Source organism: Lineus longissimus, chromosome 3 (assembly GCF_910592395.1).
Source record: "Lineus longissimus chromosome 3, tnLinLong1.2, whole genome shotgun sequence".
NCBI lineage: Eukaryota > Metazoa > Nemertea > Pilidiophora > Heteronemertea > Lineidae > Lineus > Lineus longissimus.
The window spans coordinates 23,702,370-23,932,860 of NC_088310.1; the positions used below are offsets into that span (position 1 = coordinate 23,702,370).

General features: G+C 40.2%; 11 protein-coding genes and 2 long non-coding RNA genes across 28 annotated transcripts; 10 read left to right on the top strand and 3 right to left on the bottom strand.

The window, feature by feature from the left end:
• Window positions 1-3,083: 3,083 nt before the first annotated feature.
• Window positions 3,084-4,212, top strand: LOC135484679 (uncharacterized). Its single transcript, XR_010446483.1, has 4 exons — window positions 3,084-3,171; window positions 3,439-3,486; window positions 3,739-3,807; window positions 4,159-4,212. It is a non-coding gene; the product is annotated as an uncharacterized LOC135484679 (long non-coding RNA).
• Window positions 4,213-4,406: 194 nt separating this feature from the next.
• Window positions 4,407-50,428, top strand: LOC135484862 (uncharacterized). Its single transcript, XM_064766557.1, has 42 exons — window positions 4,407-4,722; window positions 4,874-4,921; window positions 5,086-5,145; window positions 5,336-5,893; window positions 6,533-6,589; window positions 6,867-7,062; window positions 7,418-7,824; window positions 8,145-8,207; window positions 8,318-8,869; window positions 9,024-9,071; window positions 9,411-9,473; window positions 9,669-10,229; window positions 10,450-10,497; window positions 13,605-13,676; window positions 13,787-13,917; window positions 14,143-14,347; window positions 14,679-14,894; window positions 15,096-15,143; window positions 15,361-15,423; window positions 15,579-15,820; window positions 17,114-17,438; window positions 17,633-17,680; window positions 17,930-18,001; window positions 18,224-18,277; window positions 18,621-18,740; window positions 19,093-19,377; window positions 19,656-20,045; window positions 20,199-20,291; window positions 20,504-20,566; window positions 20,842-20,943; window positions 44,259-44,312; window positions 44,653-45,189; window positions 45,767-45,826; window positions 46,671-46,718; window positions 46,869-46,916; window positions 47,124-47,186; window positions 47,423-47,479; window positions 47,795-47,857; window positions 47,984-48,172; window positions 48,526-48,612; window positions 48,887-50,295; window positions 50,417-50,428. Exons 1-42 carry the CDS (start codon window positions 4,407-4,409, stop codon window positions 50,426-50,428), a joined length of 8,133 nt encoding a protein of 2,710 aa, XP_064622627.1.
• On the top strand, window positions 23,982-43,194 carry LOC135484314 (uncharacterized). Its single transcript, XM_064765661.1, has 23 exons — window positions 23,982-24,168; window positions 24,501-24,731; window positions 25,088-25,327; window positions 25,618-26,187; window positions 26,511-26,558; window positions 26,828-26,908; window positions 27,187-27,216; window positions 28,856-29,308; window positions 29,628-29,657; window positions 29,995-30,024; window positions 31,076-31,105; window positions 31,493-31,522; window positions 31,824-31,853; window positions 32,376-32,405; window positions 32,729-32,758; window positions 33,369-33,401; window positions 33,659-34,153; window positions 34,830-34,859; window positions 35,140-35,358; window positions 35,528-35,569; window positions 35,830-41,631; window positions 41,991-42,572; window positions 42,997-43,194. The coding sequence occupies exons 1-23, from the start codon at window positions 24,153-24,155 to the stop codon at window positions 43,014-43,016; spliced, it is 9,102 nt and encodes a 3,033-aa protein (XP_064621731.1). The 5' UTR covers window positions 23,982-24,152; the 3' UTR covers window positions 43,017-43,194.
• A 48-nt stretch (window positions 50,429-50,476) lies between the features above and the next one.
• LOC135484285 (nascent polypeptide-associated complex subunit alpha, muscle-specific form-like) lies at window positions 50,477-54,751 on the top strand. The gene is made up of 2 exons (XM_064765607.1): window positions 50,477-53,892; window positions 54,591-54,751. Exon 1 carries the CDS (start codon window positions 50,530-50,532, stop codon window positions 53,881-53,883), a length of 3,354 nt encoding a protein of 1,117 aa, XP_064621677.1. The 5' UTR covers window positions 50,477-50,529; the 3' UTR covers window positions 53,884-53,892; window positions 54,591-54,751.
• Window positions 54,752-56,123: 1,372 nt separating this feature from the next.
• LOC135484286 (triokinase/FMN cyclase-like) lies at window positions 56,124-64,652 on the top strand. Of its 3 annotated transcripts, XM_064765609.1 has the most exons (19): window positions 56,124-56,191; window positions 57,416-57,452; window positions 57,811-57,974; window positions 58,203-58,313; window positions 58,706-58,890; window positions 59,590-59,668; window positions 59,917-60,006; window positions 60,270-60,304; window positions 60,446-60,530; window positions 60,759-60,848; window positions 61,055-61,171; window positions 61,378-61,518; window positions 61,646-61,780; window positions 61,963-62,072; window positions 62,581-62,684; window positions 62,809-62,842; window positions 62,999-63,085; window positions 63,288-63,468; window positions 64,331-64,649. In XM_064765609.1, the coding sequence occupies exons 2-18, from the start codon at window positions 57,418-57,420 to the stop codon at window positions 63,435-63,437; spliced, it is 1,752 nt and encodes a 583-aa protein (XP_064621679.1). In that variant the 5' UTR covers window positions 56,124-56,191; window positions 57,416-57,417; the 3' UTR covers window positions 63,438-63,468; window positions 64,331-64,649. The 3 variants fall into 3 exon arrangements, with proteins under 3 accessions (XP_064621679.1, XP_064621678.1, XP_064621680.1); XM_064765608.1 differs by having other exon boundaries at window positions 63,288-64,652; XM_064765610.1 differs by lacking the exon at window positions 58,706-58,890 and adding an exon at window positions 59,160-59,344 and having other exon boundaries at window positions 63,288-64,652.
• A 1,303-nt stretch (window positions 64,653-65,955) lies between these two features.
• On the top strand, window positions 65,956-177,140 carry LOC135484288 (uncharacterized). Of its 7 annotated transcripts, none has more exons than XM_064765614.1 (6): window positions 65,956-66,591; window positions 125,853-125,927; window positions 162,036-162,158; window positions 167,117-167,257; window positions 170,566-170,650; window positions 173,003-177,140. In XM_064765614.1, exons 1-6 carry the CDS (start codon window positions 66,263-66,265, stop codon window positions 173,450-173,452), a joined length of 1,203 nt encoding a protein of 400 aa, XP_064621684.1. In that variant the 5' UTR covers window positions 65,956-66,262; the 3' UTR covers window positions 173,453-177,140. The 7 variants fall into 7 exon arrangements, with proteins under 7 accessions (XP_064621684.1, XP_064621687.1, XP_064621689.1 ...); XM_064765613.1 differs by lacking the exon at window positions 65,956-66,591 and adding an exon at window positions 68,233-69,003; XM_064765617.1 differs by lacking the exon at window positions 162,036-162,158.
• Window positions 177,141-182,196: 5,056 nt separating this feature from the next.
• LOC135484289 (aprataxin and PNK-like factor) lies at window positions 182,197-190,149 on the top strand. Of its 4 annotated transcripts, none has more exons than XM_064765622.1 (14): window positions 182,197-182,210; window positions 182,866-183,000; window positions 183,368-183,442; window positions 183,863-184,002; window positions 184,184-184,307; window positions 184,638-184,800; window positions 185,030-185,249; window positions 185,359-185,468; window positions 185,938-186,095; window positions 186,473-186,629; window positions 186,952-187,069; window positions 187,291-187,464; window positions 187,684-187,775; window positions 188,034-190,149. In XM_064765622.1, exons 2-14 carry the CDS (start codon window positions 182,899-182,901, stop codon window positions 188,213-188,215), a joined length of 1,815 nt encoding a protein of 604 aa, XP_064621692.1. In that variant the 5' UTR covers window positions 182,197-182,210; window positions 182,866-182,898; the 3' UTR covers window positions 188,216-190,149. The 4 variants fall into 4 exon arrangements, with proteins under 4 accessions (XP_064621692.1, XP_064621691.1, XP_064621694.1 ...); XM_064765621.1 differs by having other exon boundaries at window positions 182,201-182,238; XM_064765624.1 differs by having other exon boundaries at window positions 182,201-182,238; window positions 188,037-190,149.
• A 1,080-nt stretch (window positions 190,150-191,229) lies between these two features.
• LOC135485112 (uncharacterized protein C19orf47-like) lies at window positions 191,230-195,324 on the top strand. 3 transcript variants are annotated; one of them, XM_064766852.1, is made up of 8 exons: window positions 191,230-191,253; window positions 191,747-192,034; window positions 192,256-192,414; window positions 192,601-192,747; window positions 192,951-193,057; window positions 193,268-193,418; window positions 194,010-194,291; window positions 194,597-195,324. In XM_064766852.1, exons 1-8 carry the CDS (start codon window positions 191,235-191,237, stop codon window positions 194,734-194,736), a joined length of 1,293 nt encoding a protein of 430 aa, XP_064622922.1. In that variant the 5' UTR covers window positions 191,230-191,234; the 3' UTR covers window positions 194,737-195,324. The 3 variants fall into 3 exon arrangements, with proteins under 3 accessions (XP_064622922.1, XP_064622923.1, XP_064622924.1); XM_064766853.1 differs by having other exon boundaries at window positions 192,256-192,375; XM_064766854.1 differs by lacking the exon at window positions 194,010-194,291.
• A 1,342-nt stretch (window positions 195,325-196,666) lies between these two features.
• Window positions 196,667-200,837, bottom strand: LOC135484290 (synaptojanin-2-binding protein-like). The gene is made up of 3 exons (XM_064765625.1): window positions 200,662-200,837; window positions 199,795-200,045; window positions 196,667-199,470 (listed from the first exon to the last, which is right to left on the bottom strand). Exons 1-3 carry the CDS (start codon window positions 200,708-200,710, stop codon window positions 199,306-199,308), a joined length of 465 nt encoding a protein of 154 aa, XP_064621695.1. The 5' UTR covers window positions 200,711-200,837; the 3' UTR covers window positions 196,667-199,305.
• Window positions 200,838-201,076: 239 nt separating this feature from the next.
• Window positions 201,077-205,080, top strand: LOC135484291 (uncharacterized). Of its 2 annotated transcripts, XR_010446442.1 has the most exons (3): window positions 201,077-201,162; window positions 201,254-204,006; window positions 204,292-205,080. XR_010446442.1 is itself a non-coding variant. In XM_064765626.1 (2 exons), the coding sequence occupies exon 2, from the start codon at window positions 201,420-201,422 to the stop codon at window positions 202,503-202,505; it is 1,086 nt and encodes a 361-aa protein (XP_064621696.1). In that variant the 5' UTR covers window positions 201,077-201,162; window positions 201,254-201,419; the 3' UTR covers window positions 202,506-205,080. The 2 variants fall into 2 exon arrangements, 1 of the variants encoding a protein (XP_064621696.1); XM_064765626.1 differs by having other exon boundaries at window positions 201,254-205,080.
• Window positions 205,081-205,449: 369 nt separating this feature from the next.
• Window positions 205,450-208,725, bottom strand: LOC135485692 (uncharacterized). The gene is made up of 9 exons (XM_064768074.1): window positions 208,565-208,725; window positions 208,164-208,308; window positions 207,899-208,069; window positions 207,508-207,638; window positions 207,203-207,313; window positions 206,863-206,976; window positions 206,443-206,652; window positions 205,955-206,128; window positions 205,450-205,711 (listed from the first exon to the last, which is right to left on the bottom strand). Exons 1-9 carry the CDS (start codon window positions 208,637-208,639, stop codon window positions 205,643-205,645), a joined length of 1,200 nt encoding a protein of 399 aa, XP_064624144.1. The 5' UTR covers window positions 208,640-208,725; the 3' UTR covers window positions 205,450-205,642.
• A 362-nt stretch (window positions 208,726-209,087) lies between these two features.
• Window positions 209,088-209,804, bottom strand: LOC135484691 (uncharacterized). The gene is made up of 3 exons (XR_010446484.1): window positions 209,722-209,804; window positions 209,415-209,470; window positions 209,088-209,153 (listed from the first exon to the last, which is right to left on the bottom strand). It is a non-coding gene; the product is annotated as an uncharacterized LOC135484691 (long non-coding RNA).
• A 3,349-nt stretch (window positions 209,805-213,153) lies between these two features.
• Window positions 213,154-228,874, top strand: LOC135484293 (AT-rich interactive domain-containing protein 4B-like). 2 transcript variants are annotated; one of them, XM_064765628.1, is made up of 21 exons: window positions 213,154-213,291; window positions 214,067-214,177; window positions 214,613-214,681; window positions 214,873-214,963; window positions 215,090-215,270; window positions 215,633-215,863; window positions 216,034-216,113; window positions 216,266-216,445; window positions 216,659-216,848; window positions 217,163-217,349; window positions 217,536-218,639; window positions 218,869-219,032; window positions 219,312-219,506; window positions 219,743-219,869; window positions 220,019-220,166; window positions 220,403-220,465; window positions 220,773-221,185; window positions 221,402-222,578; window positions 222,754-222,885; window positions 223,214-223,372; window positions 223,546-228,874. In XM_064765628.1, the coding sequence occupies exons 1-21, from the start codon at window positions 213,286-213,288 to the stop codon at window positions 223,608-223,610; spliced, it is 5,073 nt and encodes a 1,690-aa protein (XP_064621698.1). In that variant the 5' UTR covers window positions 213,154-213,285; the 3' UTR covers window positions 223,611-228,874. The 2 variants fall into 2 exon arrangements, with proteins under 2 accessions (XP_064621698.1, XP_064621700.1); XM_064765630.1 differs by having other exon boundaries at window positions 223,214-223,363.
• Window positions 228,875-230,491: the final 1,617 nt, after the last annotated feature.

Consider the following 230,491-nt stretch of genomic DNA (forward strand, 5'->3'; position numbering starts at 1 on the left):
CAATTACTGTGTAAAACCATTTGCGCTGGAGGATCAAGTAGGTAGCAGGTGTCCCATTGAGAATGCCCCAAACATTGCGGCACTCTCAGTCCAGAGCATCTTCTGGATAACTTGGAAGGATATAATATTGTAAGGAGAGATCATGGCTTTCTTGCGGGAGGCCATGATAGTTTTGTTCTACATTGGAAGCGAGTATAAAAGAAGATAGAGAAGGGAGGACGCCGTAAGTTGCAAATTTACTTATTTTCGATTTCAGTTGATGGTGAAGCATGCGAGTGCGTCGGCAGTGCCACATCACCAGTATAACATGACTCTGTGTCCCAAACAACTTTGATCTACTGGTTTTCTTAGGGGCAGAATTCAATTTCGTACCGAGCGTGTTACTCTTGACTGGAACACTGTAGTCTCACGGGATTAACTGAACGAGATGATGTCTGTAATGATACTTACATGTACATAATGTAACATAACTGTAGGGATAACGTGCATTTTGTTCTTTTGCACAATTGGGTCCTGTGGCATACATGTACGTTGAATTAATTTTTATCAGGAAGGTATAAGCCTACCAAGACCAATAAAGTCGCCTCTAACTGCGCGATGCAGAGCGTAGGTCTACTCGTCCGAACGATCTAGAAGACGACCATCGTACGTACGTAGACCATTGTAGACCAAAGATTTGAAATAATTCATCCAGGCGTTTTTGCACAGATGGAATACAAATGGGGAGGCGCAAACCCGATGAAAGCCAGCATGAAATACTTATGATTTTCTGGTTGGTCATGTCTCGTTCGATTTGTCTCCTAACGTTACTGAGATCCTGATCTCTTATGTGTTCTTGCAACCGTAGCTATGTTTGATGAATATAAGTATACTCAATATATTATGGCCTGCAGCATGTGTATTCTATTGTGTATGTTCACATAAAGACCCGTGCTCTGAACTCTCATCATCCGATCGTTGTAGAGCCTGTGTTGAAATCGGAGAAATCGTTTGGTCTTTTAATTTGATCGAATTCCTTTGAATCGATACAAGGTGCTTCCTACATCATCTCTAGTTAAAGGGCCTATATGTACCTATTATAGATTATCTGCTATTCATTCCAATCATCGGGCTGTTGTAATATAATTAGCGAGTGTGAAAATGTTATATTTTTGAGGGTTTTTTTTTTAAAATGATGGAGTTTTACACGCCTCAAAATGACATATGCATGGATCTGTTACAACAATGATTTGAGAAGGCAACGGCTTTTTAGGACAACAGCGATTTTCGAAAGAAATATATTCAGTAAGGGTCGCCACCAAAGACATATAGACCGATTTCAAATTCTTGTTTTTTTTTTTCGGGATATGTAATTTCAGACCTTTGCTTTATCAGCGATGGAACTTTTAGCCTGAATCGAAAAAAAGACTGATGCAGATAATACCTATATTGCATTCCAAATGTGCTTTATTTCAGGAAGGCGGGCAATGTTTCCCAAATTGGCCACTCTGGCCCTTTTCCTTCTGTCCCCCCTTCTCTCTGTCAGTGACACAGCAACAGTTGATGCAGGTGAGTGACGGCATCAGCACAAAAAGTCAAAGATTAAGCAGTTCAGGAATTGAAGTAAATACTGTAGTTATCAATGTATTCGATGGGCTTCACTTTCTTGCAGTCCTCTAAGACTCGGTATAAAGTCGATCGAAATTTGTGTTGCAAATGCATTTCTAAACATATTGATGAGAGACCTGTTCTAAATACAACAGTGATGGTTAAGCTTGTTTTGATAGTTTTTGCCATGCACAATTCATGTTCTACCACAGCCACTGCTTCTCCTCAAACGCCGGCTATGCCAACTGTACAAGGCCCTACCGCACTGACTGTGACAACTGCACACGCCCCTTCTGCACCAGCCCTCACTACAACTGCTCCTATGTCGGCTATTTCTACTGTTACAGGTCCAATGCCTGCTGCTGATCCTACCATGCCACCAACTACAGCTACTACGTCTACACCTGTCTTAATACCCAAAACACCTCAAGCCACCACTACGGCGCCGTTCGTGATACCAACCACGCCTCAACCGACCACTACCGCACCTGTTATGAAACTCACACTGCAAGACACTACCGCTTTACCAACGCCGGTGGAAAAAGGTAAACACTATTTTTAAAGACTACATGTATCTTTAACACTGAAATGGAAGTTAGGTTTATCAATATATGTGTTGGAAGAAACCAAAGCTCTCAGTTAGGCATATTGTAAAATGATTGCTTTGTTTGCATCATCAGTTTGGGTAGGTCGCGCCTCGTTTGAGCCGTTATACAATATGGACTCACTCAAAACATCCAAACTTGTATATTTGCCTCGACACAGCCAAGATCCAGGCCGACATCTACTTCATCATGGATTCATCTACACAGACCGGAAGCCTCCAAGTCCAACTGGCGACTGCCTTTCTTCTCCAAGTCATCATGACCTACAAGCTCTCCCCGCAGTACCTACAAGTAATCTTCATCTATCAGGACCAGACACAAAAGACCAAAACAATCCTCTTCAACGACGATTCAAAGCTCATGGACTACTCTAAACAGATGCTCGAAGCAGAAAAGGAGATAGGAAACAAGCAAATTAATTTCGTGTCCATGCTGAAGGAGGTTGAGCTGATGATACGGACCAACCATCACGCCCGGGGAGGATTGATACCAAAGGTGCTGACGCTCCTTGGCAGTGGAACTCCCCCAAAGAAAGACAGGACCGCTATGAGGGATAACATGAAGGCATTATATGCTCTGGGGATAAGGGTAAGATTGCTGATCCTTTAAAGAAGAATCACCAGCTGGATATTCATCTATAGAAAAATCACCTGATGGATATTCATCAAGAAGAAATCCGCATGCGTGTCAAACACCCGCCTTGTAATGATGAGTTTAAAGGCTTGGATGAAGTTTGTTACATTTAAACAATGCTGTCGTAAAAAGAACACATGCCAGAGTTGTTTGTCGAAAATATTTTCTGTTTGAAAATCACGGCCATCTCCTCTTCAGATCTATCATATCAGAGTTGGTCTCGTTCTCGATAGCGCCTACCTCTCAACGATAGTGAACAAGGAATACACATTTGAAATCAAACTGGGCATGAACACTGAAAAACTAAAGGCGGTGGCAATGGTGTACCTCTTACGTGTGCAAGCGGGTGAGTACATTTATACGTGTATATCTGTTTATTCCTACTTATAAGAAGATTTACATTTTTTTTAGAGGACGTCACAACCAGAATGCCGGCCAAGACCACAATAATTGGTACGGTACAATTTACTAGTATATGGCTCTCCATTGTATATTTTGTACACCACCAGCAATAAATATCATTACAACCGAAATTCATGAAGACATTTATCAGAATCTGTTGACATACACATGTACATGTACCATATCACATGTTTTCATTTCTCGATTTCAGACCAGAAGTGTAAACTAGGACAGTATCACGCAATGGACAATTGCACACGTAAGTATTGATATCGTCAAAGATTCTAATGCCGTCAAGATGAAACATTCTAATGAAGGTTCGGTTTTTTAAGTCAAAAATATTAAGACTATCAACTCTGACATACACTCAATTTTCTTGAGAACAAATTCACGTGGCGACGACCCTATGAGTCTTTAAATACATGTAACTTGTTTTGACTTTCAATGTTCGGAAATCAACCTCGTTGACTCTTTGTTTGAGGATGACTAAGATAATATTGGTAAATTTCAGCTGTTGCTTGTCCTGCGAAGTTCGTTTGGAAAGACAAGATTCACATGTGTGATGAAGCAGTATCGGATAGTAAGTAATCGATATGATTTGCAGATAAGTTCTGTTGTTACAAGTTCTGCATTTAAAAAACCCCACTGAGCAGAATCAAGCATGTTGGTCCGTCTTTATCGTTTGAGTATGGGCCTGATAGTCACTGCCAAAATTAGGATTTGAAAAATGCACACTATGTTCTTTATCAGACGCTCTCTCGTACTGCCACACGAATTGCACTAAATCCATTCTTCAACGTAAACTTGATTGCTAATAAACCAAAATCAAAATAAGAAACTCGTTATTCCGTATTTTTTGTATTACATTTGGGTGGAGCAAGTTGTAATGTGTGCCTTGTCATTGATACAACCTTACACATTTTCTCTCCAGATAAGATGCAAGTTGACCTCTTGGTAATACTCGACACCTCCGCAAATACCGGGCCAAAAGGGTTTGAGTTGGCAAAGGCATTCCTGAGAAGGGTCATACAGACGGAAGAGATAGGACCCGAGTATCTCAACATAATCATCCTCTATGCCAATTCGCCGGTTACAAAATTAGTAATGAACATCGCAGACAGCAACAACAAGTACACGGAACAAGTACAAAATATCCAATATGGCGGCCAGCAATCCAAAATGGCCGACTTGATGAATAGCGTCAAAAGCATAGTGGAGAAGAAGACATCTCTCCGCGGTGGCTATTTCAGGCCAGCGGTACTTATGTTGGGTAGCTGTACCCCCGAACCTCCTGAGCAGAGAGTAGTGATGGATACTGTGACGTTCTTGTACAACAATGGAGTGAGAATGTATTATGGGAGTGTTGGCAATAAAGTCGACCTGAACTACATGATGGGCATCGCCTGGAAAGAGATGACATTCTATCTGTCGCCTGATTTGAATGAAGAACAACTGAAGGAGAGGACAGATTTCGTAATGACAAGGATAGCAGAAGGTACATGTACATATTAACACGTAACTGTAAAACAATCTATTCCTTAGTCGAATTCGTCGAAGGATACACACGTAACTAACATTAAATCATTAAGTTTACACTTTTAAGTTAATCGTTTTAACGTAAATTATAACTTTTATTCATATTTCAGATGGTAAATGCAAATTGGAGCAAGCAATGAGTGAAAACACTTGTACAGGTATGTCATTGTTTAAAAATCTTTCGAACGGTTTTCGGCTTTCTGTCGATTTAAAAAGTAAAAGCCATTTTCAAAATTGAAAGATCGCCTCTTTAGTTCGGAGGGGAATTTACGTTGTGCAAAAACTGGATTCATTCAAATATGACTTATGGTTTCTTTTTTAGCCATCACATGTGGGCAAGGCTACACGTGGAATGGAAAAATGTGCACAGAAGGAAGACAATGTAAGTGGTCTTTCAAGCAAGGTTTTCCAGAACTGTCATCTTTTTGCCGACATGCGAGGGCTTAATCATTCAAATAAATGCATTGATTTCGTTGTAAACTTCAGACTGTTACCAATGCGTCCTTTTCAGTTTTCTGTTTTTGTGATTGTTATTCTATGCTTGCAATTATTTCATTGTCTTACACTTTCAGTAAATGTCAAAGTGGACCTCATCTTACAATTAGATGCCTCGAGCTACACCGGACCAGTTTTCTACAAGGAAATGACTGAGGTACTGAAACAACTTGTTGACTACTTTACCAAAAACGTTCCCCAGCTGCAAATCGTTGTGGTATATTATGCATCCCAAGCATCAAGTACGAGTCTCCTAGACGCCGGTCGACTGGACCTACTGGCGACGTTCAAGCAGAAAATAGCCAGACTGCCCTACCAAGGAAGTTTACCGAAGGTTACCGCAGCCCTTGACGAAATTGTAAAACTAAAGACACTTCGTGCGGATGCAAAGAAGTTGGTCATGTGTTTAGGAAGCTGCACCCCAGAGCCAACTGAATTGACAGCAATGGTAAAAACATTCAATAACATCTACATGGCAGGCTACCAGATTTACCAGGTTCGTGGAGCAGTGATGTTGAACCCTGACATGCTAAAGGGTGTCTTTGCAAATGTCAACGTGTTTCCGTTGAAGATAAAGAGCGCGAGTCACAACATCATACGTCTTGCTGAGGAAGTGTTCGACAAATTCGAAAAAGGTAGGACGATTTCTATATCGGTAGGATCCACACAATGTCAATCAACGGCTGTTGACACGATCATCGACCAGGACTTCTGCCCTTAGAACAACCGCCAAATGTGCATGCATTTTTTAATCATCTTACATTATGTGTACTACTCTATGTAAAGTTGAGTCAATACATTTTCTACTCGCCAAAACAGGTATCTTTTCTTATTTGAACAGATATCAAATGCCACCCTGGGACAATCACGGACGCAACTGGACAGTGCGTGAGTAAGTATTCTGCAGTTTATGGAAATTGATGGGAACAAGTGTCTATAAAACTATTAAATCTATCAATGTTTAAAAGATGAACAGAAGGCACAGTTCAAATCTTTTCTAAGATATATAATCATTTTTATGCTAATATGCTATGGTTTTAAGTATTCTCCTTTTCCATTCATGTTCCCTTTTGTTTACTCATTTGGCAGGAAGGTGGACATCTTTTGTCAGAACTTTATCATCTGATAGGTTAACCTGGAGGCCACTACGTACGTGGCGAACCCACAAACCTACTTACCTATATTAAAACGTTATTACTTAATCTGAAACATATCCGAAAATGGACCATGATGCTGAAGATGGTAATGATAACTGTTTTGTCGTGCCTTTACAGAAATTCGTTGTCCTGCATCAGACGTAGCATATTTACCATTATGTGACGATTCACTAAGTAAGTACAAGTCTTTCCCTATTTGTGCATTTGGCGGCTAAGCAAAAACATCTACACTGAAGACCAATGTATAATGCTGACGGTAAAATAGGTAGGAGGTGTTCTAGTTCACCAATTGGATATCAATTGTACGGCATATTAAGTAATTCGACGTCTTTTTGTTGGTATAAAAACGATTGTACTGCCAGCCATTTTATTACGCAATATTGGATTTCAATCACATCACTGTAAAGGAAGTTGCTTTTTCTTCACTTAATGAATTTCCCCCTTTTTTTAGAGCGACCGGTCAAACTTGACCTGTTCATCCTGTTCGACGGTTCAGCCTTCACCGGTAAACTGGCCGCAGATCCGTCTAAGGCGGTAGCTAAATACATCATCGACCATCTGATCTTAAACAGCACTAATACTCAACTTACCCTTTTGTACTACACACACCAAGTTAAAGCAGGATACTTATTAAATGACCCAGAAAAGTAAGTAACCTCGAAAAGCTGATGATACCAAAATTTGTTGTTCAGATGTTGTTGGAGACATAGTCACCAACTACCTTCCTATTACCACTTATCAGAAATGAACTCTAAATTTGAACCAAATTTCTGTGATGTTGAGTGTCTAAGAGAAGTGCAGGAAATAACCATGAATTTTGCTTCGGAGGCCTTATAGCTGCACCTTAATTAACTAAGGCAACGTATTAGATTACATGCAGTTGCACTTGATGCAAAGCGAAAATGACCCAGTAGTTAAGCTAACTGTAAAAAACCATGTTGATTATTGCTAATGTTTTACTGATATATCGATGAACATGTAATCAAAAATCTTACAATTCAGATTAGCATTCATCGATCAGTTCCGGAATTTGCCAATCACCTTGCACCCACCATCCATGAATCAAGCCCTGAGTGTGCTGAATGATAACTTAGAGACAAAGAAAAACGTTAGAAATGGCACGAAGAAGGCTGTTCTGTTCTTAGGAAGCTGCACGCCCGTTCCTGCCGAGCAAGTCCTCATTCATGAAAACCTGAAACGCCTGTACCATTCGGATGTCAGGGTGTACGGCGTACCTGTCGGCCAACACGTGGATATGACATACTTGCCCGAAATTGTCTGGGAACAGAACCAGTTCTTGGTGACGAAGAACACAACTGTCAATGCCATTGGCAAGCTGATCGTCGATAGGCTTGCTAATGATATCAGCTGTCCTGAAAACAAGGTGTATGAACGGGGGTCCTGCAATGGTATGTAAAACCTCCCTCCCAAGGTTTCTGCAAGGCGGTGCCACCTTAGACCGATGCAGTCAGTCAACGTTATGCCTCCTGCTCCATACACGGCTCCCTGTGCTTGCTCATGAGGCAGTCTTCTCTTCTTCTGCTCTCTCGGAGACATGATATAGAAAAAATTGCAAACCTCAACCTAAGATGTCTTCACGACAAAAGAAAATACATTAAATTTATGGTGTATTGAAAATGTACTTAGCTTATCCTACCTCTACATTCTCTGTTATAATCATAAGATCAGAAGAAAAATCTTGAGGTTATTTTGGTCGTTTTGGTTTCAGACATCCGTTGTGAGAAGCACCAAAAGTGGGATGGGAAGATGTGTGAAAAAAATGAGCTCCGCAGTAAGTACAATGTCAGTGAGCATACATGTATAATCCTTTATTCGCTTTAGTTCATTTTGTGATAAAAGTGTTTGAACTGATTTTATTTTGATCTGTTTCATACATTACAGGTAATCTTGATCTTGTGGTGTTGCTGGATGGCTCAACATATACGGGATTAGCAGCTTTGACGAGAGGCAAACAATTTATCGCAGAGATCCTCACAAACCACTTCACTCACCAAGAATACGTTCACATCACCCTCATCTACGCTGGCGATGTAATTGCCACTTACAACTTCAATGGCCTATTCACGGCAGATAGTGTCCGTGACCACATAAAAACTGTCATGGCTCTACCACCTGGTACCAAAGCATCCATGCTAGTCCGTGATCTTAAATACGTTGTAGCCAAACTTAAAAATCGCGACGTCCATTTGAAGACCCCGTTTGCGTTCCTGAACGTTGGAAGCTGCTCACCCGAGAAGAAAGAATGGGCGGATGCATTCGAGTTGATGGCGAGCATCTATAACATGGGTATCAGAGTGTACGCTGCACCTCTTGGGGTGACCTTGGACAAGGAATTCATTTACCAGACTGTATGGGAGTTGAATACGTTCTATCTGAATCAAAAGACTGATTTGGCGAGCATGGCGACTGAGCTAGCATCCAGAGCTAATGAAGGTAGGCATGCATAGTCCATCCTCTATCAATATACCGTCTTGTTGGTGTCAGCCCTACACTTTTTTTCAGCTCGCCGTAGTTGAATGTTACCATGTAACCTTTTTTTGTTGACATTGATGTTAAAATGATTGACTATTCATGCTGTGCATTTCAGACTCCAAGTGCAAGTATGGTTATGTGTCACCCAGAGGAATCTGCGTCCGTAAGGATTATTACTATCCTCTTCAACTTGATATTGTATACTAGAAATCTCATTGGAATTACTCATGTCTAACACAGAAGTGCGCTCTGAACTGCCATCAGAAAAAGTTGTTTGTCAATAAGTGCATTAAACTATAAAACTGAATTGCACCTTTTCTTGGCATTGAGTTGTACGAGATGCACCAGAGGCCATTAACAACAGACTATCAATAAAAGAATTAAGTCTTTACAGAGAGTAAGTTATGATATACAATAAACTTGCCTCTTCGTGTACGTTCTTTCTCGGACCTCAATAAGGATTGCATATTTAGCCCTGCTTTGTCTTGTTTACCAATTTCAGCAATCAAATGCCGTGTTCGATATCGATGGTTGGATAAAATGTGTGTCAAAAAGATATACGTGGGTAAGTACTTTTGTGGGTTGGTAACTTCAGTGTTGATGCCATCACGATGTATCAAACGATATGAAATAAGAGAGTTCTTCCATGTCTGTTGGCCTGTTGGCTCCTTACACACACAGTCGTCTTTTAAACTGGTCTACATAGCTTATAATGACTCGATGAATTTAGCACACTTAATGTATCACTCTTCTCTTGTAGCGAATAAAAAGTTCGATATCTTCATCCTCTTGGACGGTTCTGGCTACACGGGCGTGGAAAACTTTCACAAGGCACGCGCCTTTGTTATGGAACTAGTACAGCTGTATAAAGTAGGGAAGGACCACCTCCGAATCATTGTCATCTACTATGCTTCACAGGTTACAGTCCTGAGGATAGGATTCACCGTACCTAGCCAGATCTTGATTGATAAGTTTATACTGACTCTAAAACACCTGGAGGCAGATAAATACGCACCTCAAATGGTAGCCCCAATGGATGAATTGTTTCGAGAAATTCAAAAGATCCCAAAACGGCAAGCAGTACCGAGCGTGATACTTCTTATCGGGGCGTGTCGGCCCGTGCCAGGACAAGAATTGCGCATAAGGTCTCGCTTTAGAAAATTGTACAAGGCTGGAATCCGTGCCTATACCATTCCCTTGGGGATCATTCAGAGCAGGTATTTCAGGATGAGCATCGTCCCGGAGCAGAATAATTTCCGGATTCCACACAATCAGAGCCAACAAAAGTTTCTCCATTTTGTCCTCGACCGAATGCAAAGGGGTTAGCATATTATTCATATTCATCCAATGCTGTGCTTATTTATTTTTGAATCAACTTGAAGTCGACCATCAGAACTGGGATCTCTTTATTGATATGACTAAAAATGAGACAGGATGACACAAGACAACTTTCAAAAAAGCGCAATGACCACTGACTCGTACATACGGTATTACAGCTTGCTACATGCGTTCATCGTAAAACATATTTTCCTTCTTTGCAGATGCCGGGTGCCCCATTGGACAGGTTGCTCCGAAGGTTGCATGCGAAGGTGGGTGTTTCAAATCACTATCTATACAGCAGAAAGCTCACATCATTCTCACTAACTATAATGCTCCGACCCACTTCACCTCTCACAACCAATCCCTCATTGATCCAATAATTGTAGGTCAGCCCCGACTCCTTCTCCGATGTAAACGTCCTCCCTCAGGGCATCAGCGACCACTGTCCCGTGGTAGTCGACATACTCCAAACCAACCCCAAAGCAGCATTCAAGCGCCCGATCTGGCAGTTCAGCAAGGCAAACTGGAACGACCTCAAACAAGAAATGTCAAGCGTTGATTGGGACAGCCTTCTACACACGGCCAACCTCAATGTAGCGGTAGAAGTCTTCACCACCACCCTACTTGAGACAAGTAAAAGATACATCCCCTTCCAGCGGATCAAATTCTCTTCAAACGACAAGAACTGGATAACCGCCGAGATCAATATAGAAATCAACAAAAGAAACAAGCTCTTTGGATAAGCAAAGAAATCCGGTTCTAACATCGATTATGATATCTTTAAAAAAACAACGCAACCACGTTATCTCACTGATCAAGAAGGCAAAGGATTCCCACCTTTCGTCGATATCGGACAAATTGAAGAATGGAAAAAAGGATAAAGACTGGTGGAAACTCGCCAAAAGCATCTGCGGTTCAAGCAAAGCCAACACAACTCCTTCACTAAATGTCAATTGCTTTTCCGTAGACGACCCTGCAACCAAGGCCAACATCCTCAACGCCCACTTTGCCAAAATCTGCAACGTAGATGAGACCAACATACCCGCCCAAGATGAACTCCCAAACCTCACCAACAACGAGCTCAACGACATCATAATCACAGAGCAGGATATCGCCGATCAAATCGCCATCATGGACACTAACAAGGCCATCGGCCCAGACGGCATCAGCCCTCGCATAGTTCATTCATTGAAGCTCCAATTGACCAAACCGCTCCACATCCTTTTCAACAGATCTCTGAATGAAAACATATTCCCAGAAACATGGAAAAAAGCAAACATTACCCCCATATTCAAGAAAGGTGACAGGCACGATAAATCCAACTACAGACCCATTTCCCTCCTCAGTGTCATAGGAAAACTTTTTTCGAAAAAAATGTCCACAGAAATGTCTACAACCATGTCCGTTTGCTCATCTCGAATAACCAATCTGGATTCCTGGCTAACCACTCTGCAGTTACCCAACTCCTCGAAATAAACCATCAAATACTAATGGACCTCGATGAACAGAAGGAAGTTTTCTCACTATTCTGTGACATTTCCAAAGCTTTTGACAAGACTTCTCATTAAGGCATCGCATCGAAACTTATCCAGTTTGGCATCAGAGGAAACCTGTTATCATGGTTCAAGAGCTACCTCCAAGACATGCAACAACGGGTAGTACTCAACGGAAAATCCTCAGAGTGGCTTCGAGTCAACGCTGGCGTCCCCCAAGGATCTATCCTAGGCCCACTGATGTTCCTGATCTACATTAACGACGTCACGGAGGAAACCAACGGCAGAACGAGACTGTTTGCCGACGACACTTCAAACGCATTCGCATCACGAAACCTCATAGCATGCACGCCCGAAATCCAACAGGATATAAACAATCTTTACGCATGGGCAATGAAATGGGCCATCACCTACCACGCAACAAAAACGCTGTATCTGATTACGAGCAGGCGGAGACAACCCTCTGTTATCCACTGTCATCTCAACAACGTCGCAATTGATCAAGCCAAGTCACACAAGCACCTCAGATTAACTTTCAACGACAGAGGAACCCTGGACGACCATATCCAGTCAATCATTACGACCGCAAACCGCAGACTTGGCATACTACAAAACATTAAATACAAAACGGATAAACAAACTTTACTAACGCTCTACAAGACATTTGTCAGAAGCGAGCTCAAATACGCAGACGTAGTATGGGACGGACTCCCCCAGAACTTTGCAACAAAACTGGAAAAAACTCAAATCAATGCAATGCGATGTATAACAGGATTAACAATCAGCTCTCACCACCGCAACCTTTACAGAGAATCTGGCCTTCTACCACTCGAAAAGCGCAGGAAATTCCACCGCCTCGTGATGTTCTACAAAATTTTAAACGGACTTGCACCAACCTACCTCAAAGACCTCATCCCAGAACTAACCGTCGATAGTCACTACCATAACACACGTTTAGCTACAAACAACAATATAACACCTTTCATTTGCCGCACTAACAGCCTCTACTCAAGCTTCTTACCTTCTACAATCTGCGACTGGAATGCTCTCGACCATTCTATACGTGCGAAACCAACTCTGAGCTCTTTCGTATATTCCCTAACCAAACTGCCAGAATTCTCTATCAAACCAATCCCCTCCTGGCTAAACATCGGCCCTCGCCCACTTAACATCATTCTCACACGTATGCTAAACAATTGCAGCGGACTAACATCTGACCTATACCTAAACCACGTTTCTGAAAACCCCACTTGCCTCATGTGCCCTATGCATGTTCCGGAAACCTCTTCACATTTTTTCTCGACTGTCCTAAGTACGAAAACCAACGCAACTCCCTGATCGCCAATACCCTTCAAATAACACACTTCCACAATGCAACTCTAAACTCAAACATTCTTCTCAACGGCCATCCATCTTTCTCCAACCTCGAAAATGCTCTCCTTATCAAATCAACCCTAAAATTCATATCATCCACAAATCGTTTTCAAATCTAACTCAAAGAAAAATATCTGACCCCCTCTTCTCCGTTACCGCCAACCCCAAACTCGTATGATCATTCCTACTCTTGCACCCCTGTCCCCCTGCACTTTCCAAACTATCTATCCTTTTTTTCTCATTTTTACGAAATTTACTACATTTCAACTTCACATGTTTTTCAATTATATATTTTGTATATCTCTTGAAATTATCTTTAAAAAACTTATGTCACTATTCGTATCTTTATAAACTTATGTAACTATTTGTATATATTTATATTTTGCAGTAGTTTAAGCCTTCGGCTTTTAACTGTAAAATACATGTACAATATAAACAGAATAAACTCTTCGTAAAAAAAACCCACCTAACTTTTGGACTGTGTTACAAAATCATAATTCGTCTTTCAGCCACCAAGTGCGAGATCTACCAGAAGTGGGATGGTATCATGTGTAAGGATACAGTCACGGCAGGAAAGAGTGGTAGGTCTTCTTTTTTCTCTGTTAAAATCCGAATTCTCAAATAATGTAATTGTCTTATCCAAAATTTGTTGTCTCTTCATGTGAGAGAGTCCATTTCTCCTCTTCTTCAGCCACAAAGAAAATAGATCTGTTTATAATGATGGATGCTTCCATCTACACGGGGGAAGCTGGCGTCAGACACGCCAAGGATTTCATTGTACAGTTTATGCAGAATTTTCAAATAGATCAAACTGGAACACGAGTAAGTGATTTATGACTTGAGCTTACATTTCTATCTTCAGCTTATTTCCGTACTGTTGAATCAGATTTGCCTCTGTAAGCATCAAGTTCACTGTACTATCTTGGCAATATATTTATTTGGGCATAAAGACAGTGCTAGAAGTTAGGGATTTCAAAACATGACCCTGAACATCAGGTAGCTTGCAAAGTTACGATACTAAGCTTGACGACTTTAATCTCTTTCTAGCTTTTCATCATACGATACGCTAAGAGTGTTGAAGTTCTAGAGGTGGCAACACTGACACCTGATATTACTAAGAAAGTGGAGAATCTGAATTACGAGCCAGCTAAGCCTGACATGATGAAGGCAATGATTGCATTGAATTCGGTACTGCGAACCAGCACTAACGTCAGGAGGGAGAAGGATGTACACAAAGCTATACTTTACATAGGTTGGTATTGAAATTTGCATATTGTGAAACTATTTCATGGTTCGAAATATATTTCAGACAATCACGCTACGTGACAATTCAAATTGCAGTCTTCATATCAGCTACTTTACCAAATCTAAATGCTCCATTACAGTGGTCTTTGCATCTATGTGATATTGTATCTGGTATGATTAAAGGCCTCGTTATGCTTATTTGATACCCAATAAGTATTACTGGCAAATGTGTATACGGTGTTGGTCTACTTGCCGATTGCATTACAAAATGGATCATTTTAACATAACGAACAATGCTGTGTATGGAAAAACAAGAAAACTGTTCGATTTTCTTTTAGGTAGCATTCGAGCCCGGGAGGTTGCCGCAGCCTGGACAATCTTAGCCTACTTCACTCAACTTTACAGACAGAAGATCCGACAGTACGGACTCCCGCTCGGACAGCCGGCGCTGCAATGGTTGAAGTTCCTCATCTGGGAGCAGAATACATTCCATGTGTCGAAGGTGAACACCATCCACCACCTAGTGAGGCTAATCGGAGTGAGGGTACAGGAAGGTATGTGTCCATCTACGTAACAGGGTTTGAGAAACAGTTCTGGATACATATTTCTAATGATTATAAAGAAAAGTAAAATCTCAAAATCTCTCCATATTGTTTCTAATTGCTCCAGTGTCAACACAATATTTTAAAGCACAACAAATCAACAAGCTCAAACTCAAGCCTAGCCAAGATAAAAGAGGTTTTTCTGAATTTCAGATACAACTTGCAAATGGAACGAAATTGACGAAAGAGGAAGCTGCAGGCGTGAGTAGATAATTCAGTTTGCTCCTCTCATCAACACATGGACTTTAAAGTAAACGTTGAGAGACCAAACAAGTTCACATTGAGATTCGGCTATGCACCAGTGCTCTCCTATACAGATTCACCTGACTGTATTGTGGGTTTTTTCCAACTATTTCGACATGTGAATATTTTGTGGGAACTTACTTCTCATTTGGATAGATTGTTATTTGTTTTGCAGGAATTACTTGCTATCCGGGCTTTAAATGGGATGAGAAAAAAGGAATGTGTCTTAAAGGAAAAGGTAAGTAAAATGTTCGAATTGTGTGAGTAATGAATGAAAATACGGATTACAGGCAGTTAGATATTACTATTTAGCATAATAAATGTCATGCAATTTGAACTACCAGTTATTGTACGAACTAATTTCTAACCTCCTTTGTATCAACTCCTTTTTAGGCTTTGAATTCAAGTTAGATGTGATTATTCTCTTGGACGGGTCAAAGTTTACAGGGAAGGCAAACCTAGAGAAGATGAAAGTCTTCCTCATAACTCTGCTGGAAATGCGAGGCTTCTTCAACAGCGATATCCGAATTATTCTCATCTTCTACGGCCAGAAGCCACATGTCCTACTAATGGACAACATCAAGTCGACCAAGACTTACATAGGTCAGATAAATGCTTTGAAAATGTTAAATGAGGTAAATAAAAAAGTCTCAATAAAAAGTCTTAATAATTGAGTCCACTGTAACAGAAAATGCTGTCTTATGGAAAAATAGTTCAAGGTTTAATTGGATATTGTTTGAGCTCTTTTGTTCCCTTCATATGATGGTATTTTAGTCTGCAACGTTTATGCCTGTCGTTCCCTGTATTTCTAGTAAAGTTGCGGGTCTCTATTAGTCAGAAAGGTGTCTGTCACTGATATTATTGGTATGATTTTAAACTTTCGTTACCTATAAACCTGTTTAAAGCAGGAGAAATCGTTCATTCCTTTCTGGAACTAAGTTAATCCGATGATAAAATCAATATAAATTTTTCTTTTGAAAGTTACCTGACGTGGATCCTTTTAACATAGTAAACAATGCTGTTTATGGAAAAACAAGAAAAATCGTTTGATTTTCTTTTAGGTAGCATTAGTCAAAAAGGTGTCTGTCACTGATATAATTGGTATGGTTTTAAACCGTCGTTACCTATAAACCTGTTTAAAGCAGGAGAAATCGTTCATTCCTTTCTGGAACTAAGTTAATCCGATGATAAAATCAATATCATTTTTTCTTTTGAAAGTTACCTGACGTGGATCCTTTAACATAGTAAACAATGCTGTTTATGGAAAAACAAGAAAAATCGTTTGATTTTCTTTTAGGTAGCATTAGTCAAAAAGGTGTCTGTCACTGATATAATTGGTATGGTTTTAAACCGTCGTTACCTATAAACCTGTTTAAAGCAGGAGAAATATTTCATTCCTTTCTGGAACTAAGTTAATCCGATGAAAAAATCAATATCATTTTTTCTTTTGAAAGTTACCTGACGTGGATCCTTTTAACATAGAAAACAATGCTGTTTATGGAAAAACAAGAAAAATCGTTTGATTTTCTTTTAGGTAGCATTAGTCAAAAAGGTGTCTGTCACTGATATAATTGGTATGATTTTAAACCGTCGTTACCTATAAACCTGTTTAAAGCGAGAGAAAGTATGCATCCCCTCCTGGAACTAAGTTAACCCGATGATAAAATCAATATCTTTTTTTCATTTGAAAGTTACCTAATATGGATCCTTTTAACATAGTAAGCAATGCTGTTTATGGTAAAACAAGAAAAAACGTTCGATTTTATTTTAGGTAGCATTAGTCAGAAAGGTGTCTGTCACTGATATAATTGGTATGATTTTAAACCTTCGGTACCTATAAACCTGTTTAAAGTGGGAGAAAGCTTTCTTTCCCTTCTGGAACTTAGTTAATCCGATGATAAAATCAATATCATTTTTTCTTTTGAAAGTTACCTAACATGGCCATTGCGGCGGACGCTGCCCACCTATTCCTTCGCAAAAAATGGAAGATAAGACCGGGCCACGTTGGGAAGGTCGTACTCTACATGGGGAGTTGTAAACCGGGCTCAGCGGAGGACGCCGCCGCCGTGACCAACAGTATGTCAGCCATGTACAAGGAAGGAGTTCGGCAGTATTCCATCCCATTTGGCCTTGTACCGGATGATCAGTTCCAGCGCCACGTGTTCTGGAAAGAAGCAGTGTTTAAGTTTACCATGGCCAAAGGAACGACTGCTGAGAGAGATGTTGCACATCTTCTGATGAGGCTGCGAGCAGGTGTGTGTGATGTTTTCCATGCAGAAAAAAATTCCATTATTTTTGTCTCTGTTTCTTATGTCATTTTATAATTCGATACAATCACCAATCCAGTAGTTCTTTATCCCCGACATTATGTAATTATTGTGAACCAAAAAGCCGGCATGGCATATATTTTTCTACTCATCATCTGCATTGCTTTTTCATCCTTTTAGATTCTACTTGCAAGCATATGAATGTCATGCGTGGATCAGATTGTAAACGTAAGTAAATGAGGCTTATTCATTTATTTTGCATACAATGTAACTCATCAGGACAAGCGATCTTGATATTGTTCATGATCAACAGCACCGGAGCCAGTCCCAACAATGCCATGGAGTTGTGTCACAATGCAATTTAACAGAGGATTTTTTTCATCACTTTTACTTCACGTACGTGTATGATAAAAGAAATAGTGGTTTAAGATACATGTACTTTTGCGGGTTGTATTGATGGTGTTGTTTTAATTTCAGATGCAACTTGCGCCTACGGACTGTCCTTCCGTGGACCCCTTTGTCACGAACCACCAAGTCCGTTCAATACAAGTACGTTAGCACTGCTTCATGAAAAATTATTCCCATCAAAGCATAGAAAAATGTGGTATTAGTTTAAAAAATTGCGCACCAGACGAACGTATCTTTACTGATGCTTACAAAGTTTTAATGACTTTTTATTTGTATTCAGGAGCCGTTTGCAGGATATCTTTTAACAAATTCTGTATCTAAATATCGATTGATTATATCCCTTATCCATTCGATGTGTTCCAGTTTTACTCTGTCCTCGAGGAACGAGATACACACCGCATGGTTGTATTGGACTACGTAAGTTATGGTGAACATTTGACTAGTGCGGAAGATACATTGTTTGACTTAGTTGACTGAATTATTTTCATCCAATCTTTCAGTGAACGTATGACTGAAAAGTATTTACATGCAAGAGTATCTGTGCACTTGTATTCTGATGCGTTCTCTTCGTTCAGATAACTAATTGTTGGTGTATTACGCCTTTGACTTAAAGGACAAGCCTCCAGTAATGCTAACTCTTAAGTGGTTGAACCCCTTGCGCGAAAGTGCTCTCATGGTATTTAGTTTGCCATTAGATTAGTCAACTCCGATAGAGATGACTGGAATAAAGGATTATCGAAGTACTTCTTTTTCTGCGTAGAAACTGCTCCATGTCCACCGCCTTTCCAGAAGACCGAGACGGGATGTATCTATCAGTGTCCAGTGAACACAATGAAGGTCGGACAGACATGCGTTGCCAAGGGTGTCGGTGGGGCCAAGGGTAAGACAATATGAACGTAACACATTGACGATACATTTACTGCAATATGTTCAGTGACAGTTATTGAAAGGTAGCTGCTGTGTTGACATAACCTTTGAACGCAATATTCAAATAACTGCTTTCCAAACCTCGGAGGGGACCACTGCTTTACTGCAGTTAACTGCTTTTGAGACTCTTCCATAATCTTTACCAACAAAGCCGCTGCAGCCAAAGCGAGGTGGAACCAAGGTGATTTACATGTTCAATGTCTCCTTGATTATAAGTTGCCCTCAAGACGCTTTCCTCATGACAAATCATCTGTCCAATATCTGAATGCAATCGGTGCTTTTTTATGCTTTATCATTCTTTTTAGGCACAGATGACTGCAAGAAAACCCATGATGGAAAAACATACAACGGCAAAGTGTCCAAGACAAGAAGCGGCAGGAACTGTCAGAGTTGGGCTTCACAAGTGCCGCACAAACACACTGAGAATGTATCAAACTTTCCCGATGGGACCCTCGCCAAGGCATCAAACTATTGTCGTAATCCGAGTGGTGCTCCGGAGGGTCCATGGTGCTATAGCACAGATCCTGCTGTTCCAAAGGAGTACTGCAATGTTCCCTTGTGCAGGGTCTTGGGAAGCGGAGGGAAGCTATGTAAGAATTCATTTTGTATAAATCAATTTAAACGGCTGATTTCGGCTACGGGAGGCAGATGACTGACATTAACGTCAACATCTGCGTATTTTATCATCCAAACTCATTCTGATCTAGGCGGTCAACTGAAGCCGATTGTCACTTTCTGATCAAATCAAAGCTACTCGGATATATGGTTTAGACCAAAGCGCTGGTTTATTTAATCCATGGCCTTTAATGAAGATCTTATTGCCTCCATTGGGCCTACCATTCATATCGAAATATCCTCTTTATATTAGTTTCTGGGTGTCCACCAGGATTCGACCGCACTTCAAAAGGCTGTTTGCTACAGTGTCCTTCTGGATATGTTAGAAAAGACGGCAAGTGCGTTACCGCACCCAAGACGACAAAGAAACCAACAACAATGCCAGGTTTGCCAAAAGTGGGAATGGCCACACCTCCTGGCCCACCAAAAGCAGCAGCACCAGCACCAAAACCTGCTGGCCCTCCAACGGTAGCGTCTGCTCCAACGGCAAAACCGGCTGTGCCGAATGTTCCACATCCGCATTCAGTGAAAACAGCGTTTCCGAGGGTGGCAAAAGCACCGGCCATGCTAATAACGACAACAACCTTGAAACAGCTTCTGAATCCACAGCAACCGGCCATCACAACCGCAGTTCCAAAGCAAGGTAATAATGGTGAAATCTTTTTCGCCTCAATGGATTTTTCGATTTTAGCCCTTTCTTTCGGGATGAGCTTGGACTATCAGCTCAAAGACAGTGTCACCAAATGTTTGTTGACAAGTGTAGCTTGAAAAACATTGATCATAACTTCAACTCCAGGTCCATGCCCACCACATCATGAATTCACCACCAAAGGATGTGTGCTGCAGTGCAAGCCAGGAGAATCAAGAGTTAAAGGAGTCTGCAGAAAAGGTACATTCTTATCCATTCGTAATTGATTGATTACCTAGATAAGTCAACCCAGAGTAACCAACGATTTGTAATATCAATCACCAGTGATCTATTGCCAAAGCTGCTCAAAGTCGGGTTAGGTTTGCTGTAGGTGGGTGGCACCTCAGGCTGTGACACAGTCAGTTCGCAATCGATCATATACACTTACCATCTTTTAATTTGTATTCCTACAGCCACGCATCTGTCGTGTCCCCCAGGAAACAAACCTTCACCCAAAGGATGCATACCTACCAGCGGTAAGCAACTCAACTTCATTTCAGGATAGAAATTTCGTTACCATTGAAAAGTGAAATCGGTAGCAACGTTTTTAACGTCCAATTTGATCTTTTTCCACTTTTTCCTCGGTTGAGACACAAATAGGTAAGTTACTAGGACTAAATTTCTTCTAAGTCCTATTTTATTTGACCTGTTAAGGTATTTAATGTCTACTGTTGCATGACCAAAGTTCGGGCTGAAGAGGCTCAACTTAACGCTGGCAAAATCGATATATATATACTTTGTTGTGTTTAAGGTATCAAGTGTCCACCAAACTTCCAACCGGACGCACACGGCCAGTGTGTGCTGAAATGCCCGACCGGATATGTCAGAACACATGATGGTTGCCACTTCAAAGGTATGTCTGCACTGGTGACAGTGTTGAGAAAAAGACTTCGAAATAATAATTCTGCATCAAGAAGTTAAAACATTGTTCCAACTTTTCAAGAAAAATAAGTTGTTGTTTATGATTTTTTCTAAATGGTGGTGTTTACTCCAACAATAGTCCATTGTTCAATAATGTTTCCAAAGATAAAACCAGAACCGAGATTTCCCTAAAGAGCCATACGAGACACTTGATGTGATGCTGGGCTATATAAAACAATAAAACTACAAAAACCATTTTATGTTAGTTGGTTTCTAGAAAATCGAACCAGGCTTTTCCACGTTTCCAAAAATGGAGGTCGAATAAATTCTGGGTAATAGCAATTTTTCTCTCGTTTGGCCTCGTGGGATCGAACCGGCCGCAATGATAGATCGTCACCATCTCCTAATATTTTAGCTTCAAAATGGACGGAATTGCGGCCAAAGTTGTACATATGCTACTACTTTATTACCAGAATTATTGGCTGGCATCGAAATAATTAAGGCTTCCCGGGATCGAACCGGGCCCAAAAATGGTTGACATAGGCTATACATACATTCACCTCAACTATCGAAACATCACGAGTAAAGATAAAATTATTGTGAAGTAGTTAGCAAACGTATCACGGGTAGCAGATTTAATCTTGAAATTGTATTCGGGTCCCGGGATCGAACCGGGCCCCTGAGGTGAACATTATCTTATGTTCACCTACACCTAAAATGTTTGTGGAGTAAATCATCATTCTCAAGTCAGCGAAAGTCGCCTTTAACATGAGATATTTAGGGAACGACATATGGGTCCCGGGATCGAACCGGGCCCCTTGTGGTGAACAGTATTCACCTCCTCCCCCATTGTATACTACGTGATTGCAAACGATAGTCACCTATGGAATAACGTCAAGAAATGCCTCCAAGAAATTGACAGCGATGGATGGTAGAATAAAAGGTTGTCCTGCATAGAACCATCCCAGTAACTTCACTAATAATATATATTAGGAAAGTCACAGGGAAGGCTAAACGTGCTGTCATTTAAATTCGTTGCATTCCAGCATAGACAACGACATTTGTTTCAGGTCTTTTATTTTCTCTATCCCTAAACGGTGGTGGTTCTTCCAAGGAATGGCAAAAGCATCAGGAAAAACATCAACATGTTGTGCTCCTTGCGATTTCAGGTTGCTGCGCGTTTCGTTTCAGGTTGTTTTTCAGGTAGATCGAACTCGACAGATGACGAAGATGCTGATCATGGTCAGATTCCTGAAGAAGCGTCATCTGGGCCAGTTGCATCTCATGGGAAGGAAGTCTGAGATCATATCACGGAAAAAGAATGTCATTGATGAAGTGAGAAACGTGGGAGGAGCTCTCTGGTTTACAACCTTGACCGCTTACGACGGTTGCAGGTAAATCCACTGTTTTGCAACTATTTTTCAGACAGGTTCATTCTGAACGAATGATGATGAAGACAGCGATAGTGGTCACGATCCTTGAGAAAAACTGCTTCCTGCCGATGAACACAGCTTCGCTGAATCACAAGAAGTGTAGGATGAAGTTCCTGACGGCTGCATGTTTGATTTTGGAGGATGGAACTTCTATGACGATAACAGTAACAATTCAAAAGGAAAGGTAAAACCAGGATGGTCATATTTACCATGTCACGAGCGAAAGGTTATGTGCATGTTGGACAGTGATTGTGGTTGAAAGTGGTGACATCAGGTACATATGTCCGTCCTCGCCCCATAAGGTAAGTTTGCGTGGCCTGGCGTGAATGTTTGATGTGAATGAAGGAAGAAAACACAATCTCAGTTTCTTGTTGGCAGGTTAATATCTTCAGCAATATGATAAGACTCGTTCAGCAAAATGATGACAAAGGTACTAGCTGCCGTCCACGTGAAACCCTTCATTTTAGTGCGATAAGGTAACGTAAAGATCGTTTTACGTGTTTTGGGAGGGATGAAACCAACTCGGCAGGTAGGTAGATTCTTCGTATTTTGAAGAGTTTGAAATCAACTCATCAGGTGTTTACCAGGGTACATTCTTCTATATTTTGAAGAATTTAAAATCAACTCAACATATGTAATCGATTATTACATGAATAAAGATACATAATAATAATAATGTGTTCCAAAGGTTTATTATTTTATATTTTGAAGAATTTTAAAACAACTCGACAGATGTTCATAAAGGCTTATTATTCTTTATTTTGAAGAATATGAAATCAACTCAACATATCTATGGGTAAATTCTTCTTTACTTTGAAGAATTTGAAATCAACACAGCAGATGTTCACAAAGGTTTATCATTCTTTATTTTGAAGAATTGAAAACAACTCAACATATCTATGGGTAAATTCTTCTTTACTTTGAAGAATTTGAAATCAACACAGCAGATGTTCACAAAGGTTTATCATTCTTTATTTTGAAGAATTGAAAACAACTCAACATATCTATGGGTAAATTCTTCTTTACTTTGAAGAATTTGAAATCAACACAGCAGATGTTCACAAAGGTTTATCATTCTTTATTTTGAAGAATTGAAAACAACTCAACATATCTATGGGTAAATTCTTCTTTACTTTGAAGAATTTGAAATCAACACAGCAGATGTTCACTTAGGTTTATCATTCTTTATTTTGAAGAATTGAAAACAACTCGGCACATATACATTGTATATGCGTAAATTCTTCTATATTTTGAAGAGTTTGAAATCAACTCAACATATGTTCACAAAGGTTTATCATTCTTTATTTTGAAGAATTGAAATCAACTAGGCAGATATATGGGTAAACTCTTCTATTTTGAAGAGTCTAAAATCAACACAGCAGATGTTTATCAAGGTACATTCTATATTTTGAAGAATGTGTCAACGGTTTTTATTCTTATATATACCAAATGTTTTAGTTTGAAATCGCCTCAGATTTGAAAAGTGGTATAAATCTTCACTACAAAATTAGTAGAATATGACTAATTTTCTGGTGAATATAGATGGTGAAAATAATATTTTACAAAATAAAATATTATTTTATTAGTATCAAAAGATTGTACAAGAAAGGCACCATCTCATTTTTTGGAGTCGCCACTACAACTTTCTTTTCAAATATCAAAAATGTTTTTGGTCGTGGTTGGGTATTGACATGTTCTGAGACGTCTTTCAGCTGAGCAAAAATGCAAGGTTGGCTATGTTTGGGGTGGAGAGAAGTGCGTATCATTGATGGACAAAGAGTTGCGTAAGTGGCTTTCAACCGGACTGCTTGACTGTGTTCTGATAAACAAATGGCCTGTGGTAATTAGAATAGGGAACTTTTAGTAAACTGTTTGATACATTGAGAGTGTCGTGATATTTCTTTTGTGTTGAAGAAACACTATATTAATTCGGTTGGCATTTGTATTGACCCCATGATTAATCACGGACCCAGAGAGTACATAGGACAGTGCTGTAACCGGTGTAACAAAATAACTGTCCGCATGAATATGTTCACTTCTTGTTTCTTTGTCGAATTGTGGTATGTTTAGTAAAATCTAAATAGGCAACATTGCAATATTAGTCTTGATATTTCAGATGAGAACCTGGCTTACAAAAGGAAGGCATTCCAGAGCACGACAAGCAAGCGGTACAGTGGAGAAGCCTATCGGGCGGTGGATGGCGTGACCAGCAGTAAATATTCGGCCAAGTCCTGCACCCACACTGAGGTAGTCCCAAGCGCCAAAACACGGCAGTGGTGGAGTGTTGACCTTGGGACCAGGGCTACGGTTAAGGTGGTGAAGATTACCAATCGGGGTGACTGCTGCTGTAAGTTTGTGAAATAAATTGAAATATTCTCCAGATAAATTGCTTTTCAGCAGTTTGAGCTTATACCTTTATTCTGAAACGAAAGCAAAGAAGTCTATCTTGATCGAAGGTTAGATAATTCATAGGTAGCCGTGGTTACAACAATTCAAGTGACTTTATGTAGCCCTAATATTGACGGTCAGTTTCGTCGTGCATGGAATTTTTGTATTTGACACAACATCACTCACCATCTGTTCCAGGGTAAAGAAAATATCTTCGTTACTCGAATCCTGAAACACTTTAGTATCTACAATTCCCCCATCGTATTTTTTGCTTCTGCCATCATAGGGACCTTGTACTCAACATCCATATTTCAGGGACGCGGCTAAAGAAATTCACCATTGTAGTTTCGGGTGACGCACCCAATAGCAAGACATTCAAGGCGACGAAGGCTAACATCTGCTTCTACGAGGATAAAGCACTCACCAAGGGAGAAACCAAGTCATTTACCTGTCTGACTGCAATGAAAGGTCGGTTCGTCACCATCATCAAGCAAGACAAGGGCGTGCTGACCTTATGCGAGGTTCAGGTCTTTGGCGATAAGTTGCCAACGCCAAGTAAGTTGCAACATTCGATTTTACATAGTCACTCGTAAACAAATATATATGATAGTTTGATGCACCCAAAAATGCTTAATTTGACCCAAAATGTTGATTGGTTCAGACCAGAGTTAAGGTCATGCCGCCGATGGTGTGGGTGTTGCTTTGAATAGTACGTTTTGCTTTTAATTGGTGCAACACGCTACACAATGTCCTTAAGTCTATAGTGCTTTCATCGGAGATCCTTTTATGACAGACAACTTTCAAATTATTTGCACTGAACTTATATCTTATTTCCAACCTTTTAGGCGAGAAAAAGAAAAATCTCCGACTAGACTTGATCATCCTCATCGATGCATCGAAATACACTGGAAACGCACCATTCCACAAGGCAAAAAAGTTGCTGTTCACACTCTTGGATTCGTTCAATGTTGGTCCACAAAGCATCCTGATTCGACTTATACATTACGCTTCCACTCCAAAGCTTTACGTCATGAATAGCCCAGCGGCTGTTGAAAACTACGTGAAGGTCATCAAGGGTTTGAAATACCTCGGGACGCTACCGAGTATGCCAAAGGCGTTAGCTGAGGTTGAGAAGCTTTTGAAGAACAAGAAAAACTGGCGTAAGGGTGTCCCAAAGGCTGGTTTCTGCCTAGGAGCCTGCACAGCCTCGGTGACGGATAGCAAAGCAACAATCAGGACACTGGCTGGGATATATCGAATGAATCTCCGTTTGTACGCGTCCCTCATCGGTGATGACCTCAACCACCAGTTGAAGCATGATATCTACTTCCCTCAACATATGCTGGTGTTGTCTCTGTGGAACAAGGCAGAGCTCAAAGCCAAGGCAATTCCATGGATCAACTCAATGGCTTCAGGTTAGTGGATACCAAACCTTTATGTCCAGTTAACGCAGTATTTGCGTTGTCACTTGCAACGTATCACTCTTCAGAAAAACGAATAAGCCGAACCCAATCTAAAATGAGGCATGGTTAGCCAATGTGTAAGGGTCTAAACTATTGTCATAGATAGATATCGCTTTGTCTCAATAATCCAAAATGAAACGGGTCTGAAGAAATATAGACGCCTTTTTCTGGCGTTATGACTTGTCATGATATTGAATATTACATCTTATTCTTTCAAGTACGGTGCATAGGGTTTACATGGAAGTAGGTCAGTCATTTTCAATTTCTGTTTTCAGACGGCAAATGTGCATGGGGAAAGGTTTACCGTTCAAGTAAATGCTATCGTAAGTCAATAGATAAAGCCAAAACTATTACTTTCAGAATGACGAGAAAAAGAGGAAAAAAGTCAGAATCATTTGGAGTGCACATGTATATCTAATGTGCTCACTTGGCTTATTCACAACCACTGTTTTTGTCTACTACATTACCAAAAGAACTAGAAATTAAATGCAGTGTAACAGTTCAACTACACCACACATTCTCAAATAGCGGCTCAGGAATGCTGTGAATCTGCAAATTATAACCATGCTGATAACTTGGCTCCTATTTACAGAGGTGGCATGCCACAAAGGATGGGTATGGAACAAGATGATGTGCGTCCGACTCCGAGATTTAAAGGCCCCCTTGAAGAAACGTGAGTTGATATTTGTCACTAATAGTCAAAACTGAAATGCTGTATCAGAGTATTGCATCGTTAGCTAAGTGGGGGCAATTGTTTATTGTATGAATCTTCGAATTCCTGCATCCAAATACTAAGTACATGTAATGTTGTGTAGGAAAATGTTCGCCATTGTCACTTTCAGCGCAGTTGACTTCAGATAGAAATGTGCTTGCGGCAAAAATATTTGAATATTTCTCTAAATTTCACGTTTGTATTTTTTTGTCTTAACAAATAATCATATCCTATTACAGCGATCGTGTATCACTTGTCACCAGTTAAAGGTAAGTCATATTAAGCACCTAAAATAGCTAACAGCAGGCCTAACACTGATGTGCATGTTTGTAGAATGCATTTGTCCCTTCCGAGTGTTATTGCTCATATCCAAAAGTGTTCAATACGTTCGTCACATTTTCAAATGTCCATTTCTTTTAATCTCGGTGACATCTGGAGAACAATCTGAAATATTATTCATCTACATCATAATCGTTCGTAGCTTGAGTTTTTAAAGTTGTCGATAATCTTAGGCGTCCAACACCACGAGTCCTCCGAGAAACCTATTACTCATATGGAATCACCATGAAATACGGTGATGCACCATCAATTACCGGACAAGTGCCTGGTGCACCAGAATGTGAAGCAAGATGTAGTGATTTAAACTGGGGGATATATCTGATAAGCGGCGTGATTGTGAGGTCAGGGGAGCGCTATGGCGGGTCATCCTATTCAATGTGTAAATTATACAGACCAATAGAATGTACGGGTACACTTATATTTAGAGTCATTTTATACCAGGCCATTAACACTGTAGACAATGTTATTTACAAAACAATACCAACACATTACCAACGCAACCACGGGATATCAAGAAATGTTGGCAACCACAATTCTAACTTATACTTCTACCACAAACTATGGTCACAGTCCCATTCAAAAATATAAATCAATAGAATACCACTTGGCCAATCACACGCAAGATTAGTTCCTATTCAAGGGTTCGTGACTAAGAATAGAACGTAACCGCAATCAAGGTGATGTCGTAACGCAATGCATGTATTCAATGTTAGTTCCTGGCTAGTAGGCATGGTGAACACATGCGTTTTGTGGTCGCCTTGTAGACCTGTAGTACACAGGTATGCCTTGGCAGGAATTTCTTTTTCTATTTTGGTAAGTATCGATCGCGTCGTTGAATCTTCGTGTTACGTTGGACATCTTAGTGATATATTGAACATATTGAATTGCTCTGGTGAATCTTTATTACGGAAAATGATAGATATCCGAGATTATATGGTAAGAACATGCGTGACAGTGCTCTTTGATCGACATTCTTTACTGCTATCGAAAGCTTCAGGTTGATAGATTATAAAATAGGTAAGTTTGAATAAAACTGAAGCTGGTCCCGTTTGCATTTAACTATTAAACGGTCCTCACTACAGACTAAGGTGCAGTCCTTCCGTGCGTGTATATAAACACCACGGAATTTTATTTGTCACCCTGCACGCGAGTAATTTTCTACCATGGGGTGCAGTACATAATACGGTAGATTACCGCGGTCCTGTCAGTACAATTCAATATTCCTTCGCGTCTAATCAAAATTCATTTCCTCGCAAGCCACGAGTTGTTTAGATAGGCCGATTAACTGTGAATGTGCTACCAATCATTATTTTAACAAGAGGGTGTAATCCTTGTCTTACGAATAAACGTTTTGAATTTTATTCAGAATGCTTTAAGCATATTTTTTTGAAAGGAACGAGTATGTAAATAAAAACATTTATGTTTCACATTGTTACAATGTATTAGTTAATCCAGGTGCTGGATCACAGCTTCTTCTGAACGTTCATGCTATTCAAAATTCCCAAGCTTTCCAATCAAAATCAGATCTGAAGCAGGCAAAATAGTCACCGAAGAACACTTTTCTTTCAGAACTTAGTCACAACCTTTTGCCTGGCCAAAAAATTGCCCACGAGATCAAATCTCGAAAAACTGTGGTTCATCACATGGGGCCTACTGTTGCAGTCATACATCAACAGACCGGTGAACAGAAATTGGTTCACGAGAATTTACCTGGCAAGAAATTGGTTCATGGGCTCAAACCAGGCGTAAAAGTCAATGAAACTTTAAAAGCTGGAAGAGAAGTGGTTCACCATCTCAAACCTGGTGAAAAACTGGTCCATCTTAAGCCTGGCGAGAAACCTGGCGAGAAGGTGACTGGTAAACCTGGCAAAGAAGGAGGAAAACTGGTCCATCTTAAGCCTGGCGAGAAACCTGGCGAGAAGGTGACTGGTAAACCTGGCAAAGAAGGAGGTAAAGGCGTGAGGGCTGGTCGAGACGTGGTTCATAAAGTCGGTAAGAAAGGATCACCAGAAAAACTAAAAGGTACGCCATCACAAATAAATGATGAGATTTAAAGTACGGGGTCAAAGTATTTTACAAAACTTCAGCATCGTAGACATCAAGGACCTGAACCAAATCGCATTCTCCTCTCAACATACAAGGTGAACAATCGTGCATGTTGAAGGAAGTGCCTTTTATTTTTCACAATATATAAATAGGTTATGGTCGACGACATTCACAATCTTAAGCAAAGTTGAGATTTTTGTTTTTCGGTATCCATTCTGAGCATGACTTATTTTGCCGCAGAGAAGAAGAGCGCAGTGTAAGTTAAGGTGTTAAACTGACTTCTTTACACTTCCAGTTGTGCTACACCATACAATGAAAATGAAAGGTAAACTTAAAGTTTGCGCCCTGGATACGTAAATTTAAATTGATATTTCTTTTTGTTCGAAAAGAGTTACAAGTTTGTAATCAGTGTGATTTTAATCAAACGAGATATTCTGCATGGGCTAGAACCCTATTGATTTAAGAAGCATTTGAAAGTATTTATTGCTTCCGTTTAAAGCAAGTTTAGGGACTCTTTGAATTTCATAAGCACGAGCGATAGACAAGTTACTTGAATGTATGAACTCGATGTACTCGATGTACTTGATTGGGGAACAGATACTGACTAATTCCAACAAATGAAAACTTCATAAAATTTTGAAGCATATTTCTTTCTTTTTCAGGTATATTGCATCATGGCCAGATAAAAAAAGGTACATTGTATTATTATATGTAACTTCTTCGTAACAAGACATGCACAGTCTTAGTATGATAATGAATTGTTCGTGCTTTAAGCCCACATTGCTTTGGACAAACGTATCCCCTGAATACTAAATCATAAACAACTTAAAGATAGTGGAACCTGACAAAAACTGGGTACAATTTATTCAACTAGTCACGTTTCGTGAAAATCGTCTAGTGCGAAGATAACATTTAACGAGTTACATATTCTGTTCATCGTATATTGACGTGTTTCTAAACCCCATAAGGGTGATCGTGACTAAGTCATACATGTAACTCTAATGTTGTCTTTGTGTTTAATCATTTCAGATATTCATCATGGAAGCTTACAATCGAAGGGTGTGTATGAGTTTGAGGAAAAGACTATTCGACTGACACTGAACAAAAACTCGTTTGTAATCAGCGTGATTTCAATCAAACGAGATATTCTGGAAGGGCTTGAACCCTGTTGATTTAAGAAGCATTTGAACGTATTTATCGCTTCTGTTTAAAGCACGTTTAGGGACTCTTTAAATTGCGTAAGCGCGAGCGATAGACAAGTTACTTGAACGTATGAACTCGATGTACTCGATGTGTTTGATTTGGGAACAGATACTGACTTATTCCAACAAATGAAAACTTCATAACATTTTGAAGCATATTTCTTTCTTTTTCAGGTATATTGCATCATGGTCAGATAAAAAAAGGTACATTGTATTATTATATGTAACTTCTTCGTAACAAGACATGCACAGTCTTAGTATGATAATGAATTGTTTGTGCTTTAAGCCCACATTGCTTTGGACAAACGTATCCCCTGAAAACTAAATCATAAACAACTTAAAGATAGTGGAACCTGACAAAAACTGGGTACAATTTATTCAACTAGTCACGCTTCGTGAAAATCGTTTAGTGCGAAGATAACATTTAACGAGTGACATATTCTGTCCATCGTATATTGACGTGATTCTCAACCCCATAAGGGTGATCGTGACTAAGTCATACATGTAACTCTAATGTTGTCTTTGTGTTTAATCATTTCAGATATTCATCATGGAAGCTTACCATCGAAGGGTGCGTATACTGTATATGAGTATGTAACGCATATGAGTTTGAGGAAAAGATAATTCGACTGACACTGAACAAAAGCTCAAGACCTTTAGATTATGGAATTCGGATAAAAAAAGTTTTAATCATGCTCTTCATAGAAAACCAGCAAATGTAGTTGTATTTTTTGTCAGAGATGCTTTAAAGATAATGACTTCTGATCATCAGAACGATTGTAAAATATCGTAAGTTGTGTAGAAATTGAGAAGTGTCTTTTACGCCTCACAGTGGCTGCCTCGCATTCCTGTAGAGTGTTCCCTAATTTGTTCAACAGCTTGTCCATACTTGCATTCTTTAAAAAAAAACACGTTAAAAATCACTTTCAACTCATTTATCTTTATTTTTCTAATACAGCTGTAATACACCATGCATTAAAGCTGAAAGGTGAGGCTTGGGCGCGTGCTAATGTGAAAAAAACTTGTTTCGTCCGTCACGTCAAAAGTCCAGTTTTTCAGACAAGAATCTTTTTAACAAGAATTCAAATTGATTGATTGACCTTTAAAAAATTAAATGCTAAGATCTTGCAAAAAAGTGCAAGTAATGAGATCGACAAATGATACCGTATTGCCCCATTTCTTGCACTCAGTTTCTCCACAGACGGACTGCTCTATTGTACTTCTGACATTAATTGAGACCTAAAGTGTTGAAGCAAGTTATGCTGATAGTTAAAAATTTTACTCTTAAGGTGTGGTTCACCATGGTCACAGGGAGAAAGGTTTGTATGACATTTTATTCTATCAAAAGATGCATTATACATGTTCTTCTGGGTAACCTGTTATTGAGACAGTACTCAAAGACATCGTATAGACTCAGCTTCAGAGAAATAAAAAATTAGGCTAGTACGATCAAGAATGAATAAAGATGATGCATATTGAGATTGACGTAGAACATATACAAATATGGGCTCTTAGCCTCTTCTGAGAACAATATTATGCAATAAGCCAATTACGGCGTAAAAGGAATAATCCCGAGTTTAGTTGTACACGTATTACATGATTGCTTTCCCAAAACCCACACGAAGAACTACCTCAGTAAATTACTACGTTAATGACGTTAGACATCTCCTATTTGATTTAGTTCTCCATACACGTTCCCTTCTATTTGCTCATTTGACGGTAGTCTAATAACTGGCGTCGACAACAGTTACTCCTGAAACATTGAAAATCGTATCAACTGAAATATGTTCTCCTTATTTCCATCAACACTCTGATGGTACAGATTTTGTATTCGTTTTCAGTTATCATGCATCATAGCCGTGGAAATAAAGGTGTGTTTGCAATTCCCTCCTCTTTTGTATGTCCGTCTCAAGAGTCTTTTAACTGTCGTAGTTGATATCTTAACTAAGACTTTCACAAGAATCTTACAGGGATTGTACATGCACTTGTTCACGAAACTGAATGAGTTTGTAACAATCGTCTCTGGATTTTCGACATGGAATGGACTATCACCTCGATGCATATGTGGACAGTATCGGAATATGTACCTGCAGTATCGGAATATGAACAATAGAATATGCGATATATTTCCAAAAAAAGGTTCACAGCCATCGATTTATTTGTGACATTCATTATGTATACTTGCCTATTTCAGTTTTGATTCATCATCTGATCGAAGCTGGCAGTAAGTAAAGTCGCCAGCTTTAGTATCATAATGCCAGCTAAATCGCATTAAAGTGATCTTTAGCACTTTTTGGAAATAATTTGCCCAGGAAATGGCCACACCACCATCCCGTCAGTGTTAATCGTTTTATCGATAAAAACAACTTCAGTTTTAAGTTTTTGCGAAACATATGTTTGATTTTATGAAATGAAATATATGAATAAAACCCGTTGGTGTAAGTTTGGTCATCATTGCTTTAAACCTTCAATGAATGATTCCCACAATAAAAAGGTGGGCACAAGCCAAGGCAACGTTTTTAAAAACGACTATAACTTAAAGCTGGAATAGGCCCTCTATCAAAGTGGCAACCACACAAGGTTCAAATCGCCTATGAGACGAGACGAAGATCCCCACCGTATTAACATGAAAGCCTTGATTGTTCAACGGTTAGAATACTGGACGTTTGATTTGGTGGTCACGGGTCCGACTCACCGTGTTTCCACTATATTTTTCTCTTCTTTTCTTGTATTCATTCTTGTACACGTACATATGGTCTAATTATCATTATTATTATTATCATTTAATCATTATCATTGTTTTGAACTAACAATATGACAATATTCTTCTGTAGGAGTTCTTCACCATAAGGCTGGCGTTCATGCAGGTATGTCGGCAACTTCCATTTATAACAACTCGGCAACTTGATTTTAAGACGTAAGATTCACGTAGAAAATCTGTTAATAAGTTGCATCACAAATTGGCAAGGTACCAGTGAAGTTTCATATTCCAGATCGAGAATGCCTAAGGAATCGATACTTTGAAAAAGTTATTTTTGCAATATATATAGTGATATTTACGAGCCCCAAGACTATCATACAAGACTACCTCAGTCTTTGACTACATTTATGTTATTCTTTGCAGGCCTTATTCAGCATGTTCATACGAAGTCGGGGGTCCTTCATCATGGGCATACAGCAAAAGGTGTTGTTCATCATAGAACGTCAGAGAAGGGGGTGCTCCTTCACGGATCGTCAAAAAATGGTGTCCTTCATCACGCACATTCAGAAGAAGGGGTTCTTCACCATGGAAAAAAAACAAAAGAAATTCTTCATCATGCAAAACCAGTTAAAGACATTCTTCACCATGGAAAAAAGACACAAGACATTCTTCATCATGCAAAACCAGTTAAAGACATTCTTCACCATGGTAAAGTAGGAAAAGACATTCTTCACCATTCAAAACCGAAAAAAGACATCCTTCATCAAGAAGAAACAAAAGAGGACATTCTTCATCATGGTACCAAGAAGAAAAACGTACTTCAGCACGTTCTCTTGAAGAAAGTGATTCTTCACCACGGTATACCGAGGGCTAATGTTCTCCATCATGGTAAATTCATGCAAGGAGCACCTAAACTAGGTACTTATGATTTAACGTTTCATGTTGATAAAATGGATGTACCGCTACATGCGTTTCTTATGTAAAAATGTATTATGGCATCACTTGTGGGACTGAACCACTTCTGAAACTAAAATTCCAGGGCCTTCATACTGTTGGCATTGCTAAATAAGATACACTTATGGTGCAAAGGCATAGCAGCCGGGGAGTTCTGGGCAGGTTGATTTATATTAAGATCCCACACATGTCTGTTCTCGGCCCACGCAAAAAGGTGCCTCCTCGCGGTGACGTTGTTATCGAGAAATAGGCCCTTTAAATCTCGCGCGTAAAACCCACTCGTAGCGTGTTTACTTCCTGGTTCGGTGGGTTTTTAATACCAGCCTATTCGAGCGCTGACGTCACGGGGAATCCCCTATTGACTGGAGTGGTTTAGCATATGAATTATCCACAAAATTATGTTTTATTTCATGAAAAAAGTGTGAAATTGGAGAGAGTTTTTGAACAATTGCGAGCGGAGATATCTTGGATATGTTGTCATAACATGCTAATTAATGAAGATTTTCGAAATATTCTAAGTTATTCTGAAATTACATTTACAATCCACTAATAACTCAATTTCATGAATTTGGTCCCTAGCCTATCGGCCTTTTTTGCGTGGCTGGTCACAATTTTCATCTTTATCTATATTTGTTTACAGAGATACTACATCACGCAGTCTTAACGAAAGGTGAGAGGGCGATCTCATATCTAATAGTTCTTTAATTCAAGCTCAAAACGTTTGATTTCTTATAATTTCGAATATTTTTTTGAGTGCCAGGACCATGTAGAGTCATAGCAATAGGGTCACTCATTATGATAATCGCAATACAGGAATCTTCAAATGACATTTACTAACCTTCTCTAGCATTAGCTGATGAATCTATAGCGACAAGATAACGTGCAACATGCGCCTGTTCATCATAACCTACGTGCCTATTGTAATCTTGATATTTGATTCACATTTGCAGTTATTATAGCACATGGTAAAAAAACTGTGATGCCAACCTGCCCGGTGTCCAATGACAAACTTATGGAGATGAAGGTTCCAGAGAAGTTAGTGGTGAAGGATGTTGACAAAAATGAACTGCAGAAGCTGAAACATACATTGGAGAAGGAGAAGGACATGCCAATTAAGGAGGTGGCGGATCTGATCAAGAAGACAATGAAACCCAAACTTACACCTGCTGGTAAGTGAGCAATATACACTAAACACATACTATAAAAGAAAGGCCTTCCGTTTATCATTTTCATTTCACCAGAACCGTTAGATATCAATTTCTTTCACCTCAGTTTATAAAATAATTAATACGGGACAACATGTATACCTCTTGATATGTACCAACATTATTGTTTCAGGCTGTCCGAAAGGAACTTTGTTTGGTAAAGGGGTTTGTTATGGTGAGTATCAAATTTTATCTCGATACATATATGTACATAATGCCACTGAACATGCATAGCAAAGGGCTAATTTGCTTTAAATATTTGGCAAGACTAATTGAAACCAGAAGTGAGATTGATCAACCTGTTCGTTCTCGATAAAAACTTGGTCACAATTTATATTCATAAGTCCTCACGATGTTGTGTGTTTGTTATCTCCGATGTAGCTGGTATTGATGAGAGATATTGTCGGGTACAAAATACATCCTTTGCGTTTTCAGTATGCGTTCCACGAGAGCATGCATCGAGACGAGAGAAGGAACTCCTTGAGGTAATGAGGAAGGAACGAAAAAGGTTGGCGGCAGAAGCCAAAACTCAGAGTAAGAAGAAGAAGAAACGAGTTAAACTAGCAGATATCATTGCAACTAACAAGAAGCAGAACAGGGTTAAAAAGGCAGTCAGCAAACTCTTCAAGAAGCTCCATGCAGGCAAAGAAAAGGGAAAGACGAAAAAGATTGCTGTCCTGAAGAAAATCCTTGCGGAATCGAAAGGAAAATTAGATGAGAAGTCAATAGATATCATCAATAAATCAATTCAGAATAAGGAGACAGATAAACAGATATTGCAGAAGTTGTCAGCTTATAGGACTAGAAAGGTTACGGGAAAGATGGATTCATCACTGAATATGAAGGTGATCAGAAAGGAACTGTCCAAAAGCAAGGAATTCAAAGCTTTGCCTGAGAAAAAGAAAGCTAAGGTTATCGCCAAGAAGTTGTATGCACGCCTGCAGGAAAATATAAAACTGTTAGCCAAAAATCTATCGAAGCAGAAGAAGCATTTTGCAAGGAATATGGCAATCGGTACAAACTCAGCCAAACTTGCTGCCATAGATGGTAAGAAGCTAATGAAAGAGCTTGCAAAGAAACAAAAGAATCTTCATGCGGCTGCTAAGGCTATGAAACGTGTTGTCAAGGTAGAAGCAACAGCAGTGCCGCACTGGGAAATGCCAACTCTCAAACCTAAGGAAGGAACAAAGGCCTCAGAATCTACCATAAAATCAAAGAAGCTAAGGAAAGTTGTTTCGCCTAAAAATGCTGTTAAACTTAAGCATCTAAAAAAAGTGCACTTCCCGAAGAGAAAATCCACTGATAAGTCCTTGAAATCAATTGCCAGGATTATTGAAAAGGAAGCAAAACTAAAATCAAAGATAAAACCTAGGCTCACGACTACTGAAGACAAGACTATATTCCATAGCCTTCCGTCTAATGTGGTTATGCACCACAAAAAATCGAAAACTAGCAAGAAACCTAAATCACTAGCATCTGAAAAGTCTGAGCCAAAGAGAGCTAAGCTTAAGTCCATACACCATACACTTCCATCTAATGTGGTTATGCACCACACAAAACCGGGAACTAGCAAGAAACCTAAATTACTAGCATCTGAAAAGTCTGAGCCAAAGAGAGCTAAACATAAGTCCATACACCATACACTTCCATCTAATGTGGTTATGCACCACACAAAAACGGGAACTAGCAAGAAGCCTAAATCACTAGCGTCTGAAAAGTCTGAGCCAAAGAGAGCTAAACTTAAGTCCATACACCATACACTTCCATCTGATGTGGTTATGCACCACACAAAAACGGGAACTAGTAAAAAACCTAAGTCACTAGCATCTGAAAAGTCCAGGCCAAAGAAAGCTAAACTTAAGTCCATACACCATACACTTCCATCCAATGTGGTTATGCACCACACAAAAACGGGAACTAGCAAGAAACCTAAATCACTAGCATCTGAAAAGTCTGAGCCAAAGAGAGCTAAAATTAAGTCCATACACCATACACTTCCATCTAATGTGGTTATGCACCACACAAAAACGGGAACTAGTAAAAAACCTAAGTCATTAGCATCTGAAAAGTCCAGGCCAAAGAAAGCTAAACTTAAGTCCATACACCATACACTTCCATCTAATGTAGTCATGGATGAAACAAAATCGGGAACTGATAAGAAACCATCGATCGCAATTAAAAATATCAAGACTAAAGAGAAACCTTCAGTTCTTAAGGGCACACCTAAACTACCATCTACCAAGGAATTGAAGAAACTGCTAGCAGCTGAAGAGGCTAAGCTAAGACAGAAACCAGAGTTGACGACAGAGGAGCCTGCAGCAGCCAATGTAAAGGTAGTAACATCACAACCACAGACTACAGAGAAACCTTCAATTATTAAGGGCACACCTAAACTACCATCTAACAAGGAATTGAAGAAACTGCTAGATGCTGAAGAGGCTAAGCTAAGACATAAAACAAAGTTGACGAGAAAGGAACCTATAGTAGCCAATGTAAAGGTAGCAACGTCGGAACCACAGACCACAGAGAAACCATCAATTTTCAAGGGCACACCTAAACTACCATCTAACAAGGCATTGAAGAAATTGTTGAAAGCTGAAGAGGCTAAGCTAAGACAGAAACCAGAGTTGACGAAAAAGGAACCTATAGTAGCCAATGTAAAAGTAGCAACATCGGAACCACAGACCACACAGAAACCTTTAATTATCAAGGGCACACCTAAACAACCATCTAACAAGGCATTGAAGAAACTGTTGAAAGCTGAAGAAGCTAAGCTAAGACAGAAACCAGAGTTGACGAGAAAGGAACCTATAGTAGCCAATGTAAAAGTAGCAACATCGGAACCACAGACCACACAGAAACCTTTAATTATCAAGGGCACACCTAAACAACCATCTAACAAGGCATTGAAGAAACTGTTGAAAGCTGAAGAGGCTAAGCTAAAAGTAAAACCTGAGTCTGCTAAGAAACCTACAGTAGGAAAGCTAAACATCAGACCATCAGAAGCATCGGCCCAGAAGATAACGAGGGTTTTGTCTGAGGTGGCTGCAAATATGAAGGTCACTGCAGCGCCAGGGATGGTAAAGTCGAAGATTGATCAAAAAATAAAACTTAAAACTGCTTCTCACCAACTTCCCACAAAGGTTGTCATGCATCATATCAGGTTAAAATCGGGAACTTCCAAGCATCCTAAGGTGAAATTGCTGAAAAAGGGCTTTGTGAAGAAGCCGAAGATGACAGCTAAACCACCGTCAAAAAAAGTATTGGCAAAACTAGTAAAGGCTGCCAATGCTTCGGTTGAAACACCTGTCGGAACGACATCGAAGATTTCATCCAAAAAGGTGATGGCTCATCTCTCGATGGCTGCAAAGAGTTCAACGATCAAACCAGGCAAGGTCACACCTCTAGTACCATCTACTCCAGAATTAGAAAAACTACTAAAGGACGCAGAAGCCCTTAAGGTGAATGGAAAGAACGCATCTAAAACACCAACCCAAAAAATGACAGATCAACTGGTGAAGGCAGCAAATTGTACCACCACTGTAAAAACAGCCGTAACCACACCGAAAGCACCAACCACGAAGGAACTAGATCAACTTTTGAAAGCTGCAGAGGGTACTAGCAAGAAACACACTAAAGACGCATCAAAAACGTCATCCATAGAGACGACCATTCGACTATCAAAAGCTATAAAGGGTACTACCAGGGAACCAGCTATTAAGGTTGAACCAACTACACCATCAACAGAGGAAATAGGAAAACTAATGAAACCAATGAAGGCTGCTGAAGTTATCAGCAAGCAGTCCAATTTCCAACCAAAGGAATCATCTGAACAAGATTTAGCCAAACTAATAACCACTACGAAAGAAACTAGACAGAAACCTCCTAAGGTGTCACCAAAAGTACCATCCGGACAAGACACAGCTAAGGTAATGAAGGCTGCAGAGGAAACTGCCAAAATCAAACACATACAAGAGAAATTAACAGCAAAGTCTACCAAACGACCATCATATGTCATAGTCAAAACAACAGTGCAATCACCGAAAATAGCTACCACTGCAACCAATGCAAAGGTTACCTCCAAAGCTTCAGCGCCACCAAAGATAACCCAGGTAAGGGAAATTTCTGAAGAATGGAAGAAGGCCGTTCGGTCTAAACACTCAACGACAAAGAAGGTCATACGAAAAGCACCAGCTGTCAAGCTCAAGACGCCAGTTGCCTCAACACCAAATGCGCACTCAAAGTCGGCAAAGAAGGAGTCTGCTTCCGAAGCCATAATGAAGGTTTTGGCAAAGTCAGGTAGAGGGGGCACAGTGAAACTCCCACAGTCTAAGACAACGCCAAAGGTACCGATAGAGGAGTATCTTGCTAAACTATTGGCCAAAGCGACGACTACAATCAGGACTCTGTCTGTAGGTAAAAAGCCAAAACCGAAGACTGCATCGAAATCGAAGATGGTAGAACTACTGAAACAAACGAAGTCATCTAGGAAACCTGCATCAAAAAAGGATTCATCGTCATTACCACAGGCAACAGATAATCCATTGCCCACAATGGCAAGTAAGGGCAAGGTTAGCACCACCGAGACCCTGGCCAGTGTGGTGAAGACCAATGAACTGCTGTCTGGAAAAAAGGTCGAGAAATTATTAAGAAGTCAACCGAAGAAGAGTACGACAAGATCGCCTACAATAGACGCGGTTACCAAACCTACGGCAGCTGTCGCAGGAAAGCAAACTGACGCAACTAACGATTTAGGAGGGCCTCCTTCCTTCGATCACATGGCAGAGAAAGATATACTGAATGCACTTGAAGCAGGAGATAAGACAAAAGGTACAGCCGAAGAAAATAAGGAGAACCTTGAACCGCCTGACATGAACAAATTAGTGGCACAAGTCGAACACAAATCCAAGATACCCACAGCAAAGAAAACAATCAAAAAGACTCCAAGCATGGAACGAATGACCAACATCTATGGGTTGGAGAATGCAAGTTGGGGCAAAGGGCAAAAACCAGCTGCTTCTGCGATTAGTAAATCACTGCTGAAACAGCTTTCGGATGATGCTGGTGACAAGGTTAAGACTGTGGATGCAGCTGGAAGAACAACGGGCCAGCCAACTGCAAAGAACGGAACCAAAAAGACCACAAATAAAAGGAAGGGCTCGAAGGAGACTGCTAAGGCACGTTCTACGTCTGATTTAGTTGTAGACCAGGATCTTTTGAAACAATTATCGGGCGAGACAACAAAGAAACCACCAACTAGCACGATGGTACCTGGCAAAGCATCATCTGCCAAAACAGATGTTTTCAAAAGGTTATCTACCCATACTGAGAAGCTTAAATCTCACACTAAAAAACTGAACCAACACACAACTTTAGGGAAGAACCTCCTTGAGCAAGCTTTGGCGACGAAGACGAAAGAGCATATCAAGACCTCTATAAAACACACAGAAAAGACAGACAAGCTGATCGGAAAAACAGAGAAACAAGTAGGTCTTGTGAAGAAATTACTGAAACAAACAGAGAAACGCCCAAATAATACGGAAACCAAGAACGTATTGGTCAATACTAACACTACGAAGAAGCTTCTAAAGGACGCGAAGAATCTAACGAAATCCGGTATATTAGGACAAGGTGTGGGGTCGTCTGCCAAGTCTGACATTATCAAACAGTTGTCAACAAATTCTGAAAAGCTCAAATCCGATACTGACACGCATGGGAAACACACAACTTTAACTAAGAAATTACTGAAACAGGTTTTGGCTACGAAGACAAAAAAGGAGATCAAGTCTACCATGAAACAGACGGAAAAGACAGGCAAGTTGATTGGAAAAACTGATAAACGAGTAGGTGTTTTGAATAAGTTACTCAAACAGACTGAGGTGAAGAAATCGGCAGGGGGACACTTGTTCGAAAAAGGTGCCGATAAGTTGAGTACGAAACAGGTAGTGAAAGTGGCTAAAAGCAACCCAGTCATTTCCAAACAGTTGCTGGAACGAGCAAATAAGAACACGTCAAGCGGCGAAAGTTGGCAAACTGGCTCTAAGAAGGTTCGAGTGAAACAACAGGCTGCTACAGGTTTAAGTCTGCCGGTTGACGATTTACGGAGGATAATTTCAGATAGCAACAACAAAACGAAAGGTTCTACACCATCCAAGATACAATTAAAGCAACAACTGAAGACCGCAATTGGTACAAGTAATAAGGAGATCACAAGGAAAAAGTCAGTTACAGGTAGCGGTACGTGAATTTATTTTGAATATCATCTTAGCATTTTATCAGTTAAGTTATGCTCCGACAGGCATCAATTTGATTATTTCGTAATGCACGAATGTGCAGTGCATGACAAGAAGTTAACTGAAAAAGAGTGCTTGATTCTGGCATTCTTTTGGTAAAGAATAAGATTTTGGTAGACAATTCATGAAGAGCTAGAAGTTATGTGACAGTACATGAGCAATAGGAAGGGTTCATGTATGGAACTATATTGAATAAGGAAACAAGAAGGTGGGGAGACATCTAAATGTCAGAGCAAATTAGAGATACATGTATATGAAGAAAGATGCTGGGTAATGGGCTTCACGATGGTATCGTAATTTCAGGTGTAGGCACGTGCCAAGACACAGATGTTGCCTTCGTCCTCGACAGTTCAACTGGAGTAACCGAAAAGCAATTCAAGACGGCCAAAGACTTTGTGAAAGCGATAATAGGAGACGGAGGCTTCACATCGAGCAAAGACCGTATGGCTTTGGTGCGGTACTCGTCCAAGGCTTACATCAACTGGCATGCTGGGTTTGACTGGTTCGACGACAAGAAGGAACTACACGAGGCCATAGATGATCTACCTCGCGTGCCTGGTAACCGGGACACTGGCGCAGCCCTTGATGTTGTACGGAGCAGACTATTCACAAAATTAGGCGGAATGAGAAAAAGGTCCAAAAAGGTCGCCGTTATCATAACCAATGGTGATACCAATGACCAACCCATTTTCGAGAAAGAAGCCAAGGCCTTGAAAAGTATGGAAGTCGATATCTACGCAATAGCCATCGGGAAGGGTGTAACGCTGGACAAACTGAAGACTGCCGTATCTGCTAGTGGGAAACGTCACGTGTTTGCTGTCGACAAGTATCGGAATTTGTCTAAAGTCATGCAACCCTTCCAAGAGGCGACATGTATAGGAGTAGGTAAGTAGGTTTGGCGTCTGAGAATGAACGGAACGTGTAACGGTAGCTTAGACGATATCAGTGTGCCAAGTGGTTGATATATCCATGCAGGAAAACTCTCATCAAAAGTTCGTTCAAACCGTACATTGTTAAGTTTAGACGGACGGTTTTCAAAATGGTTGATGGTTCTTAAGTTTGATCAATATGGCGGACAGTTAAAGAGATCTCGTAGCACAACTGTCTGGCCCACAACATACATGTTGATATTCATACGCCACTGCCATCATTAAAGAAGTAGTGGTTTTGGCGGTCAAAACTGATCTCCTCCTTCTGTTTTGCCTTTAACAGCCGAGTTTGCATTGTCATATGCGAATGTGCCCTAGTAGTACTAGTACCGATCATTCTCCATAACTCGATTTCTCTCTCTCTTCTTGTGTAATTGCAGAAAAGCTACCAGGAGGTTAGGAAGTGTATCCAAGAACTACTGGAAAACTCTCGCCCTAAACGAACTGTACAAACTGTCAAAGAGAGACTTTATTTCTTTACTTAGTTATAGATTTTAGCATTTGGTGAATGGCATAGTGTAAGAAGTCGTGAGTAAATAAAAATGCCAATGGGATATCATATCAGGCTATATAAATTACTCTTAAAAAGTTTTGTTTTGTTCTGTGAACCATTTAGCGTTTCGACGACTGGACAGCATTGACACATGAGGGAGTCAGTGAATAATCACAAACCCTACCCATGTGTAACATGACATCACCTTAACCAGTGTGACCATGATAAGCTTTAACCATGCAGTTCCAACACGATCCGTACTCGACTTCGTACGATACGCATTGCTATCGTACCACCAAGGACAATGACCTTCAACATTTCCAAATTATCAGTATTTGCCCTTGGTCGTACGATGGCAGTAGCGCACCGAGTTTGGTACTACAATGGCAGCTTACATACGACAATGTCTAATCCATAACATGAGCTATGATAAAGTTAGCCATGTTTGGAAGTAGAACTGATTACAAAGCTCTACATGTGACCACAGGACATCTTTAGTTTCAACCCCAATCCAGCCCTCCCTGAACCATAGGAGGGGGCGGGAAGTTGTTCATCAATTGAAGGTTAGTATTGATACTCGCTTTGTGTTATGATTGACACCGGACAACGCACACTATTGGGAGTATGGAAACCTGAAGTCGCGGGAATTGTGATTGGTGTTAATATCGGCGCGGTCATCTGTAGAGAATTAGAGAGCCCGAGCTGGAAGCTGAAGTCAGTAAAGGAGTACGGGTAGCCAAACACGAGGTCACTGTCGACAGATTGGTATCGACAGATTGGTAAGTATTCCAAGCAATCCTGTAAGTGAATTAAGATTACCTTCGTTAGATTTATTTCCTTAATACATTCCAAATTATACGTGCGTCATGATATCTCAACGCAATATTAAATCAGAATACTCGACCAATTCAATATCAAGCTCATATGATTAACTTATTGATATGTGTTATTGTTATTGTTATTCTTATTACTGTTGATGTTTTCACGGAACGATGCTGCCTTCCACTTGTTCAAATATTTTGTTTCTTTCAGTTATCTTTTTCATTGCCTTGCGGGAATTTCTTGCTTGCTGCTTATGCTTTATTGATTAATACTAATGAAATAAATATTGTTACACCATACTAATATACTTTTCCTTTTTCTTTTCAGCAACTTGCCCAGGCGGGCTAACTCTGTTACATGGGAAATGCATAGCAAACAACCGTACGTATACTTATCTACCAATATTCGACAACATGTTCATTATTCTATCGGATCAAAGTTAAATTCAGAAAAGTACCATTAGAAAGCTAAGCCAAAACTATAGTGAAAACACGTTCACCTGTTCAGCAACGATATGAGCATCCTGTTTCATTGCAATCATATGAAAATTATCAGCTTAATGAAAAAACAACTTTGACTAATTGGGTCAGAGGTTTTTGACGAGAACATTTGAAACTAGCTGAGCTTTCGATTAATGTATACTTAATTTGCTTCGACCCAAATTGAAATGCATCTCGATGTAGACTATGCGTAACTCGGCATGTCATCCTTCCATTTTCAGAATACGCCGATATCGTCATAGCGATCGACCAATCTGCGGATCTCGGCAGCGTGAACCTGGCTCTGGTGAAGTCTTTCGTAGAATTCTTCATCCACGGTTTGGACATCAGCAAAGACAAGATGCGAGTGGGCGTGGTCGGCTTCAGTAACAACGTCTACATCTACGGATACCTCGACTCCTTCAATGACAAGAAGGAGATTCCTCTACGGCTGATGTCGATGAAGACTTTGGCCGGCCACGCTGACATGGGGAAGCTGTTCCACTTCGTTGGGTCATCTATGTTTAAGACTAAAGGCGCTAGGGCTGGTGTGCAGAAGATTCTGATCATTCTAGGAGGCGGGAAGTCTATCAACCCAGCAAACGCCGCCAAGGAAGCAGCAGCGTTGAGGAATCATGCAAGGATTTTCTACGTTGGTGTTGGGACTCACATTGACCCGCAACAGCTGTGGGGCTTGACCTATCAGGGTTACTGGTTCATTGTCAAGCCCTCGGACTTGCTGGGTATAGTAAGCATCATGGTAGAGAAGATGGTCCTAGGTAAGGGGAAATACCGACCAATGAAGTTCTTATTGCCGAATCAGGCTCGATCTAGTTGTAAAACACTTGGTGTTCGGCACATTAGTATGATGTCCTTGTTATGGAGCGAGGTTCTCTTGGTTTGCCTAACCCTACTGGTGTGTAGAAGTATCATCACCTAATAAACAGGTATTTTTATAACATGCTGATGTTACTAATCATGTGTTTTTGTCTCGATCGAAGGCTATCCCTGGTAGCTATCTCTCTTGGCCCATCGTGTCCGTCACATTTGCGTTGATGAACGTTACTTGCGAGAAGGACAGAGAATAACAAACACTTTCCACTGCCTTCGTTACAATGAGTTGGATGACAGCTTTCCGAAAAGGACATTTCGATTGAGACTAACGGATATTGCATCTTTGGAAGAGCCGTGGTTGACCCTCCGCAAACAACATTGAGAGTTGGACCATGGTTCACCTTCCCGTTGGAATCGAGGAGCCAAATGCAACATGATTTCACTGACATTTGCCAAAATCAAAATTGCTCAGTGATTGTAAAGCTTGTTGAGGTTCTTAAAATCGACTGTTTTGCTTTGCAGACCTCCGCTGCCATATTGGTTACCAAATGGTAAAGTCAACCTGCTTCAAGATGTTTATCCGTGAGTTTATCTTTACTATCAGTATTTAAAACTGTTACCGAGTGAACATACCATGGCTCTTCGAAAGGTGAAAGTACAAAATGAAATCGCTTAACACTTAATAAAGTAGTCAGTTATGTACTGTACATTGTACATGTACATGTATCCAAATCGATGGTCAATAATTTTGTCAAAATGTTTTTTTCGTTGTTGTGTAGAGCTCGAAGTTGTCACAATATGTGAGCAAGTGGAAGGGTACGTGTATGGAGCAGGGTCAACTATCGACTACATGGATCATTTTAGTCGACTATGGATTTCTTATTTCATTTTGTTACAAGCATGTTTCCGTGAAGAGAACCATGGATGTTCATTCTGCTTTCTCATATTATATGCGTAATCGAATGGAGGGAGGAAACAGTAGCTAGACTCTTCAATTTGAGCCAGACTGACTAGCACCTTGGATCGAAAAAATGACGGTCATGAAATAACCCAACTGGAGTTGTAACGCAGCCTGATCTTTAGTTAATATCGATCTGTCAACTGTTAGAAGAATTGAATAAATAGCGCAGCAAATATTAATAATAATAATAATAAGGTAAGTTTAATGTTGTAACACTACGTTTTTTTCCATCAGTCGAAAATTTAAAGATATCATTTTTGATATGACATTATTCAGTTTCGATCTCAAAAAGTATTTCTTGCGGTTTCATGATGATAGTCACTTCTGGCTGAAGAGTAATTAGTTGTGTTATAAAATAGCAAACCGTTTTTAAAGACGATTCTTGTGCACACACGTCATCCAGTCGTTTCATTATTAAGTGTTGGTTCTTTGTACAGGAAATCATTGGTGTCCTTCCTTTTCCAGAATTCGTCTGCCCTACTGGAATGGCGCGACATGGTCACACCTGTACATGTAGGTATCTTTATCTTCACTTTTAAATTCTTCTAAATTGAGACGAAACCACAACCTATAGTATAAATAACCCTTGAATATAGATTCCAGTGTGTTATTGAGACAACAAGTTGGAGCTTTGAGATGGTAAAACCCGATTTGTTTTTTCAGTCTATCGGTGTCCTCCTGATTACGTGCACGCTTCTGGAATCTGCCTTCGTAAGTATCATGTTAATAGAAAGTAACTTGAAAAATAGATTCTCATCCCGTATTTGGTCACCGTTCCGAAAATATTTTATTTTCAGTCTTCTAATTCTTTTTCAGCAGGTTTCATTCTAGTTCTACAGCACAACACAGAATATGTCGTTTCTTTTTTTATAAAATTACTGAAGTAACCAAAAATTTATTTTGCGATTCATTTTTCAGCTTCAAACTACCAACGGTTCTGTCCACCTGGTTACCTGTGGTCCAGCATGGGACACTGCAGCGGTGAGGTTATTTTATGATTTTATGATTTATAAAATCATAAAATCAGTTATCTTTGAATTCATCCTCTACCCTTATTTCAAGTGGGAAGTGCCATACATAGTCCCCCGTGACCATTTCATGGGAAAATAACACTTGGGCTCCAGTCCTCCATGGTGAAGTCCCAGTTTCTTTATGTGTTCGATATATATTATTCATATAATTATAAAGTCTCACAGCAAAGATGTTCTCTCTTGCAGTGGCACCACACACGATCTGCCCGCTTGGAACTCAGCAAAGCGGATATCGATGCGCAGGTATGTGTCTAATTCTGAATGACAAGTACATGAAGACTTACAGTCAAATTACATTGGTAATTTCAAATTAAAAGAAAACGAATTTATATCGAGCTTGCTTCATTTCTTTCAAAGAACATTGAGCTAAAAATATGAGCCCTATGCCGGTTACCAGTAAGCTATCATTTTGAAGCAACCGCCATTGATAAACGGTGACCATTGATTCCATTTCCTCAACAGCGGTTTTCTTTCGCAAACTCAAAAAGTCAAAGTAGTTGTAAAACAACATACATGTATAGTAATTTGACTAGCGGCTCGTTCCTTTAATCGTTCTAGATGTCGCCTGTTATCACGGTTTGATGAAGTATGGACAGGTCTGTGCACCAACACTGTCACCATGTAAGTACATGTATGCATCTAACAATCAGAAAATGACATTTGAATTGGAAAACTTATCGATATTTACGATTTCTTAACTGCAACATAGATATGATTTTATGTTATCTGGTTATTACTTTTTTGCAGTTCAACCACATCCGTGGATGCACCACCCTGTAGACCCGTTGGTTCACCAACCGCACCCGGCTCACGTCCTACAACGAATCACTTGCCCACCTAACACAGTTACAGTGGGTTTCAAGTGTAGGGTACCATGTCCAGCAAATTCAGTTATCGTGGGAGGTCAGTGCAAGGCGGTTGGACAAGGCATAAAACGTTAGTATCAGTGGTTCGTATCTCTGTGTATCTCTGTGCTAGTATACAAGTGGCTATCGTTCGGTAGGAAAGTTCACCCAAAGATCTGATTCAGCGAATTCTCAGGTAACTACATGTATATACAGCATGACATGAAAGTGAGTGTTTCAAATCATTAAGCAATCCATCGCTAAATGCATACGATTGCATACATTGAACACAGGCCTACATTATATTAGTTTGCACTGACCAAGGTGCATTACGCTGATACGTAAGCATTTCAAATAAACTGTAGGTGCCCCTAGAGACGTTCCTTTCTCTCAAACACTACAGCACATCTAGATTATAACACACTGTATTGAAATGACTTTCAGCGATTGCACCTGGGGTCTGTCCAGCAGGATACATTCTCCAGAATTCATTGTGCTCACAGACGAAGGTGGTCTTAAATTCCACTTTAGGTAAGGTAAAAATTTAATATACCGGGTTGTTTCATACATTTATGTTTCTCGCAAAGTGATAATGGTTCACAAGGCAAAGGTAATTTTGTAGCATCAACGATAGTATAGTGATATCAACATAAATGTATTAACTGTGAAAAGTCTTAACTCATTACGAATTCAAAAGCGTTTGAAAATCCTTGTCGTTCGTGTTATATCATCATGAAGACACTTCAAAAAAAATTAAGAAGTGAACAACATGACAAAATTGCTATCTGACAATTATCTATTTCAGTGTCACCAACTCACGCTTGGTCGTTGTACAAACATCGTCCAAAAGTTGTAATGGCAGCTCCTCCCCCGAAGCAAGTGCCACCGCCGCCACTGACTGAGGCTGAGAGGGAGCAAATGAAGATTTTGAGGAGATCAAAGGGCCACAATTCCGGAGCTGCGAGTGACCAACAGCAAGCATCAACTCCAACGAAAAACCCACACGAAACGGTGGCAATGCCAACGAAACAAGCTCAACCAAAAAGGAGTAAACACGCATTTCCATTGCTTTCAAATGACGTTCCAAGAAAGCCTGCAAACCAGGACCCCGATGCCTTGCAAAAGATATTGGCTGAGATAGTCTCTGATGAGTTTCGACTACCCCAGGATCAATCAAAGGGTGAATCCACTGGAACAGCCAAACCTCCTGGTTATGTAAAATTGTCAAGCCCCAAAGAGCCCACTTTGCAGTCGCCACTTCAGATACCAGCTGCCAAGGCCTTCACGACAGGGAAGGTCACTTCGGCACTAAAGAGGGGCGTGACTGTTCCAGCAGAACCATACAAGGCTGGTAAGGGTCCTCCTGGATTCAATGTTAGAGCGGCGATGGACAAGAAGAAAATTGCAAAGAAACGTATTGGTGATCATGAGGATATATTCCATGTGCGACCACCTAAGCCATCCAGATTCTCACCCTTGGGTATAGGGGAACCAAAAGATCAAATTGCACCTGTCGACCGGCAAAAGTCACAACAGCTCCATTCTCATATTCATACTGTACGAAATCGGACTTTCAAAGGTCAGTCTCACGTCAAGGTGTTGGACTTCGTCAACCAGAGAGTCGGGGCCAAACCAAAGTTAGTTGGTCAAGCCAGTCAAAAGATTCAACGAAAACCCCCCACAAATTTGACGCCGGCCAAGAGGCAATCCTCGAATGTTGCAGCACAAAGACCTCAGTCACCAATAGCGAGAGTACCTGGACCAGCGTCACCACTTCAGAATGTTCCACAAAAACCGCCAATTAAACCAGTTTCGGGTGAAACAATTCGGCCGCTACGGCCAACCTTTTTGACCGCAACTCCCAAGGTCTTGAATGTGGTAGCTCCGAAAAAGATTGCTTCGACACCAAGAGAGATCAGGTATTCAAACTTTGTGGCTCCAATTGGCAAGCAGAAACCTTCGCTGAAAATACCAAAGCCTTCGGGTGCAGTTGTTGGGCAGACACCTGCAAATTCGCCGCTGAAGAAGCCAGTGCAATTTGGAGCTCCTCGGAGCAAGATCAATCCACCAAGGAGAGTCATGCCACCTAAGTCACCCATGCTCAATAATGACCCTGTTGCTTCGTCGATACCGAACATCCCACAGGTACCAGGGAAGGAGGTGCCAGACAAGAATGCACCACATCAAGCAAAACAGGCTCCTTCATTGGCAGGGGTAGTGAACGCAGCTGCACCTCAGACACCCAAAGCTGTTTCTCACCTGACAAATGTGAATGTACAAGGTCCACAGACGAGTCAAAAAATGGCAAAAACTGGAACTAACGCCCCTGATATAGAACCTATTGTAACACCTCGGGGTTTCAAAATAACGAAAGCGCTGAAGACGGTTAAAGGGTTGAATTCAGAAAGCAAGGAAACTGAGTCTGCGTCCGCCAGTCTACCGATATACATGAACAAATATCAGAAGATGCAGCCGGCTGTTAAGGCGGCAGGGGCGGCAGCACAAAATACAGTCCCTCAGAAAGGCTCTCTGACCAAAAACTTGAACACCAAACTGCCGCAAGTTCCGTTTGTGGCACACCAAAAAACTAATCTCGCACAAAAACTCCCCATGAAGAAGCCGCCTCTAGCCAAGGTTGTTCCGCAGCTTCAACGAAAGGCTGTCCCATTCCATGCTAAACCAGTAACCAATACACCGAAAAGAGCTGCAACAGCGAATGCCAAATCTGCAAAGCACCAACCTGAACGGCAAAGTCATTTAAAGAATGTCGTACACAAGCAAAAAACACCAGATCTGTTCAAGCCACCTATACACGCTGGCGGTGGAGTTGTCGGGAAAGCACATACAAGCAAGGCACTGCTTATGCAAAGGTCAGTGCAACCTATATTTGAACAGCATAATCCACCTCTGCCACAGGAGCTATCCGCAGTGCCTAACCAACCAGGTTCTCAAGCCAAGATAAAGAAGGCAATGGGCCCTATACAGCATGATCCTAACCATAAGGAATTAGCTGGGGCACGCATTTCACCACCGAGCCTGCCGCCCGCTAATGCAGTCGGGCCAGTCACAAATGCTGACACTGGGATAAAGCCACTGCGTAGACTCCCGCCTCCAAAGCGTGTGGGCAGTGCTGAACTGCCATTCAACGTTCACAGCCAAGCACCGATAGGTTCGAAACATATTTCAAAGCCTTTTGGTCAAGATGCAGCCATTTTTAAACCACTTTCTAAGATACGCCATCCGAAGCCAATCCCAAATACAGTGGGGCCGAAACGAGTTCCTCCGAACTCGCCTACAAAGCTAATTCCAAAACAACTTTCAGTCAATGACCATCGAAACCCGCTTCCGAAGACAGCCGTTCCGATACCACATTCAAAGTTGTCCGCTCCAAAACCGGGCTTACAGTCCGCTGATCCGAAAAGAATAACAAAGTCAGCTGTTCCGAAACAAGCTCCAAGAGCTGCTGTCCCAAATCTAGTAGCTCCAAAGCCAACTTTAAAGAGACCTGTTCCAAAACCAATTCAAAATGGAGTTATCCCGACGGCAGTGGTAAAGTCAGCTGTTCCAAAACCGATTACAAAGGCAGGTGTTCCGAAACCAGTACTGCAAGCATCAGTTCAAACACCACTTACGAAACCAGCTCAAGAGACAACCGTTCAGAATCCGATGCATAAGACTGGTGTACCAAAGCCAGTCTTAAAGACTGCTCTTCCGAATCCGAATACACGGACAGCTTTTGTCAAACCGGTTCAACAGTCAGCTGTTCAAAAACCAAACTCGAAAACATCTGTTCAGAAGCCAGGTTTAAGGAAAGTGGGTCCACGCCAATTTTCAAAAAGAACTGTTCGGTTACCTGTGTCAAAAACAGTTGTTCGCCAACCGATTTCTGTGGCAGGTCACCTGAAATCTGATTCAAAGAGCCCTCATAAAAAACCGCCAAATGCAGCTCTGCGTAAAGCAGTTTCAATGACAGGAATTCCAAGAAAAGCTGAAAATCCAGTTTTAAAAGAGGAACTTCAAAGAATACCAAACAGAGACGGAATGCCTCCAATTGATGTGAAGGGAATGCCTTTGCCAAAGCAGCACAAGACGCTCTCAATTACTGACCATGGGCCTCCTGGCCAGGTTAATCAACAAATACCATCATCTGTGGCTCTAAAATCTAGAGGATTAGTTCATGGTAAAAACATGAAAAAGAAAAAAAACCTGGCGAAACGAAAGTTGCCCCAGTGGATTGCAGACAGGGTACATGCATCCAAAAAGAAAGCCAACGAACAACCAGAAGGTTTCAAGAGGAAGGCTGTAGAGAAGAAGCAAGTGCTAGGAGACCTGAACAATGAGCCAGCGAAGAAGCTTTCAATGAAAGAAGTCCAAAGCAAAGCAATCGGATCTAAAACTCCAAAGACAGGAGCCCAGAGCAATGGACCAACATTGAAAACACCAATGTTAGAAGCCCGGAACAAAATTCGTGGCCAGGTGACGAAACCCCCGATGCTTGGAGCTCTAGCCAAAGCACTGGCCAAGGTAAAAGCCGATTCGCAGAAAATGAACCCGTTACGCGAGAAATTGGCGAAAGATGCTGAACGCCAAACACCAAATTTGGCAACAAAAGTGCACAAGTTATCAAAGTCTTTTAAGGAGTCTACGAAACCTCAACGTGGTAATAATACTGTGGAATCTACGCCAAAATGGTTAAAGAAGATCCATGGCTTGGCAGCGTCTTTGCGAAACTCGGACATAGCTCAAGTCCCTGGTAAAGGGGACTATGGAAAACGTCAACATCATAAAAAACACGAACGGAATTTGAATGTTTGGGATTCTCCGCCTTGGGAGCCGGATGGACATAAGGCAGAGGAGCTTAAGTCCAAAAAGGAGAAGGGGAAAAAGAAACCAGTACATGAGAAGAGAGCTAAAAAGGGAAAGGGTGCGAACATTGATCAGCTGACTTTATCAGAGAGAACAAAAACAAGATTAAAAAAGACTAGTGCAAATGAGAGTCTTCCTGCTGGTAACGACTTGCTTTTGGATTCACACAAACCAAACACGGTCCCGGAAAACGGGGCAGTTCACAAACCAAACACGGTTCTGGGAAACGGATCAGCTCACAAACTAAACACGGTCGTCTCGGGAAACGGATCAGCTCACAAACCAAATACGGTCCCGGGAAACGAGTCGCCTCACAAACTAAACACGGTCCCGGGAAACGGATCAGCTCTCAAACGAAACACAATTCTGGGAAACGGGTCGGCTTACAAACCGAACATGGTCCTTGGAAAGGGGCCAGTACACAAACTACTTACGATCCCGGGAAACGGGGTACCTCCAGGCACGCGCAGTCAGATGACAAAGGTAAAACAGCCTGTAAAGGGAACCAAAACGTCAACAAAACCATCACCTTTGAAACAATCTATTTCGGAATTCTCACAGTTGTCTCCTACGAAGTCGAAGCTAGCTTCTGGAGGTTCGAACCTTGGGGTACCTATCTCCAAGTCTCAAAAGAAGAATACACGTACCCTCAAGTCGAAATCACAATCGTTGATGCCGGCACCTAAGCCGAGGACTTCACTGGAGCAACTTGTAAAATACCAAGAACCTTTATTGACGAAGTTTGGAAAACAAAGCCAGGCTATGCCACAGAAAAGTGGTAAGAAACAAGCAGTGCCTGTGCCGCCGGCAAGCGGCAAGACAGGACCTAAGACTGGCAAACCAAGGGGTCCACCTCCGTGGTTCCCCACCACCCCAGCCGTGCCTGGACGTAAACCGGGGAAGAAAGGCGCAGTGAATCTCACTGGCAATGGATGACTAGAAGAGGTGAGTGAAGCGGTACATCCACCCTTGCGATTTTCAAAAAGCGACGAGCCTGGGCGACGGTCTTGCAATGGAGTGAGGTCTGTGTGGGTCTTACTCACCACAAGTTGACACGGGGCTCCACTTGTGTCTGAAAAACAAAATGGTTATCAGCAGAGCCGCCTCTAACAAAAGTTCGGTTTACACCAGCAGCTACAAAACTATCACGATCGCATCCCCACCGTAATGTCCACCGTACGCAAAAGTCACAATTGTAGTCACTGGCTATGAACATTGCGGTATCTGTTAGTTCTTTTTGAAGAATTCGATACTGAGCTAAATGGTGGACCTATATGGATTTAGGCGTCACATAGTGAACCAAGGTTTTATGAGGGGTGAAACTGAGGGAAAGGAAGGGAACGTGTATGGAGAAGGCAGAAATAAAATCAAATACTGTCGTCGTCTTTATAGTAGTGTGGATTCTTCGTCCAGACATTGGACACTAATAACATATCTTATGACCAATATGGCTAAAGTATATATGTTAGTAGACTAGTTGTGACGTGGGCTGATGCTAGACCCGTCCGATGTAAAAACAGAAGAGTTAGTCTGTTGGCCGTGATGCTGAAAACCAACCTATTTTCGTGTAGACATTGTGAATAGTATGACTGTCGTCTGTTCATTTTTTACTTCCCTCTAAATTATGCCATTCTCAATTTCAGGTCCGCTTGCCTCCGAACACGTACCGACCGTACATATCCAGTTCAGAAGCCGTCGTAGTGAAACCTAGTTCCTCTGTGCACTTATGTGGCGGGATTCTAACTTTCATGATATTATATGGGAAAACTATTTAATTGGAATAAAGGGTTATTGTGATTAAAAAGCTTGTCTTATTCAAAAATAACTTTGGTGTGGGTTCGCAATTTTACCAGCACGTTGTCCAAACCCGCCCGTCCAGTTTACTATACGGTACAATGCAGTTAAGCCTAGCAGGCCTTCGGTCAAAGTATCACTGGCCATTTTGACAAAATGACGTACAGTAATATCTCGTCGTGCTCTTCATTCGTAGTGCTATACATCCGTGATGCCGGCTAATCAACATTACACATTCGACTATGCACAACCTATTCGCCTCCATGCGCCTCCTCATGTAGCAACAGACTTACTGCTGAGCACTAATAACGATTTCCGCAAGTGTTGTGATGTGGTTTTGGACATGTCTAGGAAATTCCACCAACCTGCTTGGCAGGACACTCACGCCCAAATCCCCAACGATATACTTCATAGGGAAACTGAAGACAATTTGGTGAAGAGCCATCCAATCTAGACGCCTCCTGGTCAAGCTTCGAAAACCAGAAGAAACGTCTGAAGGAATTCCTGAAGGCGCATGAGCCTAACCGGGAGCCCTACCCTCTCCATCTCTCCTCTTCTTGTGACTCATTCAGATCCATGGAGGTCCTTGTGCTGCGGTTTCCGTGGTGTGCCGGGGCTCGCTCACCGGCATCAGGCTACGGTTCCTGCCCGGGTTCCTAATGGCGTGGCTTTGGCTTGTGTTGTCTGGGCACCTGACGTCACTCTCGCTGTCCCAATAGATCGAGGCCGACGGACCACCGGGATTATTCCTGCTTAGTTCCATTAAGCCCCCACGAGTGGCGCTGCATCATATCGTCTCCTCTCCCACTTCATACGCGACAAATTTCTCTTCTCTCATCCTTGATTTTGAGATTTCCTTTTTGTTTCTTGATTTATAGGATCTCTGCTAAACGCATAGCCAGTGATGCACGTTTGACGGCAAGAACGCTCTGTATGGACGTTTTTTTCAAGTGCAGTTTTGACAACAAAACAGTAACAACATACAATGTATAGGCCTCGTAGGCTACAGTCCCCGGTACCGGTACAGTACATGCTGTCATCATCAACACTGGCTTAGCTGAACCAACTGTTCACCAGGTTCATTGCATGTCTACAGAGCTATTTAATGTGTGTACATCGTACATCATACAAGCTTTTTTGCTCTGTAGGCATGCCGTGAAGCCGAATCGGTAGATGTCGTCCTGGGTATACCTAAACATTACCCAGGACCAACCTGGGTATCCTAAAAGTTACCCAGGATCCTAAAAGTTACCCAGGATCGTCCTGGGTAATGTTTAGGACACTAGGCCTAAACATTACCCAGTTTGAAATTCGCGCATTTTTTCAACCTTCTTCACCTGCAGGCGAGGTTCTTGAAAACGGTACTTTAGCTTTTTGCAGTGCACGAATTTATTATATTCATCGATTCATTACACACGCTAACGCCTCCACATTTCCGAATACAGAATCGGTAGGCTCCAGGGCAGTACAGGAACCAGGTCCTGTTCCAGTACTCAGTCAATGTCATCTTTTTTTAGCAGCCCTGCTTCGTTTAATACATAGCTGTCTGTGAAACGGTTTTTCTTTTGAAAAATGTCTTTTCCGTTTCGAACCCAATGGCGGCAGGCGGGTGTCCGAAATGCGTCTCGTTGAGGGGTCGAGTAATACAGTAACATACTTTTAGATTGTACGCCTTTCAAAAGTTCAACACCTGGCAAAGTCTTTGCGAGAAGTTCTTCTAGGCCACCTACATCACACTGCTTTCGCATATCAAGCAGGTCAGGGTGGCGTCATCATCATCATCATCATCATCATCACCATCATCATATTGCCGTATTAAATCCATTTCATTCCGTGTGTGAGAAATAAATACGATATCAACAGATCAATGTCAAGAATGTCACAGAGCACATGATTTCGTGTCTTGCTGCACTGAAAACATACCACTTTCAACCTCGCCCGCAGGTTTAAAAAAATGCGCGAATTTCAAACTAGGTAATGTTTAGTGTCCTACACATTTCCTATGTTTAGTGTCCTAAACATTACCCAGGACGATCCTGGGTAACTTTTACGATTAGGACTTTTAGGATCCTGGGTAAATTTCAACCTCGCCCGCAGGTTGAAAAAATGCGCGAATTTCAAACTAGGTAATGGTTAGTGTCCTAAACATTACCCAGGACGATCCTGGGTAACTTTTAGGATTACCCACGATGGTCCTGGGTAATGTTTAGGTATAACCAGGACGACATCTACCGATTCGGCTGCAGTGAACAGTGCCGTGGCTAATCGGTCAAACTGAACCTTCCAGCACAGCTATCGCAGTTCGAGTCAGGCAGCTGGAAACCCTGTCTCTTGATTGAGTTTTGGCAGGTTCAGGTACGAATTTTGCGCCCACACGGCATATATCCCTGAAGATTTTATATTCTTGAGCCACCAATTTGGCAATAAAAATACACAACTACGGTGTAGGCCTACCCTTTTAATATGAAGCTTATACAAAAATGGCATAATAAAGTAGGAGATAAACATTGATTGACCTGTTATTATCAGATAATGCTATGTAATCATGAATTATTTGTATAGTTTTAAGACGTATCATTCAAGAAAAATACTTCTGAACCGGTTGCACAGCCAGGTCATAAAGGCAACGGTAGGCCTACCTATAGTTTAGTTTTCTCGACCTTGCTTTTTTCAGCTATGGCTACGAAGAAGTTCATCAACAGTGTTGACAGGTGGGTATGCATCATTGGCATTCTTCAACTATCAAAACAGTCCCAATCCTGTGTGTTGTGGTGAACTGGGGCTTAGTGCCATTTTCGGCCAAGTCCCTGGTCCATTCATGACGTAAAGATGTAGGCCTAATGTCCCCATGCCATGGAAGTTTTTGGAATTGTGGACAAGGAACAGATAGTTTGTTGTGGATTTCAACAGAACAATTAATTTGAGAGAGCATTTAGTTGAGTAAATAACTTTCACGCTTTTGTGGTCAGAAGCAAGTTGCATACTTTATGGCGTAAATGTATTTCCCTTTGAATTAAAGTTAGGAAAAATAGGTGAGGGCATGATTGAAGCAAGAAGTGTATGTTTCAGGTGTGTTGATGAATGTCTTGCTGGAGTTGTCGCAGTGAATCCAGGACTGCAGATCCTTGAGGGCCACCGCGTCATCATCAGGGCTGACATTGATCAAGTCAAAGCTGCTGGAAAGGTGACCATTCTGTGTGGAGGAGGATCAGGCCATGAACCTGCTCATGCAGGTAATTCTAACTTTCGGTGTTGGTCAATCAAAAATCGAATTCTTTGAACATGTTGAAATGAAAAGAATACTAATAGTAAAATATCTGTTCTTTTTTATTCAGTAACGTGTCCTGTTTCAATCAATGACATGTCCAACTCTCCTGAATAAAGTTCTGGTTATTTGGTTCGTAACTGGCACTTGAAGAGAACTGTCAATATATACATCAATGGCTTTTCTCTGTTTTCAGGGTATATTGGACCAGGGATGTTGAGTGGTGCCATTGCTGGAGCGGTATTTACTTCACCTCCACCTAACAGTATTCTTGCTGCTATAAGAGCAGTTGGAAAAGGAAATTCTGGTTAGTATATTATGTTTCTTCATAAATCAAGCAAAAATCAACCTCTTTTCATAACATAGTACGAATAAAAGAACGATACTTGCTGGAGGCTTTGAATGACATTTTCGTTTATTTAAGTCCATGAACACATCATTCGGAGACAATTTCTTTGCTGAAAAGATTTGTGACTGACATGGCGTGGAATTTAAGCAGGCATACTCAATGTAAATTCATCACAGTTCAACCAACTGTCCATATTCCTTGCATGTATCCATGTACACCTCTAGGCTAGGCATAATGAGCGTGGCTGTCCTTTCCCCTACCGTACATGCACACGTGTACAACTGGTACACCACAAAGCCTTTACGAGCACTGCAGGTAGGATTTCAATTCTTCCAATTTCAAATTTTCAGCAGGAACACTTTTACTCATCAAAAACTACACAGGAGACAGGCTTAACTTTGGTATTGCTGCGGAGAGGGCCAAAGCGGAGGGAATCAATGTGGAGATGGTGGTGGTTAGTGAAGACACTGCTCTGACATCCAATGACAAAACTGCTGGCAGGCGAGGACTCTGTGGTACCATTCTCATTGAAAAGGTTTGTTACTTTTAGGTTTAGGTTGTCCTCAGGAAATTCAGGAGTTGTTAGTTTTGGATACACTGACAGTAAGTGACGTTTTTTCATGGCCAACTGAAATACAGGACATGTAAATATGGTAAGTCAAGTCTCAATCTATGTCCCCTTTCATATCCTGTACCATCTCTAGCTTTCTGTCCCAGCATTCGGTCTACTTCCATTTCACAAAACTTCAGCAAGCCCTCAAAATCCTTTACTCGTTCATTCAAATACTACTCCCTCACCTTCAGGTGGCACACTGCTTGTAGTCACCAACTATACAGGTGATCGGTTGAACTTTGGCATTGCTGCTGAGAGAGCTAAAGCTGAAGGGATAAAGCTAGAGATGGTTATAGTGGGAGAGGACACTGCTTTAACTTCTGATGACAAAACTGCTGGACGTAGGGGACTTATCGGAACTCTGTTAACAATGAAGGTTAGTTCTTTTACCTCTGGTTCAATAGGTTCCATAACTTTCTGTTTGGAGGTATGTCGTCTTTCTTCTTATCAGTGTATACCATGTGATATTTTGATTAACTTCTTAGTATTAAAGTGAAGATGGCAGCCGTTGCTGTCAAAATGTATCAATTGGATGCCATCATGGTGTTGTCACTACTCCCCTTATCAACATGTAGTCGGTAGAATCTCTGTTTTCAAGTATTTTACTTCTTGTGTTTCTAGATTACTGGTGCTCTTGCCGATGAAGGGAAATCATTGGAAGAGATTGTTGAAGTCGCAAACCAAGCAGTTAGCAGGATGGGTGAGTAAAATTCGTCGGATGATAATCGTTACACTGCATTAGTTTACATGTTTGAAACATGGAAGGAGTACAACCAAATTTTCCAAACCATCGTTATGCTCTTCCCTAGCATGTTCTTATATCACAATCATCCTTTTGAGGTAAATTAATGGATTAAGTGATGTGGAACTATAAGGTATATGCATGACTGTATGTACATGTACATGTGTAGAGTTTCTGCACGTTGCTACTAATATTTCATTTTCCAGGTACCATTGGTATAAGTGCTTCACCATGCAGTGTACCAGGATCAGGCCCATCCTTCCAGTTGGGTCAGGATGAAATGGAATTGGGTTTAGGCAAGTAGCAATAGGTTAAAACATTTAAAGAAGCTTCAATTGAAAAAAATGGTATGTCTCTTTGTGAGGAATACACCTTTTGCTGTGGAAAAACAGCGAGTCCTAAAACTACTGTATACGTGGTGTAGTAGACTCGGTGACGGTAACGGAGCAAATTTAGCTCGGCAACATGATTTGTGGGTAGTTATTGACATGATACAGTTCTGAGTTTTATGTATGTTCATATAGATGCTGATGAGTAGAGTATTTATTTGCCATTGCAGGCATTCACGGTGAAGCTGGTGTAAGAAGAATGAAGGTTAGTATATACATACAAAACCTGTACGTTAAGGATAAATTTGGCCTGATAAGTGATTGCGGATATTAATAAGTACTAGCTGTGCATAACTGTATAAGATGAAATAACAAGTTGATATCAGTAACAGTCATTTTGTTATAGATTTCATCGGCTAAAGAGACACTGAAGACTATGTTTGACCATCTCTCAAGCGAGGCCAGCAGTACACATCTTCCAATTAAGTCAGGTAGGGAATTCAGTTCTTTCCAAGTAAGATGTAATAAAACTCAACCATCTCGGAATGTGGAGATCTGTTTTCGAGCTAGCATTCCTCAAGTACATCTAATATGCTCGTATCATACATAGCCCGAATTTCATAATATCTGTACCAAGTCTTCAAAATGATTTGACTTTCTTTGACAGTTTCATTTCCTGCTCTAGAAACCTAACTTGTTGTCCATCATTTTCTCAACAGGAGACCACGTTGCCTTGATGGTGAACAATCTTGGCGGTACATCAGTACTAGAATTAAACATTATGGCGAAAGAGGCAATTGATTATTTAGGTAAGTACTAGCTGATGATGTAGAAAACTTGAAATTGGCACCTGCTGGCTGATTTATAAGGACCGATGTGTGGGTAAACAAAGGGTTTTACTCATAACAGCTTATTGCTAAGGAAATCTTATGTGCATAGAAAGATTAGCTGAGTTGTACTTGGCAGTCTTTTTGCCGATGGGCCTGCTTTCCTAATCTGAAATCTTTTTTTCTAGAAAGCAAACATGTAAAGGTTGATCGGGTGTACTGTGGTACATTCATGACATCGCTAGAGATGGCAGGAGCCACAATGACACTTTTGCACATTGATGATCAATTGAAAAGGTGCTTAGGTGAGTGAGAACAACAACTCTTTTGAAACAAACAAGTTCTAATAAGTCTTTATGGCTCTGCATGCATAAAATGGCGCATTCCAAAAATATTTATTTACATGCAAACACTCCGTCGTATGGTTTTATAATAGTCGTTAAACATGCAGATAACAAACCAACTGCTCAAAAACAAGCTTATAACAATGTTTGCAATGTTGTTATTTCAGATGCTTCAACATCTGCCCCGGCTTGGTCCAAGCCACTCCTCCAACCCGGTACTACAGACAGAGTTACTCCAAAACAGATGGCAGCAGTTTGTGGTACTTCTTCTGATAAAGGAACTGACGTTGGGTCGAAGGTTGATGCAGGTAGGACATTTTGCTACCACAGCAAGTGACATCCTTATTTTCAAACAGACAAGGACATTGACACCTTTCAAATGATAAAAAATGCAAATAATTGGAACATAAACTAACAAATGTTTTCTCTTTGTAGGTTTTGGCCAAAAGATTTACAAGTGTATCAAGTCCGTGTGTGATGTCTTGATCCAGTCCGAGAACAAATTGAATAAACTAGACACAGAAGGGGGCGATGGTGATTGTGGCACCACTCATAGGAGGGGGGCTGAAGGTATATGTACTCTGTGAACTAAATGTACATGTATGTATTGTGAATGTCTTCCTTAATACCAGAAACTACTAGAAAAAGTCAAACGAAAAAATTAATGTCGTTTCTTTCTATCCACAATGCATGAATTCCCATAATCGTCAATAACAATGTATTCTTCAAGATATGCTATTTGTCATTCACAGCTATCCTAAAGAGTCTCAAGTCCGCAGGCTTAAACGTAACATGTCCATATCAGCTAGTATTATCCCTGGCTCATATAGTGGAACAGGAGATGGGAGGGTCCTCTGGTGCTGTAAGTATTTTGCTTGCATGACTCGTGCTTCTTCAACTTATAAATCATTCAATAATTAGCTACAAGTAGTGTACTGGTTGTTTTAATGCCTTTTTAAAAAAACGATAACTCCTTCAGATATCTGAACAGCTTCATCGGATCTCTTTTTTAAGATTGTCAATGTTTTAATTTTGAGTTAGATCCAAAATATTGTTACCTTCGACAAAGTTTTCACCACTTTCTCCAAATGGCATCATCAGGTCTGATGATTCCCAGTAGATAGCAGCACTGGAAATCTGAAGTAGATTTGCAGTGCTGCCATCTACTGGAAATCATCAGACTCACCATTTTCTCCAAATGGCAGCACTGGAAATCTGAAGTAGATTTCCAGTGCTGCCATCTACTGGAAATCATCAGACCTGATGATGCCATTTGGAGAAAATGGTGAAAACTTTGTCGAAGGCAACAATATTTTGGATCTGACTCAAAATTAAAACATTGACAATCGAGAACTCTTTGCCTCTTTCAGCTCTACAGTTTGTTCTTGTCAGCAGCAGCCTTGCCTCTAATGCAGGACACATCATCCATGGCCTGGTTTGCTGCTCTGGAGAAAGGCATCTCTGCAATGGCAAGGTTAGTTTTTAATTAATATTGATTCTTCACGTTCGACTTAATTGATTCAAAAGTACTAATTTTCCCGTAATTGATTTCTTCATATTATTTTCTTACTTTTATTGTTTCCATTTCTCATCTTCAGATACGGTGGTGCTGACCCAGGTGACAGGACAATGGTAAGACATACAACTATGCATATTATTTGTCAAGAAACTAACTCTTTTTGTCTCTTGTGTGTATTGATGTGAATGTATTTAGACATGTATGTGCCCAGGCTATATACTGTTTTTTTAAATAATGTTTGAGGTGATGATTTTTATTTACATTTTCAGATGGATTCATTCCATGCTGCACAGATGACTCTGAAAGAAAACATGTCCAAAGTGGAACCGCTGATGGCACTAGAACTGGCTGTGAAGGTATGTAATACCGTTCGAGTCAATTTAAGTCAAAGGTACTATGCTTGGGTTTCTCTTTATACATGTTATAAGGAAACCTGATATCAATTTTGACTGAAAGGGTCCAATTTACAATTAAATTGACCTTTACATTTACTAATTCATATCCTGCGATTTTGTGTCCTGGTAGGCCTGATTGTGATGCTTAGTAATTTTATTCCAGGCGACAGAAGAGGCAGCAGAGTCAACTGCTACGATGCCAGCTCGAGCTGGCCGGGCAAGTTATGTCAGTGCTGATAGGCTGAGTCAACCAGACCCTGGTGCCGTGGCTGTTGCAATGTGGTTGAAAGCAATTTATCAGGCTTTGGTCTAGATGTTTGACCTTGAGAGTTACAATTAGGGCATCTATACTATAATGCGCGTTGTGGCCGCTATTTAGGAGGCGATTTTTGTTTCAAAATTGGGCTTTGGAAATGCGTCGAATTCTTGCAACCTTTGGCTTCGTAGGTCTGGATCATATGTAAGAGTGTCACTGAGGGTGTCATACGTCGAATATCTTCGTGGTTTTAGAATAAATAACAACTTTTCAGAGAGCACGTCGACTGGAGAGCTCCGCTCATTCTCAAAAGCATACACAAACTTCACGCATATTCTCCCTGCCACATCAGTATTAAGATCCAGCACGTATGTAGTGCTATACAACCTGGTCCATGGTGCAGGGTATTAGCAGGGAGATTAATGATTAGCCTGTTCTATTTTAGTTCTATTCGAGAAACACTGACCTGAGTGATAAGGCAAATTCTGGAGAGTGGCCTACCGGAACATGCAGTCAGGGTATCAGTAAACAGTTATGCCAGGATGGACAAAATATGTACAGTGGCCAGCGCTTGCTCTTTGTTTTATTCTTTACTGACTGATGTTGTCAGTTTGAATTGCGTTCTGCATCTCTCCATGCGCCTGGCTTTGGTCCGACAGTGGCATTGGGTACGGGAGTGGGTAGGTGATATGCCTAATATGTGAGGGCCTTATTTGGAACAGGACCTGCTGTCACTGGTCTCAATGCATTGTGCAAAATAGCGTACTCCAATCAATCTATTGGGGGTTGCATGAAGATAGCAGCAATAAGTCCCTAAATGCAGTTAATTTCGTGTTTAACTTTTAATAAAACTTCAGTAACGTTAGAAATTTAATGTAGCTCAATCATCGTGCCCATTTAACTAATGTATATTACATTTCAACTTTGCCCGCTCCATGGGTATATGCTAGTAATAATCAATGACGTCAGCTGGAGAAAAAATGCCGGTGGCGGTGGCGGTGGCGGTGGCGGTGGAAGAACTCCCCGCTCTCCTTCAAGTTGGGGCCGAATGCTCATCCTTCCCCGCCTTCCAAACAGCTCTCTTTCGGTCCGCGTGCCTGTACATTGTATACACAGCATGCTGTGTATTCACGAGAAAACGTTGCTAGGATTCACAGCAGGTAGCATAAAATCGGAGGCGGGGCTTTATAATCAACAGTAATTTTGCTGTTGCATACACAGCATGCTTTGTACATATCCTCTTCCATATATTTATTAGAAAACAAAACTTTCTAAAAGGCATTCATAAAACTGGTCTCTGTTATCATTTTCCCCCCCCCCCCCCTTTCAACAAAGCAATCAAGTCTTCCTCTTTCCCCTTTCGTGTCTTCAGAATTTAACATAGCCACAATATTGAATATGTTATGTTAGAATGATGGTGACCCTTTGTGGGAGAGTGATCACTCTCCCACAAAGGGTCACAAAATACCCTAAGACAAAGTGAACAGCTACAACAAAGTCTCTCGATAAGTCCTTCAGCAGAACTGATTGAGATGGCAGCACTTGTTGGCCTCTTCCAATGTTCATCACCAAATGGGAGATGAGAAAACGCATGGAACGGACTTAATCAGGGACCTTGAAGGACAGCTTGTGAGGATGATATAAGTTTCATTGAGGGCACCTATCGGCACCACGTTCCTCGCTTCGAGGTTGTATTTCCTGAAAATGTGTTCCCTATCCGTCCTCTCACCCACACAAAATTACAAATCTTGCATTGACATAACAATCGGCTGGCTTGAAAGTTATTCGTACCTAATTCAGCCCTGAAGGCATGGTGTTTTTATTCAGTAAAGAAACTGATAATGATAACGTTGTTTCCGTCATTGCATCATTAATCAAGTTTCAATCAATGCCATGTACCACTAATTAACGTTTCCCTCCGTTTCACATTCAGTTTCCTAATGAATAGCGACATCTTCCTCCGTAAATAATCATTAACCTTTGACCCCATTGGCATTATTTAACGAACTTGCAGTTATGATCCTCGATTTCAGCGAGATTGGTTTTCAGAATGTGACGTCAAATAGCTCGGTCACATTAAATGAGGATGAAAGCTGGTCAGTGAAATGTGGAGCTAACCAGCATATGGTTTACAGTCACACTTAAGGCATTAGTATCATGTATAACCTAACACCTGCAAAAGCGATATGGCGCACCACAATACTCCATAACTGCCAACAAATGGGCCATTATGTAGGGCGGGTCCCGCGAACGACGGCGTACTTTATAGGGAGATCCGTTGAACTGAACGGAAAAATCTCTCAAAGGGGAGTAATAGCAGGAGTCAGGTGGGCTAGATTAATACAAACAATGTCACCGCTAGGTGTCAAAATCTATCTCTCAGTATACATCGGCACAACGAGGATTACCTTCATCCGATCCCTGACTGTGCATATTGGCCAACTGGAGACCAACACTTTGTCTTTCTTGCCCATGCCTATATAGTAAAGTTGAGAGACTCTGTGCTTTAGAAGTGCGCAAGATGGATTGTGGGCCTTTACTTCAAAGTTGGTAATGAGCACAGCATTCTACTGTTGGCAGAATAACTACTGGAGAGCGAAGTATCGCAATTTTAACCGCAAAGCGTATGTTGGTTAGAAAGGTGTAGTTGTGGTGTGTGGATTTAAAACTGGTTTGGAGTACAGAACGAACTCGTTTGGAGTATCGGCACTGTCAATATATCACTTACGAGTTGCAGGGCCTGCAGATAGCAGGTGAGGAGAACACCCCTCAGGCCTACGATTGCTGCGGGTCGACAGCATCCCGCAGTTAGAGTAACTCACATTGCGGAGGTCCGGTGGCACTTCGCGCCTTGGATTGGAATACCTAAGTCCAATATAATAATGGCGATGACTCGAGCCCAAGTTACTCTTCGATGGATCGAAGTTGTGCTTTATGTCTCAACATTCATCTTCAGTCTTTTGGTCTGTGTGCCAATTTTTCAAACTACCAAGGATTTTAATGGCAAATGCATTTTATACGCCGACGTTGCCATAAAATTAGTTGAGGAAAACGGTTCTCTTGTGGGGACAGTGCAGGCGTCCGGGACGACATGGGGTGAATTCAAAACGTGCGGATACACCATGTATACGAACATCTACGTGTGTGTTTATGTCGTGGTCATGTGTTGTATTTTCATCTTTCTCACAAAAAAGGATCGCGCGGATGAAGGGTAAGTAGTGAGCGTTTCACAATGTCACTCTTTCGCGGCCTCTCTAACATTCTTTAGATTTCATGTTCGATGCGATCTCAAAACAAAGGTCGGAGGAGCAGTTACTCCAAAGAGATTTTGTTCGAATCCCAAGCAAAGCAAATTCGATTTAATAAATTTCTTTTTTAAAATTTCTAATACTTTTAAACCAACAGCACCAAAGACTTATATTTTATTGATGGAACGGCAAACAGTAAAAAAACCGCAAGAATAGCGCACGCGAAACATATTCATGTTTTGATTGATTAAGCTTCCATTTACCAGGTTTCCGAACAAGGTAGTTTGCCAACATCTAAGATAAAACTCATGAAATATCGGTCGTGGATCTTCCCCTGAAGTAGCTTTACCAACCACTTTGGTTTCTCTATAAGTATCCTTCAAACTTCTTCGCTATAGTAGAACGTCAATCCAGGCCGGCCAGCGGATGTCCGATAGTTCCAGAACTACAACTGGTTCAGTGTCCTTGAGCAAGATATTTAAAACTGCATGCACTTGTTCTCACCAGGGAGTACAAGTGCATGGTTGGAAGGAACCAAGTGTATATCGCTGTATGTCATGATGTGGATATCCGACAAAAACAGCATTGCCTTTTCTCTGGAGGTCCGATAAAATTGCCTTCCCCGCAGTGACAACGAATCATTATGTTCGGCCGTCATCACTCTTGAAGAAAAACTAAGTCAACGTACTCTGTGACAATCCTTATGTAAGAGAAGTCATCAGCTTTTCATTGCCTCTCCGAAACCCTTTATACCTCTTCTATATCTTGCTACTCTAGTACGCACATGCATTGCAATGCAGGTGTGTACATTGGAACCCAACGCTTGTTGATATATTCCCCTAGATTCTGTTTCCTACTTGAGCTTCGTATCCATAGCGCACGGTGGTTACTTTCAAACAATAAGAATATTCATCTCACTCAGCATGGGCCTTTTTAAAGTATCTTCGGTATGCCCGCTAGGTTGAGGGCCGTTTGCCGTCAAAACACTGACAAGAAGTATTAGTCTAAGGACGACGTCTCAAAGGAGAACCTTAAGCCGAAGCGTAAAAACGCTAACATTAAGAAAATGCCTCACGTTTAAGTTATTGCTTAGGCATTAGTGGGAGGGAGAGAATCTAGATGGAAAAGAGAAAGCTTGAGTCATGTAGGTGGGGAGGCGATCACTTAAACTGAACTGCACTGATAGTCTGCTTTACTCATTAGCGACGCGCACTTCAGTAATATCAATTGCCAAAAATCCAGTTACATGTATGTGCTCCATTCTCTCAAGTGACCTGCCAAAAAGGCATATATCACACCCACGCCAGAAACGAAACGTCACAAGGACATCGATAGAATATATAGTACATCTGTCACAACAGAAACGATTGACTTTCGAGCTACCTATATATTACCAAGCCATCGTTGAGAGGTTCAGTGCTGGATCGTTAAAAAGTCCTTGTATATATGGGTGCAAAGAGAACATAACATGTGAAACTTTAATGGCGCTTTAGTTGGTACAATGTATTGGTCCATACATAATTTTAGGTGCCGCAGTATAAACTCTCCCCAGCCTTTGATCGATAAGTTTCCCATGTATAGGGGCCGCAGCCGTTCTTCAGCGACAGTAGTTAGTTGCTGGCAATGGAACGGGTTCGTTAACGCTGGCTTACAGTTGACTGAATATCAGAAGAATATTAAAGATACATGGGTTGGGAAGAAGAGTTTTTAAGTTGACAGGTTGCGCTTCAGGAATACTAAAGATTGAAGTTGTGCCTTTGTTACAAGTTGGTATGAGTACAGCATTCTACTCTCGGCAGAATTACCGGAGAGTGAAGGATCACAATTTCAACTGCAACACTTGATATGAACCTCTGTGTGGATTTATTATACCTTTATAATGAATTCGTTAGGATTACGATCAGTAATACGATTTGTAGTGCCTGCAGATAGCAGGTGAGGAGGACACCACTACGTTTGTTAAACCTGCGGGAGCATCCCGCAAGTAACCGATTCACAGTGGAGGTCCGGTCGCGTCACGCGACTCGGGAATGCCAAAGTCCAATCATGGTGATGACTCGAGCCCAAGTGACCCTTCGTTGGGTCCAAGTTGTGCTTTATGTTTCAACATTTATCTTCAGTCTTCTGGTTTGTGTGCCGATGGCCACAACCACCAAGGATTTCAATGGTAAATGCATATTATACGCCGATGTTGACGTTAAAATTGCTGAGGAAAATGGTTCCCTTGTGGCAAGAATTGTACAAGAAGGGACTACATGGGGTGAATTCAAAACGTGCGGATACACCATGTATACGAACATCTTTGTGTGTATATATGCAGTGGTCTGGTGTTGTATATACCTCTTAGTCACGAAAAGGGATAACGTAGATAAAGGGTAAGTTGCTAGCAGTACTACACTGACCGCTATCTCTCTTCGCACAATGCCCAAGTTTCGCTCCGGTATGTCGCCATATGTCGTCTTCTGTAACTTTCTTTGTAAAATTTCCCTTTTCAGAAGTCTTTCACTTCACTCACTTTTCGGGTCGAAAATCCAGATAAGAATCTTCTAAGACTTTTCTAGTAGATAAGTAAATAGCTGATTCAGATTCATGTACATGTGCATGTACAGTCACAACACGATCTTATTATATTCTTACATGTAGTTAAACATCTTGACTAAAAAATAATGAAAAACATTTCTTTGGATTTTCGACCTGGCTAAAATATCTGCTTCCTTCTCCTGTCCAGATTCAGTCGCCGGAAATTTGCTATCTGTATCAACTCGGGTAGTAGTGTCTTCGCAGTACGATAGCCTGGATTTGATTGTTGTATGACTATTTCCCTTTTAGAAAAGGCCACAGAAGACCTTGTTACCATTTGCTTGTGACAGGCAGTCTGTGCAGAGCCATGTGTCACTTCTGTCACTGACATCACGTTATTTTAGGCTCATGTATAAGTAAGGATTGGCAAACACTAAAAGACCCGTGAACTTGGTGTCTAAACCGAGTCAGACATCTTATAAAATAAAAAGCCCCCAACAACAAACCTTTCGAATTGCTGCATTTGAATCAAGCATAGTTGCTTTATCGATGCAGCAGGCAGGAATCATTCAAATTTCTAATGAGCACGCCGGAAATGCAGAATTCGGCACTTCTGATTGGACAATCCTACGGAACTAACCCCACTTTCCGCTGTCGGAAATCCCTGAATTGGTATTTGGTATATACCGCCATTCTCCTTGGAGAAGTCACAATTAGAGTGGCCGACGATCGAAGAACCACCACGCATTGCTCTTATGTACACTAAATGTATTGGCCAGGTTGTTGACACTGCTTGGCAGAGCGGCAATGTAATTTTGTGAAAACAACTCGGCGAACAAATTGATATCTGACCAATACCACTTATTATTTCATTAGTTGTTCGATTAGCACTTGAGTTCGTATCGATTGATACAAATGCGCCGGCACTTGAAACTGAGAATTACCAGGCAGACCATGATCATAAGTTTCTCGACGTATGGAATACAAGCTTAGTAAACTGCTGAATAAACAGCAATATAAAAGTCTCCATATATGTTGGTAACACATGGCTTTATATATCGATTATATTAAGCTATAAGGTATCAGGAAGTTGCGCCTGGAACATCTGTCAAGCCAGGCCAATCAATTTATATAGCAGTCTTCTTGAATTCGAAATTTATATGTCATTATCGTTCGTTAGTTCCTAGGATTGCTAACATGGCCGTTCTGTTGCTGCCATCCCCATCATCTGACTGATTTCGGTACCTTGCATTGATGCCATCGACAAAGGCGTCACATTTCCAGATGTTGCTCAATCGGTTTCCTAACCACTCTGAATTACTCTGAGTTCGGCTATTGGTACATACCAGTAGCAGAAACCGTATGCCAGTATACGCCGTTCTTTCATCCTCACTAAAAACAAATTACTGATTCGCGTAGCCAGCGGCAGCTGCATTCTGTAAGAACAATGATATGAATAAGTCATGTTATGCAGCCTGACAGCAGCAAGTCTCAAGGCTGTGTTGCGAAAGAGCTTAGCTTATCTACCGTACAACTTTACCGCAGACGATAGAAGTCAATATTGGAACGGCGGCATACTCTGTAGCATCGAGGAACGCATCTTTGTTTTGGTCCGCTGCTTATTTGAGAAGTATTGATGAAGTTAATGATCGATTAGTTGATTGATTTATTGATTTGGTGATGGATTAGTGGCTAGTATGCACTAAATTACACTCCATTGTTTCCTACGTATTTTTGTCTTCAGGACCAGTTGGCAATTATAGATCTCAAAAATGTTCCGATTGATTACAATTTGTCAGCATTTTGTTATACCACTGAATAATTAGCCAAACGTATAATCTTCCTTCTCATATTTTTTATCGTTAGATGTCATTTGTTTGTTTGTTTTATTCATTGATGTCAGCACATTTTGCTGTTAATTTTTGTCACGATTTATAACAGAAGCTTACAAAAAATTATGGTCCTTCTTTCTTTCCGAGTGCACCAACGGCAACATACAAAAAAGATACTACGAGTGTCCCAGAACTAGTACTACTAATTAGGTGCTGTCGTTGGAAAGCTATATGTTCACCTCATTATTTTGGAGTTTTAATGTAACTATAGCGTGGCAGCTTCAGCGACTAAAGTGAATAACTGTCATCACTTTTCTAAATAAATCAATAGTTAACTTTGAATATTTATACCGTATTATTTGACAGAAATTCCGTGCTGTAGTAATGTAAGAGAGCATAATTTCAGAAGAGATGTCCGTTTACCATAGCAAGACCACGGTGGCGAGGCTAAACTGAGATGTCGAAGTTGAACCAGACATTTCCAAGTCACATTAATATTATTAATTCAAATAATGGTTAAGTAATGGAAAGGTAGCCCCGGCAATATCGTTTTTTATTAGGTTTATATGTATTTGTGCGCCAGCTATAGAACTGAGAAAAAAATATGATTCGCCAAACATTGACAGAGAGATGATGTATGTATGTGATTGACTTACATCCAGATTTACAATGAACTGTCCATCTTAAGGTTCTCTTCGACGACAGCTAGGAATTGGCGAATTTGAAGTAGCATTCCGATATCCAGAAAAAAAGTTGTCTTGTTGCCAATCGCCTTAATTATCTTATCTGGTTGCGGCTATATCGGGGTTCCATAGATCTCGGACGTGAATTAGGCTATGCTTAATAGTATTCTCGGCCATTAGCGTGGGTTAGGCCAGCCTCAAGTATCCAGATCTCAGACCAAATCGATCTAAGATGTAGACCATGAGAGGCTGATAACAATTATATACATCCCAATCGTCCCCATGATAGTGTTCTGGCAACTGCTTGCAGTAGTAGCCTTAATTGCGAATATAAGACGGCAATAATCTCGGTTTTCGGTGGGATGTACATGTTATTTGTACGCGGAAATTATGCAGAGATAACATGAAGATCAATAAATTTTGTAGTTAGTTCTGGAGCTCTTATCCCTCTTGATTATTTGCACAGGGAGAGTTTGCCACAGAGTCCAATGTACTGGATGCATTGCCATTGAAATATACATGGCAACCCTTTTGAAATATTGCTGGTGTACTCATCAAAATCGTCAACCATACCTTTGGGAATTGCTGAATGCCCGCATAATGAACTGGGATGATCTGACAAAGAGTGCATGTCGGACAGGCTGATGACTATACATGATATTGAAAGCCACTTTGGCGGAACTTTGCACCAGGTTTTATAACATAGTGATGGGGTTGGAATTGATATGAGGTCTGCAAAACATGTAATTATCGCTCTATGTGTGCATCATATTGATCATAATCTAATACTGCAGATTGGCACGACTCTGAAATGAATTTCAAGTTGTTTTGTTGACAGTTGTCGTTGCTTGGGGCGATGCACCGACAACCTAACTTTTGGCACTATCACTCGAAAAATCTCCATATAGCAGACGAGGTGGCAATTTATATCATGGTCAGCGGCGTAGTCCCAATACCTTGGAAGTTTTCAAAAGCTTTTAAATTTGCCAAGTGTTCAAATTAGTCACTCATAACACGAATCCGACAAGCCTTTGAACGTTACATTTTATTATACAGAAGACACCCCAGCATGTACACCATGTCATTCGGTAAACCAATGACTCCTTATTTGGTATTAAGCTGTCCAATATTCGTCTGTCGATCTAATTTCCAGGGTCAAGTGGGTTCATCAAGTCTATTGATTGTGGGAACATCTATATATCTGACAGAATCGGGGATATTTGCCCGGCTGAATCCGCTCTCCACGGTGTCTCATAACCGTCCTCCTTGCTTGTTTACATTAGTTGAATTGTGTTTGCAGAGGAACTGTATGAGGAAATGTACATATCATCAATGTAGTTGACAATGGGGCTAATCCGGTATACCCAGTGCAATGAGGTTTCCAAGAGGCCGGTCATGGCTGTTGGGCTAATTAAGTGGTCAGTGAGGTTTCAAAGAGAAGCGATTGGAGAAGCATCGGAACATGGATGTATTTTTTATCTCGTTCCTGTGGCCTCATCAACAACAATTCATTGCTTCTGGCCGTGAGTTGGTTGATTCTTGTAATTAGTGGTTCCAATAACAACATTCACCTGAGAGTGATGTAGTCCATTTTCTGTGAGTTAAGCTGTGCAGCGACCCGTAGCTGGCCTCCGTGCTTGATACAGTCTAACTTATCCAATCAGGTTCTCTTTGCGTTGGTCGTCTATCAGCTTGACCATCTATGTTTTTGCATCTTATCATACCCCGGCTACGTCTAAAGGGAGTAGGAGACCATGAGGTTCAGGATGATCGTCTATCAGTCGACTTCCTCGTACTTATTTTCTCCGACTCCAACTATGGCTTATGGACATTACAATTTAACTGATCAGGAAGATCATCGATGTCGTTGGCTAATACGACTTCAAGATGCATTGGGTTAATGATGTCCAAATGTTGCTGGAATTTTAATGAGGATTTGAAGGACCACGTCTCTTTACTTGCAGGTATTTACTGAGATGTACGAAACATGTCACCAATCTTGATCCTTAATGTTTTGACACTGCGCTGCTTTCTGCGCTTGCGGAGGCTACGGAGGAAATACCTCTCGAAGTTCAGAATACCAATAAGTGTAAATGAGGCTTATCGGGTCGATCCGGTGAGCTACAGCTACCCAAAGGGCTCATTAGAGACAGCGTTGAAGGACGTCAGAGCCGGTATGGAGTTGTCCAATACCCTGCCGTGCATCATCATCACCATTATAATCAAGAGACGCATACCCATCACGAGTCCCATCGGAGACGTGCAAATTGAACTGAGCTGCGCTGTTCCGCACTACCTAATGGGTATATATATATATTTCCCAGCCAAACGATGAAGTCCCCGGTGAGATAGCCAGTATTTCGGAAACATAGCTGTTAGAAATTGGTGCTCAGGTTGTCTGGGATATAACGAGGACATTTTTAATAACCAGACGCAAGAAAACATAGTAGGTGACGATGATGATTAAATGATATTGATGACGAGGATGATATCGTAGCAGTAGACATGCTAAAACCATGTTGTACAATGACTGGAACTATTTCGACATGTTTTGACCATTACGATTGTTCTAGATGATGGGAACACTTTCGCTATCATATTCCGCAAATGAATAGCAGCATATGATGTATGTCATCAACCATTTTATTTTTTTACTAAACGAGGCTTACCATTCGCCAACATCATTAATGTAGTAAAATGGATGATGTGACTATATGTCTGTGATCTTCCGACCACCGCAGTCTATACCATTGATAAAATCCTTAGCAGAGCATACTATTCCTCATTCACAATGAAACAAGTATGTAAAAGACATAGAAAAAACAGTACCCACTAATTAATAACATTTGTGTCACGCTGCCAGTAGTAATTTCATGATGCTATACCATTTCGGCTTCCTTCATACATGGCAAGTTATCAATGCTAGAGTGCAGGCTCCGAGAACAGTCTGGTATACGCATAATGACAATGATAGGATATTGCACCGGGCAGGTGAAAATCGGCTATGTCTGTATCAGAGCGATATGTGCCTTGAGATATGTGCCGTTTCGTTGGTCGTCACTAAGCAATCACACATCACAGTAACGGCGAAGGCGGCCTATGCCAACGAGTTACTCCGGCTGAACTATAGGATCTATTTTTGTTCCATTTCGTTGATATGTTAGAGGACACTCATTAAAATTCGTTCAAAACACTAAGAGATGAGATGTCACTTTGCCAAATGTATGTCGCCATGCGTTGCTGTATTATTCGATGAGAGAGAAAGGAAACCTTATACATGTATCTGCATTCATTAGCATACGGCTAATGTCAACGTTGACCATTGAGAGCAGTCGAGTGTTCGCCGACAAAATCACCCCTAGTACACCGGAGTTCGAGTTCTTTGAGGAGTATTGGGTTAAGCACGAACATGCAGTGCTAACACCGCTAGCACATACGGCTAATGCCAACGCTAACCAGTTGAGAGCAGTCGAGAGTCTGCCGACAAAAACATCCCTCCTACTCTTAGCCGATATTTTAGCGCATCTATCTCCCATGATACTTGAAGAAGAGGCACAATCACTTAATCAATACAAATGGGGCAAAAAGGCTTTGGACGGCGCAAAGTAGACAAGACTTTCAGCACGAGCTCTCAGGGAATTCATGGCCAGGATCAGTCACTACAGGCGACTATTATACTAGTGGGGAACGCCATCAAACTAGCAAGATGCTGCATCGTATCACATACGGAGGCCAGGAGTGACCTCAACCTGACGTGAGCTAGAAATATCACGTGCCAACCTTTATATATCTGGCTTAATGGTACATTGCGATGCAACACTACAGGTATGGAGTAGAATGACTACTTTGACACAGACATTATGCGTGGGTAAACGTGGCCCAATGGAAAATAATTCTTTCTGTATGATAGTAACACATGGTCAACTCGTTTAAGTTAAACCAATGAAGGTTCGTTTCATTCACACTCGAATATTTCATCCCCCAATGCGCCACTAAATTTTCATTAACTCTGATTAGCTCGGATGTAAGATTTCAATACCATTAATTCAGCAACTACAGCTGGAAGGCTGAAATCTTACCATCTGCTCCTCACAGGACGTAGTACCGTCTCAGCGCCAACACCATTCCATCTCGCCACGCTTACAGATTCGCCTGTAGTAGTTTAAAGTAATTCAAAAATAAGATGGAAAAACCACGATGCTTTCCACTACTGAAGCATTTTATTCCAAATGTGTAGGCCTTGTGCCTGACCTTTGATTTCATTAGAATCTAAAAACACTGCGAATTCTGTTGTTTTCTTGCAATCTTTTTATTTTTTCTTAAATTGCTCATGCGTCTATACCATAGATGTAATATTCCCAGGCACTGCCGGCTGTATTCACGTCATCCCCTTCAGAATGAATGTTGGCCTTCAGGAACAACATTACTGATAAACCTTTCACCCAGTCCTCGCTCCTTTTGGAGTGTCGGAGTTCTTCAAAAGGTCGCCAAAGGAGTAACAATTGGAGGAACTTGCAAGTCGATTTCAACTTTAGCGCGTCGATCCGTTTCGAAATTGAAAATACCCATCGAAATAGATTAATAGGACCAGAGACAAAGCCAAGACAAGCCCGTCTCTCGTAGCGACGCATTTATTCTTTGTGAAAAAAAGAATACGCATCAAGATAAACATAGCAAAAGGTGTAAACAGACAATTGTAACAAGATGTAAAACAATCCCGACCGAATTAAAATAGGGTTTCTTTGTTTACTTTCAAGAAGCTTGTCAGAACACCCTTAGCTCATGTGATAGCGTTTGTAGCACTGGTGCTCAGTCTTGTTCGCGATAATTGCACATTGTGTTACGCTTGTAGCTGCCGGGAAGAACATCCACCTGTATGTTGGAGCCATCACTCTTCTTGCCGCTCGCAGCAGCTACAACGCTTGGAATTTATGGCCGAGCCTTCCAGTGCTGACTTGGGCTCTTGCATTATTTATTGCTACAATATTATTTTCTGTGTAAACTAAGCGTGCATGTGCTAAGGGGGTTGTGACTTCAACGCACAGTATTACAAGAAATATGCATATTGGAAGAGAGTTTATCACCATAATCTCCATGAGGTATGGTTCTGTTTAATTTTTATCCCGACGAATCAGTTTCCCTGTTGCAGAGATACGATAGTAAGAATGCCCTTTCGAATAGAGTGGTAGAATGGTACCTCGAAAAAAGTTATGGAAAATTTTCAGTTTTGCTCAGTCAACTTAATTTCAACGAAAGAATCGACACTGATTTCCACGTGTCCGTCTCTTGATTTCCTTAATGAAAGTCAATCCTATCAAAATCCACTTGGCTTCCTCCTTTGCAACCAATTCCTCACTGGCATCTGTGACAGTATATAATTATGTAACATGAAAAGTTATTGTCGTTGGTAAATAGACTGACAAAGTAAAGCGTTATAAGCGTTGCAGCTGCAGCTTGATAATCTTTTCTATCATTAGAGTAGACTTCTTTGCTTACGTTCGAATTAGTGAGCAAATTCTTCTCCCAGACCATTACCAAGCTGTAACACGCCCATCATGGACCAGTTAATGCCGCTACCAATACCACTAATGAAATTACGATGCTCAATTACAACACAATCACCACGATTACTTGTGATCAAATGAGAGTGGTGCTCTGATCATTTGCTAGTATGTAATGGTAATATGACAGGATTTAGCTGCTGCCTGTCGCCGCCCATCATGGTCAACATGTTGGATAGCGTAAGTGCCAAACTGTGTATCGATGGTCAGCATGCATGGAGTACGTTTTGTCGTTATTCGTTATTCGTTATTTGAAAGTATATGTACATGTACATTATAGTAGACCCTATTGAAGATTCGGCATGTGAAACACAATATAACACAACTCTCAAAATCCGTTGCTTGATTCCAGTAAACGTTGCCAAATTTAGATATACATACTTCAATTGAGGTAAGCAGTTACCTTGCAACTGAAGTTTGTTGGCGCAAAACTGGGCGACTCTCTCCTTGTATCAACTGCGTAGGTTTCCGGTTCCATTGGGTCTCCGGTTCCTCTTGCACTATACACTAAAAAATCACCCGAGAGATGTTACAGTGCTAATATTGCCCTATATTGCCGATCAACTTATATAATTTTTTTCAATTTAAGTTTTTCAAGCAAAATATTATAACGGGCGCTTTAATGTGCTTTAAAGCGTTCCGTGATTTGTCTCTTTCGCAAAGCCAATATGAAAATAACCAGAAACATGAACATTCTCATTAGCCATTGTTTACTTTGTGTTACCTTGATAGGTGTTCAATCCATCAGCCCATACACCTCAGGCAATTTCCCTTTATCAGTTCCTGCCGCGTTATACACACAGTATATTAGCATCATCAATGTAGCATGAAGGACATGATTGCCTGTCAGTTTCAATTTAACAGAATTAAGGCCGATCATATAGCTTCATCAGAAGATATTCGCCACATTCGAGGAGTAGTTTCGCCAGGGCATTCTCGCATCACCGACCGAATGTGGTTTTTAAATCAGTTTACCAGAATTCGATTGCCTGGGCGCTATATAAAACTGGTTAAAGAAGTAAGAGCAGAATCCCGAGGAAACACTGTCAAGTTTTGAGTATTCGACATTTTGGACGAAGGGGATACTCTGAATAGTAAAACTTGACTTTCTTATTTCATTTTTTTACAGAACAGAAACTGCGTCCCTGTTACAATGAAGCCTGTGTAACGTTTTTGTTGTTGCACCGTTTCTCTAAATGTTCCTTAAAGATTGACGGAATAAGCAGCGCCTGACATGACAATGGGTAAACACAGATAAACAAACTTTTTTTATCATCGCGTTACTAAAAAAAAGAAATTTTCTCTACAACATGTACATTATATAGAGGTGAGCAATTACTTCTTCATTATAAGTCTAGCCGTGCACATCGGAAGGATAATATATACATCTAGCAAAAATCTTAGAGAGGATATGTAAATATTAAACAGTATATCAACGAAACATTACAGGTTATTTGAAGTGCATGCACATTTCTACATGTCAATGCATTGAGGCAATCGAGGGTCTGATTACTTCTAACACGTCACCTTAGCACAATTCAGCCTCTCTCAAATATTTGTTGTTCCATCACGTCAGTTTTAAAAGAGCATGAACGTGGAAATGCGCACATATTTTTGTTTAACAACGTGCATTATGTGTTCTTAAACAAAAAGCTTAATTAGCAACCCCGACCTCAGACTTTAACAGATCCAATGTCATTACCACTGATAGTGTTAGGACCAGAAGTACACACTAAACAAGAAAAGAAAAAATACCAACAAGGTGAACTGTGCGTTAGCATTTATAGCAACTATTAAATGTCATAAGATATGCATGGCCGACAAGACTCCCACTGTGGCGTATGCTTTTAACAGTATTCCACACGGTGCCCAATGCACGGGATTGGGAAATATTCTTTTGGAGGAAGCCTTTTTTGATAAATCAATATTTGCTGTGATATTTTTGATAGAATCGGCTTTCACACAAGCACGTCAGAAGGACCAAACTGCTTTATTGCATCACGCGATCGTACCGAACATGGCGTAGACCTTCGCTGAGTTGTTCGGAGAGGAAATCAAGATTAACAACTTGCTGGCATGAACTGCAGGCCATTAAATTAGATTACTGTGGTGATTTATGGTTGTTGGCGTCCACCAAGAACAAGGGACCAATAGTGATGTGAACCTAATTTGGACGAAAATTCTCCCCAAGGAATAAATGCGGTTGCGTTAATAGGTCCGCTCATGAGACCGTTAACCTACGTGATAAATGGCCTACTAAGGAGTTGAAGACGACTAACCTTATATAGCTCTGACGTAATCGTTTGTCATGTAATTGACACCTGTTCTCTTCTTCCTGTTCTACCTCTGCGTTCAAATGTCTAGCTGACTCTATATAAAAGGGACGCCCTTGGAAATGATACATTCACTTACCGTCAATCACACCTATTACACGAAATATGTATTGTAACATTGTACGGATTAATTTGATTGTCAGATACAGTGATTAGTTATAGTCGATATAAGCTTACCGAAGCAGCTGAATACAATACGCCAAATAACAGAAATAATAGAGATAGATATGGCTCTTAAACCTACCAATATGTTGTTGTTGTTGTTGTTGTTGTTGTCTATTACAGACGATACGCGGAAGATATACACCGACATGAATAATAATCGGCTTTTTTCATCATCAATCAAAAATTGACGCGATTCTCACTCTGGTCCCTCGGCTATCCTGCTGAAGTACCATTCGTTTATTGACCAGATGCTAATCACGCTTTATCGAAGCACAGAGTTAGCTCATAGACACAGCCCCGGGTCTCACTTTGTCTGCTTATAAATAATGTGGTAATGCGGAGAAAGTGAACTAGTCAAATAATAGATACAGACTTCAGATGATTAAACTAACATGTTTTTAAAATGAGAACTCTTTGAATTTGAAATGCTACGAAAGGCACGTTGCTCTTAGAGATGATTCTGTCACCAATAGATACAGTGGGAAAGTAGCTATGAAAGAGGCGTTGTGGCCTTTTAGTTGCAGCATCGAAGAAGGGCGACAAGTTTACTTTCATTGCTAAGTGCATGCATCTGAATGTTTTCATTAGTAATAAAAAAACAGGTCCTGGTAAAATTCGCGATTAGGACTGAGCACGATGCAGTACGAATAACCTGCTAAAACTAGCGTGACAGCATTAGCTGTATCAAAACCCACCATCCTCTTATCTCCAACATTCCAACACTGACTAACTCAACGATGGTTCCCAAAGCGCCAATACATGTGCGTATGCTATGCATTGGTCGAACACGCATATTGACATCTGGTTAATCGAGTAACCTAGGACAAGGTTGACTGCCATAACTGTCACGTCTATGGAGGAAACGGGCACTTCCGTCCTGGGCAGACTAAATAATTCCAACATGCCAGAGTGAATGAAGTCGCTCCCAGGTATTTCTTCGCCACGATATCTGCCCGTGTATCCTACCAATGTGGATCAGAATTTAATCTAGTTAATTCATCTATGTCACGCAATGATTGTTTCTATTATCTGTTGTTATTTCTCCTGGCACGCTATACTATATTGTTCATTTGTGGCTTTGCCTGGGGGTTTTCGCTTGAAGTTCATGGCACGTCTACACCAATAGGGCCCTCTTGTCATAGGAAGATATTCATTCATGCCTTTCACTTCTGGAATTTCGCTGTTCTTCAGGTTGCAAAGCTGTAATCAGCCACCATTGAGAAACCCTGTTTTCCTTATCTCAAGCATTTGGACAGAATCCCACAGTCAGGCATTTGATCGTCTGTTCTTGGTTGGTCATATCGAAAACGTGGAGATGAGGCAGGGAAGTTGTGATGGTTTTGTGCATCATCTTTCGTTCCTGCTTCTGTAACTAAAGACCTTCCTTCTACAAACATGCTGTGGGAATATGCAAACCAGTGATGGTCTCGTGTACTCCTGAACCAACAGCCCACATTCTTCCACATCAATGTCTCGTGTGTTCCTGAACCAATAACCCACATTCTTGCTTCTATTCCCTTTGAGAGAGAAGCAGCCCAGTCCTTGAGACGCATCTACCCAATCAGGTTACCAAGGTAATTGATGAGGGCAGGTGTTAGAACATTCCTAGTCAGTTCTTGTGTAAATGGGATCAGCGCATTTTCCGTGTTAGTAGTAGCTGTAGTTGGTCAAGTTCGGACAAGAGATCACAAAGCTCAATATCAAGATATCACATTTCTTCTTCAATGTCATCCGATCCTGTTGGGCAGTAATTGGTACATGTATTTTCCCCTTCCTGTAGTATCTGGCAACAGGTAACGCTTACATAGGGTAATTCAAGATATCGAATATTGTCACACGAGTTAGGCGTATCAGTATAGAGCCCTGGCAATGACGATTTATCGGCCGTGTGCGACAATCCTAAAGTCCCTGAAGCTGACGTAGTGGTTGGTATCGTACAAAAATTAGAGTTCAACTCAAATGGGTAATCGTACTATTCGAAAGAGGTGATATTGCGAAATTCGAGTGTGTTATAGTAAAAGTTAAAAGGTGATGGTGAAGATTACGGTACAAGTAGACTAGGAGGCTGAAACACTCAAATTTGATTTGAAAGTTAAGATGAGATAGGTATGGCAGTGCCATTCACTGGCGAATACTTATATTTAAATGTGTAATTTAAGAATGCCAATCAGCTGTTGAGAGCGTTCATGGCAGAGCTGACAACTGCAGTAATTATACACCCTCAACATTCAATTATATCATGAAGGTAACTATTTCTCTACTTCAAAGATAACAGATTTTCGATGAATATTCAACGTAGTTCAGTGTTACCCAGGACAACTCTGACAATTTTGATAGCTTAATGACCTGATGATAACAGAAAACTGTCGCCTCATCTAACTCCTCGTAATATAGGTGTAGTTCAAACTATATCTGTAACAAGTCAGTGCCCTTCCTGGTGGTTAAAGTAAAACAAATTATACGCATTGATCTGTTTAAGATTTTAGTCTCAGGCTGTCCTGCAAAAAAGTAATTTGTGAAAATCATTGAAATTTGGCCAAGACATGCGGAATTTAATATTTTAAAATGTCGGGAATAGCCCCTGCGATTTTGAAAAATTGTCCCGCTTCTCGAAATCCTGGCTACGCCTGGTTGCGAATCGCTTTTTTTGTTTGAATTCTCACGGTATTTGTCTCCCACAGACTAATTTCAAAACTTTCTTGTACTAATTTATCTTCCGTGACTCGAGTTTAAAACGTATACGCAGTTTTTCTTTCCAAAGTAATCTAATATATCAAAAAAATAAAAAAGGACATCCATTACTTGATTTCCCGACGGCCCAACGACGAAATTTTTTTCTCGTTTGATTGAGCAAAACACCATCAAAAAGTCAAAGAAATCAATAGGCCGCTTCCCCAACTGCGCATCGTGCCCGCACAGGTGACCGTTCTCAACTTAAATAACACATATCTCAGTTCGAATATTGTTGATAATATATCATGGGAATTCGCTAATAGCTAGTGATCACGAACATCGTCTGTCAAGATCAATTCGTACAATGTACATTGTGACTCATGTATCATGTGTATACGAACCGTGCACTTGGGGTGATATTTCAAGCCTTGCCATTGGCATTTTCACAAAGAGTACCGCAAAGTAGATTACTGGCTGGTGATTTTGTGACAGTACGATGTATTTCAAATATCTAGACCCCTGATGACCATTTTCATTTGGTTAATTAGATTGCGTCGCTTGAGTGGCTGCCAATATCGATTACGTTGAATTCAGGAGATCATACTGTTGAGAGTACGGGCTTGATAGGGCCGGTTGAGTTAATTCAATAAGTTCGTATTTTTTCAAAGCACTGGTTTGGTCGGGTAAGTTGAATTCCGTCGATCATGTTCTTAATCATACTTTTTGGGTCGGGTATTATTCTAAAATCTATATTATTGTTTTTATCCCGGCGAAAGTTTCTGGAAATCATCAACTGTGCATGAAGAGGAGTGGAACTTGTTCCAAATTGTGTGCATAATTACAACTTATCTTTGGTTCCAGACTTATGTCATCAATATAGCGCCTACTCTAGCAGCTGCTATCCAAAGCCGAAACACGCTGTATGACGGAGAAAAAAAGCGAGGTCCCAGAATGACGGAACAAGTACTTTACTTAAATTACTTTCATCGCGGATCTGCTGAGGAGCAGATGTATTGAGCGGGTTCATTACTTTTTAGTTGTCGCAGGATGACTCCTACAGCTATCCGTGCACGCTATCGCACCTACAAGAATATGTAAAAATTCAATACAGGTATCATAGGTATTATGTACTGCAAGTGTTCAATAATACTGAATATAGCTTCTTAACGCTTGGTCGGAACCTTATGTGCTATTAGATCATTTTGAGATGCAAGAGGAACAGTAACCGTGTTTTTATCAACATCTAATAAGCTTTTCGTACATTTTATGTTGAATGCCATATTTCTGTCCATTGCAAGCAGTCTCAATTAACTAAGTTCGATCGCATTCTCCCTTCCCAACAACTATCCACCACCAAACGAACGGCACATCAAAATATCACGTATTCCAGCCCAACACATTCAATATGCAGCTCTATACCGACACCCAACAGTATGAGAACTTGTAGGAGTCAACCGACCGGAACTGTCGGAATCGTTAGCCTGCCAAATGCGATCACTCAAACTCCCCCGAACACCATAGCCAACAACACACATTCATCCTCAAGGGGCACACATTTCACTGCAGATACGGCCGATGACGTTTTTGTTACAGCGTAATGGACTGTTCGGTGTAGCTTCTGGATACTCACCGGCCTTGACCTCATAATGGAGATTTGTGTAGGAATCGACATTTGGCTATCGCCGCTGTGTTCGATATACACCCTTGGTAATCACGATGGGCTGCAACGTTTCTTCCGTTTGAAATGGTCATGGATTATTGCATGCTTAAAAACCATACATCAATGACAAAGATATAGAAGCATTCATTTGCGAAATGGTACCGGCGTCATCAAAATGTTTGGATGGATTGCAACACAATATATAATAGTGTCGAAATACCTCTGTCAATGAATAAATTGGCAAATTCTTCTTTCGTCTGTCTGGAGGGTACATCTTTCCTATGCATTTCCTCTATGCATAGGATAATGATAATGATGCTAATAAATTAGACTATTATGTACACAAATGAGTAAATAACAAGAAAATGAAGAGAATAAAGAGAGAAAAATGAAGTGGATTCACGGGGAGTGACATCTAATGACACTGTGTCCAAGGAACAAGGTGTTGGCAACACACACTCTTGGTGATGGGATGTAGATAACGCACTTGTGAGCGGATCCGACCAGTAGAATATCGGACGCATTCCAAGCACGTCACTCGTGTTTTGGATGCGGTGTCGGTTCCCTTTGCGAAGGGAAACCGACACGAACCATTTCGATTAGTAAACAATCTCAGGTTTAATATTCAGGTGCGTAAACATTGGATGTACACAAGGGATGCATGTGTCGACACAGAGCAGAACCAATGGTAACACGAACGCTGATGTAAGGTTCTGATTTGTGTGATTAGCTAAACCAAGTATAACCAAGAGCTGATCATGATTGCACCTTACATATATATTGCGTGTCTTCTTAAACAATTCGCATGCACATTTTGGTGGCTCATTCTACTTCTTCTGCTATGACCACCTCCCCTCTTCCTTCCTTCTCCTCAACACTGTGAGTGAAGAGGATACATACTGAATGTACAACTTAAACTTGTTTTATACATCCAAAAACCGGCCAGCGTGTGGAAGAACAGAGCTTACTCTTTGGATCTCTTTGATTTATTTGATGGCACTTAGCACAGACTTAAGGCTTTCCGTGCATGAGGAATGAACTGCTATGTGAAAAATATACTGCTAAAAGGTGAAAAGTCCATCAATTTGTCCTCGATTCCTTTAATAATTTCCTCACGTTTGAGAAAAACAACCGATATTGGCGCAGTGAAGGAGATAATTTTAACTGGCGGCTCAGTAACTTCCCAGTTGAAGTTTAATAATGTAAGCCGCTGCGAGCGGGATACTCCAGACCACCTGTCTCGGGAATATTAGATCTACGGGATGCTATTGCTCTCTTCACTGCACGGTATCCTGTAGAATGTATCGAATACGATGTGACGAAGAAGCCTGTCTACGAGGCTATACTCCTCTAATGAAATATTCAAGAGCAGAATTCAAACGATGCTCTGACCCGTGAAGCTACGCTAGTGTGGTAAAGGTGAATATAAAGATATACGGCATCTTTAGATAAAAAGGAGTGGGATCCCTGCCACGAAATGATTCAGTCGCAGATTGTCAGAGATATTTCATCCGAGATATGTCATCATCTTTTTATTCTTTATCGGTTTTAGATATTTCCCCAAGTCAATAAATGTGGTGTGTGAGTGGTATGTCCCATAGCTTTCTCATGAAACATCATTTATAAACATTGAGTTGAGCGCTGAACGTCATAAAAAACGTAGTTTTTCCCCTATTTCGTCACATGGTTTTAAAAATCCGATATATTGATAGACTGGTGGCAAAAGCAATTTTATGGTCGACTCGATCAAGGAGAAAGCACTACATGGTTCTCCTAGCATGTAAGATCTTATATTGACTGAAAGCGGCTTCTTTAATCAACCCTTGACGTTGATCATGGACTATCAACTGTCATTTCTGAGAGTTGTTATTGGCACTCTTCGCTATACGTCCTACGTAATAACATTCAAGTAATATATGTTGCTTACTTGGTCTAAAATTTAAGATAGGAGTGTAACACCCCAGGTAATCTATCCAAAAGTTTCAAATGATAATCTAAACATGAGGTATTGCATTAGAAAACACGATGTGCCAAATCTGGGGCATCAGTTCATATCCATGGCTGCTGTATCGAGTGTTCTGCACCTTCACGTATTTACCTTCAGTTCAAAGTACTATTGGAAGCAGTCTCCAACATCGAGGTGCAAGGGCAACAGCATGAGATTGCTCATATTGAGAATAATGGTATTTTTGATTTAAATTGCATTGATCGTTTGGAAAACTGAGATGAACATACCTCTTCAGGGCCTCTACTCTGCATGAAGCACTGGCTGACTCCTCACTAATCGACATGCACGAGCTATTTCTACTAGCTTGTGGCCGTCTCAATATGATACAAGTAAAGAGAGTCCCCTCAAAGAATTCGACTAAGAGGAAATCCAAAGACGAATGAGCGAAAAAATAAATGTACATAGTAGGCATCCAAATGGTAATATTCATGCTAGATTACCAGTACAATGTATATTGAAGTTCTTCCGAATGACAAGGGGAAGGAACAGTGGAAAATGTTACTGAACTGTTTATACATCACATAGACACCAAATTATGGATAGACAACCGGCCTTCATTCGTTTCAGTATTGTCAAAATGTTAACCTGCAAATAGCTAAGGTTCAGCTACGCTGCTGTCTATGAGCCAGCATGCAGAGTATTGCTGTTCACTCGAAGATATTTCCTAACGATTTCGCAGTTTGAAACATTCTTCAGAATAGAATATAGAACCACGTATATAGTAACAGTAACCGTAGTCTTTCAGCATCTGTTGGTGTTTGTAAGTTCTTTATCTTGTTAAGTGATTTTCTGGTGTATATCATGCTTTTCTAACTTGCAACATTTACTTCATATCTCTTCAATTGGCTTCATGAGAGCTCCGGTAATTCCTGCCAGCTTTCTTTACCTATATCAGAGAATTATACTCTACGTTACCTTAGAGCAGGCGAATCTTCCTAGACTATTTGTTGCTAAACTAATGCCTGATCTATATTCGTGTAGGTGTTACCGCCATGTAAATGTTCGTGTTTTAACAGTTAACCATACGGCATAAGTAAGTACTAACTGCGAAGCTATTAATTGTGGCAACCGGCGAAGTATCGTTTTCGATACCTCCAACAGCTAAGTGGCTTTTTTGGAAGCCTCTCCATAGTTTCGGGTAATTTCTTCCTTAACTATGCATACCAACAACGTTAAAAACGAATGATCATTTAGTTGTTACATTTTCGTTTATCATTCTGCAAGCTGTTTTAGATTAAATGCTAAGAGTGATAGACTTGTCAGTAATGGAATCTAACTCGTGTACGTTGTGTTACCAGCCTGAGTACCTAAAAGACTCTCCGTTGTGCTACATTGGATTGACTGAACATTACCAGTCACTGGTACCAGCTTGGTTCCTGATAACCTGAAGTATCGGCGATCAGAAAGAACTTGTTGCCAGATCCCCCTATATAAAATCATGCAGAAACGATAATAATGCCATTGACCGCCAGAGGAACGTCTCCCCGGGGGCCGATCAAGTCTGCTCGCATCTGGTGGACTCTGATTGAAATAGGATGGAATGACCCCCAAAGGTCCCCATAAATCGATTGCAGTCAGTCGGTAAGATCAGGATATCGACTTGTCCCCGCAGAATGATGTTAAGATATCTGATCCAACTTCTTAAGTGAAGTGTCCTCATGTAAGCCCTTTAGTGATCTCTGATCAGGTTAGAAAGAAGAAATCCCGACCACCTGATCGTTGTTGGTCAAGCCTGTGATAGCTACTGAATATCAACCTGTACATTTTTTATTCACTTCTTATCTTTTTAACTGTCGAGTAGTAGAGCTGGAAATCTCCCAGCCCTTTTCATTGAAGTCAAAAAATGAGTTATGAAAAAAGCTTTATCAGCTTGTACTTTTTTAAGCATCTTTGTCAGCGCCAGCATGTATCTCTTAGTAGGGTGGGCGTGGAAGTAGGCGGCGAACAACGTCGTAGTCTTAAGACTGTACGGGCAATTTCCCTTGAAACTAGCCTCGAAACGTGACTAAACTTCTTTAAAAATATCTTATGTCGACATAAGGAAAACCAATTAAGGTCTTCAGAAACGGGTTTTTTTAACTGTAAGGGAGTACAAAGTCATAACTTATTGATCTATTTCAATGTAGAGCCCAGCCAAAAGAAATGTCTATAGATTCAACAGGTGCAGTTTAATTTCATATAAGTACTCCAAAGTGCACATATATTGCTTAGCATTCCCCAAGAGCAACTCAGGCTCTCTGATAACGTTACAGTCAGTAGCTACGGTAAAAAAACACAACCAACTGACAAACGCACGCGTCAATAAACTTGATTGATTAGTCGCAAAAAGTTGAATTGAGGATCAAAGATTTCGCAGCTGAATTGATAGGAATATACCATGTCGATTTCTGCTTCGTAGATAGTATCACTTTTGATCCGTATATGTCAAACAGTAAGCCTTTCTTCCGCACCTCGCCTAATCCAATTCTACAGTTGCTTTCGCAATCAGCGCCTGACGCGTCTTGTTTCGGAATGACTTCGAGCGAGGCCAGGAAGCTATATATCTCGTCCTACTAGCTGGTATTAGGTAATTCCCCCGTCGACAGAGACGTGATCAATCATTCTAAATGGAAATAATGGAAATGCGCCTTTTTCGAAACATCGGTGCGTCTCAAATATGCACGGGGGTTGCCAGCTTGAAATCTGTCCAAATCATTTTGAATTATCAAAGTATGTGGTGGTGCAATAACTTTTGACCAAAATGTACACTAAAGTAGTTAAATTCTTCAGACAGTTCTACAGGGGACAGGGAATACTGCACCTGCAACCAGCTTTAACCCTCCAAATTCTTTCATGCAGAGTCTACAGCTTCTATTCTGATCCTTTCCTTAGCAAACTGGTGGACTGGTAGAGGCGTGCTGTGCTTTCACACTGTGCTAATGACATCGAAAGACACGAATAAAGTGATAAATCATCTAACCTTTAAACTAAGCAGGCGACTTGTGATAAATTCAGCACGTCAAACAGGGGACTTGATTACATATTCATTAATCACTAACTCTTTAGTTAGCAATACAAAAATCTCTTTTTTAGTGCATACTTTCTTTATCGAATCAAAGTTGCGCACTGGCAGATCTTCACTTTGGATAGAGCCGATTCGAAAGGCAGTGAAATAAATCCGTTTGTCAGATTTTCATATCCGGGGCTTGGCAAGCGCCAAATGGAAATCGAAACAGCTAAATTACACCAAATGGGAACACCCTCCATACTTGTCGTTGTACTTCAAGTTGGTGGTGCTGTGTATGAGATATCGGGAAACTGCTTGTAGTGGCAATTGCGGCTCATTTTTGGCGGCTGAAAAGTTGGTATTGGTGTTGTGCTGTGAACAACTTCCTGCAAAACCTGGCCATAGATAGGAGATGTTTCGTTAAGATGAATATTTTAGGTTTGTTTTCATTGGCTTTGTGTGGTGAAAACGCAACTATGAGCGAGTGCAAACGGCGTTTCCTTAAAAAAGACAAAAGTTGATTCGACATATCAAAGTTATTTGTGATATTCGTTTACAAAATCTACCCCCATGCTGTCTTATCTGGAGAGTAATATTTTCCGCTACCCTTACCGGACCGATTAAAAAGCTAACTACGTCTCCTCTTTCAGACGTCAACGTCTCATAAAATGAATAAGTTGGTTATATTTTTATAACTTAGAAAGTGGCTGACGATGTAGTCGTTTCAGTGTAACGACAGAAGTTTTTTATTTTATTCAGTCAGGAAATCGGCATTATCAAAAGCTAGTGCTGCTGTGGTAGAGCAAATTTGCAAACGCGGCCAATTCGTTCCGTTCAGCGAATGGCTATATGCGTTACATCCGCCTCATTAGAGAAACCTTTCAGCAGCTGTCCGAGAAAAAAGAGAAGCAGCAGAATACTGTCAACGTTATGAAATCTTGGAATTGATTGACTGACACAGTTATCAAATGAAGCAGAATTGGCGAGGATGATATGCACTTTAAACCCCGAATGCGTCAATATATGATATGTCAAACGAGCAACTCGAATGGTTGCGAGAACCATATAAACATCTAACCTGTCTCAGAACGGAATTCTAACCACGTTTTGATGCCATCTTGAGATTGCCACTACTAGCGAGTGCTAACACCTCTCAAGTCAAGCAAAAGCAGAACTTCTCGCCGACAACAGGCTAATATTTGCGTTGTGACTGCTGGTGTATTTGTTGGTTTCTCGAATCAATAGATCTCTAAGTGACAGGCGGTAGGTTAAGAGAATGGTCTCAAGTGTGTTCTCGGGTAAACTGGGAAAACTTACCATGTCATTATTGACAGTTCCTTCCAGTTATTTTGTTTGCCTTGTATCAATCTTGAAATCGATTCCGGCATATATGTCTGTTCAGTGTTTGGAGTGCGTTTGCAGTTTCTACTAAACTTCAGCAGTTGCAAGCATTGTCTTTTTTTAGTTTTGATACAAAAGTGTTTATCTGTGAAGCCGTATTTGTTTCAGGCGAATTTTGTTTTGAGCACACAAAGACATGCAACAACCTCATCTCATCAAAGCTGCTTCAAGCATAATTGTACATACCATGCGTGCGAATGTTTTCCTGATGTATAGCCTCTGGTTTCCAACTTAACGGAAAAGTTCCTTATTTCAGTCGAACCTAAACTTTTCGTATGTTTGCCTTTGAAGAGATCCTTCCCGCACGCGAGCTGTAGCCCGCCCACGAAAATCGACCGATCAACCAATATCGTCAGCGCTAGTTATAATTTGGCACTCGCTCAACCAAAATGTAATACCTCTTCATTTTTTCTCCGTTATCGGCGGTGATCCCATATGCGTTTTATACTCTTCTCGCCTACATGTAGATCGACGTCCTGAGGAGCGTGCCTCGAGCTTATTGATATTAACCCCATTCCCGGCCTATTCAGATATACTGTCAGCTGGGGAGGCTTTATGAATATGCTAGTGTCCTGGTGGGATAAGGATTACCATTTTGAGATACTGGCCTTTTTCTCGCTATTTCCCTGTTGTCTAGATTAAGGCAGCTGAAACTCATCCCGGATGACAGTACGGTTGACCATGGGTGGTGACAAAAGTGCCAGATCGTGTTGGATATCCATATGAGATCCAATTACAGATCCATGAGAGATTTTAAAAATTAAGCAACAATCTGTCTGAAGGGTTGCTAAAAATGCGTTAGGAAGAGATTAGTGGAAGTACTCTTTTTAACACACGGATTCTCAGTAGTGGTTTTTATACAGCTGAAACCTTTTAAAAACTGGTTCCTCTCCTTTGCCAACACTTGACATAGTATTTTAGAATATTGCATCTTCATTTATGCCAGCATATTATATCAGGAGTCCGATAAAACATATTGCCATCGTTAAGTGGGGAGCTTAAAAAATTACAAGTTTACCGACAACTGACCTTGGCGCCGATAGTAGATATTTAGTCCCATCAGGGTTACCAAGCCTCATACTAGTACCTATTCGAGATCTATACGTCATGTACCCTCCAGGTTTTTATAGGTTGATGCCTCTTTGATCTCGCAGAAAATAGCGACGGTTTTTCTCAGCGTACCGCCGGCATTACGTCAGATAAAAAGATGCCTTCGATAAGAATTGATTAATTGATGGTATCTAGCTCATGTAATGAGTTGCTACTGAGAGGTTGTCTATCGATAGGGTTTAAAGCTAATATCAGTAGCGAATTGACCATATTGTTAGCCACATCAACAGGACGATGTACTGAAAATTCGGTACTGTCGACTTGTTCCGTACAGCTAGCTGCACACTCGATTCATATTCATTATGATTGGTGTGCAGGAAGCGCCATAAAATACACCAGTACATTTTCTGCATGCACAAATTTTGCACATTATGTATAATTAGCTGACCAGCTAGACTGGGTTGATACTGTAAGAGGAAGTCAACAGATTACATAAGCCAATAGCAAAAAAGCAAAACAAATAAAACATGCAATGTTTCTCTTACCATGGAGCTGTTATTTTCAAACCTTGTCACAGATGAAGGTATGCCACAATATAAAAAATATACTCAGAGAAGCACCCGAATATCGTTCATGTTGAAGCCATTACGTAAGCCATTATTAGGGTGACGATTCACGTTCTTGTTGTTGGGCTACCCTTTTTCAATACCCAACACCAGCTAAAAAGAATGTACATTTACTTGACATCAGTCACACGTGAGTGCAATGAAAATGGTTCATCTAAGTAAATGCAACAACCTTAGAAGAAATGGCTTATGTGCCTCTCAAAAAGAGACTGGGCAATTTTGTAGTGCACATGGCACCTTGATCAAATACTTCATATTATAGCTAAAAATCTTTCTACGTGTATATCCCAACAGTGAACAGACACTGGCCATGCGTGAGTGCAATGTCAATGATGTATCTTATCCGTTGCGGCGACTTTAGTGAGACTATGCAAATGTACCTTGAAGGCAAGAAGCCGCCCTGGTAATTTATTTTCTTTGTGTCTTTAAGATCGTAATTTGAATTTTGATCCAGGCGAAAAAATGTATAGCAACACTGCGTTGCTGTAACTGACGGCGTGTTAAAGCTGAACTGTCCACGGTTGTGCAGGCACAGGAAAATATATATATCATGAATGGAATTTGGTGGTCTGGTAGTGGTAAACGCATCTTTACCAAAGCCGGACAGAGGCAGTGCAGAAGTTAAGGCTCTCCATGTACTGTCACCGGCCACTCTGGAACGTCCACGGGCATGTAATGAGGTGCGATACTGGAGCATTCGGTTACCATTGTCGATAGGGACAACGCATTTATTAGACCCTGACACACTCCCGGGGCATGTGAAGCTGAAATTGATTTACCGGGACATGTAATCTGCATGTCAGTGGCGGCTACAATGTAGATACGTGGTGCTGTATAATAGAGGCCGGGTGAGAATCAATTATTCCTCCTCGCATCCAGTTGTTAACATCATCAAGCATTACAAGCGTGGAAAAACACCAGGTCTTTCAGCATTAGGTTTTTTCGACATCAAACTATGCATTTGCCACTGCTGACGGAAATGTCGGTTTCCCGGTGTATATTTCACAGCCATAGAGATTGTCGACCTTAGATAATTCCCGGGGTCTTTCAACATTATATATCCATTGAAAACCTGTTTTTGGTATGAGTAGCCTCTTTCCAGTGAAATAATTCCAAAGGGTAAAAGAAAAGCAACAAGTACCAATCTGCTTACTAATTCCTTTTGACAATCTTTCCCAAACCTGGCCTACAGAGAGAAACCCCGGAAATTACGGCGCGAAATCTGTTCCGTATGTCGACATGACAAGCCTGCAGTCGCTTACGTTTTTCAGTCAATGCACTGCTCATCTTCCTTAGGACTTAACACATTACAAAATCGATTAAGAGTGAAGGTTGGTGTTTGTGTATTATAATGACTGTACACATGTTCAGTGTATGCGCCTGCACATTCATCTCATCCTCCTGTTTTTTAATATTTTCTCTCTTCATAGGCAAAGAATCGCATACTCCACAGCCTGTCGAATGCACTTACTGGTACAATGTATTGCGGGTTAAGACGAATTGGGGTTGAATAAAACCAGTCTGGCGTTTTTATCCAATTTGGGTACGGAAATCCGTTTAAGCATCTCAAAAATGATGGGATCTGTCGGAAATGGTGTGACTTTGGCCATACGGCCATACGGTGCATGCAGGCCGTGAACATCGGCCTATTTTCTGGTTTAAATTCTTGTTGATGGATCAGGAAAATCCTCTCTTTTAATTTCCAAGTCCAACTAATAAAATATGATTTAAGGTTGTCTGTCTTCTTTTCATCATTGAGGTTGCCTTCTCTGGTATATCAATAAAATGCATTCGGCATCACTCTACGTTCTGACCTTCTTGAAAAATCTTCTTATCTTCAGCTATATGTTTTGGTTTCAAAAGCCTTTAATGGTAAGTGACAACAAGTTAAGCACCTGTCGCGATCGTGCTATTCTGTCATCTATAGCGTCACTACCAGACTCTGTGTATAAGATTGATATCTTGATTGAAGGGAAACTAGTCGTCGGCTATCGCGTGCTACTGTAGGTCTCGGACAAATCGGCAACATTTCCATTAAAAAACGTATTTCATCGCAATGAAGGATATGCGGACTGAGCAACAGATGGTCAATCTCGGTCGTGTGTCTTTCTTCAAAAGAATTTGACCAGGGCATCACCGACGACCGACGTCACCTCATCTTCTTCTGGCTTTCCAACAACTTATCATAACTTTACTTTAAATAACAAAACTATTTTGCCCGAAGCATTCAACAGCTAGATCTAACAACAATCTTAGTACTTTTCGCGGAGTCGTGCCTTTCCGGTATCAAGGGGCATTACCAGACTCAGTGTATAAGATTGATTCCTTGATAAAGAGGAAATTAAATATCGGCCTATGCGTGCTGGCTGAGGTCTGAGGCTGAGGTATAGAGACCTCAGACAAATCGGCAGCATTTCCCCATAAGTAAATATATTGGCTTTTGCCCAGATTTCGTACATCACAAAAACCGATGCGAACTCGGCATCTGTAATAGATTTCCCTTCTTGGGGGAGCTTTTTACAAAATTGTGTTCTTTGATTAGGACGCAGGCTAGAGTATCACCAACTTCATCTTTCTCACGTTCATGGCTTCCAACAAATCGGATTTTAAAAATGTATTTATTATTTTTCCAACTCTGATCAGGCAGCCAACAGTAAGCAAGTGTCTGTCGCGGTCGTCATGTTCGTGCCATTCAGCTGAGCGGCATTGCCCGACTGTCTCAATGTATAAGATTGATTTCTTGATAGAAGACAAAGAAATGTCGGTTCGCATTGCGTGCTGTTGTAAGGAGATCTGTGACAAATTAGCAACATATCAATGTAACAAGATCTTGACTTGAACCAAGGTTTATGCCACTGCGGACGTGCTGTCTCAGCATGTGTTACATGTTTCTAAATAGATTCGCAGACATAATCTCGGCGGAGTCCTGCTTTCCTAATGAGATTGGACGTATCAGTTACCAGAGAATCCCGATTTCATCGATTTTTTAAAGACATCCTCGGAATTTCTACAAAGCCCATTGCTTCTTTACATCGGATTAAAGCAGGGACCCCCAATGATGAGATATCCGGCTAATGCAATAAAACAAATTGTGTCCACAACTGGGAAATCATAGATAATGTGACGGAGAAGCATGGTGCAACCTTATGGGAAATCTTGATTTTCAGACAGTCCAAAACAAGCTCCGACGACCAGCGTTCAACAGATTTCCGTATTTCGAGCTGATATCTTGGATTAATGCAGCAGATGAGGAGCATTATTTTTTTCAGTTAAGTTAGAACCGAACGTTCGTGATACTTTTGACATCGCAGATAGGAGGGGGGGCTTGGGGAATCTATTATTCAATTATGTAATTCTTTAATGATCTCTCGGCGATACTGAGGCAACTGATTAAACGTATTTATTAATCAGATAGCCGTATTTCGAGATAACGCTGTTTTTCGGATTTGTGTAACTTGTTCAACTTCCTCGACGGCTTCGTGATAATTTCAATATTCCACAGAAAAAACTGAGAGCGTATTCAATTATGTAATTCCTTTTAGCAATTTCATGATCATTAGACAGTTGCGTGTTTAAAGATGTAATGTGCTTTTAGCGATTTCTTGGTAATTGGACGAAAGTACCATAAAAAGCCAACCATAACATCTACTAATGGTGTAGACACAATTAGTAATATATATATGCCAATATTTAAGGTGCGGTATTTTAACAGAATTTTTGTGTCAATTAAAATAATATTATATGGATTGTGGACTGGCTTTCTTTCGCAAACCGTGTGCGCGGTCGGGTAACAGACTCCGCTGACCCTTCGAATGCACTGATTCGTCGACTGTAAGCTAACATTTGGTAGAGCTATACATAATACATGTTACTGTCCACGTACTAATATAAGTACTTCACGGAGTTCGGGAGGGCTATATGACCAGAACTGTATTTTGCATTTTCTGTGATTAGTTCGCTATTTGTATAAAATGCCTGGATGTAACACTTTGATTTAATTGGACATGGCCATCTAACCTTCCTTCAATCATAATAGGTTTTTTAACACTCGTTAACCGACTAGCATCGACGAACATCCACATTTTCATTTAACACTGCTGATTTATGCACGATTTTGAAAGCAATGGCTCTAGTGTGTAGATTAGTTTAACAGATGAGTGGCTTGGGTATTCAAAACAAACACAAAACATAAATTCCCAGCATCAACATGACATATCTGACTGCAGTGTTTGATTAGTGGAGGCTGATTTAATTTGCCTAAACGATTTCAACAGGGACATACACCAATATTTCTACTATGAATGCACTGTGCACTCCGGCAAGTTATATACTGTACATTTAGTGAGATTTGTATAGCACAGAGACTGTTAGGTTGACACAAAATAGGTCGTGCACAAAGGTTATCTAACCCCGATCCATAGTATACTTAACGCTTATGAAGAAGAGAGCAAACCCGGGAAGGGTTGGGCACCGGGGTGGCCGGGCACGGAACCCAACGTTTAAGAAGAGAAAGGGAAAGGGTAGGCAACAAGGCGATTATGCGATCAGATGATCAGAACCGTAGAAATCATTTTCAAGCTCAATTATGTTTCTCTTCATTTTATGAGGATGAGTGACGAAAGTAATTTCACAATGTCTTTGTGTTGAAATGACCTTGACCTCATCCAATGTCGTTTGTTTCCCTAATCCTCTTGTGGCCGAGTTTCTTTAAAGGCAAAACTAAAGTAACATCTTATTGATCTCGTCGACAATAACATGACAGCCTTTCACAATAACATCTTAGGAGATTAACGAGGAAGGCTGGCTGGAGTGACTCTGTGAGAACAGGTGGCAAATGGTGATGAAATGTTGTCTTAATCAAAACACCATTCCCACTATAGCCAGGCCCGTACACAAATGTACATTGTTTACGTGTATGCCCGCCTATGGACTCGGTTGGTAATTTCATTCAAACGCCACAGTGGCGAAACTTGGGATGTTTAATGTTCTACAAAACGATAACCTTGTTGAAATTTATATTCTGTTCGGTACTTATAAACGCATCGCGAAAATCTCTCTTCTAGTTCAACTTTTGAACTTTGAAGGACCTAACATGGCCTTTAACAGTGTCTTTTGATGATGGGCCAATATTCGACACAAATCCTTTAATGAAAACAGCTGTTATCATTAATATATTATCACGCCTACGCTATCAACAGCCCGATATCTTTACAAAATGTGTTAATTTCATATTCAGATACCACTTGATTTCCGCTTGAATTTATAAATACTGCCAGAACGGATAAATATTTAAACCTTTTCGCGTTCAGTAGGCGTTGAGGGACCCTTAGTCATAGAAACGACCGAGACAGTGACACAAGTGTTGGTATTTTAGAACTAACGTCTATCAGTTATCGTCTATACTGCTGTCTGGAGACATCCAGTGGCAATATTAATTCATTCATTTTGCTAAAGCATTTGGTTGACAAACATCCCGTGCTGAATAGTTGAGCCTAGTGTTTGCTGTGGGTTGATATTAGATAGTTGGCAGGACGCGTTGTTGATGATGCGGCAGTGTACACGAATAGAGAGCTCTGTGTATTGATGAAACTGTCATGGGTTTTGTCAAGAAAATAAATTGGTTGACTACGAGGCGAAGATAGCAATGCATTGCTATATATACTGAATTGAAATTGGTATTTGTGGCAAGACTTAATTATATGAATATTGGCCAAAAACTTGAAATGACGGAACTCGTATCTTTAGAAGCGGAGTATGATGTATCTCCTTGTATGCAAAAGAGTTTTACTAGAATGCTGCTGCAATGTAAACATGATCTCATCTTCGACTAATGCAAAATGTTGTAATGTACAAATCTGCTTACCCGCCCGTACATTGCGAATTAGCTTATACGTGTATGTCTTTAATTTCTATCATTCTTTGAAGCAAAATATCTCATGTAAAAAAATGTGTGTAGAGATTTTGATTTCTATGAATGTTTGCTCTACATAGCATGTCCAAACAACTTAATCAGCTAGAATATTTTTAAATGGTCAAATTCGCTGCGTTTAAGCAAATTTTGCACATGTCAAAAAACACTTTTTCAAAATTTTCTCCTCACTATCTCCTCGGTTTTTGTTCGAACTGACAGGAAACAAAAATGACCTTTATATCCTACTTTTGGTAAGACAGATTCTTTTAACTCTTCTTACGGGCCAAATTTTGCACCAGTGAGAACGTAAAGATTTATCTTTATATCTTACATTTTGTCAGTTTTTTTTAAACCGGAACATATATAAAAAAAAATGTATTTGTTTTTTATTTCTGTGGATGTTTGCTAACATGTCTAAAGAATTTTACTCAGCTAGAAAAAAATGTCCAAACAATCTTATCAGCTAGATGTTTTTAAATAGTCCGATCCAGTTCGCAAATTTTGCAATTTTCTCAAATTTCTCCCAAACAAAATGATCTGGTCAAACATTATCAAATAATCTGCTTGCATTGTAAGCATTCGTTTAAGTTCAACATTCTCCGCAAGTCTGGCGTTTCCAGCTTGCTGCATTAGCTGATGAGAGCAGGAGGTAAAAATTGACGTTTATGGCAAACTGCACGATATACCACGAAAGTGACATGTACTCGTATGGCGCCTTTATCGAACAGTCTACCATATTCTTACAATCAAATATTCTTACGAAATTAGAAAGCCTGTAAGATTACCCATCCTTATGCACCCAGGAAATAAATGACCAAAATTGACATACTATCGGCTGGGTGCCTTCGATTACACACTCATTGATGGAGGAAAATAATGGATAATGGTCTCGTGTTCTGTTAAAGTTGGCCTACCGAACTCTATGGGCTAATACTTTTTGCTTTTTCACAACATGATCCGTTAATATCGAAGACTAATGTAACAAATGACAAGCTTAAGATTTTAAAGGTGAATTCTTCTTCCAGAGAAATGGATATCTTTATTCTAAATCTTACTTGAATCACGACCTACGTGTATGGTATAAGTTTGTGTTCTAAAATGTGTTCGGGACAAAATATATGAAGTATTATTTCTCCAGATGATTGCTGGAGCCTTATTTCTACGCTGTGCGAGAGATTAGATTGCCTAGCAAACACTCATCGGAATACTATATATTATAAGTGCACGTAGCTCTTGCATCCATAACAAACACATAACCTGATGCACTTTTGCGGAGTAAAGAGATGTCACAGGGTTTAATATGTCCATAACACAAACCCAACATTGAATTAATCCTATCATTTCACGAGTAGTCTGTCGCAAGTGCCCATCAACCTGGAGGTAAACACGTATATATTGGCTCTATTTCAATGAAATCATTGACAGAATCAATGGACAGCAAGTAACTATTAAAACGCCCAGTGATAACGCTATTTCGATGTAATTGGTAGGAAATCAAATGGGATGCTATGGTATAAGTAGTGTAGGAGACATGCATTGCTCGGAATCAATACTGGCAGGGATCTCTTCACACTACATCAGTTCATATCAGCCTGATCCATTCATCATGTTCATCAAGCTCCGTGTCCGTTTCTAGCGATGGGATGTTATAGTTATCAGTCTGTCTTTAAAACTCTTTCACCAAGCATTCTATATTTTCTTGGGGCCATAGCATTGACTTTCTTCTTTGTCGTGTTTCCTTCCCAATATTCTTTACGGTGATAGACATTTTTTTTTATAATTCTCTAATCAACTAGAAAATAATTAAAACCGTATCGATACTAGAACCTTGATAATCATCATGACACACCATTCCAAACCCGTTATAAAATAGTAGCATGATGTGATCCGTTTGTATTTCGTCACTTCAAAGAGTAAGCTGCAGCATCCTATAATTGTGATGTTACATGTATATTCTCCTACCAAGGGCTGATACCCTTCACTAACGCGTATTGGTCCATCCATTTCTTAAACCTCGCCTGAAGCGTTAGCAATGAACATGTCTGTTCATCGTTCCTTTATATACGGAAGTTAAGCCCTGCAGCAATGGACCCCATCCCATTGAAGCTAACATTCTGTCAAGACTATTTTGATTTCAGACTATAAATTGTGCGTTCATGAATAAATGAGTGCCGGCTGATGTCATAAAGTAGACTAGTGTTCGGCGGATAAATTTATTAACGTGGTCCATCAACAACAGTAGTACAGAGATACACGGAGCTGCTACCGTTCCATTCCTCTATAAATAAATTAGTTGAAGACATTTTTGCAATTTTTATTCTGTGATTTTTTTTTCTGTCTGTGAAATATCTTTCAAATTATCAACAAATATTCTAAAATATTTCTTCAACTGTGTCAACACTATGTAGTTGTTTTCATAAACCACTGTGACATTCTCTTTAACGAAGAATGGAAATGGCCATATTTTGTCACGCGAACCCCAATCAAATAGAAGGCACACATTCAATTACTTGTTATCTCCTGTCTTCCTCTAGATTAGACGCAAAGGAATATTGAATTGTACTGACAGGACCGCGGTAATCTACTGTATTATGTACTGCACCCCATGGTAGAAAATCAATTACTCGCGTGCAGGGTGACAAATAAAATTCCGTGGTGTTTATATACACGCACGGAAGGAGTGCACCTTAGTCTGTAGTGAGAACCGTTGAATAGTTAAATTACAAACGGGACCAGCTCCAGTTTTATTTAAACTTACCTATTTTATAATCTATCAACCTGAAGCTTTCGATAACAGTAAAGAATGTCGATCAAAGAGCACTGTCACGCATGTTGTTACCATACAATCTCGGATATCTATCATTTTCCGTAATAAAGATTCACCAGAGCAATTCAATATGTTCAATATATCACTAAGATGTCCAACGTAACACGAAGATTCAACGACGCGATCGATACTTACCAAAATAGAAAAAGAAATTCCTGCCAAGGCATACCTGTGTACTACAGGTCTACAAGGCGACCACAAAACGCATGTGTTCACCATGCCTACTAGCCAGGAACTAACATTGAATACATGCATTGCGTTACGACATCACCTTGATTGCGGTTACGTTCTATTCTAAGTCACGAACCCTTGAATAGGAACTAATCTTGCGTGTGATTGGCCAAGTGGTATTCTATTGATTTATATTTTTGAATGGAACTGTGACCATTGTTTGTGGTAGAAGAATAAGTTAGAATTGTGGTTGCCAACATTTCTTGATATCCCGTGGTTGCGTTGGTAATGTGTTGGTATTGTTTTGTAAATAACATTGTCTATAGTGTTAATGGCCTGGTATAAAATGACTCTAAATATAAGTGTACCCGTACATTCTATTGGCTCTGTATAATTTACATATATACTGCTCCCGATTCAAATCCCATGACCCGCCACAGCGCTCCGCTGACCTCATAATCACGCCGCTTATCAGATATATCCCCCAGAAGGAATGATAAATTATGGAGGTCATTCCTTGGTCATAAATGATGATTGTCCACCAGTAACGCTAATCAAAGTAATAGGCCATATATTTGGTTTAATCAACGGCATTGTAGTGCATTGAGAATAATTGATGCTGCTTTTATGTTCTGGCTCTTAATTTTCAATGTGCACGGAAGGGAACGCGATCATATCAATAAATGATACGGCAAACTACAGTGGCCTCTGGGGTAAAAAATGGCGGGGTTTTGTTTCCAAACGACCCGTGTTAAATATTTGCAGGAATACAAATGCACCAATAATGTATTGCGTGGGTAGCGTATGTGAAAAGAAGCCAGCAAGTAAGACGTTTGCAACAGCCATGGAGAGTTATTGCGAGAGGCAAAGTTGGATCGACCTTTACGATCGCTTTTGGAGTACATGTAGTACAAAAACTACTGCCAAGTATTAGAGGTCTATGATTATTCATCGCTTGCTTAGATTGGCCAAAACGTGACTATGTTGATAGAAAGACAGGATACGTTCATTTGAACACCACAAAGGCAGGGATCACTGCCTGGTGGCACCATTTGTCTCATCCTGGTGGCCTACTATGCATAATCCATCAGGTTGTTGCACTGTAAGACTTTCCTAAGACAACGCACGACATGAAAATAAGACGACAATCCTTATCCAATAGCTTCAGTTTAGCATAAACACTTGCTAATGATGCACCAATGTTTCCGTGAGTAAATCCGTGAATAAATCCTGCTCTCACGCGAATGCTACATGATGCCGTGATGTTCAAATGATTAGAAACTATCTACATCATGTTTTATGAAGGTGCTCTAAGGAGCATTCTGCCAAAATGGCTGTTAGGGAATGATTACCATGTTTGATGTTTGAGTAGAAAATCACTTTTAATTAAAGACGACATTTGCTGTTTCACTTGGGATTTAAACTGATTATTTAACCTTTGGTGTGCTAAGCTACATCACCAGAGCACATTGCCTTTATTTTTTATTTGGAGATTTATTAATTACTTGACCTTTAGGAATATCATCATACCTTATTATTGAAATTTATTATTGAAATCATCAATCATCATTCCTCTTTAATTATTTACTACAAGTACGTTCGATCGAACCTCGACTGTCAAACGAGAGGAGACGAAATTGAAATTTCCATCTCATTTGTTATATTCGGATTGAATTCTATATCATAAGTAGTTTCATAAAACTGATGTAAGATATTTGCTCTTGTGAAGAATCTGCTGAAGGAAGCATATCAGTCGTGCGTTGTAATATGTATAGACTATATACGGATCTACATTTGAATTATTAAATCAATACTACAATACTGCGCTCTCAGGACGGTAAGACTTCGAGATAAACACATATCAGGGCGACATGTATAAAAATCATAGTAGAAATACATTGATACTGAAAATGGGGACTGCTACTTGATAATCTGTCGACGAACCGATGTAATGATTGTACAGGCTCCAAGTAAAGGTACTTCTGTTCATTTGGAGAGTTTCTGCGATCAGGCGTTGAAAACTTCGAATTGAAACTGAACAGTATCACTTTTTATGTAAACTTTATATTTTTCACTCTTCTAATAAGACAAAAACCTATCTAATATGGCAAATTATCAATACTAGCCTGGCTGTTATTCTGCTTTTACTAGGTAATGAACTTTTACTCCGTCCCATCACCCGACTCTCAACCAGAAAATTCCAGTTCGCAAAGTGCCTTTCTTTGCTATCCGATGCCTGTTCGGGTGCCGCTCGCTTATGATGCGTGATCAATAGAATTAATCCAGCTTGCTAAATCAAAGCAATTCCCGGGGGCGGATGTGAGGATTGATTTCTTTGTTTTTATTGGTGTCCGGTCAAATTGATTCGCGCAACGGCGCAAAGTCAGTGAGTTTCCACGAGACGCTGGTGGATTGGTTGATTAAGATGGTGGAGAGTGGTGAAGTAGTCGCAAGGAAGAAGTTGATGTTCTGGTTCCAACCTGGCCGACACTCTAGAGAATGAAATCCTAAACTCCGCCGAACATCAATGCACAGCTAATCCATGGTGAAACGGTTATGTACACAAGCTCTGATGACAGAGGTTTTGATGCCAAAAGCTTCATGGTTTCGCTGGAAGCCGTCCGAGGTCTACAAAGATATGTCAAGGCTTCAGTTGCCTGAATTCTGTTCATGAGATACTATGATAAACCATTGTGATGAGGTCACTTTGGCTTGTAATCGCTTTGCAGAAACTCGAATGTGAGGTCAAGCCAGTCTGTTAGAAATAATCAGTGTGTTTCGCTTCTTCAGTTCTTCTGACCCGAAATACATTAGGTGAGGCTTCTTGACAATTGCTTATGGTATCTAGCGACTAGGAAATGATCCAAATTGTCCTAACCTCATTTCTTTCTCCTAGCTAACCCAATGTAGCCCCCTCTAAATGCCAATACCCAATACATATGTACATAACTATATTGTCAGTGATTTACATTCTGTGATACTTGCTATTCATACCATATTCTACAGAGACTTTCAAACTCGCCCCAAGTTGGTATATTACCCAACTCTAGCGCCACTGTACATGCTTAATGATACATGTATGTCCGTCCTACGTCCCGGGTTCATATTCAGCCATAACCGCCCTAAGGGGAGAATCCTTCCCTGGCGTGTGATTACATTTACTCGATCATATGCAGTTGTTATCGTCCTTATTCCCTCCTCACGTCTTCATGCTTGTGCGTGATCATGACAGTACAGGCAAAGCAGCTTTTTTATGTATATCAACGTAGCTGTGTCGTAAACTAGGGAAGGGTCCTCGCGTTCGCAGTGGTCGTAACACTATTAGATGCACGCTAGACTAGGGTTCTTCTGGGATTAGATTTACCATTCCAAGGGCTAAATTATTTACGAAACACAGAGTATCGCCGTATTGGTCGCTGATTGGATTCTTCCTTGTTCGGGACTAGATGAGATCGATTATGTTGTCATTTGTTGACGTGATCTCATTGCCAGTCACAAGGGGCTAGAGTACCATGTAAAAAGATGTCTGGTAATCCTCTCTGGGTCAGAGTTGGCTCTCAATTGTTTTTCATTGCTGTCGTTAACTGGTTTACTAAATCATTCTTCTATCTTCAGTATTTATTGTGCCATCTTATCTTATGCTCATTATGTGAGAAAAATTGGTTCTGAACTACGTCGGTAAAGCTTACGCCGGTGGTCTTTGAGCGTCTTGGTATGCTATCTATCACCTTGCGTACTAATTTTACAAAAGGGATGGGCCGTTTTTACCATCTGTGAGGACGACAGAAATGTTATATCATATAAGTAGGACAGGGTACTGTATAGTCATCTATCTCATACAAACAGGGATATGGGTAAACGCTTCACATTATTACTCGTTAATGACTGCCGAGTCTGTGTATTTTAGATGCACTGCCATAGAGTGTGAAGCTGTCCATATTATATGACAGTTTCTTGGGCCGACAGTCTAGCACGCTGCTAAGAGTGTCTTAGATACTCCTAGCACTATATGTACCTCCTTACTGTCTGTACAACTGCTGTTTCTTCCGTCTCTTTCCCGACTTATCTGTGAGGTTCACGCCTGGCACACACTGTAAGATGTGTCTAGCCTCGGTGATTAAACTTCCCTAGAATCCGCCCGATCGATGCTTATGTGAGGAACAAGGCTTCTTTCGACCATTTGGGCAATATATCACTCAATTAGCATTACCGTGGCCGCGGCCAGCGATATAACTCACAGCAACACACCAATTGCAGTACGTGTCATGATTGGCAATGACAGAAATGGCAACTTCTTAGCCTAGCTGTTTGTGAAACTGCGTGCAGCAGTATCAGACACATAAGATAATTACGTCAAATGATTGGTAGCCGTATGCATACAATTAGTCTGGTTGTAGTTCGACACAACAACAATATTTCCCCATAGTTAGCTCTACTGTCACTGTCCAATTCTTTACGTATTGCATTTTGATACAGTCTTCAAACAGATTATGCACATTATGTCCTTCCCCTTTCTTACTACATGCATTTACCTTATGATAAAAGAGGCGCGTCTCGGGATTGTGCCGGGTCGGCACTGATGAAGTACATTATCTCGAGAAGATCCTCCCTTAAAATGTTTTGAGGGGCCTTTAGAGCGCTCGGTCAGGACGCTCGGGTACAAACAGGAGAGTGGCCAAATGGCATGAAACTTGTATGTAAATTATTGTTGTTGTAGTTGCTCCAACACAGTTAATCCATAACGACCGCAGTGTACACTGTAACGGTATACCTGCACCACCTTAGTTATATTTTGACAACGTTTATCGGAATTTGTACTAAGTAAAAGCGTCTCTCATTTCGTTTGGCAGACCACTTTCCAGCATTTGTTGAGCAAACTGTTTTCTGTCTAGCCCATCCACACAGCCAGGTGATCAATATAACAATACATCGCCCTGTACATTAACAGGCACACCAGGAACGCGGTGAACAATTTATGACGCTAGCTACAGCATGTCAATAACTGTTCCCCGTGCGTATATGGAGACAAATGTCTAGTTAATAGATGGGAAATGACCGCGGAGCATCATTGTACGACATCGGTTTCTTTTATAAGAATTGCTTGGAGACAAGGTGCGGAAATGTATTGTCGGCAGGTTTCGTGTCGAGTACTGGTTAACTGGTGACACTTGATTATAAAATCGCTAATAAACTAGAAGAACCTGCTGTACAGACACCTTCTCTGAGGACTCTCTGTCCTTTACCAGGCAGAAATCGTAATAATTCTGAACTCCAGCACATACACAGCTGCAGTGGGTCTACAAAGAAAATACATATGAATTTGATCTAAAGAACATGAGATGCACAGTGTCTAACTCGGGTCGTTTTTAGTGCAAATAAACTAAGATAAAGTACCACAGCGGTAGAGTTTGTCATCAGTCATCTTTAGCGTAATGGAGCGCAAACTACGAATTATGGGCCAAAGGGGAAAATGACTGGGGCTGCTATTCTGAAGCTAATGATGTCATTGCTATGGTATCAAGGTCGATGAGGGTCTAACTTCAAGAAAACAAGTAACTGAATGGATACATTTGCTTGGTAGACATCGCCGGAAAAAACGAGATCCGCTGTGGTCGTGGTTGGTGTGAGGTGATAGGGGGCAATAAACAACCAGTATGTTTAGTGCCAGCCACACCCGAAATCCATCGCAGTTTGGCCCCTTTTTGGCATATATAATAGGCAACGCACTTTTTGCATCATACTTCAGGCGAATCTCAAAGCGTAAATTGAATATCCTTCCGAACAGAACTACATATCCCACGAGACAAAATCTAATTGAAAACACATTACTGACAGATGACGATTTACGAATACTAATACATGTAGTTTGCTCCTGAGGCAAATTTCTTATCAGAGGTATACATCAACAATGTATATGTATATGTTTACATGTAGAAGAAGTTTACAGCTTTTATTTTCTTCTCCAAGGGAAGTAGACGACATGGAGATTATTTTTATGTGATTTCACTTTGCTTCCATGCTTGAACACTCTCTGATATGAACTCGAAACAACCTAAAGAAAAAAATCGAGAGAAAAAAATTGAAAGGGTCGCCGATTATTCCACAACAAAAGAAATTTGAAAGCACCTAACGTGAAATTTTCAATTAATTCTTTACAAAAATAATATTCTCCTTTTTAAGAAAAAAATTAGATTTTCTGTGTCTGAGCAAAATAAACAACGAAATCGAAGGATCAGTTTCGTGATATCGCCGTAGTTTGTGTAGGAGATGTTTGGCAATTTCAGAAGGACATTCAATGGCATATCCATTTGAAGTAGAATTTTTTAGGGCGAAGGAGATTTCCATCCATGGCACTCGAATTTCCATGCCAAAGATCCAATATACAGAGATCCATAGCCATACATAGCTGTTCACACAGACTGGCGCACGTCTTCCGTCGTCATAAGACATCCGACCCATCTTAACCAATATGCGATCAACATTTCTGATCGCTGCTCTGCCGGAAGACATCAGCTTCGCTTATGTATCAATTTGTCAAGCAGCCTTAGCTGGATACAGGTGGGCCGTCGATTTAGATGAAGAACGTTTTCACGAATAAAACGTACCGCACTTGATCTATTCGAAAAAATTGACTATTTAAAAAAATGAAATATATTTATTGATGATGTATTCATTCGCGAGACAAACTCGCTTGTCACGGGGAATTAGTTTTAGGTTAGTCATCAGGTACAGTACATGCTCTTTTATTTGAATTGTTGCTGAAATATTTTAACTTTTTCCGAAAAGCATTGCAATATTCTTCTTTTGTTCTGAAATGTATCTTCAGAGAATCGTGTGGAAAAATCTAAGCATACTTTCATATTATCCCTTGGGCAATACATAGTCAGCTCTATTAAACAGTGTATTAAAGAGATCGTATATGTTCTTTACTTTGATGTCCAAGTCCACAATATACGTCGTCTCGAGTTATGCGCAGGGAAGCGAAAGTGTAATCAAAGAGACAACAAGTGCATTCAAACTTTTATAGGATGTCGCTGTTCCGACATCCCGGCAACGGACAATTGAGAGGCTGATTAAGGTTTATCATAGGAAGACTACCCAAGAGCTTGCACTGTCTCATTGAATTTGATATGGTTTGGCATATCTTTCTTCTTCAGAAAGTGATATATCAATTTTAATGTTGTAAGAATACGCAGTGGTCTTTGATATGCAAGACAGTAATGAAAGTTGATAAAACTTAGAAAACGTATTACATAGACATTAACACCACGTCATGTTCATAATGAAGGATATTATTACGGTTCTGTTGGTTCGAGTATTAACACGTTTGTACCGTAAAGGTTGTTTGAGAGAGAAATGGAACTAGAAAGAATCTAGTTAACCTTAGAGATCACCATCACAATATCCAGTGTTCATAATGAGAGATATTGCTGCTTCAGTACAGTACATTTATACATGAATATTCTTCATGAATTAAGACTGTTAAACACCAAGCTTTAGCGTACATGTATTTCCTATTTTATTGAGCCATACGTCATTACTACTGAACCATAAGCATCGACTGAATCTACTTGGGATCCTTGATTTCGTTCAATTTCTGGTCCACTAAATGCATTTTCAGTCAAGTGAGAGAAAATCGACGATTGATTCTGTCTCCAATGATATTTCTTGATATAATCTTCGATCAAATATGGATTTTTCATAAAGCGTTCATGACAGTTATGTCCTTGACCGATTAATATCACTGATAAACGGGTATCTATTCTCTGTATACAACCATCTGAGTCGTCAGTGTTGTAATTCGATGAAAGTTACCATGCTAATTCAAATAATCGTACCAAAGAGAAATTGCAGGATTTTCTTTACGTTAACTGACCAAGGCACATCCCACTGGAAACACAAGGAGTGTTTGAAAATACCATTACTGTATTCTCAATCATCGTCAAGGTATCTGATGGCATGTAACTGAAACATGGTAAAACATAAGCCCTGTTTACTATTTATTGTTAAAGGTCATCGAACTACTCAAACTCCTTCAGTACATCACAGATCAGCAGACACATCTGTTAAATCTAGCAACCTAGATCAACTTCAAGAAGGACCAGAGAGTTTCATCTCGGTTGAGTCACTTGTCAGCTTGGTGAAGAAATCGATCCATCAGTCTAGGAAGGTATATTGACGTTCATATAGCGCTGATAGCCTCTTTAAAAAAAGCTTTAGGGAAGTGTACCATGGTTAAGAAGTGGTCTCGTGATCTACATGTATAGAGTAATAGAAAAAAGAAAATACCATGTTGGGAGTGAATTTAGCCCTATGATGGATGACGAATATATAAAGGCCAGATATTTGATTTCTTCCGTTGTATTGCTGAAACAACTGTTATTTACCCCGAAAATCTATTTGATTTAACTAAGATCTACATATCAGCGTAGCGTAGCCATGAGTAGAGAATCACTGGGATTGACCATAGACATGATAGAGATCATGGACTGCGTTATGGACAAGCTAGCGAGTAATCGAGATAATAGCTTGACCTCACAGCACAATGGTTAATAGCAATAAAAGGCAAAATAGCCCTTTGGAGAATTCTTGGCTGTGCAATACACACTGCAGTCTACACGCAAAATGTAGCGACCTTAACGACTTCATAGCATTCTGTTGCCGCCATGGAAATGAATGAAATTCATTGGTATGTGGCATCTGGGGCTGTAGTTCGGGAATAGGATAATCTGTCATTGTAATTGCCGTCTGCACGGGCAAGTTTATGATCAAATGCATTGCTGCTACTATCAGAGAATTATTTTTGTCTGGAATTTCGGGTGCTGTCCAAGTCAACCTTACCCAGGCACGTGATTCCATAATCGGAAGACGCCCAACTGCCACTGACTGCAAGTTCAATCTCGGACTTCAGTATCTCAAACAGCACAGATGGATATGAAAATTTCCATGTGAAACAACCTTATACTTACAGATCTGAAATATAATCGGACTCAGACTGAAAACCTATGACAAGTGGCACAACCTCTGTCAGTAATGGAGAATGAAGCACTTCCGGCAAGCCGGCAAAGCATTCATGTTCCCTTTGTCAACGCACAACAGGTTGTGCTGACACATGTCATCATCTGATGCATCTTTCATCAACTGAGACATCTTAAACAATGTTGGTGATTTAAGGGAAAATATTGACCGGACTTTAAAATAGGAAATGAGAAGGTACCTTTTCACCGCTCGAGAAAGTGTAAAAAGTAAATTGAATCGCTGGTCGTGCTCAAGCTCTCAAACCTATGAAGAAAACTTCTCCCCGCTATACCTTGAGGCGCAACAAAATGTACACACTATTTCTCTCATACGACGCGATCATCACGATTGCCGAGTCTCCAATTTCTATCTTTACTCCACTTTTCAAAGATGGTAATAAGTGGCATGAAGTCGCTGTAAATATTAATGGCGTGATCATCAGGCATACCAGGTACTTAAGTGCCAACATCATTTCCGGTTTTTCGTCTGTATAAACCGGTGTGATGCCGCAGTCACACGAACAGCGCAAAATTTGACATGATCAAAGTACCGGGGTAAACACACTTCTCCTTAATGAAACCCATTTACGTTTGACAGAATGTTTGTTTTAATGAAACGAACCTTGATATTTTGAGTATCCTCAATATTCTGACCTACTATTGACATGATGATGGTACACTGAGCTCTTTTGTTTTTGATGTTGGAGGAAATTAACCTCGCTGTTTCCGCTGCACAAAGAACGACAAGGAAATGAACAGCGAAGCAGTTTGTCTTAACGAAGACAATTTCACATCTTAGATTAGGTTCGATGCATGCAGAGAGAAGTAGATACTGAGGTTTTTGTTCAATGTTTTTCATGTCCTTTAAGTTCAACGCACTTTGTACTGACGTGTAGCTGGCGTGGCATGGCTGCAACTTCAACGAAAAAGAAAGGCTGAGTCGGCAAATACGCCCCGAATAAGCTTCACGAAGCCATCCTTATAATCCTTTCAAGACAGTGGCCATATTATGCACCATTTTCACTTATTTATCCTTCGCTCAGAAGTACATGTACATGTACTTATTCACAAAGGAGGATGCAGGCTGCTCGAAATACCTCTTCCTAAATATCAATAGAAAAAAAGAAATGTATGAAAAGTCAGCAAAGACAGTTTTCTAGAGGAGCAGAGACTAATTAACCATTTTTAAACCATTATATAATTTTTTTTCAAACTTCCACGCGGAAATTGGCTCTTACCTCAAAATTTTGTTCTTCTGGGTCTCCTTCCCAGTTCTTCTGAAGCCATAAATTCATTGAGTGAACGTCTTTCGAGACTAATTTGTCCAATTACATAAGATGGCAGAAAACTGGCAATCAAATTAGCACTAATGAAAGGAGAAGAAGTCCACCTGCTGAGGCTATTAAGTGAGTAGAACCTCTCTATTAAGGACACCCTTGGGAATGACAAAAGCTGTCCTTGATAGAGAGGTGCCCTTTTACAGAGGTCAAATTGCAGTGCGAAAGATCAAGTTGGCATAAAAATTAGTGTCCCGATAGAGAGGATGTCCTGCTAATAGATGGGTCCTCTAAGGAAGGTTACATTGTATCGATCGAATACCATTATGGTTCCCAAGTTCTGACAAGCAGTCATGATTATAACCACCGTCTTTGTAGTTTGCTTCGAACACCTGATACTATTGGTCATCACACACCTGTTGGTTGTTGATAATGGCATTGCTCCTCTGTTCCTTTTAGGTATCACGTGTTCAGGCCGAATGTGTACCTCGCTCAACTGGTGACCGATCGCAAGGACGAAGCGGCACATATTGGATCTGGTGGCAGTATGGATATCAAGATAATGTACATATACTACTTTAAAACTTCATAACGATATCCATATTCGCGATTGCCACCTTGAAATCCTGAAAATAGTGCCTGCACAGCATGATTTATACTAGCACTTTGCAATTAGTGTTACGTAGATTTCCTATTGAACATCCATATTGGATTAAATAATACAAAATACGTCCAGCTTGACCGCCTTAAGTGGCCCACATTAAAAGCAAACGAAAACAAGCTGATAATGACCGTATCAGTCAGCGATGAAATGGTGGCCTGAAAACCATCTGACTATTTGATACGACCACAAACACCACACGAGGTGCTTCCCTCCACCATTCCCATCTGTAAGACTGACTCCTACAAGTAAGAAGTGCTTTGCCAGGGAATCGACATTTGGAGTAAACTATCACCAGCGTGATCATCACCTCGGCTCCCCGCTCCTGAATTTTCAAGAAAGTCTCTCAACCTACTACACTTTCAACCCGCACCTTTTCATACTCTTCAGCACTGTATTTAGATCTAAATGATACTTCACTTTAAATTTCATTTTTGTTATAACTTTTCTTGTCTATAAAAATATCGAGCGTGCTCATTTGCAATTAGCCAACCAGAATACTCTAAAGTGGGGCTGTTTCTGGTCAAATCTTTCTTTCGAAATGGGCGAATGCTCATTCTAAGATTTTATCTACTGTTGAGGATGTTCGGGTCGGAGCTTCGATTGGAGATTAGCCTGATCTATTTGGTGCCTCTCAGATTTCTTGCCATATCTAATTGATTGAGTACAAACTATTGGCGGAGATTACCCCGGAAATTGATTGATATCCTCCTCCGGCACAAAGTAGGAATAGGCATGGAAGACTTGATCATGGGTGTATCTACCCTAGTGTGGAATTCTCTTGATCATTGTTGACTGCAGCCGGTTCCTTAGCGTTAGACTATCGTTAAAGCACTCAGTGCCAAGTCGGTGGGCAAGCTCAAATCCTTTGCTTTACTCTTATAACTGCAGAGTTAACCATGAGATTGAACCTCTTGGCGAAGTACTGAGTTAACCCGGGGGTAATCCGAAGTTAACAAAAGTAGCTCATCTCCGCAACAAGAGTGTCCGTGCAACTAAATGCAAAAAACCACGTATATTTGAATACTCTCTTTTCATCTTTACATCTTTTTCACTCCTAATCTTTTTAGCTACGTATCAATTTTAGCAAACAACCTTCTCCAGTTTTAGAAAAAGAACATTTCAACATGAAAGAGGTCCCCTCATCCCAGCCCCCTGAACAGCCAAAGCACTCTCAAAGAAGATAAATCTTCTAACTGATTAGCTTGACAAGATCTCCCCGACCTTCCAAACGCTTCCGGTCAACAGACATAAGCAGGGAAAGCATTATGAAAACGATGGTGATTATTATATTGTCCGCTCTTCCGTTGCCATTTGTAGCTCCGAGCGTTGACGATTTGTCTCTCGCTCGCTGATGAGAACAGTCTTCATAACTGGCTGATTGATGACAGACTGTTCATCATTAATCATGGATTTGACATCGTCACGGCTATTATTACGAAACGGGTTCCTCAAAGGCTAAGTGCTTCTCGTTAGTGGCAATAATGATGAGACGACGTTGCTGAAGAGATACATAGTGACACTCAATTCTATGAAACTACTTTAGAAGTCCCCTAAAATTCTAAGCAAGAACCCACATTTGTATTTTCGTTTCCACTGCGCTGGGTAACACCGACAAATAATCCAGCTATTCGATCAAATTTGGTAAGCAATAATGAATGGCATAGTCAACTATCCCACAGCAACTCTTGCACCCTTTCTGCTCTGGCAAAATCGAAAGTTACTTCGTTACACGTATCGATCTCTGGGCCGATCTGTATTCCGAGAACATACTTAATCCCCAAGATGAAACAAACGTATGAACGGGTTCTGTTTCCATAAGATCTGTTGTGTCTGATGGCTGCGGTGAGATCCGTACTAACGAACGATAAAAAAAGATGCAGAGAAGGCCGCATCGTAGAGCTCAAAAAAGATTTTGAGCTGAGCAAATGAGGCCAACTGGGTGTACTATGACATAAGAAACCACATTTTCTTTAACATGCAAACGGTCCCTCTTCGAAGTTTTACAGCTCTGATTCATCCTTGGAGAATAGAATATTCGGTTTATTTTGTTTCACTTGAATGAATTATTAATTCAATCCCTTCATTCTGCTTTGAGGTTCATCTCATAAAATCGTTTGTGTAATAATTCATCGTAATAAAGTTACGTTTGTTGTTTGATGTCCATCCTTAGAGGTTTTTGACACTGTCTTTCGTATCAAATACCAAAAAGAATAGTGTCGGAAGGGATAACGATTAAACTAGTATATATTGTACGCCACTGCTTTCTTACGTTACTGATTCATACAACACGACAGTAAAGACTTGCCATTTTTAATTGATCAGTTTAAACTATCTATATTTCTGGAAAGAAATGATAAAGAATCAAATTATTGTAACCAAGGTTTGAGGTCACAAGAAGGTCTCCTATAGGAGACCATGTATGTACATATGCATTACAAGAAACAGATTGATTAAACGCTGGTAGAATAGAAAACCCAGTGTTAGTCGATCTGTCAGGGACTGATACCCGACCAAGAGAGACGATACCATAGATTAGGACTTTGCTCTGGTCGATAAGCAAAGACAGCAATAACCCTTTAACATAATGGGAAAACACCATTGACAGTTTCCCAATCGTTCCTGTCACAACTGTCAGCATGAAGGTCTTGTAATTAATCAGCCGACCACAAACCTTAGGACATGACCTTCTTGATTCTCATTTTTTTAGGACATGACCGCCAAGTTAGAGATGCGCGAGAGTAGCGTCCAGTGAGAGACATGGTGTTTTTTTGTGTCGAAAGACTTTGGGACAGCTATGGAGCGTTTACTGATTCTTGATATTCCTGCACCATAAAAGAAAAAGTTGGGGATGTCAATATCATAAACAGTCTGACCGGTGCAGTTACGATGTCATTAAATGAAGAAAAACAGTACTTACCGGATGAATATCTATATTTTGCAAATATGTGCACCTTAACCCCTTAGTTTCACTTCAAATACAGGGGTTCGATTATCTTTGTTTGTTTGTACCTGTAAGTCATCGCCCTGCTTTTTCATGACGTCAAAGCAAATGACAAAATAATTGAAAAATCTTGCATCCCTCTAATTTACAATTTGACATATCAAAAGTTAGTACTGCCATGCACTCCTTTTCATCTTCACAGGATGTTACAAAAACTATATAAAATTTAAAACCAGTCTAAAATAATGATTTGAATTCATTTTGTTTTTCTTCATCAGACAGCCTGTGCAGCATTTATGTCGAATCAAATGAATAGCGCAGAAACATTGTAAAATCGTCGGATATTACATCCTTCCTTACATCGGTTTAATTTCACAATCAATTAGCCAATCTAAGGCCAATGATAGCAAAACAGCATATTTACCATTAACTTGCAGTTCTGCCTCCAGCATTAGAAAACGTCTAAACAAGGTTTTATTTAGATTGCTTTGAGTGCACTAGTCTTGTATAAAGCCGGCGTGAACTGAGAAGGAAATGGTAATAACATGCAATCAACTTGCTCAATCAAAACTAATGACACCGAGGACACTACGACTTCGACAAAAAAGCTTTTTGCATGTGATAATAGAGAAAGAAAACTTTGGATGGTTTTATAGTTCAAAATTGAGTGAAGGTTTTAATGAGTTTTTTGCGTCTTCTGGCGATACTATTGTACATTGCACTATGTCAGATTAAGGATAATCGTAGACTCCAGCGCAGTCGCGAAAATACGATCCAATCCAGTTGAAGACGACTCGGTCTTGGCTCTCAATCAATCAATCAGAAACTCGGCCTTTCTGGGTCTAATTTGATTAAATTTCAATACCAGCAACTGAAGGATCGGACAAAGAGTTCAAACATTCTAATCTCTTCTTGCAAGTAGTAGGACGTCAACTTGAACCGTTGAACCGTCTCGGTCAAGGTCAAGGTCAAGGTCAGATAAGATTATTTTGCTTTTCGGTTTGTTGACATTTTGATATCGAATTGACTTTGATAAATCGAGATCCTCGTGAAAATTTTCTTCTTTGGGTGTGCGTGAATGATGAAAGTCGACATTCAATGACGTGCTTATGACGGCTAATTCAAGTTGCAGTAGCAGGGCCGGGCCTCATCGCACAATACTATTACTGCCCGGAGTTTGTCCTGTAGGACGGGTGACGCAGGAGTCTATTACCTTCCATCAGCACAAAAACTACCGCTATTACTCCGGATTGACTGGCAAAACACTTTTTTTTGGTCAACTAAACAAAATCAATATCTTCAATAACGGTTCAATAGATCGTTGGTACACTGCTAATCAGTAGCTCGGAAACTACTAGGTTTGACAGTGATAAATCGTACAAACCGATGAAACGATAATTTATCATAAATACTGATTAATATTGCTGGTTTGTTAATAGATATCAATAAGACCGACCATAAATGGTATTACTAACAAACTTAAAATTACACTGTAGATGAATTGTTCAGCTCAACTGTTTTACAAATATCACTGACAATTCCCCAAAATCATGATATTTCTCTTATTGGTGTATAAGGAAGAAGTGACCCATCCTAATGTCATCGCCTTTAATCAGACCGTGAAAGATCTGCCCCTTCGATTCCCCGCATCCCATAATGATCGAATGATAATCCTGGTTGTTAATCGACCGCAAAGCTTTCAAAAATCAATCAGAGATAAATGATGGGATAAAATTGGGACCGAATGTCATCGATTAGCCTTGCTGGGAAAATATCAACTTTCACGTAATCACCCCAATGGCATTTTAAGTTTTTTATAGTTATTTTCATATTGATCTCTGCCAACTGTTAACTCTAATCTGTCCTGATGCCTCCATTTCACAGTTCCATGTTTTTGATCAATGCTACATCTTGCTGATGTGGTGCGTTATATTGGAGTTCTACGTGGAGCTTCTGGCTTCTTTTGGATTACCACAAGAAGTACACTATGACGATTTTTAGCAAACCGTGACCACACTTAGCCGAAATCGATGTCAGGTCTATTGCTAAATAGGGACTGGGGAAAACATCTTTTTCGCCCTCTACCTGTCTGAAAGTTGGTCAAGTTTTGTATAAAATCACGCTTTTTGTGACTCTTCGGATGCAATTGCCCCTCCCTGACTGGTATATTTATGTAAAAATGCACGCAAGTTCTAAAGATGCATTACTGAATAAAGAAATGTCTTTATTGTCTGAGTCCCATCCACAACAAGAGATTTGGAACGTAATTGACTGTTTCAATTTCAATTAGGATTAGGTATAACGTGCTAAATAAGACGTAATTGTCAAACGATTGACAATCAATTTAGCTAATGGACATATTGAGGAAGATACCGTTCTTGACAGACACCTTGTTATATTCCATTGACAATAGGAAATTGATTGAAGAAGGTGCGTCCAAGTCTCTTGAATCACGATAACATATTTGGTCCGATTTTCTCGTAGTTCGTTGGCATGCCATTCCTGTTACGGATACACTGAGCAGTATTTAAAGTGGTAGATATGGAGGTGCTGTCCTTTTACAGAAATGGTGCATTGGCCGAGTGCTGAAAGGTCACGTAATTCCAATTCTAAATATAACAACCTTGTTTAGCAGCATCCTTTAAGGATAACAAGTTGAATGAGGATAGATCACTTATAAACAAGATAAATCCTATCGTTACTATTTTTCATTGCTGGGAACTGTATGCCTATTTAAGAATGTTACTCAACTTCAAAATTAGGAAGACATTTTTTCACACTGTCATTTGACTCAACTGCGCTTAATGATACATGTTCTCGGTGTATGCAAATTTATATGAGATAGACATAACGTACCATAGCAAAATAATGGACATTGATAAACTATGTATGTCATTGTCAATTACCAGAGTAGCAGGCAGTGTTATTGAAACCATACACCAAACATTGGATAACGAACACACGTATGAGCAGTTAATGTTCCCTGCTGAATGGATTGCCCACGCACATGGCGACACAGCAGGCAGGGTGGCGATTCGACTGAGTGTGACATGGAAGTAGTTTTGTCATCAGTTGGAACGCAGGTGTTCCATTGGTTTAATGGATTGTAGAGGAGAAAGGAAATAGTTCAAATGATGAGGAAAAACGCTTGGGCCGGTAATAATTAAGGATATGGGACGGTTTCCACACAGGTTCTTGCACATTGGAGGACGAGTTTAGTTGAAATATAACGCTGGCAATGTTCCGGTAAAAAAGGGAGACGTATGCATGGGTATCGAGCATACAAATAAGAAAGAAACTGTATTTAAACGATTTGATGTCCCAGTTAAGAACGTTGTCCTTGTTGGAATGCAAGATAATTTTTAAAAACCAGCGTTTGCTGAATAATTCAATATTACCTTCACAACATGAACACATTTTACGCATTCTGTTCACGTGTGTTTTTCAAGTCATTATTCCCTTGGCTCAGCCACAGAAGGTAATCCCATCTTAACGCATCAAGGTTTTTAGCTAGTATCTTTATGATGCATTGGACGGGACATGCTCCGAATCGACGTCAAACCAAATAGAATGAAAACAAACATTTGCTTGAATTTCTATCGCTTGGTTTGACAAACTTGATTATCTTGCAATTGGGAGATGATAAAATAATTTCATCAAAATGTTAATTATCTTTATCGCATTCTTTATGGTGGGTCGCCGATTCGACGCGTATTGTCGAGAGTTACTGATGAACTCTATCTTTAATGCCACTTGTGCTTCGTGGTTTGGTCGATCAGCTGAGGTCATAGGCACCTTGTCGCAACATGATGTTCAATCTGGACAAAACATCGGCTGATAAAGAAACCATAAAATATTGAGTTGAGTGGTTTGAGAGCGAGCGCCAACCAAAGTTCTTTGTGAAATGTTTACATTTGGGTGACTTGTGGCCAACTGCTAGAGAGGAGGGGCATGCAACCCGCGAACTATGACATCAGAGCCGACCGGGATTATTTTCAGGATTAAACGAAATGTCGCTACTTCGTCAGCCTGGAAAAGACTTTTGACTTTCATAAAGAGTCATCTGATCTCTTTTCCCACGTGAATACGACACCAATGCGATATGAAACTTCATGGCTTAAATGGGAATTCCAAAGCGGGTTCCCATAACCAACGCTTCACTCATTTAATAAAATGTCAGAGAGTTTCAAAAGCATACTTTTAACAAAATCATCAAGTCAAGACCAGATGACTTGGCAAATTATTGGACTTCTTCCTGCTTCTCTACAAAGTCAGCACGATGCAAGAACCTGATTACCTGAGCAATGGGAGGCTGGGGTAGCAATATGGCTCCGTCATCCACTGTTGTATTGGGAAATTGACGCGCGCATCCTTCTGTGAGGCATGTGCCTCTTGGCTCTGATGACAATTACTCTGCTTATCGATCTGCATAACCGAACAATGCTGAATTTGATTAGTGTTTTAGGTAGGCGAGAGCCACGAGAGAGAAACTTCGCAGTTTCATCCTCATCGGGGAGAGCTGGATGTAGATGCGCATTTAGGATTGGATGAGGAAAAAAGTTAAGGAAGAAGAAAGAGGTGTCATTCATATTCAAATTTGGGTTTCGTGTACTGCCGTAGCTCACAATAGTAAACGTACATAGCCCTAAACCTGACTACTCGTGTGTCCCTCTTGGGTTCGCCAACAGTTCTCACAGGTATGCTAACCCAAATAAATTAAGACGTCTGCAGGAGAACAAGAATCAGTGAGCACTCTAAGAAAATTTGTGTTATCTTATGCAAACATCAGTGTTGATGTACTACGGTCACGATAATCATAGCTTTCACACAAATGGGCATTTGGCACATCCCTGCCCATCAGCTGTATGCCGTCGCTAAAGGCTCAAATTAGTGTCATATCTTTTTATGGTCTAGAAATCTGCATGTAGTTCGTGCAAACCTTCTGATTAATGTAACCGTGCGCGTGCTCGGCATGAGATTTCCCACGTCGTCAATAATCTTCAAGATGGCAAGAAAGATACACTCTCCGGTGACGCGCTGCCTTTGAAAATTGCTTAAGTTGTTAGACCAGAACGTATTGCTTTCATCGAGGCTTTCACATAGCAAAACAATCCCTTCCCATCAAGGATGAATCCTTGCTGCTGAGCATAGAGAGTTCCCTTGTCATCCTTGACGAAGAAGAAGCATTTACAAACCTTCTTATCAAATGTAACCTTACCACTGAGAGCGGGGGTGTTCCCTTGTCATACAGGGAGCTCATGAGTGCGGGACAATCTAATTACCAGCCCCTGGTGGAATATCGGGCCGGAGTAGCAGAAGCGGCTTCAACTTGCGGAACTCTAATGCTCCATTGATTCCTTTAGGGAAGGATGCATTTCTCGCTAATCAAACGAATCAAGCAAAGAGGGCGTAATTTGATTACGGTACCCGAGTGGGATAATATCATGCAGGGTCAAACTGTTTGAGAGATCTCCGGTGACTTTAGCTTCCAATCGAAGTATTGCTGTAGAAACCCTTCCAATTCACAAAGCAGAATAAATACGCCGGCGAGAAATCATCCAATCTACATAATTCAATAAGGGTGGTCAGAACTATTTCAGCCTGATATTTAAATTCATGGTTGCCTATTAATTTGATTTAGATCATTAATTCCAAATATGATACTTTGGTTGACGAATCAACTTGTGGGGTTGGTTCCACGCAGTCCTCGGCAAAATGTCCAAGCTATTCAGAGTTCATAAGAACATTGATATATCCCTCTTAAGCAGAAAACCTTCATGTGACCACTCGGCCAATCATTCCACGGCGCCATTTCATTGGAATAACGGTTCAGTTCCATTTGACCTGCAGCGCTTCGAGATGCCATTAGGATTGAGTTTTATGACGATATGACTTCGGTTAATACCATAAAAATCGCGACTTTGCCACAAGGATTGATTTCTACTAGGTGCAGCAGCAAAACTAATATCATTCTACACAATGATGAAATGTAGGACACTATGTAATCGCAAACTCAACAAATTGAACTATTAAAAATTCAAAACCCCTGGCTGTGGCAAAATTTATAATTGATGATTACCTTAGTGAAATAGGGTGAACAAATTAAATTGGGTTCCAAGTTTAACTTAATCAACTTCGCAGGTAGCTACTTCAACACGGTCGACTCTCGGCTTTTTGTTGAGGGTTTGTTAATTTGCTTACCGTGTTTGCTAGAGTTTCGTACGTTGCACAAATCACCCTTGAGATTTTATCAACTGGAAAACTCTTACTTTGCCTGAGAAATCTGACTAATTACATTATGAAAATATCGTATCAAATCACTCATGTGGTTGAATTGAGACGAAATGAAGAAAAACTTCCACTAAGTCAATTTGAAATCTAACTTGATCAGAAAATAACATCGCTCTTGGGTTGGAGAAAAATACAGGTGTCTCATTCTTTAATGAACTATTGTGTGAAGTGATTGGTGAACAAACTACCTCGTAACCTTTGAGATGGCTGACGCTTGCTTGCCACTATTGCTCCTCAACTGACCTACTTTCGAATAAAAAAACATAGAGTTTTTTCCAACTGGAAAACTATTGCTCAGCCTGAGACTTCTTAATAATTTCATTACGCAAATTTCGTATAAATCTTCCAGCTCAACTTTGAATCATTCTTCCGGTTAATTAGAGGCGTTATGAAGAAAGCACTAAATCAATTTGAATTGAACTTTGAATAAAAAAATTATCCGTCGTTGGTTAGAGAAATTCAGGTGTCTTATATATTCTAAATTAAGGTGAACGATTGCGCTCACACAACAGTATCAAATTTTGAAAGCAAGTAAAAAATACATTACGGAGACTGCATATTGGCCAACCTTTATTCTTGTCAATAGTATCGGGAAATTTAAAGCAAATGAGATATACATCTTGCATATGAGAGATTGGAAGCGGAGTCTGGTCGGAATGTAAGTTGGCCAACCTCTTATGGTGTAAAGCAATTACATGTATATATGCAACTAGCCTGGCATATTGGGTCATGTAATGTATAAACGCAATTTCGCTCCCTATTAGTAGAATATATATATCATATATACCTCCGGAGAGTCAGCTTTCATACTTAGCAGCAAGCTCAGAATCAGGAAACTCCCGATAGAATACATTCCCAAATTACCATGGCCTATTTCGTCGTTCTTAGCCAATTATAAGGCTTTTGAGGCCTACCTGATGAGAGTCTTCGACGAATCTCATTCTCCCATGTTTGTGGCCATTTAAAGTTTTGACTGTGGTGATGGTTAGGGGAAGAATAGCATCATTAGTCTGCATTGGAATTATTCACGAAGCACAATAGTGGCAAATTAAGTTTGAATCAACTGGTTTTCGATGAACACCAGGAAAACCGAACTCACATTGATTCTTGATCCTGTAGCAGAAATCTGTCGCCAAATGTAGCGACTCGTGCATTGATCTTTGACGGAAAGTTTTCGCCTCAGCTTGAAATGGGAGCAGAAAAAAGATCAGAGTTCGCCCGGCTGATGGATCGGCTACATGTCCTAGTTCGTTAGGCTCTCAACGACAAGAACGAAAACATGTTTAGTAATTATTCATAGCGTTTCCACTTAAGACGACTGAGTGGCGGTAGGATATGAAATTTTTCCGCTCTGAGATGTGAGTTGTCGATACGTCCAAGAATGAAGGTTGAAGATGGTTTTCGATGTCGATGTGTCTGGTTAAAGTACACTACATTCTCTTGGTGAGAACGTGTAGGAGTCGAGATTCAACTGACCTTCCTGATATTTTCTTGGTCACTTTCGTGTACAAGCGACTGTACATTGATTACAAGATTCTTGTAAAATTCTTAGTTGAGATCTTAACTGAGAAACCTACAAGAATTAAGTTGGCATGTAACGAATATAAATGTTATTGCATACGAGACTGAATAACTATTGATAAGTAATAATTATTTATCTGAATTTTCTTTTATATGGGTCTACTTTATATGAATATCATTTGGCATTGAAAGAGTTTTTTTTAAAAGCATCCAGCATATTGTATTAAAAAAAATAGAAGCTCTTAAGAGATTAATCACAGTCTCAACTATGATGGATGCCAATCTGAGCTTTCAACATTCCACTTTGCATCGCTATTAGTCAAATATCCTGACAGGCCAAATCGAATATTCAAATGTTCATTTTGTGACGGGACCCGGGAGCGCAGTTTAATATGCTGATGAATGAGGACATATTTCTTATTGCAATGCATATGACCCCTGAGAAGAAGAAATTTCATTTTGAAATCAATTTTGTTTTCAGAATTAACATGACGAAAATCAGTGGACTCAGCTGTACATCTTTTGTCAGAATTGCATTTTATCAATTAGCACCTTCTAATAGGCTAGAGTGTAGTGGTGCACTATTCCGTGCACCCACAGTAGGCTTACTTTTTTCAGGGGGAAACAACGTAGTGGGGAGTGTGCCAGACCAAAGTAGCAACTCTCCTCTTAAGTTATTTCCACCTGGCCTATGTGTTAGAATCGTTATGTTCTCACTTTCCATGGTTGTCTCGTAATTATAACCAGATATCCCTTCAACATCGGCAGCAATCTCCGACAGGCTGTATTGCTGACCAGTCTTTGTCACTAGATATCAAGAGAAATAGTAAGTGACGAGCAGGGATCTGCCAATAGTGATTTATCTGTGATTTGATCCCAATTATGGTATGCCTCTGACCCATATAGTTCATCAAAGGAGCAAATAGGATACTGTCTCAAGAAATGGTATTTCGCTGGTCAGTTGTATAGACAGAGATGGATCAATAGATTTGGTATTGACTGCCGTCTCGCTGATGTTCTCTAGGGAAGGGGAGGAATCGAGATACTATACTTCGCTCGAGAATAACCTGACTTCTTACTCCGGGCTCTTGCCGATGTTCTGTTTTGTTCTGGATGTTTCGGCTTCAATGTACATGTACCGTATGGCGTAGGTACTGAGAGAACTAATACTATGAAATATATGTGAAAAGTCAACTTTTTATCTGCAAGAGTATAAAACTGTCTTTTTGGATATAATTTCAAATATTCAAATACAAAGTAAAGTTTATCATCGACTGGAATGATCTGCCCATCAATCAAGGGTAACGGTTTGGTTCGGTTACTGATTGATGACATTGGCGACAGTTCAGGATTTCTATGCACCTCTATTTGATTTATCTTGATCAGAAAAAAAAGGGCCGAGCCCACTTTTGAATCAATATCATGATGATTGATGAAAGCCCGACAGTAGTCTACTATTGAGAGACGGATCCGGCGATAGCGCCAATCTGGTTAAAGTTTCGGTATGTCCATCACCTACAGACATTGAATGATGCGTCATGAATTACCTTTTAGTTCTTTCGGATTGTTTTACTCTTGCAGCGGATATCGCTCAACCAAACTTTCGAATTGATGAAAACTTCACTTTGATATCAGCACTATCTCAAAAAGCAGCATCCACGGAGAGCGCAGACATTCTGAGATTAGTGCAACTCTAGAATTGCAAAGCTTGAATCACCAAAATCCTTATTCACACCACTGATTACACTCATAATAGCTCGGGCTTTTTATTGGCAAACTCTTTCAATTCATTCGAAAGCTTTGAAACTGAATAGATATTTCCCGAGCGTGCTGCACCTGCTCAGCTCGTTAGCATCGTTTCCTCGTCTTAACTGCATCTAAACAATCCAAGATGACGACTGTCTTCAAGGGCAATTGAAGATACGTCATTTGCTATTAAGATTACAGTACAGTCATGCCATTTATTTGCGGTTACATCCGTGTCTTTTCTCATCTACAATTGTATTCATTACGTTTATTTGCTCTTGCCGGCCTATATACCCCCATGAAAGCTGTATCGTCAGGGTCGATACATTTCAAGAATGGCCCTGAAAATGCTTTGATAGGACAGTAAAACAACGGGAATTGAAGCCTACTTGCGAGCGGGCTGTATTGTGCTAGGCCTGAATTCTTTCAACTGCGATATGTAAGGGGCCAAATAACGTCAAGGTCGTGGTCTGTGCAGCTGGTGATTGGTTAACTTTTTAAAACTCGCCCTGGTTGGCGGTTTCCTCTGTCTTTATACTACTAGATCTGGAAGACAATCAACATTTAAAGAATTTCACATGATCATATTTATCAAAGCAAGCATGAAAATATAAATGAATCATAATGCAATGAATACAAATGGCAATTAACAAGACAGATGACATTTAATTGTTCAAATCAATCTGTATTTTGACATATTTAGTCATATACAAATCATGAAATATTAGCTTTTATATCAATAAGAAACTAGTAATATCTCCGGCAGTGTTGACAGTCCCAGTGCTATATTATTATACTCATAATGTATGTAATTTCTGCTTTATCGATTTCAGAGGAAGTGTAAACATTGCAGACATCATTATGCATATTTGCTGCATACTGAGTACGGTTTTTTTATGTCGAGAAACGCGATATTGGAGTGAACTAATATACTTCTCACTGCGAGTGTCTCAGATTTCTGCCATAGCGTCAGAGCTTACTATCGAGTGTGCGTGAAGTGGTCGAGCTTCTAAAATTGGCTGTGGATGATGGAAACATTTCAAAGCGCGACCAAACATTATTCCGCGGAGGGGGGGGGGGCTGATAATTGCAAATTTCACCATTCAGATTAAATAGAAATACAATTCGGAAATGTGTGTATAACTGACACTTCTTTTCCTTTTCTCTCCAGACTTTAGGTTTATGATATGTACTATCCTTATCTTTCAGCTATCACCTATGTCCAGCATACTATACTTTACACGTCCTACCTTCGTTGTGGCAATGTTATGTGCGCGTAATCACTCCCATCTATGCATTCTATCTTTCCACCTGATCCAGACTTGACGATATTCAAATTCATTTGCTCATTTTTCTGCAGCCCCCAAAGCCAGTTAAAGGAACTGCCAGGTACTCACGGTGTGTATACTGGAACTCTGGCACAAAACAGTTCAAGGTAGGAACCTGTTATGAAGCCCCGGTATTTCGTGCGGTTCCACTATTCGGCATTTTTGTTCAGTTTATGTCATATCATTTGCTATGAAACACCACACATAACATCAACAAACTCACTTCCCATGCTTGTTGATATTTCATCAGCAATGCGATGGCTGGACTGCATCACCTTGCGAAGGACGACAATGACATTACAATGGTGTTCTTGACTACTAGTATCTTACTGATATGACATTCACTTTATGGCAAGACGGTGATAAAGAAACAAGACGTTACTGCTTTACGTTCCGCCAAGATGTTATTTGAAATATTGGTACAGAATGTAAGATGTTGTGGTGAAAAGCTGGTCAAAAGATGCATAAGATAGTGCAAAGATGAAAATAAAAACATACCAGTAAATTGTTCTTAGCGGAGGTACTTCAAAGCAGTTTGAACACACAGTACATGTACCCATTCTATACGTTTGAATTCCCTATCGTTGATGCAAGGTTTTACTGCCTCTTTCCATTTTGTAATGTTGGCCCTCGTAAGGTGATGGCCCTTGTAAGCTGTAATACTTACCAAAATTAATCAAAATGTCAGTTCAACCCAATTTATACCAACCTACTGTAGTTGGAATGGTTCCAGTTATCCATCAGTTCAATGTCTCACTTCACAGCGTTCTTCTACATGTAATTATGTTATTCTGTTAATTAACTTTGATTTTCTTCTGTTCTTGTTTCAGATATCTTCTGATGTCCACACGTGTCCTTTCTACACCTTCTTCCGGCTTAACGTTTGATTTTATGTAGCATCCATTGTGTTTACTCAAAATGCATTACTCCACCTTACAGCTATATGTGTATACCGGGCATTTCGCACACTCTCTTTTCACCAATTCTTCCTCGTTCATTTCTTGTTTTTTGTCCGAAGAACTCATTAATTTTTTCATCTCTTGTTGTGCTTTGTTGCAGGTCAGGTTCTCTCTTCTGTTCAAATCCAAACCTTGGTCGGTCTGTTCAAGTTATTCTCCACAACTTTGTTCGGATTATTGAAATGGTACCTTGGGTATAGGCTACTTGCCACTCGTCAAATGACTTCATCGTTTTTTTTACTTTGACATCGTGAAAATGCTCTAGTTTTGGAAACCAGTAGCCGACAACAATGAAATTGTTATATTCGAATAGCAATTTAGATTGACAGCGGTGTCTTTTTCCGCAAGAAAATCAAATATGATATCTACCATCAGCACGATGGACTTTTGATATTATCTGTATATGATTAGATGTACATGCAACTGCGCATAACTTTTTAACTTACACTATCGTATTACAAGTCCTGTTGCAGCATGTTATAATTACGTGTCCACTGTCGATTGTTTTGATATAGATGTATTTACAAGCATGAACAGATATGTATGTTGTATGACGTAAACAATATTTGCCATTGGTTCTTACTCAATGTATATCTACCTTACCTCTCTTGCTGATCCTATCAGAATTTCCGCTAATAAATCCCTGATTGAGATACATCTATCCCAACCATGCAGTTCATATAAGGCTGTGATGCTAAATCAACAACTTTAAAATACAACGTTTAGTTTTTATATTAGCTCAAGCTGAGATGGAATTTCATCATTGTAGAGCGCGATGTTAAGATCCCGTCCCCTCACATTACACTTGTACACCAGTCTGCACCACATGCACTCCACTTCACACATTGAGTAGTAATAACGTGGAGCTGATGACGTTGATTCTGTAGCATTCCCCGGGGATATGTCGCAGATGAAATGAGCTTGCTCCATATTTGCCAATGTGGCATCGATCCTTTGACTCGCCGAGTGTTAGTCGTTGATCAAGCAATATTGCTTTTAGGAAGCATTCAAGGCCTCGGACGCGGAACCATTGTGAAGCAGTGTGACTTTGGTTGTACTGATACAAGCCATAGGTGATGGTGTACACAAAATGATATGTGCCGAAACCATTCAGACTGTATGGTGAGCAAACTGTCAACTCAGTAGTTCAAAACTGACATTATCTCGGCGTTAACTTCAACTTGGTGTTAAATCTAATGGTCTAAACTGAAGGAGATAACACCAAGTTAGAGTTAAATCCACTGGACTTTACTATAAAAGGGGAAGACGTTGACTCCAAGTTAGCCAGTTAACTTGTTTTGAACAACGGGTCATGACACCAGTTCAAAGAGAACCAAATAAGGTGCTTCTTAATACATGTACATGTATCTTTTTTATAAGATGTCCTGACCAAAAACTCAACCAATTCGCATGCATTTATTCAGGCTATATTGCCCGATCAAAGCAAACGTTCTTCTCGTCCCAATGCTAGTCATGATCCGGCATCATCACGCCATTGGTTTCGACTTATTACCCGGTGTCAAGAATCCTTATCACCCTATCATTTGCTTCATCAAGGACTGTTTTACCGAATGAGCTTCTCCATGTGCTCGCCCGCCACACGCCTGCTGTACCAAACACTTCGGTGATCGATTAGGATGACGGTATTTTAAAAGATACCTTTTCAGTGATTACAATTTTGATTTTTAGGATAACGTATTGATATCAGATACATTAAAGCTGATATTACCGCTAAAGAGCGGTGAATATCAATTGCATTGTTATTTGTACTGGATTATCACAGGATAGTTGAATTCACTGTAGAAAATTGTGAAGCTATGGGAAATAATGATTATTATCTGAACGACGTGTTAGAAAATATTTAACATTGGATGACTTCTTCAACCACTACAAGAATAGAGATAGCGTAATGGATTCGCGAGATTAAAGTAAACCAGAGATGCTGTGAAATAGTTATTTTCAAGAAATCCACAGCTATTTCGTCGAAAGCGATTTTGTTAATGATTCCAACAGCTTTTCTTTGCTTTGAAATAAAACGAGAAAATTAACTGAACTGGTAACAATGTCAACACTATACATTGGAATGTGCTCCATTGGAAAGCAGCTTAGCTGCCGCAGGTTTCGTTTAATTAAACTCCTAATTCTTTTTGAAACAGTTGAAATCGCCTGAAGATGAAATGAAGCCTCCTATAAGCCGCCGGCATCTTCATATCAGGGATTAGGTGATTTCTTTTAATCTGGTTGAAGAGATTCTTGAATTTTAAAAAAGTCTCTTGTGATATCGGCGCTTGCAGACCTTGTTTGGGAAAGCAGTATGAGACTGCATTAAGAATTGGTTAGCTTGCAAGGTTGTCAGACTGGAACCTTAGAATTCCGCCCATAATGAGAGGTCATGAAGGCGTTTCCAATTCTGTTGAAAATAAGTATGGTAACTATTTGCTAATAAATGTGCCCAATGAACAATGATGCATATTTTGTAGGATCCATGTTCTTCAAATCATCGACACTACAACCTCACTTAATGCATTGTGTACAAGCGTGCCTGCAATACATCAATGGAAAAAATTCTCATCTATCTGCTCAATCTGTAGTGTGGTAGATGTGTCCATGATTCTGTAACGTACATTTTATTGAATCATTCCCATGTTGTACCAAACATGTTAACATGTACCACAACTTCATATAGACATGTGGCGTTTTCTCAATTTCCTGTATAGACTCATTTTAACCTGCTCGACCATTCTTCATTTGACTTGTCCTAACGACGTAGGAGTTTTACACCAAGTTACTTACCTACCTACCCAAACTACCCTCGAAAGTGTGCATTGGTACATTATTGCCTATCGTAAGTTTCCAGCGGTTATATCCTGGCATATAACCTAAACTGTTGTTTCCCCTCGTATTTCCCATAAGAGGCAGGTGCTTACTTGTAACAATACCAGCTGCCTCAGGGAAGACATATCTGACTATCTCATAATATAGGTGCTTCACCAAGACGAAGTAATATGTCAATATCACTGACACGACCTCACTATTAATCGTCGATACATATGACATGAATGATGCCGGGAAGGAACTAACATGAGAAGATTTTCGGGCAACCAGAGGAAGAGGCAAAATGTCAATAAAGGTGACAACCTCACTGAAGCAGTTGGTCGACTGTGGGAAAAGAGACGGTGCGCTGTCGGTATGTTTGGCTGGCTGGGCTTTTCACCGAGGAATAAGACAGTCTTGGATGACTTCATGGCTACAAGATAATCGTCGAGCAGTATACAAACACTGTAATGAAGTAGTATGATAATAACACCTCTAGAATTGGATCTGATTTGATAAAATTGTTGGTTGTCTTCAATACCCAGCCTCGGTTAAAAAATGTTGCTATTTTAGAATTCTGCCGCAAATAGCCACCTGAAGTTGTAAAAGCACACCATATCTCTTGCTGGTTAGATACGCTCAAAGGAGAAGGCACTGATGGGCAGCTCATATTTTTTATTTCAGTGCTGGGAGACCCGTTTCTCTCACCAGTGTCTAATAATGATTTATAATTCAAATGTTTAGTGACATTTCTCAATAAATAAGGTTTTCCTAAATTCACTTCTATAAAGCTTAAAGTATCTCAGCGTTATAACCCCTGGCATAAAAATGTGGAAATGGACTGGAAATGATTCTTTAAATCGTTGGATATAAACGCCGAGAAGGTAATCAAAATATATGATTTACGTTTTCTCCCTGCGGCGACTGAAAAAATCCTGCGCGAGACGACGCCAACTCCAAGTCTTGTGGAATGAAGCAGAATGCATCGATCTAGCCATATTCTGGGTCGAGCAATTTTATTGCTTATTCTTTTATATGGTTATAAAAGTCAAACGTGTTATTTAGGCGTGTTTGGAATTTCATATCACATACTACATTGATGTTCAAATGGTACGAGATCGAATTTTCCCCTCCTCTGAATCTTATGATCATTTTGCGTGCGTGGTGTTGTCTCGGGAGGCAGTCGCTCATAGAATTGTTCATCGTACCACAGCAACGCATTGGTACGAACGTGATCGCATTTAGGCGGTTGTGTCTGCTTAAGCGAAAGTAGATATTGTTGGGTTGACCTATGTGTTATGCTCGTTTGTCATCTTAGAAGGTCGTTCGGATCGATGCTTCTTTCATAACATTCGGTAGTGCTTGGTTTCCGGCAATGAAAAGGTTAATGTCAGCTGTTTACGGATGCACTGGGTCAAACAGAAGCGAAGTGTGTAAAAATCAGTTCGCTGCTTGCCAACATGCACAGGGATTTGCCAGTAGTCTCACCTGTTATCATAATGGCATTAACCTTTCACATAGAAAACGCGTTCCCGTGACTCCGAACGACCATTTCCAAACCATTTCCCTTTGCCCTCACAACACATCCTGTCTGACATCCAAACCCCCAATCATTCAACCCTCGTAACGAAATGCTGATCACTCTACGCCTAACAATGAAGGCAGTTTCCCAAACGCATCACAGAACATGGCCAACTATCGTTAAGAGCTCCTAATGCCCACTGCAATGCCTTTGATGACATTTGTCCGACACTTATAGCCGTCCCCGTCTTGTTTCCAGTGTCAGTATCTCATGTAATTGGCCATCACCTCCTAGATTACCCGAGTCCACTTCATATGTATACTGTCACTAACAATGGGAACCAGACATATAGGAGAGACTGCTCGACGCCTGATGAATATCCTATGACTAGGATATTCATCACATTTACAGGTTGATGAACATATTCCGTAGATATCCGCAAAAAGTGCTTTGCGGTGGATAAGTGGGAATGATAAAGTCACGTTCAAGGCTATCTCAATGTACATGTAGGCGAACTCGGGCTTTCATGTTCAACGCATTTATAAAGTTGAACTTAATAACAATAAATGTAAAGTTGAACATACTCTCAGCTTAAGTCCAATATGCATGTTAAATCTCGCGTCGTTCTTGCCTTTATATACGATTTTTCTTTTTTCGTCTCTTCCAGGTAGGTGCTAGCTTTAATATCCATTATAAGAAGACGTGGTAAGCCAAATTGCTCCTTTTTCCTTGTGTTTTTTTGCATGATATATAATACAACCCCCTTTGCTGGTGGTTTAGTGTTTCTTGATTAACTGAGTGGTATTGCTCTTGTCAGTGTACATCCCCTTTGCTTTAAGATGTACGTGGCAAGCCAGACTCGAATGAAACTAGGTATTTCATCACCAATGAGTCCCGGTCATGTCAGCAAGTGAAGCTAGCGGAAGCCCAGGCACAATGAGCCAGCGTTTGCTCCTTCAGTAAAGGGAAGGCTCATTCAACTGAATATCCTACAAAGCAAAATTGTCTGCTAATCAACATCGACAGCCAAAGGAGACGGATGGCTGTTCGGCCAAGCGATAGCAAGGTTAATCTTTGAAACTTGTCAGGGAACGAAATGAGTTTCCTGTTAGCTACAATCGATTTTCGGAATCGTAATATATATGTAGTTACCTGCCACAGACATTTCTTCATCCACAATTTCTGTTCTCTTTTACCCTCCATCGTAAGCACTATCGGGCCTGATATTTCTGTTGGAAAAGTAACTTCAAGATCAACTAATGTACACACTGCATATAAAAAATCAACAACTTCATGTAATAAATTTGTGTCATTGTTGTTTGACCTTTAAAAAAGGAATTGACTGCAATCTATTAAATGCGAATTTAGTTGAGGGATTCCGTGGAACCCTGTGAAGCTGTAGGGATGCGGAAGCAATTTATTTTCCGCTAAACTGCAAATCATAGGTGACACTGTTCTTTTATTGTCGTAAGTGAGTAATTTATGGCATAAGGTACCAGGAAACTTTACCTGAAGACGGGGAATGTCGTGTTCTTTTTAGTCTTGAAATAACACGAATAACCAACACCTCTGTGCATATGCTCTCTATCTCTCAGATAGTGATAGCTGCCGTTTTATATTGACACAATTTCACATCTTGTCACGTTGATAAGCAAAGCTTGATGTTGTCTGAAAGTTTTCTCTCTAGGATGCTTCGTAAATCCGGGGTTTGTTCTTTAGAAAGTCACTCAAGAGCAAGGTATTTGAACATCGGCTGGCAGATTGAAATGTGATGCCACATGATCAAGGTATACATCAATATGGACTCCATTGAAGATGACAATGGGGCTGATCATAAGAATTTTTTTCGGAAATACGGCGATCACGATACGATATTGAAATTTTAAGCTACCCCATTCCCACAATGGTACTTTCATGTCGTCTCGACAGCTTATATCCAGTGACGAAGCAATGCATGCTTTGGCAATACAAGTCCACCACTGTCACGAAACCATCTGGGTCGCAAAATCTTTATTAAAGAAAGTCACCAATATGTTCTAAGTCTGCCATGCACAAGAATTTGTCAATCATATCCATCATTCGCATCGACCTACAAACTCTAAATCTCTCTCAGTATAGAAAGAATTATGACGTTTTGTGTTTACACGACTCTATCTCATCATGTTGATAATAAACTAAGCCTGATGTTGTCTGAATATTCTCTCGCTTGGCTGCTTTGTCGATTTGAGGTCTGTTGGTTATTAAATAAGGTCACCCTGGAGCAAAGTTGGCAATGTCAGAATGTATGTTGGATCTAGTAATTTTTGTATGCCACTGCTCGAAATTGGGACGATACACCACAGACAGTGAAAATGTTAGCTACACAATGTACGTTCATGTACAAATCATTTCTGCTACGTTTAACGACTTATGACGATCGAACTGCCTCTTCTCGAAGACTCATCCACGAGGAACGACTTTTGGACAAACAGAATAAGAAATGCATTAAAAGCAGCTCTGTAACTCAATTTCATAGATGCAGTGTGTCTTCCTGGGCGGGTGAAAAAACAGAAGAATAAGAACTCGTCGACTATACCCTGATTTTCCGTCAATTATTCGACCAACACCAGAACAATCCCAGACCTGCGGCAATTTTGCATTTCATCTGCAGAGAGACTGACAAAAACAACCCCAAAGAATCTGGGGAAGATGAAAAAGTAGTCCATACGGTCTGGTTAATGTTTTGCTTTATAGAATCACATACCATAGAATGGCCACCAGGGATAGATTTGGCACGGGAATGATATTACCTTTTTGAAAAGGACAATGCGATAGGTGAATGGTCCGAAGATGAAGTGCAAATCAAATAGGTTATGACGTGTCAGATAAAAAGGATCACATTTTTTTCCAATATTGGCAGTGGTCAAAAATGTTCAGTATTTCTGAAGGATTGCCCTGGGTAGGTGTGAGAATAAGAACTTTGGTTGGTTACTGATGAGATCAGTACTGGGGGACACCCGCAGAGCTGGTGAAACCGCATTATTGAAAAAAGACAAAAATCCGACGGATTGATCGGTTTATGGTTGGATGGCAAGTGCTAAACGATTTCTAAAAATGCTGATATTTCTTCCAGCATTGCCTGCGGGCAATATCATTCCATTATTTTTCCATAAAAGATTCCCTCCTGGTCGGAAATACTGAAAATCGAGGTTATGTGCCCAAGGTATACGTGTTCCTGCCGTGTCATGATTTCATTACCGTGGTACGCTGATCACGCGGTGCGCACATATCATATGGTAACTTTGTTAGACGAAATAGAAAAGCACATGCTGACTCCAAAATATGTCACGCGTGGAGTTCAGTGAAAGGATCTTTGAAATTCTAAGAAAGACCGGGACAGAAAATCGAATACGTACTGACTTGACATAAACCTGATCGTACTCAGATTTTTTTGATTCAGTGAAGGTAAAACTGAATATCATACTTTTAGGAAGTATCTTACCTCATACTCTTTTACTAGTTACAAAAGAAATTCTGACTGATTGATGAGGTGAGTTGCAATCCTGATCTCGGAGAGACCCATCTGTCGCCTATAAAAGTACAAACCGCCGAAATGGCTGTTTTATGGTGATAGATTGTCTGACGGTAAGGCGTAAATTTATGAACTGTGATGCTATTCCGGATCTTTTCCAACTTTGTTGTTAGTTGTGATGGGGATACATGTACATGAATTTGTTGGAAATCTAGAAAGAGGGAAGTAAAGGCGTTATGACACTGACTGCAGGTTTAGCATCTTATGATAACACTGGAAGACAGGCTGGTATGAGAATAGGCTCTACACGCTGGATGGCCGTTGGTAATGAAGGCTACTAATGCCAGTAGCGCAGCCGACCCCAGTGTTTTTCCCAATCGTAAAACAAGTATCAAATGGTCATTAAAACAACTAACACTTATCTGATTCATAGTCAGGTAATGTAACCACCCCAGAAACAAAAATCTTAAAATTTCGCTAAAATTTACAAATTGTATATAAGGTGTATAAAGTGGTACAGCCCCAGCACAATTATAGCCCCTACCTACACTTACAGTGGAAAACAGATGATGAGGCATACATTGGCTTTACTTGTACTTTGGGCTTTAAGTGCACTATCTTAACTTACCCATTGATGTTGCAGCAGGCCGAGTTGTCATGAACAATTGCTACATGTATTGATGAAACTAATGTAATGGATGCAATATGCAGCTCACATTTCACAATCAGCCAATTAATAAACATTGGTGCGCATTGTTTCACTTCTTCGCCCGCCGAGCTGAATAATTTAAGAAAACATTGCTTTGTTCTGTTGTCAGAATTTTCATGCTGTATGCATCGCATGCCAGTTGCCACCCCACTCAGCATCTCGTCAGAAAGCTCCATTATGGCATTTATTTCTGAACTTTAATTAACAAACAGCATTTTAATTACAATCTTCGCGCTTTCCGCTAATGAAGTTCTGTTGATGTTAAGATGATTAGCGAACTTTTGACACTTCATAGTGCATCATTTCAGCAGCCTACCAAATCTGACGGAAATAATAGTCGAGGAACAATCATTATTATTGATAATTGAACTCGCGACGTCGTGAAAATATCCAATGTTTGCCATATTATATCGGGAAGACTAATTTTCGATGTATTCATCTAATGGCATTCGATCGGCTGTGAAATGGTCAATGAACGGTCATCCACGCACCCGCGGCCAAAGCAATTACACCCTACGTACTCTGACCATATCAGATATTTTGATTTCTCGTAATAAATGATTCCCTATGGGATTAGGTGCTGTCGGGGTTCGGAAAAATAGTTTGCGAATGGAACTGGAGAGGAACATGTATCGTTGGATTAAGGACATTGGTCCTTTACGACAAAATGCGAAACTTTCACAAATCGATTGCTGTGTTGACCGTACCTTGAACCTTCTGTGCGAAGTGGCAGACGATAATAATCCTATTGACAATTAATGGACCAATAATATCTTTGGTGATAGTGTAGTCCGTAATAGAATATTAATTGTAGCAAGTATCGATTAAAGACTAAGCTGTAGTGAAAGCAACACAGGAAACCCCGGCAGGAAACGTGGTGACCAATTCGATTGGCGGCGTACAAGCACATCGACAGCTAGTACATCATGTAGGTAATCGACACCAACATGTGCAGATAATTTAAGAATTTGTAGCAATTGCATGCATCTTCATCCTTAAATCTACAAAATATGTCTAGATCAATTAAACACTGATGGAGCAAGTAGGCGTTGGCTGCTCTTTCAACTTACTTTTCTCCGTTGGCCTTAAAGACACGTCTCGGTAACCTTGACCACAGTGTCTTCACCAACCAATTCGTAGATGCCGTAAAATCTAAAGTGTTCTCATTCTAGCTGTTCTTTTAGTGTCGATGGTGCGCATTGCCTCACCGCAAGTGATAGATAGTCACATAACTGACCACACAGCATCAGCGCGGAAGATTCATTTTTATTGATAGATTTGATATTCTTTTTAAAACATTTCTGGATAGTTTCGCTTTTGTGGTTCACGAGTCATAGCACGTATGTTTGCGACATCGTTGGGAGTAGGTAATTTACGATGGCACTTAGCTGATTTAGCTAACACGGTGTTTTTGGAATGTTGTCGTGATGTATGATGCACGCGACCATGGCTAAAGTGGTCACATTGACTCATTTTGCATTGGCTATCGCCTTGAGTTATTCTATCTGCTCTAAAAACCCATAGCTTCTGCAACATCTAGCCATTTGTTCTATCGGTGTCCAATATGGTCATTAGATCCCCCATGGACGTGTATATAGAAGTCCCCTGAATACTTTGACCATATAGCCTTTACGCGCATTGTCACCAGCAGAACCAAACCTTATTACCTCAGGGACAGACAGGAAATAAGCTTACGTCTCCGTACATTAGGACAGGCCACTTGTCCCTCTGAGAGGAGGACCGCCTAAGCGCCATTTTCATCCGATAATAGACCCATCAGTGCAATGAAAAAGGAGGACACAATGCGTTTATCTCGAGAATAACTACTGTGATTTGACTTTATGGTTCTCCAATGTGTAAAAGCTTTGCCGTTTCAGTAGCCTGGTCTAGATGAAAATTGGAGATGATTGTATGGAAAGCGCTCATTTTGGCCCCTAGTGACCATTCATTGTACGAGAGGGACGCTTGATTAGATATGGATTCTACTTGAATAGCCTATCCATTATTGTGACTGGTCTGTCTGTGCTTTCCAGTTAAATATCATCTTGGAGTTCTTCTGATGGGGAATTTACAACCAATGTCAAGGCTATGTCATGCTATAATACATACCAGAAGGCCGTTTTATCAGTTTAAATTAGTTAATGACTCCCTTTAGAAGGCAATTTTTATATAAAAATTAAGTTATACGAAATATTAAACAAATTTTTCAGCAACAGTAATCCCTGAGCTTGAATTGGAAATACCTCTAAAGCTGACCGAATTGAAATATGTACCTAAACACGATTTAAAACTGTTATCAGCGCGTCTTGGGAGATGGTAAGTACCCTTAAAATCGATATCGTATCAGTGTCCTTCGGTGTAGGTACAGGGCACACCAGCCAAATTCAAATAACCAAATATTCAAATTCTAGTAGTGCAAATGGCTGAGGTTGCAAAGTTTATTAAATTTCGGCAGCGTTAGTTCAGCAAATTCGATTAAACTGAAATCTAAATTTAATTACATATGCATATTAAGGACACCTTCTTGAAGCTTGCACGATAGCGTTACCTCTCTCCGGTTGGCTAAAGCGGAAGAGTTCAGAAGAACTTCCAAAGGTTTTCCTTTGGATTGCATGTTGATTGGACTTCGTCGAATTACATATACAGGGAACGTTGGCATTGGTTTAAGGTAGACCATTATCTTGGCGTTAAAAATGACAAACTTTGAAAGCATAGCCTATCATCAAATGGCGGACAAAAATTAACATGTGATCCAATGACGTAATCTGCACATAACTTTACCAAGTGCTCTGATACACGCATCTATGTTCTCTGCCACAAATACCTAGAAAACAGCTTCAATTTTTCTAGAATTGTCAAAAGATCATAAAAAGTTCTGATTGGAATATCATAACCGTGTAATCAAAACATTTGATCCTCAGGAAATGATTGCCCGCATGAAGTGCAGCGCAGAAAACTACTCGCTGCGTGAAATAGGATTGTGAAAGATAAAAGAATAGCCTTCCAGAATGGAATCTTGAATCGTTCGTCTTTTTGACAAATTTTACGGTGGCGTGGCTATATCGCGAATCACTTCATACTGAAAGTTGATAGGCGTCCGTTGGTAGTTGCGAGTTTAATTAATAAATTTTATCAGTATGATTTGTGTAACAATAACCAGACAGGAGTTATTTCATATCAAGGAGAGGAAAATGCCTTTGTCATATTTCGTCTTTATTCTCGAGGATTCTTTAGTGTAGTGACTGGAAGAAGACGCTCTAATGACGTCTGGTAACATCTAGGACTTGATAATCTATGTACGCTTAAGACCCGTGTTTCTGTTCAAGGCCAAGAAAGGAGAGAAACGACATCCAGAAATTGACAGGGGAAAATTTGTCTGCCTGCGACAGAAAAAAAATGTCTGGTTACTTGTACGTGAACATGTACTTGTGGAATGGTTTCCGACAGCTTCCTATCGCCAGGGAAGATATAAGTGTCATCCACAATCACAGAATAAGGCTTAAAGAAGACAAGCCGCGGAGCCGACCTCATCTATCAAACAGATAAATCTACAGACACCCGTCAACTTAATAGTTACCCGAATATTGGTTTTATGAAGTTTCCCACTTTCGTATTGATAACCATTGGGTCATTTGATGAACAGTTGGAGAGAATTTTTCATATATGCTGTCCGTATCTTTGCTGTGACCCCAAAGGGCGGTTGATTCTTACTGCCAGGGCGAACTACTTAAAGCTGTGTCTGAAGTCAATATCCGAATATGGCTGAGATGGTAAGAAGACGCACTACAGTTGGATTCATTTTTTATAATCAGGGTAGGTTTCCACTAAGTGCGATTGCCAAAATGCACGTGCCGCAGCTTCGTTATTTTATCGAACCAACAAAAGCTTTTGCTTTGCGATGTCGCATAAGTGGTGTGATTCATGCAAAATCGCCATTGGAAACCTTCCCTAAAAACTGTGGCGATGATGATGACGATTACGACGATGAAAATAATTTTTTACTAAAAGAAACGCTTACTTTGAAGTAGAAATTTATTCTTAAAAAAATATGAACGATGCAAATCTCATCATTCTAAGTATTGGCAATGTAACTTTGAATTAGAAATTTGTCGTCAGTAAAATAAACCCGCTGGAATATCACTGCATTCGAGTATTGATATCTGCCATGATAGTAAGATGACAGTGATTACTTTTGACGAATCAAGATATTGACAAAATATCATCAAACCTTCGTCAAGACACAAGACGAAATGCACCATTTCCCTTCTTCAACTATCAATAAGAAGAAAATTAAATTGTCTAGATTTCTATGTGGTGAAACGGTCTGCATTGGGGCTTTTACTCCCGATTAGCTCAGAGAATACGATATGCACTGGAAGGATCTTTGGGAGTAGAGTTCACAATGAGAGTCATTAAGGGAGCAAACTCAGACACTCGCAGAATTCGCTGATAGATTTTTATTCAAATTCAGGCACCCTTTGGGAATTTCATGGTTTGGCTTGAGATTGTTGAAGAGCTTATTGGCAATGGACTCATTATTAGCCCTCAGCTCCATGAGAGATGGTAATTTAAATAACCCATTAACGTATAGTTCGTAAGTAAATGCAAAGGCGCTTTCTCTTGGTGATTTTTCACGGTCAGAGCCAGGGACAGCCGGAAGATGTTAGGGAGCAGCTTCTATCTTCTCCTAGGCCTAATTCGGAACTCTTCACTCTATCCATCTTATCCTATAGTTGTAAATTACCTAATGAAAAGTATAAAATTGATATTAAGTTGTTGAGTTCGTTCTTTCGGATCTCTCTGTTGACGACCGGCAGTCACTATTCTTATAAACTGCCAGGTTAGCATTTACAGCCTCTGGAGGGGCAAGCCTGACGTTAAACTGGGTATTGGCTGCTGGTTTTATCCCACTTTATTAGAACCAACAGCCCGTATCCAGCGCGCAGCGTTACATGGTAGGAGACAGCGTAGTTACATGGTAGCAGACAGCGTAGTTACATGGTAGCAGACAGCGTAGTAACATGGTAGCAGACAGCGTAGTTACATGGTAGCAGACAGCGTAGTTACATGGTAGCAGACAGCGTAGTTACATGGTAGCAGACAGCGTAGTTACATGGTAGCAGACAGCGTAGTTACAAGGTAGCAGACAGCGTAGTTACATAGTAGCAGACAGCGTAGTTACATGGTAGCAGACAGCGTACATGGTAGCATAGTAGAAGTAAAACTGGATACCGTCACTGTAGTTTACAACAATGTCCAACGGTCCCTATTGTTGGGCTGTTGTGTTGCTCCACCGACGTGCATTTCTGCCCCTCTAGGCTTCATCAGGGTGGCTGGGGTTGACTTGCATCTGTCTTGTTCGAAGTTCACAGTTTGAATGACATCATGACTCAGGGGTGGTTTCTCAATGACGTTGTGACGTTATAGGCTTTGCTGTGACTCTGTTGTTGAAACATTCTGTTGTAGTCAAGCAGGTGGGCTGTCCAAATGATGGATTTATCCCACTTTATTAGAACCAACAGCCCGTATCCAGCGCGCGGCGTTACATGGTAGCAGACAGCGTAGTTACATGGTAGCAGACAGCGTAGTTACATGGTAGCAGACAGCGTAGTTACATGGTAGCAGACAGCGTAGGTACATGGTAGCAGAGCGTAGTTACATGATATTCATAGCAACCGAACTGCTTTGGAGACATTAGTATGCCAAACCCGTTGAGGACACATAAATACTTCACAAAGCTTCATGTAAGACTGTTTGCTTTGGAATGGACATGACGAACAGGTTTAGTTACAGAGTTCTTCAGAATCTCCCACGTCTCATACATATACTATTGGTGAGGTGTTTGTGACACAATGTGCTTCATCGCCAAAGTGGCCACATAAATAAATCCTTAAGAATGTGCAGACTGGTGAAATCCCATATTCTCCATCACCAGACAATGACCGATGAATGCGACGGCGAAAGGTTGAAGCCTTATAGGTATGATGTCACTGTATTAGCCACATGATAGATGGAGATGGAATTGGGAGTCATGCTCATTATTCGAATAGTCAGTTTATATTCATCGGGACGGATTGAGCCCCGACCTTCAGAAATCCCTTGTCTAGACAGTTGTGATATCACAAAAAAAGTATCACTTTTGGACCTCTCTCCTATAGTAATTCCAGGGATACTTATTGAGTTAGGCGCCCAAAATGCGAGATGGTTTACCGACCAAAGGCTATAAAAGTCCTGATATAACAGTCGAGAACATTTTTTTTCTCCTTTAAGTCCACTTCTTGTCAAACACGTACGAGCCCAAAAAAGCAGAAACTATACATGTACAACTTTTTGATACTGTATTGACGCTACATGTAGTTAGCCAATTGAGGGGCGCATGTACAAAAGGTCTCAAGATATGTTCTTATAATTGTTAAGGTCTCGCTTAAAGATATTCTTGATTTGTGCATATAACTTGTAAGTAAAGAAAAACCTCTAAAACGAGCACAAGAACTGAAATTTTTTCTACGTCTACACGTATTTAGTTTTCACATCGCCTGCAGCTATAAACGACCAACATCACTTATAACTCTATCAAGCTTGCGAGGCTGTTTACTCCCCGTTGTCCCTCTGAATGGGTAACAGCATTAGCGCTGGTCTAACATGTAATCTCGGACATTCAATGACATTAACTAATGGCTCTAGAAGATGGGTCATAAATGGCCAGTTGAATTCCAATGAAGCTGGTGATACTGTTGCATCAATAAATAGAACTCCATTAGATTGGTGTTGACAAGTAGAAAAAAAACCTAAGAATTGAGCTTGCAAACTGGTTTTCGATCGATCAGCCGAGTCCACGATCTCATCCAATCATTCAGCATTTGATAAGATTTAGACGACGGTTTTAACTTTTTATCCCGGGTATGTTGACCTTTCCCATTGACAAGTAGAATGAATAATGTTTGAGTCCTGAAAACCGGTTTTTCGATCGATCAGGCAATGTCCATCTGAAGCCAATGATTTAGCGTTTTGGGTTATAAGGGATGTGATTCCAGTGATTTTGACTCCGGATGTAACTTTTTATTCCGCATTTGATTACTCCGCTTTCTAACCGCTGGCCAGGAAGGAGAGCAAATTGCAACAAGACTCGTATAAGATACCATAGTACATTCTTCCCGAGTGTCCGACTTTGATCTGTCACTGACTTCGTGTGACAATGCGAGTGTTTCCCTGATTATACGACATACTAACTGAATGAAACAATGAATGCTAATTCACCGTATTTCCCAATGCGATGATCAATTATTCCCATACAAATAATCCTTTGATTGAGTTGCATCGGAGTGCACATTTCCTACTCTTCCGAGCCGATCCTGGCGATAGTCATCACATCATAAGTACCTCAGCGTCCGTCTTGCCAATAGTTTCTTTCATACGGATGACCAGTAAGCTTCTTATCAAATGCCATTATCTTGTCCGTTACTGATTCGTGCACATCTGCGTCATTTTATCATGTCCAGGTTCTCATTGCCTTGGAGTTGGTGCTACTATCTTAGTCATTGATGTCCGGAGACCGCAGCACATCATTAGAAAGAAGTTTGCCTGTTTATCACCTAAAGACTGCATGCACCTGATCATCCTTTGTCACTTCATTCCGTCTTTGGCGGTGTAACAGTAACCATTGTCCCCTTATTTCCCTACCATGTTGTTTGATGACGTATTGTCTGCTGTTTAATTTGCGCGTATAGGGTCAAAGAGACGAAAGACTTTGCAATAAAAGCGTACCACAGAACCATTTATTTCTTATGCAGGCGCTTGACATGCTATAATAATCGTGTTCTAACGAGGAATATAGCAATAATGCGCCCTTTGATTTATGACTAGCTCACTATGATTTAGAGGGAAACTTGGGTGTAGGATTTAGGTGACCAGGAGGAAAACGCACCTATTCGCCTCCATGCGATTTCTGCAAGTGTTGTGAGGTGGTTTTGTACATGATGTTTTCTTGTGGGGAAGTTGATATTGAGTGTTTCAGTTGTAATCAAAGCCTCCCAGAAACTACTTTCAAAGAAGAGGAGGAACTTCGACATGGCCGAAGTTACGCACTACCGTTTTTCACCTTCGTCATATTGGTATCCTGGCCGAAAATATCCTCTTCCTACAACATTTTGTGCATGCATTCATTCTTTAAAACTAACAGAATGCTTCTTATTTGAATGAATCCCCAATATACACTTATGTGCGAAAAGATATTTCATATTTTCAGGCATATGATGGTGAAGAGAAAATATCATGCAAAAGTCCATTATCAATACTCTTTACGACCTGGCTTCTACTTGCACTACATGGGACAATGGCGTGTTGCATTCTCACTTATAACACCCTGGTAGTCTCGGGGAGCAATTCAGAGAATTCATAAATTTGTAACGGATTCGTAAATCACTGTAATGTCCAAATCGATGGAGGGTTTGCAAATGACAACCGTAAGTTAAATAAATTTCACCAGGCGGTTTTCTGCAAGATTTCTTCTCCTTATCTTTTTTTGCCCATTCACCGTTCACAATGTAAGGATACATATTTTGTTTGTGTATGGTTCAGTCCCGGGTACTCATTAAGGGGCACCTCCCGATTTATATCTTTACTAATTGGTGCTTGGGTTACCATGAGGGCCACTCTGGTGAAAAAAATAACGCAATTTACCTACTTCTTGTGTCAACGTTTTATTTTCAAGGTTTGAGATGAAAAACAGCGTTATCTAGTTCACGTAATAAAAGGTTTTTAAGGAAGCAGATATGACTGCCAATCTAACGTCAGTGCCTCGGCAAATAAACTTATTCCGAAATACAGAGTCAAGTCGCAGTCTTCGTGGGTTACCCTGCATATATATCCCTCTGTAATTAAATCACCAGCTCTGATTGATTCGAAACATTATCATTTGAACATCTTTAGGGAGACATGAACATATTCCATTCTTACTTCGCACTGCCCAAGGGAGAATCGTTCAGCATCAACGCTTGACCCAAAGTGACTCACAAATTAGCATTTAATTAATATTCATCAGTGGCTCGTTCCCGTGGGCCCATTTCATTTGATTAATTGGCAATCTCCTTAGTCTTATTAGATCACAGAAAGTGTCTTTGTTAACTAGCGAATTCGAAAAGTATTGTAAGACTAACTGCTGCCGCGCAATCGCGCATTATAGCAACAGCAACAATGGGTTGCATTGGATGCACTCTTGTTTGCAAGACATCGTTGACTTATTGGGTTCATTGCTCAGCAGGGAAAGCTACAAACTATTGACGACAACAACAACATAGAAAATTCATTTTCAACAGAAACGTTGATGTTCAGCATAGGAAGGTGGCCAGCCTGAATCCGTTGTGAACAATACATCATTGGCGCAATGAGAGGTCTACACGTCCGCTCATCAACGTTCTTCTCGTACCGTCCCAGATGGCGTGGCACCACTGGCATCAGGGTTTTCAGACTACGAAGTAAGAGTATGGTCAAGATTCTAGACTACAACCCAAAAATTCTTTAGCAGCGTAAAAAGCAGCAAGTGATACTCTATCACACCCTGCGCACACTTGATGCCACCAAACCTCATTCGATGAGCCATAAAAACTCAGCGACTCCAGCCTCTCCACAGCTAGTTTATTAGCCAGCGAATCAAACGTGAATCCAAACTTGTCTTCGACGGTGTTTGCTGAAAGCCAAGAACATCAAACCGACAAGAAATGAAATTTTCGCTCGATTTGTTCTCATTATTGCTAATTCCTTACGCCTGGAGGCGCCGAGGAGGGGAGTGTGTTCAGTGCGTTACGTCTATCCTCATGATTACTGGCTAGGGGATGAAAATTCGTTTCTGCTAGATTGCCAACTTTCATTTTTAGGGAATGCGCTTATACGGCACGCCGGTTTTCTTTTGGATGTCGCGGGTCTCAGTGCTATTTAAGAAAAGTCTCTTTGGTGCAGCAATTATTATGGTAGCCACAGCAGAGTTCAGCTCGTTATCATAGTGTTGTATGTCTATAACCTGATGTTTGTAAGGAATCTTATATACAATTGCCCTTTTTTCTTCAGCTCATGACGGTTGCAGTGTGGTCGGCACATGGTGGTTACGGCGTGGTTTTCACAATATTCAGGAATTCCTGTGTCCGTTTTTGCATGTTAAATAAAGTTAAAGTAACGTTTCATATCAGTTCGATGAACATTATTTTCAAATGCATTCTTGCTTTATTTTCCTCTTCATTTATACATTGAAAACTTAGAGAAAAAACACCAAGTTCTTCGCTAAAGATGTCTATTCACGTAAAGCGCCAAATAAATCATTAAAAAGCCACTTTATTGCATAATTCAATTACCGAAGACGCTGAAATAGATTTGGCTCTCCTCCTTCTGTTGTCAATTAGATCATCTCACTCAAAACAAGACTTGGGTAGACACTTTTGCTAATGAATTGCATGGTTGGATTTGTAGCCACATGTACGCCACGCTATCAGAGGTTTTAAAGCAGTCATTTGCATAGAAATACTGCAACTAATGGAAGAGGAAGTTGTTATGTCAGGCAATGAAAGAAGTGAAACTGATACCTTAATAGTTATACCTAAATAACGTTTTCTAATGTTGCTTTCAGATTTCTTTTCTTTCCTTACTTTTCTTGTAAGCTAGCGAATGGTTGCGTTTTACAAGCCTTTCATTTAAGGAAATGAAATACAAAAGAAATTGCATCGACTGCTCCATTGGAGTTGGCGCAAAGAAACTTATGCAGTCGCTTACTATAATTCTTCTGACAAACTAAATCTTCATGTTCCCTACGATGCAATGTACAGTAAGTCTGCCGTACATGTATACTTTGTAATGGCTAGACCTCATTGGGCAATATTCATATTTCCGTACTATCCCCGTGAATCCAATAAATTGTCTCGACAGATATATCGCTGCGATTATTGCAATAATGGCATTCATGAACAGTCAAAATATGATAGATTTAAGCCAGAATGAAATTATTCCTGTCATATTGGACAAAAAGGGATTGGTTGTAATGACATCTCGAATAGGTTGAACGGCCTCGGCCATATCATTTTCCATTCAACACCAGGGCAATTTAATGGTATTCGATTGGCCCCTAATTTGGATAAGGCAAGTTAGATTTATTTGGTAGCGTATGTTCGTCATACCAGGAGATGTTCTTCGGTGGGTTTAAATGAAATTTGTACGCCATCGGAGGTGGTAAAGAAATGTGATTTTACGGTGAATGATTTGTATTTGGTTTTTCTACGATGATTCGATATAGCACCAAGAACCACGAATTACTCCATCTGCCGGGCGAGGCATGCAGAATATGCAGGCAATGATGAAATAAACTGTTTTCAAGGTTTGCGGTCTTGGATACAATCAATTTTTTCACACATCGCCAAGTTATTTAAACAAATTGAACAATTTAGTTAGAAGTTCAATAATTTGTTTTTACAACTGTAGTTGATGTAGCAAAAACACATAAAAACACCTTAGAAATTGTCATGACATCATCTTTGTGAATTTTTTTCAAAAAAAATAAAACATGGTCAAGGAAAAACCTAAAGCAATATCCGTTCACTCCAAATCAGATCATATCGTCATTACATTTGTACAATTGGACAGGCTACGTCATCACCTAGTGAAATCAGTAGCATCATTGACACTAAAGCATGGACGATGTCAAGACATAGCTGGACATAACAAGCAAGAAAACACATATGAGAATGTCATTGCAGGTCAAGCAACATAACTGAGACAGAAAAAAAATCATTATCAGTCACTAACGTGGTCAAGGACAAGGCATCGCTTACAGAAGCTTACAGCAAGGCAAAGCCGAGAGATGTCGAGAAAAAATATCGATGACAGGGGCAGTTCAACAGCCGTCCTCGTCCTATGGATTCCTTCCTCATTATTGAGATCAGGCTAATACAGTTTGCAGACACCCTACCTATCACATGCTCTGCCCTCTTGGCTTCGCTCAAGTCTCCTCATTAGTGACTTGTTCGAGATGGTCGCCGGCTTCTTGCGATCGAGTGGGAAAGTTGTCGATCGCCTCCCCGTATTCAAGGCGACGGCTGCATTCCTTCTGTTGAACCTGCCTCCGCTTTCAGCTTGAAGACTTTCTTGCAGGTTAACAGCAGTATGTAATCTATTCGTTAAAATCAATACCCTACCATGGGTCCACATTGTGCTCGAATTAGTTAGTCGGAAATTTCAAGCAAGTCCGGTGTAGAAGTTTGAAATGTCTGGGGAACAAAGGTTTCTATTGCCATTCCTTTGCTTCAAGTTGCCTCCCAATCACTGTTAGCCATTCCTTTCTTCAACCTTCATCTTCCACTCAACCAAATCAACCCAATTTCCTCATTCCTGTTCTCCCCGAATGAGCCAGTAGGGATTGACGCCCGGTCGCAGCTGCGCTGTACCTATCACACAATTACTTGTAGCCGTCTTCTCCCCATCCCTGAGGGCCCGCCTTCTCCCGTGTATCAACATAATGATCATTACACGAGGTACTTGACAAAACTCAAGCAGATCATCGACCACCTTCCTGCACTCTGACGTGGGAAGAATAATAGATACTCACAATCGCCATGCCTCCCAAAAGAGTCCAGACCTGGTAATGAATTTTGAGCTATCATAATTATAAATGACTTACCAAATATCACGTTAGACCTGATTTTCAGTAAAATATTTCAAATTATCAAAAATTGCAATGGGATAGCACCCACAACGGTTGTCATTAAACTTTGGAGCAGAAAATATAAAACTTGAAAACTTATCCCATAATAAAATGAATGTTACGAGGCTAATTAAGGAAATGTATTACATGTCTGTATTGTATGTATTCTTCATTGCACTAAATTCCCACAAGGGCTCATTTTCCTTCCTTGGAGGGCAAAATTCAACGCCTTAAGAAGGCACATTCTGCCTAGCCATCACCTGAATAGCATGTTCATAGACATTATTGCCGGTTTTCAAATATCAAAGGCAACGATATGAATAAAATTATTTTCTTAATTGATCGATCTAAATTTGAAATGAGTTTTAACGAGAATGTGTTGAGACTTGTTGAGTTATCGGCAGAATAAATCATTTTATCAGAGCGAAGGAAGATTTGCTAATAGTTTAAATTAGTTAGCTCCACCTATGCCGGCTGCGTCCATGCCAAAACCAACACATTTGAATGGGAGTTTTTTCAAAAATCAAAAATTGTGTTTTCTACTCATTAGAGGGTCAGGGAGGTGAAATATAGCCATGAACAAAATCGGTTTTTTAGGAGGTCATGTCTTCCTACATGCGGAGTCATTTCGAACCGACTCCATGTCAGGTTGTGGATCTGTTGTCCACTGCACTTTACGACATGGTCAGTCACTAAGAAAGATACTCTTTTATCAAAGAGCATCTCCTGGAAAAGACCCGGAAAATGAGATCCAACAGATATCTCCCTATCTAACAACGGCCACCATAGCAATCAAAGGGAGTCACTGATGTTATCACTGAACGACAGAACGATAATAAATAGCTGATAAAGAAACCCGACATCAACCGAGGCGAATATATTGTAACTCAAAAAAAGGAAAAACAAAAAACAAAAATCCATGGAAACGAAAGGAATATAAGACTTCTGCCATATTTTATTCGTTGTGGTCTTCGTAAGGTGATGTGGGCGGATTCTTTTGTGCCATGTACTCCAGGTTGCAACTATTTCAATTTGATTATCATAAGGCTACTTTGCTTATTTCCACAAAGTAAGGCATGCAACCAAAGCGTAGAGAACTCTTTTAAGTAGATTATCCTCTTTGTAATGTAGAATCTTACCCGTCTCGTGACCAAATACGCAACCCAAAACCTTGCTGAATGTACCGATTTAAGGGCGTCATTGCTGCCAACGCTGCCGCCGAAGATCACCGGCCCAATGCTACATGTAATTCAACTGGCGGCGAGACCGGATATCTGAATGGTTTCCTAGCATATTGATCGATGAGCGGTGTGATCGATCGCTAGTCGCTCAAGGGAGATCAATAACGAATCAATGGACTCCAACGTCGTGTCAAATAGGACACTTTATGACCAGTTCCGGTGTCGTTCTGACAAGAAACAGTCCTAACTGTCACGAGGCACGCATCTGTCGCAACATTTACCGTTACCTTTCTACACCTTCTGCTTCGGCCGGGATTCATCAAGATTACCGGAATCGTTCAGATTGGTGCTCATATGTTTCGAGATGAAATTTAATGATGTGCTGGTTTGCGAGGGGTGTATTTCGATCGCCTTCGCGATGATGCCGTTACATGTAGATGCATGAAAGAAGCTGTTTTCGATGACGAACGAAAAGAAGCTCTCTTTGAATACCAGAAGGAAACATTGTTCTGAAAGTGTTTGCTTCAAGCGACAAGTTAAAACACATCGTCATCAGCGTTACAAGACTATAGTTCCGTTCGGTACGTGGGCGCCTGCTGAATACAAATGATGATTAAATCGGAGAGGCAGCTCAGCCATGAACGGTTACATACGTGCCCGAACCTTTTGCAGTTGTTTTAAAACCCCAATCGCACATTTCAACGCGGTAATGAACCGAACGAAGTAACGTATTGGCATTTCTAGCTTCTAATACATGTACTTTCCAACTGATTTAGGAGAATGTTGCAAGTCCTAAGTTAATTGGCTCATTCAGACTCAATTGCTTTACGACTTGTTTTAAGCATTTTTTCCTTCCAAACTTTAGTTACTTTTGCTATTTTATACACGCAAGTGACCTGTCTCACAGCGATGCACTACAGTTTCCTGGAACGCCATGGTTCAAAATTGTTTTTTTCAACATTTCTTTCTAATATTTGAAAAGAGTTCGGATCATATGGATGACGATGACTGTTTGCCAGTAGATATTCAGACAGCGTGGTCAGGAAAGAATTCGATATATTGATCAACAAGTTAACTTCCAGTAGCATCCAGAAGTATTGCTTTTCCTAGGACGTAGTGCATTCTCGCGCAGACGTACCGTGAATGAATCAATCTTGCACTGAAATTTCGCATCACAAAATCAGCATCATGCTATCTCCTCTCCTACTCCTTCCCCGTAATGAAAGGAGTAAAAACCTGAGGCACGAACCAGGCAATATCCAATATTCTGATTGCTTTCTCCAAGAATCAATCCGTTCTCCTATAACGACATGTTATCCTATAAATCAGCTTTCGATTTTTTTTTCTCCTGAAGACCAGCATGGTGACAGCGCCAATTTCGTGAAGTTATAACACAGGTTTATTGGAACTGATTGACATAAAGGGTGTTTTAAACTCATGCAACACAGGTCGTTAGTTGCTCCTCGCCACCATCCGGTGAATAGATGATATTTCTCCTGCTGAAACCAGGAGTCGACTGATATTGGCGTTCAGTCAGTCAGTTGTACACACGCTACGTGACATTTCACCATTGTCTTAGTATCTAGTATGCTTATTAATTGTAGCAGCCCCCCCCCCCCCGTACAAAAATATGTTTTTTATCGAAAGCCTGCAAATAACGCCTTGTGACTGGCTAAATCGACTACTTACCGGTGATGCAGAAACCAGCACTCCGTATTGGACAACACGGCAAAAAAATCTCGCCAAATTCAGCTTTCGAAAATCCCTGAATTGATCGAGATTGATTTCATTTCTGATCAGAATGCCCAGCAATTAGCATTATCGATGCATCCCTAGAGTTAATCAATTAACTTTCACTCCTGACAGCTAAGATACTAATTACGGAGGTCTCGACATATTAATTATTCTATGCGACTTGACGAAGACATCGTGTCGCCATGAAAGTGATTTACCGTGCTATTGATCTTTTTCGGGGCTTTGCATCAAAAAGGTCTTCAGCCCAAGTCTTCAGCCTTTATATCTAAGAGCGTTACTCTGGATGATGGGCTGACGATCGTTAAAAGATAACCGTTTATCGGAGCACACTACGTAAAACCATATGCACTACGGCAATTTCGTTATTGATCTTGACTTCGCAAATGTCGTACAATGTGTGTCTGGGGTACATGAAGACTCAAATTATTGGTCGATCGAGCTCTGGTGGGAAAAAAATCGATAACCATTTTTTAGTTCATTTCATACCCATATCGGTCTATCTTTATATATTTTTTGTACGTCCTGATTAAAGCGGGGGGGGGGATCAACTCCATATCTTCAGACTGAGTTCCCTCAACAGCTAGCCGGGCAACTACTGATATTCTTACGACAGTCAGTCAATGCCGCTAGTTAGCAAGCCCAACTGATGCATCTTAATTTAGGCTACTCTCGACTTATGCATGCGCATGATTCGGAGTACAAATGTCAGCCCAAATTTAATTAGCGGAGTGTCGGAGTGTCCCATGAGTGATGAATGAGCCTCAACGTGAAAATGTGCTCTCATGTTGCTCCAAGAGTCGTGGTCAGAATAATTTTATCGGTACGGATGGATGAACCTCGGTTAATACCGCTGACGTACCGGTGGTCAGACTCTGGCCAATTTGACCATGCAGCGGGACTTGATCAATGGAAGCTAACTCTGAGAGGAAGTAATATACTCCTGGGCTGAAATGTTTGTTGTCTTGAATCTGTGCAGTCTATTTTAGTAGAGCTGATTTCTCGGCGATGGCATAGGACTAACCAATGATCTGTTTTGCCCCAGGTAGGAGAATGAAGTCCTATATCCGGTTTCACGATATTCCAAAATTCCATCGGTGTGATACATCATGCAATCACATTAAAAACTGTTTGCCAGTAGTGGATCCAGAAATCTTTAGAATGGGTGGGATTAGTGAAGGTGCCATCTTGGAAACCAGGTTGGCCCTGACCAAGAAATAATTTGATTTATAAGTGTAAAATAAATATGTGGTTTTCCGGCCATCTCTGCGACCTGCAGCACTTGAAATCGTTTCTCTGTGGAGGCGGTTGGGGTGGGGGTGGGGGTGTGGGGGGGGGACTTGTTAAACTAAACCGATCTTCAAATAATCCATAAGGCCATTCTACCTTGCTGCAAAACTTATGATAAGTGGCTGCAGGTGGAATCAGAAAAGGCCGACCGTGTATTGGTATAAGTGGAGGCAGTGTAGTGTGTAAATCGAACTTTTCGAGAGTGATCCTCACGCTCAGAGACCGAAGGACGAGACACGCTGTGAAATGCTTTGATATGGCAACTTTTATTAGGCAAGTACATGTCTATATGAATACTGCAAAACTGGAAAATAATAGGCAGGTTTCGCAATCCTGACGAACAACGAACTACGAAGGTCTGTCGACTCATAAAGTCCTTTGTAAATTCATTTACGCGCAAAACGAATCATCTTCTGCACTACGTTGTACAAGGAATCGGGGAAATTGTCAAAGAAAGTCGTCTCTTAAGTGTATCACATACTTTACTTCGTCGTTCGTAGCTCTTCGTGAGGATTGCGAAACCTGCCTAATAACGCAACGTGTACAACAACGCAACGTTTACCACAACGCAACGTTACTGCTAACGCCGCTCGGACAATCGGGCCAAGGGATCAGATGCGGGGTGGGGTGGAGGGTGTTGTAGTGTCGATAAGGATGGGAAGCGGTGGGGAGACAAATGCAAATGGCAATGACACGATAACAATTGAACAATGTACAGGTCGCTTTCAAGGTGGCAAGAATCGATTGCCGAACAAAACAATGGCATAGTCGGTTAACACCAATGGAGCATTCTTATATTTTACCACAAAACCGCTCAATCAAAATGGTGCAGAGACTTAATATTGACGTTTATTGTCTTCAAGAGGAAATTGTTTCAAAACTGATATGGGCCTAAAATATCAATCATATCCTACCTAAAACATTCTCTGGGCCTGCTGTTAAATTAGGCCTGCCTTAAGAAAAAGAAAGAAAAACTAATGCAGATATTTTGAGAAAACTAAGCCTTTAGAGTAATGATATTGATCTACAACAAATTCCTCTTGAAAACAAATGATATGTCAATAAGGCGCGTCCGTGCATTATTTTGATTGATTAAATGTGGCACAAAAATGCAATGTCGAAACACTTTTTTGCTGTGACCGAGACAAGTACCCAGACTAATAACTCCATTGCTGTTGCACCTCGTGCTGTGAAATAGATCAGTCGTTATCACGTCAGAACCATCGCCAAAAGGCAAATTAATTGCCACATTGAAAACGGAACAAGAAATAGCAATGTTCTGGATCAGCGAGAACATACACAAAGTGCTATTGATTTCAGCACAATGGGGATTAAGCACATTTTTTGCAAAGGTTCACTTGAAACAAAGAGTAACAATGTTTGATTGAATTTTCATGAGAGTCAACCCAACATCATAAATTACAATGGTACATTCCGATAGGAACTGGTGTTCCCTGATCAGGACCCTTGACTTCTGGCCTGGAATAGAAAGGGAAGTAACATTGAAATATACAAGTTTAGAAATGAAAGTGAGCGCTTTTCATGAGGTTTTTAGTTTTTTATCTTCTAATACAGCAGATCATGTATTATACGTCTATACATATGTTTATGTCTGTGACAGCCTCATTGGCACTAATAAGATGAATAAATTAAATTGAATTGTGTCAGGCAACGGTGGTCAACCTGCCTCGGGTTCACATGATGACGGACCTGAAACCTCATTTTTCATCAACTGTAGCCATCTTATCGAGTTTTATCTCATTTACCTCAATTGTGTTCCACAAATCTAGCATCCTGAATATTTATCACCAACTGATGCGGGATGGGCAACTTGGTACCAAGGCCTGCTCTTACGATCCACCAGGAAACTTGTCCTCACACTGATAACTTTCCACGCAGAAGTGGTTTCTGTCGCGTTTGCACGATAGTGAAACCACACGAGATAGAGCAATTATTCACCTGAAAAATTTGGAGACAATTCGAATGCTGCTTGAGTCAACAATGGGCGATCTGTTCAGGAGAGGTCTTTCAAATCGCCCTTTGTTTCAAACCAACGAGAGCTGGACAGACAGTTCCAGCTGCTCGTTGCAGATTTCCTTTTTCCAATTCATCCATCGCTTTTTTTCTCGACCACACTTGCATAGTTATATTAACAGTCCGCATTATTGTTTGCTTATCATAAATATACTTAAAGGTCACGTGCAGGTCTTATTGGTAATTGCTGGGGTGAAACTTGGTACTGCTGGACAGACTTACATGTCCACAAAACGCAGAATCACTGCTGGACTGATTTACAAGTCCACAAAACGCAGAATCGGACATGGACATCAATACCCCAGCAAGAACCCAATGTAACCCAAGAAAATAGGGCCGTTTATAATGTTTGAGACATGTTTATACAATAACAATACTGAAGCTATTGCCTGCAGTGACCTTGGTAATGATTTTTTGTGGGAGGGGCCAGGGACCGTGACTATTGATAAAGTCCTCACGATATTATATTCGTCAACAATTGGGCACAGACTTTCAGATATTTTCGTGACTGACCTATATTACCAGTACAGTCCAATATATATTTCCTTTTTTCGTGACTGACCTCTATTACCAGTACAGTCCAATATATATTTCCTTTTTTCGTGACTGACCTCTATTACCAGTACAGTCCAATATATATTTCCTATTTCGTGACCGACCTATATTACCAGTACAGTCCAATATGTATTTCATTTTCGTGACTGACCTATATTACCAGTACAGTCCAATATGTATTTCATTTTTCGTGACTGACCTATATTACCAGTACAGTCCAATGATACTATCATCGATATTTTTCGTTTAGTCTGTATATTATTCTAGGGCTGGGGTGGGGACGGGGAAATTCTCCAGTGACAAACTTTTTGATTTTGTCATTCTGGTAAAGAAAAACATGTCCTAAGAGGAAATTTATTCTCATAACTTTTTACAATGCTCGAAAAATGCTTTAAAAATGTACATGTGACGAGTCGCCACATGTACTGACTATACCTGTGGATCTGAATATATATATCATGATTGAAAACCTCGGGGAAATTAAACCAACTTGAAGACAAAAAGGGTTCCATGCCCTGGGTTTCCATGTACCGCGGACGATGCTAACGATAGGATTTAGCTGACAGTATTTGGCCACATCAACCCCTCCTGTCCAAAGACGCGGGGGTCGTCAGATCAATTTGAAACCGCCATGGACATCACTTCTTCCCCCTCACAAGTCGGTCGCGATGACCTCCATGTGCAAACCATATTGGCTGTGGATGCCCTGGTAACCCATGTCGCCTAACCCGACATAGCGCGCTGCCTGATTAGAAGTTACCGCCTCTGAGACCCAGGGTTGAGACACTGGGGTCTGCCCCTAGCTGACAGGTGGCTGGAGATCCATATCATAGAGCATACCAACCGTACATAACCGGCTGGACTGGTACACCCTATCAGGCTCAGACTCCCCAACGGAGTCTATTGAGCGCAGCCGCAGCGCCAGTTAATATGGATGGATTTACGTCGTCAAATTTCTGTCGACCTGATGAGCATTCGTTCACGGCACACAGAGTTTATCGGGGTTGGGGGCGAAGAGACAAGACCAGGAACTCCTATGGGGTCGCGGGCGCAATGCAACCCGAGGAACGAGATGCACCCAAAGTACAAGCTCGAAAATAACTGGCTCATCTTTCGCCATAGGTATCAAGTATGAACCAATTTTACAGACAGGCGTCATTAACGTTGGGTAACACCTCACAAGGAGTAATGCCAAGCAGTTTTTATGACCTCATATTTAGCGAAAAGGTGTTACAATATTGATAATATATCAGATCCAATACCAGTCCCTTGACCAAACCCAACCATTTCTTGAAAGTTCAAGGGGGCGTCAGGGCTTCTGAAAGAAAAATTATTGGCATGATAGCTACAGTAGATAAATCGAAGTGATAGAAGGGCTAACTCGTTATCTGAAAAGGGTAAGCAGGCGTGTTGAGTGTTATAGTTACACGCAACAAGGTCACATATCCATCCATGGCCTGCAAGTGTCGCCAACCCAACACTTTTCTCAACTAGAGCTACATGTAGTTTTCTTCACGATCACTTGGAAGGGCGGCTGTATTTTCATTCTTAACTTCACATTATTTCTCCCACTTTTTTTGGGAATGAGACAAAACCAATTGATCAGGTCGAGTTCAATCCATTGTTTTTCCTACAATTAATGACCTGGGCCATGATGCCATCCATGCCCGTTTCAAGAAATTCCTCTTGGTAGAAGGCCTATTTGATAGCAATCCTGTAATTGTCCCTACAGCACCCAGACAGTCCCTTTCACTGGCAGTGGTTCAAGGGGGGTACAAGAGCCCCGGTACAGGTGAGGGGCTACAAAAGCCCCGGTATGCAGTTGGATATTAAAATGGTAACAAAATGGCCAAAATTTATCTTCGCACACCATCTTTATACTTGTATAGGGGCTGTAGTTTAAACCCAATTGTGACCAGAATACACGGTCCTGCTGGAAGCCATTTTTGTAGGAACATATCTCATGCCAGAGTTGTCCCTTTAATACCACTGAATACAAGAAGGGGCATCACTAAATAATGGTAATTTCATAACACAAGCCTGGGAACAACTGGCAGGGTTTATCAAAGCTCTGGGATGCCGATCTCCCATGGGATAGGATACATTGATACTCGATCGCGGCACAGATAGCAACACCGAGATCAAATGAGACGATTGGTAATTTCTGCCATGTCTTTATGTAAATGTCTTTGAACTACTTCGATTTTATGCCTCATCTTTCTGCGATGGTCAAGGTCCTCATCATACATATCACATGTCACAGTATCAAGGGCCGATTGGGTTCAGAGATAGAATGTGTTATGAGCACGTGACCCATTGCGCCAAGCACGTGGCGTGTGACGTCATAAAACATGGCAGACATGACCGATCGTCTATTTCCTTGCTTCCAGAACGATATAGTACCATAGATGGGGTATGGGCTAACAGTGGCCTCGTTGCAAAGGTCAGCTGAGCCGAGTGCGGAAATATTCAGGACAGCAGTAGCGGATTTAGGGTCACGCATCAATCATCCCTTTTTGTCAGAGAAATGAACTTTCAGGGCACCTCTGCTCAAGAATTGAAGATTTTTACAAACCCCTCGTTTTCAGGATTGCACCTTCGGTTCTATTATGAGTTCTCATTGGTGGGCAGCCCCCCCCCCCCCCCGCTCCTTTCCCAAATTTCTGGATCCGCCACTGCCACAGAGATGAAACATTTCATAAGTATACATGTATGTGTGGTCAAGGAAGTCTTCAAATGGTCTTTCGACTGAGAAAAATAACCTACCGTGATGGTGTTCACGTCGTATCTTGTCATAAACCGGTTTGGCAGCTATGGTTGAGCAGCATAATGTGTGCTAGACATGACAACATGTCTGTTATCTGCAAAGAATGAAAATGACAAGATAAGATTGTACACAGTATCAAACAATACTTGTAAAAGTTGTGGAGAAATCAGGCTGAACTTACCAATGCTGAACCAGCGCTTCAACCATAGAACATGTGCCTTGTTGGCGTCGACACAACTGAACGCTTGTGTTCCCAAAACCGGTCTGTCGTACCAGCAGCACAGCCAAATTCAACGGCCGTAATTAAGAACGTTACGTCTGAGAAATGACCTAACCACAAATCTTTTCAAATTGTGATTTTCAATCAAATTAAATTGACCCATTCACCCATTTACCCATTGACCCATTCACGAAAATGCTCAAGATTTAACGCTGACGGGTCAAATGAATTAACCTCACAGGTGAAGTAATGAGCTCACGGTCGGATGAATACGAGTGGGACAGAAAGTGACATATCTTCGCTGAACCTTGACATTTATGGTATTTTCAAACGAGTCTACGTGACACAACATGATTGTTGAAATTTATAGCCAGAACTCATTTACACAATGCCAATGTTTTAAAATTCAAGTTCAATTATGCGCACATGTCGTCAGAGCGATTGAAAGTGTTTTTTAGTATCAGCAACTCTCTCGTAGCAATGAACCTTATTACCGCCTCTTCGTCACGGATGTTTTTTATACCGCGGGAAATCACTCGTTTCGAGTATAGACATCCAGAAATGATTGTAGCTGACTGCGGCACGGGGTCGGGCCCTTGACACATCTTGAGAGTTCCCTAACGGTCCATTTCCATGATGAGTGATGATCTCGTCGCTTGGCTTAGGAGCATGTTTTTTCGTGATCCCCTTAGGGCACGTAAGAGAAATCAATCTGACCTGCGGAAGGAAGGCTTCAACTCAAATCAAGGACAAATAGATGTAAACGTATCTTAGAATTGCTACATGTATAGCGGCAGGAATCTATGGCAATTCTTGATAAAGGTGATATCAGTGATCAAGAAATAGGACAATACTTGGTTCGGTTCTAAGAAAGAATCCTCGTCACTGCAACTACTCCTTTTTGTCTAAAGTCAATCTGATGCCCACTAACTGTCAGAATCCTGCTGATTCCATCCCATTAAAACTAAAACCACGATGGCTTCTAACCAAAATGAATAGCAGCGCAAGTCACCAGGGAGTAAATTGATCCAATTTTGAGAGCTTTGGGGTTGAATGCAAACTATTGGAATAAAACTGTTTCGAACATCTTCACAATGGCAAAAACTGTATCCGTATGGGCACAGCCATCCAAATGGGAGATTTTCCATCTGGATTGGCGGATATCCGGATGAGCGCAGTGCAGTTGCCTGCCACCAGGCTGAGCGTGATTGTTGAAATAAACCCGGGCCTTTCTTGTAAAGATAAATCTCAACAACTTTTAAAAATCTCGTGATTTACAGTGATAAACTCCAATCTTGACAAATTCACCTGACCTATCCCTCTAACGACCATCTGTCTTCTTCAGCAATGCAATCTCTTACGGCTGAACTGATAATCAAGCCCGGGTGCGCCTTATCAGGACCATCTTTAATCAAGTATGTTTAAGTAATTGACTGTCAAAGAACTCAATTTTCTCCTGCTTCAAATTGAAATCTCATGTCATTGGGACTAAACGGACATAGGTCAATTGATATGCTCTAAGGTGAACGAGCAGATGATGTTTCTTAATGGGTTCAGGTGGAATTGACTCCAGGAAGATGGCTACTGGTCACGATTTGGGTATGCCTCCCGGGATTGAGATTGAGCTGGAGAGAGGCTCGTCTTGCCGCGAAAGGTTGTCGCCTCAGGCATGACAAGAGATAACACATCAGCCATTTCGAGATTTCAAAAGGCAACACTGTTGATATATGTTGACGAATTGTCCAATAGGAAGCACTCAGTCATGTTTCTGCGATGCGCTGATTAAAACGTGACCTCTTTCAAGGTCACCGTACATAGATTTTTCATTAATGGCGTTTTCTCACTTTTTCGACCTCAATGACTTCAAGGAGACTCCCGAAAACGCAGTTACTTAACTAACTTAGTTTTTACGCCATTCTCACAAAACCAGCTGTTTTTAATGGTATTTGACAAACATATGATCTCCTTGACTTGGTTGGGTGTCAGCTTCATCGTCTGACATGCCGTGATGTCATGTACATTATACATATAGTTTGTGAACCGAATCGACGCTTTTTTCAAATAAATCATGATATTTACTAAAATTTCCTATGCTTTCTCTCTTTTCAGGTAAGTGTGATTGGTAATGGCTCATATTCGGCACTTGAGAACGGTAAAGTATAATGGGTAAGAGTCAACTACATGTATAATGGTCCGACAGAGTATCATAGGTCACAATTAGGTATCTTTGATGTCGGAGAGAGGACGGTAATGTATAATGGGTGACGGTAAAATAAAATGGGTGACGGTAGAATATGATTTTTTAGGGTAAAGCAAAATGATGACGGTTAAGTACGTGTATAATGGGTGACGGTAAAGTAAAATGGTTGAGGGTAACGTATTATGTAAATTGATGTCGGATAATGTTAATGATTAAGGTAAAAAATCATAAAACTAAGGTGAATGTAATACGAGGAAAGTTTTACGATGTTCATTTATATAGGTAGCAGACCATTGAATATAATTATACCATCAGATCAATTGATGTACCATTTTAGCTACTCAAGGATCTAACGTTGGGGTAAATAAAGGAATGCACTCTTGATATCCATTTGTGCTGTACATATATATAGGAACAGCAGGTACGTTTCCAGTGAGTGTCACAATCTATCGCGAGGCGGTTGATTCACCTGCCTACTAGCTTCCAGCGAGAGCTCTCCAATTCGCACGCACAGTATCCATATCTTCTTCATTGGGTCACTTAAAACAGCAAGAAAATGTAATACCATAAGATGGTTACATGAACAATTTAGGATTCAAGGTCAAGGTTATTTCACCCAAGAATTTCTAACTTCATAGTCACAAAATAATGTTATATAGTTGGATACCTATATAATCATTTTTCATTAACAATTTTGCTATTTAACAATGAAAATTACCACTTCAGTTGGTGAAATCACCTAAAATATATGTTGCCAAGTGGAAAGACTCGTTTTCGAAAGTTATGCCCGGAGAGGAAGATACGCAATATAGATAACCGTCACGTAGATCACCATCACCATCTCTGAATTCTATCGTTCGAGTGCTATCCGCAGACCCCTCGTCAGCCTGTTCGGCCTTCATTTCATTGACTTCGAAATGTGCAAGGCTTTTAGTATGCATATTACCAACAATTAATCAAAAAACAAATATTTGGCAGGTTAGAAACTCCAAAGCCTTTTTTCAGCGGCACCGATGCTTTCCTGATCTCAGATAATTACTTTAGATGCTTATAGTCTACTTTTTTATATCTATTTTTTTAATTTCCTCTTCTAGCATGTTTTTGTTTTTCCCACCCTTTAAACCCAATCACCCCAGGATTTTATAGGTCCACAGAGAACGACCTGGCCGGGATTTAACTGTTTTAGCATGGTTTTGATCGATCGAATCCTATGGCCTAGTATAATGACGCCAATTAATATGGTTCTTGAGACTGTCTCATCATGTTCATTTACATGCATCATCAGCTGTTTTACAGTAAAGCGTGTATTTGGCTACTTGTGTTGACAATCTGAAAAGATTTGGATTTTAGAGCTCCGGAACAATTTGAAAATTAGATTCTCTCTAATGCATTTTCCCAGTATTTCAGTCAATAAATTTGTCAGAATGCTGGGGAGTAAATTAGTTGATTGACTTTTGAAGATGGCTGGTCTGCCAGAAATATGGGAGGGGAGTGTGCGTACGTTCTGGATTCGTGCCTGAGAACCCTATCGGCAACTCCTTGTAACTTTATCTAACCTAACTGGCTCCTGAGTATACAGTCTCCCAAGTTGTTTATTTTCAAATAATCCTCCTCTTAATTCCACCAAATTGTCCTACGTGCTGTTTTCTGACTGTATACATGTAAATGTTAATGTCTACTAATAGCCACGGCCATAGCAGCCAGAATCTTTTAAAAGGGGCAATAGGCAGGAGCGAGGTGCCCAAAAATGCACCGAGGGGAGTTGCACAGATACCTATCGGCAACCTCGTGAAACTTAATCTGCCCTACCTGTATCCTGCCTATAGTCTGCCTTTATAAAGAAAAGTGCACTAGGTGTATTTGTCACTTATGATACGAAAGGTTGAGGGTACGAAATCTCATTACTAAAACAGGTATTCAATATACTTTGTCATCATGCTATGGCTATATACCACGCCTGCGAAGATTGAATGTGCGCGTAGCTGCAGTAGATATTCAGGTAATATTTCATTTTTTATTCAGCCATAGTACGGCTACGCTCCCGACGAATTGCGTCCCCGGCGATTGGAGAAATAGATATCTTAATATGATATCTAGGAGGACAAGCAACCCGCTTCCGGAAGGTCCCGAACTGGACCAAGGAGAGTAAGTCGCCCATCAACAACATTCGCTATCCTAAGTGTCAAATGGTGTGCCTACAATTCGCTAAATATGGATTTATTTTGCATTGGTTATTGGTTTGCGTTGCCGAATATTAGAGAGGTTGAAATCAGTAACTTGCAATGGACTCTTCGGATAGAAATATGTACAAAACATTCGTCCTCTTTCTACTGAATTTCATCCGATATCCGTGTAAGGATCCTTGATAAGTCGCTGTTCTCAACCTCCCTATTTTTGTGCGCATGTTTTGGTGGTAGATGTGCCGCTCAAGGTGAAGGGAAGAGAATCGGCGTGAAAGTCTTAAATAGTCCTCTCACACAAAGGATGAAAAAATATATAAATAAACATTCTATTGTTAAATCGCAATCAAATGCATTTGGTCTCTATAGCCATGTCCCTTAATCCGTTATGTAACAATGTGGTAGGCCTTCAAATGAGGGACTATTTTGACTTTTACACCGATCATCACATTTTCTTTCCTCCACCAGGACGTTATACATGATAGTAGTTGCTCTTTATCGTCATGTACAATGTATGTAAATGTGCTCAATCCGACATACTTTCAACTGTTTCCATGAGTTCTTTATCAATCGTTTGATGGCGAACTTTAAATTAGTGGTCAGAATATATTTGCGTAGCTAGGACTTCCAGAAGGGGATCATTCACCAAAAATACAAGTGCTTTCATTTCTATGATTTGTTTCAGTTTTTTTGTTTTTTTTCCTAATCTGTCTCATACATTTTCCCAAAAGAGGTCTTTCGCCACTGACGCCTATGGTCAGTGTTTAATGCCCTTGTTTTGTTGTAGGTTTATGCGCACTGTTCTGCTCCTGTGGTGTTTTTATTTTGTGGTCAACACTAACATGTCTATCATATTGAGGTTACTGCTTATTTTATCATATGGGTAACTATTTCTTCCTAAATTCGCCATTTCGTTCTCTTTGGCCGAATGGTGAATAACAAAATATATTGATGCTCTTTGTTATATGGAGTGACACTCAAAAGACATCTGCATGCTACTAAACCATTTGTTTTCTGAGAAAATACCAAAATAGTAGAGAATAACATGCATGTATATGTCTGTTCTCGCTGCTTTGAGTATTGTAGCGTTTTCTTGTCTTATGTGCACCAGTAAAACCTAACTGCATTGCATAGGTACCGTATTGTTATTTCACATGGAGGACAAATGGAAAATGATCCTGTCAAGTGAAACGCTTCATTTTCCTTATATTTAGTCCATTTCTCAGCTTCCTCATAATCAAATCTTCCCATTCTACTTCTTATGAAAGGAAGTCCCATCAACATAACCAATTCCAGCCTACCAAATGAAGCCGGCAATCCTATTTGACGCGATTTCACACTCAGTCAAGTGTAACTTCGCCGATGAGACTGAAATACTTAAGTGACACGAATCTGTGCCTATTATCCAGTTTTTGCACTTTGTTTTTTGTACATTTAACTGAAGTTTAAGCAAGCAAGGAAACCAACTCGTATACTTATTGGGTGGCTATGACACACGCATGGAAAACGAGACTTGAAAATAAAAACATGTTCACTTGAATTGTTTTAAATGTTCTAACATTTAAAACTTTCTGACATGTAATTTTATTTCAATGTTTGTAGTTAAGAAGAGAGCCAAATCATTTGTTTATCCCGCTGTATCTTCGATCTCCAGTGATTGGAACAAATCATGTTTAAGTCACACATTAATAATTCTCTCTCATGTAATTGGCAGACGGCCTGATACTTCTCCGTTTACTTTCTTCCACATGGTGCTCAATAATTTTTTAATTCTGAGGTTGAAATCATGAATGTTGTATGTAGATTAGTCTAAATCTGTTGATTCAATTGTGTAGTAGTATATTTATATCAATATGGAAATCAACAAGAACGAAATCAGGCGTGAATCCAATCAAAGTTCTTGCTTTCATGAAATGTTGTCAACAAGTCTTGCCAAAGTCAATCTTAGTATTAAGCTTTATTCGTCTCCGGCGTCCGCCAATGCCCAGAGGGAACCCAGTGTGACATATTGGGAAATAAGATTAACTGTACAACATTTCATCGAGACGCAATTTCAGATTTCAAAGTGTATGCGAATATCGTTGGTGATAATTCAACTATTTCTTTGCAAGATTGTGTGGATGACCAATCGGGAAGCTACTGCGAAGACCTTCTTAAAGAAGCATCGCCACTTACAAGACTCCGGTGACCAAAGTAAAGAATCAAACATTAAGCAGAGCCAGACTTTTATTTTCCTAATATTTTTTCTTCAAATCAAAAAATCAGAAATGTGATCTCACACTGAAATTTGCCTTGGAATGAAGACCCTGCCTATTTTTAAAAGGTATTCCACCCAGTTCCTAAAAGCACGCCGCCGTTACTCCTTTGTAAGTACGTCTCGCATAAATATGGATGACTATACTTCAAAGGCAGGTCCACTCACTTCGTTTCGGGAGAAATCAAATTAACCTTGAAAGCCGGAGTCGTTGAACAGTGAGACGTGATCGATTCAGCTGTTAGCCAGAGTCTGTGGATGAATATGTATACATGACATTATGGTGGGTTGTGGAGATTCAAGTTATTTTCTCTCGGCTACCAGTCCTCAACCTATAAGTTATCTGATAAATAGGCCTTCATATGAGAAAATTATAATGTAGAATAGAAGGAGTTAAATCTGTATACATGTATGTATCAGTACAGCATGTTGAGGATGCAGTTGTCACCATTCGAGCTTACAATGAGACGCATGTGTTCGGCTTCTTCCAATATCTTTGAGAAGCATTGAAAGTTGGGATGTCGTCTGCTGTTTATATCGTCTGATGCTGCCCACCGTGTATCAAAACATCCATGAAACATCTATCTCACATAGGACACGGCCAATATCCCTAGATTGCTATTACCATTTTATATGGTGGCTGGGAAAGGACAACTTTCGATTCAATGGCACTCATTTAGCTACAGCAGCAGTACCACTTAGAGTGGCCTGTCATTAAAACGCCCCCACTGCATCAACATGATCAAGCTAAATTGATGCTGGGTGTTACGCCTGGGGCTTTACTTTTAATGCTGCTTGCCGGAAGAGGCACTTTGCCACATAATAGAAAGAGACACGGTATCTAAGAGTCTGCCTCCCAAACTCCACCCAGCTGCTTCTTCAGCAAACACACGGCCATGTATATTCCAAGGTCTAAGGAGGCCTCTGTCATTGAAAGGTTTCAATGAATATCATGAACGTTTCCGAGAAATATCTAAAGCTCCGGGCCTCAAAGGGTTAAGGTTATAATGATTTGCGATTGATGGAAATCCAAGTTACCAAGCTTAAGATTGATTACACGTTACACGTTTTAAAAGTAACACAATCAACAGTCCAACAGGTCAATCAGTTTTGATACAGTTGTGGCCAAATATTCTAAAGCACAACATGAGAACTTCTTATACCAATCAAATATCACGAGGAATTCCAATATCATATGTACCATCGGCTCCTATATTCTCCTATTCCCAAAAGCGTTCTTGATTTCCCAACAGGGTACGATCAAATATTAATCCCTCATTCGATGACTCCGACATTGACTTCATCAGTATTGTGATATGGTTGACGTTCCAACAGACAGGGCAATTGGCCTCTTGGGCGAGGCGAGCCAATCTGTGGTGATACTGATTGTCCACTTGGAAGAGATTCATATCTGGCCTGCCACGTTCGTTTCACACTAGGTTACACTTCGTTTATTATGTTCAGGCTGTTCCTTTTGCTATATCCAAGGACGCTGAGAGTACATGTATAAGGTTATGGTATATACATCAGCTTTCAGTTACTGTTAGTTCAATAAACGTACAGACGCAACTGGAAAACACAAAAGTTATGATAGTCTACTGCATAGGAAATCAAATAAACGTACAGACGCAACTGAACAACACGTAGCCGACTGCACTACTATCGTAAACGTACAGATGCAACTGAACAACACAAACGTAATGGTAGCCGACTGCACTACTATGTAAACGTACAGATGCAACTGAACAACACAAACGTATATGGCAAGCCGTTCGTCCAATAATTAAGAAAACCTAGGTTTTTTTTTAAAAACATGGTTTTCTTCTTAAAAAACATAGTTTTCTTCAAGAAAACCTAGTTTTTTTCAATGAAACTAAGTTTTCAATGAAACATGGTTTTCTTGAAGAAAACTATGTTTTATTGAAGAAAACCAGGTTTTCTTCCATGAAACTAGGTTTTTTAAAAAATAACTTATTCGTTTTGCATAAAGTGTAGGTTCCTATGGCAAGCCGTTCGTCCAATAATTAAGAAAACCTAGTTTTATTGAAGAAAACCTGGTTTTCTTCTTAAAAAACATAGTTTTCTTCAAGAAAACCATGTTTTCTTTCACGAAACTAGGTTTTCTTCGAAGAAGCATAGGTTGATTTTAAAAAACCTAGTTTTCTTTTAAAAAACCTGGTTTTTTAACAAGATAACTTGGTTTTTTAAATCAACCTATGCTTCTTCGAAGAAAACCTAGTTTCATGGAAGAAAACATGGTTTTCTTGAAGAAAACTATGTTTTTTAAGAAGAAAACCAGGTTTTCTTCAATAAAACTAGGTTTTCTTAATTATTGGACGAACGGCTTGCCATAAACGTAATGGTAGCCGACTGCACTAGTATCATAAACGTACAGACGCATATTAACAACACAAAAGTACACGGCAGTGACGGTTGCAGTAATCAGACTGAAAGGTTGTTATCATGTCACTGCCTCAAAAGTCAGAGGTCGGGGGGGGGGGAATTGATGATTAAAGTTGACATTCCTATTTCAGTCAAGAGTTCAAGAAATTGATGACTGATCTGAGGCGCGCTTTTTAACAACGCTTTATTCCCTACTGTCTTTTCTGATATTCGATTCTGTATATTTTATAATTTACATTTCTTTTTTAATTTATCTCCCTTCACAGCAAAGCTGATAAACTGGTGTTCCCTACACTGCTCTTCAACACTGTGTTATTTACCTTCGAGCTGATAGGAAGCTGTGTCTTGTCTCTAGGGCTGAGGAAATGGTGTTTGAACCTCGAGAGCAAAGATGAGGAGCAAGGCGGGTAAGTGTTAAATCTAGGATCACTAAGGTCACATTCATTACCTACTATCCCTTATCTGGTTAGACGCTGGATCAGACTGACATAACGTGATCGAACCAAGCATCGAAGACACAACATGCAGTTATTTGTTTTACACGATGGCCAGCACAGCTAGTCTGGATCAATGTAATTGTAATTTCTATCAGGCATCTGTGTCTGAGCAACAGAAGTAGTAATCCTGCAGAAACGAACGCTGAACTAATAAAACTCAGTGCGAAAAATGGTGATGAAATATTTACAAACATTTTTAATTCAACTTCACACCACCCGAGTGTCAAGCTTTCCTCTATAATCAGAATATGAAATGAAATGAAATTACAAACTTCTCTTGTTGGAATGGAATGATTAACTCATCAACGTAGTTCATTTTTGGCGATCGATGGCGATCCTTATTTGTTTTGATCACGTAAGAGCTTATCTGGCGATTGACCTGAACTATCTTTGATCATTTGATTTGGGACGCAGCATCAGTAAGACTTCGCTTTAAGCATGGTCTAACTTTTCAGAGTGTCTAAAGAAGTATGAACCATATAGTGTTCGTTTACAGAAAAAGAAAAAATTATTCCATCTATGCATCTCATATGATTGACGATGATCTCTGTAAGAAACCTAGCTGTAGCGGTGGGTGGTGGACGGGTACTTGCTCTCTGTATAGTTGTGGTTACTTGGGAAAAGGAGAATTTTATAAAAGATTTCAAAGGGACTTGTGGACTCTTTGTAAATGGCACAGGTACTGTCATTGCACATTTCATGGCCATTTGCACTGATCTACATGTATAACATGTGCAATTCCCTGCTACATGTACATTAAGAATGACTGATAATCAAGTTCTAATAAAATGAAGGACTAAAACTAAAACTGAGTTGTACTCATGTTCAACTTCTTTCAACACACTTTTTACAAGAACAGTGAGCTACACCGAAAACTGAAAATTTAAAATAACTAAATGAAGTCGTATTCTATCAAAGTATACGACAACAATTTAAGCTGGCCTTGCATCTTATTTCTAGTGATAGGAACAAGTTCGATACATTATTTCAGTAAGTCGAAAGCTACGATACGCTATCTTAAGAGCCACGAAATGAAATACTCTGTATCTCGAAATCTGCATCCCAAAACCCAAACGTCCCATCTGTCTCTCTACTTGCTACTTTAGTCTCACCAAGATCAAAACTAAAATCAATATGAATGCGATTTTCATTCGGAATTCGGTCGGTTTCAACAGTATTCGCATCGATCTTCGCATTATCTAATGAAGGATGGGTTAGTTTAGTTTTTAGTTTAATAGTTTATGAGTCATGTGTATATTACATAATGAAAGATAAGTGGCAGTTGAGAAAGTGACAGGTGGCAAAAACTTATGGTGTAATTCAAGATGACAACCTTGTCCTTGTCCGGCAGTTGCCTCAAGTCATATCGACCTCTTGCTTCCTTCTCCTCCGGGTTGAAACACAGTTGTCAGCGGGATGAGATTTCTTTCTCAATTCAGCAAGAACAAAAATCGATCTTACCTCTTGACATGCGCTGGGACAGTTGAGTTGGGTTAAGCTTTTCCTAGGCGATATCAAGGAGTTTAGTTTTTGATCTTGGTTTATATTAAGTCAGTCACTCTTGGTGTATTACTGTACAGCTCAACACGGTTGTCAGTCTACATGGTGTTTGTTTATTTCATGGCCGCCGTTTTGTGAGGGCAAGGAATAGTTCAATTCAAAACAAACTTCTACATCTGCTAAAGAATGCGATGCACAACCACCGGTTGCATGGACTGTGCTTCTTCTTTTGTAAGGAATAAATGGATAGATTAGTTCCTGCTTGTCTTCAAGGAGTAAAAATGAGATCCATTTCTCCCTGTCATATGGTGAGACGACCGGGCACCAATCTAAATAGTGATAGCTGGTTTATCTATCCTGAATTTAGCTATTCCTGGTGTGTTTGCTTCTTTGCCTTCTCCAATACTCTTCAATTAGATATTGGATGGCTTCAGTGATGCAATGAATTCACCTTGTTTCTTTTGTTAGCTTTTGATGGAAATTATCTTTGGATGTATGCATATTCGGTTTTGAGGAGTTACAGAACAGCATGTTGTTGTTTAACTTTTTGCTGGACCAGCATGAAAATGTACACAAAGTCACAACTGGACAATATCTCACTCTAGAGGATGCTTTCACACGAAAACAGACACGTATAGTGCGAAAATAAAATCGTCTTTGCTATATCATTCTGTTGGAAGTCTTACAGAATGCCAATTAAACGATTTACATGTATGCTGGCATCATTTCAAACAAGATCTGACTGTCTAACTTTTAATTCTACATTCTGTTTAATGTACCTTTGTTGTAAACATGTTATTTATTTATTTATTTATTCAAACGTTACTGTCCATGGATATGAAATTCAAAGGATATAGAGTAATGGAGGCGTATCTCTCAAAGACTAGAATTGAAAAGCCAAGCGTGTAAGAGGACTACAGAGGACCTCAATACCTCTACATTGAAGGGTGTCCTCAATACCTTGAAATACAGCTGTGACTTAACTTAAGTTCGTTTATATCTGCCACGTGATATCCTAACCTAGGATGTTAATCCTAGGTAATTTAATGTCCTTTATGAGCTACCGAAACACTGCAACTCATTGAGACACTTATGAAAAACACTCGGCATATAATTACATTGACCTGAACTTAACATCGCAACTCATAATTGATGTGAGAATATTTTACTCGATTTTGACCACAGCATGCCTAAGCATGATCCGTTTATTTTTACCCTTCCTCCTAAACTATTGTCTGTTGCATCCAAACTCTCCACAATACACACACGTTCAGCATACATATGGAGCAACTTTGAATATTTGGAGGTGAAGATTCATAGACAATATGGGTTTTTGATTTGAATGGTTGATAACCAAAAGGACAATTTATCATTTTTGTCCTATAGGTGAAACAGACTATAATTGCGGAGCAAGGATTAAGGCAACACGTTACCAATTCCTATTGTAATCTGTTCAAAATGTTTTTAATTACTTCATAAAAGCATGAGAAAACTTGGTTCAATAATTCACAAAGACTCATTTCCTTACGGTAGTTTTTGGCTGTTTTTCTGTAACGTGCCATATTTAAGTACCGGTACGTATATCAACTTCTTTGGTATGCCCGTACGTATTTGAGCGTACGTATTAACGTGTTGCCGCCACACTGTTGTGATGTTTTGACTTGTTTTGTGGCAATAGTTGTATTAATCATCCTCTACATCGTAAGTTATGATTTCAGTTTTACCTGCGAGTCCACGCAATATTTGAAATGGCCGAATAATATCAATGGAGGGAGGTTTTACATTCTGCTCACTATATCAGAGGTAAGATTGTCGTTTTAGGAACTCTTACTAGGACAGATCGTAAGTGGGAGACATGGTGCAAAACAATGTAAAAATCCAATGAAATTCATGGAATGGCATTTGTAAAATTTTAAAAGTAATTTTTTGCAACTATACTCTGAAATTGCTTCAAACTCGTCATAGGTGTACAGGGAAGTATGGCTAGTGATGACAAAACACAATAGATTACTAATGTATAATAGAATATCAGAGAGAAAGCAGTGAAGGCTGTCCCTCATTGAAGATGTTGCTTAAAGAAGGGACATTTAACAGCCTACGACAGCCATTCCATGGTCTATCAACATAAAAGACAATCATGCAAATATTCTTTTAAACCATGGATAAGAGTCAGTCCTGAGAGAGTCACCTTAGCTGATTATTTTCACTGCCACATTTGTGCCTTATACACAATTCGTTTTTACACTGGATGTTGTACAATGCAATGCTACTTTAGCAGATTCACTATGCTTGAGCTGGCTAATGTCAACTCATATTCTAACTAAGAAATTTCAATTGGAAGATCAAAGTCTGTGATCCCTCCGAAATATAATATCTGGAATATATGATCTTGTCTCCAAACTAATAAAATATTACGGATTGAATTGGTCTAACCAAGTCCAAAGGTTTTACCCTCTTGGTCTCAACCCATGCACAGTAACTAGTTTATTTCTTCTCTTTTTACTTGGTTGAAGAAAATCTCGGGGCAGCTTGCGTAAAGATACCAAGGATTCTTTGGCACACATTCAAATGGGCAACTCCAGTTGAAGGGATCACTTAAGTCAGTCATAAGTAGTTCCAGCTGATTACTGTCATTGATACTGCCAGTGAGACAATGTCAGTTGATGGCGTTTCTGCTTAAAGTAAAGTGTTTGAACAGCAATACAAAAAACACATACTATGTGATTGGGACGAGAAGGCCTAGTGCATTGGCTAATATATATACATGTATGTTGCATTAAAACATCGAAAAATATTGTAGATCATAAAATGTAGTTATCAGTAGTATGCGGGTCACTTTGGGATAAATTTGACCTAGTGACCATAGTTTTTATGTATACTACTATAATGCAGGTCAAATGTTGCCGAAGCCACCCGGCATACTACTCTTTTTTATTTTTTATTTTTTATATTTTGTTATTATAGGACTCTTAAATGGCTTGACCCCACCTTGCATCTTTTTAACAAACTTCTTCAAATAATCCATAATTTCACTTCTAAATCTTCCCAAATAACCTTTTTTGCATATACACCAAACAACGTTATCTAAAAGTTATCATATAGTCGCCCTATGATATTAACCATGAACACATTGTGTATGGTTCCTTTCTTTCATTGTAGACTGCTTCCTCTTTTCCAATAAGTCTGAAAGATTACATGATTAAAAAGCACGTTAAAGTTAAATATCTATAGCTTGAATCCATGCGAAAGTTAGATATCTAAAGAATGCCAGTGTGATAATTTTAAGTGCAGTCAATAGACATAGCTTGAATCCATGCGAATTGAATTCATATGTATTGATATTCAAGGCTTTGCCATTCTAAATGTGCCAATTTTGAAAGGTAGACAGCACTAAATTGAAACGATAAGACCTGTTTGAATCAAGATATGTCACCAAGTCGAGAACTGTGAATCTGATGAGCATGTTGAGCAGAAGTTATCTTTTGAAAACTGTAATCTTTTGAAAACCTGCTGATGCCACATGCAGTATTAGGTAATATTTCAAGCTGAACTATGCAGCTTATGCGTAGATGCATATGCATATATCATTGTCAATGCGATGTCTCCTAATATCTTCTTTTTCAGTATCTGTGACGGTAATGGGTCAAATGTTTATTTTTAAGAATGTGGTCCCGTCCCTGTGTAAAACAGACGTTGCCCCTTCCTGCATATAGAAGTTTGCCAACCCAATTCTATTCCCCAACTTAAAATCGACTTCCATGCCCATGCAGTGAAAGAAGAAAGGCAATTCTTCTGCAAAGCCATGCGTGTTCTGTGGATGTAGCAACCACTGCTTTAAACAACTTAATGACAACATGCCTTTATCAGTTCTACTTGAAAGACGAAGTGTCATTTCTAATCAAAATTCTTCTCGAGCCTTCTTAAGCTTAGAGCACAGAGGTCTACTTGATCATGTTGCAGACATTTGATATAGTATATACCTCTGTTGGCATTATGTAAAGGTGTTTAACCCCAGACATGTTGATTCTTTTGGCAATAATCTCAGTGAGCAGAAACGAATATCTATCTCACATGCAAACAAACTGGTCAACGGCAATTGCAAGCTTACTTTTCAGCTTCTTAACAGTTTTTCATCAAGTTAATTTTTTGTTTCAGATTGCTTCCTGGTTGGCAACCATCACCGCCGGGGGGCTTTCAGCCATTGCAGCGGAGAGGTTCTGTCGCTCGGTATGGGCACCTACGTTTAGATACACCATTCGTTACGAAAACGGCTTGGTCGGCATGGACATGAAAAATATAGTCGATAATGCATCCTATAATACAATGGAGAACAGTGTGCCTGAACAAGGATTCGAAAATTCCCAAGGTTCGAATACAACAAGAGAACCCACCGAACTTGAGGTAGAGACGAATAAAATACAACCGGCCGGGAATTCCTTAGCCGGTTGTCATGCCGGTGGTTTTCAGAACAAATCGGATGCAAACCCTGTACAGTCCCCCTGGGCGAGTGAGAAAGCTCCTCTCAAGAAAAAATATGTCGTCGTGTATTCCTCGCCCCCAGGTTATTCTATACCGGAGGACATGCAGTTGATAAGTACTGTATAGCCATGTCGACGTCTCAATAACATGGAGGCGAGGTGTATTCTGCTTTTTGCTCCTGCATTGCCGTGATGCCCAGCTGGCAGTGCGCAAGGGCAAGGGAACTGAGGATGACACGCGGCCAAAGGTCTTCCTGATTGGTGTGCGCGGGTCGACCGTCACCATTTTGTCATTCACATCCTGCTTTACATTTTCAGGCAGGGGTGATGAGGTGTACGTCTAAACGAACCTCCCCTCGTCTGATCCGAGTTTAACCAGGAGACCGAGGAGGAGAGTTTCGTATCCCTGCGCCCGGTCCCAGGGTATACCTTGTTATCCTATTGTGATGAAGATAAAAAAACACGGAGAAAATATTATACATAATTCCATAATCAACCAATGCAATATACCACTGGATTCAGACAAACCATTCTAACTGTCCAACCTTGCTTGGGCAAAAAATTATAACATCGTTTATTCGAACTTTATGGCTTTAGTTGGGAATTCGCAAAAACTAGAAACGCATGATATATGTATCAGAGTGTAATTATAACAATATTTGAACAACATGAATTGCAGGAGGCCAGGCTATAAGTGTGCTTGTGGTGAATGGTGTTCTGGAGAATGAATGGAAGGGCGTGTGGCATCATAAGCCTTGGATGACCTTCATAAATTAGAGTTCGCCCCTGACAATTGGTCATGAAGCGTAATACGCACGTGACGGCGAGCGAGTAGCTCACGTGATATCGTTGTGGTTGTTGTCTTTTGCACTGGCGGGCGCGCATAACGTTCGTTTCTACTCATTTAGAAGTGATACCACTAAATGTCGTTTCTCAAACTGAGCGGATCTGCTGACGTTCACGTGATTTAGACCCGATGTTTTCGGGAAATAAACAGTTTGCAAACAATGTACATGTAAATATGTTATATACAAATCGTTTCCTTTTTAAATTTTCTATATCACACGGCAACCATTGGCAGTTATATATCGGGAAGAGTGTGAGTGTTCAAAGGATATAATAATGTGTAGGTCTCCACAGAAATGTATCCTCCCATGACAGACCTTTGGATAAACGTTTCTATAATAGTGAGTGTATATCTCTGGAACGATGCAAAGGCCTGTTGAGGGAAGATGCAGAAATGTGATTTTCAGTGATCGAATTATAAATGAATTAAGAGAGAATCAACTATAAGCATCGAAGATATCATATCAGATCGCTCAAGGAAGTGAAAGACATGCGTGTATAAGCAGATAAGCTGTATATCTCAGGTTTTATTTTGCCTGACTTGCTTTAATCATAGCGACTTACTTGATAGAATTGAACACTAGCAAACCCAAGAGTCTGCGCTCAGAGGATTTTGTGTGAATTAAGAAGTGATTATGAGGTGATGAACTTTAAGAAGTGTCATCTATAACGGTGATTCGTTAGAGTAATGAGCTAGAACACAGGACGACAACGACAACCCGTTGGATATGGCAATCTGATGAACTTTTGACAGTCGGCGTTAGAAATTTGTGCCACCAATCCGGGTATATTGCGTCGCATGCGTGTCATCGGGGATGTTGTGAATGGGTGTGAGTGAATGATTGATTTTGCAAGAATCTGTGAACGGGTTCTGCTTGATGGTGTGTGGATAGGATCACAGGAACTTGATGCTGGGTCAAACAAAATGATCAGGAGACAGGTTTCCAAAAGATAATCAGACCATTTCGATGAATTTTCAGCGTTTCTGGGCCTGCCTATAGCTCATTTCACCACTTTTACTGTATGCACACGGTTAATAGCCGCCGGGAAATCTAGGAAAACTACAATCTCCTTAACTCACTTTGTATTTAGTTTGGCGAGAGGTGGTTTAAATTTGGCTTGCAAGATTCGAACCTTATGGACTCATTGACCAGCTACTAACCAACGAACTACAAACGCCGCATTCCTGTGAGTTGGGTTGATGATGGCTCCTGCGAGATTGTGGACGTGCAGCAGACCAATATTACGGGCTTTTTTGTGTATGGTGATAAAATTTTATACTTTCTTCTGAGATCCAATCTTTCCCGATCTACTGTGAGGTCTGTCAATCTCCGCATTGAGTATGATTGTCGCTGTTGCATGCGTGCCAGATATGTTCAAAGAGCGTTAGCATCGAGTTGGCATAATTTTATTGTTGATATCAGCAATGCCATGCACTAGAACGCAAACGCGCTTTGAATGACTATCTGAATGATTTGACTGAAAGAATGTGCAGAATGAAAGTGTGGAGTTGTCCTATACTGTATAGTCGGGAACAGTCGCGACGTTGATGTCAACAGCCTTGTTATTGGACATATCGTGTGGTGGTAAAAGAATCGATGACTTCTTGCCGGTTTTACAGTATATGTTGGTTGGCGTGAGTGAGACGTGGATTGTCTGACTGTCCGACATCCCGTTTGAACAGGGGAAAGGGGGATAAAGGCATTCGTGAAGGTATAAAGAATGAAATAAATTCATACTATCGTCGCTTGGTGCGCCAGGTGTGAGCATTGTTCATATGTACATAGTGTTTGTGGTGTGGTGGAGACTGATTGTTATTGGCGCAACCAGGCTTAAAAGACAGGGGACAAGTTGTGATAACTGGCATGGCTCGGTGGCGATCCAATAGTATCATGGACTTTAATCAGTATTTAGGTCAGTGCTAGTATATGATAGTACAAAAGTCAGGAGCGGAATTTGGGAGCGGTCTGAACCTCTATGCGGACATAAAAAGCCTGAATATTGTTCGTTTTTTAAAACTCTATAACCCATGTAATGGATGAATATGATTTTGTTAAACACGAGGTATCGCTTGAATTTGCCTGCAGTTTTGTTAGGAATGAACCGAGGCTGTATACACAGGGTAACGACCGAGGCCGGGGCCGACCGAATAGGCACTATTATATGCAAAAATCAGTCATTCTTTGATTTCAAAGTATATAAAAAGTGTGAACATTCTTCTTATATATACTGTGACTGTAACCTCCGGTGCGTACGAACCGAATTCTAACAACGGCTAACAATAACATGACGTCTTCATAACCCAAATCAAGTGCAGTAGACGAGGCAAGGACGAAGACAAAAATACAATCCAAGACATTTTCTACCAATCACTCGTCTCTGGTTTGAATGGTCCGGAACTGTCCGTTGTGATTTCGGCTGGTACGAAAAAGACCAACTGAATTTTTGTGCAAAGTATACCACATAAACAAAGTGCTGTCCGCTTTCGGCTAAGACAGTACCGAGGTTACAGTATACTAGAGCAATAAATGCTGATGACTTATCAAATCAGAGCGATCCTCCTCACCAAAATTGTATAAGTACTTGCCTCGCATTGATATAACACAACGCACTTTTTTACTCATAACCCGCCAAATTCACTTGCAACCCTGCAGTTTAAAGTTGTTGCTGGATAAAGAAGCAGTTATTCACCCTATTAGATATTTCAACGCAATACGATTATCGTCTGTGCTCGGAGTAAAGAGTTTCCCTCCATGTATATTTAGCGTCTTCTGCGCTTTGGCAACTCTTGATGACGAAGTCAGATTTTTACCTCCTAACCCTTCGACATCACTCGTTGTTGTACGGGCGAGTGTTGGGGTTCTTAAAGTACGTGTCAGGCCCATCGTTTTCCTCTCTGGATCATATCACCTGTAAATTCTTTTCCAAGTAATTCATATAAATACGGACCACATAAAAAATTTAAAATATTTGTTGTTTTCAAGACTCCTTTTCTTTGAATTAAATACTTTTATATTTGAAATGATATATTTTGATTTGTAATCTGCTAGCATGATGTTAGTAATAGTTAGATGTCCTGTCGTGCGTGTGTAGATAACTAATGAAGATGATACCAGAGGTACGTGGAGCCATCTAGGCGTAAATGAGAAAAGTGAATCAGCCAACGTCTTCCTTCATAACCTGTTTTGGTGGTTCCTTCAAGAGTTGTGGCGGCAGATAGCATCGAAGATCAGGTAGTAGTCTTTGGAGATGAGAGTGAGTTGGATGTTCCTCGCACGCTGTTATCTTCTGATACAACACTGAGGTCAAGTAGGCCTACCATAAATTCGCTTCAAAGCAGTCCTGGTTTTCTAGAGGCGAGAAGACAGTGCATCGATCACCTGAAATAGTTATACGAAGTCCCCAGAACCTCCATCTTGAAAAGCCTATACCTTGCATGCACCACCAAAGGAAGGTAGGGATATTGAACAATTTGATGGCGCGCTGCAAATGTTGTGGCCTTGAAGACAATCATGCAACACTACACTTGGATGAGCCGCGCTGAGGATTCCTGGCAAAACGTTTTACAGACTAATATCTAGAAGGATGTTGTCCCCGCCGATGAGAGACGCTTTGCCTTGCGGCGGTCGCCTGACAGTGGCCGTTGAATACTCTAAAATTACCAGGAGCTTGCCCGACTTTCTAAATTGGGTTAAGATATCCCGATTAGTACTTTCTGTTATCTCGTTTACACCAGCGATTTCCATTCCCTTTTGACAGTCGCGAAATGAACAGGTGGTAATGCTGCCTACGCAATTTACACGACCTCCAACGTAAAAATATCCTTTTTACACACTCCGTCAGGACGACTCCTGGTCTATTTTTCTGTATACTACGGCGACTGTAAATTCGTCCAGTGCCAGAGGGTATAGGACTAAACTTCTTTATCAATTTACACTCTGGTATGTATTACAGAGCTGGTGGCCCTTGGTCGTCTAAGCAAGACCCCCTCGGATAGACGAAAAAATCAGGTGCTCGAAGTTAAAGATTGCTATCAAATTATGAGTGATATAGAGAAATGATCAAGATGATCATGTTGATTAATAACAACCTAGCGGTCCTTGGTTATGACACCAATGACTGGCCGCTATCGAAGCAAGGCTTACGTACGTTCCGTTTAAATACAAGCTTTAACATCCTGGGACCAAGGCTCACCCACAATGATGTGTGCTGCTACCGGCGTATCTGCATTCCATCGAGACACTCCGGACGGCTCCTGTCCGATTTTACAGTATTCAACACCTTACTGTTTCGGCTCTGTTGAACGTCCGTCGCCTGGAAGATATCCATATTCAGATGTCGTCAATTGTCCAATTTTGCGCTAAGTTTTTACCACAGCTCTCGGCGTATAAGTCTTCAATCGCACAGCTGAACTATGCACAAATCAGGTGGTCTAATACACCCGCATTTGGTGGCCCAGTAATACCCGCCTATATACGCAACATTCAAGACTTGCAAGGTTGAAGGTTCCAATCTAGACAGTCCGACAAGAGTAACTCCGACAATCCCGTCTATTTTACTGTCCGCGCTAATCAAGACGAACATAATGTCTCATCAAGGACATGCACATCTACACATAGATGATGGCTTTTATAGGAAGGTAATGTATATTCCCTTTTCCATTGTTTTATACGGTGGCGAATAACATTAGCTAAACTGCTGGCTGTGCCCCTCCCGGCTACACCCAGCACAGCGGGCGCAGCCCGGCAGACGTTCATATCCTTTGAGAGAGATACATTGGCACAACCTAGGTGAGCAGGCGACCGGGCGCCCAACATGACCCCTGCTGATTCTACAACATCTGTGTGCGGGAGGTCTTCGTTGACGAGATATAGCACCCTGGCAGACAATACACCCGCACATTATACTGTAAAACTGTATAGGTGCCGTACCCCCGGCCCAATAACTTCAGGGAGAGACGCAGTTTCTGCATTAGGGCGGGCTGCGAATTTACAATTCCCAAACAGGATAGTCATAAGATATATTTCGAGCTTTCTGATTGGTCAACTCAGCCAATGTACATGCGCACATGGCCCAAGTGTACTCCTTGTTGTGATGTTGTCAAGTTGTCCAGAAGTTTGGGGTTCGAATCCCATGTGGGAAATGACGCCCCTTATGGCCAGGTTGTCAAAATTCAAAATTAATTTTTTACCAAACAATTTATTTATATCTGTAGACTTGCCATAGCAAATATTTTTTCAATACCTCTTCAAATATGTACCAGAACCAATATTTAATTGGTAGCCAGGTGAACCATGACGATGAAGAATATCCTGGGGAATAAACATCAAAGCTCCAAGGGATGTAAAACTACTAGACTGTCTCATCTCTCTCAACATGTTGTCAATACGGTGGAGCAGCCAGGACTGATCCGGCCTGGCTGTGACTTCCTCATCTCTCTCGATCACCATAATTATTGTGAACACGGTGGAGCTGCCAGTACTGATTCGGCCTGACTGTGACTGCCTCATCTTTCTCACCATATTAGCAACTAGGCAGTGCGGTGAAGACTGATGCAGCCTGGCTGTCACTGTCTCATCACTCTCATCATGTTGTCAACACAGTGGAGCAGCCAGGACTGATTTTGTTATACAGCCATGTATATGCAACATAGTTAATTAATTCTAAGATATGCATGCATGCCATGGTGACCAAATTGAGGATCACCGATTGTTGATGTCTGGGACATGACCTATCATCCCATACAGCCATTGCATGCCCCTACATCCTCTATATAATTCACTCCAACCAAGTGGCATGCCCCCACATGACCTCAAATTGAAAGTTGGCTGCCAAATAATGCTCCTCCGCAACCTCGATGCCCCAAGATTGTTCAACGGGACGCGCCTCATCGTTTCAAGGCTTCTAAGCAACATCATTGAAGCTACCATTGCCATCGGCGAATATGCAGGATCAACAGTCTTAATCCCCCGGATACCGCTCATTCCAAGTGACTGTCCATTTCAGTTCAGGCGACTCCAATTTCCCGTGACACTCTCCTTCGCTGTGACAGTGAATAAAGCCCAAAGTCGTTGGACTATCGTTATCCACACCATGCTTCTCCCACGGACAGCTTTATGTAGCATACTCCAGAGTTGGCCAATCGTCTGCCCTATACCTGTATACTATCGCGCAAACGGAACAAAGACAATGAACATAGTTTATCCAGAGGTACTTCGATAGCAAGAAACGCTACATCGACACCACAGAGGTAAACTGCTGACACGCCCAAACCCGTCACCGACGGGTACCATGCCAGTAAGATATAAATAAAAGCAAAAAGAAAGAGAAAAATATATCCCAATGGCGGATTCGAACCCACGCCTATGGCAAGCCAAAGCGGAATTTATTCAAGACCGTGGAATTACTATTCAAGAAGTTAAATATATGTTCAAGACCAAAATATGTTCAATCCTGAATCAAATATTGTCAACCTTGAATCAAATATTGTCAACCTTGAATCAAATATTGTCAACCTTGAACAAAATATATTCAACCTTGAACAAAATATATTCAAGACTCACGTGACCATATTCAAGACGCACGTGACCACAAAATTGATGACGTAGTTGCTCATGTTTTGATGCTTCACAGACTTTCCCGAACCCGCGTCCGGACTTTCCCGAACCCATGGTACTTGTGTTGCGTTTCGGAGCTCGAATTGTTCGCACGAGGGTTTGACACATAGTTGTACACGTACCTAGCCGCCTACACCTGACATGTACTGTAATCCTACACATCATGACATGGATGCCGAGTGAATGTCAGAGTCGATACATGTTTCACAGACATATCAGGCAAATTATAGGTTCAAAATGCGCAATGCCTCTCACCTTTCATTCTTAAGGCCGACACCACTGTATCGGATTCTCGTTGTCTTTTGACATGTTTGAGTGTTTAGGCTATACAGGCAATCAATCATGTCGTGAAACAGAACGCATCAGAAGTACCACAGATTCTACGCTCTACGTCATCAATTTTGTGGTCACGTGCGTCTTGAATATGGTCACGTGAGTCTTGAATATGGTCACGTGAGTCTTGAATATATTTTGTTCAAGGTTGAATATATTTTGTTCAAGGTTGGACATATTTTATTCAAGGTTGAACATATTTTATTCAAGGTTGAACATATTTTATTTAAGGTTGAAAACATTTGATTCAAGGTTGAACATATTTTAGTCTTGAACATATATTTCCTTCTTGAACTTATATTTAACTTCTTGAATGGTTATTCTAAAGTCTTGAATAAATTCCGCTTTGGCTTGCCATACACGCCAAAGGATGCCTCCAGATCGCTGAAGAAGTGCGCGCAGTTAAGGCTACACCACATGACCATGATCAGCCAATCAAACTCCAAGAATTATTCTAAGTGTCAGTTCACTTTGGGAATAATAAATTCGCGGGCGGGCTTGCTTTAAAAATATAAGGTATTTTCTGGGTCAATTTCTGAGACGTCTTTTATCATTCGTGCACTAGGGGTTTTCAGGGACAAAGATTTTTTCCGAAGAGGGATTCGTTCGCACCCCCACCCCCCTTACACTGAATGGCATTTCGACGACACACAGCGGCCTTTCCAACTTGAATGTTGCGCCTTTTTGCGTATCATATATAGGTCTATTTCATCCTGAAGCTCAGGCCAACACCTGGCACTATCGACCGAGCTTATCACTAACGTGTGCGAGGGGAGGAGGATACGACTGACTCTGGAGTTTCGAGGATGGGTCTCTATAGGATCTTTCGATATAAGTGACATGTCGCAGTCTCAGTAGGCACAGGAGGCGATCGGGTGACGCCATCCGGCACTGCCCTCCTATTTATTTGTTCGTAATCATGAAACGAAATTAAATGAATAAACCACATTCCGATGAGAGGAGAGTGCAATGAGTGAGACAACGTAGCGACGCCGAATCATCTTGTAAGTGATTCCGGTTTTAGTGGCAAGATAAAAATGTTTATTTTAACGACAACCACAACTGAAGGGAACTCTTTTGTCAAAGAAGGTAGCTCATTTTCAGAAAAATTTGTTAGGTTGTTGTTCTTTTCTTTGCATATTTTCACCAAATTAAATTGCATAGCTTGTTCTAAATGTTATATGTTGTTCACTGATTAAATCTCTATGTATCAAAGAATTCAGATGAGACCATAGTATTGTAGATGCCGTAATCTGTGAGGTGAATCGAGCACCCCGTTTGACATGTTTTCTATGTATTCAGTCACAGCATGCATTGCATGTCCTGCCGGTTGGCGAAATGCATGCCTGCCATGCACTGTGCTGTGCGTGTATATTCCATGTGTCAATTCATCATGTACAACTACAATGCTCATATCTTAGGTGTGAAGTATTCATTGAAATTGAAAAAGCAAGTGCTAGTGGGATTGGGCAGTCCGTGATTAGTATATTTATTGCATGACTCTCCAGCATGTTTATGTTGAAAGACCAGTTCACCGTAATGTAACTGAGTTGAGTTACATAACATGAGTAACAACGACGTCAACGTGTGTGTCACTCCAGTCAGACCAGTGTGTGAAATGATCAGAACAGTACTGAACTACCAATACCATCCTTGTTGATTTCCAGATTGGATGTCAAGTTTTAAATAGCAGATGTTTTTGCAGTCTTATGATATGAAAATTTTCATTTTCCCATTTTTTCAGACTATTACTAGATAATGTTTTGAAAAATCTGATATGATGCTCGAACAGGTTAGCCTGAAACCCTTGGATGGGGTTAAAGAACCTATCAAATTGCCCTCTGCTTCTACCACAGTTGGAAGGGGCCCTCTCCTCAGGGTAAGTTGTTACGACAGTTCGAGTGAAAGCATTTTAAAAACTTTCAGAACTGTCAGTCTCTCCATCCTGCTATGTCTTGGTTGTTTGCAGTTTACAAATACATATAGGAACCTGAACTTTCATGCTTAGAGATGGTTCAACCAAATTGATTTGTGGTTGGTCTGTGTATAATTCTGGTAATAACCTCGCAGAGAAATATGCCTTGTTCAGCTACATTAACCAGTATAAGGAGCATATTTCCACCCTGTGCTTTTCTTGGGGGCACAAGCCATCAGTTGCTTTCCTCCTGTTGTTAAAATCCCTTGCATCATATTATTCTTGTCTCTGTCTATTTATTTCAAAGATAATCTCCATTTGAATATTTCAGTGCCCAGACAAGAAAGTATCAAGGAACCATGCCATTTTAGAACTTGACAAGAATGGTCAACTCACACTAAAACCAGTAAGTCCATGCCTCAATTTTTATAGTAGCCCTGCTTCAAAAAATTAGACCTTGCTTAAGAAATCACAGATGGATGGATAGTATTTTCTATGTCAAACTCAAAGACCTCAGTGCGTATTCTTTGTCGTTGACTTGACAGGGGTCATGGCCTGTTTCATTGAAAGCTGGATGTCCCACATGTCAAGATGTGTTGGGGTGGGAGGAGGACCATTCTAGAAACAGCTGTGATACATACTACCACATCCACTTGATAGCAAACTTAGAAGATGTGGTCATGTTTTTACGCATCATTTTGTTCTTCCTTCACAATTCTAGACTTCTTACCATGTCATATACCATAATAGAGCCACAACCAACTGCATGGCAAGCACTTACCATTTTAAATTCCCTTCAATCCAATTTACTTGTGATTTCTTTCAGATCCATGTCAACCCAACCTTCTTCCAAAAGCAAGGAGGAAAAGAACAGCAGACCCTGGTGAAAGACAAGCCACATATCTTGGAAGCTGGAGATGTCTTCAGCCTCCTTCCTGATCAGTATTTTTTTGAAGTTATCAAAGAGTGAGTTAATCTGAATAATAAAATTTCACTTGCTTTTGTAATAACTGTGCTGGTTAGAATTTTGATGGTCGAGATCAGGGTAGTGACAAGTATTGATTCGATTTGTTGATCTGTTTGCTTAAACCTGTCTCATTACCGACCAGTACATTTTAAAAAGTTCTTTTTCTCTTTTTCTTTGCAGGGGCAAGTCAAATAACATTGATCAGAATTCGAAAGAAAATGGTCACAACAAGAGTGAAGAAGACATGGAGCAGGAGGATGGAAAAGGATCTGAGGAGGAAGAATCAGGAGAGGAGAAAGTCAAAGTAAGTTGGATTTTCTCAAATGCTTTTTCTCAGAGGTTTGTGGGTGTTCCTTTTCTTCTTCCTTGCTATCACTGGACAGCATTCATGCTGTGATTATAACATTTGGTGTTGCACATCCTTGACTAGCTTGGAATGTAGAACTCACTACGGATCGTTCAGGTCTTGGAAATTTTGCTATGATGACCTCAATATTACTTGGTTCCTGTCACAGGGGCTGGTGCCACCATATGCTTAATTTGAATACAGTAAGCTGGAAGTTTTGCGTAGGTTTTGATTTCACATTTTCCATGATCAGCAAAAGTTTCAAAAAGGAAAAACACTTTTTTGTAGATTATCAAAGGTGCAGGCAATAAAGATGTAGCACTTCCACTCAAGAAAAAGAGGAAAGTACCCGAATGGATGGAGGATGTTGCATCAAAGTCACCCAAGAAGGAAAAGAAAGAGAAGGCAGCCCCAAAGCCAAAAGCATCACCCAAAGCCAAACCTAAAAGAGGTAGGAGGAATTGTTGCACTTTTCTTAGCAGTTCAACCACTTCAAAATCTCATTGGCAGTTTGTATTGTGATTACCTCTGTGGTGAACTTAAAAACTGATTTGGTCTGTATCAGGTACTCGACTTTGACCTATCAGTCACCCTTGGTTGCCACAAGGGCAGTGCTGGGTATCACAAAGCTGCTACTTTAGTGTTCAATTGTACAATATGTAGTTTTCATTATTTTTCAGCTACCTCTATTACTCCAAAGAAAGAAAAACCAAAGCCCCAGCGAGAGTCTTCAAGAAGTACGCCAGCAAAACCGAAATATGCCGAATTCAGTGATGATGAAGAATATGAAAATGAAGACGACTATGTTGAAACGAAACCAAGAGAAAAGACTGCACCAAAGAAAACGGCGACTGCGCCTAGAAAGAAAGCAGCTTCTCCACCAAAAGAACATGACCTGAGGTATATATTGAAAAAAGTTTCTACTTACAGAACACAAAGTGGTATTCAGAAAATGATTTCCGTATGTGCTTGAGAAGTATTTGCTTTCAAAAATGTTATCTCATTGCAGTGATGAAGGAGAAGATGAGGACGAAGACAATGGTGAGGAAAGTGAGAATGAGGACGAAACTCCATCAAAGAGAGGTCGCAGAAAGGCGTCGCAAAAGAAAACGAAATACAGTAAGTTCTTGTCTATTTGCAATGCTTGTGTGGCTCACAGACAAAGCCCATGCTGTAGCCTACCACTACCAGTGATTGTCATTGCCTTTGGTGAAAAGCGGAGATGTAGGTATTTCAGGGTCATGGTTACTATGTCCAGTTGGGACAAGGCACCAGAATGTGCCAAGAGGCCTACCTACCTACGTATGCCATCCGCAAAACCACCTGGACGCTATTGGCATTAGTCCTTTTGTTTACTTAAGTCTGTTAATTTTTAGTTGCACTGGGAACTCCTGTAGGGGACACCTCTGTTGGCAGGATAGGGACAGTGATTTTGGTCCAAAACAGGCCTTTTGGAACAGATTTGTCACCATAATCAAGACGCCTCCTTTATGTTGAGGAGAGCATTTGTCAGTCCCAGAGGTGTACTTCATATGGAGGTTTTACTTTATACATATATCTCAATTCAATTGATTTTTTACAATTCCAGGTGAAGATTATGTCAGTGAGGAAGATATGCCACCTCCGTCTTCGGATGAAGAATTCGAACCAGAGGATGAAGGAAGTCTTGAAAGTGAATTTGAACCATCAAGCGATGATGCGTCAGGAAGTGACTGGGATGCTGATCGTAGATCAAAAAGGAAAAAGGTCCGTGTTTATTTTGATATTAAATCTGGACTGTGTTATTGTCATTTTTTACTTTTATAGCAGACAGTGTTGTTACGTACATGTAGGTCATTGCCTCCCATTGGTGCTGTATAGTATCATCATGTAAATTGTTAATTTTGGGGTTGTCTTACTCTTATACTGTCCTGATGGCCTAATGGCCCTACACATTGAGGTGCCAAATGCCTTGTAAAGAGCAGTCATAACATGAACACCAAGGAAAAATGCTGCCATCAGTTGTCATAGAAAGGCATGTCTCCGCTATTGTCAAGCCTTGCCCACCAAAGTTTCTGATATTCTAGTTGCTTTTAAAATTCTACCGACTGGTCAAACAAATTTTAAAACTATCTTCTCAACAGCCAAAGCCAAAAGCCACTCCTACAAGAAGAATGCCGCGCCGAGCCTCAAGTAGCAAAAGAAAGCGCTATGATGATTCGGATGACTACTCAGATGACGAGTTCGATGAATACATTCCTCGGCCAAGCAAGAGGAGGGCTGCAGCAAGCAAAGCTGCTGGTATGTACACCAAAAATCCTCGGAAAATCCTCTCAATAATGTAGCAATTAGTAATCATAAGACACCTGACATAGATATTGTTGACTCAATATCTTTCAAACCAGGTTAGGGGCTTCACAGCTGCCCCAGGACAACTCAATCATTGTAATCAAGGTGTTTTAGAATATGGCATCATATAGTCTATAGGTGCCAAGATGAATGCATTGTCCCTTGGGTTGCCAGTCATGTAGGAGCAGACCCAGTTCATAGTGATGTCAAAGCCTTGTGGTCAAAATGTAAAGCCTTTTTTCTTAAATCTCACTCGTCTTTTTGTTAATTTCAGTCAACACAAAAAAGTATTTAGAATCAGAAAGTGAGGAATCGGAAGAAGAGGAGAAACCAGTAAAAAGGGCTGCAAGAGGGAGTCGGCGTTCATGCCAATATGGGAAAAAGTGTTACCGGTAAGTGTTAAACTCTAACCTCTATGTGTGCATAAACAAGAGAGCAGCATCCATAGTCAGTAGTTAGTACGGCAGGTTTTGACATGTTAATCATAATGAACAGTGAGCTGCATGGGGCACCTCAAAATCAAAATACAAAATGTACTTGTATGTACCTCTAGATTGCCATATTGTCATTTTAAACACTGTAAATTCTAACTGCTGCTTACATCCTGCTTCAGTAAACAAGCTGTTCACAAGAAAGCGTTCGCACACCCTGGAGATTCTGATTACTCATCTGAAGGGGAAGAGGAAGAATCTGAGGGGGAAGGCGGTGAGGAAGAGGAAGAAGAAGAAGAAGAGGAAAAGGTGGAGAAGAAGAAACAGGAATGTAAATTTGGTGCTGCTTGTACAAGGTTCGTTTATTTTGAACTGGCTGGCTTCCCCTGTACCTATAAATGGCGAGAGTACATTGTATTCAGGATGGACAAGAACGCTTGAAATTATAGGTCTGCAGAGAAATCAAAATAAAGAAAAAAACAAACAGGATATTATGAAAGCCCATCTTTAGAGTCACCTTTTTTCCTTCTTATTTGGTTTTAAATGATATCAATATTTGTGTCATCCCCTTTCAGGAAAAATAAACAACATCTCGACGCATTTTCTCATCCTGAAAAAGGAAAAAGGGGAAATAGAGCAAAACCTAAAGCTGCCAAGAAACTTGCTGGTAAGTTAGATGGGGTGTATTTCATTATAAGGGAGGCAGAAATGGTGACTGAGGTCCGATAAGGGAGGTCCCACTGCACATTCACATTAGACATTTACATGTATCACCAATGGAAAAAAATCTCAGGATATCCTCTGCAAGGTGAGAAGGTCTCATGTCGCAAATGACTAACCAAATTCCTGTAACGCCTCCCCCCTCCTGCGAGATGCGTATGTATTTAAAGTATAACCCCTTACAACTTCTATGACTATCTTTCAGAAGATGATGATGAAGATGATGAAGAGGACAAAACAGACGAGAAGGACAAAAAGGAAAAAGAGGAAGAGGAAGAAAAGAGTGGAGAGGAAGAAGAAGAAGAACCAGAGGCTAGTGGATCAGAATTTGAACTAGATGAGGAAGACGTAAAGAAGACAGCAAAAAGCAAAAAACCGCCAGCGTGATTTGGGACTTGATATCAAATGACTATGATCAAAACTAAATATCTGCGGGATGAAATGCCAAGGAGTCCGAAGTCTTTTCATTGAAATCTGCTTAAATAAAGTGAAGTACGTTCCAGGTCAAATTTGTTGGAATCATCTGTGCATTGAGTGGACAGGACAGGTATGCTGGTGTACCTTAACAGAGAAAACATCTTCTGTCCTTCCAATTTGGCTATTCTTTCAGCAAGGTTGGTAGGATTTGGGAAGACATCCTTAAAACATCCTTAAGACATCCCTGTTCTATTCCAAAACACAAAGAATAGTGATCACATGCAATGCAAACTAACTGACACATACTTTGGTTAGTTTTGACAACTACGCAAAGTTTCAATAAAAAGATCTGGCGTTTATAAATAGTGGATCTAAATACACTTGTTGGAATTCGTCAGCAGCAAATTTGCTGAACAAAGTGCTGTATTGACTGGATCATTTTCATTCATTCTGTAGTAATAGTTGAAGTAGGGGAGATGTATACCATTCCAAAGGTGTATGTCTCATGAAGTGAAAGGCATTTATGTTGAAAGCGATTCTCATTGGAGGCATTTGCATTTTTCCTCATGCCTGGTAAACTTGTTAGCTAATTTTAGTACAATAGTAGTATTAAGTCATGTTGTATGACCAAGAAGGAAGGGAATTAATTTGATGGACCATGTTTTTCTGTGGTGAGTGGACAGCATTATTAAAAGTGGCACAAACCAGGAGGTAGATGGCTAAAAAAACTCAGTTGCCCTTTACAGATACCTGCTGTGGAGGAGGGTGTCATAATCGTTTTTTTCGTACTTCAATATTTTTCCAAATTAATTTCTCTCCTTGTTTGGTAAATGTTGAGTAATTAAAATGCATATAGTTCAGCTGACGAGTCGTTCTTGTATGCCATATTTTCATATTGTATTTTATCTCTAGATCTTTTATTTTGCCTGATGACAGCACTTTATCTCAAAAGGCTTTATCCATTTTGTATTAAGGTCACAAACTATGAAAATACATTTTGGGAAAAGAAATTGGATACATAGATATTCTAAACTGTTCATGAAATTGTCTCATTATTATTGAAGCAAATCAAAATTATGAAGTTTGAAGAATTTCAGGTGTAATTTCAGACTGACGTTTTTTCTCTGATAAAGTGAGCCAGGATGGTTAAGGGAAGCGTGCTCATTGCAGATTTCCAATTAATTGCAGCAGATCTCATTGAAAGGTATTGAGTCGGAATGAAGCAATGTGTTTTTTGGGGCGGTGACTATACTTTTTTGCACTCAGCTTATCCAAATTCACTTTTGGATGTTATTTAAGATGGCATATGTGACGTTTTCCAAAAAAATCCCATTGAAATGGACAATCATTTTCAATATTTTAAGCTTCCTTTGACCAACCTCAGTTATGTTCTCGGCAAAACTCATTATGTATATAGGAGCGCATGTCAATCATCAAATCATTTGTTGGTGAAATGTAAAACCATACAAAAAAGCCCATTTCATACTCCATACAAGAATATCATGCCATGAAATCATCCTTTTATAAAATCAATATCAAAGAATATCACAGAAATGAAGTCGGATTAATCGTGTGAAGACTGTCTTTACTACTGTTCATATAGCTTTAGCAGCTTATGTTAGTCCATGTGCGTAATTTGTGCTTAGGGTATAAAATGGCCTTGTTACTTTAAATCACTGGTACGGAAGAGGTACAATCAGTGTGAATGGTAGTTATGCTTGCGTATGTGAATTGTGTTCCCTATTTCCTTCTCTAATTGGGGTTGGGTGGGGGGGGGTCTCCTTATTCTGTAGCGTTTTATTGGTACTATTTTTGTTCGGGGTCTGCCTTAAGATTTGGCAGCTTATCAAATCCCGATATAAAATGGCAGCTTGCGAGATATTGCTGTTTGAAACAGTGAACAAGGTAAAGGCAATACTGTTAGAGAAATATAATGTTGTGTTTAGGGATGCTGTCTCAGGAATTAAATGAGTATCGTCCTGGTGAAGTACTTTAACAGCACTAATTGTGTTTGTAAGACAGTCTGGGATGGGTTGATTTCCAGTGCAAGAATTGTATATCTTTAGAAAGATGGATTCAGTACATTTAGGGGTAATTCTTAAGTTCTACTTTCCTTGCATGCTTAATTGTCATGGATGTCCTAGCCATTTGTTTCAAATCTCGAAGTGTTTCCGACCACTTTCTTGACCAGTTATTGTCATTTCTCATATCTATATTCCTTATATAAAGTGTGTGTCATAAAAATCATGTTTTAAATGCAGTACATTCATATAAATGTAGATGTTAATGTGTAATAAAACCATGTGAAATTCTATACAGAAAAAGTGTGTTTTATTCAATCATTTATTGAAGATGCCTTGAATGAAGGAATGTCAATTTTACCACTAGCTGATGAGCCCCAATATCGATATTGGCCGTCCACCACAATTTACTTTTGCAAAGCTATCGATTGCTTATCACAACCTGTCCAAGCAATTGAAGCATAATCTGATCCCAAACAACTGAGACAAACGTCTTCGAATCGAAGACGATTCACAATGCCAATTAATACGAATTAAGTATTTGTGGGATTTCTTACAGCCATTGGATTGGTATCCCACAAATAACTATTTGTGTGATATCATTTCTGATTTGGAGTGTCAGTGGTGTGGTGGTCCAAGATCAGAGTCCGTTGACCATGTTGTGACAGATCAACTGGATGTTGATGCCATCGCCATCGAATTTGGATTGTGACTGACATGCTTAACTTGCAACCTGAACCACACCCTAATGGTGTGGGACTGGTGCATATCATCATCATTATCAATTTTGGGTTTATTTGTGGCCCAGACTTCTGGGGACTCTGTCATAAATCGTCTGCTACACCATGGAGGTATTATTAAATACCTCCATGGCTACACAAACCCACCACCACGTGCTATCACCACGTCACGTGCACGGCACGGCAGGGATTTCCCCTGCCTCGTTTTCAATTGACCCAGAAAACAAAATGGCCGCGTCAGCTTCGGGTGAGTCAAAAGCAGTGAAATATACTCTTCCAAAGTGCTGTTTTTGATTCAAAACTCTCTTCAAAACCACTTTTAAAATGTTTTCCGTCAGGTTTCCCTCCAATGTGGAAAGTTTGGTTGTAAACTTCCCTCGGGTGTTGATGTTATCTTGCATGAAATGGCTTCTGGGCCGGGGATGCTCTGTTCTGTATGAAGGCCTATTGTAATGTTACGTACAACATAGGGGGTCTTACTACATGTTGTATGTTGTTGTGTACACTTTAACTTTGTGTACAAAAATATGGAACGAGTTTAGAATCCCCGATCACACCCCAAAAAAAGGTCATCGGTTGACTAACGAAGCACCACTGTTCAATGGATTTATAGTTGAATGCGATCAAACTACGTCATTTCCGATCGGGGATTCTAAATTTTAGCCAAAAATATTTATTATTTACTTTTAGAATGCCTTTTTGTTGCTTACATTGATCGATTCCATTTTTTCTATCTACAGGAAATGTTACCTCCAATTGGATCAAATTCTTCACCGCTGCCAGCATCCCACCAAGTGATGCTGCAAATTATGCTATAATTTTCACCGACAATAGAATCCAGAAAGACATGCTCCTTGATCTCAACAAGGAATACCTCAACGACATGGGGATAGCTGTCATGGGGGATATCATTGCAATACTGAAACATGCCAAGGCAGTTCATAGCCAAGAAGCAAGGGAGAAGGCTTTAAAGGAAACTGTGTCAGCGAGCACACCATCTGTCACACCTTCTCCGAGAAGATCAACTCGTAAGTAGTCAACACTACATGCAGGAAAAGAACGGAACTAGGCCTATATCTACTACTCAAAATGGTGACTGCATAGGTCTGCAGAATAGGTCTACACACTAAATGTTCAAAATCATGGGGTCATCGAGTGAAATCAGACTGTTTAGAAATGTTTGTTTAATATTCTCTTTCGATCTGACGAGAACAAATCACACTACTTGCCTCGTTTATCTATTTTCTAGCTGCGAGTCGGATAGTTGATCATTATCTGGGTAATGATCCAAATGCAGCACCCATGAATGAACCACCACCAGGCCCAAAACTTTCAAAGGAAATGGCATCAAGACTGGGACCAGCCCCTGGTAAGAATATACACTTCAACACTACAAGAGTTTTTCCTGGTGTTTAATTCAAGACCAATGAGGTATTCAATGAAGACAAGTTGTAATACAAGCATAAGGTTGGCTCTTTGTCTCAATGTTTAGTGATTGAATACCCACTGAAAAATAAATTGTGAGACATGTTGTCAGTGAAGTGGTAGATACAATTTCTGTTTTGTTTTTCAATACCCTATTTTTTTCAATCAGCTGGCGGTGGAGGGTCTGGACGATCAACCCCAACACTATCAAAGTCAGCACTCCAAGCCAAGAAACTGGGAGAAGGAAAATATAAAGTGTCCATGCCGAAAGGGACAACAACAAAAACAAGAAAAATTCTTGAAGACAAGGCTTTAGGTAAGTTCCGAAGAAAGAATTCTTGATATCCTTTTGAACTTTGATTTCAAACTGTTTAAAGAAACTGCTGAAAACCTAGGTTGCAACGTTGCTGAAACTGAAAGAGAGTCATGCATTGAACAGGATAAGTACCGGTTTTTGACAACAGTTTGCCTTTGTTGAGTTTAAAATAACAATTACGGTATTCCAATTTTTTCTTCCAGTTGAAGTTCCTGATGTGTCGAAGTCATCTGTGTTTACCCGACTTGGTGACGATTCTGGAGAAACGAAATTCATGGTTACTGGCTTGGCCTCTTCTTCTACTTCATCTGTAAGTATTGTATGTTCATGGTCATTCTTGTTTTTACTTGGGACCCTTCAGAGGCAAGAATTTTTCCGATGACAAAGTCATTCAAGTCATCAAAGACAACATTCAATTTTAACTTCAAGTTCAGCTATCTCATCTGGGTTTTGATGGAACTGTCATAGTTCATTCTTCCCAAATCAATTTTCTAGCATCTTTATATCTTACTTTTTTCAGGGGAGTTCATCAGTTTTTAACCGTCTTGGTGGTAAAACTGTAAAAAGAGCAGCTACATCTACTTCACCTGACTCTGATGAAGATGATACATATAGAGAAAGTGCTTTGGAATATGCTGGAGTACTCAAATCACCGATAAAGAAACAGAAAGGTAGGTTCATATGCTGTAGAGCTTGTTTTGTTATTTGGAGGGGGGAGGGGTCAGTATTTATAACATTTAAATCCTCCAAAGTTTGATTTTTAGTGTGATGTTTCCTATGATTAGTATAATATAAAGTATAGATTTTGTAGTTAAAACGAAGTGAAACATGTAACTAGCTATATTGTGTTAATGTAGAAACAATGTCTACTAATTCTTTCAACACTGTTGATACAGCTGCCTAACTGGATAAAGACTTGTTTCCAATTTCCCAATTGGTAAATTAATAATGAAGTCTTGTTCAAAGCCTTTTATCTTTAATCCAAAAAAAATCCTTTGTCAACTTTTCATCCCAGAGCAAACCTTCTGATTCCTTAGTAGATTCCGAGTTTGGATGCTTGTCTGCAAAATTTTACTGTTAATGGCTAAAGAGTTCATTCAAGAGCTTAAACTCGTTGTCTGTCACTGAGATGGCCAAATTGAAAGATTCTGAAGGGTTTGTCTGCATGTCCAGCATTAAGAGAGGAGGTTTGGGTGTATCAGTAAAATTATAGTTGTTAAAACTGTGGGGAAATTGAAGATATTCTGGTTCTTTTACTACAGTTCAAAGACAATTACCTCCAAAAAAGGCCATCACAATTACCAAGAATATGCCAACAAGAACAATACCCCAAGCTGTAAAAAAGACAGTCACAATTAAGGTCCCGGAACCGAGGGTTCCTGTGCCAACAGAAGGTATCTTCCACCGCGACGGTGTGCGGACAGAAGGTATTTTCGGACGTGATGGGGAAGTAACTAAAGTCAGCATCCTTAAGCGGTTAGGGAAAGATCTCCAAGTAGCATCTGCATCCTCCACCACTCCTTCTGTCCGCTCCTCTGCCAAAGGTGAGGCTTGCCTTGTTTTCTACATTTCTGATCAAAAAATTTTACTTGATTTCATGGTTTGATGGTCATTTATTGCTTTGTTAAGTTACTAACTACCTCCATAACCATGCTTTCTGATGAAATATGTATCTCCATTTAGATTTGTAGATCTCTTTCTAAGCAAGTAACTAACATTGCAAAGATCCACACATATTGTAGTAAATGTACTTATTCACCAAAATGACTTGGTAACCATATTGTTTTGAACGTCTGATGTACCATCAGCTGAGAAAACATAGATCTCACTTTGCTACACTGTATTTCAGCTGCTGTCAAAACTGCCGCCGCCAAATCTTCAATGAAAGCCAGGCTCGGCCCATCACCAATGGAAGTCTCAACAAGTGAAAAGCCAAGTAAGAAGACTGCTGGAGGAAGTGTTTTCAGTCGACTAGGTTCCCGGGACTGATTCAGCAGGAATTGGACTTGTAATCTCAATGAAAAAAGGACTGTTTGCTCACTGACACTCGAGACTGATAATCCTTTTTGATGGTGGAGGTTTTGCTGCAGCAAAATATTATCAGAGATTAGAAGAATTCCAACTTTGAAATAAAATTCATCTTTGAAGGGCATCCATTGCATTATTGAACTGATTTTGTGAAGTTTTAGAAATGTGTTTTATCATCCCATCAGACACCATTGCTAGGTTGCAAGTGTTGTGAGATAAGGAGTGAGATTACGCAGCTCTACTCTACTCTTCCTGTACGTACATTGTAGTTATTCGATCAAAGTGAGATACATGTATTTCCATCTGGTATTTGTGCTCATCGATCGTGTCTTCCAATCATATCTTCCAAATTACATTACATTGTACATCATTGTATATGACACTATGAAAGAAAAGAAGAAAAAAATTCAATTTGAGTCTGTTCAGAACTGAGAACAGAATACTTTGTTGGCATCGGTTTGTCTTGTTAATAACTCAGTGCTACATTTAAAACATTTTTTTGACAAAGTAAGAATTTCATTCTTTATCACAACATGACTTGAAGGGCTACTTGTACATTTAGTGCATAACTCTGTAAATTCTTGATATTCATATTGTACAAATAATGAAGCTATTTAAATTATCCATGTGTACTGTTATCATTTCAATGTTACATGTATGGTAAAGGATGGGCTTGGTTGAAGTCGAGCATAACATGGTCACTATCATGGAGAAAGTAACTCCCAATCAATGGTTGAAATCTCATCAATTCATCCAGCAATCTTGTCCAGCATCCATTTCGATGCAGTGCAAAGTGAAATTGGATGTGTTTGTTAAGTATTGAAGGATGAATCTCAACTTCTTTGACACCAAAGCAACAGAAGTTGATATGGCACAAAGTAAAATCCTATTTAGGATAATCTATTAATACGATTACATTGGTAAGTCACAACCAGTATCCCCAAAAAAGGTACCCTTCCATTGTGGGATATTGTCACATACTCATGCTTGCTGTTGTGTTTGGTAATGGATGGACATGGCTATTTGATTATGGAGTGGCACCATGCCCTTTATACACATCCCAGGACAGTTCACAGCCATGCCGACAGGAAACAGTGAGTATGATCACAATGATATTGATAAGCAGAACATGAAAGACACGAAAACTGTGTGCCCTGATTGGTTGGCATTGAGGACTGAGACAAGACTGGCACACCAGAGGACACTGTCACAACCAGAACAAGATGTGATCACACAAGAGCTAGCAACATGATATTTAAGGAAGTGACACTGAGCTTGTGGTCGTTCCTTGGTTGCCTAATAAGCTAGACAACTCGGGCAGACTGAAAATGTAAACCAAAACCTGTGATGCCAGCAGAGGGTTTGGGCATACATGTAGTTTGAGGTTTACCACAGAGGTCTTGAGTAGACACCCAAGAACCTTCCTAGCTGTCCTTGATTGCGACACTATTGCTGAAGACTATTGCATTCAAACAAGGCTCAGCATATTTTCCATTACAGTCACTGATATCCAGTGACCGAGGCCTTTTGGTATGTACTACATGTATCAATGAACAACTGTGTCTCTGCTGAAAATTGTAACCTTATGTTGATTGGGACCATGTAGACAACCTAAGGCAACCAGATGCGTGCATTACTGAGGACTTGAGGTCTTTTCCTACCAATGGAAACATTGGTCTCAAGTATATTCTTTTGAACTATGAAAGTGATGGCCCATAGAGGATAAAGCCACAACCTGAAGGCCGGTATGAAACCACATCATTGCCATTCTTCGACAATTTACAACATTGTCTTCTCAGTACAAGTCACAACTTAAAACGCCATTTGATTGAGTAATATTCATGGCCTTGTTATGTCTTCCTGTCTTAAAAAACAAGGAAAAGTACAATGGTACACTTAACAATATTTTATTCAAATTCATAGGTTAACATGATGTAACAGTCTCACATGGTCAAAGACCAGAACAATATTTATCATCAGACAATAATGTTGAACAAGAACAGAAGGGATTATGTTAGACACCTCAGCCAGATATTGCTCCTGGTCAGTAAAACTTTGTTTTGCACCAATATTTCTAGATGTCACTACATCTATGAGCTTGATCCAACTGTTGGTTATATTGTCTAGCTGTTATAAGCAATGACAAAATCTGTAACTAATCCCCATGCTAAAAACATGGCCATACAAGGGTGTTTTCCCACCCAAAAAAAGAAAATAGGCACAGCCCACTGATGTGATTGACACTTCTAGTACCAGCAGTGTCATACACTGCTGTTTTTACTACATGTAACTGCACCAAAGGTAATTTGAAATAGAAGAATGATGATACCTGCTGGGGCAGAGTGTAGTTTACTTGCGGCAATCACGGTGGGAAAATCATACAGTGGAGTCAGACCTGAACTTGTCTCCACCTTAACGAAAAAGATGTTTGGACAAACCAGCCTTGAAATGCCTTAGCTTCATTGTCAACAGCGGATCAGTTTCTTTAAAATGGACCTTATATCGAAAGGTTTTTTAGATCTGACGGAATAATACTCTTATAACTTTGATTAAATTCCATGACAACGATGGAAAAGGCCATCCTGGACATTTAGCACCTGAGTATTAATTGTTCTCATAGTCCAGGTACCCAGACCTCAGCAGTTGTTTATGGCCAGCTTTTTAATGATTCTTGACAATTATTCATTCATTGAGCATACATGTAACTTACTGCAGTAATCAAGTATTTGACCATACATGTACGTAGTCACCCAAAAGAATGAATTCCCCAGCTTGCGAAGAGTTAGGCAGGCTGTCCAACTTGCTGAGCTGATTTGCCCTGGGAACGGAGACATTTTTCAATTATGATGGAAAAACTGTGCTCTTGACGTTGTCAATAAGATAACATTGTGTTTAGGTTCTTCAAGCATGATTTGCATTACAAAGATATGTGTGGAGGAAAATGCAATTTTTGCATGGCTCCTTGGTAATTGGAACGCATGCCTTGAAGATAAGGCAAGATTCTCCATCAGCTGGGAAACTGATTCTCCAAGGTGAAAGTGATATTATGCAGGTGTTACAATTACAAAGGCACTTATCATTATTATAGATCATATATACCCTAGACAAAGTGTTGAATGTCATATTGATCCCTCTCACTGGCAGCTGTTGATACCAACTGACAGAAAATCAATAAGTTGCCAGTTGGAACAAATCAATGGATGAAGAACTAAAACTGCCGACTTTGCGTATAACCATGTGCGATTTGACAATGTGGTCACCACGTTTCAAAAGGAACTAATTGGATATTTATCAAGAATGTCTGAAAGTCATGCACAGCTGTCACATCATTGTAATGTACAGCCAGGAGACAATTAATTTTCAGCCTACCTTACAACCTCAATATAACAAAGATTATTCTTCCTTCTCGCATATTTGGATTTGGAAGAAACGAAAAAACAAAAGCGAAAGATGGAAACATCTAATTCTAATAACAAAGGTGACATGCAATACTCAACAAATACACCATGACCATAACATGACAGTAACAGTGTTAAAACATGATAATTGAACAAACCAAGACATTACATGTACATACAAATCTCCATTTCTATAACAATTTCAACTTTTCTCAAGACGAACTACCCATGAAATAAAATTCTTTTAGTTACATGAACAGACACACATTTCACTGTTTTTTCAATTTCATCGTAATATCATACCAGGCTATATCTGAAACAATCAAATTCTCATGACAGTATTTCATAATTGTGTGAATTTTTTCATAGTCCTATGAGCATGCTTAAAAATAATTGAAATAAGAACAAAACAAATCACAGATTTCAAAGTCTAACAAAAATATAAAATCAAAAGTAAAACACTGTTCAGATTCAGATAAATTTTGAAGCTGCATTTGGAAACGGTACTTAAATCAGTTTGCCAAGCTAACAAGTGTTTGGAGTGGAGCTTGAAATAATGAATGAAAGTGCAGTCAAATCAAGTTGCCTTGAATGGGATTAGAACCACAAACCTTTGGATTGCTGGTTCACTGCTCTACTGCGTTTGGGCTATCAAGGTTCCATGTTTGTCTGCAGGGTGTGACATCATTACTTGAAATAATAAAAATGGAAGAAACTATTGATTTGTGAAGAAACTATGTTGAGAGTTAAATTTTTGGCTTTTGTCCGACAAAATGGAAAAAAAGCATTCAATGCCCATAATACACTCCTCTCCAATATAAAATCACATTATTGCACCTAGGAAGCGTCGAAATCAGCTGGGAGGAGGCCCGCTTAGGATTAAAATCAGAATACCGCCAGCGTGAATATTCAGTCAGATTTTGAATATTTCCATTTGATGTGCAATTTACTGCAGAATGGAAGGTGACTGGGCCACTCACAGCTTGCAATGATACCCTTAATAATGCCACTGGACCTTTAACAATCCTCCCTATGAAAGTGGACCACGCCATTGGGAGGACACTACGGCATAACAAAATTGAATCTTCACCACAGGCAAAATCAACAAAATCTCCAGATAAATCTCTCATTTTCATCTCCTAAATTTCTTGATGGCAAATATCATCCCTAAACCAATAATTCCTACTGCTGCTCCTATGAGAACGTATTTGATGATAGGCGTATCTTTTGCACCAGGGTCATTTTCACTAAATGGATCCACATCCATGTTTTGTATACTCCGCGCAACTGCTTTTGCCTGAAAGTGAAAGTAGATAAGACGTGTTTACAGATTGCTGTAATTTTAACAGATTTTTTTGTACAAAAATCACCACAGTCAGTCTGGATTGCACTCTCATTAGCGCATGTTTTAAATGAATTATCTAGTGCTTTTCTAAGGTATTTTGAACCTTACTCCTAGTACTTTTCAAGAAGCTCATATACAAAATGTTTATTGGAACTCAACCTAAGAGGTTGTAGTTTCCACTGCCCATTTTAAACTTTTCAGGTACCGAAATGAATGTGACATTACAACAGGAGACATCATTATTTAAAAAGTTACAAAACATTTTTTTACACATACCAATATGTTTGATTCTGCTCTCTGCTGTACCTTCAAAGACACTTTTTCACCACAAGCTTGAAAAAGAGCCACAGCTCGGGCATGCGTTATAGATAAAACATTTTTTCCATTTATCTCTAAGATTTTGTCTCCTTCCTCCAGCTGACCATTGGATGCAGCGGCCCCCTTTTCCCTGATTTTAGTGATAAAGATGCCATTGTCACCAGGAATGTATTGAGCATCTACTCCACCTCTGATGTTAAAGCCAAGGCCTGTGAATAAAAGAACAAGTGGAATAAAAAGCAGGTAAAACACCAAGCAACATACAGTACACTGATGCAATTTAATGACTTATTATAAAAAGGAAATCGCTTTTGAATGTACCAGTACTCGTGTTGGTGTTATCCCATCTGTGAAATACCACACCAATCATGAAGTTGTCCTCGAAACGCCTAGTGTGGATTTGGAATGGATGCTGTGCGTGTCAACATGGTCGAGTCCTCTCAACACAAGTGACAACGTCAATGTATAGGAGACACTGTCTCTCTGTCTCTGTGTTGGCACCCCTTTCGGATCAGGTCGAAGACATAAAATGGAAAAACCATGCACCCTTCCGCTGCTGATCATGACTCCATGAGTGATGAGTGATGATGTCCCAGGGACTTGACACAAAATATGGGTTACCGTTGGGGTGGGCAGAGGTGGTGGTGGTGATTCGTCATATCATCATATCATGATAGGCCTAGGACTAGGACTAGGAGTGTGTGAACACATTATTTTGATTGGGGCAGGGCCAGCCCCACCCCCGGTCAGGGCCTAGGCCTAGCCTACGCGGTGCCGATACTAGCGACTATCAATATCATTCCTTTTTTCCTCAATTAAACTAACCAGAGTCTCCCTTCAATAGATCTACATATATTACGTCATTTTCACCCATATTTTGTCCTTATCACCAGGAGTTAGGGTTTCAGGTTTGGAGGAAGACACACACTGTAGAAATGTACACAAATCTGGTACACACTTTCCTGGTAGCGACCTTGACCTGGTAGGCCTAAATGCTGGTGGGCTTGTACTTAATTGACCCCAATAATGGTAAATCATAGTCTTAGAAGATCAATACAATTTCACGAATAGTTAAATGTTTATCAAAATTCAAAGCACTAATAAAACATGAATGATGGATCTGAATTTTTATTTATAATGTAAACCATATTCGAATCATATCGGTGTTAATTCAATTATTCGGCGCACATAATCAGTTATTTCATCAATACATAACGACTATTGACAAAACGTTGTTGGTGCGTGTTTCTTCCATTTTGCTTTGTGAAGAGGAAAAATTTGATTTTTCTCTCCGTTCAAAGGCAGATTTCGCTAAGAAAATAAGAGGTAAATAGACGACCAACCCGTTGGTTAAATTAAGCCAGTTTTAAAGAACAATTTAAACCATGTTATCACGGTTTTCTTCTTTTCTGGACAGTGAAATCGTCGATGTCGAGACGTTCGGACTGAGCCCGCCGCACGACGGAAGCGAGTTTTCACTTTTCCCCGAACTTGGTCAGCTTCAAACTTCACCACCAAAGGAGCCAGTCAGTTCGACGACAATAAAGGAACCGTATTCTAACCGTCCAGTTATCAAGATCAAAATGAATGACAGCGGAGATGAGAGTTTGGTGAACTATTTGAATGGTGTTGATGAAGGTAAAGCACCTTCTCTGGATCTGGTGGACAATCGCAGTGTTGGTGATAATGGTACCGATGACCTTGACCTTAGTAGGCCTACTGCAGATTTTGATTTGGGATCAGATCTGCAGGCAGTTGTTTCGGAACGATCTACAGACATCCAGCCACTACTGGTTGGTGATGCCCCCTGGCCCATTAAACTTGCAAATGGGGATGGGCGCCTTTTGAGCATTCGAAAAGTGATGGAACCGACAGTTATGAAACAAATTGGTGACATGATGTCACCATGCCGGCCACCTCGTAACTGTGCTAAGTCTGTGCCTGGGAGGTCTTCCCCAGATTATTCTGAATATGAAGAGAGTCTTGTTGATGAGAATGGAAAAAAGATGACTAGAAATGCAATCAATGCGAGAGAAAACCGTATGCGAAAGAAACAATTTATTGAAGGACTTCAAAAAAGTGTGAAAGATCTCTCTAGCGAGAATGGTGCCTTGAAACGGCAGGTCTCTGATATGCAGTCCACTATTGAGTCCTTGACAAAGGATGTACTTTATTTGAAAGGTGTCCTAGCAAATCAGAGCCACTTGTCAGCGTTGTTGAGAAACATTCATAATACCCCTGGTGTCAATTTCAGTAGTTCATTTGAATTGCCTGCTCCACTAGCAGAGGAAGACATTGATGGCGATGCTGGCTCTCCAAAGACCAGCCGCAAAAGAGACAATGACTGTCTAAATACATGTAGCAATGATGAGGAAAATCAGATCCCTCATCCATCGACCTCTGATACCCCAAGATCCAAAGTCCAGAAGCTTGATCATGCTTACAACCGACCTGTCACTCGACGATCACCAGGAACGAAGAACACTGATAAGCAAAAACATGAGAAGATCAGTGACAACGACAGACAAAAGGAGAGTGATAAGTTTCGTGATCTAAATCTTCAGGATGCTGGTGGTGTGTGCCTTCATGTTTCAAAGGGGAATGTTTCCCTCGAGTTCTGTGCCTCTTGCAGCAGGAATGCTGCTAATGGGCATTCTAAGGATTCATGAGGTGGTTCTCTGGTAGAAGAACAGCATCGTTGTTCATCAAAGAATCGCAGAGTTTACGGGAGTAACAAATCTGCGTGGTTATAAAATGGTCGGTATTATGGTCTGTGCTCATTAACTTTACCAAGAAAAGGAAGCAATGAACCAATGTGGAGTTCGAAGAGGCAGGATTGATCATGGCAATATGCTGAATATTGATGTACACTGTAATTTTCTGTTTTGCCTCCCAGTCAAATACTTGGAGCAGTGATGTCCAATAAATATAACCCCTGAAGCTCTGGACTGAACTTGTAGAAAATGTAATTGGCTGGATGTAGATTGACATAGCAGTTGAAATCTGCAAAATGTTGAAATACAAAAGCTACTTTAATTTCAAACGTGAAAACAAGACTGAAGTGTCAGTGGCGTGCTCATATAAACTATCATCATTCAAGTAGCCTGCTGTAACTGTACATGTATTATCATTTAATTCATTTGAATTTAGTTTTTTAAGTCAAAGTACTAAACAAGCATTGTTTAATTTTCAGTGAAAAATACTTGACTTTGTGATGGAACTTCAGACTTCACACAGTTTTCGGTCCCGGATTGAATGGTGTAGTATAAAATATCAAATGGTCCGTGTCTCTTTTTAGAATTGCTTTTCACTCTGGGCTTCCTAAGCTAATGTAGGTATTGCAAAATCTAGAAGAAGGCTTGTCATTGGACATGTGGGGCCTAGGATTTGCTCAATCGCAGTTTTTGCATTCTTGTGCAGATTGGATGGATGATCGATTATGAATTCCATTGCTATACTGAAAATTACCACATTATCTAGAGTCAATACTTATCTCAGGAATTAAATGGCATTCTTATAGCTTTTGTAGTACCTACAACAGTTCTGAACCTTGCTATCTTGTGATTTCAGTTAAGTTTCAGAACATCCAAAAGCTCAGCTAAAAATCCTGTTTCGGAACAACTTGTAGCCAATTTTCTTCAAAATGATGAGATTGGTTCCGGTCGTTCTTGGGAGGGAATCACATTGACTCACAAGATAGATGCCGAGATTAAGAGAGGAAGCTCAGTTGTTGTTGCATTTGTTGATATGATTTAGAACAGCACTGTAAATATTTTAAAAGGATATGTCCAACTTGTAGCCAAGAATTTATTTGTCTGAATTTGTAGCGAGCTGTAAGAAAATTATTGTTTAAAAACAATGAGTTTATAGGAATCTTTGTGTGGGGTCAGATAAATTGACATGTTTGATTTTCACTTGAAGTTTCTGCATTCATGACAGTGGAAAGGAAATACAATGAAAAGACATTAAAAAAACATCCTGCCATTTAATCAGTGACAGGAAATCTAATCGTGAACAATTTCTCTGGCCACAATCAATTTTACTTATAAAATTCGTCAGTCTCTAGGCACTTTCCATTTATTTTCCAGGAGAAGAAAGAAGACAGCCTTTGTTTTGGGTTGAGAAGCGACAACCTTGTAAAACAAACTTTCAAAACATTTCAAGCACATGGTAAGGTACCCATTTTATTCCTCTGATAGAGCATTATAAGTTTTCACTGGATCGCAGATTAAATTCCAGGTAGAATGCTGAGCTTTTACTGTTAGTAGGTCTCGTCGATACAAAAAGCAGTCTGGATGGTAATGGGGAAAACCAGAATTTGCCCGTGAAAAGATTATGCAAATTTAGTGGTTAAAAGGTTCCTCTTTCTATAATGCTCTGTCAGAGATATTTTGCCGGGTATACTTTGTGACCATGTAATAGTTGTATTATAATTTACCTTTCATGCTTGACCAGTTGAGTTGGTTGCCGGTGGAGAGTGGTGGAGTTAAACGAACGATTGTGAACTTGCCCTTGCTTGCACTCATCTGAGGGTAAGGCTGTAAGTATAACATGTAAGTACGATGTGTAGGATTGTGGCCTGTAATTCGTCTTTAAAATTTGTAATTCAAGTAACTGAATATCATGACTGCAAGAAATTATTAATTTGTGTGAGAAGTAAAATATTGGTCAGTTTGAATGTTTTGAATGAAAATGGAAAAAGGACAATGATGCACTGTTCAAGGTGGATGGAACAGCTAAATTTTAATCTTTGCTGGATGTGTATGTTACTTGAATTACATTCTTTTTAGACATAAGAGCTACCAAATTGTATTGTAAAGGACTTGCCACTGAGGACACCTGCCTTTCCAATATATTATGCAGGGTGTGACTAGGGTTACAAGGCCGGTCAACACCTTGGCGATGTTGGTTTATGAGAGTTACAATAAAATATGGAATGAGGGACTTTGAATTTTATTCATGGTTTACCTTGCGACCAACCAGCCAGGGCATATTGTTTAACAAGGTTTATCTGCAGGACCCCAAGTCCTTGAAATGAACACCAATTTGGTCTATTTGTCCACATGGCTAGGTGTCCTTTGCATGGTAGGTTCTCTAGAAAGAAGATGAAGCACTAATTCGTGCTGGTCCTTGGTTTATGCTATGTTACAATGCTTCAGATCATGTTGTGCTATGTTCATTTAGTACTTAGTTGTCATTCCGTACATTTCTTGTATCATATTGTAAATAATAAAGCAAATGTATCGTAAAAATGGTTGTAGAATTTATTGCACGGTCATATTCTTCTGTTCACAGAATAAAGCAGAGACTATCATGACCCAAGTCAGTTTTAAAGTGTCCGCACAGTTGTGTGGCCATTGCACAGAGGGTCGAAGTCTCCATGCACAAAATTGGGAACAATTGCTTGATGCGGTCATGAGCAATCGGAGACATACATGTAGATTTACAGCAGCGTTTACCCTAACGGCTCGGAGGGAACATCGGTCCATGTCAGCAATTGGTGTCCTTGTTATATAGCAGCAGTTCTTTGTCAAATGAACAACAAACACATTATTTTTAGTTTTATACCTTTATTAATAAGTTGCCTCTTGACGGTTTTACATATCACAGAAATATTGCTTTAGTGTTACGGTACATCACTGAGCAGCAAGATTGAACATGTCGTTAGATCAGGCCAAGACAACGAGTCCAGTCATACATTTATATTCTGCACATAGATGGTAGCTGTCTGATAGGCCACCACTTTACATATGATTGACTTGTGAGATTTATCTCATGGCTCCGATGCATGACATCTTCAGACATATCAGATGAGGAACTCTGGATCATCAATCAAGTCATTGAACCAACTGTCATCAATGGATGCTTCCAGCTTCTGTACAAGAAAGATATGAACTACATTACATGAAGAAAACAAAAGTGACAAGGCAACGAGTATCTAAGACACCTCTGGTTATGAATTATTATTCTTGTGTCCTAGGTCCCTCTGATATCCGCCCCCCAGGGAGCAGTCGTGCACTGCCTTCAATCCCTCTTGTAAACGCCCAAGGGACTTGTGCTCAAGCGTCAAATAACTAGTAAATGAAGATACAACACCACAATGTTAAGTTTCCCTCACCTCAGCAGCTGGTGTTGCTTCCTCCGTAATCTTCCTGACTTCTTCGAGCAAGATCTGCTCGGCCATTTCAATATCTTCTATTCCGCCCATGTCATCTTGAAAGATGGAATCCTCATCTCGTATGAATGCTGTTCCCAGGGCATCAAAGTTGATGACTGGCGCATGGAGATTAGCCTTAAATTAAAACGGCGCAAGGTGACAGTAATGAACAGGGTTCTTAAACTAAATATATGTCTTCTGATGGCCAAGAGAATATCTACATGTACAACCATACTCTAAGAGGTGAAATCAGCCAAGGCTGAGAGTAATCATGCATCCAAATTGATTTGGAGATGTAATTACTGAATTGGTCCAACATGTATTTTGATATGATCCAGATACGAATTTGGTATGCACATGTACATGAACCTTGAAGTCAGTTTCATGGAAAATATTGTGCTTCCAAATAGCCAGCACTTTGTGGGAACTATTGCTACATGTATGCTTACCGATGGCTGTATTGTAGCTAATGTATTTGTGGTTCCTTGGGTCATCGTTGATGCACCTGGAAAATCTTCCGTGCATGTAGTCTGGGTACTGTTCCGAGATGGACATGGATCATCTCCACAATCATACACGTATTGCTGTTTTCTACGCTTGCGAGGAACTTCAGACTTTCGAGATCCTGCCTCTTCAACAGGCTGTTGTGGCTGAGAAACCTAATTGGTAAATGTTTTTATAAAATGTTTCATTCAGAAAGGATCAAATCCTTTTTCACCAAGGAATGTACAGTACGAAGAACCCCAACACATGTCCACATACATGTACAGAACACCCTATGTCCAGAAATGGATGTGGACCTAATAAGCTAAATAACATCGAAGACTGGAAGGAACCAATAAGCTTTTCTGAATATTGAAATTACATACCCTTTCCTCAAATGGTAAAATTGTTTCTTCACATGGCACCACACCATGAACTTTAGAAGCAATCGACCACAGGTTCTTATGCAGCACCCTTTTCATTGCCCTGGAGTTGGTGACCTGAAATAGAAATAGGCTTAGATTCCTTGTATCAGAGGTAGTCGGGCCGCCAGCAAAGTTAAACTTATGACACATAGGACTAGGAGATGTTAAGTGTGTAACCTGCGCTGTGGGCTTGCTCGACAAGACAAAGATGAATGGGCGATTTAGTAAAAGGCACTCCAGCAAAAGAACTGCACACAACTTTCTCGATCGCTTTACTATGACCTTGGAAATGCTCACACACCTTCATTGAATTGAAGCATTCTTCCCTAAAATTCTTGTTTACGCTCTGTGTCAACACCGAGCAAAGCGCATTGGATATGGTTGGAATGGCTTTTTTGAGGATCTTGTTCCGCTGAAAAGAAATATTTCTCATGTTTAAAAGCAGACAATGAAGGCACTAGGTATCATATTCATTTATTTAACGGCTGTACAAGTACATGTAATGGATGACATTAAGCTTATTACAACAATCTTTCTCAAGATGCTTCCATTTAGGAACCAATTCACAATCAACTTGACCTGCACTCCGCCGGAAACCTCACTTACAAGAATCTCCTCCTCCAGGGTCTTCTTGTTCATGAGCACTTTATCGAGGCTGGTGTGAACTGGTCTCCGGATCTTTTTGTTTCGTATTGTGACCAGGTGTTGTAAATTCTGTCGGATTGAATCTAGGAAATCTAGAAAAAGGTTTATCAAAGGTTGTAAGAACTAAACATTAGAGCATATAAATGTAATATGTATGAATTTATTGTGTTGCTTCTTCACATATAGGTATCCATTGATGGTGGGGAATTGTAGGTACCTAATTCTCTCATTACTCCAGACTGAACTGTCAACACGCATTTAAAGGAGCAATGCCATCTAACATCTTGTTACTATGCAGCTACTGGGGCTTGAACCTAATCCATCAATGTGATACTTTTCTGTCTAGACTTACTCAAGTATTTCCCAGTTGTGAAATGGTCATTAACCTTTTCAAGAATAAAGATGAGTTGTATCACATATTTTCTTTTTTGGAGACCAGTGTCTAAGGATGAACTGTCAGCAGCTGCGTCACTCAAAGTTCCCTCTGGTGTTACACTGATTTGATAATCAGGCCAAACAACATCTGAAAGTAAAAAGCAAAACAAACAAAAGCCAAACTTTATGTGCGGGGGAAAATATGTACAGCCACAATTGAGCTTAAATGGAGCAAAACAAACCTGGGGTTGAATTATTTTCCAACATAATAGGATTTCCAGCTTTTGCTCCATAATCTGCCATGTTGATCAGAGTTGAGAGATCAGCATCTCCAAAGGAAACATGAGGTACAACCAGTGGGATGCCACCAGGTCCATAGAAACTCATCTTAACACTAGGTAAGGAAATAAATTTAACCGTCCATATGTGAGGAGTGAGGAGTGAGGAGTAGAGCACTGACTGAAATGTAGAACTTGGAAGAAATGAAAGAAAATACCGTATTGCCACTGGAGTTTCACATTTTCGTAGCAATAGAGCAAACCATCATAGAATTTTTCACAGCCATGTTTATAAAGACCTCGTGGAACGGAGCACCATATTCATTCCTAGATCAACAGGCCAACAGCAAATGTCAAAAGGATACTTGAATTTTTCTACAGGTTTCACATTTGATTGGTAGAGTGGGTGGAGGAGGTATTGCAGTTGATATCACATACATTCTGATGTCAGGCACTAAACAGTTATCCCTCTTTATCGAATTGATTGTGAAGCAACCACTGGATTTGAACGACAGTTTTTGAAGAAAGCCAAAGTCTCTGAAAGTAGATGGGAAGTAAAATCAAAGGCATCTCTCCAGCAGGAACTTTAAAATATTCATGAGAATTGCAATCAGACCAATTTCAATGAGGTGTTCACAAATTTAACATTGCAGACAGTCACCATTTTATCTAGTTCACAAATGGAAAATATTCGATGTCCTCAAAAAGTTGTGTTTTGTTCATCAGCAAGGAATACATACAGGTACTGCTAAACTGTATTAGATGCATTACTAATTACTGCCTTCATTATTTGCAAACAGCATATTTATGGCATTCATGGAAACAACATAATGGGAAGGTGGAGTATTCTAAGCATATTATGCATTTTACTAAACTTATGTATCTTACTTCATAAAATGTTTTGGATTAGTCACAATACGTCTTTGAGCAACTCTAGTGCAAGGTGCAACTGGACTGAAAATTGATAAAAAAATATTTTTTATGATACAAGAGGATGTAACAAATAACCACACTGAGGCATGACAGGGAGAGCTAAGGGAAATGTCCAGTCTGACAACCACTGGTCTCTTTGAAATAAAAACTTCTGCTTGTGAGTTAATGAACTGTTGTTGCAGTCAGCCTAATCCTTACATGATGTTTCATTTTTTACTTCTGTGGTATAAATATAAGGAACTAAATCTAGATGTGGAACAAATGTAGCATTCTACAACCTACCCAACATCAGTGGTAGAAACCACACCAAAAACATCCACACTGAAACCAAGTTCTATCTGAAAACATGAAAGAAGAGTGTTGGCTAATGGTTTTATGCTCATTCCGTTTTGTAGACAAATTGAAATATTTATGTAAGAGGCAGAATTTCCATCAACTACAATCAAAGTACATGAAGTCATCATTTAATACATCCAAAACAGTGACAATTCAAGGAACAATTAACAAAGTACTGTTGGTTAAAGACTTTTTGTTTTTAGTTCATTTGCATACCATACCAGTATATTTCTGTCAAACACCTTTTACTTACATCTGAATTCAATATTCGAATCTTTCTCAGATATTGCAGAACCAACTGGCATTCTTTCAACATATGTGATCTGGACTGGAAAACCTGGAAAACATCAGAAGAATCAACAATTTATTTTGCTAATCTAAGCATATTTACAATTATCTACAATCTATTTATTGTTAGTGCTATATATCAAAACCACAACTGAACGGGCAGCGATTCACTTGAACACTGAATCTAGAGTACGTAAGAATTCAAGTACTGACCCTGAATCGCACCAAAAGCTTAGTTTTTGAATCCTCCTCCACTTCTTTATGTTCTGTTATGTGAAACTCTCCATTGGCATTGACTTTCAAGTGTCCTCCACCAAACTGATTTGTCTCCACATACAGATGAGATTTGTCTTCTAATTTCTGAGAACATTTTGTCACCATTCGAGTGCTGTCCGCATTGCCTGAAATGAGTGAGACAACATTTTGTTTCCCTTCAGTAATGTCAATGAGCATCCGATTATTATGCCTCACAAACATGCAGAATTGCAAGAGACAAAGTCACAATCTAACTAGAGGACAGTTTTTCCTTACGAGTCAGCAGCCACAACCCTTTGCAAAACAAGGAATTTCTCCCGACATACACTTTCTTATTTCTGTCAAGATAACTACTTTGATGTTTGTACTTTGCATTTGCATTACGATGGCTATCATATGTTACAAGGACTCGGACATCCAGATCCAGAAATTTCGAAAGGATTATACCGGAATGTCCAGATGTCATCACTAGGAGTCCTCACCTTTTATAAAATTGAAAATATCCGAGTTCTCTTTTGCACTGGAACTGAACTTCACTGAAAGAAAAATATATAAACATGTTCTGAGGAACATAAGGTTTTCAATTTCCAGGATCTGCAGCAATGCATTTTAATGAAATTGGCAAAGATAAGGTGATCTTTCTTCTTCAATTAAATCTACCGGTACATTTGTATACTTGTTCGCTTGTTATACTTGTGACTTAACCCGATGATACAAGTATTTTTATCAGTTTTACATAATGTCATTCACTGCATTTACCTTTAACTTGGAACCATAATGGACATGAATCTGCAGCATCACACTGACCATCCATGGTCTTGACGTCAACAGAGAGTTGGTCAGCAAAGGAGCTCCCATCCGAACCAGCAAGTTTTGATAGCATGGCATATTCTATGAACTGTGAAAAGGAATCTCATGATGAACCATCAACCAAACTTTTGTATCGTATAGCTCCCCAGAGCCAGAGGAGAGCTTAGACATAGAATTGTTTGCCAAATCAAGATCATTGTTAAGCATACCGGTACTCACAAACTTGAAAATGAAATAACAACAACAATCGATCGAAGTCCTTATTTATTTTAACAAATTAACACAGCAAGATCCAAGTACATTTGTAGTCTAGGCAAGGCGTACCTCAGTGACAGCCAACATGATAGGCAACTCCTGTATATCCGCAACAACGCAAACATTTTCTTCATCCAGTCCCCTCAGCTTCTCAGTCTCATCTTCGGCTTCAACAGTTGGTTGAACTTCTGTCATCCTATTCTTCTCTTCTCAGCAAGTAGGCCTACCAGTTGATCAGTCAAACTCTAACTGTAAGTGTAAATAAACATGACTACACTACAGTTCAGTTAATGCAGAGGCCCACTCGGCTACTGCATGCCGTTCATATCTGATACATGAATCATGATGATATCATTGTCGGACATTGATGATTTGAGTTGGCTTGAATGTGAAGATTTCCGAATCATTTCGTTTCGACAGCCGCAGGGACTGCTCATACTGGTTGGCTCAGTCATGTATGTTGCATTCTACTCTTTTTGGGTCAGACTGTAGTCTCTTCAAGTTCAAGTTCGAAGAGGGAGATTTCCAACTGGTTGGTTTGTCTCCAAAATTATAATCATGACCATCACCATGTGCAATGCAAAGTGCGTCGTCTGCTTTTTCTGACAGCTGCATCAGAAAATTCAAAATCCATCGTCATCTCAGAGTCGTCAGTTTTTCTATTTAAATCATACCCGATTAAAGAGGCCTATGAGCTTTATTGATAATAATAGTCCTTGATTTCTAAAATTGGATGCATCGATGGGTAAGATATAAGATAATCATTCAATCATTCAAAAACAGAGGAAGTGGCCGGTTCCGCTTGGGATTCTGGGAAATTGACCTCATTTACATTGTAAATAAACTTGAGGGTTTTGAGCACGTGGTATTTCTGACAGGACCTCCAAAATGCTTATGCTGGATTAGGGTATAACATAAGGTTAATAAACATTCATTACGACATTATTCTGAGCAGATTTTAATGCAAGACTAGTCTCCACTTGGATTTGAACCAAGATCACCATCACATTGTGATGTTGTGCTAACCATTACACCATGGAGACAAAATAACTGCATATTCCATCCACCAAAATAACAATGGGACAATTTTTCTTATCCTCTCCATAGGAATAATAACAAATTGTTCCGGGGTTGGGTACAGTTCGTATAGATGGGGAAAATCATTTATAGTTTGACGTGTGAACTGAGTAGAGTAGTAATGCCATACATAGTTTTGGCGACACATTTGACATTTATGTGTTGGTCTATTTATCTTAGCTGCAGTCTCTAATTTCATTGACACCGACCCAAATAAAGTAATAAATTCATTGCCTGGACACTTATATTGCAAATAATGTGACGTTCTAAGCAATCAACTTCTTAACTTTACATCATACATGGCAATGACATCAAGAGCAATCATCATGGCTGATGACGATGGCCATGCCTCCCCCAGCCCTCGCGGCTGGCCCCGGGCATTTGATTTCACACACTTTTTGGTCAGACCCTGGGGGGCCCGGGACAGTAACGTATTTTGACATGATATATTGTTTGTGGGCTAGGTGGTGTTTTTCAGAGATGTCTGGGCAACTCCCCCCCCCCCTAAATACGGCACTGACAAAGTCATTAGGAATCTACTGATCATCATTCATATCAGGCTAACGACATGAAAGAGCCACACATCCTGGTAAGGTCAATGCAAGAATCCCCATTGTGGGCCCCACATTGACAGTTTTGGCAATCCGCCATGAGTTAAGGAATACCCCAAGGAAGCCCCTCATTAATATTCATACAGTGACCTACTTAGAAATAAACGCATTTTATGACCCAATCCTAGATTCTAAATGCCATTATTACAAAGAATAGCAAAGTATGGTATCTGAAGATTACTAAGAACTATGATTTATTGGTTTAGACGAGTATTTGGATGAGAAATCAAGCAAAATATCAGTGAACACTGCCTTCGAAATTTCACGACCAGTTTCCATTTTGACCACTATTGCGCATGCGCTCGCAGGGATTGCTGGGAAAATGACCTTTCACCCATGACTGTCAGCCAATCAGCGTGCTAGACCCCCCATCACAGGTTGTTGTTTCAGTCGTGGATGGATCCTAGCAAATGGATCTTGTTGTAAAATATGTGCCGAATTTAATGATAAGTGGGTTTTAGTTTTGAAATCATTGTCCGATTAGGTATATACGGTATTAGTGGTACTACAGGGGAAATTTCATGATGGTAAGTTGTTGTGTTCGGGTAAAAAATTCACTTTCATAAACCGGATTTTTAGGCGCGTGTGACAGTTCGCCCTCTCCGTGAAAATGCATTGGAAATCATTTCAATCCAGATTTGGCCCCTTTTCCTGCTCGATTTCTGCGAGTGTTGGTGGATCTATGTTAATTTAACAAATGATATTCTGTCCTGATGATGCCTGCTATGATATATAGAAAGCACATGGCTCATCGACCGTTTTATTTTCGTTAATTTGAACCAGGAACTATGGCTTCTCTGCCGGTTTCCAGGACGTTGTCTTGACGCCATTTTCCTCAGTCAGCTGAGTGTGGTGTTGTGACTTGTCTTGTGTTGTTCAAAAAACAGTAGACTTGGAGAATGATATGAATGTAGTGTTCTCCTCATTGCTGATTTGCTGGTTAGAAGAATAAGAGATCTGCAAAAGAACAAAGGCCTAGGCACTGGCTAGGCTATCTCATCGTGTTGTCCGAGTCGACAGTCGTACAGTGGATGGAAGAGAGAAAAATCCCAGTTTTCATTCGTTTGGTAAAAATGACTGACCGCCTGGGTCAGACATTAGTCATCGACTCATCATCTCTTTGTTGATTGAGGATCGTGGTGACCATGATTGAAATGCCATTCTTATTCAGAGGCTGAGCATCAGCAATAGCTGAAGGTAAAATGGGGGAAAGCTATTTGAAAATTGAATTGAATGTAAATCATCTGACCTCATTGTTCAATTCATTTCATTCTTTATCATTAATCATAACATCTTTTGCAGGCGAGTGGTGAGCCGCCATCCCTTCCGGTTGGAACAGATGTTAGTGCTAAATACAGAGGGGCTTTTTGTGAAGCGAAGGTCAAGAAGGTGGTGAAACAAGTGAAATGCAAGGTATGCCAGATGACAGTGATGAATGATAACCCTGTATAATAGAGGGTTGAGAATGTCTCAAAGGTTCCTTATACTTGAAGCAATTCTGATTTTGTGTTCAAATTATGCCTGCCAATGATGAGATTAACACTTATGTGTATTGAAATGAACTTAGAAACTGTCTTTTGTTCTAATGATTCAAATTACTCCAAGGCAAGAAAATACACTGTAAATGCATCCCGACTTCCAATCGCATGCAGTGCACAGTCTGATCGTCAGCGCAACAAAGAAAAGTGGCTCAGTCAGTGGTGTCATAAACTTGGTGGTCAAGTTGTGCCAAGTACTAGGGGAGCAGAATATTTCTCAATCTGTTCTTTATTTTTTGTTTCTGATGAACAACATTAATGTTACTTCTGTACATGTCGCTAATCATGTGTCCATTTTCTCCATCTCCAGGCAGTTATAAAGCATACCAGTCAAGTGTTGGACATAACTGATGAACATGTGAAGACAGGTCCAGTGAGGGTGAGTTGGATAAGCTTTGTATCAGAATTCCTCTTGGGTTGTTTCAGATAAAAGTGATCAGTTTCTGCAGATTTTAAAGTATGCTCTTGTGACTGTAGTGTAAGCTTTAGTAGGATTTGCTGCATGGAAAAATAAATGAAATGACACGAGTATTATAGTTCTCTTTGTATCTAAGAATCATTTTTCTTCAGGTCGGTGCTGTGGTAGAAGTTCGCCAGGACAATGGACAGCTCATTGAAGTAACCATTAACAAAGTTGTGGATGCAAGCATGTACACCGTTGGTAAGAAGCTGTCTTCTATGATGACCATTTGAAACAATCTCAAAATTTAAAAGACTATTACCATGATGGTTGCCTTCCTTAGAATAGATTGTGAATTTGGTAAGTTTATTATTCCTTGTCTTGCAGTTTTTGATGATGGTGATGAGCGGACTCTTCGACGTACCCAGCTGTGCCTGAAGGGTAAGAAGCATTTTGTGGAAAGTGAGACGCTGGACCAACTTCCTTTGACTCACCCGGAGCACTTCGGTACTCCTGTCATGCAACAGGGAAAGAAGGGTTACAAACGAGGCAGAGGCAGTCTCTCAGGGTGAGTTCAAATTCTCTTCATCTCATCTCTTCAAGTTCAGTTCTTGACTCAGGCAAAGTAAATCAGTGATCAGAACTTCTATGGAGGGGCAGTGTTGTGTTGTCATGGGTGATGTATTGGGAAACTGGAAATTGAAAAACATTTCCAACATTGATTGAGAATTATGTCTGTTGAAGTGATGATGTATTTGAATCGGCCTTTTGCATTGCCTCTTGCTGGGCTGATCTGGCCTGTTATCCTTTAAATTGGCGCTGGCATTCACTGATGGGTTTTTAAAGTGGTTCTTCACAACTGTATCAAGGCGTCATTCCGTTCATCCTTGATTGATGGACCTTCATGTACATATGTTCTTATTATTCCAGTGATGACAGTTCCGACATCGACAGTGATAGTTCAGATGACATGTCAACTACAAAGAAAAGAACATATGTTGGGCGACTGCAAGATTGCATTGGCAAGATTGTTTGTGTTGAGACCTCCGACAAAAGAAAGGGTGGCTGGTTTCCTGCATTAGTGGTTTTACCCTCTGCAGCTGATGTGCCTCTCAAGACTAAGGGACATGTAGTTGTCCGTTCATTCAGGGACAACAGATTGTGAGTATATCACTCGGATAAAAAACAGTTTCAGACATCAACATTAATTAAGTGAGGCGACATGACTCAGTGTGAACAGAAATGCAGAAGGACTGAAGCTCTATCACTATTCGGATTCACTTGAATTCTAACCGAATCAATTCTTAATTCTCTCTAATTTGTCATTTCAGTCTTGCTGTATTGAAGAAAGAAACAAAAGAATTCACACGAGAGCTGGCTCTTAAAAATGATGAGAAGGCACTGAAGTCTGGTAAGCAATATTACACCTCATCAACTCTTGGGGGGGGGGGGGGGGGGGTTTGGTTACTTTTAAAACTTGATATGGATCAATATCACATGTTATGTTGTGTAATGCTAATCAAACCAACTAAACTTGGATGTTTACTTGATTGTTTACTTCAGCTATTGAAAAAGCATTGTTGTATGTGGACAATCACGAATTGCCACTTTCATGGAAGAAAGAAGAGCTACTTGGTACGGATGCTGAGAGTGGCGACTCTGATGGTGATACGTCAGATGATGAGCCGAGTGAAGAGAAGGATCGATTCGTCGCGCAACTTTACAAATTCATGGATGATAGAGGTAAAGATCTTTGAGCCTGTATTTGAGAGCATGAACTGACACCCTCCTTCAACTCAAGTAAGATTACCAGTATTCCATTTTCTCAGCTACCTGCTTGCTCGTGGCAACCTATTTCTAAGGTGGGCAACTCCACCTCTGTTACCTGCTTTCCCAGTTGACAACACATTAACTTAAGAGCTAATGCTTATTTACTTCTTTGCTGTATGATTTCAGGTACCCCAATCAACAAAGCTCCCATCGTTGGCATGAAGGATCTGAATCTGTACAGACTTTTCCGAGTGGTGCGGAATATTGGTGGTTACAATCGAGTCACAAATCAAATGAAATGGCGCCTAGTCTGGTCAAAGATGGGTCTTCCTGCCAGCAACACAGCCTCAACTCAAATCAAAACAGCTTACAAGAAGTAAGTCAACTGCTCTGATGTTTTATATGTTTTAAAGAACATTAGCTGACACTCCAAGGGGGTGTATTAACTTGTAGTTATTATGTCATCTGTGCCATTTCATGGAATTGCTGATGTTATGTTAATCAAATTTAGTTCTGAAGTTTTGAATAACTCTGTGGTCAAAGTAATGTTGTTCTGTAATATCTGCTATTAAAACAGTCAATTGATAGCAAATAAGTGATGATTGTTAGCAGTGCAGCACACACACGAGCAAGTTTTTGTATTTGAGGGGAAACCTTTCTCAGCGTTTTAAGTTCTTGTCTTCTCTCTAGGTACCTGCATGCATTTGAAGACTTCTATCGCAAGTTGGGGAGTTCCATGGGGACTAGTAGTCGCCCGAGTCGCAGTCGCCACAGCTCAGGGAGGAGTCTGTTGTCATTCCGAGAAAGAGATAAAGAGTCTCCGCGGTCACCCAAGACTGAACGCAAGTTCACTGCCACCAGTATAAGAGAAGAAAAGGTAAGAATTTGCCAACTGTTACTGCTGCTTCTCTTCTCTGATGATAGCATAAATCGTATGACATTCCTGAAACGTTCTAGAAGAAATAAATTACATAATGCCAGGCTGTACCTGCTTGTACTAACGAGGCCGGTTTTATTCACATTTGTTTAGATTATGAACAAGTTTTTTCTTGTCTGTTTGCAGGCAAAAGAGGAGGAAGACGATGATGCAAGGTCAACAAAGTCAGATACAAGGTCAACAAAGTCGGATACAAAGTCGCCCACTAAAGATCAGACTGGTGGAAAGATTCCCCGTGAGAAGGCTGTCACAAGATCTGATGAGAAGAAGATCAAAGATGTTAAAGTTACAGATGATAAGGAGAAGAAATCTGCAGATAAGGGAGCCCAGAAAATGATGAAACCACCATCCATGAAGACTGATAAAACTATGACAAAGACTGAGGAAAAGAAAGGGTCTATTTCAAAGACTGATGAAAAGAAAGGACCCGCTGCCAAAATTGAGGAGAAAAAAGGTGCTGCTTCGAAGTCTGAGGAAAAGAAGATGCCCAATGCCAAGGCTGATGAAAAGAAAGTGTCAGCTTCGAAGGTCGAGGAAAAGAGAGGACCCAGAGAGTTCACTCGGAGTGCATCAAGGACTGAAGAAAGGAAAGCCAAGGAGGGAACAAATGTGGAGGAGGTGCACTGTAGCCCTAAGAAGGCTTTGAAAGGTCGTGTTGGCGATGAAAAGAAGGGGGCTGCATTGAAGGGAGGGAAGGCGGAGGTCAAGAAGGAGGAGTCGAAGAAACCTGAGAAGAAATGTGACGAAGGAAAAGGAAAGAAAGGGAAAGTAAATAAGAAGGAAGACGAGACTGAGAAAACAGTCACCAAGGCTAAGAAGGACGAGGATTTGAAGAGGGGCAAAAATGCTGAAAAGGAAGATAATGTGAAAAAAGGAAAGAAGGTTGAGAGGGATGAGGGGAAGGGGAAGACAGTTGAATTAGAAAAAGAAGAGCCAAAAGGAAAGAAGGTTGAAAAGGTTGACACTCCGGTAAAGAAGGGCAAAAAGGATGAAGTAAGAGCAAGGAAGTTGGAGATGGAAATAGACAGAAGTAAAGAGGAGGCCGAAAAGGTTACCCCTGTCAAAGGAAAGAAACCTGAAGAGAAGAAAACTGAAAAATTGAAAGCTGGGGATAAAGTGCAAAAAAATGTTGTGGCAAGAACTGCAAAGAATAATGATGAGGAGGAAACAAAGGAGGCTGATGCCAAGTCTGAGGATGAGGAGTCCAAGGATGAAGCCAGGAAGAGACCGGTAAGAGAAATTCTAAATCTTAATATTACAATTCTGAAGAGTTGGAAGCTCTCCTGTTGTATTATTTTATCATCCAAATCCCACTTGTGGTAACGCATTCAAATGTTTAAATCTATACAATTAACCTCTGTGAGAAATTTGGCCATATTTTCAGCCTCTTACATCATGTGAGAGGCTGAAAGTGTGACTATCATTGACTTTTATCTCAACATATTCATGCACATTTCAGGCAAGAAAGAAATCTGCTGCTCAGAAGGAATGGCCGCCAGTTGATACTGGATCGGTAGCTAAGAAGGCAAAGGAGAAGCTAGATGAGGAACAAGAATCAAATATTGATGTAAAACCAATCATGAAGTCCAAAAAAACAAAGTCCAAGTCTGGTGAATCAGAGGAGTAAGTTGATTCGTAATTATTTGAAGAAATACTTATAACTGTATGATTGGCTGCATCTAAACACTAACACTTACAGTATCTGAGTAACAAATACAGCAATTTCAGAGTTAGTTCCCATGTCCAAAGAATTCTTGTTCTTTTATTGTTTTTAACACTGACTTAATGATGGAACCTCAGCTTTGATGAGACCTGATATCGCCTTAAGTAAAAGTTGATATGATCTCAGGAACTGCACGTATCATCAGACAACCTTCAGTCATATGGCTCTCTATATTTCAGTGGTGATGCTGATGATGGCCATGAAACGGATGGATCAGGCAAACCTGGCCGATCCATGTACCCTGTTGGCACCAAGTTGAAAGTGAAATATGGCAGGGGACGCAATCATAAAGTCTATGAGGCAAAGGTTGTGGAGTCCGAAGAAGAGCATGGAACCATGAGTTACCTTGTTCACTACAATGGCTGGAATACAAGGTGAGAGCCCGATGTTATCTCATACGTTCTCCCCTGGATAATTCTTAGGGAGGGTGGACAACCAGATATTCAGAAGACATGACTCACTGTTCCCAACGGCAGTGGCAGCCAAATCTGTCTGGGTACACTAACCAAAATATTTTACCAACCAAAGTGGAAGAGTGCTGCGCCTTGGCAAAGAGCATTGTGAAGAACCCTGCATTATCAGTCTTACATATTTCCAATCCCTTTTCTAGGTACGATGAGTGGATCAGAAAAGATAGAATTGTCAGTCGTGTTGGACCTGCAGTTGAGCCTACAACTGAAGCGGGCCTGAAATCCATCAAAGCAAGGAGCCAGTCACCGAAAACTTTATTAAATAAGGTATGTTTGTCGTCAGGCTGTAAGTGAAAGTGATTTGTTCTCTATTAATCCACTTTGATAAAGGATATATTTGGAAGGGCAGAGTATACTGTCTAATACTGGAGAAATTTTGTAGCTTCTTTTATTCAAGTTGGTCTTTTCTTTATCAGGGAATCAAGAGGACTGGTCCAATGCATGGCCCATCCCCAGTAATACGTGCTCAGAGTCAAGACAGTAAAGTGCGTAAGCCTCGGTCCCCACGCATGCGCCCAACAAGATCAAATAGCTCGGAGATGCCATTCCCCATTGGATTACCACGTAAGTATAATACCTGTGTGCAAGAAGTCTTTATTTCATTGAATGACTCGGTAATGATATGTCTACATAGAAATATTGTGAGTTGAGGGTGACCTTGGGAAAACTTGCACTGGTCGCCCTCTGTATAACTTGTGGAAGTTGTCTGTACAGGGATTCAACCCCATGACCTATAAAGAGATGAAGGTGATCTCAGAAATGTGTCATTCTAAATACAAATTGTATTTTCCTTTCCTCAGCGAAGAGTAGACGAACAAGACGAATGTCTGGTCACACCGAATCATCCGATTTGACATCACATGGTAAGAAATTGAACATTATCTTAGCATTTAATGTTTATTGAATGAGATATGACATAATTCAACCACCCAAGTAGGAGAAAAATCCTCTTTCATGATGACTTGTAGTAAGACTTGAGCCCAACAGAGAGATAACCATGAACCTAGTGAGACAACAGGAATGGCAAAAGTGTGATTTAAAACTATCTATTGGCCTATGCTCCATAGCGTCGGCGAATGTCAAAAACAAAATATCTGTTGGTAAAGTTGGTATTAGGTTTAAATTTACATGTAGATTGCTTTGAAATATCTTCATCTTTATTCCTTTTAGTGTCTGACAGTGGTAGTGATGATGATGAAACAATAGATGGCCAGGACGAGATAGAGGTAGATGAGGAGGAGGATAATTTGTCCAAAGATGATGTTGAGATGAAGGAGGAGGTTCCTGTCGATGATGTTAAACCTGCACCTCAGGAGGAAGAGAAGCCAGCAAAACAAACAGAGAAAGAAACCACAGAACAAAAAGAGAGTTTGCCAGAAGGAAGCGATGAAGACTCAAACGATATCAGATCTGAACAGATGGAGCTTGGGAATACGTTAGATGAGATCATCAACCGTATTGGAGATGGGGAAGAAGACACAGAGAAAAAGACAGAAAAGAAAACTATTGATGTGAAAACGGAGTTACCGGCAGTACAGGAATCTACTTCAGAAGCTCAAGTAGTTCCTGAAGAGAAAACACAGGTAAAGCATCATATTATTTTGTAAAAGATTTTTGTATAGCAAAGAGAACCCAGTGATCTTGTCATATGTTTTGACCTGTAAGGCTTCAGAATGTATTCATGAAAATAGTCTACATATTCCATCCGTACCCTGCAATTCACAAAAAGACAATTTATTATTTTTCGTGCTGGTATTCTTGCATTATATTTTGTGACTAATATCTTTGTTGCTTTGCAGGCTTTGGAAATTAAGAAAGAAGTAGAAGAGGAGAAAGTTGAAGAAAAGAAATCGGGGGCCGAAACTGTGCCGAGTGGGGAAATTGACCTTGACTTGTTGTGTCCTGAGCGTTTGGAACCTCTGGTCGATATAAGGAAAGATTCTGTTGTACCAATTGAGAAGGATGCAGGTGTCGGTATTGAGGGTCCAAGTGTACTGACGGGAGATGCAGTTGCTGTTAAAGAAGAGGCATCAGTGTGTAGTACAACCTCTCAGGACCCACTAACTGTTGATAAGTTGGAACTGGAGGAGGTGAAGAAGGATGGAAAGAAGAAGAAGAGGTCTAAGGATGAAGGAAGTGGAGCAGAGGAACATGAAAAACACGAGAAGAAAAAGGGTAAGAAGAAACGCCACCTTTCCAAGGAGTCTCACAAGGATGATGACGATGAGCAGGATGATGGTGTTGTTGAGAAGAAGAAGAAGAGGAAGAAGAAGGATTCTGGAGATGCTGAAGCACATGGTGAAAAGTGCAAGAAGAAAATGCGGAAAAAGAAGAAAGACTATGACGATGATTCGGATGCTACACAAAGTGATTTTGCAGATATTGCCAAAGAGATGTTGAAACTGAAAGACGAGAAGGTTCATTTCCCAGTTGATAGTGGTGCTAAGGGACAGTATTCTGTTAGTGCCATGTTTAGTGGTGGTGTGTTAGGTGCGAGGTCACCGCAGCCATCTCACAGTGGTGCCAATTTGTTGCATGATCTTGCGTCGGCGTGTGAAAAAGCAGCCCAGCCTCGTGCAATGTCCTCAGCTGTTCTGGATAATACTCCGCCAACAACCCCAGAAGGATCTCCCACAGGTGCTGGCTCAAGTGCTTCGAATATTTCACCCTGTAACGAAGAGGTACAAAGTACCAAATCGGAACATGAGGCGAATATTGAAGTTGCGCGTTACATGACAGGTGAAGGACACTTAATAGTAGGAGGCGAGTCTCCTAATCCGTGTGATACGAGTATTGTCTCCAACTGCAGTGGAGGCAGTAGCGGTAATGTTCCAAGTTCTGAGAGTGGAACGGAGATTGGTACAAAGAGAAAGCTTGAGGAAGAGGAAGAGGGAGTGGTCCACAAGAAGAAACGCAGAAGTCGAAAAGGGAAGTTGACGGCTGAAAAGAAACATCACTCTAGTAAACATCATCATGGTAAGTTTGTCCTGTTGTCTCCATTCAGATATTGTCAAATTGTTTTTAATCAGGAAAACTTTTTGAAGATGAAATGTACTGACAAATATTACGCGCTTCTCTCGGCCATTTTAGGTCAGTTGTCATGTAATTGTAATGTGCATCTATTCTTAATTCGTCTGTCCTCCACTTTCAGCGAGTGATAGTGATGAATTGCCAGAAGGTGCCATGGGAAGTCCCCTCCATAGTCAAGACAGTTCCCTCGGTTCTCCTGCCAAGAAAGTAGAACCAAGATCTCCAAGACCTTCAAAATACAATTTCTATCTCGGTAAGTGCAACGATTTTCAAAGTTATATTAATAATTAACAATACTGGGATGTGTTTACTTTTGGCATAGGAATGTTGTCTCAATGGCTGTCACTGTGGACTACTGGGGTGACAAGCCCGAATTTCAACTGCAATAGAGGTTATCAATGATTGAACAAGGCCTTGCCTGAAACCTTTAAGTAGACCTTGGATGATCAGCTCAGTCACTCAGGGTTACGGCCTGAGCATCTGACTGGTCCTGCCAACCGCTATTCATCAGTACTTTGTTTGAAATATAAATTTCAAAAGTTTTGTTTTCAATATATGAAATGTAGTCACCTTTTTTTCAGACGAATCTGAAGACATTGAGAGAGACAAGAAGATCGAAATTCTGCAAGATCGAATTGGTGAGATTCGAAAGATCTACATGCAGCTGAAGGCCGAGGTAGCTCTGATTGACCGCAGACGGAAGCGTGCCCGAAGGAAGGAGCGAGAGGCAGGTAAGCTTGGTAAGAAACGGAACAAGTTATTGATTACTTTTGTCTATTCCAGGAAAATTGATCAGATACAGTTATGAAACATCATAGTGTGAATGATGTACAACATCTTTTCATTTTTTAAAAATAAAAAAAAATAGGACTGTCTAGGTATGATCCTAAAAGATATCTTCTTCACCTTTCAGCTGCTGCTGCTGCCCAACAAGCCAAACAAATACATCCGATGGAGTCCTCGCCAGTGTGTTCATGACTGACATAGCAAGACAATTTAATGTTGAAACAGTTTAATGTTGTTCGGTACCAGTTTGCTTGTTTTTCCTCTGATATGACCTTCCTGTACTGTGAATATTGTAAATGTACTGTTATCGGCCAGTAGAGGGGTATAGCCTAGGAATCTGTTGGTTTCAAATGTATAATCTTAATGAGCATGAAGTATAGTTTAAATTGATGTGTACATATAGGTGTTAACATGATTGACCGCCCATGAAGATTGTTGCAATAGATAAGAAATGGAATGTGGAAATTTGATTTTCAGAAAATTGACATTTCTGACTTGTATAATTTGATTTGATTCAGGAAATCTGTGGAACATGTATGTTGCATCGATGTTTATTGGCGGCCTCATGTGGTGCTTTGGTGTGACAAGCATGCTATTTCATCATTCCAGCTTTACAAAATGCTCAAAACCACCCCATAGACAGTGTCATGTCCAAACAGTTCACTGTATGAAAATGTTCACAATGGATTTACATGTATGGAGTGTATTTGTGCTGGCTCAAGTCAATTCAGGTGTTTGTGTTGCTATGTCTCTTTATATTCGGATGATAATTAGTTGTGCTTTTGATGTTTCTCTCTTAAATCATGTTGGGGTTATTTGATTTAAACAGGTGTCTACTGAAAAATTGGTTCCGTTTATCAAAGGTAAATAATTTGATATTGACTATTAATATATTATGTAATTTATTAAGTTACCCAGAAATGTTGCAACTGTGGTTGTAAAGAATCTGACATTGTGTCACTTTATTTGTTTATTTAAACATAATATTATTAAATAGCAAGAACAAGATAAAGAATGACTTTATTAGTTCTTGCTGAAAGTCATTCTTTGAGAGAAATAGCCAGCCTGTAAATGCATGCCAGCACTAATAAATTGATAATTTGATTAATATTTTAATAATATGCATTGAATATGAACTGCTGTTGCCATTGTTGATACAGAATGATGTAAATTATAGGTATATATTTGTTGGTATGTTAAGAAGTATAATTGTACATATTCTGGCATAACAGCACTGTAGGAAGAATATACGATTGAATGTATAATTTGCTTGTAATAAGTATCTGGTACATAGACGCTGTTCTATTGGGGTTATTTTGGTTATAAAGTGGATATTTATATTGTACACTATTTGGCGTACTGGACCTTGTCCATGTATTTTGGCAAGGTTTTAGTGCGGTCACTAGTCAGTAGTATTGTGTATGAAAGATGCTCATATTTTACAATGTACAGAGAGAGGAATTGGTGTCTATCGGGTCTTAGTATTCTGCCATGAAACGTCTTACTTGCCACATGAACTGATGCAAATTTCTCTACATACATAAATAGCAAAAGCAGGCAGATTTTCCCATGAAATGTGGAATGACTACATGTACACATGTATGTCAACCAGACATAAAATATTTGGAAACGTTGGATATCAATAAGGTTCTTCTCTCGTATTGAGTAAGAAATAATGAAGCCAAGAGGTTGCCTAGGTCATTTTGAAGGGGAATTTACTAACCAAGAAACAAAACCACTTTTCATGATGGCATTTACTTTGCATAAAAGGTTGAGTTGTATACATATAGTTCGTCTATATGCAATTTTGTGTGTAATGTTAACAGTGGAAACAGGATATGCAAATCTTGTATGATGCATATCATTCTCCCAGATGATTATGTATAGAAGTGATTCAGCAATAAGAGTATGAACGGAGGCATAGATATTTATTTTGAATATTTTTATACATGTACATGAAATGTAAAGCTAAATCTGTACAAAAGAAGAATATCCCTTGCCGACGTTGCATGCAAAAGCCTTTGTAAATGAACTAAAGTGTATGGATTGTATGTGTGAACACATTGCATGTCTTATTTAGTGACCTATTTGCTGAGCACTACCATTATGAAACTAGTACATGTTGTATAGTATTATGACCTTTTTAGGACTGACGCTGGTGAAGAAATTTATGGAGCTGTCTTTTATTTCAAATGTTTGGTAATTTGAGATGCAATGTATCAGTTATTGCACTAGTGAGAAATGTTGATCAGTTTTGATGTGTGTGAAACATGTGGGAGAAATTCATTGAGATTTCACCAAAAAATCATGTGCATTCTGCCTTGTTGGTGAAAAATGATGCTGTGATGGAATTGTGCCACAATTTTAGTGTGATTCATGCTCCACGTAAAATATTCAGTATTTCTTAACTCTGCGTCTGATGCATTGCGAGGTTTATGATGAGTCGTCATAGAATTTGAATGGATTATTGTCTTTTTACATTCCTTGTCACTGCCTTCAGTCCTGAAGAGGTGTTTTGGAGTTGAGAGTGATATTGAGGTTGTTTCAATAATACACTTTGTTTCATAAAACCTGATAATATTCCACAATGAATTTTATTTGCACACTATTGTGAAAGTATTTTGCACAAGAAAATCAACTTGGTTCGACTTAATAAAAGTGCCCGAGCCATGTCTTTTGAATATTGTACATTGTATTGTATGTATATCATTGTGTATATTTCTGATGAATAACTGCATTTTATTGACTGTGTGTAAGGTGTACATGTAGTCATGTCGTTATCCTTGTGACCTGCACTGTGTGACAGTCACAATGGGGGGAAACTGTCATCTATTCACTTGAACATTCCTTTGCTTAATGTATGTAGTATTCACTGCACAGAGCAGTTGTGCTGAAATCCCTTTCAGTGCATAGATGACAGTTCAGTTTTGAATGCCAAATTACCGTTTTTCAAAACGTAAAAATTTTTGAAAGTTTGCTTTCCAAAATTTCTGATTATGAGGCTGGGGTTGGGTGGTTTGCTGCATGTAGTTGTTAAGTTCCATTTTGATTAATTGTACTGGAGTATGAGATTTTGGACAGTACTACAGTAGCTAATCATGTGTCATGTTGGTTAATGTCTGTAGATTTTACGCATGTCACTCCGTACATGTAAATTTGTCAAAGGTATGTGATTTAGTAATGTGAGGTTAGAAGAGTAGAAAATGGAATTGTGTGGCTAAAAAATACCACCAACTTTTTGAATGAATTGACATTTTGACTTTCAAAAGTGAACTCGTTTCGATCACTATGTAATCTTAACCCTTCAGAATTGAATATAGACCTTCTGTCAAATTATCGTTTGACCAATATTTTCAATTGGATCTCATTTCTCCTGTGTATTACTATGTGGTTGAAGCTCATTGCGTGATTTATACATGTATGTATATACTTCTTTACCTCAAACTGCATGTCTCGTAGCATAATGTTTGTGCATATGGGGGTCCCCTGGATTCAACCTTAATCTAAATATCACCAAGGTCAGGTCCTGTTATTTTCTAGAGAACCCCCTCAGTAGATAAGTTTTATTATTGGAACATCAGGAGAGACAAATAATACAGCTTGTTGTCCTATGCAAATAGGTATTACAATAATTCTGACAGAAAATACTGTCACACCTTTAGGTGCAATCCAGAACTACATGTAAACAATCCTTATCTGCAGAAAAAGATCTCTAACATTTTTATCATTTCCTTGTTATATTGAAGTATTCCTCGATGAGTTAAACAATTTGAAGCATGTATTTTGTGTTAAAAATTTATCAACAGTGAGGCAGTGGGACCGATAGCCAATGCATGGAAGTTGATTTATCTTATAGAGCCCCTGTTGTCTGAAATCAGATGAGGATTTTGATACAACTGGTCAGTTAATCTGTGTCCATGCGCACAATATACCATGTAAAGGGTTTGCGTAATAATTGTTCTTCCTGAAAGGCAGGCACACAAGGCTTGAGGTGTAGTTCTTGACCTGTGCCTGGTGCTAAGGTTAGGTTTGTGATACATCAGTGCCTTGTAATTTTGGGATCATGTGACGTGGGGTTGGAGTATGTCCTAGGATAATAATGGGTAGAGCTTCTAAGATTCTGTGTTCTGTGTTAGATTGATGATGAAAACAATGAAAGGCACTGGAAATTTGTCCGAAATGCAGTCAACTTGATAATGGTGATGTGTTGACCTTAATCAGATGACGATTACAAATGTAAATCTCATTGATATGGTGGGAGGTCTCTTGCTGCATGTTAAAATTAATTTTAATGGGATGAAATATTTGATTACAAGCGGAGACATTAGTATGATCAATTGGTATGATATGATGTAAAATCCATCCGGATGTGAAAGTTTGGGGAGGAAGTGTCTGCAGTGTTATGTTGTTGTCTGTTATGAATAATGAACTAATGAGAAGTTGACATTTCACCTATTAAACTGTACTCTTTGAGATTTTATATCACAAGTTGAGCCCAATGTTTTGAACATAATGAAATTCAGTTGCACATTTTCTTCACCTTAGCCAAGAAAAACCTTCCATGACTTACTTTGTGTAATGCGCTTAGTATAAAGTTATACTATGGTTTTTATGTCTATTTTTTCCCCAGTGTTTGTGTTACATTATTTATTCAACTGTGTTTAGAATACTGGTATTTTTCCAACTTGCCCATGATGTTGTGCCATGTGAGTGTACATGTAGTTGGGTTAAATTGCAATACATTTTTGAGAAAGAAGTTTTAAGATAAAAATACAATGGAGAAAAAAAATGTAAATCTGAAAATAACATGAAAGTAACTTTAAGTAAACAAAGTGCTTGTATCAATGCATTTCTCAAACTAAGTGGGTCAAGAAATATTCGGACAGTTGTTCTACTGAAGCCATTCTTGTTAAGGGTCAGTGGACCTTAGTAAGTGTCAATAAGAAGGAATCCCAATAAAAGCCCTGTTCAGTTCTGGTCGCAGAAATGTATCTTTCAAGACCAATTGTCCTCAGCACTTTAGAAAAGATTTTGTGATTTGTTGAGTAAGTGAAGCAGTGAGGTTTAATGCTGGGAGCATGCAGAGGTAAATGTGTGTAAAATCATGTTGCAGAGGTCTTTAAAATCATACTACATGTATATCAATAGAAGAACAAACGTTTTGTTTTGCTGGTGTCTGTGGCATTGTTTCATTTAAGTCGTGTACACGGCAATGCCATAGTGAAGTGGTAAAAAAAGGATTTTGAAAGCCTCTGCAAGATTACTTTCATAGAGATAAGTTTCTGTCTCCTTGAAATGTGAAAGTACTGTATATCTTTGATTTTGAAACCTGCAGTAATTTGCTTTAAATAAGGATGGACATACATTGTAAGCCTCATTACTCGTGTTTGGATTTCATAGTGTATTTCCTTAATTTATTATTCCTCCCAGTATAAAACATGTATTTTACAGTAAAACGACTTTGTTTTATATTTCACTTGATGAGTTCCGTCAAAAATATATAAGCGAGCCTTATAAATTTTTGGTTCCGTTTTAAAGGTGATGTGTGAGACATTGGTAATGCGATGTCGAAGACACTCAAAGGAGGACGGCCATGTTTTGGTGATTCTCCTGCCCTGGAACTAACCCCCATGCTATCCATCATCTCAAGATGTTGTGAGGGAGACTGGGATGTTTGATGTCTTGGACCACCTGACTAGCCTGAGGTACTTCTTGAAGTAAAATGAAACTTGTCTTTACCAAGTCGGAAATTACCACCTGCCTCATGAGACTGGTGGAATCCTGAAGTACCAGGTACCACCTGAGCTACTCCCTGCGGAGAACCTGAAAATAAAAAGTCATGCAAAACTCTTTAAATGACCACAATCATTATCAAAAGACTGATGAAAGCCTCACAATGTCTTATTCGAGGTACAACATGACTAAATTGGGCAGACATCTCCACTGTCTTGTCGACACACCTTGAAGGAGAGCTCCAAAATGGTTGAGACAGTCACAACTAGACTGAATCGGGACTAACTTTTTCACCGTCTTTCAAACACGTTGTGAGAGAGAAGACTCACATTAAGACCAAAGAGGGTCTGACTGATGCATCTTCTTCCTTAATACATGATTGGAGCGTTGAGACAGTACAGTTACAACCAGACAGAGTCAAACCAGGCAGCTCAACCCTGTTGCATGCCGACGGGGTAAGGAAGTTGAGATAGGCACAACCAGGCCGAATCGGGCGTGGCTGTTCCACCGTCTTTCAAACACATTGAGAGAGGTGCGACACTCAAAAACCAGTTTGAATTGGAGGAGTTAGACAGTCCGGTCATTTTGTCAACATGCGGAGAGAGTAGGGACAGTCACAACCAGACCGAATCAAGATTGGCTGTTCCACCTCCTCGCCGACACTTTGACCGAGGTGAGATAGCCACAACCATACGGAATCTGTCCTAGCCTCTTCACTGTGTTGCCGAAACGCTGCAAGAGATGAGACAGTCACAACCAGACCAATCCGTCGTGTTGACTCGGTGACATATTGATGAGACAGTCACAATCAGACCAAATCAGACCTAGCACCATTGTCGTAGATACGGTGAAACGGTAGAGACATACACAACCGAATCAATTCTGGCTATGCCACGATCCTGCCGACACGACGAGGGAGACGAGATAGCGATGACCTGACTGAATCGGGGCTGGCTTCTCCACCGTCTCTCGGACACAGTGAAAGAGATGAAATTCAGCAAGGAGCAGAACGAACTGGGACCGGCCGCCTGCATACAGGTGGGAGCGTTGGGACAGTCACAGCCAGACCGAGTCAGACAAGGCAGATCCACCCTGTTGCATGCCGACAGGGTGAAGAGGTTGAGATAGGCCCCATCAGGCCGCATACATAGCGCCTGGCTGCGCCATTGCCAACACGTTGAGAGAGATGCGACTCTCAAAAACCAGTCCGAATTGGAGGAGTGAGGCAGCTGTGTCGCCAACAAGAAGAGGGAGTAGAGACAGTCATAAGCAGACCGTATCAAGATTGGCTGTTCCACCGCCTCGCCGACACTCTGAGCTAAATGAGACAGTCACAACCA

What these genes read in the sequence shown, in the direction of transcription:
- LOC135485692 (XM_064768074.1), bottom strand. Translation starts at nt 208,639, where the DNA reads ATGTATGTGATATCAACTGCAATACCTCCTCCACCCACTCTACCAATC. An exon ending in AATGCTTCAATTCAATGAAG is followed by an intron (nt 206,977 to 207,202) that starts GTGTGTGAGCAT and finishes TTTCTATTTCAG; the next exon opens with GTCACCAACTCCAGGGCAAT. An exon ending in AAGCAACACCAGCTGCTGAG is followed by an intron (nt 205,712 to 205,954) that starts GTGAGGGAAACT and finishes TTTCTTGTACAG; the next exon opens with AAGCTGGAAGCATCCATTGA.
- LOC135484286 (XM_064765608.1), top strand. Translation starts at nt 57,418, where the DNA reads ATGGCTACGAAGAAGTTCATCAACAGTGTTGACAG. An exon ending in CCAAGCAGTTAGCAGGATGG is followed by an intron (nt 59,669 to 59,916) that starts GTGAGTAAAATT and finishes TTCATTTTCCAG; the next exon opens with GTACCATTGGTATAAGTGCT. An exon ending in ACATCTTCCAATTAAGTCAG is followed by an intron (nt 60,531 to 60,758) that starts GTAGGGAATTCA and finishes TTTTCTCAACAG; the next exon opens with GAGACCACGTTGCCTTGATG.
- LOC135484289 (XM_064765622.1), top strand. Translation starts at nt 182,899, where the DNA reads ATGATGCTCGAACAGGTTAGCCTGAAACCCTTGGATGGGGTTAAAGAA. An exon ending in GTAGATCAAAAAGGAAAAAG is followed by an intron (nt 186,096 to 186,472) that starts GTCCGTGTTTAT and finishes TCTTCTCAACAG; the next exon opens with CCAAAGCCAAAAGCCACTCC. An exon ending in TGCAGCAAGCAAAGCTGCTG is followed by an intron (nt 186,630 to 186,951) that starts GTATGTACACCA and finishes TGTTAATTTCAG; the next exon opens with TCAACACAAAAAAGTATTTA.
- LOC135484291 (XM_064765626.1), top strand. Translation starts at nt 201,420, where the DNA reads ATGAATGACAGCGGAGATGAGAGTTTGGTGAACTATTTGAATGGTGTT.
- LOC135484862 (XM_064766557.1), top strand. Translation starts at nt 4,407, where the DNA reads ATGGCCGACTTGATGAATAGCGTCAAAAGCATAGTGGAGAAGAAGACA. An exon ending in AGGATGCATACCTACCAGCG is followed by an intron (nt 20,567 to 20,841) that starts GTAAGCAACTCA and finishes GTTGTGTTTAAG; the next exon opens with GTATCAAGTGTCCACCAAAC. An exon ending in GAAATGCATAGCAAACAACC is followed by an intron (nt 44,313 to 44,652) that starts GTACGTATACTT and finishes TTCCATTTTCAG; the next exon opens with AATACGCCGATATCGTCATA.
- LOC135485112 (XM_064766852.1), top strand. An exon ending in TTCTCCGAGAAGATCAACTC is followed by an intron (nt 192,035 to 192,255) that starts GTAAGTAGTCAA and finishes TCTATTTTCTAG; the next exon opens with CTGCGAGTCGGATAGTTGAT. An exon ending in TGTCCGCTCCTCTGCCAAAG is followed by an intron (nt 194,292 to 194,596) that starts GTGAGGCTTGCC and finishes ACTGTATTTCAG; the next exon opens with CTGCTGTCAAAACTGCCGCC.
- LOC135484288 (XM_064765614.1), top strand. Translation starts at nt 66,263, where the DNA reads ATGGCGATGACTCGAGCCCAAGTTACTCTTCGATGGATCGAAGTTGTG. An exon ending in CTGGCACAAAACAGTTCAAG is followed by an intron (nt 125,928 to 162,035) that starts GTAGGAACCTGT and finishes TTTTTTATTCAG; the next exon opens with CCATAGTACGGCTACGCTCC. An exon ending in CCCGAACTGGACCAAGGAGA is followed by an intron (nt 162,159 to 167,116) that starts GTAAGTCGCCCA and finishes CTCCCTTCACAG; the next exon opens with CAAAGCTGATAAACTGGTGT.
- LOC135484285 (XM_064765607.1), top strand. Translation starts at nt 50,530, where the DNA reads ATGAACAAATATCAGAAGATGCAGCCGGCTGTTAAGGCGGCAGGGGCG.
- LOC135484293 (XM_064765628.1), top strand. An exon ending in TGCAAGCATGTACACCGTTG is followed by an intron (nt 214,964 to 215,089) that starts GTAAGAAGCTGT and finishes CTTGTCTTGCAG; the next exon opens with TTTTTGATGATGGTGATGAG. An exon ending in CAAATTCATGGATGATAGAG is followed by an intron (nt 216,446 to 216,658) that starts GTAAAGATCTTT and finishes GTATGATTTCAG; the next exon opens with GTACCCCAATCAACAAAGCT.
- LOC135484314 (XM_064765661.1), top strand. An exon ending in GATCAACTCAATGGCTTCAG is followed by an intron (nt 26,188 to 26,510) that starts GTTAGTGGATAC and finishes TTCTGTTTTCAG; the next exon opens with ACGGCAAATGTGCATGGGGA. An exon ending in ACCCAAACTTACACCTGCTG is followed by an intron (nt 35,359 to 35,527) that starts GTAAGTGAGCAA and finishes TTATTGTTTCAG; the next exon opens with GCTGTCCGAAAGGAACTTTG.
- LOC135484290 (XM_064765625.1), bottom strand. Translation starts at nt 200,710, where the DNA reads ATGGGTGAAAATGACGTAATATATGTAGATCTATTGAAGGGAGACTCT. An exon ending in TCTATTGAAGGGAGACTCTG is followed by an intron (nt 200,046 to 200,661) that starts GTTAGTTTAATT and finishes TTTTATTCACAG; the next exon opens with GCCTTGGCTTTAACATCAGA. An exon ending in GAGCAGAATCAAACATATTG is followed by an intron (nt 199,471 to 199,794) that starts GTATGTGTAAAA and finishes TTTCACTTTCAG; the next exon opens with GCAAAAGCAGTTGCGCGGAG.